At 39.9% G+C, this 286,136-nt stretch overlaps 22 protein-coding genes, 5 long non-coding RNA genes and 2 pseudogenes across 41 annotated transcripts in view; 11 read left to right on the top strand and 18 right to left on the bottom strand.

The window, feature by feature from the left end:
• LOC133743458 (uncharacterized) overlaps window positions 1-7,248 on the bottom strand; it is an 8,254-nt gene extending 1,006 nt beyond the window's left edge. For 2 of the 5 annotated variants that reach the window (XR_009863105.1, XR_009863109.1), the window contains exons 1-10: window positions 6,756-7,248; window positions 4,924-5,666; window positions 3,063-3,966; window positions 2,817-2,972; window positions 2,622-2,723; window positions 2,455-2,525; window positions 2,183-2,321; window positions 1,976-2,096; window positions 1,488-1,527; window positions 602-657 (exon numbers count right to left, since the gene is read on the bottom strand). This is a non-coding gene — a long non-coding RNA (uncharacterized LOC133743458). The remainder of the gene's footprint in view (window positions 1-601; window positions 658-1,487; window positions 1,528-1,975; window positions 2,097-2,182; window positions 2,322-2,454; window positions 2,526-2,621; window positions 2,724-2,816; window positions 2,973-3,062; window positions 3,967-4,923; window positions 5,667-6,755) is intronic. The other 3 variants (XR_009863106.1, XR_009863107.1, XR_009863108.1) reach the window with 3 other exon arrangements.
• A 7,652-nt stretch (window positions 7,249-14,900) lies between these two features.
• Window positions 14,901-22,088, top strand: LOC133743914 (TMV resistance protein N-like). Its single transcript, XM_062171990.1, has 9 exons — window positions 14,901-15,739; window positions 16,062-17,151; window positions 17,265-17,543; window positions 17,849-19,003; window positions 19,105-19,676; window positions 19,787-19,874; window positions 19,960-20,598; window positions 20,698-21,262; window positions 21,351-22,088. Exons 1-8 carry the CDS (start codon window positions 15,015-15,017, stop codon window positions 21,211-21,213), a joined length of 5,064 nt encoding a protein of 1,687 aa, XP_062027974.1. The 5' UTR covers window positions 14,901-15,014; the 3' UTR covers window positions 21,214-21,262; window positions 21,351-22,088.
• Window positions 22,089-40,428: 18,340 nt separating this feature from the next.
• LOC133746551 (disease resistance protein RUN1-like) lies at window positions 40,429-46,467 on the top strand (annotated as a pseudogene).
• Window positions 46,468-48,774: 2,307 nt separating this feature from the next.
• LOC133744162 (TMV resistance protein N-like) lies at window positions 48,775-55,442 on the top strand. Its single transcript, XM_062172307.1, has 8 exons — window positions 48,775-49,572; window positions 49,891-50,977; window positions 51,095-51,373; window positions 51,706-52,818; window positions 52,919-53,472; window positions 53,562-53,646; window positions 53,755-54,420; window positions 54,526-55,442. The coding sequence occupies exons 1-8, from the start codon at window positions 48,857-48,859 to the stop codon at window positions 55,042-55,044; spliced, it is 5,019 nt and encodes a 1,672-aa protein (XP_062028291.1). The 5' UTR covers window positions 48,775-48,856; the 3' UTR covers window positions 55,045-55,442.
• Window positions 55,443-72,125: 16,683 nt separating this feature from the next.
• LOC133706885 (uncharacterized) lies at window positions 72,126-76,052 on the top strand. Its single transcript, XR_009844773.1, has 8 exons — window positions 72,126-72,420; window positions 72,563-72,649; window positions 73,141-73,266; window positions 73,355-73,430; window positions 74,285-74,335; window positions 74,593-74,679; window positions 75,178-75,268; window positions 75,485-76,052. It is a non-coding gene; the product is annotated as an uncharacterized LOC133706885 (long non-coding RNA).
• A 3,565-nt stretch (window positions 76,053-79,617) lies between these two features.
• On the top strand, window positions 79,618-80,444 carry LOC133742177 (uncharacterized). The gene is made up of 2 exons (XR_009862401.1): window positions 79,618-79,978; window positions 80,076-80,444. It is a non-coding gene; the product is annotated as an uncharacterized LOC133742177 (long non-coding RNA).
• Window positions 80,445-81,006: 562 nt separating this feature from the next.
• LOC133745385 (auxin response factor 17-like) lies at window positions 81,007-85,426 on the bottom strand. Its single transcript, XM_062173445.1, has 3 exons — window positions 84,217-85,426; window positions 82,443-83,196; window positions 81,007-81,322 (listed from the first exon to the last, which is right to left on the bottom strand). Exons 1-2 carry the CDS (start codon window positions 85,324-85,326, stop codon window positions 82,486-82,488), a joined length of 1,821 nt encoding a protein of 606 aa, XP_062029429.1. The 5' UTR covers window positions 85,327-85,426; the 3' UTR covers window positions 81,007-81,322; window positions 82,443-82,485.
• A 2,970-nt stretch (window positions 85,427-88,396) lies between these two features.
• On the bottom strand, window positions 88,397-91,501 carry LOC133742596 (probable eukaryotic translation initiation factor 5-1). Its single transcript, XM_062170283.1, has 2 exons — window positions 91,357-91,501; window positions 88,397-90,276 (listed from the first exon to the last, which is right to left on the bottom strand). The coding sequence occupies exon 2, from the start codon at window positions 89,964-89,966 to the stop codon at window positions 88,647-88,649; it is 1,320 nt and encodes a 439-aa protein (XP_062026267.1). The 5' UTR covers window positions 89,967-90,276; window positions 91,357-91,501; the 3' UTR covers window positions 88,397-88,646.
• A 1,423-nt stretch (window positions 91,502-92,924) lies between these two features.
• Window positions 92,925-93,926, bottom strand: LOC133707288 (mediator of RNA polymerase II transcription subunit 11-like). Its single transcript, XM_062132849.1, has 3 exons — window positions 93,747-93,926; window positions 93,562-93,678; window positions 92,925-93,308 (listed from the first exon to the last, which is right to left on the bottom strand). Exons 1-3 carry the CDS (start codon window positions 93,798-93,800, stop codon window positions 93,132-93,134), a joined length of 348 nt encoding a protein of 115 aa, XP_061988833.1. The 5' UTR covers window positions 93,801-93,926; the 3' UTR covers window positions 92,925-93,131.
• Window positions 93,927-94,913: 987 nt separating this feature from the next.
• On the bottom strand, window positions 94,914-96,295 carry LOC133707110 (cytochrome b-c1 complex subunit 9-like). The gene is made up of 3 exons (XM_062132649.1): window positions 96,074-96,295; window positions 95,818-95,865; window positions 94,914-95,176 (listed from the first exon to the last, which is right to left on the bottom strand). Exons 1-3 carry the CDS (start codon window positions 96,191-96,193, stop codon window positions 95,126-95,128), a joined length of 219 nt encoding a protein of 72 aa, XP_061988633.1. The 5' UTR covers window positions 96,194-96,295; the 3' UTR covers window positions 94,914-95,125.
• A 618-nt stretch (window positions 96,296-96,913) lies between these two features.
• On the bottom strand, window positions 96,914-100,549 carry LOC133746035 (uncharacterized). Its single transcript, XM_062174193.1, has 3 exons — window positions 100,396-100,549; window positions 99,913-100,021; window positions 96,914-97,485 (listed from the first exon to the last, which is right to left on the bottom strand). The coding sequence occupies exons 2-3, from the start codon at window positions 99,983-99,985 to the stop codon at window positions 97,271-97,273; spliced, it is 288 nt and encodes a 95-aa protein (XP_062030177.1). The 5' UTR covers window positions 99,986-100,021; window positions 100,396-100,549; the 3' UTR covers window positions 96,914-97,270.
• Window positions 100,550-104,551: 4,002 nt separating this feature from the next.
• On the top strand, window positions 104,552-108,164 carry LOC133746047 (beta-1,3-galactosyltransferase 7). 4 transcript variants are annotated; one of them, XM_062174203.1, is made up of 11 exons: window positions 104,552-104,751; window positions 104,855-104,954; window positions 105,066-105,124; window positions 105,234-105,454; window positions 105,553-105,616; window positions 106,260-106,332; window positions 106,413-106,533; window positions 106,635-106,722; window positions 106,831-106,956; window positions 107,125-107,234; window positions 107,550-108,164. In XM_062174203.1, the coding sequence occupies exons 1-11, from the start codon at window positions 104,660-104,662 to the stop codon at window positions 107,696-107,698; spliced, it is 1,203 nt and encodes a 400-aa protein (XP_062030187.1). In that variant the 5' UTR covers window positions 104,552-104,659; the 3' UTR covers window positions 107,699-108,164. The 4 variants fall into 4 exon arrangements, with proteins under 4 accessions (XP_062030187.1, XP_062030189.1, XP_062030188.1 ...); XM_062174205.1 differs by having other exon boundaries at window positions 104,554-104,751; window positions 105,243-105,454; XM_062174204.1 differs by having other exon boundaries at window positions 104,555-104,751; window positions 104,858-104,954.
• A 798-nt stretch (window positions 108,165-108,962) lies between these two features.
• LOC133746064 (vacuolar protein sorting-associated protein 9A-like) lies at window positions 108,963-112,443 on the top strand. Its single transcript, XM_062174228.1, has 5 exons — window positions 108,963-109,167; window positions 109,269-109,416; window positions 109,896-110,066; window positions 110,837-111,016; window positions 111,222-112,443. The coding sequence occupies exons 1-5, from the start codon at window positions 109,076-109,078 to the stop codon at window positions 111,966-111,968; spliced, it is 1,338 nt and encodes a 445-aa protein (XP_062030212.1). The 5' UTR covers window positions 108,963-109,075; the 3' UTR covers window positions 111,969-112,443.
• Window positions 112,444-118,919: 6,476 nt separating this feature from the next.
• On the bottom strand, window positions 118,920-120,035 carry LOC133742668 (uncharacterized). Its single transcript, XM_062170348.1, has 2 exons — window positions 120,020-120,035; window positions 118,920-119,416 (listed from the first exon to the last, which is right to left on the bottom strand). The coding sequence occupies exons 1-2, from the start codon at window positions 120,033-120,035 to the stop codon at window positions 118,920-118,922; spliced, it is 513 nt and encodes a 170-aa protein (XP_062026332.1).
• A 1,994-nt stretch (window positions 120,036-122,029) lies between these two features.
• LOC133745207 (uncharacterized) lies at window positions 122,030-123,178 on the top strand. The gene has a single exon (XM_062173229.1). The coding sequence runs from the start codon at window positions 122,320-122,322 to the stop codon at window positions 122,929-122,931; it is 612 nt and encodes a 203-aa protein (XP_062029213.1). The 5' UTR covers window positions 122,030-122,319; the 3' UTR covers window positions 122,932-123,178.
• Window positions 123,179-124,219: 1,041 nt separating this feature from the next.
• Window positions 124,220-129,087, bottom strand: LOC133746260 (histone acetyltransferase of the MYST family 1-like). The gene is made up of 9 exons (XM_062174437.1): window positions 128,752-129,087; window positions 127,646-127,734; window positions 127,392-127,451; window positions 126,840-127,049; window positions 126,596-126,664; window positions 126,182-126,343; window positions 125,465-125,558; window positions 125,220-125,362; window positions 124,220-124,648 (listed from the first exon to the last, which is right to left on the bottom strand). The coding sequence occupies exons 1-9, from the start codon at window positions 129,056-129,058 to the stop codon at window positions 124,445-124,447; spliced, it is 1,338 nt and encodes a 445-aa protein (XP_062030421.1). The 5' UTR covers window positions 129,059-129,087; the 3' UTR covers window positions 124,220-124,444.
• Window positions 129,088-129,935: 848 nt separating this feature from the next.
• LOC133742667 (F-box protein At1g70590-like) lies at window positions 129,936-130,756 on the bottom strand (annotated as a pseudogene).
• Window positions 130,757-147,018: 16,262 nt separating this feature from the next.
• LOC133707079 (uncharacterized) lies at window positions 147,019-149,017 on the bottom strand. 3 transcript variants are annotated; one of them, XM_062132613.1, is made up of 4 exons: window positions 148,709-149,017; window positions 148,364-148,581; window positions 148,193-148,252; window positions 147,019-147,191 (listed from the first exon to the last, which is right to left on the bottom strand). In XM_062132613.1, exons 2-4 carry the CDS (start codon window positions 148,516-148,518, stop codon window positions 147,068-147,070), a joined length of 339 nt encoding a protein of 112 aa, XP_061988597.1. In that variant the 5' UTR covers window positions 148,519-148,581; window positions 148,709-149,017; the 3' UTR covers window positions 147,019-147,067. The 3 variants fall into 3 exon arrangements, with proteins under 3 accessions (XP_061988597.1, XP_061988596.1, XP_061988598.1); XM_062132612.1 differs by having other exon boundaries at window positions 148,364-149,017; XM_062132614.1 differs by lacking the exon at window positions 147,019-147,191 and adding an exon at window positions 147,362-147,479 and having other exon boundaries at window positions 148,364-149,017.
• An 11,116-nt stretch (window positions 149,018-160,133) lies between these two features.
• Window positions 160,134-161,051, bottom strand: LOC133742664 (F-box protein At1g70590-like). The gene has a single exon (XM_062170346.1). The coding sequence runs from the start codon at window positions 161,031-161,033 to the stop codon at window positions 160,134-160,136; it is 900 nt and encodes a 299-aa protein (XP_062026330.1). The 5' UTR covers window positions 161,034-161,051.
• A 1,867-nt stretch (window positions 161,052-162,918) lies between these two features.
• Window positions 162,919-172,458, bottom strand: LOC133742336 (uncharacterized). The gene is made up of 19 exons (XM_062170003.1): window positions 170,679-172,458; window positions 169,924-170,009; window positions 169,459-169,788; window positions 169,285-169,368; window positions 168,796-169,167; window positions 168,177-168,237; window positions 167,356-167,494; window positions 167,089-167,189; window positions 166,767-167,015; window positions 166,411-166,658; window positions 166,098-166,328; window positions 165,824-166,021; window positions 165,665-165,718; window positions 165,482-165,547; window positions 165,215-165,355; window positions 165,072-165,125; window positions 164,343-164,402; window positions 163,668-164,072; window positions 162,919-163,549 (listed from the first exon to the last, which is right to left on the bottom strand). The coding sequence occupies exons 1-19, from the start codon at window positions 172,156-172,158 to the stop codon at window positions 163,382-163,384; spliced, it is 4,527 nt and encodes a 1,508-aa protein (XP_062025987.1). The 5' UTR covers window positions 172,159-172,458; the 3' UTR covers window positions 162,919-163,381.
• A 4,374-nt stretch (window positions 172,459-176,832) lies between these two features.
• On the top strand, window positions 176,833-178,606 carry LOC133743911 (uncharacterized). 2 transcript variants are annotated; one of them, XM_062171985.1, is made up of 5 exons: window positions 176,833-176,913; window positions 176,955-177,191; window positions 177,286-177,373; window positions 177,710-177,862; window positions 178,312-178,606. In XM_062171985.1, exons 2-5 carry the CDS (start codon window positions 177,059-177,061, stop codon window positions 178,343-178,345), a joined length of 408 nt encoding a protein of 135 aa, XP_062027969.1. In that variant the 5' UTR covers window positions 176,833-176,913; window positions 176,955-177,058; the 3' UTR covers window positions 178,346-178,606. The 2 variants fall into 2 exon arrangements, with proteins under 2 accessions (XP_062027969.1, XP_062027968.1); XM_062171984.1 differs by lacking the exon at window positions 176,833-176,913 and having other exon boundaries at window positions 176,922-177,191.
• Window positions 178,607-179,589: 983 nt separating this feature from the next.
• LOC133742337 (uncharacterized) lies at window positions 179,590-184,257 on the bottom strand. The gene is made up of 5 exons (XM_062170004.1): window positions 183,110-184,257; window positions 182,189-182,928; window positions 182,018-182,107; window positions 180,338-181,099; window positions 179,590-180,138 (listed from the first exon to the last, which is right to left on the bottom strand). The coding sequence occupies exons 1-5, from the start codon at window positions 183,207-183,209 to the stop codon at window positions 180,001-180,003; spliced, it is 1,830 nt and encodes a 609-aa protein (XP_062025988.1). The 5' UTR covers window positions 183,210-184,257; the 3' UTR covers window positions 179,590-180,000.
• A 12,455-nt stretch (window positions 184,258-196,712) lies between these two features.
• LOC133742659 (protein FAR-RED IMPAIRED RESPONSE 1-like) lies at window positions 196,713-197,494 on the bottom strand. Its single transcript, XM_062170344.1, has 2 exons — window positions 197,267-197,494; window positions 196,713-197,180 (listed from the first exon to the last, which is right to left on the bottom strand). Exons 1-2 carry the CDS (start codon window positions 197,492-197,494, stop codon window positions 196,713-196,715), a joined length of 696 nt encoding a protein of 231 aa, XP_062026328.1.
• Window positions 197,495-204,115: 6,621 nt separating this feature from the next.
• On the top strand, window positions 204,116-209,541 carry LOC133742655 (mitogen-activated protein kinase kinase kinase 1-like). The gene is made up of 9 exons (XM_062170339.1): window positions 204,116-205,327; window positions 205,472-205,556; window positions 205,726-205,788; window positions 206,360-206,517; window positions 206,732-206,804; window positions 206,911-206,970; window positions 208,446-208,556; window positions 208,659-208,911; window positions 209,061-209,541. Exons 1-8 carry the CDS (start codon window positions 204,300-204,302, stop codon window positions 208,872-208,874), a joined length of 1,794 nt encoding a protein of 597 aa, XP_062026323.1. The 5' UTR covers window positions 204,116-204,299; the 3' UTR covers window positions 208,875-208,911; window positions 209,061-209,541.
• Window positions 209,542-209,890: 349 nt separating this feature from the next.
• LOC133742658 (uncharacterized) lies at window positions 209,891-212,333 on the bottom strand. The gene is made up of 2 exons (XM_062170343.1): window positions 210,915-212,333; window positions 209,891-210,505 (listed from the first exon to the last, which is right to left on the bottom strand). Exons 1-2 carry the CDS (start codon window positions 212,331-212,333, stop codon window positions 209,891-209,893), a joined length of 2,034 nt encoding a protein of 677 aa, XP_062026327.1.
• Window positions 212,334-228,221: 15,888 nt separating this feature from the next.
• On the top strand, window positions 228,222-231,555 carry LOC133745427 (uncharacterized). Of its 4 annotated transcripts, none has more exons than XM_062173490.1 (2): window positions 228,222-228,380; window positions 230,219-231,555. In XM_062173490.1, exon 2 carries the CDS (start codon window positions 230,232-230,234, stop codon window positions 231,198-231,200), a length of 969 nt encoding a protein of 322 aa, XP_062029474.1. In that variant the 5' UTR covers window positions 228,222-228,380; window positions 230,219-230,231; the 3' UTR covers window positions 231,201-231,555. The 4 variants fall into 4 exon arrangements, with proteins under 4 accessions (XP_062029474.1, XP_062029475.1, XP_062029477.1 ...); XM_062173491.1 differs by having other exon boundaries at window positions 230,213-231,555; XM_062173493.1 differs by lacking the exon at window positions 228,222-228,380 and adding an exon at window positions 228,414-228,650 and having other exon boundaries at window positions 230,213-231,555.
• A 138-nt stretch (window positions 231,556-231,693) lies between these two features.
• Window positions 231,694-237,467, bottom strand: LOC133745428 (uncharacterized). Its single transcript, XM_062173494.1, has 4 exons — window positions 237,166-237,467; window positions 232,754-232,844; window positions 232,419-232,583; window positions 231,694-232,319 (listed from the first exon to the last, which is right to left on the bottom strand). The coding sequence occupies exons 1-4, from the start codon at window positions 237,411-237,413 to the stop codon at window positions 232,236-232,238; spliced, it is 588 nt and encodes a 195-aa protein (XP_062029478.1). The 5' UTR covers window positions 237,414-237,467; the 3' UTR covers window positions 231,694-232,235.
• On the bottom strand, window positions 233,511-234,410 carry LOC133742567 (uncharacterized). The gene is made up of 3 exons (XR_009862623.1): window positions 234,225-234,410; window positions 233,810-234,127; window positions 233,511-233,693 (listed from the first exon to the last, which is right to left on the bottom strand). It is a non-coding gene; the product is annotated as an uncharacterized LOC133742567 (long non-coding RNA).
• An 11,743-nt stretch (window positions 237,468-249,210) lies between the features above and the next one.
• Window positions 249,211-252,052, bottom strand: LOC133707174 (uncharacterized). 2 transcript variants are annotated; one of them, XR_009844974.1, is made up of 4 exons: window positions 251,918-252,052; window positions 251,723-251,826; window positions 250,117-250,264; window positions 249,211-249,257 (listed from the first exon to the last, which is right to left on the bottom strand). It is a non-coding gene; the product is annotated as an uncharacterized LOC133707174 (long non-coding RNA). The 2 variants fall into 2 exon arrangements; XR_009844973.1 differs by having other exon boundaries at window positions 249,215-250,264.
• Between the last annotated feature and the right edge of the window lie 34,084 nt (window positions 252,053-286,136).

Below are 286,136 nucleotides of genomic sequence, written 5' to 3'. Positions count from 1 at the left end.
GAAGGTCAGAGTTAGGTTAGAAGGGAATACTAAACTTATCCCTCCGAAATTAAGAGAATAAATCCTTATTCCAAACTATAAATAACTTGACTAAAAAGAAGAGAAATCTTAATTAAATTTGGAAACAAAAGAAAACAATCCAAACACTGCACTAATTAACTTAGTCCTTATACGTTAAGGATAATGAATCCTTAATCCAGTCTAAGAGAAAAGAAGGGGTATGATGCCTATTGCATTATGTATATAAAGCTCTCTCCTTGATCTCATACTGCAATTGCACTAATCTGAAAACAGCTTAGGAAATTTGGGGATTTTTCTTGAAGTTGAGGAGTTCATCAAATGACCACTAATGGAGGACGTACTTGTACAAAACAGCTTCCAAGCCCCTCTCCTCTAAGAAATGCCAAATTCTTTAAGGCAAACATGAGAATTTTGGTTACTGGAGGAGTTGGGTTCATTGGCTCTCACCCTAATTCTTAATGTTACAATACCCTAAACATTGACTGAGACACTTTATACAGAGAGAGACAATACAATGTAATTGATCAAGAAACTTGAGATATATATACATATGGAGGAAATAAGGATGTAGATCATTTACCTTTGCAGTTATCAGATCTATTAAAGGATCAAGCTTTTACTCAATCACACAATTACCTGCAAACAAAAATGGAAGAAAATAGTGAACTTAAGTGTGAGCCAGGTATGTAAATGGAGGATGATATATTCCTCTGGTTTTTATTTATTTTTATTTTTTTTATTATGCGAGTGGTAGTTAAAGTTGCACTCCAACGGGTGGTATTTGTGAAGCAACAATGTCAGGAACAATTCTTCGATTTGTTTAAAGCTCAATGACTACCCTCAGGGTTCAGAGAAAGAAAAATTGAAAAACAGAAAAATCTGCAATTCCAGACTAATAGTCAAAATAGTGGAGAGCAATCATAACTCTCGCATTTGGATCAACTGATAATATAATTGGAATACCTATATATAAGGACCACTTTTATTCACTTGAACTTACAAATACAAAATCAACTTCCTCCAAATCGTTTGTTGAAAAGCAAACAACAAAAACAAAAGAAATTATAAACTGCACCACACAGGCACACATGACATGCATATTAACCCCAAAAAACAGGTTCTTGCCTATGACTTGATCCATGCCATGCAACACAAAGTTAAACTAACATCGATGCATCTAACTATAGGTCCCGTCAGTCCCATACCCAGGGGTATTGAGCTACACAGAAGGAAGCAATTGCAGTTTACTCAAGGCACAACATGCAATAATAAATATCAACAAAAAAAAGTTGCTGAAAGAAAAAGATATACAAAATCTGCAAAACCAAGACTTTGATCGAGTCTCAGCCAAAGACTCAGTCCTGCAAGCCTGAGAATATACATGAACCTTCAAGCATGAGCGTGGAGAAGAAGGAACCAATCAAACCAATGGATCAACACAAACATTATTGATGAAGAAAAATTACCAGCTAAGGAATCCTTGTGCTCCAACCAAATAGTAGCCAACTGCAAGACAACCATAATAGACAGAAATCAGATAAATTCAAAGTCTTCAGAGCCAATGAACACAAAAGAAAATCTGAATTTACCCCTAAAACTAATTATCTTTGCTGCTTGATCAAAACCCAATTGTTAACCATGTTCTACCGTACAATTTGTTATATAAATAGGCAAATGCTCTTTTCCATTATGGATAGCAATAGTATGCCCGATCATTGTAGGTATGATGGTAGACGTTCGAGACCAAGTTATTATTATTATTATTTCCTTTTCTGCTTTTGTGTTAATTCGCTACAAAAGGATCCTTTGCTATCAAAACAGGAGAGTTTTACATGTACCGTGTCTTAATTCTCTAGTGTATAATAAAATAAACCATCTATAATTCAACGTGATCTTCAGATAAAAAGTTCAAGTTTATTTCAAAAGAAATGGCCAAAAATTGAATTGAAGGTACCTGTGGCATGTCAACTGCATATCTGATTTTATCAGATGTAATTGAGAGGGGTTCAAGAAAGAGCCATTCCCCGCTGGCTGGTAAGATTGACTAACACATTGTCTAGTCTTTTTAGCTGCACCTGCATTGATACAACATATCAATTACATATACTTTCAACTCCATTATATCGAATGGAAGAATAAATTTTGAAGCATTCTGACTCACCAATTTAGCTCTTTCCTGTTGACAATAATTCAATGGCCTCTCCTATTTTGGTGGCTTGTTTCTTTGCCAAGGCCTCTTTAGAAAGTACTGCAAGAGGCTTATCAAGAGCTGAAGAAAGTTATTTGGGTTGGTAGAACGTCTTTTCCATGCAAAGATAGAAAATAGTCTGGGTTGGTATTCAAGTTCAAGATATTTAAAGTAGTTACGTTGAAAATACTGAACTGCCAAGATAAAAAGGAAGTTTAATAGAAGAAGAAATCCAAATACAGTACCAGCGTTCTGGGAAGAGTCCTCAAGACTTCAAGACCATTACTCCTAAAGGTTCTGTTGAGTTGTTAGGAATCTGTAAAAAGATACATATTAGCCAGATGACATATTTCAATTAATTCTCACTTGTTCTTCAACTTATCTTCTATTCGAGTCATACAGTGATGCTTACATGTCTCCAACTTCTTCCAAGAAATTGATTGCAGTGGCTGTCATTTAGTCCAAACGATATCGGTGACAGCTAATATCCCCACACCACCAGCTTTTCATATCTCTGGATCACAGAAAGAAATTCTTTTACCATCAAAGTATATCAGTTAACCAAAGAGAAATTAAAAATAAGACATTAAGTGCAAGTAAGATTCACCTCGTGATAAGATGAATCCAGAAGACACTTGCCTAATTCATTAACATGCACCAAAATCCAGAAGACGACGCAATCCCAACTTAACATGGTGCATTCCCCCTCCTTCAAATAGTTAGAAGTGGAGGTGGGCAAAATCAATAACATACCTAGCAAAGCCTCCATTACCCAAACCCCAATTCAGTGAAATATCAAATTTCACAGCGATTTTTAAAGAATTTGTTGGGAAGAAAAAAAATCAACAAATACCTCTTACAACTGGGATGGGCTCATCACATCCAAGAAGGCTGCAATCCCCCTCACTCCGATGAAAACCAGCTGGCCTAGAAGCGGATAAAAAAGTCGTTGCCTTTCGCTCTCCCTCTCTCTTCTCGTGCGAAGCAAAGAAGAACAGAGAGAGCGTCGTGCTTAACCTTTCCCACCCTCTCTCACTCTTTCTATTCCTGGAGATGTCTTTCTACAGACCGAACACACAGCAGTGGCAGGCTGCAAACACCTGTCGGGGGCAACAACGTGAAAGTAGGAAAAATAGAGGGGCAAAATAGCCAGCACACTGTTCATAAGCGCGTTACTGTTCATAAGTAGAGAGAGTAAGGTTGTTCTTCTTTTTTTGCCTTTTTGAAAGATTGTGCTAATAGAAGACTAGCAAGAAAATTAGACTTTCAAAGTTTAAAATACATTTCATGTCATCCCAAGTTCAGTTTAACTGTTATAATGCTGCTACTCTACACACGATAGAGCACGGAGAACGTCATAGAGTCGGTTTGGGCCCGTCCCTCAAACTGAACCATGACTAACAAAGTAAAAATGAACATCCTCTTGGTCCGGATTCTCCTGTATTAGATTTATCCGAAAGTATGAAACAAAAACACATTCCCTGCCACTTTTATCAAGGAAAACCAGAATTCCAGAATGGGATGTAGTACCAAACCATCACAATTACATTGAATCCAATAAACACGTAAAGATTTAAATTACATGTAAACCTGAAGAACAATAATATAGCATCTTCTAGCATTAGCATCTACACTCAGTTTCCAAACTTGAAAACCAAGTCTACAGATTGATTGTTTTGACGTCCAAAACCACAAACTAGACAGACCAGAATACACACATTGTATAATCCTAATCAGCTTCTGCCAGACTTGAGAGCCTGCAAACAGATACTAAACGAGTATCACAATATGATAGTGACGAAAATTCTTCATTATATGATAGTAAAAAGAATTATTGAGTATTGACTTGTACAGATTCCATCTACTTCATACCTGATATTCTCTTTAACCCCAAGTAACCGATACAACTATAGCCCAGTAAAATTCTGTATCTGATTTGATAGTACTCAAGATTATGAGTAACACTTGCTTCTTAAAATCTATACAAACAAAACTCAAAGGAGTAGAAAACTTTTGGAGTTCTGCAATAGTTAAGCTAGTGATGACCGTACAGGACAACGTCTTAGCCAGTCAACCATGGCTATGCAGAGTAATCAATAAGATATTCGCATCAGTTCAATCTATCCGGAAATCTTTTGTTTTCTCAATACAAGATTAATTAGCAGTTTACTTAGGCTAGAGAACCAAAAGTCAAAGCAAACAAGCTCCTAATTGTAACAATCCTAGACAAAAACAAACTATCCTCTTTCTGGATCAAAAACTCAAGGGATTCACACTGTGAGTTAAATTAAATGTATCCCAAATCAATTTATTAGGTTTCCAATAATGAAACAATTTATTCTAAGAAATTTACAAGTAGTTTTCTGAATGAACTGGTTTAATGAAATTGATTAAAATGATGTCCGCCTAATAAGAATTTAAACCCAAGATAATGGGAGTGAAATATGAAAGAACAACTTTCAGCATAACATAGAGACATAATGAACAAGTTATTAAAGAAAATCTACCTGTAAGAACTGTTAAAGCTACATGAGAACAATTTAGTTACATTGGTTGCCAATGGAGTGGCAAAGCAGTGTTAATGGTTGAAACCCACAACAGAAAAATGAGGTTTCAACAATTCATGATTTTGAAACTGACTTATGTGCAGAATTTGTAGGCAAATTTTCATCTAATGATTCAACAATTCAAATCAATTAGGCAGATGAGATTACCTGTACAGTAACTTAACTGCATGACATAGCTGCCACAAGTAGTTTACAAAGTACAAGCTTCAACAGCTGAGACTCGAACATCAATCCTTTCAAGCAGTTTGGTATAAGAAAGATCCAGTTGGTTGTTCAGAAGTTCAGTTTCATTATACCCTATATTGCCACCGTCCCCAGTGCAACCAACAGCATTGACACCTTCAAGTTGAATGGTCTGACAAAAGAGTTGAAAAGAACTTCTTCCGACCTTTGTCGAGTTGCAGTTTCGGTTCCCATCAAGTTCCATGCCAGAGGAATGTGGACTACTCTGGCTATCTGGTGATAATTGATCAGACTGTGGACTTCCAATGTTCAACTCAGTAGACACCCTCTTCAACCTTGGCACCATGTTGTTGTTGCCAAAGGAATTATAGGTGCACATCCGAGGAGAATTTTCATTTAACAAATGAGATACATTGGATACACAGAATGGCTCCCTGCATGCCAGCAGGAAAAATGCTATAGTTCAACAAGGAAGCGTTGAATTGCCCCATTGGTGAATTAGCTGCTCCGGTCATAGGTATCATGAATTCTTCCTCTCCATTTCTCAGCAGCCCAGGATTCAGTGGAGCTCTGAGTCTATTTGTGGGGGGATATACAGTATGAAGTGAAGGTACAGTATGAAGAGAAGGTGTTGATGCAACAAAGTCAACTTGCCATGGGCTCACCCTCTTAGCATTCGGCAGAACTTCAGGTTCATCCCATGTAACCTATTATATAGAGACTATTAGATAACTAAATACTAGGCATGAACTATAAAACATAAAATAGTATATGCTAAAGGCAATGAGTTCAGCATACGACAAAATGTAAAATTTTAAAACATCCACGCATATTTCTACAGAATTATTCTACCTATATATAAACAACCACAGTAGAACTGGTGTGTGTGTGTGCATTGTTATGTTAGCATGCCTGATATAATAGGTTACTCTTAGTCTCAGGTAGAACTCAATGTGAAGCATCGAAATTCTGATTTCCTGAATTGTGAACAAAGATGGAAAACAAATAACCATGTGAACAACTTTGATTCAGGTTGTAGATTCTGGTTTGCTGAACTGTGAACACAAATGGAAAACAAATTTCTAAACGGATTCAATCAAGGGAAACATTTTGAAAGAGCATACCCTCAACTCTCTAACACAACATTCTATGGATACTTATAATCTACAACCTGAATCAAAGTTGTATTCACATGGTTATTTCTTTTCAGACAGGAAGTTTGCTCTTTCCTTTTCTTTTTTTTTTTCCTTTTCTTCTTCAAGACAAAACTAATGATTTTAACACAAATGATATCAAATATTTGAACAGTCAAGGCTGCAGAAAAATTGGTGTAATGCATATATTATCACAGAGGTACTGACCAAGTAACTCGTTACATTCCCACTTCTCCTCCAACATGTACTATAGAGCAATTCAGGCTGAGTTGCTTTATTGAAGATCACATATTCTCAGAAATCTTAACAGTAATATCGCAACAAGCAGAAAATATAAAAATCAAAGCCACAACAGTAGTATCTTCTGGAATACAACTAGAACATAATAACTGATTCATTCAAATATGAAAATAATCATTGAAAGTCTATCTCCAAATCAATCATTGATATGCACAGAAAACTACATCCAACTGGATCTACATTACAGTAAAATGTGCCGTGTAAACATCAAATGAGTTTCGCAAGCCTGCATCAAATGAGAAGCTAATAACAAGTGCAATGCAATTGCCTCTACATTTCCTTTCACTCAATCAGTTGTTAATATAAATTCAAAGCCAAAAGCTGAGGAGAGAAATGAAATACCTGAAGCATACACCTTCAATGCCTTCTCCACAAAGCCGGCCCACCCAGCTTTCGGATAATACACCACCTCAAAAGGCATGTCCTGCGCCGCCGAAAGCCTTCTCTTAAAGCCGTCAGTTCCAGAACCTTCCTCCTCCGACTTCAGCCCAATGTGAGAGCTCTACCTGCTGCAATCGCCGCCGGGGCTGGCCCTCACGGTCCGCCTTACCCCGACCTACACCTCCCCGCCTCTGGAGCTCATAAACACCACAGAATCGCCGGCGACGAGCATCTTTTGTGGTTGACGAACTTGCTGCAGCCGGTGGTGAGCAAGTGCCTCCGGGGAGTTCCGTGGTAGATGTAGCGGAAGTCCCAAACGTCGCAGTGCAGGTCGGTGACGGAGAGCGTCTGGACCGGAGGTAGCAGTGAGTAGCCATATTTGCATTGACAAGAGGCAAAATCTCCAAGCAAGGATTTCCTAATGGAGGATAAGATTTATGAAAAAGGAATTGAAAGTGGGTGATGTTGTGTTATTGCTGCTGAGGGAAAAGCACCCGTGGTTGCCTTTACCTCAGAGTCTTGGGTAAAAAAAAATAAAAAATAAAAAACATCCGGTCTTAATGGGTTCCTTGAAAAGAAAAGAAAAATTATGTTTTTTTTGGGAATGAAAAATTATGTTTACAGCCTTACAGGTCTTAATAGATTTTAACAGGTTCTAACAGATAACCCGCAAACATGCCGGATTTAGTCCGTGAAACCCATTAAGCTAACGGGTTCTTATTGTGTTGGCCCTTTAAGAACCCAATCAATTAAAAACCCGTACAGTATCCGCAATATACCCGCACATTATTAGGCCTACTGTTCTAGCATATGTTCAAGCCTATTTGAGTAAGGATGACTTTCAGGAGTTTTAGATGTTTTCTAGTTTATTTATACAACACAATTGTATGCTGGCAGGTGAAGCTAGATGCTAATTTTTTTTTTTTTTTAGGAGTGGAGGTTGTTGCTGCTTTGAATTAGATGCTAATCTTCCACCTATGGTACTGATAGTGTGACCAACCATGAGAGGGCAATCTTTTGACAATGTAACTGGTAATATGACAATCCAAACGTCTTCCACGTAAAAAATAAGCCAAATAGATATCAATGTTCTGCAAAAGTAACCCATGAACCAAGAAAAGAAAAACCAAATGAAAATAAATACCAAAGCCCAAATCCAGATCTGATCCGGCATCCAAATCCAGACCCAGCCCCAGGCTTAGGCCCAAATTCATATCCAACCTGGATCCACATGCCGCCAGACGCCCTGAACTCTAAAATCCAGATCCGCCGCACACGACCACGACAAGGGACGGGTTGCCCTGCCCCTGCTGTTGGTGTTGGAAAATTTAGTCGATGGATGCTACTTCTGTCACCAGATTTCACCTCCTACAAGTTCTCAAAAATACAATATATTAGTAATAAATAATAATCATAATATTATTGTCATAATAGATTAAATAACAATGATTATAGAACTTATCTCTTGGATTTATAGGTTTCCGAAAGACACATTACTCGAAAAGAGTTTAAGGTTGAGGCGTGTAAACACTGCCTTTAAGAGTAGATTTCGCCCCTCGGAGACAATGTCTATGTGTAGCAGGTTTGTGGCGCCCTATCCTCCAGGGTACAACAACCTCGATCCTTGTAGGTGTACACTCACAATACTCGGATCGTATCGAACAGCTTGAAACTTTCTTTTGGTGGAATAGATAATTTAAAGGAAACACATGAATACTTTGAGCTCGGAAAGGAAACAAAGGAGATTGAATTCCTTGTTGTATATTTTTATCTGGAAAGCTAGGGATTATATATATGGCAGGAATGATCAATGCGATGACAATTTAACAATAGCAATTAAGCTATGTAACTTATGTAACCGAAAGGAATATTATAACATTGATTAGGAAGAATCAAAACGTCAAAATAGGAATGACATTTAAACTCTGTAACTTATGTAACAGAAAGGCAATATATATCTTGACATTGATGAGTAAACCAAAACGGAAGAAAGCAAATAAAGAACCACCATAATTGCAGACTTTGAACAAATGAATGATATATGAGTAAACTGATAAAATCTTTGTGTCAATCACAATCAAAGAGAGTTAATGACTATTGCCATATGCAATTAAAGGTCCAATGGAGGTTTCAAATATAGCTGGTATTTTGAAAAATATTCTAACTAAATTCCAACAGTTGGCTGACAAAGGCCCGACCTGCCAGCCGCCGCGTCCCTCGTAGTACCCCGTTCCACCACCAATCTCAAATAGCTATTCCACCACCTGATCCTCCAATTGCGGCGCTTCCACCCACCAAAACTCTGATGGCATCGAAATTCAAAACCCTACTGCAAAGAAAAAGTCCTGACCAAGCAACTGCCACCGCAGTTGGTCCCCACCTCGCATCGCAGGCCTCCCAAGGCCTCCATGTTCATGGAGGAAAATTCAGAGATGGACCGCGAAGGCAGCCACTCTCTAGCCTAACAGAATGCCAGGTTATAGCTCTTAATAATTTTCTAAGAATCTAAAATTAGTTTACTAAAAATTCGTAGTGAAATTAACTTTCAATTAAGTTAAATGTTAGCTAATTTGGTTTTTTTTTTTTTTTAATCTCTGTCCATGTAACTTAAATTTGTATTTGATCGTTATTGTTTTTAGGATTAAATACTTGTTACTCCTCAAACTTTTGCCTGAAAAACAGTTTAGTCCCTCGCCTTTCAAATTAAACAGGATAGTCCTTATTCTCTCTAATTCTCATATAACAAGTCCAAATTGATCCGAAATGACTATTATGCCCCTCATTTTCTATTTTTATTATTATTTTAATTTTTTTCTCTATTTTTTTAATTTTTCTCCCCTTTTTTTATACTCTCTCTCTCTCTCTCTCTCTCTCTCTCCCTCTCTCCCTCCCTCCCTCCCTCCCTCCCTCCCTCTCTCCCTCGACCACTCTTCTTCTTCTCTTCCTCTGCCATCACCGGAGACCACCACTTCCGGCCACCAGCTCACCACAATGGGCCAGGCCGGCCTCACCCTCACTGCGCCGCTCCTCTTTCCTCCTCCTCCTCCGCCGTCCGATCAACCCCACTTGAACGTCACCGTCCACATAATCCTACACCTCCACTTGGGCATAGGGTTCTTCCTCTCCTTCCATCCCAACAGAGCCAATTTGGTGGCCACAAACTCAATCAGCAACGAAACCCCAAAGATCACAAGCCTCAGAATCGCGATGGGGAAGCAAACCCCGATCTTTAACCACTCATAAACCCCTCCGATTTTCAAAGTATAACCTGATGATCTAATGTCAATTAAGCTCATACGTAACGAAAAGTAAGGCCATGAACTAACCAAACCAACAATCAATAACAAATGATCAGCAATTTCGTGTTCGCTTTCAGTAAGTAGGTGACACGAATCTATGGTGTGGCCGGCCTCGAACGATCGGACACCCGAGAAGATACAGAATCCGATCGGTACAAATCAGACCCAGAAGCCGGTTTCGCCTTCGCCTACTTCATCCTCCTCGGTGGCATCTCCTGAGGTGTTCAAAGCAGTTGCTGATGGAGGCCGCATCAGCCATTTCAGAAGGAAAATCTGAGGCGGCGGTTGAGATCCTCACGCTCCTGACCCAAGTCACAAACCCAAGACCCAATTCGGAGCAAAGATTGCTTGAGTTCATGGCTTTGGCGTTTAAGTCCCCGATTAACCCAGTAGATAATCCGTTGCCGGTGCAGAGCTTTTTACCAAGAACACAAAGGATTGGGAAGATGAGAAGATGAGAAGTTGTTAGAGGACGGAGGACGGAGGAGGATTGAGAAGATAAGTTGTTGGATAGATTTGGTTTTAGGCTTTGGAGAGAGAGAGAGAGAGAGAGAGAGAGAGTATAAAAAAAAGGGGAGAAAAATTAAAAAAATAGAGAAAAAAATTAAAATAATAATAAAAATAGAAAATGAGGGGCATAATAGCCATTTCGGATCAATTTGGACTTGTTGTATGAGAATTAGAGAGAATAAGGACTATCCAGTTTAATTTGAAAGGCGAGGGACTAAACTGTTTTTCAGGCAAAAGTTTGAGGAGTAACAAGTATTTAATCCTTGTTTTTATAACTGTTTCTTTGCCAATAAAAGTTTGATAATGAGAGAAGGCTATTCTTGTACGATTTATGGTTTTGGCATTTTAAGTAGAGTTGCTAACCATTAAACACGGTTTGGACTTTGGAGCTGCTTAAAGTCATGGAAACTTGCACATACAGATAATCGAGTTTGTTGGAAATACCGAAATATGTGACTTAGATTAGAGTTTTTTGAAATACAGGTCAATTGCTCTTGACTACGTGGCCCACATAATGGAATAGATTCGTCATGGGGCATGGTGCTTCGTCGACATTTCCACGCTTTGCTCCACTCAGTTTCGATGCAATCATTTCCCGGAGAGACTTTAGTACACCGCGGTGTACATACACGGCCCATGTGCAGCAAAGGTGATTGGATGGTCCATATATTGATAGCCAAGCCCACGTATCACACGGATGAGATAGGATGTGCACTTCCATCATATGGTTCAGATTATTGTGCACTTCCACCCGCCGTGCACTGAAGAATTTTCGATCATTTCCTCTTTCTTTTGCAACAGTCCCTCTTCAGACTTTTTAACATTCTAACGCAAGTTCCCACTAGGGCTGGCATTTTGGGCCGAAGCAACCGAGCCAGCTGGATTTCGAACCGGCCCGAACTGATTTGGGCCGAAAATTCGGCTTACTGATTTTCGGCTCGGCTAAGCCGTACCGTATGGCTGCCTTCGGCTCGGCTACGGTACGAGCATCTGCATACTGTCGGTATACCGTACTGACCGTATGTATGCGTATTACCGAATAAATCCTAAAATATAGCAAGAGGCAAGGTTCGAAACCCTGACCTCCTGCATGAAAGCTCCGCTCCCACCCACTAAAGCACGAGCTATCCTCAATAATATATGTACAAATATTATATTTATTTTATCTTTAACTCCAACATACCAATAATTCCAAAAATAGATAAAATGTAAGAGGGCTAATTCGAACCTCCCACCTCTATCGAAAAAACTCAACCCATCACCACTGGACCACGAGCTGCTTTCAATATGGTATATACAAACTTTATATTTATAACTTCATATACAATATAAATAAACCACAACAAACAGAGAGGATTAGATTCGACTTCATCTCTTTCATCCTCATCGAAAGTTCCCGTCTTTCCTCCTCTTCTTTCTTCTATTTCTTCCGTCTCTTATTTTTCTGCTTCACCATCATCATCATCATCATATCACCAACAACATAATCAAATCCTTATCATTAGCGTCATCAATCCTTATCAATAATCCCATTAACACAACAATTGGTTGTCTGCAACTGGAATACAATCAACACAGCAATTGGTTGTCTGCAACTGGAATATATATAATCAATCGGGCTTTTCTCTAATCTATCTATTCCTTAATCTTCGTCCTCTAATCGATCTATAATATATGGTACCCAACTTCAATTTTAGATTGGCATCCCAATTTTGACTCGTTTGTTTTCCAGAAAGTGATTCTCTCTCCAAGTAGCATCATCAGATCATCGTTGTCTTCTCTGGGTTTTCATGCGGTTACCAAATACCAACCGATAGCAAAACGAGATCTCGGTTACCGACTACTCGGTATACCGATTATATCGGACGGTAACGGTTTCAAAATTTGGCAACCGAAGGAGGTCGGTTCGGCAGCGGTTGACGAGAAAATACCTCGGTTTAGTACCGAATCCAGCCCTAGTTCCCACCATTTCCGACCTGCATCTTCTTTTCTTCTTTGGCGAAGACACACCAGCGTCACTTCTAGATGTACGGCTTGGGTTACAGAATTTCAAAGCAATTTCAAACAGTAAAAATACATGAGAAAAATGCACCATCAGTGCCTCAACTCTTGTGCACCGGCCAAGTTGATACCCGGACTCTCAATTGTATCAATGTGATACCTGAACCCATATTTTGCTATCAACGAGGTACTTCCGTCACATTTCACTTACGGCTTCGTCAGATGTCTGACGTGGCAAACATGTGGACCCCAAAAATGCTATGAAATGACTTAAATGACCCCAGACTCAACCAAACCTTGATTTCCCGCCATTTTCCATAGGGGATGACCACCATGCCCTCCGTCGTCATTTTCCAGAACCGCCTGCCTCTCCGACTTCCACTACCTCAGCTCTAAGTTTAAGCATACAAAATGTTCAATGCGATTTCGATTTCAGCTCAATCCAAAGTTCCAAACTTTACTAAAGCAATGCTCCATTAAACCAAAACCCAGTTCTCTAATCACAACCAAAACTCAACAAATTGCTAAAACCTAGTTCTCCAATCACAACCAAAACGCAACAAATTGTACACAAACCTTCAACAGGGTACGAAGCAAATTAATTAGGGAAAGTGAGGTTGAAGAAGATAAAGAAAAGGGCCCAGAATGCAGATGGTATGAATGCATTGCCATTGTAAACCAGACGCAAACAGATGCAGGTGCTCCACTATCCCAAAAATCTCAGAGCTTCAAATTAAATTGTAGCAATTCCACTTGCAAGTATTGACCAAAATTGAAATTCGATAACAAACTAAAACCAAATCTGGAAAACAATATATTATCCAATCAATTGACATTTAACATCATTCAAAATCAAAACACCATCTGTTAAACATAGACTCAAGCTTTATGCTTTCTTTCCTTAGGAGCTAGATCAAGAACCCATTAATCAATGCTTGCCCAGAAATCACTTACAGCGACTTGACGGTGAACTCGAGGCTCTGGTGGGGCGGAGGCGGCGACGTACTGGCAGCCTGTACCGGCCGGCAAGGCGGCTGCCTCTCCTAAAAAGAGGACGACCGATTCCAAATCAAGATGGAGAAGCAGATCTACGACACGGTCGACGAGGACGAATACGACGCGATCATTGCCAAGCGCCGCGAGGAGTTCGGGGACTTCATAGAGGACGATGAAGGCCTAGGGTACCGCGACGACTGTGAGGAAGATGACTGGACCCGCCGCGGGCTTCAGAAGTCGGATGAATCAGACGGCGATATGAGGCCTAGGAGGAGGAAGAAGGTGGAGAAGAAGGAGAAAGAGAAGGAGCCGCGGCCCAAAAAGCCCAATTCGTCGCTTACAGCGGCGGCGGTGATGATGGGGAAGCAGAGGCTTCCGTCGATGTTCACGTCTTTGGTGTTTAATAAAAGTAGGGATAGTGACAAGGCCAAAGGATTGTCTTGTGATAGCCACTGCAAGATTTCGTTTCTGGTCTCTGTCTTTTCACACGGCATCGGAAGGGATACAAATGGAAGAGCCTCAATCTAATATGGAATCGCTGCTATTGAATTATAAAGCACACAGTTCACCACATAAAGACTTGTTCTTTACCTTCTTCATTGGACTGGACGACTAAACAAAGGAGGGAGGAGGAAGAAGAAGAAGAAGAAGAAGAAGAAGAAGAGGAGAGAGAAAATTGTGTTAAAAAAAAAAAATTGGGCTGCATTTGGGCAAAAAGACGTATTTGCCCTTTTTTTTTGGGTCCATGTGATTGGCACGTGACTTTTTTAACGTTCCTGTTTGAGAAATATGAGGGAAGTACCTCGTTGATAGCAAAATATAGGTTCAGGTATCACATTGATACAATTGAGAGTTCGGGTATCAACTTGGCCGGTGCACAAGAGTTGAGGCACTGATGATGTATTTTTCTCAAAATACATTATTTATGAATAGTTTAATGTGAACAGTCAAAGTGGGACGCCATAAATGAGATCAGAAACAGAGACTGAGATGTCCCGCATCACCATAAAAAGAGTACCAAAGAATTTAATTATGACGTGAAGGCTGAACAAGAAATCACGTGATAGTGCAAGACAGTTCACACACAAGCTCTTACAAAATATTATACTGTATATGTCGCTATTTCAGAATGATCGGAACACTGATAGCATACAATAATCTCAACCTCTCCTTTTTCGCTTTAATCAGCGACACTTTGTGCGGTTTCATATACCGTAATTTCTAAACCTACCGTGATCTCTCAGCATTACTTTCTGAAGGCAATAAATGATAGTAATAATAAATAATAATGCATTATACAATATACAAGCTGGAATCTGCTTTGGGGTATTGATTTCCATTGATTGATTATGCAGTGTTACTCCCATTCTTCTAAAAGAAGTCCAAGTTGTTCATTCTCATTCTAAGAAGAGTGATGGGCTTCCCTGTCCGGCTTATCCTCTTGTCTTCCATTTGCCCGCTACTTTTTTTCTCTGCTCTGTTTTTCTGTGGCTTTATCTCTTTAGGGTTGTACCTGTTGTTCTTCTTCTCCACTGTTTCTATTTGTTGTTGCCTTTTGGCTTTCAATATTCGTCATAAACAGAGACCAGTAACACTACTGATCCACACTTCTTCAGTTACCACTAATACAGATATAATTCCTTCTTCTTCTTCTTCTTCGTCGTTTTCTTCTCCACCATCCGGTAAACTCACGTACGATGTGTTCCTCAGTTTCAGAGGTACAGATACCCGCAAAAATTTCACGGACCATCTTTATACTGCTCTCAAACAGAAAGGTATATTCACTTTTAGAGACGATGAAGAACTCGAGAGGGGGGAATCGATTGGTCCAAATCTCTTGAAAGCAATCGAAGAATCAAGATATGTAATTGCTGTTTTCTCACGAAACTACGCCGATTCTGCATGGTGTTTGGATGAGATTGCCAAGATCGCCGATTGCATGAAAGCCATGGGACAAAAAGTCCTCCCAGTGTTCTACCATGTTGATCCATCTGAGGTACGAAGACAAACAGGGGATCACTTTGGAAAAGCATTTGAGAAGCATCAGAGGCGGTATAAAGCGGAACCAGACAAAGTAAAGAGGTGGAAAGACGCTCTTTTTCAAGTAGGCAATCTCTCTGGATGGCATCTGCAAGATGGGTAAGCTTTGCATGTATCTATACTACAGTTGATAATTTTTTAGATGAACCTTTTTATTACGCCACTTGTGATTTCATACGAATGTAATTGAGAATTCGTTAATCAAAATGCAGAGCTAGTCCGTATTACATGTCTCAAAAACTTATAAAGGTGGCGAGAAACCTTGGTGTAGAACAAAATCAAATTAAATTTCTAATTCCTCTAATTAGAAATTCTGAATGAAGAAATAGATTGGCATTATATAATGTTCCACTATCTTTATCTAATTGTTGTTTTATACTTATACACATAATATATGTAAGAATATTTCATTACTTTACAGGTACGAATCCAAAGTTATTCAAGAAATTGTTGAAAAGATTTTCACCGAGTTAAATCAAATAATCTCAATATCTGAGGGTTTAGTTGGCATGGATTCTCACCTGAATGAAATGCTTTCATACTTAGACATTGGGTGTCCGGATGTTCGTATCATAGGGATTTGTGGGATGGGTGGTATCGGTAAGACAACTATTGCACAAGTGGTTTTTGAAAGGGTACAAGCTCAGTTTGAAGGTTGCAGCTTTCTTGAGAATGTTAGAGAGGTAATTGAAAAGCAAGGTGCAGTTCATTTACAAGAGCAACTTCTTTCGAATTTGCTGAGATGTAGTGTAAATGTACAGAACACTAAAATGGGAAAAAATATAATGAGGCAGAGACTACGTACTAAAATGGTTCTTCTCATTCTTGATGATGTGGACCAAGAAGAACAATTGGAAGCATTGTGTGATAGGGAATCGTTTGGTCCAGGGAGTAGAATCATCATAACTTCTAGAGATGAACATTTGCTCAGTGCAGTTGAAGGAGATAAAGTATATAAGGTGAATCCATTAACTGATGCTGAAGCTCTTCAGCTTTTCAGTATGAAAGCCTTCAAGAAAGACCAGCTGGTTGGAGAAGAAATTCTGAAGCTATCCAAAGAATTTTTAAAATATGCTAATGGCCTTCCACTAGCTATTAAAGTTTTGGGTTCTTCTGTTAAGGGTAGAAGTGTAGACTTATGGTTAAGTGCATTGGATAGACTTAAAGAAAATCCTGAAAAAAAAATTATTAATGTTCTCAAAGTTAGTTTTGATGGATTAGAACCAAGAGAAAAGAAGATTTTTTTGGACATTGCATGTTTCTTTAAAGGGGAGAGCATAGATCGTGTAAGAAGAATATTACAAGGTAGTGATGCCCACTGTCCGGACTTTGATGTACAAGTTCTCCTGGACAAATCTATGGTAACTCTATTTGGAAAAAGATTGTGGATGCATGATTTGATACAACAGTTAGGTTGGGAAGTTGTCCGTCAAGAATGTCCTGAAGAGCCTGGAAAACGTAGTCGATTGTGGCTTCCAAATGAGATCATTGATGTTCTTGATCAGAATAAGGTAATGAAATAGTGCAAAAATATAAAGCACTGTTCCAAGTTATCTTTTGTTTTGTATCAAACTCTTTATCTTGTTGAATAACTAATTATTTGCTCGTTGTTGCTACTTGCTAGGCAACCACTGCAGTTCAAAGCATACTCCTCCAACGTCGAACAAAAGACGATGTGGTTCACTCAGTTAATGACTCATTCTCAAATATGGACAGACTAAGATTGCTCAAAATCTGGAATGTGAAGTTTGCTGGAAACATCAAATATCTTTCTAAGAAGTTACAGTTTCTGGAATGGGACGAATGTCCTTTAGATTCTTTCCCGTCAGTCTTTCAACCGGATAACCTTGTTGAACTTCAGATGCATTCAAGCTGCCTCAAACAATTATGGAGAGGAAAAAAAGTACGCTCATAATAGATCTTAATAAATCTTAATTATACATGTTCATATTTTCAATTGTTAATGTAAATTAAGCTGAAAATTTTTAGTCTTTTGTCACAAGATTTATTAGGAAAATGAAGTGGTCTTTTTTGAACTAAACAGTTCCTAGTTGTGCTCAGTTAAACAACCATACAAGAACAAATAACTATGTCATCCTCACTCTAAAGTTGGACATTCCGTGCCCTTTAAATTTTCTCATAATGTAGCTAACATTCTATATTGTATTGTTTCAATTTTCATAATGATCATCTTTCAAATTGTACCAGGGATGGAGAATGCTACGGCTTATCGATATGAGTAGTTCAGAATACTTGATGTCGACTCCAGACTTCACTGAGGTTCCATTTCTTGAGATATTGGTGCTTCAAGATTGTACGAGGTTGGTTGAGGTTCACCCTTCTCTTGGAGTCCTCAAGAAACTTGTCTCTTTAAATATGAGAAATTGCAAGTCAGTTGAGAGCATTCCACCTTTCATTAGTTTGGAGTCCCTTAAAACTTTGAATCTTTCACTCTGTTCAAAACTCAAGAAGTTTCCTGAAATTGAAGGAAATATGAAAAGCTTGCTGGAGCTTCATTTAGATGGGACTAGTATTGAGGAATTGCCTCTATCAGTTGAAGGTTTGACTGGTCTGACCACATTAAATTTAACAGATTGTAACAACCTTTTGCGTCTCCCCAGTACCATTCAGTCCTTGACATCTTTGAAAAGTCTCATTCTAACAGGTTGTTCAAAACTTGATGAGATAACTGAGAATCTGAATCATGTGGAATGGCTGGAGAAGCTTAATATAGGCGGAACTGCAATAAGAGATTTATCGTTCCTTGTAGGTATGAAGAATTTGAATGGTCTATACTGCCGAGGATGTAAAGGTCTAGCTTTAGGATCGTGGAATGGTCATTCTGAAAGTTTGTTGTTTCCTGCACTATTATCCAGTTTGACTTCTTTGGTAGAGCTAGATTTAAGGGATTGCAATCTGATGGATGGAGCCATTCCCAATGATCTTAGCAGCTTAATCTCTTTAAGAGAATTAGGTTTAGGTGGTAATAGTTTTGTTCGATTACCTGAAAGTATCTCTCAACTCTCAAAGCTCGAGAAATTAGAGTTGAGCAATTGTAAACAGCTTCAGTTGGTGCCCAAGCTTCCATCAAGTGCTCGACTGGTGCTTGCAGAAGATTGTACTTCACTGATAGATTTCCCAAATCAAATCAAATTATTGCCTTCAATTGAGTCTGGGATGACTACTATCAATTCACTCAGTTCTGCAAGTAGTTCAGCACTTAGAGACTCACATGGTTTCAGTACGTGGAAATCTTCAGCAAATGCCAAACCTTCTGAGGTGCTTTTGACACATGAGCATACAGAGTGGAAACGAGTTGATCAAGTGTCACTGCCACTTCCAATGCTTATGAAAGACATTGAAGTATGCCTTCTCTCTCATAACAAAAACAGAGCATGTATGGTGTATTTATCTGTTGTCCTACTTTCTTACTTATAATGCTAGCTTTCTGTTTTATGTTGCAGCTTTCTGATCCATCATCAAAACCCAGTGATATCATTTATTTTGATAATGAAATTCCAGAGTGGTTCAGCACTATATCTACCAGCAATCCTATATCTATCTCTATACCTCCAGATCTGACAGATGATGACAAGTGGAAGGGGGTTGCAATGTGTGCTGTTTTTGCAGTCAAGGGACATACTGTTCTCTCTGTTATTGAATCGGATTTAGAACTTTCAAACTACTTCTATCAGTGCACAATGGAAACAGATGTTTTTCGTATGAAACCATTCATCTTTGACGGGGAAGAAATCCGCCACCTTCGATCAAGTTCTCATCTGGTTTTGATTTCCTATGTAGCTAGATGGCAGTTTCCAAAGTGGGAGTTAAATCAATCAACCATGGTGGCGGCTAAATTTGAAACCAACAATCCATTCATGGAGGTCCAGAAGTGTGGGATTCGTCTAGTTTATGAGCAAGATGCTGGATGGTATACCAAACTATTCCCTGGGGTTAATGCGATTTGTCTAAATGAAGTGATGGATGCTATACTGAAAACTGGCTGGCTTAGTCAAGTGGATCAATATTTGAAATGGTAAAATTTAATTTTCTTTATGCCACTTTGTATTAAAACTTACCAATAGGTTTCTGTATACATCCTTTGATATTTATAATGAAATTGTTCATTCTCATGTGTGATTGCAGGGAGAAAATTATTCCCCCCATCGAAGAAGACTCCAGTACAGTTCTGCTAAGGAAGAACATCGAGTCTGTTCTTCCTCGATACCTTGAGGTTTGTCCGTCTGTCACTATCATTTATATGAACTCTCTGTCTTTAAAATCAAAGACATTACTAATTTCCAATTTTTCAATTTAAGGCATTGAACCATTATCCTGCAACATACAAATTTAACCTCAGAGGAAGCCCAGCGTGGTTTGAGTCATTTCTCACTGATACAAGGTCAGGGTCGACTCTAGTGTCAATTAAGCTGCCTCAAAATCTACACAAGAGTAAGAAGTGGATGGCATTTGCAATATGCGCATCAATTGCAGAGGAACAGCAAGAGGACTATCATGTTTATTTTAAACTCAAAACGGGTGAATACAATGAGGATCTGTCCCGAGAACTTGAGTACATTGTGGCAATGTCGTCACAAGCAAATCGTTATCAACTTTTGGTTGTGTACATACCGCGGGCATTGATTCCCGAAGTCTTGCTCACTCGGACATCAACAACTGAAATGCACATTTCCTTCAGAGTCGATACTCCTGGTGCAGAAGTTCAAAGAAGTTGCGGCCGTATTGTTTACCAGGAAGATTTAGAAGGGTTTGTTGAAACAATCGTCCGGTGCATGCAAAGAGAAGATAGTCTTGAACGTTATTATAAATGGGTGGTAGAAGATTGGATAGACTTGATAGGATTGCAAGGGGGTCATTTATGTACTCCAAACAAATGCAATTCCATAACAGGACGGGAAAGGAAGTTTGAATTGCTCTCTCAGAAATATAGAAATCGGGTCTCTCTAACATACACATACACTTCACCAATTTTTTTTTTTTTCACTAGCAAGTCACGTGAAGAACCATATACTTACATTTTGAGCTTTTATTTGCAGGACTGGGCTATGTCTCCTCCTTATATTTGCGTCTTCTTTGGAGCTGAAATTTCCAAGTGGAATTGGTTCATGCACTTCAATGAGGGAAACACTGCAAAAATCCAACTGCCTCCTAATTTGTTCTATGATGCTAATTGGATGGGGATTGCTGTATGTGGTTTATGTTGGGCGTCCCACGAAGATTCAAACATTATACCAAACAGTAGTCCTGACACAGAGTATAATGTACTCAATTTGTGTCTGGACTCTGATGTCGGTTCGGACGGCTTATTTGATGTCAAATTACAGAAACTTTTTGGGAAACTCAAGCCATGGGAATTTGAAACCGATATCACATTTTTCTTCTATATACCTCGTGTTAAATATTTAAAGTTTTGGAGACAATTCAACCTTGCCAGGGTTACTTTTTCATCTTCTAGCCCATGCTTAAGAGTCTATAGCTGTGCCCTTCGTCTAGTATTTAAGGAGGATGTTGAAGATCTCGTTCGGACACTGACACTCTCCGAAATACCGTGAACGTGCCACGTACCATCTGATACTCATAATAGAGGATCTGTTGCAACCTGTGAGTAGCCTTGTCTTAATTTTTCATTCATTTAATTTTGTTACTTGGAATAACTTGTTTGACATATAATTCTCATTTGGCTCGGCAGAAGTACCGATATTTCATCAGGAGAAGGATTTAATTCCTTTTCTTTCGGACCTGTCAATGAGCAAACAAGAGTGTTGTGTTATTAAACAGGGGGTGCATATTCAATATCATCACAGATATCAGCTACACATGTAAAGCCAGAGTAGAATGCATATCATAGATTTTGCTGGACGCTATAGCAAAGTAGCATATGGAAGTATCAAAAAGGTTTATTCTTGACTATCCCAGCTTTGGACCTGGTGAAGTGGTGATCATATGGTGTGTTTTTGCATTAGCAGAATGATGTGATAACACAGGTTGAACATTCTGCACATTTGCGGTGTATTCTATAGTCGCGTGAACCCTAGTTGAGCTTGAGTCTTGTTGGATAGGTATTAGGTAAAAATGGCCACCGATTGTCCAGGAGTACGGACAAGTAACTCAGTATTAATTGTCACATTGAGGAGCAGAAGCAGGTGATGCAGTAGAACCTGTTGCAGACTGAGAATGGATATGAAGAGAAGTGGAACCTGTCACATTGTGTTTGTGTTATCATGAATTTGTGGAGTAGTAGATATGGATTGCGCAAGTAGTGGCAAGAGAATTCAGAGGGACATTAGATGTATGTAACTGAACTACAGAGGTATCTATGCAAATACTCGACTGTTCCTTGAAACGGAAGACGGTCCTCTTTTTTTCACCTCCTATTAATGAATTTCTTCGTTGATATAAATCATGATTTGGTGGTATCATCTGCTTACCTACTCGAGAAGCAATTCATTTGTTCTAAGTTTACCAAAAGAAATCATTTGCTTTTGAATGACCTCTATCTTGTAATACCAGAAACGCACAATCTTACTTTCAACCTCTTCTCCATCAAAAACTTGGTTTCGATCAAACCTCACAAACCAACAACATAAATAAGACATAATGAGGTCCCCCGTTAAGGTTAGCTTTTCTCACATAAAAAGTGTACCAATTTCTCTAAGTTGTATGTGTTGCATTAAACAGGTTCAAACTCTTTTTTATCATAATCTTGATGTCTAACTCAATCCTTCAACCTTCCTCCCGAATTAGACTAATATAAAACGCGTAAATATTTTTTTTTGTCAATGATTGTATTAGAAGATCCAAATGATCAAACAAAATACAAGAGGTACATAAGACCCCAACAAAAGAGGCACATGAGGCCCCAGCAAAAGAGGCACACAGGCCCACATAAAGAGACACATAGGCCTAGCAGATGAGCCACAAAGGCCCAGCAAACATAAAGTAAAGCCGATAATGGGTCAAACCCAGCTACACACCAAAAGGCAAAAGCCCAAAGAAAAAATACAAACTTTGATCCTATCAAATAGCCAGCGAATACACTGTCGCAAGGACTACCACCGCCGAATTCATGCCGCTCCATGAACAGAAGCCACCACCGTAGAACCAAACCATGCTGCCTCCTCCATCTGTTGGAACACACATAGGGCTCAAGAACGCCCAAGAGAAACAAAGTAACCGTAGAGGGTGTGATTGCCGGAGCAATGAGGACAACCTCTGTAAAGTGGACAAAAATCCGCCAACGGGCGAAAGCTTGCCTAGATGTGGTAGAGAAGTAAGCAGATCTGGAAACGCGTAAATATAATGTGTGCAGGTTTGTATTGTTTTCCAACCTTTTAACCTGAATATCCGGTTACCGCTCTTTAATTAGTTTTTTTTTTTTTTTTTTTTTTCAAGTAAGTGGCACTCTTACCTGAAATTTTATTAATAATAAAATAAAAAATATACGAAGCAAGGGGGCTAAACAAATACCTTGCCAAGAGAAATGACAAGCTGAAAAGAATAATAAACAAGTACAAAGAATATACAACTTAGTGACACTATTATGGAAAAATTTGTCGAAAAAAAGGACACTATTATGGAAAAGTTACCCAGTCTTGAATTGATGCAAAAGAAACCCGACCAACTACCACCAAATATTTTTTTATGTCTTCTGGGAAGACAAAGATTCCGACCTTGTTGGTCATGAGCCCTCTCATGAGTCTCATCACTCATGAGTCATAACATAGACTCATGAGTCATAACATTGAACACAATCGTGAATGCCGTGTTTCATCATGTCCGCGCATTGGGCGATTTCATTACTATATGCATACTATTCTGTATATAATATAAATTTGTAAATGTAACCGGTGGCTGAAAAGGGTCTAAATCAGTTCAAGTCTGAGATTGTAATGCTAACTACAGTGCCACTGGGTTGGCCTTACTGACTATTGATTGAAGGGAAATGAGAGGCTGATTGTCTATGAACATTCATCTCAAGGAATTCCTACTAGGCTTTGTAACCAAAAACAGGAAGGTGTGAAGCTGCTTGAGTGAACTAAGACACGAAACAATTCCTTGATCTTACAAGAAGGTTTAAATACCTCATTTTAATATTGGGCTACTCAACACGCCTGTTGGATACATGTGAAAATACTTGGATGAAACGTTTTTCTGGATTTCGGAGATTGATAGACACGTTGCAATCTTTACTGGGCAGAAATATAAAAAAATCACACAGAAAACACAATTTTGGTTACGCAGTGAAAACCTCAATTTTGAGATTAAAAACATTGTGGGGCTCTTACTCTTGAGAACCCAAATAAAATCAATCAACTTATTAATGAAGGATATGGTTCTTTACAAACACATATAGCTCTCTACGCGGCTACAATCTCTAGACTCACTAGAGAGTTGCTTGTCTTGAATCTTGACCTTCTTCTTCACTTGAACAATCTACAAATATCGCTCCACTTGCACCACCAATCTACTGATCTCGAGAGAATCAATGCATGTATATGAATGAACAATTAAACACTTAGACACGGAACAAGTGTTTCATGGACTCTTATGGAACTCTTTCTAAGCAAGCAGGACACACAATAATTCTTGCATCAAAATCCCTACACAATCAACACTGCTTTTTTGAATATATTGAGGAGAAAATAAATTCTCAACAATTAAGAGACTTAACCCATGCAATCTCACGATTTCTTGAAGCTTATTTGTGTGCTTTGTCTTTGAGTTAGATTTCTGTATATGTTAATAATTATTTGGGTGAAATAAGCTGTACACACAATTTTATCTTGTTAAAGACGTAACAGAATCAGATTGAGGATATAAATGAAGCAATGAATCCCAAAAATCTAGAAACACAAGAGAGCAAAACTCCAAAAACACAAGATTGGTTTGCGCAGTAATAACTGCGGGGCCTTTATTCTTAAAGACCCCAATGAAAACAATTCACTAAATGGGGATGTACGAGTTCTTTACAAACAATAAACAACGCTGACTTCAGCTAACTTACTAGACACACCTAGTAGATTGTCTGAACACGTCCTCGTAGATCTTCTCCACATTTGAACTGTCTTCTTTAATTGACAAGTACGACTAACCTTGACCTTCAATCTTCAGTACACACCAAGTACTCCAACTGACCTCAAGAATAATTTGATATGAAAGATGTAATGAAAAAGTGTTAGACTCGATGATTCACTTTAACAAGGAACTAGTGAATCAATGACTCAACATGAAGAACATAGTTTTTCTTGAAATGATGAATCCTCTAGGATCAGTTGAGGCGGTGCCGATGCCACTTCCTTGGCCTTCTCGCTCTTTGTGGAGGAGGCGGGACAATCGAATTATGCTTATGCATGCCTTATGGTAATTTTCATCATGTCATCGTAATCCTTGGGCGGGGTGGTCTTTAACTCGTACAGGAAAGATCCTGCCTTGAGCTCTTGGCGGAAAGCCATTTCGGCCAATCCTCTGTCAAGATCCCTAAATCTTGTTGCCACCGATTGCCATCGGTTTAGGAATGCCTTCATACTCTCGTTATTCCCCTGTGGGATTTTGAAGAGTTGAGTTGATGTATGATACCCATCGGTTCACAGGATGAACAGTGCCACGAATTTGTCTGCCAATTGCCTAAATGATCCTAACCAGCTTAGGGCTTCTCCCAATAGCGTTTCATGGAAAACGTGGCAACAAGCAACATCAATGTAGTCTTTAGCACTAACATGTGACCGGTACGCATCCTGAAGTTGATAAAGATCAATGATTCCGATATAACGCTCCATCTTAAGCACTTTGGTGTCGTTAAGGTGAGTCCTATTGAGTATATGGCTTGTGAGTGGCCCTGGGCATTCCTCAAAACCACCATTGATGGGGCACCACGAGGCCCTACTCTCGCTCAACTCTATCCTGGTTTGCAAACCAACAATATTTTGTTTCATCTACAATAGAAGTGCTGTATTGATGTCTGTGTTGGGATGCCGGGGAGATTGGTTGACGGTTGGTGTCGGTGGTGGTGGCATAAGTTGCATATACTTTCCGAATTTAAATCCACCGGTATGTAAATCACGTTGGGGTTTGTTGGGGTGATCCTTATGACTGGTTTTGCTTCGACCGGGGTAGCCTTGTTACTACTTCATGTCTCTCCAGGCAGCCTTGTTACTGCTTCATGTCTCTCCAGGCAGCCTTGTTACTGCTTCACGTCTGGCGGGTTGGTGACATGTCCTGTTGTTGTCGTTCATGGTATCGATATTTTGCCCGAGTGTCCAGATACGTGATGCTAACCACAGCAAGTGTCATAAGTTTATGTGTCAGTTTGTCTTGACTTCTGGCTGGTATGTACAGAGACTACCACTAAAATTACTAAGGTTAATTAAATGTGATTGACTAAATTGAATCCTATTTGGAAACTAAATTTCCTAAGCACTAAATTGTTATGCAAAATTGGTTTATCCTATAAATAAATGAGGTTTTCTGACGTAAGAGACAATTTTTGAGAAACCGTGAAGGACAAATGCATTTAACGGCTGAGGATAATTACATAATTTTAAATTAGTCTAATTTCAACATTTAATATTAATACATGTGATTGAGATTCAGTTGTCTCTCACAGTCTCTTAAAAACTGTCCCTTAGATATGCCAAATTATATGTCAATAAGATAATAACTGATCCTAAACAATTAATATCAGAGATACTCGCTGGTAATTTAACAATAAACACACACAAACTCCACACAATTTTTTTCTAAACTGAACCCAATTTCGAGATTAAAAGTCAGTTTTCAATCTCTGCACACATTCATATAAATGCAATGAATAAAACTTACCTAATGTGTCACATCAATCAGTTAAGGTCTTAGCTTACTCTTTACACAATTTGATCTTCACATTACATTTTGCTCGTTACACCAATTTGATTTTCACAATACTTTTGCTCTCTTCAAGACCTTAGTACTCAATATTGTTGTATAAGAGCAACTCCAACAGCTTCTCCATATTTTGATTTTTCTCTATTTTAGAGAAAAATGAGATTCTTTTGCTCCAACAGATTCCCTAAAACTATCCATATTTTAGAGATAAAGAGGAAATAGAAAACCAAATTCCCTAAATTTACAGCAATCTCTAAAATTTAAGGAAGAATTATGGAGATTTTAGAGATTACTGTAAAATAGGGAATCTGTTGAAGTTGGAGAAGAAAAAAAGGCTAAAGCTTTGATTTTTACTTCCCTATAATACAGAAATTATAAGAAATCTGTTGGAGTTGCTGTAAGGGATGCCAACACATACACTAATGTGTGCAAGTTTGTATTGTTTTCCAATCAGAAACAAAGAACAAGAAATCATTTCAACCTTTTTTCGATGATAGTAAAAGAAAACAATTAAAAACTAAAACAAATCATTTTTTTTTTTGGCAAATAACTAAAACAAATCATTTGAACCTAATATCTTGAATTGATGAAAAAGAAAGAAACCCCTGTAACCAAAAAAAAGAAAGAAACCCGACCAACTCCCACCAAATAATATTATTTTTTCTCTCCCGGCCGAACGCCGCCGGAGCAATTGTACCGGAACGCGCCTCACGCGCTGCGAAAAAACCAGAGAGAGAAAGCGAGTTATCTCTCCCGGCCGAACGCCGCCGGCGCCCCTGCCGCTGCGTTTCGGTCCGGGAGAGGTTGCCTAATCGGTCCTTGTAGGGTGGTGCTGTGGTGGTGGCCTAGCACAGCAAAGGAAGAAAGTGGATGTTTCTCGATCGGGGCGGAGCGATCTAGATCTGTTCACCTCCGATCGTGGGTGAGGCCGGACATGGTGCAGCGGCGGAGGCGTAGGGCGGCTCGGTTGAGGCTGGGTTCCAAGCGGTGGCTGGATCTTCGATTTCGTTGCAGAGATCTGGATCTGATTACTCCGGTGAGCTGGGTTTTGACGTCGGCCGGGTTATGGATCGGTCGGCTTTGTGGTGTGGCGGTGTTGTTTGGCTCCAATTTTGTTGCAGCTGGTCAACAGTCTCTTTTCTGCGTGGGCGTGCCAGCACCGTTTGGGTGCGGTCGTTGGGGGTGTCCCTTGACCTGACTTCTTTTGAGCGACTGTAGACGAGGAGAGCACCAACCTCGTCGCAGGATTCTTTGTGCCTCGTGCTGGAGGACTTTGTCTTGTGTCACCAAGTCGATACTTAACGTTGTAGGTTAAGCAGAGCGAAATCACCGGGAAGTAGAGAGAAGTACTTGCTAAAGCGTGACTTTAGCTTGGCTGGGTTGCTAGGGCGTTACCCTTGCTTGGCTGGTTCCGTAACCGTTGTGGTCGCGGTACTACAGTCGGCTCCCAAGGAGACTAAGACCGAAGCATTTTGACAGAGGGTTTGGTGGCACTGATAGTCGGCTCCTGAGGAGACTAGGACTTAGAGTGTGATCACCTATAAGAGAAAGAGAAGGAAATGAGTTGCTCTTAGAGAGGTTTGCTCTAGAGAGAACTTAGATCATCTTAGAGATGTTTTGATGTATGAATGAGTGAATTGTTCTATGTTGTAGCCTCTATTTATAGGCTACCAAGCAACACTATTTGGCATTTAAACAAATCATAATGGAGCACTTATGAGTTTTATGGAGCACTTATGAGTTTATGGAATTGTTAGGTTCAAGCACTTAAACACTAATGGAATGTTAGGTTTAAGTCATTTTCTGCTCCCTTATCCCTCAATTTTTATCTCCACTAAGAACTCAGATTCAACCTTCGATTTCTTCATATGAAATGATCCACCATGAATGTAGATTATTGTGGTAAAATTTCAGAATTTATTTCCATGTGGTTGGGCCAGAAATGCTGCTGGACCTCTTACAGGTCCAGTTTCCAAGTTTTGCTTCTGCAGAAAATTGGACTGTTTGTTTGAAGGTTTTCCACTCCGAACGAGCTTTGGCACTCTTCATAAGAAATGATCAATGGGATGTCTAGAATTAATCTGGAAAGTTTCAACTCATTTGGAGTTCGGATGGTTAGTCCGCCATCCCTCATTTCTTGTCTAGCTCGCTTTCTCCTAGCCGAAGTAGGAAAATGTGCTAAAGTTGATTTTTCATTTCCATGTTTGGTAGGCCTTATTTAGCCTCTTAATAATATATTTTTGAACTTATCGAAAATATATATGTGAGCCACTGATATTGGCTCAATTTCTCCAAGACACGCTTTGTCAAACCAAAATGCTCATTTTGGGTCCAAACATTGCCCCCCAGACCTCGAAGTCAAAGGTCTTCGTCTTGACTGAAGAGGTCTTGAATCAGCACTGCTCTTATAACATCGTTGCTCCAAAGCCACTTGTATTGGCTTGACTGATAATACTTGACTGATTCCATATAGGCCTCTAAATAGGCCATAAAGCTTGAATGCCACAATCTGGATTGCCTTTGTTATGAACTGATGCTTCCTTTGCCAACTTTAGTGCCCCCCATGGATCTGGCGAAACTTGGGCAGGTTGTAGGAGATCAGAACTTTAGCGTGCCCCCCATGCGAAGGAGACTGCTTTTGATCGCGAATGAGTATCCTTCTCTTCCTTGGTGGTAGCTTCGCCATGTGTATAGCAACATGTATCTGCCTTGTTTGCGGGCTCTCTGTTGATTTTCTCAAATGTAGGTGTTGAAGCCACTTTCCTGGCTAGATCAAGGCCTATAGTACTTGGCGAAATAAGATGCAAAATAGCAAACTGTTTGCTGTCATTTAATCCTTCGCGAGTCTTATGTCGAAGAGGATGATTAGATCATGGCTATCGACATCATGACGTGTGACCAGGTGAAACCACCGTATCTGCTACAACTTTAGTATCTAAAACCGCATCGGTTTTAATCATGTTTTATTTAAAAACTTCAGGCCACTATGTTGGCCCTGCGGTGGTAGGAAAAGGTGGAATATCTTCACTGTCGCCTTAGATGCGATTCTCAAGATGGAATAATGATTCATTAATTATTAACTAGGGCCACTCACTGGCCCAGCTAATAAATTAATCTCCAGTAATATCTGAGCTATAAATCGAAGTGTAATGGAGAAGTATCTCCGCTGTCGCCTTAGATGCGATTCTCAAGATGGAATAATAACTCATTAATTATCAACTAGGGCCATTCACTGGCCCAGCTAATAAATTAATCTCCAGTAATATCTGAGCTATAAATCAAGGTGTAATGGAGAAGTGTTCCTCACAACCCAGAAATGGCATCCAAGAAACCATTTGTTATCGATCAGGCAGATGAAATTACTGAGAAAGCCGCATTCACCTGGCGGACTAACATGAGTGTTCGATGTAGAAGTCAGACCGGAGAGGAGAGAAGTCGACTGATGGGCTTTGGTGGCGGCGATAGTCAAGCGAGTCTGGGTCCCACACCTCGCGATCGTTTGCCAGATGATGCTATGGCCTATTATGCGCTTCCCATCCGCCGTCCCATAGTGGCTCTTCGGCAGGTGCCTGGTGATTTTAGCAGTTGGGGACCAAGGAGGAAAGTGGGCTTCTGGCCTACCGTCGCTCCCGAGGAAAAGGTTTGGTATCAGGAGGTCCGAGCGAGAGATTTGGCCCGATGGGATGCGGTGGGTATCACCCAAACCATCGATCTATGCTTCTGTCTTCCCCATAATACTAGCCCTGCACCGCTAGCCGCCGCTCTTTGCTTCTGGAACACCTCCAGCAATACATTCGACTTCCAGTTTGGGCAGATGAGCATAACTCTGCTGGATGTTCTTACCATCACGGGGTTGCCCATTGACTTTGACCCCTATGTGCATGGTTAGTTTGATGGCATTCAATTTTCTTTGAGAATGGATATGGCTGGTCGAGGGCATCACAGCAGATCCTACCCATTCTGGCGCGACTATTACTGTACCCAGCGTGACCATACAGGAGGTATCGCATTCTTGGAATTCTGGCTTTGTAAATTTATCTTTTGCACTTCTTCCAACAAACCTACTGGGCCCTGGAATTCTCTGGCCACTGCTCTCTACAATGGTATTTGCGTTGGCCTTGGGCAACCTGTATTAGGTGCGTTATATCGCTCCCTTTATAGAGCCGTAATGCGCCCCTTCGATACCGAAATTAGTGGTCCCTTCTGGATCCTTGCCTTTTGGCTGCAGATTTATTTCCCTCTCTTCCGTCGCGGTGATATTCCAAAGGAACCTCCAGTTGATTCCCTTTTGGGGAACTGGCTTTGCCGCAACGTAAGGTATCGAGCTCCTCCCTACTCCGAGTGTTTTATTTACTTGTACTTGCTGGGAGAGATGCCGGACCCAAAAATAGTCCTTTCTAGGAGTTTCCCTCCTCCCCTTGACGATGGCTTTCTGCCCAGTGGACGGGATCATAGCGAAAGAGCCCTCCTGGCCTTTCGTCGCGCCATCTCCTGCTTGGATATTCGTCTTGCCACCGACCGCGTAAGTTATGAGCTCTATGCCCCTAACCACTTCGCTCGCCAATTTGGGTTGGCCCAGTTGGTACCCTGGCCTCTGGTTGATTCTGCCAATTACTACACCTCTTGGCGGAGATTAGCCCCACCTGGGTCTGTCCCTTTTCAGAGTCAGTTTACTTTGATAGTGATTCCCCCTTGGGTCAGAGCGCTGTACCCCCTCAACGATGTCGACGAAGATTATGCTGATTGGTGGAAAGAAGTGTCCGTGAACTGTTGGGACCTGCCACATGACGAACTCTTCGTCCTGATCTTTCGTGGCATGAGTATTCCTGGTCCGGAGGACCGCAAGATTCTTGAGCGCTTCTCCAACCCTGCAGCACAACCCCCGCGACCTATTCTACCTTCTCGCTCATCGCGTCCAGGGATACAAATCCACGAGCCTAGGGCAACAGTAAGTTTTTGTCTTTCTTCACCATTCCTTTTCCTTGTGTTGATTTTCCCGCTCTTATTCCTGAGTGTGTTTTGCAGCAAACTACCCAGAGCAGGATAGCCTCTGTTCAGGCCGGGAAACGAAAGGCAATAGCAGAGGAGACTTCTGAGGGAGAGTCTTTGCATGATGAAGATCCCGCTGAGGTAATTTAGTTAAGAATGATCCCAAACTTGTATATTTGGTGCTTCCTCCCTTTTTGAGTTATGACTCTTTTCTCGTACAGGCCACTGCTGTCTTTGCTTGCAAACGCGATCGAGCTCAATTTGTCGAAGAGAGTTTTGAAGATGACGAACCTCTGGGAATGCGATTGGTAAACTCCGACCCCGTCTTATCCTATTTAAATTTTAGAATCTGGGCAGGATCTTCACTATGTATCTTTTGACAGGTCCGTCAAATGACCACTAATCCCTCTCGCCTAAGCGAGGCTGGACCCTCAGCCACTGCAGAAGAACCAACTCTCTCGCTAGTTCAAGCATCAACTAACCCCGTGGCGCCTCTTCCGTCTCCCACATCTACAGAGCATCTGCAAGGTCCTACCATTCTAATAACGATCTCCGATGACGACTCCTCGGAGGATGAAAGCGTGGAAAGCCACTCTGAGACTTCTGCCGCTTATGAGGAAATGATGACGACAGAGATTCTCGCGGCACTAGAGGTTCAAGAGGTGAATGAGGCGGGGCCTCTTCCTCTTGGTGACCACGTACCAGATATTAACCCGACAGCTCGAGAGGTAAGCCACTGTTTGGCCAATACTTTCCATTTCCCTTTAGATCCAACCCCGCTCTCTGACATTTCTGAACCTGACCAGGATTCTGTTTGTACCGAGGAGATGGCTGCAAACGCTGCTGGTCTTATCGGCGGGACAGTCGCCCCAGAGATGGAAAATGATACTGACGGTGGTGGTGCCCCCCAAGTCTCGCGAACAAATGAGACAACCGTCGAAGCTGAGGGCTCTGTGCTTGAATCTGCTCCACTTGCCCATGGTGAGCCGCGAGTTGAGTTTCCAGATTCTCCCGCGGCTGAAGGGATAGACCAACCTATTGAAGATGAAGAAACTGAGGAAGCTGTCCACCCTTTTGCATTGGTGGTTCGTGATCCTGTGGCGCCTCTGCTGCCTCCTCCTCCTCCCACCAGATTCGAGAGACTGATGAGGGTGTTGGAGATAACTCCTCCTTCTGCTGTGGATGAGGCTAAGATGGTGCTTCACGAACATCTGGGTCCTCAGGTATTGGAGACAGACATCCTCCCGCGAGTCTTGGAAGCCCTAAGGTATCTTTGCCAGGAGAAGGCATTGACCCTACAGCAATTTAGTGCCATTGACGATCTGCTGAATGAACTTGATGAGGCCCGCCAACGTCAACCGGCCGCTAACGCCCAGGCTCACGACACTCGAGAGGCTTTGAATAGCCTCTCTCGAGAAATGGACATCTCTCGCGGTATTTTAAATGAGCGAACCATCCGCCTGCGGGAATTACAAATCCAAAGGTCCGACTTCAAACTTCGGATCGAGGACCTCCATACCGGTTTAACCTTTGTTGAAAACGCGATTGCTACAGAAGAAGCCCAACTCGATGAACCTCTGGCTGCTTCTGAAGAAATGGGCTGCAACCTGGCCCATCTCAGAGAACGGGCCACTCAGGCCGAAGTTAGTGTTATTGCGGCGAATCTCCGCGTGGAGGAACTTTGCTTGAAATTGAGCTTCATGGGCCAATCTCTGTAGGCCCCCTCGAAAACTGTTCGGTCTCCTTACACGTCAATAATCCCTTCTTTTCCGAGATTTTAGGCATTAATCACTCGTTGAAAAACAACGGTCGTGAAAAAATAATCTCGTGAATAGAACAGTTACCTCCTCGAAAACCGTTCGGTTTCCCCACATGCTATTAATCCCTTTTTTCCCGAGATTTGGAATCACTAATCTCGATTTACTGACATCGGTTTTGAAATTGAGCTTCATCCAAGGGTGGGGATTTGCCTGAAGTCCCTATAAATAGTTGTATTTCAGGAAGGGAATACTCACAACAACTTTTCTGAAATATTCGAGAAATGGCCTTTCAATCCTTACTTCTTTTTCTCCTTCTTCACAAATCTTCCCCTCATGAAATGACCTTTAGCCTCTAAATTTTAGGCTTTATGGCGTAATCTTAAGCCTGGGTTAGGCCTTATGGCGTAATCTTAGGCAACCCCTTGTTTCGTCCTTCTGGAGTTCTGCAACAAAAATGCCAGGCTTCAGATTGGTTTAGAAACACGAGGGGGCTCCAAGTGTGGGATCTCCGGTCATGTAAGATCATTTTTTGAGAAAATCCCATACGCGGAGCGAAACGGGGAAGGGAGGGAAGCCAAATTGAGGTTCGTCTTTCCTCCTCTGTTTCCTTCCTTCTGGACCTGGCCCGTGTTGTGCCCTCCAGATGGAAGGGGCTTTGGTTCTCACCTCCTTCTCCCCCTTTCTCTTCTTGATAGAATCTTGGAGGGATGAGAAGGGATGGACTCTTTGAAGGAATGGGTTCAAGCTACAAAATGGCTGTTCCTGTACTTCACGTCCAGCTAATGGTGGTTACCAAGGCTAGAGGGGGTGCAGAGACTCAAGCTGATATTTGGTTCCTTCACTCTCTGCCCCTCCAGGAGATAATGGCGCGGCTCAACCCGGCGTTGGATTCCATAGCTGCTTCCACTTGAGAAAAGATTCAGAAGATAATCCGAAGATTCCTGTTTTGTATTCTAGCCACTTTTGGCTTTGTAATGAATGTACTGCTTTTGGCCGCAAAGCCACTTTATGAATACAATAATATTTTCTTATCCTGATATCCAAATATTCGTGAGAAGCCAATAATTGTGTCTCGCAAGGCCCCAAAATATAGGCCCCTATAGTTGTATATTGAAAATAATATGAACTTTTTTTAAAATATGCTCCGCGTCAAAAAGAGACTCGCGGTGAGGGTTTTGAGAAAATATGTATCTTTTGGATCCACTTGCTGGCTCCCAACTCAAAACTCTTAGCGCCAATAATTCCTTCTTTTCCGAGATTTAAGGCACTAATCACTCGTTGAAAAACAACAGTCGTGAAAAATAATCTCGTGAAAAGAAAAGTTACCTCCTCGAAAACCGTTCGGTTTCCCCACATGCTATTAATCCTTTAATAATAGCTAACTCCTCAAAAGCCGCTCCTCACATGCTGCTAGTCCCTTTTTTTTCCCGAGATTTGGTATCACTAATCTCGATTTACTGACATCGATTTGACTCCTCTTTGACCGTCCATCCAAGGGTGGATATTTGCATGCCTATATCTTCCTCCACATTATAAACCCAAATTTCCAATCCCAAAATCATTTCATCAATTCGAATATTTCTAATAGCAATCTTTCTTAATTACTCATCATCATCACTCTTCAATTCTCGCATTCTCTCAATCCATCACCAATGGAACCACAAACCCAGCAACCAACCGAGGATGGAGGAAGCAACAAAGCAGCCGGGAGTAGTGCTAACATGTTTTATAAGCGGAGTAGGTGGACTCCCACTACAGATCAGATAAGAATCCTCAAGGAGCTTTTCTACAATAAGGGAGTTAGGTCCCCAACTGTAGAGCAGGTTGAGAGGATCTATCTCCAGCTGAAATGGTACGGCGAGATCGAGTTCAAGAACGTCTATTTTTGGTTCGTGAACCAAAGGGCTCGGGAGAAGCAGAAGAAGAAGTCCACTTCGGATGTTCATGTGCCCATGCAAAGATCAGGGCTTGTTGGTGATGACAATGTTGCCAATTCATCTGCACCTGCTTCTGCTTCTTCTGCTGGTGTGATGATTGCTGTTAACGGGCAGATGGGGAACTATGGTGGTTATGGATCTATGAACATGGAGATTGAAACCCTTCCTCTGTTCCCCATGCATGGTGAGGACATCTTTGGTAACATGAAGACTACTTCCGATGGAGGTGGAGGTCACGGTGGTGGCTCTCACATTTCCCTTGAGCTCAGCCTTTCCTGCGAGGGCAAAGCTGAAAAAAGTTTCCGGAGCCGCTGACTCGGCTTGGTATTGTAAAAATTTTCTGGAGCCGCTGACTCGGCTTAGTATAGTGTAGTGTTGCCCCCCTAGTGTTGCTAGGCGTAGCGAAGAAATGATTATGGGCCTCAAAAAACAAGCCTTCATGAATGGGCTTTGCGAGTGTAGGAACACTAGAATTGTCCCCCATGTCTTATGCGAAGAAACTGTCTACGACTCCTCCGTAATTTTTTGGATCACACTAATTATATATATATATATATATATATATATAATATTTTAATTTTTTTTTTTTTTTTAAAAAAAAAAAAGAAAAAAAGTAGCTGAATTCAATAAGACAGTGTGAATCAAGGTTTAGACATGCGGCCCAAGTATAGTCGCCTAGACACAAATTTTCTTTCAAATCCTTTGGGCAACCTTACTGAAATGGCCAGGTGGGGGAGGGCGAACAAGAGAGGCAGAATCCATTTTGGCATGAGCTACTCCCTCTTAGTGGTTTAGGCTCATTTGCACGCACTTCTGGATTCAAGAAACCTGTCATGAACGTTGTCCCATTTCTAGACACCATTTCACATAGGCTATACTTACTAAGATGAGAAAGGTCATAAGTGTGAAGACAGTTCAACAAGTGTTAATAAAAGCCGCCCTTAACCTTAAGGGACCTGAACTAGGCACCAATAAGGAGTTTAGGCCAATATTAACAAAAAATACTTCACCTATTCCGTTATGATTCACAACCCCTTACCAACCTCAACTTCTTAATAGTGGTGTGTTTCCACCATTTGCCGCCTCTACAAGATCACGGGGGAGGCCATCTATGCTTCACTCCAAGCTCCGATATATCAAAATTTGTAGGGTAAAAATCCCTCCTGTGAGAGCTTGTAGGAAAAGAACAAAGATACTTAGCGTTGAAGAATTTGGAGGAATTTGGCTCGTGAGAGGGGTAATCTTGCCCCCCAAGTATCCTTGTTGGTTGGCGAAGCATGATCTTCAATTGCAATTTTGGAAATAAGGATGTCCCAAGATCAGCTTTGTCGCCAACTACCATGTCATAGGACATGATGTTTTCAGAATAAGCCACAAATTGGCCATTATATTTAACCACTTGTTGGTAAAAATTCTCATGATCAAGAGCCTTAAAGAACTTGTACTCCTGCATATGATTCTTGGAACCAATAATCAAATTGTAATTATCATCATATTCATCATAGATTGGCTCCATGTTGAGATCATACTTAGAGTCACCAAAGAGTGGTGAATTGATCTCTTCTTCAAAAATAGGCATATCAAGTATTTGTTTGCCTCTGTCCACTTTCCAGGCATCGTATTGAGACGCCTCTATGGGCTGTATAGTATCATAAACAAATTCTTTTTGCAAGAAATTTGGAGCTTGATAATTGTAAACAAGAGTTAACTTGTACTGGTGATACTCAAACTTGCAGTCGCGAAGTAAAAATTGGCCACTAGAATAATTATTCTGGCCATTCTTGCAAGGTGGGTTGCAGATGTATCCTCCATGTATATCAAAGCCACTGCTTGGCCTTGAAACACTGATGAAGAAATTCAAGTTGAATTGATGAATAAAGCCACAGATTGGCTTCTCTAGACCAAAACTTAATTGATAATTAAGTTGGCCATGATTGTGGCCACCTTCATCATGACGTCCAGTAGCATGGCCAAGGCAAAATTGATGATTGTAAGGTGGGCCATGCCTTGATTGATAATTAAGTGGATCATGCTCTTGACCCTTTGCATGGCCATGACGTCCAGTAGCAAGATCATAATTAGATTGATTATGCACCTGCTTTTGGTTATCAAGGGGGTGAACCTGGGCAATATCTTGCCCCCCATGTATTTGATCAGTAGTCACGTATATGGCTGGGTCAGTGGAGAAATCAGGTATTTGTTCAGAGACAATTTTATTGTCAGAAGAACAATTTTATTGACCATCTTCTCCATGCACAGCCTCTGTGTAAGGCTGTGATTCAACAGAAAAGCATTTAGGTTTATCGCCACCTGTAAGCAATTCAACCTCAGAAACCACCGCTTCGCGAGCAGATTCTTGACTTTTCAATTCTCCTTGCTGTGAACCGACTTGGGTAGCCAAGATGGAACCCTCCTTGCGCAAGGTTGTGAACTCAGATGTTATGTTTGCGGCAGGTTGGGCAGTCTGTTTGTCTCTGCTCGAGAAAAGCTTTTGTGACTGCTCTTTAGCTTTCTGAGCATTCTGATTCATTCGCTGCTCCAACTCGCGAATTCGTTGTTCCCTTTTTGCCATCGAAGCTGCCAGATGCTTCCCATAATTTTCACTATGCACTGTAAGGATGCGAAGCCTCTCGTCCAGGCCAGCATCTGGTGGAATGATGAGTGGTTCGAACTCGTCACCAATGAACTCATCATCAATGTCAATATTGCCAGTGGTGGCAACATTGGCCATCTTGTCACTTTAGGAATTTCTTTTGGTAAAGATTTTCCCCTGGCATCCCAATGATGGCGAATACAAAAAGACTCTAATGTTATCCAGATTGTCCCACTGGGCGTGCCAAAATGTTTGGCTCCAATTTTGTTGCAGCTGGTCAACAGTCTCTTTTCTGCGCGGGCGTGCCAGCACCGTTTGGGTGCGGTTGTTGGGGGTGTCCCTTGACCTGACTTCTTTTGAGCGACTGTAGACGAGGAGAGCACCAACCTCGTCGCAGGATTCTTTGTGCCTCGTGCTGGAGGACTTTGTCTTGTGTCACCAAGTCGATACTTAACGTTGTAGGTTAAGCAGAGCGAAATCACCGGGAAGTAGAGAGAAGTACTTGCTAAAGCGTGACTTTAGCTTGGCTGGGTTGCTAGGGCGTTACCCTTGCTTGGCTGGTTCTGTAACCGTTGTGGTCGCGGTACTACAGTCGGCTCCCGAGGAGACTAGGACCGAAGCATTTTGACAGAGGGTTTGGTGGCACTGATAGTCGGCTCCTGAGGAGACTAGGACTTAGAGTGTGATCACCTATAAGAGAAAGAGAAGGAAAGGAGTTGCTCTTAGAGAGGTTTGCTCTAGAGAGAACTTAGATCATCTTAGAGATGTTTTGATGTATGAATGAGTGAATTGTTCTATGTTGTAGCCTCTATTTATAGGCTACCAAGCAACACTATTTGGCATTTAAACAAATCATAATGGAGCACTTATGAGTTTTATGGAGCACTTATGAGTTTATGGAATTGTTAGGTTCAAGCACTTAAACACTAATGGAATGTTAGGTTTAAGTCATTTTCTGCTCCCTTATCCCTCAATTTTTATCTCCACTAAGAACTCAGATTCAACCTTCGATTTCTTCATATGAAATGATCCACCATGAATGTAGATTATTGTGGTAAAATTTCAGAATTTATTTCCATGTGGTTGGGCCAGAAATGCTGCTGGACCTCTTACAGGTCCAGTTTCCAAGTTTTGCTTCTGCAGAAAATTGGACTGTTTGTTTGAAGGTTTTCCACTCCGAACGAGCTTTGGCACTCTTCATAAGAAATGATCAATGGGATGTCTAGAATTAATCTGGAAAGTTTCAACTCATTTGGAGTTCGGATGGTTAGTCTGCCATCCCTCATTTCTTGTCTAGCTCGCTTTCTCCTAGCCGAAGTAGGAAAATGTGCTAAAGTTGATTTTTCATTTCCATGTTTGGTAGGCCTTATTTAGCCTCTTAATAATATATTTTTGAACTTATCGAAAATATATATGTGAGCCACTGATATTGGCTCAATTTCTCCAAGACACGCTTTGTCAAACCAAAATGCTCATTTTGGGTCCAAACAGGTGTTGTGGCGCTGTGATGCGCAACGGCGACGGTTCAGTGCAAGGCGGCGGGTTGATGGTGGTGCGCTCTGGTGGCTTGCCTGGTGGATGGTGGAGCTGGTTGGTGGTGGTGTGCGCGAGTTGGGCTGGGCCTTACTGTCAGGGCCATGCTGCTTGGACTTTTACTTCTTGTTTTTTGTTGTTGTTTTTACTGTTTTTGTTTGCAGTGGGTTGTTTACTGTTGTTTGTTGTTTAGTTGGTTTGCGCATTTTGCGAGTAATAAGTCCCTACATTTGGCGTGTAGGGCATGTCGGGCCTCGTGCCTGTGGGTGCACTCTCAGTGCCTTGTCTGCTCTAGGTAGGAGGCGAGTTCCTTGCGTTGTCAAATGGTCGCTGCCTCCTAGTGGCAGGATGAGACTTCGTGCCACTGGATGTAGATTCCAGTGGCAACATGATAGGAGAGCTGTGAGAATGGACATTATGCTTAGCTGTATAAGAGTTGCAGATCTAGTTATCTATTCGTTGTGTCACCGCTGGGAAGCAAATAGAACCGTCTGGAGCGAGTTCTTTGCTAGTTGGTGTGGTTTTGAATACAATTGTTTAGTAGAGTCGTCACTGGATCTCTTTTCAGGATGTACTCTAGGTTCTTATTGTAATCTGGGGTTTAGGCTCAATGTCCCCCTCTTGTATTCGACAGTTTCATTTATGGAGGCTTGAGGGCAGCCGCACCGGCCCTTATTTCAAAAAAAAAAAAATATATTATTTTTTCTTTTAATGTTTTTTTTGGAAAGGCAAAGATTCCATTCCTCTCGACCTTATTGGTCATGACTCTTATCAACACACGAAAGCAAACACAATTGTCAATGCCGTGTTTCCTCAACGAGAAATTCTTGCGTAGGGGCACCTGCACCACGTGGCGGTGCGGCCCTCCAATCAGAAGAAATAAATTTTTTCCTCTTTTCCAAAACTGCCCTTAATTTTAATGTGAAATACCTAAAATACTCTCATGTTTGGGTACTGATTGGGCCGCCGCGCTGCCACGTGGTGCGGGTGCCGTACGGAAGTCTTCCTCAAGATGGACATTGGACGATTTCTTTACTATATGCATGCTACTCGGTATATTAATATAAATTTCCTGGCTTTAAAGATGAAGGATTACTGGGAAGACTGCTGAGGCTTTGCATCAAGCAATTTCAGAAAGCGATCCAAGACTTTTAAAAGAACTACTAGTGTTCGATCTTCAATCCTTTGTTCTTCCCATTCTTAGATTTTGTTCTAAGAAAGTGATGGGCTTGTCGATCCGCCTCAGTGTCTTGTCTGCCACATCCCTACTAGTTGTCTTCTCTGCTCTGTTTCTCTTTAACTTTCTCTCTTTATGGTTGTACTTCTTGTTCTTCTTCTCCACTGTTTGTACTTGCTGCTGCCTTTTGGCTTTCAAACTGAGACCAACAACACTCCACAGTAATCCTTCAGTCACCACCAAAGAAGATATTCCTTCTTCTCCTCCATCCGGTAAATTGACGTACGATGTGTTCCTCAGTTTCAGCGGTAAAGACACCCGCAAAAATTTCACAGACCATCTTTACACTGCTCTCAAACAGAAAGGGATATACACATTTAGAGATGATGAAGAACTTGTGAGGGGGGAATCGATTGGTCCAAATCTCTTGAAAGCAATTGAAGAGTCAAGATATGTAATTGCTGTATTCTCACGAAGTTACGCCGATTCTGCATGGTGTTTGGATGAGATTGCAAAGGTCGCTAAATGCATGAATGAAATGGGACAAGTAGTCCTCCCAGTGTTCTATGATGTCGATCCATATGAGGTACGGAGACAAAAAGGCAAACACTTTGAGAAAGCATTTCAGAAGCATCAAAAGAGGTATAAAGGCGATCCAGACAAAGTGAAGGGGTGGAAAGATGCTCTTTTTCAAGTAGGCAATCTCTCTGGATGGCATCTGCAAGATGGGTAAGCTTATACTTCTTCCATTTTTTTTTTTCTGTAGTCCTGAAATTGGTCTGTTATTGAAATACCACTTTATTTATTTATTTGGTATTATTAAATGAAAGAAATGTTGTAAAAGACTTGGAAATAAAGGGATTTTGGACCTTTGAGTTTGAAATTTTGCTTTATATTTCATTCATTCTATCCTGTTTATACACACTTGGTGAAATCCTACCTGTACAATTGCTGAATTTGATGTGTACGGGTGGCTTGATATTTAGCAGTACTCAAGGTCCTTCTATTGATTTATTGGTTACTGGTTTGTCTTGTCTTACTGCATATTCATTATGCACTGGAGATTTATGCCACTTATTGTGGCATGTAGCATAAGGATAGGCATTGACATGCTTGTGAGTACAGTGGAGGATTGCTCAAGTCTGGTCTTGTGATTCAGATAGGGCAGAAGCCTGGTCTGTTGGTCCACTGCATTATTTGTATGGATGCGCAATCCTAATTTAATTAGGATAGTATATGAGCCCCGATATCAGTTTTCAATCCTAAATTAGGACCGTTATCGATCAATTAATGATCCTAAATGTTTAACACAGAAAATTTCTCTCTCTTCTATATGTATAAATATATTCGATCAACCCTCTTTTATGCAATATGAGAACAGTGAATAATTTTTATAATGAACCTCTCTATTTGATCAACCCTCTTTTATGCATCTACTAGCGCCTTACGGTTAGTTTTCTCACCTAGCATCATTCATAAAAATGTAACTTGCATTGCTTGCATTTCTCATATTGCTTTTCTGATTGTTCTAATTCCACATTCAGAATGAAGAAAAAGATTGCATTATATAATGTTCTGTTATCTTTATTTAGTTGTTGCTTCTTTTTCCTTTAATCTTCATTCTCTGTATCTACTTGTTCCTTTGCATTATACATCTTTACTTCATACATAGAAGATATATATGATGATTATTTATGACTTTCCAGGTATGAATCCAAAGTTATTCAAGAAATTGTTGAAAAGATTTTCACTGAGTTAAATCAATTAATCCCAATATCTGAGGGTTTAGTTGGGATGGATTCACACCTGAATGAAATGCTTTCGTGCTTAGACATCGGGTGTCCTGATGTTCGTATCATAGGGATTTGTGGTATGGGTGGTATCGGTAAGACAACTATTGCACAAGTGGTTTTTGAAAGGGTACAAGCTCAGTTTGAAGGTTGCAGCTTTCTCGAGAATGTTAGAGAGGTAATTGAAAAGCAAGGTGCCGTTCATTTACAAGAGCAACTTCTTTCGGACTTGCTGAAATGTAATGTAATTATGTAAATGTACAGAACACTAAAATGGGAAAAAACATAATGAGGCAGAGACTACATACTAAAATGGTTCTGATCATTCTTGATGACATGGACCAAGAAGAACAATTGGAAGCACTGTGTGAGCGTGAATCATTTGGTCCAGGGAGTAGAATCATCATAACTTCAAGAGATGAACATTTGCTCAGTGCAGTTGAAGGAGATAAAGTGTACAATGTGAATCCATTAACTGATGCTGAAGCTCTTCAGCTCTTTAGTATGAAAGCCTTTAAGAAAGACCAGCTGGTTGGAGAAGAAGTTCTCAAGCTATCCAAGGAATTTTTGAAATATGCTAATGGCCTTCCATTAGCTATTAAAGTTTTAGGTTCTTCTGTTAAGGGTAGAAGCGTAGAATTGTGGTCAAGTGCATTAGATAGACTAAAAAAAAGTCCTGATAAAAAAATTATTAATGTTCTCAAGGTTAGTTTTGATGGATTAGAACCAAGGGAACAGAAAATTTTTTTGGACATCGCATGTTTCCTTAAAGGGGTGAACATAGATCGTGTAAGAAGAATACTACAGGGTAGTGATGCCCACTGTCCAGACTTTGATATACAGGTTCTCCTAGACAAATCTATGGTAACTCTATTTGGAAAAAAATTGTGGATGCATGATTTGATACAAGAATTGGGTTGGGAAGTTGTTCGCCAAGAAAGCCATGATGAACCTGGAAAACGTAGTAGATTGTGGCTTTCAAGTGAGATCATTGATGTACTTGATCAGAGTAAGGTAACAAAATTGTACAAATATGAAGTGCTGATGTAACTAATCTTTTGTTTTATATCTTATTATACTCTATCTTCTGTAATAACTAATTCTTTGGTCTTTGTTTCTAGGCAACGAGTGCAGTTCAAAGCATACTCCTCCAAGGTCCAACTAAAGATGATGTGGTTTACTCAGTTAACGAGTCTTTCTCAAATATGGACAGATTAAGATTGCTCAAAATTTGGAATGTGAAGTTTTCTGGAAACATCAAATATCTTTCTAAGAAGTTACAGTTTCTGGAATGGGATGAATGTCCTTTAGATTCCTTCCCCTCAGACTTTCAACCAGATCACCTTGTCGAACTTCACATGCATTCAAGCTGCATCAAACAACTATGGAGAGGACAAAGAGTAAGATCATAATAAATCTTGTGCATGTTCATATTTTTCAATGTTATCATAGAGCTGAAATTTTAGATTCTAGCCTTTTGTTACAAGATTTATGAGAAAAATGATGAGGGCTTTTTTGAATTATATAAGTTCCCTAGTCAGTTAAACATCCGTACAAGAAAAAAAATTTAATGTTATTCTCATGCTAAAGTGATGTAGGACGAAAATTGGGTCATCTGATTCTCATCCTACAACAAAAAGTAGGACATTGGTTACACTTCAAATTTTTCTAATGTAGCTTACATTCTATGTTGTTTTCATAAACTATATAGTTATATCTAGAAACAGGGAAATTCATGTATTTTACTGAGTAAAAAATATTATCTGCCTAAATAATCCACTTTTTCTCATCATTAGAATGTGTTTATATATGAAAATGAATACACACAGAAAGGAATGCCTTGTCCGTAAAAGAATGTATCTGATACAGGATAATGCAATTTTCACATCAAGAGTGTATCTGATACAGGATAATGCAATTTTCACTTCAAGAGTCAAAAATATTCATTATGGTAATTCAAGATAATTTTCATTTTCACAACATAATGATAACGTATTTATGTACATTATTTTCACTCTTTTCCCATACATAATTTGTATTATTTTTTATAAATACAAATTTTATGAAAACATGATGTATTATTTCAATTCACAAATCACATGACGATCATCTTTACCAGGGATGGAGCATGCTACGGCTTATCGATATGAGTGGTGCACAATACTTGATGTCGACTCCAGACTTCACTGAGGTTCCAGATCTTGAGACATTGGTGCTTCAAGATTGTACGAGTTTGGTTGAGATTCACCCATCTCTTGGATTCCTCAATAAACTTGTCTGTTTGAATATGAGAAATTGCAACTGTGTTGAGAGAATTCCACCTTTTGCTGGTTTGGAGTCCCTTCAATTTCTCAGTCTTTCATTGTGTTCTAGACTGAAGAAGTTTCCTGAAATTGAAGGAAACATGAAAAGCTTGTTGGAGCTTCATTTGGATGGTACTAGCATTGAGGAACTGCCCCCATCAGTTGAACGTTTGACTGGTCTTACCATGTTGAATCTAACAGATTGTAAAAACCTTTTGCATCTCCCTAGTACCATTCAGTGCTTGACATCTTTGAAAAGTCTCTATCTAACAGGATGCTCAAAGCTGGATGAAATACCTGAGAATCTGAACTGTGTGGAATGTCTGGAGGAGCTTTATTTAGGTGGAACTGCCATACGAGAGTTACTGTTCCTTGTAGGGATGAAGAATCTAAAATCTTTATCTTGCCAAGGATGTAAAGGTCATGCTCTGACGGGTTTGTTGTTGCCTGCTTCACTATGGAGATTAACTTCATTGATAATGCTAGACTTAAGTGCTTGCAATCTGATGGATGGAGCAATTCCCAATGATCTTAGCGGCTTAATTTCCTTAAGAATGTTATATTTAGATGGTAACAGTTTTGTCCGATTACCTGAAAGTATCTCTCAACTCTTAAAGCTCGAGACTCTCAGCTTGAGCAACTGTAGACAACTTCAATTGGTGCCAAAGCTTCCATCAAGTGTTGAAAATGTGCTTGCAGAAGATTGTACTTCACTGATGGATTTTCCGAATCAATTCAAAATAATTACTTCACCTGAGTCGGGAGTTACCACAGTCAATTCCCTCAGTTCAAGTGGTTTGGCATTTAGAGACTCATACAGTCTGAAAGCGTGGAATATTTTAGGAAAGGGAAATGGACCTTGGGACATACAATTTTCCTTGAGAAGAGATGAGCATGTGGAGTGGAAGCAAGTGGATCATTTGTCACTGCCATTTCTTCTAAAAGACATTGAGGTATGTAACTGTCTGACATCTCTGTCTCAAGTCTCAACCAAAAAAAAAAAAAAAAAAAACAAATCCTTTTCTGTAACTAGCTAGTAGCTACTCAGACGTAATCATTTTCTGTTTTACGTTGCAGCTTTCCCATTCCTCTTCAAGTCACTTTAATACCATCCATATTGATAATGAAATTCCAGAGTGGTTCAGCACTAAATCCACAGGCAATTTCATATCAATCCCGATACCTCCAAATCTGACAGATGATTACAAGTGGAAGGGGGTTGCCTCTTGCGCTGTTTTCTCAGTCAAGGGACATAATATGAGTGCTATCTCCGTTATTGAGTCAGGTTTTGAAACTTCTAATTGCTTGTATCAATGCACACTGGAAACTGATCTTTTCTCTATGAAACCATCTGTCTTTGACGGGGAAGAAAAGCACCACTTCATTAGATCAAGTTCTCATCTGCTTTTCATTTCCTATTTAGCTAGTTTTCATTTTTCAAAGCAGTTGAATCAATCAACTGTGGTGCTAGGTTTGAAACCAACAACCCATTCATGGACGTCCAGGAATGTGGAATTCGTCTAGTCTATGAGCAAGATGATGGATGGTATACCAAACTGATCCCTGGTGATACTGGGACTTGTCTAAATGAAGTTTTAGACGCTATTCGAGAATCTGGCTGGATTAGTGAAGGGGATACGTGTTTGAAATGGTAAATCTAATTTTCTGACAACTCCGGCTTTTATGTATTAAAACTTCACCATTGGTTTTTTGTGAGCTTTAATATATTTTTAATTTCTTTAATTCTTTCTTATATGTATTGTATATATGTGATTGCAGGGAGAAATTTATTCCACCCTTGGAACAAGACTCCAGAATTCTGCTGAGAAAGAATATCAAGTCTGTTCTTCCAAGATACCTTGAGGTTCTGTCCATCTAATTATTTATATGATCTCTCTTTCAAACTACCATCTTCTAAATGAAAGAGGTTACTAATTTCTGCATCTTCTATTCCCTTGCAGGCGTTAACACATAATTCTGCAACGTATAGATTTAACCTCAGTGGAAGCCCAGCATGGTTTGACTACTCATGTGGTCTTAACACTGATACAGGGCCATGGCCCTCTGTGTCAATCGAGATTCCTCAGAATCTACACAAGAGTAAGAAGTGGATGGGATTTGCAATATGTGCATCAATTGCAGAGGAACAGCAGCATATGACAGAAGAGGAGTATTGTGTTTACTTTCAATTCATAATGGGTGAATCTAATGAGGATATTCCCCGAGAACTAGAGTATGTCGTGGACATGTGGTCAGAAGAACATAATCGACTTTTGGTTGTTTACATACCGCAAGCAGAGTTTCCCGAAGATTTTATGCATCCATCACCAACTGTAATGAACATTTTCTTCGAAACCAATTGCCCTCATGTAGAGGTTCGAAGAAGTGGGATCCGTATTGTGTACCAGGAAGATTTCCAAGGCTTTGTTGAGACAATCATCCGGTGCATGCAAAGAGAAGATACCCTTGAGCTTTATGATAAATGGGTGGTAGAAGATTGGATAGACTTGATAGGATTGCAAGGTGGTCATTTATGTACTTCAAACAAACTTGATTCCATAACCCGACGAGCAAGAAAGTTCGAATTACTCTTTCAAAAATATAGAAATCAGGTCTCCTTCTCCATTCCTCACACACACTGAACTTGTTTCGGTTCTCATTTCTCTCTGACACATGGGCATACTTAATTAGCATTTGACTATTTCTTTTTATGTACAGGACTGGACTGCTCCTTCACTATTCTTTTGTGTATTCTATGGAACTGAAATTTCCAAGTGGAAATGGTTCATGCATTTCAACGAAGGCAACTCTGCAGAAATCCAACTGCCCCCGAATTTGTTTGATGATGCTAATTGGTTAGGCATTGCTGTATGTGCTTTTTTGTGGGTATCCCACGAAGATCCAAACATGATTCTTGGCATTCCTGATTCAGAGTTTAATGTGCTTAGTTGTTGTCTGGACTCTGATGTTTCTTGGGACAGCTTATTTGATGTCAAAATTCAGCATCTTGTGCCGAAACTCAAGCCGTCAGACTTTGCAATTGATTTGACTTTGTTTGTCTATATACCGCGCAATGGTAAATATTTTAAGTTCTGGAGGCAATGTAATCTGGCCAGGGTAACATTTTCGTCCCCTAGCCCATGCTTAGGACTGCATAGTTGTGCCCTTCGCCTAGTATTCAAGGAGGATGTTGAAGATCTTGTACAGACACTTACCCTCTGCGAATTACCTTGAAGGTGCCACCAGTAGTGCTCATCTGTTGTAACCTGTGAGTAATATTTTGTCTTAATTAATATCTCATTCGATTAGTTTTGTTAACGTGAGTACCCATATTTGGATTGACAAAGAAGCAAAGTCTCCAAGCAAGGGTTTCCTAATGGAGGATGAGAAGCAAATAATTCCTTGAATCATAACTATCGGTGTGGCCGGATTGCATCGAATGAATTGGTGCCTATCAAGCTTGGTATGGCCAGAAACTCTTCATATCAAGCTAATAATAAGACTTGTACCACCATTCAAGTGCAGTGTTTACAAAAAGTGGAGAACTGGTGCCTTCCTTCGTTTGGATTGGTGAAGCTCTGTACTGATGGAGCTTTTGTGGCTTTTTCCAACCATGGAGGTGTGGGTGAGGTGCTTCAATATGAGAAAGGTGAGTTCTTAGCTGGTTTCTCAGACAGGATGGAGTTTATGGTTTCAGCATTTCAACTAGAGCTGCTAACCATAACACACGGTTTGGTGCTGCTTCAAGCCATGGAAGTTTAGAAGGCTATTGTTCATAGTGATTGTCTGATTTGTTGGAAAAATGTTACTTAAATTAGGGCCTTTTGAATCTCACATTAGAAAAAGCAACTATTACTACGGTCCCTCTTCAGACTTTAACTTTCTAATGCAAGTTCCCCTACTTTTCGAACACCTCCATTTTCTTCTTTTCTTTGGCGAAGAAACACCTGCATCTTTTCTAGATGTATAGCTTGGGATACCGAAAGTTCCGAGCATTTTCCACCTATAAAAGTGCATTATTTATGAAATAGTTTGACGTGAACAGTTCTTATATTTATGAGTCGACGCCAATCATGCCATAAAAGAGATCAGAAACATGATAGTGCATTAAAAAGATAATAATAATAATAATGCATTAAAAAGGCAGGAATCTGCTTGCTTTGGGGCATTGATTTCCATTCTTATATTTTGCAGGGTTACTCCGATTCTTATAAAACAAGTCCAAGTTGTTCATTCTGATTTTAAGAAGAGTGATGGCCTTCCCTGTCCGGCTTATCCTCTTGTCTTCCATTTGCCCTCTACTTTTTCTCTCTGCTTTGTTTTTCTGTGGCTTTATCTCTTTAGGGTTGTACCTATTATTCTTCTTCTCCACTGTTTCTATTTGCTGCTGCCTTTTGGCTTTCAATCTTCGCCATAAACAGAGACCAGCAACACTACTGATCCACACTGCTTCAGTTACCACCAATACAGAGATGGTTCCTTCTTCTTCTTCGTTTTTTTCTCCACCATCCGGTAAACTCACGTACGATGTGTTCCTCAGTTTCAGAGGTACAGATACCCGTAAAAATTTCACGGACCATCTTTATACTGCTCTCAAACAGAAAGGTATATCCACTTTTAGAGATGATGAAGAACTCGAGAGGGGGGAATCGATTGGTCCAAATCTCTTGAAAGCAATCGAAGAATCAAGATATACAATTGCTGTTTTCTCACGAAACTACGCCTATTCTACATGGTGTTTGGATGAGATTACCAAGGTCGCCGATTGCATGAAAGCCATGGGACAAAAAGTCCTCCCAGTGTTCTACGATGTTGATCCAAATGAGGTACGAAGACAGACAGGTGATCACTTTGGGAAAGCATTTGAGAAGCATCAAAAGCGGTTTAAAGCGGAACCAGACAAAGTAAAGAGGTGGAAAGACGCGCTTTTTCAAGTAGGCAATCTCTCCGGATGGCATCTGCAAGATGAGTAAGCTTTCCACGTATCTATACTACAGTTGATAATTTTTGGGATGAACTTTTTTATTACGCCAGGTCGCCGACTGTGATTTCATATGCTTTTGTGATTGAGAATTCGTTAATCAAAAGAGAGCTAGTCCGTTTACATCTGTCTCAAAATCTATAAATGTGTAGAACTAAGTCAAATTTATTTCTAATTCTTCTAATTTGAATCTCAGAATGAAGAAATAGATTGGCATTATATAATTTTCCACTATCTTTATCTAATTGTTGCTTGCTTTATATCTTGTACACATAATATATGCAAGAATATTTCATTACTTTACAGGTACGAATCCAAAGTCATTCAAGAAATTGTTGAAAGGATTTTCACCGAGTTAAATCAATTAATCCCAATATCTGAGGGTTTAGTTGGGATGGATTCTCACCTGAATGAAATGCTTTCGTACTTAGACATTAGGTGTCCTGATGTTCGTATCGTAGGGATTTGTGGGATGGGTGGTATCGGTAAGACAACTGTTGCACAAGTGGTTTTTGAAAGGGTACAAGCTCAGTTTGAAGGTTGCAGCTTTCTTGAGAATGTTAGAGAGGAAACAGAAAAGCAAGGTGCAATTCATTTACAAGAGCAACTTCTTTTGAACTTGCTGAATTGTAATGTAAATGTACAGACCACTAAAATGGGAAAAGATATAATCAGGCATAGACTATGTACTAAAAGGGTTCTTCTCATTCTTGATGATGTGGATCAAGAAGGACAATTGGAAGCATTGTGTAATCGCACTTGGTTTGGTCCAGGGAGTAGGATCATCCTAACATCAAGAGATGAACAATTGCTCAGTTTATTTAGAGTGGATAAAGTATACAAGGTGAATCCATTAACTGCTTGCGAAGCTCTTGAGCTCTTTGGTATGAAAGCCTTTAAGAAAGACCAGCTGGTTGGGAAAGATTTTCTCAAGCTATCCAAGGAATTTTTGAAATATGCTAATGGTCTTCCATTAGCTATTAAAGTTTTGGGTTCCTCTGTTTATGGTAAGAATGTAAAATTATGGTCTAGTGCATTGGATAGACTAAAAAACAATCCTCAAAAAAAGATTATCAATGTTCTTAAAGCTAGTTATGATGGATTAGAAGAAACTGAAAAGAAAATATTTTTGGACATTGCATGTTTCTTTAAGGGATGGAACATAGCTCGTGTAACAAGTATACTACAAGGTAGTGGCCACTGCCCGGACATTGATATAGAGGTTCTCGTACAGAAATCTTTGGTAACGCTGTTTGGAAGCGAATTGGGGATGCATGACTTGGTACAAGAACTGGGTTGGGATATTGTTCGTCAAGAAAGTCCTGAAGAGCCCGAAAATCGTAGCAGGTTGTGGCTTGCCGATGAAATCATCTATGTTCTTGGTCGAAGTAAGGTAATGAAACAGCTGAGTGCTCAAACTCATCTATTGTTTTTATTTATTTATTTATCTTTTTTTTTTTTTTAATTATGGTCTATCTTCTGCAATAACTAATTCTTTGATCTTTGTAAGGCGATGAGTGCTGCTCAAAGTATATTCCTCCAATGTCCAACAAAAGACGATTTTGTCTACTCAATTGATAATGCCTTCTCAAATATGGACAGATTGAGATTGCTCAAGATTTGTAATGTGAAGTTTTTCGGAAACATCACATATCTTTCTAATGAGTTACAATATCTTGAGTGGCATGAGTGTCCTTTGGATTCTTTCCCGTCAGAATTTCAAGCAAATAAACTTGTTGAAGTTCGCATGCAATTTAGCCGCATCAAACAACTATGGAGGGGGAAAAAAGTAAGATCACAATTAATTTTATGCATGTTCATAAAGCTGAGATTTTAGATTCAATTCTATAGTCTCATTTATTAGAAAAGATGAAGTGGCTTTTTTGAATTACGTAACTATATATTCAGACCAAAAAAAGAATTACGTAACTATATAAGTTCCCTGGTCGTCCTCAGTTACACACATCCATAAAAATTAATATGGCATTCTCATACTATGATTGGACATTGCTTTCACGTCGACATGTCTGTAATTCTACTAATTTCTGTAATTTGGAATCACAAAAGAATGTGTAATAAGTATTCTAAATCACGTGATGATCATCTTTGAAATTATGCCAGGGATGGAGCAAGCTACAGCTTATTGATCTGAGTGGTTCACCATACTTGATGTCGACTCCAGACTTCACTGAGGTTCCTGATCTTCAGGAGTTGGAGCTTCAATATTGTACATGCTTGGTGGAGGTTCACCCGTCTCTTGGATTTCTGAAGAAACTTGTCTCTCTGAATATGACACATTGCAGGTCTATTGAGAGCCTTCCACCTTTCACTGCCCTTGAATCCCTCCAAATATTGAGGCTTTCATTCTGTTCAGGGCTGAAGAAGTTTCCAGAAATTGAAGGAAATATGAAAAGCTTGCTGGAGCTTCATTTGGATAGGACCAGCATTGAGGAATTGCCTCCATCAATTGAACACTTGACTGGTCTTACCATATTGAATCTAACAGACTGTAAAAACCTTTTGCATCTTCCCGATACCGTTGGGTGCTTGACTTCTTTGAAAAGTCTCCATCTAACAGGTTGCTCCAAAATTGATGAGATACCTGAGAATCTGAAAGGTATGATATGTCTGGAGAAGCTTACAATTGGTGGAAATTCCATAAGGGAGTTATCTTTCATTGTAGGCATGAAGAATCTACGGTATCTATCCTGCGAAGGATGTAAATGTCTAGTTTCAGAATCATGCAAAAGCCTGGATTCGATATCGAATTTGATAGCGCTAGACTTGAGTTATTGCAATCTGATGGATGGAGCAATTCTCAATGATTTTAGCAGCCTAATCTCCTTGGAATTTTTAGATTTAAGTGGTAATTGCTTCGTGCGATTACCTGAAAGTATCTCTCAACTCTCAAAGCTCGACACTCTGCACTTGAGTAATTGCAGACAGCTTCAATTGCTGCCCAAGAAGCTTCCGTTAAGTCTTCATCACGTGTATGCACAAAATTGTACTTCACTGACAGATTACCCAAATCAAATCAAAGAATTGAATTCATCGGAGTCGGGACTGACTATTATCGATTCCCTCAATTCTTCAGCACTTGGAGTCTCACAGCAAAGTTCGTCCGGGTTGAATTTTTCAAGCATTGTAGGGGAACCTCTACAAGCGCATGTGACATATAATCATCCAGAGGGGATAAAAGTTTATCATGTGCCACGGATAACAGTTCTAAAACAAGTAATATCTCTTTCTCATAACAAAAACAGAGCATATATCTATATATCTATCCTTTTTTCTCATACTACTAGCTAAAGATGCTTTTGTGTCTACGTTGCAGGAGCCTTTCTTTTCAGATTTCAGTAGCGCACATCCTACAGATGAAATTCCAGTGTGGTTCAGTGCTATATCTACCAGAAATCCCATATTAAGCCCGATACCTCAAAATCTGGCCGATGATAACAAGTGGAAGGGATTTGCCGCGGGTGCTATATTCTCAGTCAAGGGGCACACTGCTCTCTCCCTTATTGAACCGGATCCTGATTTTTCTAATTACTCGTATCAAGTCACAATCGAAACTGATGTTGTGCGCCTGGAACCACTAGTGTTCGGGATAGGACTCAGCTGCCTTGCATCAAGTTCTCATCTGCTTATAATTTTCTATATAGAGTGTCTGAAGTTTCCACGATGGGGGTTAAATCAATCAACTGTGGTGAGAGCTATATTTGAAACCACCAATCCATCCATGGTGGTCCAGAAATGTGGAATTCATCTACTCTATGAGCAAGATGCTGGATGGCATTCCAGAATCCGTAGGCATCAACCGATTGTGCTGAATAAAAAGGACGCCGGCTCTCTACGGGATTCTGCCTGGCTTCGTCCATCTTTTAGATGGTAGAATATATTTAATTTTCTGATGCACAAATAGTTAAATGCCGCTTCTGTATTCTATATGCGTACTTATTTTCAATTAAATATTGCAGGGAGAAATTCATTCCACCCTTGGAAGAAGAATCCACACTTGTGCTGAGAAAGAACCTGGAGTCTGTTCTTCCAAGATACCTTGAGGTCGATCCGTCTGTGTTTCTATCTAGCATCGAATCTCTCTAATCTCTATCTTTGATATAAAAGATGTTACTTGTTAATTAAATTTCACATTTTCAATATTAATTTCAGGCACTAAACTGTTATTCTAAAACGTACAAATTTAACCTCAGTGGAAGGCCAGGGTGGTTTCATGAGTCGTTTGTCTTTCCTCAAAGGGCTGGTTTTACTGTAGCATCAATCAAGCGGCCTCAAAATCTACACAAGAGCAAGAAGTGGATGGGATTTGCAATATATGCATCACTTGTAGAGGAAGTGGGGCAGACAATGGAAAAGGACAACTATTGGGTACGCGTATTTGTTACACTAGGAACTGGGGATAAATTTCGTTTGGGTGTGGCCCGAGTACTTAAGCACGTCAGGCCATTGTCAGAAGAACATCATCAACTATTGGTTATTTACATACCACGGGCACAAATTCCTGAAGTGTTGTTCACTCAGACATTAACAACTGCAATGGACTTTTACATCAAGATCAGTGATAGCGCTCATGTAAAGGTTCAAACATGTGGGTTCCGTATTGTGTACCAAGAAGATATACAAGGGTTTGCTGATACAATTATCCGGTGCATGCAAAGGGAAGATTCTCTTAAATCTCACAATAAGTTGGTGGTAGAACAATGGATACGATTGATACGATGGCAAGGTGCCCTAAATTTAGAGAGAATGACAGAACAGGATTCTAGAACCCCACGGGAAAAACAATTTCAATTGCACTTACAAAAATATAGAAATTGGGTCTCTCTCTCTCTCTCTCTCTCTCTCTCTCTCTCATATGCACAGTTTTTGTTATTATTTCTTCTTTTTTGGCATTTTTATTGACATTTGAACTCATATTTACAGGACTGGTCTGACCCTCATCCTGTTTGTTGTCACTTCGAGGGAGATGAAATTTTCAAGTTGAAATGGTTCATGCCTTTCATCAACCAAGGCAACTCTGCAGAAATCCAACTGCCTCTGAATGTGTTCAATGATGATAATTGGTTGGGCTTTGCCGTATGTTCTCAGTTGTCCCACGACCAATATCCAAACATTAGTCTCGGCAGTACTGCTGCTGATTCAAAGGAGGTTATGCTTATTTGCTGTCTGGCCTCTGATGTTGCTTGGGAGGGCTTATTTGATTACAACTTTGAATTACGTTTAAAGATTCAAGAGCCATCGGAATACGATGCGACTTGGTTCTTTTATATACCGCGCACTAAAGTTCGTAGTAATGTTTGGAGACAATGCAAATTGGCCAGGATAACTATGTTGTTGTCGAGTCCAAGCTCAGGAGTAGTGCATAGTTGTGCCCTTCGTCTACTATTTAAGGAGGACGTTGAACGTCTTGTAAAAACACTGGCCCACGCCGAATTACCTTGAACATACCCCAGCGTCTGGGGCTCTGATACCAAATGTTGGGATCAGAATCCATAAAAAGGAAGTAGAGGAAGTAAATTGCAGAAAATGAAAGAAAATAAACTAAACAACATTCATATTCATCGATATCTTTTACAATGGAGGCAAGTTGCTTATATAGCTCAATCTACTAACAACCCTAGACACCCATTTATAGCTGACCCGACCCGATATAGAGCCCAAGATGGAAATGCAGCTCATTTAGATAGCTCAACACATTAGCCCAAGACAATGTGTAAGAGTGTCCTAACAGTCTGCTTCTCAATCATGGAGAAGGTAACTCAATTGTGAGTAGCCTTTTGGCTTAGATTAATTTTGTAAGTCGCAATAACTTATCATTTGGCTTGGCTGAAGTTCCGATATATATTTGCATTGACAGGAGGCAAAACAAGAGTTTCCTAATGGAGAATGAGATAAAAATGTTGTGTGATATTTTCTTAAAGCTAGATCATATCTAGTGCTTAGTGGTGTTAAGAGTGTTGTTTGCTTCTACTCGAGGTGCAATTAATTTGATTAGTATTACATTGAATGACCTATTCATTTTGTTTAGTAATGTTACTGAAGGCTAGTTTGGGATTGCTGTGACTTTAAAAAAAAAAATGCTGCTACTGTGTTGTGAGAATAATCAGGCAATCAGCTGTGAATTAAAACAGTTTCGTGTTTGGTAAATAATATTTTTAAAAGTGCTGTCAGTGCATAAAACAATTGCAGAGTGTGTTTTGATCCACATCAGCATCTAAAAGCAACCTCTAAGCTGCTTCTAAAATCTGCTACCAATGACCTATAACTTTCAATTAAAGCTGCTTTTTATTTATTTACCAAACACAATAAAATCTAAAATTTTGAACAAAAGCTGATTTTTTTAAAAGCGAAGCAATCTCAAACGGGGCCTGAATGACCTATTCATTTTTGTGATTACCCCATAAATTGATTCACGACTATAACAATGAACATGAGTCCAGATTCTTTGTTTTGGTAGATTGTATCCGCGAGTACGAAACAAAAACAGATTCCCTGGGATTTTTATTAGGAAAAACAGAATGGGGTGTAATAGCTACGGTCGTAGATCACAAATACATAGAATCCAGTAAAATCTTTAAGATTCAAATTATACGTGAACTTGAAGAATAATAATGGAGCATCTTCTAGCATTAGCATCGAATACTCAATTTCGAAACTCGATTGAAAACCAAGTTTACAGATTCATTGTTTATTTCAACATCCAAAACCACAAACTAATACATTCTGTTTGGACCCAAAATGAACATTTTGGCCTAACAAGGCATGTGTTGGAGAAATTGAGCCAATGTCAGTGGCTCAAGCTATATATTGTCGACAAGCTCGAAATATATATTTAGAGGCTAAATAAAGCCTACTATGGAAGTATGACAAGTCAACTTTAGCATATTTTCCTACTTCGGCTAGGAAAAACCGAGCTAGACAAGGAAGGAGGGGTGGCAGACTAACCAAATGAAATCGAAATGTATTGAAACTTTCCAGATCCATTCTAGACAGCCCAAGGATCATTTCTTATGAAGAGTGCAAGAGCTTTTTTTGAGTGGAAGGCCTTCAAACAATCAGCCCAATTTTCTACAGAAGCAAAACTGGAAAATTGGACCTGTAAGAGGTCCAGCAGCATTTTCGGCCCAACCACATGGAATAAAAATCTGAAAATTTGTCAGGATGATCTACACTCATAGTGGAACATTTCATATGAAGCAGTCGAAGGCATATAATGAAGTCTTGTTGGAGAAATAATTGAAGGAATAAAGGGGCAGAAACTGACCTAAAACCAGCTCAATATTCACATGTTCATGTTTCCTACCCACATGAAGAAAGCTAGATGCTTTTCTCTTTTTCCTTGGATATATTTTTCTTCTACAATCTCTTTAATAGATCATCACCACTTCCATGTTGCTGCACCTTCATGCTTTGCTTTCATTTCATCTTTTCTCTATCTTTTCCATATTTTACAAGTGAACTTAGATCTACTTTCATTATTTTTCTTCCACTCATCATTTCACTCTTCTTTTTCTTCCCTATATAAACACCTTCTCTTCTCATTCTAAAAGACCCATTCACATACAACAACAACATCTCTAAGATGATCTAAGTTCTCTCTAGAGCAAACCTCTCTAAGAGCAACTCCTCTCATTCTCTTTCTCTTAGCGGTGATTGAAGGAATTGTGTCCTAAAACAATCATTTTGATGTAATTATTATTGTAATTATTATTAATCAAAAGGGCAAGTTTATTGTTCATTGCTTATATTTAATATTTGATTGAACAAGGTCCAAGGAATATGAGTTAAAGAGAAAGTAATCTAAAGAGTTAGATGTGTGAGACCTTTACTCTTTCACACTCTTATCCTAAAAGGTTCCTAGTCATAGGATTATCACTTGGACATTGATAATCCGGAAAGACTAGCACATACTATGTATGCTCAATATGGAGGATGATATGTCTCTTGTCATTTGTGTAGAGACACTAATACAAGTATGTGGGTGCTCTTAACTTAAAGAGTACACTGAACGCGATCATTAGAGTTCTTGTATGGAGTCTTACTTACATGTCAAACTTGAACTCTAAATTGCAATAATACAAATTAGTCCTTTGACCTGAGACACCATAGTTGTCTTATGAGTGAATGGATTATCTCTTGATGATGCAATAACATTGTGTCCCTTAATGGATATAATAGATGCATTCATTGGTATAATCAATTCGGTCATGGAGACATGTGAGTGTACAATAAGGAATCTCTATCCTTAAGTAAATAAGGTGTATGTTCAAAGATGTGATTCAATGAGTCTTTGGCCAAAGCATTGAATGAGATTAAAAAGGAGTTTTTAATCACATTCTAAGAATCACATAAGAATGAAAATCACATTAGGGGATTGACATATCAATTCCATACCCCGATGATGTGATTTAGAACATAGTGTTAGAGAAGGACCGTATTGTATTGTAATTCCAATTGAATAGGTTCTTTGTCATTCTACATTAACTAGGGTAGTCATGATATGTTGCAAGACGTCACTCATGACTTGTGAAGTCCCCGAGGATTAATAAACATTTATAATCCTAATAACAAGGGAGAATCAAAAATGGAGTTTTTGATTCGTAAACAAAATAGAATGGTTTCTATAAACTTCACTGCCTTGTTAATTAGAACCTAAGAGATCGCACACCATATAAGTGGATCCTTGAGATTGTATATGAAGAAGATTAAACAAGAGTTGGTTATGACCAAATAATTAATTAGATTTATTATTTGGACATAATTAGGTTTTTCGGGTAAAACCGAACCTATTGGGCCTAAACGATTGTCGGGCTTTTCATGTGGACTTGGGCTTCACTAAATGAGATTTAAATGAAAGCCCAAGACACATTTTTAGTGCCCAATAACAAGTATGGACCAGCCAAAATATTGGCTTTATGAAAGTCAATATTTTCTTTTAGTAATTGGAGTTATTTCCTATTATATAAAAGTGAAAGCATGGACAAAGAGAATAAGTGTGTCTCCACACTATTATTTTCAGATTAGAGAGAGAGAAAGAGTTCTCTCTTGGTCCATTTTTCAGAAATTAAAGGAAAGAAGAACACTTGCATAATTTCTTCTTTTCTTTCATCTTTCTTCATCTCTTGATTCACTTGGTGAAGATCCTTAGAGGCCATATATTTTTGTGGCTCTACTTGTTACATCAAGGAGAATATTACAAGCACAAGGAGTACAAGAAGGAGTTCCTAATTCAAGGTGCTTCAAGGTGGAGGAAACACACACAAGGAGAGATCAAGGAGAGGAACTTTGGTGGTTCACTTGGATCGGATTAAAATCACGCTCCAAGGGTGAGTAGAACATAAACTCCCTCTTTGTTCTTCCTTACTATGCATGCTTTGTTTATATACATATCACAATAAGCCAAGATCATGGGTTAAAGGAATGGATTTTATGTTTAGTTAGTAGTTTAATGGTTAAACTAATTCCGCACTAATTAAAAAGTTTTGAAATCCATCCATTCCTTCAATTGGTATCAGAGCCATTGGCTTAATTTTGATATGTTATAAACATGGCTAAGTATGTTGGTTGATGTGATTTTCTTAAGCTTAGAGTAATATGTAATTTAGATCATAAAATTTGCTTTATCATAAAAGTTATGAAGCATGTGATGTAAGGTAGATTTTATCATAGCTAGAAAAAGTTTTCTGGAAATTACATGTAAGAAGTGGTTTAAGTTTTATGAAACTTTGATGCATATGAGATATGTATTAAGGGATTCTATATGTTTCTTAATTAAGGTGTTAATCTTAGAAACATGTTAGATTATATATGCTTTAGGGTATGCATGATTTTTGGCTTCAAAGATGAAGTAAACAAGTGTTCAATGGAAGAACACAAAGCTGAAATTTTATTTCCAGCTTTGGAACATGTCTAATCTAGTTATGAACTAGCTAATTTTTCATGGTGTTTGTTTTTCACTTTTGATCCATAAATTCATGAATTCAAATTTACCTAATAGTTAATGATGACATAAAATCATTTCCATGTTTCCCTCACCAAAAGGTTGGTAGAGTTAGTCATCTTTACTATTAGTTTCTCTAAATTACTCACCAAAAGTTGGAATGAGATAAAAGACATGTCTCCCTAAATTATGAGATAAAAGACATGTCTCCCTAAATCACTCACCAAAGGTTGGTGAATCATGATGTAAAACATCATCCCCTAAATCACTCACCAAAAGTTGGTGATGCATGATGTAAAACATCATTCCCTAAATCACTCATCAAAAGTGATGTGAGACATCATCCCCTAAATTACTCACCAAAAGTTAGTGTTGCATGATGTAAGACATCATCCCCTAAATCACTCAATTAATTTACTTGCATTAAATTAAAGTAATTTAGTGGTTAATTTATTTTGAATAAGTTAATTATGCTTGTTTAATTAACCTTATTAATCTTGGTTAATTAAAGGATGATTATGGACTATGGCCTAATATAATTGAGCATGAGATTGGCCGACTATTCATTTTGAATGAATGTGGTTATGTAATTAAAGTAGTTAATTCATTTGGGTTATGTAATTAATTTAGTTAATTCATTTGGTTGTGTAACTAAGTAGCTTATTTAATTTATTCAAGTTTGATTAAATTTAAATGGGAGCTTGTATGCCCCTTATCCACTCTTGTAATCGAAGATGGAGGCACATGAGGATGATTCAAAGAAGAAGTTTGAAGTCATCTAGCCTTGAAAGAAGTTCAAGTGCAAAGTGTAATAGCTTAGCTTAGTTATTTAATTTTCGTAATCGTTACGCGTAATTAAAATCAACCACCCAAACATGACCTTGATCCAACATATTGGCTCATGTTGGATCAAACAACAAGTCCATAATCATCCTATGTGACCTATTATAATTGCATGTTCATTGCACTTGATCAAGTAATTTTATATTTCCCATGATTCCATTTGAAAAATGTTTTTGATGAAATCAAATTGTTTTCTGAAAACAATTAGTGGGAGTATTTTATTATAGATCAAGTATAATGAATGTGTGATTGCATTAGGATCAAAGCAAATGCAATGTGATTGTTATTAATGAGATTATTAAAGATGAGACCTTAAAATTCCCTCAAAGTGATATTAAGTTGAAAAACGAAGAAGTCATTATGAATGCTTCTTTGTGGCCTTCCAACATTGTAATCTCCTATTAGATGTTCTTACATGTGAATATTATTCCGAACGGGGGTATTTCTTGCTAGGAGCATTAAAAAGAGGTTATTCAACATTTGATGTTGTAAGGTAGGGACAAATCTTGGTCAATATTCTATTATGATGAGATTTAATTTTTGATCTCTATACTTACATGAGATGATGGGTATAGCTTAACTAGAGTAATTTATCAATATCCTATTATGGTGAGACTTAATTACTTTAGAGGCCAAAGTTATGGATATTCACATTTGATGTGATTGGATAAGGGTATCCTCTCATGGAAATTAAGTTGACTTATAGTTCTATTATGATGCGGTTGGCTTAATAAAAATGAGTCTTCCATACTCACTAAGAGTTTTAATTTATACTCTCGAATTCCTTGAGGGATTTGGAATTTGTTAAAATAGTGAGAGGGTGCCATTTGATTCTTAAGACCCGAGTCACTTGGTTTTAAAATCAATCTCACTTCTTTTATTTTATGTTATGTAGACTGCAATATGTCAGGACATCCTATCACCAAAATTCTCAATGAAAATCGTCTTGAGGGCCCAAACTTCAATGACTGGCTCCGCAATTTGAAAATTGTATTGACATTCGATAAGATCGCTTATGTCTTACAAAATGCACATCCTCACACTCCATTGGCTCAAGATGCAACCGATGAGCAACGTGTTGCTTATCAAAAGCATAAGGATGATGACACGCAAGCTAAATGTGTTATGCTTGCATCCATGAACTCACAACTTCAGAAGCAACATGAGAATATGGATAGCGCCAGTTCTATATTACTTCATCTCACTGAATTGTTTGGTGAGAGAAATAGAAATGTGCGCTTCACAGTAGTCAATGAGCTTGTTAAGACAAAGCATGTGAGGGGTGCACCTGTTCATCAACATGGTCTAAAAATGATAGGCCTTATTGAGCAGATTCAAGACCTTGGATTTGCACTTGATGCGGAGCTAGCTCAAGATCTTCTTCTTTCCTCCCTAGATGATTCATTTTCTCAGTTCATAATGAACTATAATATGCAACAAATGGATCATACTCTTTCTGATCTTCTCAATATGCTGGTAACAGCTGAGAAGCAAATTAAGAAAGAGAGTGGGAGTGCGGCTATTATCGCTTCTTCTTCATCCAGTAAGTCCAAATGTAAAGGCAAAGGGAAGAAGAAATAAGTGATAAAGCCTAAGGGAGTAGTCCAAAAGAAGAAGAAGAAGGAACAAAAGGAACCAAAAGGTATTTGTTTCTTTTGCAACAAAGATGGGCACTGGAAGAGGAATTGCAAAGCTTATCTTGCATCCTTGAAGAACAAGTCTTCAACAGAAAGTATGATCAATGTGATTGAATCAATATTTACAGTTAATAATACTTCCACTTGGATAATTGATTCAGGTGCATCCCACCATGTTTGCACTTCGTTGCAGGACCTAGTGGGAGCAAGGAAGCTTAAAGCTGGAGAAATTTCCCTACGTGTAGGAAATGGCACAAGAGTTGATGCCAAAGCCGTGGGGACTTATATTTTGAAGTTACCATCAGGAGATACATTGGAGTTAAATAATTGTCTTTATCTTCCTATATGTATAAAGAACCTTATCTCCATCTCCATGCTTTTGAAGGATGGTTATAGAGTAGTTTTTGATAAACTAAGTGGTTTTGTATCTATTAATGAACGCATGATATGTCATGCTAATATTATTGATGGTCTCTTTCATCTAGCTTTAGATGGTAGTATTAACTGTATGAAGGAAAATGCTTTGGGATCTAAGAGAACTCGAGAAACGGTTAACCCCATTAAGATGTGGCACCTTAAACTTGGTCATATTAGCCAAGATAGAATTCACAAATTATCCAAAAATGGATACTTAGAGTCATTAGGATCTGATCCTATGCCTACTTGTGAGTCTTGTCTAAAAGGAAAAATGACCAAGTCACATTATGGTGGACAAAGAATAAGAGTTAAAGAACTCCTAGGCCTAATACATACCGATGTATGTGGTCCCATGTCCACTATTAGTAGAGGTGGATTCTCATACTTCATAACCTTTACCGATGATTATTCTCGGTTTGGTTATTTATACCTTATGAAGAACAAATCTGAAGCCTTTGAAAAGTTCAAAGAATTTAAGAATGAAGTTGAGAAACAAACCGACAGAAGTATTAAGGCTCTAAGATCTGATCGAGGAGGCGAATACTTAAGCAATGAGTTTATTGATTATCTCAAACAAGAAGGCATTGTTTCTTCATTAGCTCCTCCTGGAACACCACAACTCAATGGTGTCTCTGAAAGGAGAAATCGAACTTTGTTAGACATGGTTCGTTCCATGATGAGCTATACTGATTTACCTATATCCTTTTGGGGATATGCACTTCAAACAGCAATTTATTTGTTGAATAAAGTGCCTTCCAAGTCCGTCCCTCTTACACCATATGAGATGTGGCATGGGAAGAAACCAAGTCTCAATCATATTAAGATTTGGGGTTGTCCAGCTTATGTCGAAGACTAGAAGCAGGCAAGCTTGAAGCTAGATCAAGCAAGTGTTTATTTGTGGGATATCCTAAAGATAGTTTAGGATATTATTTCTATCAACCTGAAGAACAAAAGGTGTTTGTTAGCAGGAATGCCACTTTCCTTGAAAGGGACTATGTCCTTGATGGAAATGTTGAGCAAATGGTAGAACTCAAGGAAGTGTCCAACAAGCCACAAACTAACACTTCATTTCCCGTTGAACAACTTCCTGAACCAACTATAACACAAACTCCAAGAATATCTAGTAGGATCCGGATACCTCCCAAGAGGTATGGTTTGTGTCATGAAAGCCTTGGGGAGTTAAATCTCCTTGGTGACAATGAAAACCTGCATGATCCTTCTAGTTATAATGAAGCAATGTCAAACGTTGACTCAAAGAAATGGCAAGAAGCCATGGAATCCGAGATTGACTCTATGTATACCAATCAAGTCTGGACTCTCGTTGACCCTCCACCTGGTATTAGACCAATTGGAAACAAATGGGTCTTCAAGAAAAAGATAGGTTCAGATGGTAAAATAGAAACCTACAAAGCAAGGTTGGTGGCAAAGGGCTATAAGCAAAGAGAGGGCATTGACTATGAAGATACGTTCTCTCCTGTTGCCATGGTTAAATCTATTCGGATATTATTTGCTATAGCTGCTCACTATGATTATGAGATATGGCAAATGGACGTAAAGACTGCCTTTCTGAATGGCAACCTTGAGGAAGACCTTTATATGGATCAACCTGAAGGCTTTACGTCTAAAGATGACATTCATAAAGTGTGTAAGCTTCATAGGTCCATCTATGGACTCAAGCAAGCTTCAAGGAGTTGGAACATCCGTTTTGATGATGCAGTCAAATCTTTTGGTTTCACACAAAACATGGATGAACCTTGTGTTTACAAGAAGGTTAGTGGGAGTGCTGTTGTGTTCCTTGTACTTTATGTAGATGACATCCTACTCTTTGGGAACGATGTAGGAATGTTATCTTCAATTAAAGTTTGGTTGTCCAAGACCTTCCTTATGAAGGATCTTGGAGAAGCTGCCTATGTACTAGGAATAAAGATCTATAGAGACAGATCAAAAAGATTAATTGGATTATCTCAATCCTTGTACATAGACAAAGTGCTGAATAGATTTCACATGGAACAATCTAGGAAGGGTTTTCTGCCTGTCAGACATGGCATTCACCTTTCTAAGAAAATGTGCCCACAAACGATTGAGGAAGTGCAAAAGATGAGCAAGATCCCATATGCATCTGCAATAGGGAGCCTCATGTATGCGATGCTATGCACAAGACCTGATATCAGTTATGGCGTAAGCATAACTAGTCGATATCAGTCTAATCCAGGTTTAGAACACTGGAATGCTGTTAAGAATATCCTTAAGTACTTGAGAAGGACTAAAGATTTATTCCTCGTTTATGGAGGTGGTGATTTGCAATCAGAGTTGCAAGTGGAAGCATACACAGACTCAGATTTTCAATCTGATGTGAATGACAGAAAATCCACATCAGGGTTTGTCTTCACCTTGAATGGAGGTGCAGTAAATTGGAGAAGCTGCAAACAAAGTGTTACTGCAGATTCCACTACTGAGGCCGAATACATTGCAGCTGCAGAGGCTGCAAAGGAAGAAGTTTGGATGAAAAAGTTCATCACTGAACTTGATGTTGTTCCTACCATTGAGTCACCGATTCCACTTTTCTGTGACAGCAATGGGGCAATTGCTCAAGCCAAGGAACCAAGGTCTCATCAAAAATCCAAACACATCGAAAGACGTTTCCATATCATAAGGGAGATTGTTAATCGTGGAGACGTTAACATTCTCAAAGTAGCATCTGTTGATAACATATCAGATCCATTCACTAAGCCTTTATCACAAGCAAAGCTAGAACAACATCTTGAGAAGATGGGTGTACGTTTCATGGCTGATTGGGTTTAGTACAAGTGGGAGATTGAAGGAATTGTGTCCTAAAACAATCATTTTGATGTAATTATTATTGTAATTATTATTAATCAAAAGGGCAAGTTTATTGTTCATTGCTTATATTTAATATTTGATTGAACAAGGTCCAAGGAATATGAGTTAAAGAGAAAGTAATCTAAAGAGTTAGATGTGTGAGACCTTTACTCTTTCACACTCTTATCCTAAAAGGTTCCTAGTCATAGGATTATCACTTGGACATTGATAATCCGGAAAGACTAGCACATACTATGTATGCTCAATATGGAGGATGATATGTCTCTTGTCATTTGTGTAGAGACACTAATACAAGTATGTGGGTGCTCTTAACTTAAAGAGTACACTGAACGCGATCATTAGAGTTCTTGTATGGAGTCTTACTTACATGTCAAACTTGAACTCTAAATTGCAATAATACAAATTAGTCCTTTGACCTGAGACACCATAGTTGTCTTATGAGTGAATGGATTATCTCTTGATGATGCAATAACATTGTGTCCCTTAATGGATATAATAGATGCATTCATTGGTATAATCAATTCGGTCATGGAGACATGTGAGTGTACAATAAGGAATCTCTATCCTTAAGTAAATAAGGTGTATGTTCAAAGATGTGATTCAATGAGTCTTTGGCCAAAGCATTGAATGAGATTAAAAAGGAGTTTTTAATCACATTCTAAGAATCACATAAGAATGAAAATCACATTAGGGGATTGACATATCAATTCCATACCCCGATGATGTGATTTAGAACATAGTGTTAGAGAAGGACCGTATTGTATTGTAATTCCAATTGAATAGGTTCTTTGTCATTCTACATTAACTAGGGTAGTCATGATATGTTGCAAGACGTCACTCATGACTTGTGAAGTCCCCGAGGATTAATAAACATTTATAATCCTAATAACAAGGGAGAATCAAAAATGGAGTTTTTGATTCGTAAACAAAATAGAATGGTTTCTATAAACTTCACTGCCTTGTTAATTAGAACCTAAGAGATCGCACACCATATAAGTGGATCCTTGAGATTGTATATGAAGAAGATTAAACAAGAGTTGGTTATGACCAAATAATTAATTAGATTTATTATTTGGACATAATTAGGTTTTTCGGGTAAAACCGAACCTATTGGGCCTAAACGATTGTCGGGCTTTTCGTGTGGACTTGGGCTTCACTAAATGAGATTTAAATGAAAGCCCAAGACACATTTTTAGTGCCCAATAACAAGTATGGACCAGCCAAAATATTGGCTTTATGAAAGTCAATATTTTCTTTTAGTAATTGGAGTTATTTCCTATTATATAAAAGTGAAAGCATGGACAAAGAGAATAAGTGTGTCTCCACACTATTATTTTCAGATTAGAGAGAGAGAAAGAGTTCTCTCTTGGTCCATTTTTCAGAAATTAAAGGAAAGAAGAACACTTGCATAATTTCTTCTTTTCTTTCATCTTTCTTCATCTCTTGATTCACTTGGTGAAGATCCTTAGAGGCCATATATTTTTGTGGCTCTACTTGTTACATCAAGGAGAATATTACAAGCACAAGGAGTACAAGAAGGAGTTCCTAATTCAAGGTGCTTCAAGGTGGAGGAAACACACACAAGGAGAGATCAAGGAGAGGAACTTTGGTGGTTCACTTGGATCGGATTAAAATCACGCTCCAAGGGTGAGTAGAACATAAACTCCCTCTTTGTTCTTCCTTACTATGCATGCTTTGTTTATATACATATCACAATAAGCCAAGATCATGGGTTAAAGGAATGGATTTTATGTTTAGTTAGTAGTTTAATGGTTAAACTAATTCCGCACTAATTAAAAAGTTTTGAAATCCATCCATTCCTTCAGTGATCACACTCCTAGTCCTAGTCTTCTCAGAAGCCGACTTTCAGTGCCACCAAACCCTCTGTCAACGTGCTTCGGTCCTAGTCTCCTCGGGAGCCGACGGTAGTGCCGCGACCACAACGGTTACAGAACCAGCCAAGCAAGGGTAACGCCCTAGCAACCCTGTCACGCCCCGAATTTTTTTGAAATAAGGATTCAAATCCGGAACATGACTAATAACAATACAAATAACGTCCTGAATTTTTCTCTCAGAAACAACCACTAGTTACACCTCTTGATATTACATAAACCAAATCCTCAAGCTACTTATTACAGCACACTCTCACCAAATCAAATAGTAAAACTCAAATGAGTGTAATTCTCCTCACAAAACAAATGCTGTAAATCTAATACTAATACTCTAAACCGCACGATCACTGCTCTGATTCTCCTGACCTGTGAGATTACCCGCTACACAATTTGAATAGTGTACCGGGAATTGCAACAACACAAAACCCGGTAAGCTTTTGACAGCCCGTATGAGTAAACAAGAAAGAACTGTTGATTTATTCAATTATATTTATTATAACTCAAGTAAACAATCAACACAGTCACACGGTAACTCCAAAAATCACATAAACATAAAAGCAAGTATATTCTCGATACTCTCTTTTAAAACTCAACATTTGACTGATCACAACCAATAACTATTGCAACATTAATATGTGAAATAACATTAAAGCAAAGCATGCTTGATTCTCTTTTCACTAACACCTTCACATATTAACAATATATCACAGATAGATATTTGATCAAAATAATATAAGTACACTTTTCTTTTTAGTGAATTTTTGGATTAACTGGTAACAAATCACAAATCCACGTACTAGGGTATGTCTACTATACCCAAAGCACGAGTAAGCCAGGTTGACTGGTAACAAATCACAAATCCACGTACTAGGGTATGTCTACTATACCCAAAGCACGGGTAAGCCGTAGCATACTGAGGACACTACCAAAGTATGTATACTCAAAGTAAGCACCCTTCCTAAGAGTATAATAGTGCACTATCTATAGGGACTAGGGCCCAGGCTTAACGTCTCATAACACCAAAACACATTTACCAGTAATTCACTTAAGCACGGGGTTGTAGAAATCACCTGGCTTCACAACTGTACTTCTCAGACATAATCAAATTCACAAAATACAATCTTTATGATTTATAGATCGTATATATGTATATGTACACCCACATAAAGAGACATATTATTTCAAGATAAATCTTTATTTCTTCAAATAATTTCCACATAATCACAAGTGGGCATATAAAATAGCTTTCACACCACATGATCAACATTTCATTATTCAACAATTAAAATGCGAGATTAATAGCTTGAATAATATCCAATTCATTCTCAATTATTTCATCACACCAATCACACGTCAACCAATATATATATTCCACGTAAATATATATATACGTAATCATCCGCTCAGGGATGACCACTAATACCAACTATAGTTCAAGCATAAAAACCGTGAAATTCATTTGTATAATAAAATCATTTTACTTACCTATGGACCGTAGTTGATCAAGTCCATATAATTCAAAACAAATATTTATTCCATAAATATTTTCACACAATTACGACAAAAATAAAGTAATTAAATTTATTCAGTTCGTAATATGAACCACGTGAGGTTTACTCACCTCTAATCCAGCTGCGTCTTCTTAACAGCTCAAACTACAATTCCACGAATCGTCCGCCAAATCAATCCATCGATCACCTAATCCAATAATGATCTTAACTTAGCCAACAACTCATAAACGTACGTAAACGACGATCCAACGGTCGGATTCAAATTAAATGATGATCCAACGGTCAGATCCTCACAGATCGCCTTTAGGATCATCCTCCTAAATTATCATGAAGATCCAACGGTCTGATCTTCCTGAATCGCCCTTACTAATATCTCCATAATTTTATATGAAAATTCGACGGTCAGATTCTCACGAATCGCCTTCCGAATTACTGTTTTACAATTATACGAAGATCCAACGGTCGGATCTTCGCCTGTGACCTCACAAAGTCATCGGGACAGTCATACGATCAACATATTAAAATTTGAAGCAAAACCGATGGTCTGATCTTCGCAGATCGTAAACCGTGGATAAAACGTAAAAACCGTAAATAGTAACGTAAAAACGTAAATCCACTATTTATCAACTTTTTCTAACATGACCATGTTATATATCAAAACGCTCGTATGGATGCATAGATCATCGCCTAGATAATGAAAACTCGAAATATGGTCTGACGCGCCGCCACAAGCGGTGGTCAGTGGGCGGTCAACGCGGCGGTCAACTCCGGGTCAACCACCTCCGATGGCAAAGCGACCAACTACAAACTTGTTCAAAATGAAAGGGTGATCGACTTCCATACCTGGAGCTAAGTCTGGTTTGGCCTAGATCGTCCTAGATCAAGCTTGGAAGTCGGATTAATCCTGTGCGTCCGATCAGATTTCATATTAAATCAGGGACGTCGAAAAAGTCAAACCTTGATCTAGTGTTCTACACTCAAAATCGTGATGAAAGACTTACATGGGGATGATCAGGGGGAAGAGGAGATCACGAAAATGGGAAGGATCGGCCCGTGCAACGCCGGCACGGCCAAGATCCGGTCGGGTCGAATGCTAGGCTCTGGGGGGCTTCGATCCACGTCTGGGGGCAGCGTCGATGCAAGGCGATGGCACCAGGCGACTGGACGGCTCACGGCGAAGCCAGGGATGGCCGGGTCGTGGCCGGAGGACGCCGGAGGAGAGAGATGGATCCGGGTCGGGTCGGCCGAATGTCTTCGGGTCTGAGGATGAGGGAGAGAGAGAAACCGGAGGAAGGGGGGGACTGTTCAGCAAAAATAACAAAATTCTGTCCTTAATGACAGAATTGAATTTTTTTGACTATTTATAGAAAAAACCTTATTTTCAAATATTCGTAACTTATTCATACGAATTCCGAATATTGCGTTCCACATGTCCACGAACTCGTATCGACGAGCTCTACAACTTTCATGAAGGAAGTTCTTCCAAATTTTGAACGTATAAAAAGTCAATTTCCACGAGCCCCTAAATAACGTTCGTTTTCGAAAATAAAATCGTTTGAACTAATTCCACAACTTCTCCAAGCTTCGTACTCGCTCCTACTATCGTGAAATCATTTCTAAAAATCCACGGAATTTAATTTGGATTTTCCGGGGTATTACAAACCCAGCCAAGCTAAAGTCACGCTTTAGCAAGATCTCAATACTTCCCGGTGATTTCGCTCTGCTCAATCTGCAATATTGAGTATCGATTGTGTGAACAAGAAGAAACTACAGCAAAGTCCTTACCACAAGGCACAAAGAATCCCGCAACGAGGTTGGTGCTCTCCTCGTCTACAATCGCTTGATAGAAGTCAGGTCAAGGGACACCCCCGACGACCGCACCCGAACGGTGCTGGCACACCCGCGCAGAAAATAGACTGTTGACCAGCTGCAGCAAAATTGGAGCCAAACACATTCTACTGCAACGGTCAGAATTCTAATTAGCTTTTGCCAGACTTGAAAGCCTGCAAACAAATACTTATATAGAATTTATAATACAATAGTAAGGAAATTCTCTTCAATATGTGGTAGTAAACAGAACTATTGACACATGAGCCCTACAACTACAGCGAGATAAAAAATAAAAAAAATAAAAACCATTTGCTGACTTTGTGTCTATGCAGAGAATTGAAAAAGATGTTCATATTTTAAGATTTTGTGGACTTATCAATATCGAATAAGGAATGCAATAATTTGTTATCCTAGCTTGCAGAATAAGTAATCAAATGATAGGTTCACAATTATGATGCAGACTAAAAGAGAAAGAAAGCTAAAATTCATTTATGATTCTTCATTTCCCGTACTTGTGCTTCCAATTCCCTTTTTTGGGAATGAGCATAGCGATACGGTCTCACATGGATTAGGCCAGTGTTTGGGCTAAGGGGAATGCGATGATCAATTGCTCTTTTTGGTGGAAGGGTTGTGGGTGTAGTAAAGAGGTCACTGTATTGGGTCAGTAGCAATTGAATGGCTGGTGACGCAGTCGGAAAAGTAACCCTAGGTTTACAAGCAATAAACTTAAAATAAAGAATCTGGAGTCCACCAGAGATAAATGAGAAAACTCTCAATTTGATTGATAATATGATAAAAGATAGGCTCTGCAGCCATTTAAGGTTGTTTATGTATAAGAAAAGAAATCCTAGGGCGACTAATAATGAACCCCTAAAGCCCACGGGTTACAACAAAACAAATCCAAAACAAACTAGAAAACCGAAAATTCTGAAAATAGTAAATCGCAATTTTGAGGCCCGAAAGCCCGAAAAAGCCCACACATTGTGGCAAAGCCACATGTTTTGTTCCTGACGTCGTTCCCTTTCCAAAAAGGTATAGCAATCATGACTTGGGCACCGAATGCCAAATTTGCAACAAACCAGGTTTTACCTTTTTACAATCGAGCTGTTCTTCGATCATTGTCGCCATTCTTTCTACATCAGTTGGTTCATGGGCCTCGGTTTGAAGAACTTTTGGGTCTGTTGGGAGGGTTGGGTCACTATGCCAATAACCTCATTAGACGACAGAGCTTAGACGATAGACATGTTGTTTTCTGTCGTCTGATATATTTTAACGACAGACAGTCCAAAAACTGTCGTCTGAATATAGCAACATACCATACAAAGTTGGTCTTGAGAATTAAGTTTGTTTTCAGACAACAGTTATTTGTCATCTACTCAAAGGAGATAAATTGATTTTGGTTCGTGTCGTAAGCTATTTTTTTTAGTTTGTGGTCAGACAACATTTATCTGTCGTCTCTTTAAAAGAGATAAATTGACTTTGAATTTTGTCGTAGCTGTTTTTTTTTTTTTGGCACAATGTGAAGGGAATTTTTTTTTTTTGGTCAAATAATGTGAAGGGATTTTAAGACAAGCTTTTAATGATTCTCTCTCCTGGACAAATTTATCAAACTCAAAAACCCCGACAAATTTATCAAACCCAAAACTTCACACAACAGCTCTCTCAAACTGAATCCAAATTTCTTGCCATGCAAATCAAAAGTCCTCACCCAGAATCAAAAATCCAGCTGAATCCAAATTTCTTGCCATTCCAAACTGAAAACCCAAAACAACCTAACCCCCCAATCCATACCCCATCTCTCTTCGAGAAAGACAGAAAACCTCATTCCGCATCTGAGACTTTGTTTCATATAGCGAAATTGTCCAAACCTCATCACTCATTTCATGGCTAGCTCTTTATCTATGCTGGTAAGCCCTTAGATCTAGTGTTCATCTATTTAGGGGTTTTGTTGGAATGGGGATTTAGGGCTTTTATATGAAATTTCCTTTGAAATTTGATTTGTTTTTGCTGGGTTATGTTCGAATTGGGGATGCGGGGTTATCAAAGCAGATTTAAGTGTTCGGCTCCGTTCTTCCCAATGGCACAGTCGACATCAGAAACTCGTACACTGTTCCTCACAGCGAGAACTCCGAGCAGGTCCTCCCATCGGCCTTTTATCAGCATCTTAAGTAATCCTATGTATACTTTAAACTTTAAAGGCTTCAATTTACATGTCATGTTTGCGTCTGTGTTTCTTCAATGTAGGGTTTCTTTGTTGGTTGTTTTTTGGATTTACAGTTCGTCAAATTTGATTGGTGTTGAAAGAGTGGGTTTTGGTGATGAGTTAAATTTTGGGTTTCAATGCACCAAAAAAAAAAAAAATTGGGTTTCACGTAATCTGTTTTCTCAAGCTGATAGACACGATATATATATTTTTTTTTTCTCTTTGTTCTTGGCTGAGCTTTGTGTTTCTGTTGTTGATAGAGTGAAAGAGAGGGAGAGAATTCCATAGAATATGCATGTTCTGCATGTTCTCTGTGTGTGTGTTTTTCTGTTCTCTGATAATAGTAATAATCAAGAAACACGGAGAATGAAAGAATTTGTGGTTTTTTTTAAACAATTTTGATTTGGGGTTTTGGTGATGTCAGGGGTTTCTGGGTTATTGGCTTAACCTTGAGGTGGAGGTGTGTGAGAGCTGCTGAGGTGTGGCTTCAAATATCCAATTCCAGAGTTATTGTTCATGCTTGGAGACATAGATTGTTTCTACGTTCAAGGTTCCTTAATTCTCCTCTCTCAATTTTGTCCTTTGTAATTGTAAATTGTTCCTATTTAATGTTAAACTGTGATTGGTTTTGTATGCAGGTTTCATATGCTACTGTTGTAAGAAATTGGTCTGCAAGGTCTGAAGAGAAGGAGAAGGTTGAATCTGTAAATCAAGGTAAATGGAAGAGAATACATGTTAATCAATTTTTGAAATCATGCTCAACTTTAAATTTTTAGAAATTTTTTGATATGGTTTTTTTTTTCCTGAGATCTGTAGAGGATGAATTTTTTGAAGTTGTAACCTTTGAACATTTTAGTACAATTTTAAAGCCATAGCCCGAGAGTAGAGTAGAAAATTGATATGGGGTGGTCTGCTGGTGTGAGATTATATGTTGTTGAGGAACTCTTCTTATGCTTGAAAGATGGTATATGAAACAGGATTTTGGTTAGATTGCTCTATGGGTTTGATTTCTGCATGTCTGACGATCTCCCAAATCAATCGTTGCCTTTCAAGTATTTTTATTAAATTAAGTGTGGATTTTGTAGAGTTATCTGTATGGGATTTTGTATCTATTCAGAAAAGAATCATAAGCACTTGCTAATCTAATTCATAGAAGCTTGGAAGCTTATTGCATCTTTGTTTTGTTCAGTTTCCATTTCTTTGAAAATACATTGACTACAAATGGTTGAAACAAAAACTTTTGACTCACTGTTTGCTCTGCACTTTTACAAATCTATGAAATGAAATCTTAATTACAAAGAAAGAGAAGAGGGAAAAAAGAAAAAAGCACTACAAATTCACTTGGAAAAACAACAATGATAAAAGAGAGTGCTGTTATGAAAAATTGCATGTGATTCAGATTCCTAAATTGTTTGTGCTCAATAATAACCACATGCATGGTATTTGGGAGGAAACAGAAATTTGAATTTCAGTTTTGAACTTTTGTGCCTTGCAATGATTCTATCTAATTCTTCTTTGATTGCTTGTCTTGCTAATATTAGTCACTCTTTTTTTCTTCTTCTATTCAGATTAGGACAAGGATGATTGAGATGGTATCTCAAGGCTCGGCTACCTTGGAGGTAAGGGATTTTCATGAGCTCTTTATTATTTTGTAAAAATTACATTACTTTGTGCATTGAGATACCACTGTTGACTTTTAACTAATTACTCTTTCCTAAGAGTTGCAGATCCTACAGTTGGTTCCTCGATTGTTGTATTGAATATTAATAAACTTTTGGTTCCCATAAAAGATTTGGAGTTATTTATAACCTAATTTTGATCTGTAATGACCAAAAGAATCTTCAGGGAGATTTATTGATTATGATCCTTTTTGCAGGTTTCACTTAAACACTCGGGGTCACTTTTTATGTACGCTGGTAATGAGGGTGGTGCTTATGCCAAAAACAGCTTTGGTAATATGTAGGTGACAACTATTTCTTCCCCACACTGTCAACACTTTATTTTTTTCTCTCTTTATTTTTGTGCTGTTCAATTTGGTTAATGAATAAAAGATGAATGGCCATGCAAATGTGTGTACATTTGGGTTAGCCCATGTTCCTTATTGTGAAACAACTGCTGTTTCTAATCACTCGTATTGAAGAAGGGGGCATGATATGTTAAGTGCACCAGTAAAACAGTAGTGGAATTGTATCTGTTACACTGCTATTGTTATGCAACAGAATCTCTTAATCATATCTTGGATGATTATCTTTCTTGTGAAAAATTGGGAGGCTTACTTAAATTTATTTATCCGGCAAAGAGCAAGTTGTGGAACCATTTGGGGAAAACCTGATCAAAATAAACTTTGCAGAAATGGAAATTATGTTTTTGTTACCATTATGTCTCTATATTTCTTCAATAATCACTAGTTTATGTAGGTTAACAATAGCTGGCTGAGTATTGTACTTTTACATATATACAGTTGTTGGTGTATTTGTTCTTGGACGGATGTTACGTGAAGCATGGGGATCTGAAGCAGCAAAAAGCAAGCAGAGTTCAATGATTTCCTAGAGGTGTTATTCACATGACCTGATAGTAAAGAAAAATGAACATTACACGTAATATCTGTCAAAGTTTTCTTTTCTCCACCAGAAAGCAGTATTCAGTCATATCATATTTATAAATAAGAAATAACTTAGTGACCAATAATCTTGCTCAATATATTCTTCCTGCTACCCTGTCCCTTCCCTGCCTTCCTAAATCTGGCTTCTTGTTGGTTACTCCTGCAGAGGAACCATATGTGCATATCAATGGAGCTCGTAACTGCAATCCTAGGAGACCATGGACAGTGTCCAAATGAAGATTTTGGTACTGAGTGTTTTTCTTCTCTCCTTTTTCTTTCTTGTGATTTAAAAGACTTTATACGTTCTCTCTGCTACTATACTTAAAAGAATGGGATACACAATTGGATACACAATTGCTACTATCCTTAAAAGAAGCAGTTATGTATTCTTCAATGATGGTTTGGACATGGGTTTATATGAGGAAGGATGATGGAGATTACACAGCAACAAACACATTACTTGTCTTGCCCCACTCTCAGAGAGGTAAGAAGACACTTGACCTTGAGCGTGGAGGGTTTTTTGCCTAACTAAATGAATGGCTTTTGCTGCTATTATCGATCATTTTAACCCTGTCCCAGTAGTCAATTTCAGGCTGGATTGATTTTACTTTGTTGAAAATTTGGAACAATTGATGTAGTTTGGTCACTTGGTGGCTTATTGAAGTGGTAGTACAATGTTGTTAGTGGTTTCCTGGTTTTTGATGAATATATGGTACAAAGTAATTTCCAGTTTCTATATGAATGGTATATTGTGGTTTATATTTCCAAGTTCTAATGAATGTATGGTACATCATTGTGGTTTCCAGGTTTCTGAATGTGTGTTGCTTCATTAAAAAAAGAACAATATATGGAAGCCAAATTCTGTGGTGGTAAACCAAATCACACAACATATAAAGCATAACAACTGAACATCGAACAACAGAATTTAGGCAAAATTCTGTTGTCTGAAACAACCAGAATCCATAGATAACTCACCGTAGATGTTGTTGGAATAAAGTTCACACAACAGATTTCCCAAATTAACTTCTAAATTCTACACATTCAGTCGACACTTTATTGTTGTCTCATATTAGATCAGACAATAGACAATTGTTAAAGTCTGTTGCTAAAGTTATCCTAAACCCTAAACATTTGACTGTCGTCTGATATCATATTTAACCACATATACTACCATTTTGTGCATATCTGAGCAACATTCAGACGACAGATATATTTTTGGTGACTGTCGTCTGAGTCACCTTCTGACGTCGGGCATTGACTGTCGTCTGAACACCAATCAGATATCAGCTTAATAGACGACAGATTTTCTTCATATCAGACGACAGTCAAAGTCTGTCGTCTGATGGGTTTGTTGGCATAGTGGGTTCTCCAATTGCTCTGCTGGAACCAGAGTCATAAAGGCATTATGATCTCAGTTGCTTAGGTGGTCCTGGACCATATTACACGTGGTGGTCCAAATTGATGTGTTTGTTTCTTATTGGTTTTTTAATTTAATTTATCTTTTATTACACGAGGTTGGCTTTTAGTTATCCCCTATAAAACATGGCAAACACCATTCGCCTGAAACACCATGACCTTTTCTAGGAATGCCAACAGATGAAACCCAACGTATCCAACCATTGGGCTCCCAAGATAAGGTCACAACTCGTCACCGGCATTAGAAGAAAGGAACTGTTGAAGCTATAACTTTGGATCGGGACTGGCACATCTGTAGCTAAGCCTCATGGGGAAACCTAGTGACCCGAGGCGGTGGTGAATCGCAAATGTGACCCCTCAATAATAGGTAGCCTCGATTTGTGAGCCACAGCCGAATTCAAGAAATTCGTTGCAGACCCATAATATATGAAAATCTCAATTGGGTGGCCATCAAAGCGCATCATTTCACCGATGGAAGTGTTGGTGATGGCATGCAGTGGGAGGGTCTATTTGGTGTCAGAACAATGGTCGTCGTCTTGCATCTCCTCAATACATGGCTCCTCAAATGGACCTGGTGACTCAAGAATGGCCATTACCACGGCTCGTCGCAACTGTAACAGAGCCCTTGTGTGCTCTGCGTTCTCTTTGCTCCGTTGCGGACCATTTACAGTATGGTCCATCATTCTTTGTCCTCTGGTGGGAGTTCAATTGGTGGGTGTTTGTGAAATTGGTGGGGTTTGATTGTGGGAAACAATAGTTTGGCTAGGAGTGGAGGCAGAGGGGTTGTGGAGTACTGACTGGATTTAGCAAAATATTGCCAAGGACTTGTACGGGGTTGCCGGGAGGAGCAGATGTTGTCCAATTTTAGCTCAAAACGGATTGCCAGAAGCTGAGCAGAGACCATACAACGTGGCTCCAAAGCAATCACGTCGTGTTGGATCTCAGATTTCAAACCGCCGAGAAAAATTGGGAGTAATTCGGAATCCGACCAACCTGAAGCTCTGCAAGCAAGTTTTGTGAAAGGCATCGAGGAAGTTTGCTGTAGGCGGGAGAGAGAAATCTTGAAGTCGATGGTGTTACCGGCACCATAATGCTCCAGAAATGCAGAAGCAAACTGTTAGTGCAATGTTTAATTGATTGGCATTTCCTAAGCGCAACAACCAAGAGTCATCGTTTCTTGTAATAGCTTTTTACTCTTGGATCCTTGAAAGAATGGAATACTTCAAGCTTCATGTACCACTCTCATCAATCAGGTATGTCTTGCATACATGTGCATGCTTGTCAAGAGGTTAGGACTGAACTTGCCTTTAAATCCTATTGTAGGATGCGATCCTCTTTTCAATCGTAGTGTACTGATCTGCGAATTTTCAGAAGGTTTTATCCAAAGCATTCAAACTTTCTTAAATTGGTTTATGGGCTTTTCCTTTCAAACGTCTTATTTTAATCCATGGATAAAAACCTGTTTTAAAAAGCCTTTTCCGTAGCAGAAATCCTAGTAGACCCTAGTTCATTCATATCTTATATATATGTGTTTTTCACGTTGTTAGGGTGGGAACACTAGAACAGAAAATATATCACTGCTATGTTTATAAAGAGCTTTCTGATCTTTCATCCTCAAAAAGTATTGAGCCAAAATTGTTGTTGAGAATTCTTCATGAGTTGTTCCTTGTTTAGCTCTTGAAGGACTATCTCTGTCAAAAAAGTTTTCTAGTTTTATGCTTCATGTGTGTTGGTAGTTCATGCATGATTTGTGCCTTGAGGTGATTGACAACCGAGGTGAGAGTTGTGCCATCTCAAGATTGACAAAGGAGAACAAGTTCGCTGATCTGAAAGTAGCAAAGACGAGAAGACACCGTTGCCCACTAGATTGGTTCTAGTAGATGAGTTGTGTAAGATCTTTATGTACTTTCATATTCATATAGTGGATTGTTCACCAGCATAGTGCCCGCAGTTGTTTACCTCTTTGGAGGGTTTTACTGCGTCAACAGATTTTGTGTTATGTGTGATGAGTTTACTTTGAATGGTTTGGCTAATTGAGTAAAGCAAAACATCGTTAGACTTATTGAGATTGATTTGCAGTTTCAATTAGGATTCAAGTTGTGTTGTTGCTATCCTGTACTAGGATGCGAACTGGCTTGCACTCCTAAGACTGATTCCTTAAGTTGACATATTGATAAGTTCCGTTGGCAAATACATAACCATTCTGTAATTTCACAAACTGGTCCCAAGTGGCTGCCGGATACTGCTGCTCGAAGGAATTCATTCACATACAGGCATCGGGGCCAAAGTAAGAGGCCATGGTCGGGAGGAGGTATACGCTGTGTCCGGAGGTACCGCTCAGCCATGGTGAACCAACCGAGCACATCTTCGACATTGAATCTGGGTAAATCCATCTTGGGTGGTCTGAAATGGTGGGTGGTAGTCAGTGTGAAATGGGTGGAGAAATCTGGGAAAAGTGGTGGTGGATGAAAATGGGACGGAAAACTCAGGGAGTGCTAACTGTGGTTGTGTAACAGAGGTGGATGACGAAACTGGGGGTTGTGGAAAAGAAGTTAGTATGGAAAAAAATGGTGGAGCGGATGAAACTGGGGGTCTAGGTGTTTGTGGTGATGAAACTTGAAATGTGGAGTGGGATGGGGTAGAGAGGGACGGTGGGTTGGGCATTCCGAAGCCGGGCCAGCTAGATGCCGGAGAAGGAATGGAGCCGAAAGTGAGTTGTGAAAAAGTAGAAGGGATATAGTGGGTGGTGGTGGAAGTAGGGAAGTAGATGATACCGGTGATGAGGAGAGAAACCAGGAAGGGAAGATGGTGCTCTGGGGAGCAGCAATCTGGGCAGAGATGTGTGTCTGGAAGGCCGATTGGTTTTGGTTGATAGAGTGAATGGTGCAACTCATCAGCATCTCAAGAGAGTGGTTGAACTCTGCCATCTGCGGCTGCGGCCAATCCTCGGGCTGGAAGAAAGAGGAAGCTATATTGGATGCAGGTGGTGGTGGAACAAAAGAGGAGGATGTAGGGGTGGTGGAGGGGACGGAAGTTTGCACGGTCCTGAGCGGAGCCATGCTCTAATACCAGATGATAGGTTCACAATTATGATGCAGATTGAATGAGAAAGAAAGCTAAAATTCATTCATAAGTCTTCATTGCCGATTCTGGTCTTCTGTTACAATAAAAGGATTGAAGACTGAGTTCAATCCTTGGCAAAAGAGGAAGAAGACATGTGGCACAGGACCACTTCTTACATCAGGTATTCTTGGAACTATTCCGCGTGGGCTTCTTACAAAAGAGAGAGATTAGTGTTGAGATTAACTGAGTTGATCCTAACATCGGATTTGGTTGTGCAGTTCTTGTTCTATTCCTATTACATTAAGGAAACATAATTATAAACGGCCATACCTTGTTGCAGACTGAATATGGATATGAAGAGAGGTTGGAGAAAAAGGTGATCGAACTCATAAATTTGTGAACGAGTATATATGGATTGCACAAGTAGTTGTGTAAAAACCGGGACATTGGATGAATGTGACTGAACAACAGAGGTATCTTTGCATATCCTCAACTGTTCCTTGAAAGGGAAGACGGTCCTCTTCTCTTGCCTATGTTTTGTTATACCCGGTTTATCCAGGAAATGTCTTAAGGAGTTTCTTCATCTGCACTCGAGAAGCAATTCATTTGTTCTAAGTTTACCTAAAAAGAAATCATTTGCTTTTGAATGACCTCTATCTTTATTTTGTTTAGTAATATCAGAAACGTGCCATCTTACTTTCATCCTCTTCTTTTTCAATCTCTCTTACCAACTTCTCAAAAAAAAAAACCTCTCTTACCAAATTTCATCCATGTCATCCACTACTCAAATTCAATGCACAGAAAACTATCCAACGTTCATGTCTGCTCCTATTGTATCCAAACTCTCAGTTTGTAATGCCATTTTTGGAGCTTCATTTTCGTGTCTCAACTAAATGAGGTTGTTCCTTTTTTATTTTTTTTTTTTTTTTTTTTTTTTTGAAAGATTGTGCTAATAGTGATTATTCTTCAGGCAAGAAAGCTAGACTTTCAAAGTTCCAAATACATTTCATGTCATCCCAAGTTCACTATAGTTTCACTGTTATAATGCTACTCTACACACGAAAAGGCACAGAGAAGGTCATAAAGTCGGTTTGAGACGTCCCTCAAACTGATTCATGACTAACAAAATATCAATGATGTCCATCTGGGTCCGGATTCTCCTGTATTAGATTTATCCGAAAGTATGAAACAAAAACACATTCCCTGCCATTTTATGAAACAAAAACACATTCCCTGCCATTTTTATCAGGAAAACCATAATTCCAAAATGGGGTGTAGTAGCAAACCATCACAATTACATAGAATCCAATAAACAAGTAAAGATTTAAATTACACATAAACCTGAAGAACAATAATATAGCATCTTCTAGCATTAGCATCTAATACTCAGTTTCCAAACTTGAAAACCAAGTCTACAGATTGATTGTTTCGACGTCCAAAGCCACAAACTAGACAAACCCGAATACACACAAAACACTACTGCAACGGTCAATAATCCTAATCAGCTTGTGCAAGACTTGAGAGCCTGCAAACAGATACTAAACAAGTATCAAAAATATGATAGTGACGAAACTCTTAATTATATGATAATGACGACAGATACTAAACGAGTATCACAATACGATAGTGACGAAATTCTTGATTATATGATAGTAAAAAGAATTATTGAGTATTGACATATACGGATTCTATCTACTTGACACCTGATTTTTTTTTTTAACCCCATGTAACCCATACAACTATAGCCAGTAAACTTCTGTATATGATTTGAGCATTATGAGCATTACTTGGTTCTTAAAATCGCTACAAACAAGACTCAAAGGAGTAGCAAACTTTTAGAGTTCTGCAATATTTAAGCTAGTGATGACCATACAGGACAACGTCTTAGCCAGTCAACCATGGCTATACAGAGGAATCAACAAGATATTCGTATCAATTCAATCTATCCGGTAATCTTTTGTTTTCTCAATGCAAGATTAATTGGCAGTTTACCTAGGCTAGTGAACCAAAAGTCAAAGCAAACAAGCTCTAATTGTAACAATCCAAGACAAAAACAAACTTTCCTCTTTCTGGATAAAAAACTCTAATGGATTCACACCAAGTTAAAATAAATGTAAGTTATTATCCCAAAATGCAGTTCGTGCAAAATAAAACAAGTAACTAATATAATAACTAGCTATCCGTAGGACAATAAAAGTACCAGATAATACCGCACTACACAACAATGAAAAGAAATCAATTTATTAGGTTTCCAATAATGAAACAATTTATTCAAAGAAATTTACAAGTAGTTTTCTGAATGAACTGGTTTAATGAAGTTGCTTAAAATGGAGTCCTCCTCATAAGAACTTAAACCCAAGATAATGCGAGTGAAATTTGAAGGAACAACTTTCAGCATAACATAAAGACAAAATGAACAAGTTATTCAAGAAAATCTACCTGTAAGAACTGTTAAAGCTACATTAGAACAATTTAGTTACATCGGTTGCCAATGCAGTGGTAAAGCAGTGTTAATGCGTGAAACCCACAACAGAAAAATGAGGTTTCAACAATTCATGATTTCGAAACAGACTTATGTGCAGAATTTGTAGGCAAATTTCATCAAATGATTCAACAATTCAAATCAATTAGGCAGATGAGATTACCTGTACACTGACTTAACTGCATGACGTAGCTGCCACAAGTAGTTTACAAAGTACAAGCTTCAACAGCTGAGACTCGAACATCAATCCTTTCAAGCAGTTTGGTATAAGAAAGATCCAGTTGGTTGTTCAGAAGTTCAGTTTCATTATACCCTATATTGCCACCGTCCCCAGTGCAACCAACAGCATCAATACCTTCAAGTTGAATGGTCTGACCAAAGAGTTGAAAAGAACTTCTTCCGACCTTTGTCGAGTTGCAGTTTCGGTTCCCATCAAGTTCCATGCCAAAGGAATGTGGACTACTCTGGCTATCTGGTGATAATTGATCAGACTGTGGACTTCCAATGTTCAACTCAGTTGACACCCTCTTCAACCTTGGCACCATGTTGTTGTTGCCAAAGGAATTATAGGTGCACATCCGAGGAGAATTTTCATTTAACAAATGAGATACATTGGATACACAGAATAGATCTTGCCTGGCTCCCTGCATGCCAGCAGGAAAAATGTTATAGTTCAACAAGGAAGCATTGAATTGCCCCATTGTTGAATTAGCTGCTCCGGTTATAGGTATCATGAATTCTTCCTCTCCATTTCTCAGCAGCCCAGGATTCAGTGGAGCTCGGAGTCTCTTTGTTGGGGGAAATACAGTATGAAGCGAAGGTACAGTATGAAGAGAAGGTGTTGATGCAACAAAGTCAACTTGCCATGGGCTCACCCTCTTAGCATTCTGCAGAACTTCAGGTTCATCCCATGTAACCTATTATATAGAGATCGTTAGATAACTAAATACTAGGCATGAACTATAAAACTTAAATTAGTATATGCTAAAGGCAATGAGTTCAGCATATGACAAAATGTAAAATTTTAAAACATCCGACGGATATTTCTACAGAAATATTCTACCTATATATAAACAACTACAGGTAGAACTGTTGTGTGTGTGCATTGTTGTGTTAGCATGCCTGATATAATAGGTTACTCTTAATCTCAGGTAGAACTGAATGTGAAGCATCGAAATTCTGGTTTGCTAAACTGTGAACAGTCTATAGGGAAACATTTTGAAAGGGCATACTCTCAACTCTCGAACACAACATTCAATGGATACTTATAATCTACAATCTGAATCAAAGGTGTCTTCACATGGTTATTTCTTTTCAGAACAGGAAGTTTGCTCTTTCCTTTTTTTTTTCTTTCTTCTTCAAGACCATACTGATTTTAACACAAATGATATCAAATATTTGAACAGGCAAGGCCGCAGAAAAGTTGGTGCAATGCATATATTATCACAGAGGTATCGATCAAGTAACTCGTTCAATCCCACTTCTCCTCCAACATTTTTTATACAAGTTAAATGAGCCTAACCTATTATAAATCATTCAAAACAAGCAACTATAGAACAATTCAGGCTGAGTTGCTTTATTAAAAATCAAATATTCTCATTAATCCCAGAAATCTTAACAGTAATATTGCAACAAGCATAAAAGATAAAAATCAAAGCCACAACAGTAGTATCCTCTGGAATACAATTAAAACATAATAACTGATCAATTCATAAATGAAATCAATCATTGAAAGTCTATTCCAAATCAATCATTGATATTTACAGAAAACTACATCCAACTGGATCTACATTACAGTAAAATGTGTCATATAAACATCAATGAGTTTCGATGAGAAGCTAATAACAAGTGCAAAGCAATTGCCTCTACATTTCCCTTGACTCAATCAGTTGTTAATATAAATTCAAAGCCAAAAGCTGAGGAGAGAAATGAAATACCTGAAGCATACGCCATGGGGATCCCTTCCAAGGCCCATTCTCCGGAACAAAGGCCGAAGACAGAGTGCCCTGAAACCAAGTCATCCTGGAGGAGTCATCAGTCTCCATGGCCATCTTGACTCTCATCCCAGCCGTCCAAAACACCTTCAATGCCTTCTCCACCACCTCTGCCTTCACCACAAAGTCGGCCCACCCAGCTTTCGGATAATACACCACCTCAAACGCCATGTCCTGCGCCGCCATCTCCGCAGCCTCCGCCACAGCCGCCGCCGAAAGCTTAGTCTTAAAGCCGTCACTTCCAGAACCTTCCTCCTCCGACTTCAGCCCAATGTGAGAGCTCCACCTGCCGCAATCGCCGCCGGCGCTCGCCCTCATGGTCCGCCTTACCCCGACGTACATCTCCCCACCTCTGGAGCTCCTCATGAACACCACAGAGTCGCCGGCGACGAGCATCTTGTGATTGACGAACTTGCTCCAGCCGGTGGTGAGCAAGTGCCTCCGGGGAGTCCCGCGGTAGATGTGGCGGAAGTCCCAAACGCCGCCGTGCAGGTCGGTGACGGAGAGCGTCTGGACCGGCGGCTCAGCCTGGTAGTTAAGCGGCGGGAAAATCGAGTCAGCACAGAACCTCGGGACAGAGAAACCACCGCCATTGTTAGCATCGGAAGGAGTCAAGATCTTAGCGAACGACACCACCCTATCGCCGCCATCGTCGTCCTCCTCTCCCTCCTCCGCCGCGGCGGCGGCGCTGAGTTCGCGGTGGTGAGGGGAGAGTCCGGAGTGAACAGGATGGAGGAGGAGCTTGGCGAGGACCTCGTCGGTGGTGGGATCGGCGAGGAACTGGACCGCGGCGATGCGGCAGAGAATGAGAGGCTTGGAGAGGACGAGAGGGGAGAGAAGAACCGGAGCGGAGGAGGAGGAGGTGGTGGAGTGTTCGAGGTGGCCCTGGGGGAAGTAGTAAACCCTAGAATGGAGAGTGGGGATGGTGACGGAGTTGCCGGCGCAGGCTCGCCAGATTTTGGGGTCGATGGAGACGAGCTGCGACGGCGGAGGCGGAGGAGGCGCGTGAGAGTGAGAGCGAGAGCGAGTGTGACGGTGAGAATTGGGAGGCATAGTGTGGTTTTGGGATTTAGGGATTTGAATGGAGGAATGAGTGAGGGATTGTGAGAGAGTGTGTGTGTCTTGGTTTTTCAGAGAAAGAAAGAAAATTGAAGAAACTGTCTCTGTCTGAGTCTGATTCAGCAGCTTTATTTATATTTTTAATTTTTGTTGTTTAATTAATTAAGTAAGTAAGTAATTAAAGAAGTAGTAGTAGTGGGTTAAAAAAACTCGGCCTCTTTGTGACCGACTGTGCCGTCTTCTGCTTCTGTCAAATTACGGTTTTCACACACTTCTAAACGTAATCCACCACCTGAAATTTATGTTGTCAGATTGCGAATCGGAATTAATTGTTATATTTTTTTTATCAATAGAATGTTTGATGGTGTGGTTTAGAAGTTCGAACAAAGGAAAAATTGGTGACGTCGTGTAATAGAAGAGAAAAGAACATTTACAATACAATAGGACAATCCTGTAAGTTGTATTTGTCACTTGTCAGATTGTGATTAGGATTGTTTAATTGCGTGTTGACGTGTTGTTTTGACAACATGCACAGTGTTATGATATGATAATAAATCATTACATTATGACAATTTGTGTTAGATGTAGTTACATATAATACAACTTTCCGTTTAATTTATAGACTCGTAATAAAGGTTCAAAGTACGCAGCGACAATGTCTTATCGATCGACAATCAGACAACGTAACGTAGTAATAATACGACAGAGTAATAAAATCGTAAGTCCATTTATTAGGTTGATAAATCCATTAGATTTGTTATATGCTCTGGGGGTTCAATTAATGGGAGTTGTCAGAGAATCCTATATAGGGCCATGGAGCAAGTACCATTTTTTTTTGGTCATATGCAGCAAGTACCATAACCATTGCTGTTCTACATCTTTGTCCCTCTCCCTCCCTGTGCTTGACATCACCTTTTCTATTGGAGTGGTACTTGAGTGAAATGAATAGTAAATAGACTGGAATTGGTGGTTGGTGAGTCAGTGACTGAGTGAATGCCACTGAAAATTTGACACTGACACTGAGAGTGAGAGAAGTCAACCATCAGGTTTGTTTGTTAGGATATTTTTCTTATTTTCTTTCTGTTTTTGGTTTTCTTAGGGATTGCAAACGTAAGCGGTTTGAACGCCAATTGCCGACCTCAAATTGGTTGGCTACTGTTTCTTTGAATTGAAACTTTGACTGTGCAGTCCAATTCAGATAGAAATTTTCGAAAAACCCGTTATGGTTATTGGTGTTTGTGTTGGTCTTAATTAAGTTCTTAATTAAGGGATCTCATACGAATATTAAGGGGCGTGGCACGGACCGGATTTTCCTGCCTTCATGTCGCGGTCGGCATTTGTTATTTTCTCTGTACTAAGACCCTCGTTTAGTCACGTTTTTCTATTTTGCCTTCACATTTTGTGATAAAACTTATCTCTAATTAGAGATACAAGGCAATCGGATAATTGAACTATTAACTAATGTATTACCTGCAAAAGAGGTGGTCAATGACCTCTTCGTATTAAATCTTTGCCCTGTTTTGATGTGAAACTCGAGATTGGGGTGGTGTTCAAATTTGAATATAGTATATTTGTGATTGAATTCTTGAAACTTGTATCTGAAGTGAAAGAACCACTTTGCAATATGAGACTAATGGGATCATTATCTATCTTAAATATTTTGAGAAATCATGATTTTTTTTTAAGAATTTGACTACTATCTCACCGTTTTGTTCAACACCAATTTTGAGATCCAAAGGACATGGAGGCGGCTAAATCCCATACTTAGCAAATTTTGTAGGTTCCCTCTTCTTTGTCTTCGAATTTCTACTCCACTCATAATCAACGCTTATACTATACTTCGTGAGTCTTCTTCGTAACCCCTATAAACATAATGTTCGTAGATTATGTTTTTCCTTGATTATATTAAATTTGTAGATATAACTCTTAAATTTATTACATGAGTGACATAACTACATATGTTTGGACCATGTTTTGTCAAATACAATGACATGAGTGTCATTGTTGTTGGCACCTTTTAGGTGAAGACAAGACGCTTGACCCCAACATAGATAATACCACAACCAAAAAATATGGGGAACTTTTAACTTGTACGCATCATCCACTTTGACCAGAAGAAAATGAGGTGGATGAAGTTTAAGAATCACATTAATAATAAATATTGAACATTGTTTTAAAGAATTGGAGTGATGGAACCTAATACATTAACTAATTGCTTTCGGAAACCTGGGGAGCCATTGGATTAGAGAAGATAATTGAGTTACAACCCGACCATGGTTGAGCCTGTTCTACTTCTTTGTCAAGAACTCTTTTAGGTTTGATAAGATTGTGTAGATGTGATTCAATTGGGATGATGCAAAACCAACCCTAAAATGAGGATATAGGCCAGCGTGTTTTTCATTTGATACGTATATCAGATTGATAATTTGGAATAAATAAATAAATAAGAAGACATTGATAAAGAAACCGTTCTTATCTTATGAAACTTGAAAGTCCCCACATATAGGTGCTATGAGCATGGGCGTAGCCAGCCAAAGTTGAGGAGGATCAACAACCATTGGTTGACATAGTAAAGTTTGTGACCATATACATTTCGTCTAATGCTTCCACTCTGATCAAAACTTGCCAATCATTGCTCTTGAAGTGACATTTTACCGCTGTATAACCAACCTGATCAAGTTAATATTCATTGTAAGACCAGCTAAAATTTTATCTTTAACAAGTTTGTGGATAAGCTTCATAAACATTATACATTTGCTGTCTAGACCATTCAATGCGAATATACGATTACACAAGACTCGCAAAAATTTCCGGGCATCCGAAATATTCATGAATCTTCTTGGTGACATGGGTTTGTTACAGAAGTCTATAATCAAGAACGCTGACTGATAAGCTGCATTAACCCATACCAGACATAACACAACCCATTTAAAACTACCATTCTGAGTGCATGCTATGTGTTTGTAGAAAAGTCAATGACAGATCTAGATGAAAAGCAAATACCATTCGAGATACCAAAACCAAAACCAGAGACAAGACAACATTAAGGCTCAACAACCAAAACTTTGAAAATGAAGTATGAACATTATTATCGAAACATATAACAAGAACAAATAAGTTCATCTCAAACAAAAACGCAATTCATAACAGGGGGCAGGCCAGACAAGCCCAACCCATCAACTCCCCCTTTATTTCCAGACAAAGACAACTAATACCTCATTATTCAAGAGGAAATAAAATAAGAAAACACAACTAATACTCCATACTAGTAATCAAGCAGCAAATAATGCAAGCGAGCATGTTAGATATGCCATTCACTCCTCTTCTGTCTCCGACTCAGCACTCTGGAGCCACTCAATGAAAGGCTTAATGTTCTTCCAAATCTGGGAGCTTTTTGCCTTGCCGCTTAAGCCTTGCTGATACCACTTCATAATATACTCTTCCTCCAGCACATCTTCATCATACAGTGATTTCAAAACCAAGGCCACCTCCTTTGTAGCATCAGGGTTCGCCTTATCACAGAAGGACTCAAGTCCACGCAACAAAGTCAGCTGAGAGCCCTCGGCTATAGTTGCTTCAGAAATGTACTTGATCTTCTTGGTCACCTCCTTGGAGAACCCCTTTCCAACACCTTCAAAGAGAGCTTCAAGTAAGGCATCCATTTTCTCTTGGGGAGTACCAGAAAGAGTACCCAAAAGGGTTTTGAGCTGACTGCTATTGCTCCCGGCTTTCAAGGATTGTTTGATCTCATCAACAAGCTTCCCATGGACATTATCAGCACCATTCTCACTCTTAGCCTCAGCTTTCTTTTCACGCTCTGGAGACTTTGGTGGAGATTTTTTCTTCTCTTCTGTGGTAGAAAGCATGACCATATCAGCAGTAGCAGCACTCAACTGCTCCTCGATTCGCTTCTTGGCTGCCTCTATGGATGTGTCTGTCTGCCACTGGACATCATCATCATCGTCTTCAGCGGCTTGGTCAATCACATCTCCGTGGCTCCGAGTAGGGGAGTGATCCTCATCCGAACCGGTGGTTTTCTTCTTGCTTGATACTTTGGAGCCAGAAGTGCCTTTCTTTCTTGCTGCCTCCTTCTTAAGCTTCTTTTGCTCCTCATCAGCAGCCTCCCCTTCCTTAAGCTGCTCTTTGTCTGCCCTCCTCATGGCTTTCTTTTCTTTGGCAGACTTCTTCTGCTCTGGAGGATTCTTGAGGATAAAAGTTGTAAGCTTGTCCCTCATGTCAACATCAGACACAAACCCACATGCAGCACATTTGAGATTGAGCATCTGCGTCTTAGTGATGATAATCTCAGTTTCAGGGTTCCCACAGCCATAGCACTGCACATATTTCTTAATGAAGTTCTCAAGAAGTCCAGCAAGCTTTGCAGTGTCATGAGCACCATTCACATGGGAAGTTCCAGTCTTCTCATCGAACTTTGACTGTGCTCCAAGCTCACAGCCAAAATACTTGGTGGTATAAGAAGCAGGTCTAGCCAAGGCCTTTGCGATTTCCACCATGTTAACCACATTAGTCTTGATGCCATTTCCTCTACCTTCAATCTTAGTTATCATCCTTGGCATCTTATACCTGTAGAAGGCATCATCACGGTTGGAAGCACCAATGTTCTGTAGAGCCATCTTCAACAAGGGTATGACAGAGATGATGAATTATAGGAGAAGGGCTCCTTTATCAGATAAGTCGGCAAAGGGAACAGGTTGCATAAAATGGCAACCAAGAGAGTGAGCGTTATTGCCTTCTAATGATCCAAGATGGATGCATTCAACTTCACCAGCAGTAAATCTGTACTTTTTTCTAGTAGGACAATACTCACCAAGCAATCCGATTGACGACCAATAGAGAGAGGCCCGTTCAGACATAAAATAGGGTACAAACTTCACACACTCCACTTTGACGAAATGCAATGTAGCAGAATGAACTGCCAACTTCCTGCAAGCAAATAATAAAGGTACTCAGCAAAACACATTCCAAGGAACAATACAATTCATCCGCCAATAAAAAGGTTTCACTTGTATAATCATTGAAGGCAACAGAATATAATTAACATTCACATCAACTCCGCAATCAGGTAAGTTAAGAACGATTAATTTCCAGTGTACGTAAGAATTCTTATTTTCATTTCACATTACATACAATCAAATACATTCACACACAAATAAGTATAGCTGACTGTAAATAAGAGTCCGACTTTCAAATAAACAGCACAGTTTGCGCAATGCAAATAAAAAACACTAAATCAAAAGAAACTCAGTCATTTTCTGATTCCAGGCGTCCATGTATCAATAACAAAAAACCTAGATGTTCATGAACCCTAGAAACAGATTTCACAACTTCTAGTACAATAAGTAAACCCTCTTGTATATCTTTCATGAATGGGAGCTGCGCAAAACACACAAACAAGCATAGCCGACTGTAAATAAGAGTTCTGATTTTCAGATAAACAGCATAGTTTGCGCAATGAAAATAAAAAACACTAAACCAAAAAGACACCCAGTAATTTTCCAATTCCAGGTGTCCATGTATCAATAGCAAAAAAACCTAGAGGTTCATGAACCCTAGAAACAGGTTTCACAACTTCTATACAGCAAGCAAAAACCACAAAACATACAGACTTTATATATAGTTATATATATACACAAACAAAAAGATTCAGAGTAATCAACACGGCTCTCATAAGAGATACGAAGCTTCATGAAATTCCCTGGGCAAATAAATTATCAAAAACCTAACGAAAAATCCAAGGTCAAAAACACGAACGAATTTCATCTATCGCAAATACAAATCCATCAATACAAAATAAACCACAACGCGTATTAATTCGAACGAAAATAAACAAGCGAGCACCGAACAGCTATAGATCTACACAAACAACAACAATCCACAAACATCGCACGAAATCTAATCGGAAAACGAAGCTCCGGTTAAACAAATCTCACACACAGTCAAAAACAACAATCGGAGATAAGGAAATTGACGGCATCAAAAAGAGAGAAGCGGAGACGACGATACCTGATGGTATTGGAGACGGAGGAGGAGAAGAGAGAGAGAGAGAGGAAACCCTAGAGTGGAGGAGGATGAGGATGTTATCTGGTTATGCTTTGCGTCTTGGGCGAGAGAGAATGGAGAATGCACGCAATTTATATGCGGCGTTGGGTGTGGGAAGGTACGAGTAGGGCTAACTCACCGCCTTTTATTTACTATATTTTTATTTTTATTTTCTTTGCCAACCTGTTGTTTTACAAATTTCACTGCGGGAAAAATTATTTTTACTATTTCCATTTTTTTTGTTTTTTTTTTTCAAAAGTTATCTCACAAAATTTCAAAATAAAATTTCCTCTTTGCATGGAGAGAAAAATATAATAAGATGTTATCTCCTTCTTTTATTTTTTGTATCGAGATCACACTGTTACTTAACGGCTTTCTATAGGTCCAAAGAATTTGAATCCAGGTGTGGGGGTTCCACACTTAGAGGTTCTTACCGACTCGACCAGTTGTGGTGGTTAAGATATTTTCTACTTATTTAGGTTCTTATCTAGGAAACCAATTGCCTCGATGACAAGCTACGAATTGCAGAAGTCGTAATCGAATAGATAGATTTGTTTGGCAATAACTTTATTCGTAATTGATTCTTCAAGTTGGTAATATAACTTAATCCTCAAGATGATATTGTATATTATACATATGGGCCTGTAGAAGATTTGATGAAAAGAATAAATTTTGTGCCTTTCCGATTTAAATAGTGCATTATTCTACACTAAATTGTGACAATTTGAATGTTTGGATTGAATTAGTCTTTCTAAAAGGCGAAACAACATATCCTCACCTAGGTTCCAAATTCTAAAAGAATCTCAGATTCTCAAGTCGTATCCCAATTCAGCGATTGTCAGCTTCTCCTTTTATAAAATTGGAAGATGGAACTAAAGGGAATTTAGAATCACTGCCATTAACAGCAGTTATATACTTCCATATTTGGAGTGATTCTGAATCATTAGAAAGTAGTAATAATAAGCATAAAGGGGACAAATTCCATTCGTATGATTATGCTTCTTCTATTTCTTTTTTTCCTTCTTTTTTTATTGTCTTTTGACTGTTTAGATAATAAATACCGATCGTATGCATAGAAGGTGAAATACAGGTGAAATACACATCCGTCGATTGAAATAGCTGAACTGTTATGAGTGAACTTCAATTCAATCAAGCAAGCAGGACCAAATAATGATGGTAGGTAGCACAGCCTGTATGCATTGAGACTAATATTTGGCACCATTAATCCCATCAAATGTAGAATCACAGTTGAGAAATCTGAATTTGCTGATATTAGCCACCGAAATATTGACATTTGTTTTTTCTCAATCAACTTCAGCAAACATTATCTAGACCGTATGCTTTAGTCAGTGAAAATCAGGGCCAAAAGATGAAACCTCAGAAACAAACAATAAAAAAATTTAAGAGTCAATGTGGCCATACAAGACTGATCCAACACTCAATTGAATGGAGCATCAACCATCGAAACATGCTTGATATAATCAGTTCAATCAATCAAAACTTTTATTATGAAAAAAACAAAAAGAGTTGCTACCTAATGCATAATTGCATACTCCAACTTTCCACACTAACTAAACAATAGGGAAAAAATGTCACAGTAAAACCAGACTACAAGAACACTGTGTAATTAAGTTGCCTGATTGAACTATGTCATCATCTAGACTAGAATTATCAATCCTTTGTGAGGAGAAACCTGACGGTCGGAACTCTCAACATATTACATTGTCTGCCACGCATCTTCAAACTGCAGTATGATAATCATCTATTGTTTCTTTCATTCCATCTAACTGTGACATGACATATTCCAGTTTCTTGCAACAGATCTCGTTAGCTATTCTTGAACTGTAATCACACTTCTCAAATGGACGGTAATCACACGCACTTTTGATTTCATCCCGCAATGCCATTTGAATATCCTGATGATTCAACAAAGAAATAAATATTCCTAAATCCTCATCCCCAATTTCCAAAACCACGAGCAAAAAGCAAAATTTTAAGAGTAAGAATAACCTAGCCGTCAGCTAAGCTAGCACCCCGGACCAAAGGTCACTCACATTTTCCCCATAATACCATAACTCCCTAATAACACAAATGTACATTGAAACCAAGATTTGTTAATACTTGAAACAGATTTCCAGAATGAGCATATTCAGATTATGGAAGACGAACTTTGATCAATTGCATGAACTGGCGAACATGGTTGTTGATGGACTCCCTTCTGGGACCAGTAGGGTTTGCAAGCTCGTCCATCACACTTGCGGCCAGCTCCAAAACCTTCACGATTCTCTGTCAAAATTAACCAATCGCAGTCAGTCGCTGCCCCAGAAAAGCAATCTAATTTCAGTAATCCTTACCTTCTCCACAGTTTGAAGCCTCTGCAACGACGTGTTTTGGGTCTGTGAATCCATGGCATTTGATTGAGCTCAGTTGAAGGAATGACCGACTCTGAGAAACCAGAGAACAACTGGGATTTGAAGAATGAGGAAGAAGAAAGAATGAACTTTACCGCCTTTAATTTACTATCTTCTTATTTTCTTCGCCAACCTGTTTTTTATTTCCATTTCAGAGAAAAAAAAATGTCAACTAGACAATTTTACAGCGGGGAAAATTGGTTTTACTATTTTTTTTTTTTTTCGAGTTATCGGACAAAATTTCAAAATAAAATTTTCTCTTTGCATTTTTTTTCTGAGAGAAAAATATAATAGAAGTCGTGATCGAATAGAAAAGTTTATTTGCTTAGGTGGTGGTTATTATCTAGGAAATTAGGTTATTATCTAGGAAACCAATTGCTTCAAAGATAAGTTAAAAATTACAGAAGTCGTGATCGAATAGAAAAATTTATTTGCAAATAACGATATCACATATGAGTAACTGAATCCTCAAGTTGGTTACAAAATTGAATTCTTAAGATGATATTGTATGTGTATTATACATATGGGACGGTAGAAAATTTAATGAAAAGAAGAAACTTCGCACCTTTCATGGGAGAAGATGAAGTGGCTTTGTGAGAGATGATGATGAACTAGTTCATGGGAGAAGATGATCAACTAGGTGGTGGTTGAGGTGGATTTGGGGAAAAATAGGCAGTTTATATAAAAAATTAAGACAAAAAAGATTGAGTAGTGTATTTAATATATAGTTGGTGACGTGCGAATAAAATTCCCCCTTTTTTTATTATCTCTTGACTGTTAGATATCGATCATGTGCATATCAGGTGAAATACACATCCCGTCGATTAAAATAGTTGAACTGTTATGAGTGAACTTCAATTCAATCAAGTAAGCAGGACCAAATAATGATTGTAGGCAGCACAGCCTGTATGCATCGAGACTAATATTTAGCACCAGCAATCCTATTAAATATAGAATCACAATAGGGAAATCTGAATTTCCTGATATTAGCCACCGAAAATATTGACATCTTTTTTCTCGGTCAACTTCATCAAACATTCTCTAGACCATATACTTTAGTCAATGGAAATCAAGGCCAAAAGATGAAACCTCAGAAACAAACAATAAAAAAAATATTAAGAGTCAATCTGGCCATAGAAGACTGATTCAACACTCCAAAAACAATTGAATAGAGCATCAAACATTGAAACATGCTTGATATAATCGGTTCAATCCATCAAATATTTTATTAATGAAAAAAAGAGTTGCTACCTAATGCATAATTGCATACTTCAACTTTCCTTATGGGAACTACAAGATGGTTATAAGGAAGAGTCCATAGTTCATTCATCTGTTGGCCTTTGCCCCAAAACTGGAATGTCTTCATATCGTTTCTGCACTAACAAGAAAACATAATCTTAGAGTATCTGAATGTTGTAAACCATATTACAACCAAAGAAAGAATCTCAACTGCATAGTACGTATCTGCATACAATACATGTCCTCTACAAACATGTGATATGGCTGTGGTACTCAAAGCATCACAGCCCAAATCATTAAATTTCCTCTACAGCATGCAAGTCGATCTTGCTTCAATAGTTCAATACATGTACATCCAGATCCAATTACCATCGAATCATGCCTATGATCTAATACTATGCAGAACCGCGAGGCATGGGGAAAATGTCAGAGAAAAACCAGACTACAAGAACACTGCAATTAGTCTTGTTGTGGTCAGATTTACATCCTCCGCTTGAAATCATTCAATCCAAATGGAGCCTAACGTTAGGAAGAATATGTAAAACTGACACAAACAGTATTTACAATCAAATTTCCATCCAAAATCACCATTTAAGCATCTAAACCATAAAATAAAAGATAAAAACACGAACACGTACATACATTTCTTGGAGCTCCTTTTCACGGACATCAAAACATATTTTTGCAAAACGGAAATGCATAATAGTATATATATATTGAGCAAATGCATGCAAATCACCGAAAGACAATGAAAACTTCAAAATAATTGACGTACCCCAACGTTATTGTACTCCCACAGCCGATGAACTCCATAATCCACAGCCTGAAACCAATGCATAAGAATTCAGCAAACATTAATAGTTATTCTTCTCTCAAATTGTAGATTATTGAATGCTGAGCTCACAATAAGACTTAGTTGGCCCCAGTCTCAAATCAAGGAAATTCCATTTCAGATTTATTAGCAACCAAGCAGAAGAAGGAGCCTAACAAAATTGGTTACGAGAAGAAACCCTAATGTAAGGCTGACCCACCCGTTCACCGAGGAAAGCGCCGGCAATGACGAAGGTGACGTAGACGGAGTTGCGGCGCATGATGACCCTGTAGAGCCCTTCGAAGAGGCCTCCACCGGTTCGTCGAGGTGTTGAAGCCATAGCAATATGAATCAAGTCTCTTCCTCCTTTTCTTTTCCCTTCTTTTTCTGATCTGTATGTAGAAGAACTATGATGAAGAGTATCAATTAGGAAAAATAGATAAAAATAGTTACAGTCGTCAACCAAATGTTAAATAGGTATACATTTTTGCTCGAATGTAAATTTTTTATCTTGGATTAGGTGGTCGGACCACTAAATTTATCTAACTATTCAATAAAAAAAAAATGAGATGTATAACATACGCCATTTTTTCTAAAACTTCAAGGATGAGGGCCACAATCTTTGCTCGATCCTAAAAATTTTACTTGGAGAAAATCTTGGATAATCACTAGATTGCTGTGAGTCGTCTGACGGTCTAATACAACAATGAGACATACTACACAGTACACACACCAGTTTTTTTTTAACCCTTGAACATGTATTGATTTGAATGTAGTTAAGAGATAAAAGAAACATTCAAACTTCAAATAAATAATCTTAGCCATTAGAGCTACAGGCTTCACTTCATGTAAGCGACTGGTCGAACAAAACTTTTGAGGGGTAGCATAACTTGACAAACGCTCCTAAGCTATTAAGTCATCGTTCTGTGAGTTCTTAGAAAGGGGTTTTGAGAGTACAAATTTTCATTAGGAAGGATTATTCAAATAGTGTTTCGGTAGTGCTTTTGCAGCAAATGAGGACTTGCTGAGTAACATAAAAGAATATATGAGATTTATCATCTGACAAACAACATTGTAAGGTTGGATTTACCATCTGAGGAACAAGTAAGATTCAACATAAAAAAGAAAAGAAAATCAAAATGTAACAAAAATCTCAGCAGCAATCCTACTTCCAACATTTGGAATTTATCTTAGTGCCTCCTTATTTAACTGCTCATCACTAAAACCATAGGGAGAAGGCTGTGAAGGAATTGAACAATTTCAAAGCCCACATCTAATTCTTATGTGCTTGATTGATTAAATCAAAATTATCAAACAAATGACCACAATATTTTCACAAGACAAGTATGAGAAATGGATCCAAGAGAATGTCAAAGACTGCATAATTATGCGTCTCTTATTGCTGCATTCAACCATATCAACCAGAGGCTGTTTTCTTCTGTTGGAATATGACAGCAAATACTGGAACAGCCACACCAATGCTGAAGGCAGTGAACACTCCAAGGCTCATCTTCAAACCCTGGTGCTTCATCATGTCCAAGTTATACATGTGTTTGGAATGCATGTAGAATGGTTCATCATGGCCATGTCCACCCATCCTCTTCACTCCAGTTGAATGGAACCCCCTACTTGCTGCGAAAACACAATAGCCACTCCTACTTAGTACATACGATGAAAAAGAACAGCATTTAAACTTAAATGAATCAATAAATCATACGTTTAAAAGCTAGAGTTTTTAATATATGCAAAGATTCACTGTGGCTTTGAACATTCACTCTCCAATTACAAGGTGGCAGCCTTTTCTTTGGCAATAAGACTTTTACCAAAATTATCTATGGGGATGCTTCACAGAGAATGGTTTTCTTTATGCACATTACAACATAATAAATTAAGCATTAGATACAACCCCAAGAAACTCACTGACTATAATTTCACCCATCCAATTTACAGATAAAATACTCGTCCACATTTAGGGAAAGTTGAGCCAGTGCCTAGCAATTTATAATCCAGTAAGAGAGAAATAGTTCATCAGTACATGGTAAGAAGTATAATGATTTAGGGCAATTCCCTGAATTTTAACATGAGGAAGAACATGTTAACCCTCGATTTTGCCCCATAATCACGTATTGACCGGGTGAAGTTAAGCCCTCACACACACTTTCTCAAAGCGAGAAGCCATTCGGAACGGCCAAAACTGATTTGCAAAACACATAACCAGGATGATAGAGATATCTCTAAGACCATATTTGCATAAAAGAAAAGAAAATCACTTTCTTAAAGTGAGAACTCATTTGAAATGGCCAAAGTGGGTGACATAAAGATATGTGTAAGACCTTTCTTTCACACAAGAACAAAGAATACACTCTTACAAAACAGAAAAGAAAGATATTACTTTCAGTTTTCTGTATGCCCGCGTGGCAACACGAGCGCCATCAGAGACAGTTCGCTCAGTTCTTTGAAAGGCATAACAAAGGACAAGCCCTGTGACTGCGTAACCATGGGCTGAGAAGTACATGGGGCATGGTCGTCTTTTTTCTTTCAAACTCAATTACTATTTGTATACCACATCGCATAATTCATCTAACTGTGAATGCTTTCATCTTAACCAATCCACAGCAATTCACTCACAATGCCATGAACTAGGATCACTCGACAGCTAGGTCAGATTGGAGAATGTGTATACTGTCAAAGGGTAAATGACCGCAGAACTGATTCTCTGGTGCAAAATGTTCTTCATTTAGATAATGAAACCATTCCATTACTACCAAATAGACATTATATCTATTACGCTATGGACACATTCATACAGAAGTCCGCAAGGGAAATGCATAATAGCATCACATCTATACAGTTTCCTATTCATCATATTTTAACATCTGAACTTCAACAATTCAGTTGTATTCTTAGTAGTACATCCAGACTCGGTGGATTTTTCACTTAGCAAGTTGAGCCAGTGCCTAACAATTTATAATCCAGTAAAAGGGAAATAGTTCATCGGTATGTGGTAAAAAAATATTAAAATTTAGGGCAATTCCATGAACTTTAACATGAGGAAGAACATGTTAATCCTCGATTCTGCCCCATAATCACGTATTGGCCGGGTGAAGTTGAGCCCTTGCACACACTTTCTCAAAGCGAGAAGCCATTCGGAACGGCCAAAACTGATTTGCAAAAACATAACCAGGATGATAGAGATATCTCTAAGATCATATTTGATTAAAAGAAAAGAAAATCACTTTCTTAAAGTGAGAACTCATTTGAAATGGCCAAATTGGGTGACATGAAGATATGTGTAAGACCTTTCTTTCACATAAGAACAAAGAATACACTCTTACAAAACAGAAGAGAAAGGAATTACTTTCAGTTTTCTGTATGCCCGCATGGGAACACAAGTGACATCAAGGCAGTTCACTCAGTTCTTTAAAAGGCATAAAAAAGGAGAAGCCGTATGACTGTGTAAACATGGGTAGAGAAGTACATGTGGCATGGTCGTCTTTTTTCTTTCAAATTCGATTACTATTTATATACTACATGGCATAATTCATCTAACTGTGAATGCTTTCATCTTAACCAATTCACTCACAATGCCATGAACTAGGATCACTCGCCAGCTAGGTCAGATAGGAGAATGTGTATACTGTCAAGGGTAAATGACCGCAGAACTGATTCTCTGGTGCAAAATGTTCTTCATTTAGATAATGAAACCATTCCATTGCTACTGATTAGACATTATATCTATTATGCTATGGACATTCACGAAAGGAATGCGTAAATAACATCACATCCCTTCAGATTTCCTATTCATCATATTTTAACATCTGAACTTCGAAATTCAGTTGTGTTGTTAGTAGTACACCCTGGACTCAATTTATTTCATCTATAAGCTTTCACTTAGCAAGGAAGGCGTAAACAGTACAACTGTAAACACTACTTACACGGGACACCATATTCAACTGTTTTCTCTAGAGCTTATAAATATTACAACATTATGCAAACACTTGCTATCTAAAACATACAGTGGAAGCAACCAAAATAAGCAACAGAAGACATCAAAATAACCTGATTTCGACAGCGGTGCCTCTGAAGACATCAAGACCTTGGCACAGGTCCTCATCCCACTGCTCAAACTCATGATTGCAAGAACTAAACAATATCTGCTACCGATAACCTGCTTCACCAGAAACACTCCTTGAATCAAAAAAGAGAAATAACATCTCCACAAACCAGAATTTCAATAAATTGCAGTCAAAATCTTCGAGTCCGAAACTAATCCAATTGATTTTTCTATGAGTAAAAATAAAAATCTCATAGAATAGTCGCCAAACTCAGTTCTTAAAAATTGGCCGAATTAAATGATAAACATGGACAGATCTATAGGTATAGTCCGATCCGCAACAGTCATTGAGCTCCGATAATCGAAAACAACAATTACTAAATTTAAACCAAAATTAGTGATTCAACGATTCAAATAATGAAGCGTGAAAGCAAGAAGGGATGAGCGAAGGGGAGAAGAATGTAGAAGAAGAGAGGTGAAATGTTTACCTTGTGGAAATGATGGAACCCTAGAAACTGAGCAATGCGTCGAGATGATTCGAGATTTGGACTTGGGAGAGGGAGCAATTAAAGAACCGAACCACGGTGATTGAATGGGTTGGCCGAATTGAAGCCCAATAGGTTTACGGGTTGGGCCTCGTTGGTAAATCTCTTTTGAGCGGGTTCTTGATGCGCCAAATTCATCTTCTGGATGTACGCCAACATAAATTTTAAAAATAATTATCATTTTTAGCAAATTTTGGGAAGGAAAAATTCTCAAATGGTATCTCTATTTTCCGCAATAAGAAAAAAAATAGTATCTCTACAATCGCCAACCAAAAAAAAATGGTACCCGAAAGAAAGGTTCTTCTTATGGATGTTCAAATGGGTGGTAGTTGCATCCATATTTCTTTCTCTAAATATTTTTTGTTATAAGGAGGTCGTAAAGAGACCTAAAATGAAAAGAAAAGCTAAATTATGACAAGTCTAACAAGGGATCTAGGTCTAGAAACTTTACAAAGATCATCAAAAAAAGCAATAGCAGCCTGGGGAGGAGGGAGTACATCCATATTTCTACTCAAATTGAATATGTGATGCCCACATGTGATGCCCACATGACTCTTTTGTTAGACAGTATTTTACAGAGTCATACCAAAAAAGCAAAAGATAGTATTTTACAGAAGAAAAAAAATTTGGATACAAGTTTAACCATTTCATTAATTATATGGTATCATTTTGAGAATTATTCTACTCTTCATAAGTGTGCATGTTAAATTTATAGGGGAAATATGGCAGATAGAGATATATTATAGGTATCTTTACTATGTTTTGTACATTAGAATAAGTTACATTTTTGTGTTTGTTTAGTTCTATGGGAACAACTTAATTAGTCCCAAAATAACAGAATAGCACGATAATTAAGAGAGATAATTAACACTTAATAAAGGAATAAAGGTTAAGTTGACTAAAAAAAAATGCAAGGACATAATTAGCCAGAGGAATAAAATGCAGCCAGTATCATATATGTAATTAGATAAGCTCCAATTAGTAGACTGTGCATGAATTAGTAATGCCATTTGCTACTTTGCTTGGAGTACGTTGCATTAATATTAATCTCGCAAATATGTCAAACTTGAGCCTAATTAATCATGTTTGGTCATCCACGCATCGGGGCCAAGTGGAGACTAAATGAATGAAGTAAATGGGTTGCCATGCTTATAGGGATTGTTAGTTGACTCATAGAAACTTCCTCTTTTCATTCCCCCCTCCCCCCCCCCCCCCCCCCCCCCCCAACTGTTTGCTCGTACTAGTTAGTTAGAAGTAAGTCGTTATCGTGACCAGAAAATGTGTTACTTGCTATGTCTGATGACTTGGTCAAAATGTTAGTAAGAGGTAATCTACTTCCCCTTTTCTTGTGGTACCAACTTGAGTTCATGGTCAAGCCTAAAAAAACCTCCATCTCTGTGGAGAGAGAAAAACTCGGACTGCTTCCTTTGGTCTAGGGTTGAAAATTCTTCTCTCGTCCGGTGGCATTCGGGGTCGGCGCCAGTCTTGACTCGTCGATGAGGAGCTTCTGCCGGACAGGTGATGTGTTATAGTCCTTCGACCTTTTAGGATTGTTGGCCTGAGGTGTTCAACAGGCTGGTTGGCGTTAGTTCTCCAAAACTCTGCAGCGGTACTGGAACGTCTTTCTCCAGGCGGCGGCGATGGCACCGTCGAGTTCGTTGGTGGCTAGTATGCGGAGATTCCGAATCGACTTGGAATCTGGTCTGGCTGGAATCGAGTCTGGTTGCCATGCTCTGGTCAAGCAGCTTCTCGGTGATGGCATCGTGGTGGGGACAACGGTTTCCTTGAGTCATGGTCGCGGGGTGCACTTGCGGCAAGGGAGGAGTGCGCTTGCGGTGGCAGTTCCGATGGAGGGCAGGTGAGGGTCGTGCACAAGGAGGGGATGGAAATTGGGCTGGACCGGCTGTTTTTGGCCTAGGGTTTTGATATTCCTTTGGGTCTGTTGGGCTCCAAATTAGTTAGATTTTTCTTTCTAAGTTATCCCCTATTTTTTTAGGGACCATGCACATTTTTGTTGTTTATGTGCCTATTTACTATGTATGTTCATAGTTCATAGGCTCGCTGAATAAATGAGCACTGGTTGTCTAATGGGTGGTACTAGCATACCACGTCCTAAACTTGCCCTAGGATTGGCAAGAGAAGGTATGTATTCGTGCCATTCTGGCTTGAGATGAATGAATGATTTTGGTTCAAAAAAAAAAAAAAACTTGAGTTTATGATCTTGAACCTCCTCATCCTATTTTCTTTTTAAATAAAAATATATAGAAGACATAGTTATATACTCGCTTATTATACTTGATAAAATTGACAAAGAAAAAACCCACTGTACGTATATCAATATCAAACAATATGCATGAGTGAGATTTTTTTTTTTTTTTTGAAAAATAAATTTTAAAATATTTTCGACAAATATTGTTGTGAATGACAATGATGTTAGATACTAAGTTAAAACACCAATGCATGTATCAATCAAATAATCGAAGTCACATCTATATGGAGGGACAAATGAAATGACACTTGATACACTAAGAACCGCCACAAGCCTTCATCAATGAGCCATTCTTCTTCCTCCCTTATTGTCCCTCTTTGTTCGATTTGCAATGGAATCACAGATATGCTCATATGCAATAAATATTCCTCCTCCTCCATCGGTTTTCTTCATTAGAGGGATTAATCGGTGCAGTGTTAGTGCCAGTTTTCAAATTTCTACAATTAATGAGCACGGTTTCACAGTCAGTAGTGACCAAAACCCCAACCAAAGGAAATTGAGTCCAACCCTACCTATCCAAATGAATTTATTAGATTGGTGCTTACAGTGCACTTGAGCGGATAATAGAAACAAAGAATGTTCATCAGGTCAGTAATTACGTTTACGTCTAGATTGATATAATAGAGCAAAATAAAAGACATCCAACTCAAAATTTTCTTTTTAGATTTCAGGGTGATTGACAAAGAATTCAGTAATGTGTAAGTGGTATGTTAAACAAATATAGTATAGTATAAACATTATCTTATGATAAGCATCAATTCAATTTTTTTAAGGCATTAATGTAAAAGCATAGTTGTCATCGCTAATCAGGTCAAATACCCGATGTCCGACCAAAATTGAAGTCTTCAAGAGATCCTCCAGCCAGAATGGTAGTATTGAAACCATATATATAAACAATGACCTGTTGAACATGTGTAGAATAGCAATGAATGTATCCAAAACTCTAGCCATCCCATACAAATTGAAACATGTTATTTACTTTTGAGAAGACAAAATGCCCTAATGGTATTTTGTCATAGAGTACATGACAAAATATTAGCATGTTGTAGAAGCGAATGAAGGGCTTGTTAATTACTTAATTTGATAGGGCACATACATGCTTCACTTGCATCTAAACTTGAAGTCCTCCTTTGGTTTGGTTTTGCATTACAAGATCAAATGTCTTTTCTTTCAACATTCATACAACAAAAAATGGGAAAAATGACACATAAAAGAGAAAAAAATGAAAGATGACATTCATTTCTAACTATAGGGTTGTTGAACACCAAAAATCCGCTCGTCAATACTATATCATAGGAAAAATGACACATAAAAGAGAAAAAAAATAAAAGATGATATTTCCTTTCTAACTACAGGGATGAACACCAAAAATCCGCTCGTCAATATTATATCTAACAAAAAAAAAACATTCCGAATAATTTAGTCGTTGATCGTGCTCGTGTATTTTCAAACAAACCTAATTTTTCTTTTTTTTCTTTTCTTTTGAAAATTTTTTTCTTATGAGATTCACGTTTTTTTCCTTCTTTAGTCAAAAAGACTATTTTGCACTTTAATTCAACGTACTAAACAGGGTCCAGATGGTCCACTGGTCCAAAAAGTCTCTTAACAAGTCCAAAAAACGGGTCGGGTTACTCACCACGAACAAAGAAACGGATCTTTGACGAGTGGCGTAACTGGCGGGCACAGACAAAACGGTCGCCGCAGCCAAACCCCCACAGGACATAAAGTCGCATCCGAAATCATAACGCCGTTGCCTAACGGAAAATTCCTCGCCTTGTCCAAAAATCATGGACCCAAAACCACGCCTAAACTCGAAAGAAATTTCAAAAATGAGACCCCTATAAATCTCACTGTCTCTCTCCATTCACTTTCAGCTTCCTCACAACTTCTTCTTCTCTCTTTCTTCTCTTTCTCTCTCTGAAAGAACACGCAGGGAGTATGAAGAACCGAAGCTCCAGCAAGATCTCCGCAAAATGGATTCCCATTTTCTGCATACCCTCTTTCTTTCTCGGCATGCTGATCACCAGCAGGTATACTCATCTTCATCTTTTTAATGATTTCATTGTGAGTTTCCGGGTTATGTCTAGTCGAATTTTGGGTTTTGTTGGTGACCGTCTGAGGTTCTTGGTTTAGCAGAATGTGGGCAGTACCTGAATCGAACGGTCAGCTCATTTCGACTCGTCGTCAAGAGCAAGAGCTTCAAATTGTATCTGAAGATTGCGAAACTAAGAAGGTAATGATTTTATTGGTCTTAAATGAAAACCCTTTTGTTTGGATTTTGGTTTTCTTTCTAAAAGAAGCAAAATTTGTTGCTAAAGAGGTGAACTTTGTTGGTTTTATACAGAAGCTTGGACAAGAGAAGGATGTGATGAGCGAAATCTACAAAACCCACGAGTCAATTCAGTGAGTACAACAAAACTTGAGCTCTAGTTTCTTGGATTTGGGTTGCTTTGTATTGGTTGCAGTTATGTGAGTTTTGTGTACTGATAACTTTGGGTACTTATTTGCGGAGGCACATCAGATCTCTAGACAAGCAAATGGCGTCAATTCAGATGGAACTAGCGGCAGCTCGGAGTTCTAAAGAGATGGGGGTCTCTGATGACTCCACCGCCACGTCAGTATTGCAGAAGGACAATTCAGCCAAGAAGAAAGCATTTATTGTTATTGGAATTAACACTGCTTTTAGTAGTAGGAAGCGGCGAGATTCGGTTAGAGAGACTTGGATGCCTCAAGGTATTATAGCTTTGTTACTCTTCTTAATCTATGTATGCATAAGATCCTAGTGGTTTATGTGGGCTTGATTGCTGGAATCGTGTCAATTGTTCTGCCAGGGGAAAAGCTACTACAGTTGGAGCGTGAGAAGGGGATTGTTATCCGTTTCATGATTGGCCACAGGTATTTTGGCTTCACCTGTTCTTTTCCATCAAGAATTGTCATGATATAGTTACATTTAAGTTGTGTAACTGCAGCCTGTGCAATGAAATTTGAAGAGGAAATCCTTACATATGCATGTGCACCCTTTACTTTATTTTTCTTAATTTCAACCCTTACTTTAGTTTTAGTTCAACATGTCAGATATTGAGATTTTCAATATAATGTGAAACCTTGTATTAGATGCAGTATGATCCATTGGTAGCTCATTTCTAGGACAAGTTCTGCATCACATGCTTCCCCTAGTTTAGTTTGAAGTCATCATTTTTTATATCAAGACTTGCAATGGGGTTTATTTTTCTGTTGCTTATATAGCACATGAAGTATGATCTACTGTGAAAGTTGGTTCTCATGATGTCACTGACCAATCTAATGTAACTATGACCTGCCATTTTTTAAGAAGAGGAACTCGGAGAACAGGAAGATATCTGGATGATGTTATATCTAATAATATACACCACACCATGTTTATTTATTTATCTATTCTCATGTATGATATGCGTATGATATTATCAGCACTCACAAAATGTTTATAGATTCGTTATCGAAAGGATGTTCTTTTTTCGTTATGAAACTGACCTCAGTGGTATCTGTGCTATTTACACAGTGCAACATCCAACAGCATTTTAGATCGAGCCATTGATTCAGAAGAATCTCAACACAAGGATTTCCTCAGGCTGGTAAGAGAGCTGACATAAAACTTTGTATCCATGGAGCTATTATACCATAAATCTGTTCTGAGTCTTGTTTTGTACTGAAGGAACACGTTGAAGGTTATCATGAGTTGTCTGCCAAAACAAAAACTTTCTTCACCACTGCAGTTGCAAAGTGGGATGCTGATTTTTATGTCAAGGTGGATGATGATGTACATGTCAATTTGGGTATGGCCTATTGCTGCATTGCTCCTATTTCCTTTTTTAGTAGTAAAAAGATATGAATATCATTACTAAGGATGAGTTTCTTACCTTTCTTGCTTGGACAGGCATGCTAGCTTCAACTCTTGCCCATCATCGTTCAAAGCCTAGAGTATACATTGGCTGCATGAAATCTGGACCTGTTCTTGCTCAAAAGTAATTGTCCTGAGCACTTACATTGATGATAGATAATACTACTCTGTGATTCTCACCAAGCCTTAAGGGGAGGAACTATTAATTCTAATATGTTTCTTTGTTCTCTAGGAGTGTTAAGTACCATGAACCAGAGCACTGGAAGTTTGGTGAGGCGGGAAACAAATACTTCCGACATGCAACTGGACAGATTTATGCAATCTCCAAGGATCTAGCTACATACATCTCCATTAACCAGTAAGAATATGTTGTTTTATATTAATTTTCTTTCAATTGCTGATATATCGGACCATATGTAATCACATCTGCAAGACTGTTTGATGGTGTTCATATGATTTCAATTTTTCTTTTATACTACGTTCTGCAATGATTGAAGTCCTGGGACACACTGTTTTTTTGTTGCAGACCCATATTGCATAAGTATGCCAATGAAGATGTGTCTCTTGGTTCGTGGTTCATTGGTCTTGAAGTTGAACACATTGACGAGCGCAATATGTGTTGTGGCACTCCACCAGGTACTTTCTTTAGCACAGACTTGTGATTAGTGAAGGTCTTCCATCCAACTTATAATAAATGAAAAGAATAAAAGGCAATGTTCATATGGACCCACTCAAGAGATTTATGGTGATATATTTGCGAGCAATTTTGCTCTCCTGTATGAACAATACCACTTTGGGCCATCAGATGTCCCTGGTTTCTACTTGCAAGGAACCTTACTGTTAGGAATATGATGTTTACCCAGAGCTCATTACTTGTATCTGAAATTTACGGATGTGACGAGTCTATATATTTTTTGAATCTTGTTTTTAATTCAGTTGAATCTTCTGCAGATTGTGAGTGGAAGGCACAGGCAGGTAATGTGTGCATTGCATCATTTGATTGGAGCTGCAGTGGTATCTGCAAGTCAGTGGAGAAGATTAAATTTGTTCACGAAAAGTGTGGTGAAGGGGATGCAGCTGTTTGGGGTTCATTGTTCTAGATCACTTCCCTTTGTAGGGTCTTTGCTCTGAAAACAAACAAGTACATACAAACCGTTCAATTGTGATCACATCAAATGCAGTAACAGTATTGAGATTATAGTGGAGGTGGACATGTCCAAGATATTGCTTCTTTGACTGTCAGGGAAGACTTGACGAGCCACTGCTCAAGTTGTGCCGAAACTGTTCATCTGAAGTGTTGACGTGAATTTGAAGACACCATTTGTGTTTCAATATGTCTTCCGATTGTAATTCAGCGAGGTAGGATATAAGGGTATTTATACAAATTAATAGTTCATTTATTTTATTACAGTTTTACATAGGGTGAGATATGTTGTTATGTATTCCGTCCTTCCACTGTTACAGTAGAATTACTAATGTAATGCACAAAATAGAAACAACATTGCTTTCGCTACATTTTTCTTGTTATGTGATGACACTGAGATTGATGGATTTCCTATTTCTGAAGTTTTGAAAGTTTGAAACATGGATGAGCTCTTATGCCTTCATTAGCACACTTGAGCAGAACAAGGGGCTATCAAATTATCAATAGCTTCTGATGAGAACTGATGGTTTCAGATCAGACCAGATTTTGTTAGGGTATTTTCGTATTGATTGTCGAGTTGACACTCCGATTTGATGAAAAATGGAATTAAAAAACATGCAATAATGATTGTTCTTTGGGCTCATGAGAATGCAAAACACGAAAATAATTTAACTTGTCTAGCATGTGAGATAACCTTAAAAGATGATTTGAAAGTACTTGCTGAAAAGTGAAAATTGACAACCTGAGTCGAATCGACATAAACTAGAAAATATATGCACAATTTAAAACTTTAAACATTAGAGTGTACATCGTCCATCATAGAAAAAGTCGATGAATTTCATTTATAATAATTTATCTTGTGCTTAAGGAGAAAAACCAAATATACACTTCACAAAACACTATCGTTGAATTCGATTTGGATTTGAATTGTCATGTAATCAAAATAAGACGAGCACCAAATTTGAATGTCACATAATATTATTGTTTTAAAAAAAAAACAGAATACATACAACAAGATCATATGAAAAATATATATTTCCGGATCACCACGTGTACCATGATTTATAGCAAAGAATTACTGCAGTCAAAAAAAAAAAAAAAAGTTCTTGTAATATACACACGTATTTGAGTTCCTAGGCTGCCAAGTAAGCCTAGACAGAAGGCCCAAAAATAATTGGGCTCAATAATTACATCAATTAATTTGGATGTTCTCTCTGTCATCTATCAAAATATCACATAGATTTTACACACACACAACTTCATCATCGGCTCTCTCGCCTCTGCCTACCTAATCGCCGCCGTCGACCTGAGATTTTGGACCCATCCGACGGTGATGGAGAACGCCGACGTCTTCACCGGGCTGCACGAATTTCTCGAACGCATGCGTCAACCGTCGGCCAGCGACTTCGTCAAGTCTATCAAAAGGTGAAAATGAAATACGAAATCGAAAATGTTGATGTGTGGATTGGATTGAGAAATTGAGCGAGTTTATCATTATTTGAAAACTGATCGGATTATTATTGCAGTTTCATTGTGTCGTTTTCGAACAATTCTCCTGATCCAGAGAGGGACAGTGCTGCGGTGCAGAACTTCTTTGCGCAAATGGAAGTGGATTTTAGGGTTCATCCACTTTGGGCTGGTTGTTCTGAAGAGGAGCTCGATAGTGCTGGCGAGGTCAGTAATTTCAGTTTTACTTAGCCGGTAATAGTCATTTTTCTCTATTTCTTACAGCCTAGTGTTGCTTAGTTATATGAATTTGAACTAACTAGTAAGTAAGAAGAGGAGGTATATCATTAATGCCGGAGAAAGGAAGAAACGAAAGATGTATTAATTGCTATTTCTGGAAAATGAGAGGTAACAAATCCTTCAAAGAGAGCCGAAGGAAAAAGAAACGAAAGAAATCTAGTGTAATATAGAAGGGAGGTTGAAGATCGATGAATTTTTAAAAGATTTTTCTACTGATTTGACCTGCTGGAGGAACTTTCTAGTTTAATCTGCTTTCCACGTTCACCGTATCATTATTGTTTTGGATAAGAATGCACACACCGTCTTGTTTGATGATCTGAAGGATTTTGCTAATACTTGATACCTCTGATTGATGTTGTTGGTTGTTTTCTGTTTTCTTCTTTGCCTGGGCTTTCTGTTAAATACAGGGACTGGAGAAGTATGTCATGACAAAGTTATTTACTCGTGTATTTGCTTCACTTCCAGATGATGTAAAACTTGACAACATACTACATGAGAAGATGGCTTTGGTTCAACAATTCATTCGACCAGAAAATTTGGATATCCAGCCCCCCTTTCAAAATGAAACATCATGGCTGGTGAGTAGAAAAATACACTTATTGATATATGTGTGTGTTTGTGTTCTGTGTGCATAAGTTTTTTTTAATATAGTCAAGATGCATTGCTTTGCATAATCACACATATACACAGGTTCAGTACTTTCCAATGCAGATGGCTAAGTTGTAGAAATCTTCTAGACAAATGAAACTTTATATTTTGGAGGCCAATGGATCTTCGGATGCCTACAATCTCTTACAAAGAAATAAGGGGGAAAAAAGGAAGAAGAGTTGTTAAATGAAATTTAAGTATTCATCAATACTTTAAGTGATAGATAGGCTATAGAAGAATAACATAAACTGAACTTGCTTCAGTTTGTTTTGTATTTTGAATAAAATATGTGTGGACAATTTATCTGATCTGTTGATCAAAGAAGGAAATAGTAAACATCATAAGTTTTTCCGAGTATCGCTTATTAATAAGGAAATATGATCAGGATAGTGCTGGATTTGCTAACTTAGGTAAGCTTTATTATACTTTAAACAAAATACCTAGTTGGGGGAACCATGATCGACTTTCTCCTCTTCCTGTGAACTCATGTGTATATTTTTTCTCCTAGATTCACACACTTTTCACGCTCTGTGTGATTAATGTATCCCAATTTCTCGAATCTGGTTTTTCTTGGCTCTTTAATTTTTGATGGTGAGCATGCACATGGGACACTGTTGAATCATGATGTTCTTCTGTATGGTTTGTTGAATATCTCCTGTTAAATTCATTCTCTTGCAATTTTTCGATTTTGTTGTTGCAGCTTGCACAGAAAGAACTGCAAAAGATCAATATGTACAAGGCACCAAGGGACAAGCTTGTGTGTATCCTCAATTGTTGCAAGGTTATCAATAACTTGCTGCTCAATGCTTCTATTGCTTCAAATGAGAATCCTCCTGGAGCTGATGAATTTCTTCCTGTCTTAATTTATGTTACTTTGAAGGTATGACCAACTTCATATGATGGCCTGATTATTTTGATTCAATATTTTCAGCTGATGCAATGCATTTGTTCTTCTATTCTACCTATGTTTATTATGATTTGGCTACTGCTGCAAAACATTAAAACTCAGACATAGCTCTTAGTTGATCCCATCAATGAAAAAATATAATAAGTATATTTACAAACTTGCTTTACATGTGATGCAGGCCAACCCTCCGCAACTGCACTCAAATTTGTTGTATATACAAAGATACAGGCGACAATCTCGATTAGTAGCAGAAGCAGCCTATTTCTTCACAAACATGCTCTCTGTCGAATCCTTCATTTCAAATATCGATGCGAAAGCCCTGTCAATGGATGAAACTGAGTTTGAAAAGAACATGGAATCTGCTCGAGCAATTCTATCAGGACTCTCAACTGATTTGAACAGCCAGCCTAATCAAAGCGGTCAACCTGTGAATATAAACAAGGAGCCAACTGCACCTCCCAAATCGTCAAAAGTTCCATCACTTTCAGATTTGGAGGATAAGGGTGCAGAACTCCTTGTAAACGATAAGCAGGCAAGCCAGGTTTTCCGGCAGTATCCATACTTGTTTGCGCATGTTGGTGATCTAACAGTCAATGATGTAGAAGACCTTCTTAATAATTACAAACAGCTTGTTTTCAAGTATGTTTGTCTCTCCAAAGGATTAGGTGATTCTGCTCCATCTCTTCCTCTAAAGAGTTCAGAAACACAGGATCACCAGCATACTGAAACTGCAAAGCAACAGGACCATACTAGAGCTGCAGAGCCTAATGATGAGCCATCAAAGGATACTGATAGAAAGGATGATGGTTCAAATACAGAGTCTCTTTTTGAAGTGGAAAGTTTAGAATCTAAATTATCAGAGGATCAAACAGTAGCACCACAAGACAGTAAACATGAAGAGTCCTCTCAATCACAGCTCTCCTAGTTAATGTATTTTGCAGGGGTATTCTAAATTTTAATGCTAGGATCACCATCAGGGCTCCCTTTTTTTCATTTTCTCAAATGTGGAGGGAATATCACTGTGGCTACTTTTGGTTGGCAATGAGTGTTGTCATCACGGAATGGTGAAGTCTGGATAGAATGAGGAGTTTAGCATTTTGATTTGGCAAGCCTCACCAGGCATGTGTGAAGATACAAATATTTCCAACTGTTCAGCAAGTCAGCATTCCACAGTTATACATTTGTGCACTTGTAATCTCATATATGCAGCAATGTAATGATCCCGAGACACAGGAGCTTGTTGAATCTTAAATGAAATGTAACTTTCACCAGAAGCACTTTGCTCTCCTTCATCTAGGGGCAGAAGTGTATGTTCCACATTTCTTTTCCTGTGTTTTTCCTCTGCAATATCTTTCATCTATATAACAATCTCCTGATGTTGATAGTATGCAGTTTCTTTCCTTGTTTGTGTTTGACTGCTCTCCTCTTCTAAATTGGCTGTTCTAGCAGTCACCCTATTATGCAATCTGACTATGGATTGAGTAGATGTAGCTTGTCCACAATGACAAGTACAAAAACCAGGCTTGTCCATATCAGGTACTGGGTTTCAAGTGAAACTTTCTTATTTTTCATCCTGGTGGATATAACCATATTCATGTACAGGACATGTTATCAGTAGGGTGATTCAGAATGAGCTTGAATGTAACTATGAAGTCTATATTCTCTGCTTGACAATGTTTTGATGTATATATTAATAATGCACCGACATATTTATATATGTAATGGTGTGCCATACTTATCTTTGTGTGTGGAACTAGATTTGCATCAACTCCATCACTGTAACACAAAAGTCAAAAATCAAAGCTAAAACTTTGAAATTTTGTAACAATCTGTTGTTGTATGTTGCATCATATTCATCTCCCTCAGCCCCCCCCTTTTCAAACTAAACCCAACGGCACTAGAAAAATGAGGACATTGGTTGTGATTTTGTGATGTAAGCTTTGTTTAATAGTAAAGTTGATTCATATTTTTCACGTGCTGGTTTATTGATCTTGTTGTAATCTTGGTCAATAGAAAGGCCACATAAAATTATAAACCACAGGAAGCTCTCAGGAAAGATGAAATTGGAGAAGGCTGCGCATCTGAATTGTGTCTTAGATCATGTTTATGCCTTTTTTTCTCTTTGATAAACTTTTTTTTTTTTTTTTGTATTGTATCTCTTTGATAAACATTGTGCATGCTGGTTTTGAGATTTCAAGGACTCGAAGTGAACCGTAAACGAAGTTCTCGACCATCTGATAGTGTATTTCTTCTTTTTAAATTAATTTACTATTTGGATATTGTAACAAAGTTTAGTGCTTACCTTGGTACCTTTATTTTGGGCCTTTCTTGCCTTGGAATTCACCTTAAAAAGAGCTCAAGTATAATGTATGTAAAATCAAATTTTTGGCAAAGAGTAGAGGAGGTCAGGGCTGGCCCTCGGCCTATAACCCCAATCTAATGACTCCCAACATTTAATATATAAGAAGAGATATTTTTTTCGACAAAAAATTTGTTGCGTAAACTCTAAAGCCTACAATAAAGAAATAGAATAGAAAGGAATGCACATTTGCCAACGAATACACTTCAACAAAAACTCACATTTGTCGATGACTATTTGTAAAAGAGGCCAACAACCTTCTAATTACATGGTATGATCTCATACTTTGATTTAACTATTTGTTTTGGTACATGTCTGGATATTAGATAAACTTTTAGGGAAATAATTTTGGCATTCCACTTTTAACTATATAAAAGTAGAATGTAATTGATAAAATATATGTCAAAGTGGAGTGCTAAAATTATTACCTTATATTAACACATCACAATTTTGTTACTGATACCTTAGCTAAATGCCTAAATTGGGGAATACCTTTGTTGGTACTACTTGAGAGAATGCGCTTTTCATTTCAATCTTGTAGGAAGGTGTCGTTATTGTATTATAAACAAATGCATTTCTATTTAGCTAAATTAAAAATAAAAATAAAAATCTTTTGAGCATATATTTCTGTCAAGAATTCTATTGGCACTGTTGGGGATAACACCATTTCCTTGTAACTTTCCTGTTGTATCTTTTCCAATGGGGTTTCAACTTTCAAGCATCTCAATAATGTAGAAATCATAGAGATGTGATATTCGATGGCGATGTTTCTAAAGAAATATGTACACATATATGTTCAAGTTTTAGTGAAATAATGGAGGGAAGGAATTAACAATTAGCATACACAATAAAAACAAAACAAAAGCTTCTAAACAACTTGGACGTGTATTTCAGGATCTGGTTCATCTCAGATTGACTTTGTCTAACCTTTCTGTTTGGCCAGGCAGGCCAGCCCTAGAGGCAAATCAACCTCTCTTCTTGTGCTTCACACCCACCATATAAATATACATATATCTGAGACAACCTTCAATTCTATATGAATAAATCAAATTAGGGGTCCAAGAATCTATAATATAAGAGATTAAGAACGCATAGATTTGGATATGTATATCTGGGGGGTCTCAGATAGTGTGTGCCACCAGTACTAATCAAATTATTCTATGCCAGTGCACTTGGTCATTTAGCTTTTGTTCTTTTAGTTCGCAAACAAATCTGTACCCATGTACCCAAAGTTTATATGGTTTGCTGATTCCACATTGGATAAGTTTTTTTTTTTTTTTTTTTTTTTATGATTCAAACTGATAATTTCATTCACTTATGGCAAAGGCAATATGGGTAATAGCAGCGCATAGATGCCTCTGCCCCCAAACTTTTTTTTTTTTTTTTTTTTTTTTGAAAACTAATGAGGATTAGGCGATATTACCTTCTCTGTAACGGTCAGAAAGAGGCACCAAGGCACCCACACAACCCCGAAGGGGACCATTACAACCGGAAGCCCACCGCCCGTCCCTCAAAAGTGAATTTATTAAGAAGGAAACAAGATACAGAGAGAAGGGTGGGGGACTAGGCCTGACCACTCCTATACATATAACAAACATAAAAAGAGAACAACCACAATTAAGCAAACCGGTAAGTAGTACGTCCAGAAAAATCCTGACCAAAAGAACTAATCAAGAAATGAGGGATTGAATCCCACCACACTGACCCACTATTCATGGCACCGTAGTTAGCCAGCTTATCTGCAACTTGATTTCCCTCCCTGAAGACATGAGAGATGTGTACCTGAAACTGGCTGATCGAATTAAGGCTATTCATCCATTGCACCCGCAGCCTCCACGGGGTTAAGCATGGCTTTTTAAAGTATTGTAAAGCCAACATAGAGTCTGTTTCAATCCACAAAGGGAACCAGCCTCTCTCTTTTGCCACCTTAATTACCTCAATCACAGCCAATAACTCTGCATCTATGGCACAAGAGACCTGAGCATTGCAAGAAAAAGCACCCAAGAAGGCCGCATCGCAGTTCCGGAAAATCGCTCCATAGCCAGCATGGTTAAGATCCCGGTAAGAACCATCAGAGTTAGCTTTAAACCAGCTTTTAGGGGGGGATTGCCAAATCACTGGAATGAAGCGGGGGGCCGAGGGAAGAAGAGGTGAAATGCCCAAGTAGCCAAAGATGGGAATCTGACTTGAGGGAGAAGAGGCGGAGACAAAAGCTAAACCTGCAGATTCTTTTATGGACAGTAGGAAGAACTGTTTGAATCTAGAGGGGCAACACTCTCCACCTTCAAACTTTCTTTTATTACGTTCACTCCACAGGCACCAAAGTAAGTTGCAGACAGATATAAACCATAGCAATTTTGAAGATTGATTAAGCATAGAGAGGGTAGCATCAAGAAACAAGTCAGGCAAGGATGTACCTGGAGGGATAAGAAGCCTGAACATTTGATGGAGCCAAGCCCAAGAGGACGCGGCAACCACACACTCAAGAAATAGATGATCAATAGTTTCACTGTGTCTTCGGCAAAGATAACATCTTGAACAGAGCCTAGTACCACGACGCTGAAGCCGTTCATCGGTAGAAACTCGATTGAGAAGGGTTTTCCATGCCACCATGCTCTTTCGAGGTTGGATGGCCTGATGCCAGATCCGCGCACACCAAGGAGGTGCTGGAATGGGAGGAGACAACACCTGGTATGCCTCCTTGGACGACAAAGTGCCAGATGATGTTTCAGTCCAGATCAGTTGGTCCGGGGCAAGATCAGACGATATTGGGACTGCATTAATAACTTGGGCAACTTGGGGAAAGGCCCTGCAGAAGCTGGGGGGAAGGTTCCACTGACCATTCAAGATGAAGTCACCAACCTTGTCATTAAGGAGCTTCCTGACTTCCTCCTCATAGTCTGTGGAGTGAATTACTGCCTCACCTAACCAATTATCTTTCCAAAACCGTATTGTAGAACCATCTCCCAAGAGCCATTGCACCCTTGCAAGAAGCCTTGGCCATAATTTTTTTAAACCAAGCCAAATGGCAGATTTCTTATAAGACGAACAAGGGTGCAAACCCACTTGCAGAAAACGATCATGAAGGAACCTCGCTGATGTAGAAGCCTTTGAAGCCATCTCCCAACATCTTTTTAATAACAATGATCTATTCAAAGCAAAAAGATCCTTTAAACCCAACCCTCCTTGAGATTTTGGAAAGCATATCGTACTCCAGGCTACAAGGGCAGATCCGTTCTTAAGTGGATCTCCCCTCCAAAAGAAGTTTCTCATCCAACTTTGTACTTTGTTAAGAAGGGACTTTGGCCATTCATAGATGTGGAAGCTGTAGATCAAGATGCTTTCAATTACGGAGGATATAAGTTGCAGTCTGCCTGCTTGCGACAGTTGTTTGCCTTTCCAGGAGCTAAGCTTACACCTCACTTTATCTGCAATTGGAACCAAATGCACAGATTTCGGATGCCCAATAAAAATGGGAACACCGAGATAGGTGAAGGGAAGTTGTCCTGGTCGTATTCCAAGTAAACCACAAGTTCTGTTCTGCCTTGGCAAAGCATATCTTCCCAAAAGTAAGTTTGATTTGGCTTTGTTGACCACCTGCCCAGAATTCACAGCATATTCATCCATAAAAGACATTAGATTTCTTAGGTGAGAAGGCTTACCTTGAAGAAATACCATAATATCATCCGCAAACAACACATGGGAAGGTGGGGAAACACTTGATGGCGCTGCAATTGTCCTTATCTTCCTTCTATTAACCAGAGAAGAAAGGCCACGACTTAGGACTTCTTCTGCTAGGCAAAACAGTAAAGGAGATAAAAGATCACCTTGACGGACACCCCTGGAGCATGTAAAGTACCCATTGACCTGCCCATTAACACTGACAGATATATATGCAGATTGCAAGATAGTGTGAATGTAGTTAACGAAGGTGGCATCAAACCCAAAGGCACGGAGGACACGAAGAAGAAAATTCCAGTCCAAAGTGTCAAAGGCTTTGCTGATGTCAAATTTAATAGCTAAATTCCCATACTTACATTTCTGGTCAAGGAGGTTCACACATTCTGAGGTCAGCACAATGGGATCAACAATGGACCGTCCTCTAATGAAGGCGCTTTGGTTAGGGGAGATGATACGAGAAGCTATTGGACCGAGCCTATCAGCCATAATTCTTGTGATAATCTTGAACACGAAGTTAGCAAGTGCAATTGGACGAAAGTCTGAGATGCTTTCAGCGTCTTCAAGCTTAGGAATTAAAATGAGGATGTTGGAGTTGAAATGCGGCATAATGTAACCATTAATGAAAAAACTCTGAACTGCCCGAGTTACATCATGAGCTACCACAGACCAACAAGAAGTGAAGAAACATCCTCCAAAACCATCAGGACCAGGAGCGCTATTGCCATCCATTTTCATAACGGCATCTCTAATTTCTTCAGCATAAGGAGTGACAAGAAGAGAAGAGTTCTCCTCCTCCGTTACCATATGAGGGATGACCCTTTCCACTAGACCAGTGACCCCTATTTGATGATCGTGAGTGAAACAACTTTCAAAGTGTTGTACTGCATGTGTAGCAATAGCAGCCTGATCATTGTGCACCCTGTCCTCAACCAACAACGATGTAATTGAATTTTGAAGACGCCGAACCTTGACCATGTTATGAAGGAAAGTTGTGTTCCTGTCACCATCTTTTAGCCAACGTATTCTAGATTTGTCCCTTAAGAGAGTAGCTTGAAGAGATAGGGCCGCCAAATAACTGTTGTGGGCTGTATTTTCTACATTGAGTCTTTCATCAGATAAACCATGAGTGGATATTTCAGCTTGAACCGCATCTAAAGCTGCCTTTGAGTGAGTGACCTGAGCATGTACATCTCCCACCTGTTCTTTGCTCCATAATTTTAGCATGCCTTTTAGAGCCCGTAATTTAGCTGCTAGGATAAATTGTGGGCACCCATGATAATGCAGACTGTTCCAGAACGATCGAACTAGGGCCAAGAAATCCGGTGTCTGCAACCACAAACTTTGAAACTTGAAAGGTGGTCTCGAGATAGCATCCAGCTTGGAGCAGGACACTAAAATGGGACAATGATCAGACGTAGCCTTTGTAAGTGTGCAACAATCCATTGAATTCCAGGAAGTCATCCACTCCATGTTCCCTAAAGCGCGGTCAAGCTTGACCTCAGTATGACCATTTGACCATGTGTAAGCTAGGCCTTTTGTGGGGATATCCAAAAGCTCACAATCAGAGCACATCTGACTAAACTCAAGGCATGAAGTTCCATTTGGCAGAGCTCCTCCACGCTTTTCATGCGCACCCAAGATGCAGTTAAAGTCTCCAAACACCAACCGGGGCCCCTGGCCATGCTGGGAATGAATTTGATTTAATTCTTGCCAGAGATGACGTCTACCGGCAATCGTAGTTTTGGCGTACACCGCCGTTAGTGTACAAGAAACCCCCTCAAAGCTACAAGATACTGAAATCTGTTGGTCTAGGGTTTAGGTTAGCCCCCAAACTTATTACGTAGTGTATTTCTCCACAAGGTCTTGTAGCCAAATAGGGCTAATTTCCTTGCAAAACATACTCTCAGCCATAGTCAAAGCTAACCGGGCTAAAGCACGAGCAAGCTGATTATACTTTTTCCAAACATGTTTCCACTTAACCATCTCCATCTCTACCATCACATGTTTGACATCCTCAATGACAGCCTCAATCTCACTCAAATCAATGTCATTACAATCTAAAGCCTTCAACACATTCAAAGCATCACCTTCAATCTTAACTTTAGTAAAACTCAACTCTTTACAATAAAGAATTCCATACCTTAAAGCTGCAGCTTCTGTTGCTAATGGACTAAGTGAACCATCAACAGGAACAGCCAAAGCACCCTGCATCCTTCCAAATTCATCACGTACTACTGCACCCATACCATCTCTTCCATTTTTTACATCATATGCACCATCAAAGTGTAGCTTCACCCAATTAGGAGGAGGAGCAGCCTCCCAAAGTAACAAATCTGCATCATTGTCGCTAGTTTGATTATGATCTTAAAATTATATATATGATCATTCATGATTGGTTACAAGAGAGGCCAAATGAGGAGGAGGATTTGAATTCCAGCCTCTGAATGTCCTATCTATCAATGGAGCCACAATTCATATGATATCTTGAGACACAAGTAATGTAACTATCATTATTCCCTTTTATGATTACATGTTTTTAGGGAAATTACAATTCAATTAATTGTACTTCAAGTAAACAAAACAAAATTTACTGCAAGTACAAAACGTTAGTCGATCAAATAATTTGCCATATTATGTCACTACTAGGATTTGGATTTTGATAGTAGATTCAAATTGGTAATTTAAAAATGAATAAGTCTGGGTGAAATGGTAACACACAATAAAGTTTTGTTAGATGGTCAATGCGTGATGATCATAGATTCATAGACAAACAAAATTGATAATTGATGGGATCCCTCAAAAGGACCATTAATGGTCCTACTCCCCTACACTCTTCCAAAACTTACACCAAACATATACATTAACATGAATCATTCGGGGGCAATTGCCAACCACAGGTGCTTGTTTGGTAAATTATATGATAGAATTTTGTGTACCAAATGCACCTTTCATGTGCATACCACGTTCAATAGTACATGCTCTGTCGGCTGAGATGTATACACCTCCAAGTTCTATTGCATTTTATCCACCCTCGATGTGCATGTGCTTTCATTTTTAATCAAAGTTTACAGCCAATCCAGATTTCCATGCAATACAAAGATGAATGATTAAGTTGAAAACCAGATCTCATTTGAGTTAATTTTACCCAGTTGCTTGGATTTTACAGTACTCTAGCTAGTAGCTGGATTTCTGACATGTTTAAATTTTTAAGCTGAAATTTTTCTGTACGTTCTTTATTACTATTTACCAGATCGATGCCCATAATGGTTTCTTAAGTTTAATATTAATTAAGGCCAGCAACCCTAGAAAAAATCTCAGCCAACTCTAAAATCCTAAATGTAGTTTTTCATGACCAAGTAAAACAACAGAGAAAAAGAATGAAGAGGTAAAAATATAAAATCGATCATATATAATTCCTCTATATTTCACCTTTGACTTGAAAACTATTTATACTCATTTTGACAAGGTAAAAATTGCTTGCCATAAAGAAAGCAGCACATCATGATTATTAAACTCGATGGATCCTTTCATCAAAGAAAAGAAAAACATATATTAAACTCATGAACAAGACATACATCCTCTTCCCCATATATATATGTTTATTGTTTGCCAATGAACCCATAAGAAAACTTTGATCTTCCATTCGTTGAACTGTTCAAGTAGTCAAATACGCACACACATAGAGAGGCTATAATATGCAAGAAGATAGAGAGCAGACTGGCTTAGTAGGAACTATGAAGATTAAGTAATATACTTGTTTTCCACTGATTGGTCCTAGATTAATTAAGGTTTACATTTTTCGGTTTCTGGGTAGGCGTGGTTATACATAATAATATGTGCTGGACTACTATTCATTGTGATCAGCTTGACTCTTTGTCTGGCTTTGTGTGTGTCTCAATCAACTAGCATATCATAAACTTAATGCAGAAGCATTTTATTCCTCTGTAGAACAAGCTCCAACATCATGAATAAAGGGCCATGATTGTATACAACAGAATGATCTGAGAAGAATAAATAATTGCCAGAAAACGAGGTCTTAAAACAAGTTTAATTCAAACAGCATAGTAAATTTGATCTAACATAACAACATAACATTGTTCTCAAGCTTAATATAAAATTAGACTCAATTTACAAATTCAAATTTAGTGTTGATAGTGGATCACTAATTATTAACAACTTAAATATCATATTGTTGCAGTTAACTTAATTTTGGTGTGACTAGTCCAAACATGAATATGTTTTCTTATGTAATAAGTAGAGTAGATATAATCAGAAATTTTCTATATCTTTTCGGAATATGATTCCTTGTAATTTTATGTAACATTTATACTCTTGCTCCTATGTATAAAAGGTCTTATTATCAATTAAGTAATACACAATTCTCTCTCAAATTTTCTCATTTCACAACACATGAATTATTTTTGTATCATTTTGTCTGCGTACGTTTAACTTCATAATTCACACTTGACTGGTATCCAACCACACATCTCATCTGATTTCTCACACAACTAATCTGATCGATTTGATAGTCTTGGTAGACTAAACACTTGATTATTATGTTATATGATTTTGTGATGCGACATGTTGATGAAGAATGAACCCACTGATGACTTGATGAGATTCAAATGGAGACAAGATGCAGGTCAGCCTATGATTTACAACCAACAATAGCGTGTCGACTGGGCAAGAATTGGTACGGCAGAACCGTAGAAGGTTACCCTCAATAATTAAAGAAAAAAAGAGCTTTCATTTTCACACTTCACTTCCCATATTACCCCAAAAGAGGGCAACATAATGATCCTCACATACTTGTGTCTATTTGATCTCTCTCTTCTCCCGCTAGGTCATTGTTAATACTTAATATATTGGAATGAATAAAGGAATGGGTAAACAAAATAAAAGGGGAGTCTTGTTATGCAAAAATATACATCACGTAGTCCATGTTTGACAAACTCAACGCCCTTTTAAACTTTTCTCATTTGCTTAGAAGAACACCATAACGACCATCTCCATCATAAACTTAAAATATCATTGCTCTCTCCCTCTCTTCTTATTAACCCCCCAAACCACCCAACAAGAGTAGTATTCTCTCTCCCTCTCTTCTTCTTAAGTGTGAACCACATCCCAATTCAAGGTGGAAGAACTTCCCGTTTCTCGAAACTCATTCTCGAATTGTGAATCGTCTTAACAGTTGTCCAAAGATTGAGTTAATTAAGAAGAGGCGAGTGCTAGAGCTATGGCCAATGAGTACAATCGCTTCAACCATCACCACCACCACTACCACCACCATCACGCTCACGCTCACGCTCATCTGCATATAAATCACAGAGGCACATTCTTGCCCATGTTATGTTCAAGACCATCGATCAAAGATGTCCAGGTTCCAAGTAATGCTTTCTTCTCCAATGGCTCTGTGTCTCCAAAAATCAGTTGTATAGGCCAAGTTAAGAGGAACAACAAAGTTTCTGGCTTCCCGATCACCTCTCAAACTAACAACAGCAGCAACAATATCAAGTATTCCAAGCTCAAGAAACTCTTCTCGGGCAAAAACCTCACCGCCGCCACTCCAACTAAAACCGCCACTGCTGCCACCGCCACCAGCTGTCCAAGCAGAAGCAGGAGACCACAAGTGAGTAATGTGAAACAAGATCATTGTGCTATTACAACAACAATCAACTTAGTTGATCTGGATCCTCCTCTACCTGTGATCAAGAGAGTACATAAATCTCCCCAAGAAGGAGAGGAGGACAGTCTTTGGAAGAGAAGATCTGGTGGGGCTGCACTCAAAGGTTTGCAGCTGAAACAACTTCACCATCCTAGACATCAAACTCAATCCACAAGTGTGTGATTTTAATGAATAGAAGAAAATTCATAAGGGGATTAAGGTAAAAACAAGGGGTACGTTGTAAATGTCTTTTTTCTTTTGGATCCAAATTTTGGATATTGGTTGATTCAATGTTCCAATGACATAATTATTAAGACTGGTACTGATATCTTATTACTGTAATGTATTTGAGTTGATTATATTCGTAGATCTAATATTACTTAGTAATTTGAATTTTGAATCAATGGAAAGTCCGACCATGTGAGCTCTACTCATTCTTTTCAAATTGCAAATTTGGAGACTAAGCATGAAATTTTGGCTTTCTGAGGTTGAAAAGATACCAGGGAAGATATGCCGCCCCCTTTGTTTTTTACGGTCAAGCATTTCATTAGTCCTACAGATTTTCGAAAGCAGAATTGAAGCCATTACCGTCAGATTACAAGCAAGACTTATTCGTAGGTTTGCAGCTACATAAACATCCGATTATTTGCAATCCAGTTAAAACAATGATCGATTATGGTATATTGTCATATTGTTAATTTGAGTAGTGCCTTGTAGCAATGATGGTAATCTATTATCTAAACTAATAAGTAATAATATGACATGGAAACTTGATGGTAAGAGATAATATTCTACTTTAACCAGGCAAACTTTCCTTTTCCTTTTAAGCAACTGCAATTGCGGATGAGCATTATCAAGCACCATAATACTCATTCCCACCTCTTCTTTTCCCAAAGAAAAGTTGAGTACAAACTTATTCTTTTCTAAGATCACCTAAAAAGAATAATGTAATCAGTTTTGGAAAAGATAGTCTTGACTCTTGAGAACCCAACTGATAAAGATAGTCTTGAGAACCTAACCTTGACATTTTCCATGTTGGGATGGTGTCACATTCCATAGGTGTGGGGCGACCCTAGATCAGGTAAACTCTAATGTTGACAGTGCCCTTAGGTTAAGGGTGGTAGTGCTCAGCTTTATTTTGAGTGGTTAAAGGTCATCTGATAGGCTTGTCTAAGCCTAGCGTTGTTGGGTAGGTTTTTTTAACTTTTGTTCTTGGCCTTGTAGCCTCAATTGTACAAGAGGAATATAAACATTAGAAAACACTCAATCACTATCAATGACTAAAATATTGAAAATTATGAAAATATCAATAATTAAAAAAAAATTAATTAAATATTTAAAAAAATATTAGATATAGATAAAAATTTTATCAAAATTTTAAATAAAAGTTGTATGATCAGCTAAAAATATACTAAAAATAACATATCAAGAATATGTTAAAATTAATATCGGTGCTTATAAAAAACAGAAATTTCGAAGAAATATTGAGGACATCATGAATATTTTAGTCCTTGGTTACTTCATCCGTTACTACACTGGCCAATTGGTCAATTTATATTGTTACATTACAGGTGAGAGTAGTGTCAGTCATATCAAGAATTCCCGACTAGGATTCAAGTCCAACTCCGGTTTTCATCCCCTAGGTCTATACAAGGTGCAGCAAATTACAGGATTGATGAAACACATTTATAAATCATCAGCCTTGCTCTTTATACGGCGTCCAGATCAATTTGCCGACATCAACCTCCAGACCAGCAGGACCAGCTGCTTTAAGATGACGGTCCAGGACTTTTGGATCAGCACAGATGACATGCTGCCCTTTCCTGTACTGAATTAATTCTAGACTCTGAAGAGTGGTCAAAATATCCTCTGCCTTGATGGCAGTCATGTCACTGAGCTCCTGCAAGACAAGAACATAATTCAATATGGTTATAAATGTACCCTGAATTCGTTCTGGGATCCTCAGGGCATTAATTCAGAGATATTTTACATTTCTCTTGGCACTTCCCATGGCATAAGCATAAGATATCAATTTTCAGGGACCACTGCATAATCATGCATGTATGTAGATGAGCAGAAACAGCATTACTGAGGATCTATGATATTGCAAGGATGCCAGAGTGAGGAAGAAACTGACATACATATTCTCACTAAAGGGAGTTCAATTCTAAGGGATATCCAGTATGTAATTCTAACCATTTGGGATACTTCATACACTGTAGGTCTATTTTTATAATGTGAATATGTATCATTATAAGGGACGTGAATATAATTTGGTTGGTCTAAATATTCTATATCGTATTCCTAGAAATAAACCTTTTTTTTTTTACCTTGTAATTGCAATGCTACACAAAACATTCATCACAATTTCCAAGTGTCCAGAACACTTCAAAAATGCTCCAGCAGAAGTAGAACAAGCAATTATACTACAGTGGAAGGTCTTGATTTAAAGAAGATTAAGACATGCTCACCTTGATGGAAATATTTCCCTTATGCTTTTTCAAGATGTCTAGAAGCACCCGAGTCCAGTATCCTCGGTAACTCAAGAGTCCTAGATCAGAGAGCGGCCTCTCGGGCGTACCAACTTTACCTTCTTTCTTGGATAGTTCATATGCTGCTCCATATTGGGGAAAACATTAGTAATTGTTTCTCAAATGTTTGCTTTCAATTCAAAATAAGCCAAAAGAATAAAAGATATTAAGAGACAGAAGCTTACAAAAGGCAATTAAAAATTTTCCATAGCCTTTTCTTTGATAAGGAGGAAGGGTAAGGATACATGCCAAGTTATAGGACTCCTCCGAATGCTTTTCCTGCATCATGAGGAATGACATATTGAATTTCAAGTAACATAGAAAGGTATCTGATAAGACATGTTAAAACGACACCCACAGAAAATAATCTGATGAGAAAATGGACATCAGAGCTTTAGTCACTTCAAAATTTCAAAACCCTAAGCCCTATCTGCCCTCATATGTCAAAAGTTGTGCCATGAGAGTTTCACTAGCTAAACCATAAATAAAAATCAAAAACAAAAAATAAGAGGATAGAATTTCTACTATGTAACAGACGGGATTATAACTAACTGCAACTTTTACAATGAGGCTATCATAGCAACCTCCAAATCAGAGATAAAACAAACCCCACTCCTATACAAGTAGATAAGAGTGGGAATTACTCAGGAGTTATCAAGAAAGTAAACTCCCAAGCACTTCCAAAGCAAATATACATCAGTGAACATCGGGGCAACAGGGCAGAAGGGCATCGTATGTACTGTAAAACTTTTTGATGGGATTATATTATATTACGTTATAGTGCTTGGTCATAAGATTCATAGCATTGTGGCACAAGAATAATCATCATGCAGATACACAGTAGCTAAAACAAATATCCTTGTATGTACGGCAGTAAAGAGCAATGACAGCAAACACATTACCTTTGAAAAATATCCGACCATATGGCATCCCCGATCATCACATTCACATAGAATGTAAAATAGAAAAAGGTCAACATCATAATACAGGGTCTTGTGATCAAGAAACAGCTTTGCCAAATAACAAAGATTCTGTCCATAAACCTTGTTCTTTTTACCATCAACCTGATTCAAAACATCTAAAATCAGCAAAGTTATATCAACCACAAACTTAACTTCTGCAAGACTGCAAATATATAAAAAAAATAAAAAATTCAAGACTGAAAAAAAGGAGTATGAAAACAGGAATATCGAGGAGGATAATGCAGTATTGAAGAGTTTCAATTTTCAAAACAAAATAAATTGCATATTGCATCAATCTTAACAAAACGAGCCTTGGGTTTCTTTAGACTTCACTGCAGAAACTTGGCAACTAACCTCGAACATAGAAAGCGTATGATTCCGGTATATCTCATCACCAGGAGGATGCTTGAGATCACACTTCCTCTATATATGCAAACACGAAAATGTATGAAGAACATCGTTAATTATAAAAAATTCCACGAAAGCAAGTGAACTTAATCATAAATGAATTTAACAGCAGGCTCATTTACGCATGAATCTCTTCACAAGTAAGCAATTGTAAGCAAGGAAAAACAACGAAATTTGACAGACAGCTCACCATATGCCTCTGAAGCTGTTCTTTGCGCTTCATGAAATTGAGACAAAACTCACAAAAGTACAGCTTCAAAGAGTCATTATATTCTGGTGGAAAGGGGGAGAAGTACCATGTCTCAATCTCATATCTTCCAAGTTCTATAGTCGCTATATTTTTCACTTTTGTGAATTCTTCATGTTCGCGTAAGCTGGCAGCATCAAGTTCTTCATGCCCCTATAAAAAGAGAAAAACAGATTAAAATATAAGAGTTGGAGACTAAAGCCCTTCCTCACATATAATATAATCCCATTGTCACTACCTAGCAATGTACAAACTTCCACACAGACTTCTTCAGAAGTTATGTTCCCTAGGTTTACCCCGTGTGTGTGTGTGTGTGTGAGAGAGAGAGAGAGGCATGAGAAATATGAAAGGTATAGGTATAAACATCCTGTTAGTTGTGGGCCTAAACAGATGCATATAAGTAAATGATGCTTCCACCCAAAAAAAAAAAAAAACAATACAACACAACAATATAAAGCAATAATCAAAAAATGAAGTTATCCAAATTGTGCATACCTCCACATGTGTCTCATCGATCTTCCGCTTCTGATGGCGAGTCATTTTCAAGCTTGTAACCTGAGCACAGTAATAAATATACAAAGTCAATGGTTTCAGAATACGCAACTGATGGGAAAAGGGGGGGTCAACTTCTTAGAAGGAATCTTTTGTGAAACCCAAACATCATTGAACGCTTTGGAAACCTCAATGGGTACAATGAGTGGTGCGAAAGAGGACTTTGGAAAGGGGTGAAATGAGCTATACAACATTACCTTGTCCTCCACTTTCTCATCAACAACAGCCTCTACTGAATCAAGATCAAGTTGATCAAGTTTCACCCACTCATCAAGCCTCCTATTGACTGTTCAGATTAACAAAAATAACTATATCAATTCACATGGATCAATTTGATTATATCACCACCAGCAGAAGATGTTAAAAGCTATGGCATCTAAGGGGAAAAACAATTTTAGTACACAATCAGTAAGATATCAGCTGATAGATGTAATGTTCTATTAAATCAAAGTGAATTTTAACCAGAGAGATAACCGGAATACATGGCCCAAACAAGTTTTTTATGCTTGTCACAACTCATGCATAATATTTTCTTTTCTATGCCCAGAAATTCCCAAACCCAGTTTGCGGACTCATTCTTGAAACTGGTGCTTCCTGCCAAACCCTACAATCTTTAGAAAGATAAGAAACCCTAGCAATTAGCTAGAGGGGTACGTTGAGGGGGATTGACCCCAGACCACAAGGAAGCAAATCAAGGAAATGGTCAGTCCTACTAACCCCTCCCTAAATGTCCATCATAACCCACAGAAGTTCCTATTATCTTTGCCTCCACATCATTATTCTGAAAACATCTCCGATTTACCGGCCCAACATAATTGTAGTCCCTAATCATAGCAAATCTACATTGAAGCCACTCCTTGATCTTCTAATCTAACACTAGTCACTACACATGTGAGTCGACAACCTCATGACTCATTTCCTAATGCTTTTTAATAAACTCAAAGAAAATAAAGGGATTATGGCTTCTTTCTGTCGGTATTAAGTGCATTATTCCACTCCTTCTATCCTAATTGCCAACTAAGTTTCTTTTCATCGCCAACCCCGGTAACAAGTTATCAATTTAACATCCTAATCAACTCAGCCAAGTAAGAAGTTCACCAAATTGACCAATTTCAAAAATTTACCAAACTAGATTCTAGCAAAACGAGCACCAATCCTTACGAAATGTAAAACTCTCCTGAGTAGTGAGCAATTAAACCCAATCCAATACCAATTTCGCTACGACATAGCACAAACTCACAAAACCGAAAACCCTAACCCTAACCCTAATTGGGAAAATTAAGCGAGAGAAAATGGATCTTACACTCGGTGTAGTGGACGTAATACTCGTAATCGTTGGGCCCGCCGCCGTGAACCCTCCGGCGTTCGATAACCTTGACGGGATGGTACTTAGAGTCTCTCCAACGACACATTACACTCGTGCCGACCTCCAAAGGAAGCATGGACATCCTCCGCTTCTTCGACGCTTCCGACTCCGGCGTCGTCTCGGCGGCCGAGGGAGGATAGCCATCGCCGGAGTGAGGCTTGTTCTCGCCGTCGTATGTGACGGTGGCGCCGTTGGGAGTATCAGAACCGTTTTCCGCAACCGGAGATGTGCCTATCGAACCCATTCTCGGTTTAGCCGTAGGACTACGGTAGCAGATTATTACATTAAGAATTTAGAATCAAAGCTTGTGGGCCGGCCCATAAAATGGCTCTAGCGTTGTTGGGCTAGGATATTAGGGGATGTGTAGCTCTAGCCTCTGAAAGGAGGTAACTTGTTAATTGTTATCCCGGTCAGTACCAATGAAATTATGGTCGATCATAGTTAGATGTAAATGTAACGGTGTAAAGTAAAATAACTCTTAAAAATAATATTTTTATCATTGAATTTCTATCCAATGGTGGCTGAGCATAATTTTCTTGATCAATTATTGGCTAGGTGAACATTATTAATGTTTGATTGTTTTTTAATACATCTCTACTAGTTCCCTTTACTTTATCTAGTTTTGAACTCAGTTTTGAGTCGCCTCTTTATGAGAGGTTTAGTTATGATACTTTTTTCTTCGAAAGCGGTATTATTAAAAGCAAGTACAGAAAGATGGATGAAATAAATCATTTCTGGATTTCATTTACGGTCAGCAAGACAGTGAGAATGTTGGTTTAATTATCTTATAGTTTTGTGTTAGCCTTATTTTGTTTTGGTTTGTAATCATTACTGTAAAACAAATGGAGCAACTGATGGGTTAGTCTTTTTTACTTGAAACATATTAGACAACATAAAAGTACTAGAGATCTTTAATTTTATTTGGGACATACTCTCGACAGATTACGATAGACAAGGTGACACCATGTCTATCCGACTATCCATTTTTATTTAAGGCTAATTTAGCTATTCCTTTCAAAAAGAAAGAAAAAACTTGAAAGTTGGAACCAATTAGCACTCGTACTGAAAGGAAAATAAAGTCAATACTCAATACAGCACAATCATTACACGATGGAGTAAACTTATTGGTGATGAAGTGCATAATCTTGAGCTTTACTGTGGCCACAATCAGCTGCCAACTTCATCCACATTCTTGCTTCGCGATCACTCTGCACTAACCCTTCCCCATACTTGTAGCACATGCATGGATACATTATACATAGCACGTACATAACCACCTTCTGCAGCTCTCAAACACCACCCGGCCGCTTCTTCCATGCATGTTCCCACCCTGACGCAGACAATGTGCAAGTTGGTATTGAGCTCCGGCATGGCCTTGAAAAGAAGCAAGAGATAACCACTTTATAGCTTCCTCTGGATTTGGAGGTTGAACTAGCACATATGAAAGTCCCAAATTGAACTGCGCATTCCGAGCTCCGAGCTCCGCAGCTCTCCGATACAAACCACAGGCTTTGCCAGTCTCGCCTCTCTCCCAATATATCAGTCCGGCGTTCACCATAGCCCTTGTTGATCCGTACTCCACAGCCTTCAAGAACATCTTGAGAGCATTGTGTATATTAGGTAGAAAACCACAGAGACCTTGCTTGAACTGCTTTCCCCAATGCTCGTATTCTTTGTACTTCATGGCCTTTCTCGCCGGCCGAAGTGCGTCGCACCACGACTTGCACACCAACGACGCGGTTGTTAGGTTCCCGTAGCTGAGCGACGCACCGATTTTGGTTACCAGTTCTTGGGGAATATCCGAGAAATCCCTTATGGATGATGTGGAGAATCGGTTGCTGGTTTTCCATAAGATTTTGTGATGGAGTTCGCCTCCTTGCTTGGTGTTCAATAACGGAAACGCCGGGAAACTACGGCGTTCCGATCGACCTCGCTTCCTCATTCCGTTTATGTATCTGGATTTTTGCAGATGTACGTCAACTGAGGTTGTAGGATTGCTACACAAATTAAACATACTAATGTACGTAGGGCTCTCAATATATATAAAACCCAAATTTGATGGGGAAAAGATACGGAACAGAAACCTCCAATAGTCAATCAATGGACACCAGAAATATGGAGTAGCAAGCTCATAAAATAGGGCAAATACATGCTGCAATTAAACTGATTTCATACATTGTTGATGTCATAATTTGGTTTGACAAATACTTTTGACTTTTCAACCCACTCCACGTGGGACGCGTTGAAATGTCAAAGAGTCCACGCAAGACTCTAACCTTTCAATGCACTGAAACCTTTCATCGAGAAATGAAAATGAAAGATAATCCTAAGACAGAAATAACCATGACTAGTGAGATGCCTCACTTTGGTACTCCAAGTTTTCAACCTTGGATCTCCACCTCTTAAGTCTTGGACGATCACCATGTGATTAACTCACCACCTTGGATGGCAAGGCAAAAGCATATCACGACCTCACTACTAGAAAAGCATAGTCCAAAGGAATCAAGAGCCTCAACCCCCAAGACCAACACTTCGTCCCCCAAGCCTAAAAGCCTTGACCTCTAAGATTCATGGCCACAAGCTCCAAGGTTAAAGCCTTGACTATCAACTCACTCTCAGACAAAGTCATTGCAATAAGACATAGTTAGCGGAAATCAAGGGCCAACTCTCACCTACTAGGCCAGGTGTCATGCTCTGATGATAGGTGATACGCTCAAAGCAAGCGCATAATTTAACCCTATAAATATCATTAGTAGTATAAGCAAGTAGGGATTGTTCTATTCCGGGGATTGAGGGTACACCTGTCATTGTAAGACACTTAAACAATTAAAACAAACACAAAGTATATTATTTACAAAAATAAAACAAAGTATAAACATATTTATGAAATTAAGGGGGGATTTTGGAATTAGGTTTTCGAAAATTAACTAAGTAAAGAAAACAATTAAAACACAAAAACATAATTACACAAATGGAATGAGAGAACAAAGATCAAAACTGAAACTTTGATCAAATTCAATTAAACCCTAATATTGTTCTTCTAAGTCATGAGAAATGAGTTGATCATGTGAAATATTCGAAAGCAAATAATTTCCCATTTTTTACTTTTCAATGCTAATTAACCTAAGTGAAAGCACAAAGATTAATTCTATCAAACATGTAATCAAGCCCTAGAAAGCTAGTCAATCATGACATGTTAAACGCATTAAGCACATAGAAAAGCTATCAACTCAAGTGTGCAACTTAGTATGAAAAAGTCCACCTAATTGCAATCCTCTTTAATTAAATTCGGTCTTTGTCCAAAACCTTTACTACTTCGATTCAAGTTTACACAAAGCAAAAAGTTGATTCGTGTTCTTAAACCTAGCACCAATTACATGCATATATCCTAAGTTGGCCACCAAAGAACATAAACATATAAAAGTTTTCTGTAAAGTAAATTTAATTAAACAAACTCACATAAGCAACTCTCGAATTACAATATAAGAATCTGAAAATTTCATTCAATCATATAAAATTTCAGAATTAAAAACTTTGTTCAAACATAAATGTCAACTAGTACATAACCAACGAATTCAAAACAAGGTTTACAAAGGAGAGGTCGAATTACACCGTGGATGGAAGATGAAGATGGATGATTAACGTTGTGGTCTCTTGAAACTCGAAGGCAAGCTTCAAAGATGGGGATGGATGGTGGTGCTCACGGCTTCTTCTTCTCCCTTGGCCTTGATTGAACCCGTGGCTTGCACTAGAGGATGGAGGAGGAGAGGCTAGACTTTAACTATATGTATTTTCTGAATTTTCTAAAGTGTGTGGAACCTCTAGCATAGGGGGGTTTATATAGGGGAATGGCCAAGCTTTGCCACACAGCTTCGACCAATCACGTAGCGCCACGTCAGCTCTGTGTGTCATCCAACCAATCAAAAAGCTCCAAAATCAATCCCTAATATATTGTTGCTGATTTTCCCAAGATTATTTCTGATTTTTCTCTTAATTTTCGGCCAAATATCTAGGCAGGAACCTAGACAATGTATCCAGACTCTTTTTGGACCTTTTCTCCCTTAAATCTCTCCATGGCTTTATCCTTAACATCCTCCCCTTGATTTTCTCCTGATTTTCACATTAAAATTGCAGATTTTATTCTCTAATTTCAGCCAACATATCTTGAGGGAATTAAGGAACGAATCTGGACTTGTTTTGAGCCTTTTCTTGTTGCACAATCCCTTGAAATTCTCCCTTGATTTTCTCAACGTAATCTCCTTGATTTCCCATGCAAAAATCAGATTTAATCTCCCATAATATCTCCCACGTCATCTTCAAGCCATGTGGTCTCCTAATGCCTTCAGGTTTCCTAGCCTCATCAGGATTCCTGAGTTGACTGGGATTCCTAGTCAGACCAGGAAAACTCCATTTCTTCATTTCAGCTTTATTTCCTTGTCATTTATTCCAATGTACCTAAAAATAGAAACTGTTACCGAAAATAGAAACTTTCCTAAAATGAAAAACAGAACTTTCCTAAACTAAAACGGGAAACTTTCTAAAAATGAAAAATAGAAACTACAAAATGGAAACTTTCTACAAATAGGAACTTTCCCAATCGAAGAATGGAAACTTTCCTAAACAGAGTTTTATTAAGGAAATAACCCAGGAAATGTAGGGAAATAGCAGTTAAAACGTAGCATTAAAATGCTCCTATCAATAGGTATGGTCCGTGGGCATGGCCCAAGAGTGACGTGAAAGGAAGAGATCACATAGTTGTGACACCTGTCACCAACTCTGTCAGATGGAGTGTCAAGAAGCAGAAATCATGGGGCAGACACCCTAATTTTTGGGAAGAACCCATGCCTTCCCTTACCATCTCAGCCATCCTTCTCCTATGAATACCACTCTTTCACAAGCAGAAGGGGACTTCAACTTTCTCTTCTCTCCCAAAGCTATGCCAAAATGCATAATCTCTTCTCTCTCCTTCTCTATTGACATGTCAACTTCAGTCTTATGTCAAAATGCTTAAGCATCATTCTTTCTTCTCCAATCTCCATAAATGTTCAAACACACTTATCTAACTTAGGCATCGGAGTGTGTTTGGCCGGCCTTAGGCTGGTCCTCCAATAACCTTCCATCTCTTCACATTTGCAGGTCTTTTCCATGGAGCTCCGCCAACTCGAGGAGCTGGATGCCCAACGTCAGGTGGAGGATATTGTACGCCCAAGCCAGACTGGATGCTTAAGAGGAGGTTGATATACGCCCAAGCCACAGATTGGATGCCCAATGTCAAGCGGAGGAATCCTGAGGCGTCAAGTGAAGGAAGTCCGAGACGAGACCACCAGCTTCACCTAACAAGGAACGTGGAGGCCCAACATCAGGTGAAGGAAGTCCGAGACGAGACTATCAGTTTCACCCAACGAGGAGCCAGGACGCCCAACATCAGGTGAAGGAAGTCCGAGGCAAGACTATCTGTTTCACCCAACAGAGGAGCGTGGAGGCCCAACATCAGGTGAAGGAAGTCTGAGACGAGACTATCAGTTTCACCCAACGAGGAGCTAGGACACCCAACATCAGGTGAAGGAAGTCCGAGGCAAGACTATCTGTTTCACCCAACAAAGGAGCGTGGAGGCCCAACATCAGGTGAAGGAAGTCCGAGACGAGACTATCAGTTTCACCCAACGAGGTGCCAGGACGCCCAACATCAGGTGAAAGAAGTCCGAGGCAAGACTATATGTTTCACCCAACAAAGGAGCTTGGAGGCCCAACATCAGCCGAAGGAAGTCCAAGGCGAGACTATCAGTTTCACCCAACAAAGGAGCTTGGAAGCCCAATATCAGGTGAAGGAAGCCCGAGGCCATACATTCAGTCACAAGAGGTGGACGACCAAGACTAGGCACAGGACCACCAGGGCATACCTTCAGTCACTAGTAGACGACCAAAGCTACTCATGTAGTCAAACTAATCGAAGGAAAAGATAGGCCCACTTGGAGAAAACAACCCCACCACTTTACACTTGGATTTCAACGGATCTTCCGTTGACTCGTTGATGCCGAAATTGGCACCAACATACATAAACAATGATCTCTTTAACAACGATTACAATGCCCATAATTGTAGGTTTACAATACTTGGAGAATAAGTAGACTTGAGCTAATATGAAAGCTAATTAAAAGTATATCCTAAATCGAATCATCGAATGCAAAAACCATTTAGTTTAGCCCATTTGTACGTCCGACTCATAAAAAACTAGTTGTTGATATGATTAAAAAAAAAACCCTAAAAATATCTTAACAATAATATCAAAGATCATGAATCTATAATTAAATGACAAAATAATGCATGATGTTGCCTCCGATACTCTCACATCAAAATCACATTCCTCCTCTAACTAGGAAAAACTATTCTTCTCGCTTATATCCACATTACAGTAGTAATTAGCTAATTCTCAAAAAAAAAAAGAAGTAGTAATTAGGTAGGATTTGAATATACACCGATTACAAACCCCTTCTAATTAGCACAGACTCTTTCATGTTGGTTTAATATCTACAGGTACAATCCATCCTATAAATAACCAGTTAAAAATGTCCACTATAATCCTTATTTGAAAGCAGAGCGTGTCAAAACGGAGACATACCTTTTAATGGCAAAATCCCAAGCAATATGGCCGGTTGTCTTATTGAAGCACTATGGAACCCAGCAGATCGATGCTCAAGATCCACAAAGGTACCAAATTAATTGTCACAGGATAAACATTGTCACTGACAAACAGTTAGAGGTCTCGCGCTCCGATTTCCTATTACCATGCAGCAAGGTTAGGTAAACAAAGTTGCTCGCAGAGTTTCTTTCTAATGAAATAGGTGTCCCCAGAGTCAAGCAGCTGAGAATTATCGATCGGATATTTGAGGCAGTTGAACTGGCTGAAATCCCCTAGCTGCCATCATAGTCAATGCATCTGTGAAAACCATTTGGTTAACACTTGATGTAGTTCAAATACCTGATAACATTTTCTCATAAACCTAATTGAATTTGTCTTGTTCAGCATTCTGTGAAGAGATGCAAGGCACCAGCAGGAAGGATCAAGCCAGTGAAGCAACCTCAATCATCAAGCTCTACCACAACTGTTTGGCTCCAGTTTTGTTGCAGCTGGTCAACAGTCTCTTTTCTGCGCGGGCGTGCCAGCACCGTTCGGGTGCGGTCGTCGGGGGTGTCCTTTGACCTGACTTCTTATCAGCGACTGTAGACGAGGAGAGCACCAACCTCGTCGTCGGATTCTTTATGCCTCGTGGTGAGGACTTTTGCTGAGTTTCTTCTTGTTCACACAATCGATACTCGACGTCGTAGATCGAGCAGAGCGAAAATCACCGGGAAGTGGGGAGAACTTGCTAAAGCGTGACTTTAGCTTAGCTGGTTTGCGAGGGCGTTACCCTTGCTTGGCTAGTTCCGTAACTGTTGTGGTCGCGGTACTACAGTCGGCTCCTGAGGAGACTAGGACCAAAGCACTTTGACAGAGGGTTTGGTGGCACTGATAGTCGGCTTCTGAGGAGACTAGGACTTCGAGTGTGATCACCTATAAGAGAAAGAGAAGGAAAGGAGTTGCTCTTAGAGAGGTTGCTCTAGAGAGAACTTAGATCATCTTAGAGATGTTTGTATGAATTGTGTTGTTCTTTGTTGTTGTTTTTGCCTCTATATATAGGCTTCCAAGCAACACTATTTGGCCTTTAAACAAATCATAATGGAGCACTTAATGGGATCATGATGGAGCACTTATGAGATTATGGAGCACTTATGAGTTTATGGAATTGTTAGGTTCAAGCACTTAAACACTAATGGAATGTTAGGTTTAAGCACTTACTGCACCAATTTTGCTCCAGCTATATCTCCACCAAGCATTCAGATTTTGACCATGACTTCTTCATACGAAATGTTCCACTATGAGTGTAGATCATCCTGTTAAAATTTCAGAGCTTTTGGTATAATGGTTGGGCCGGAAACGCTGCTGGACCTCTTACAGGTCCAGCTTTCCAGTTTTGCTCTTGCAGAAGATTGGGCTGATTTTTTGAAGGCTTTCCACTCATATCTAGCTCTGGAACTCTTCATAAGAAATGATCCTTGGGATGTCTAGAATTAATCTGGAAAGTTTTAGCTCATTTGGATTTCATTTGATTAGTCTGCGGCCCTCCTTCCTTGTTTAGCTCGGTTTCTCCTAGCCGAAGTAGGGAAATGTGCTAAAGTTGACTTTTCATTTCCAAGCTTCCATCATTTCCTTTTCTTGCAGCTCGCATAATCTTCCATAGTAGGCTTTATTTAGCCTCTAAATAGTATATTTCGAACTTGTCGACAATATATAGCTTGAGCCACTGACTTTGGCTCAATTTCTCCAAGACACGCCTTGTCAGGCCAAAATGCTCATTTTGAGTCCAAACATTGCCCCCCAGACCTCGAAGTCAAAGGTCTTCGTCTTGACTGAAGAGGTCTTGAATCAGCACTGCACTTATAATGTTGTGAGTATTCCTTGCCCAAAATACAACTATTTAAAGGGACTTCAGGAAAATCCCCACCCTTGGATGGATGGTTAAAGAGTCAAACCGATGTCAGTAAATCGAGATTAGTGATTCCAAATCTCGGGACAAAAGGGACTAGCAGCATGTGAGGAGCGGTTTTTGAGGAGTTAGCTATGAAAAGAAAGGATTAATAGCATGTGAGGAGACCGAACGGTTTTCAAGGAGGTAACTGTTCTATTCACGAGATTATTTTTTCACGACCGTTGTTTTTCAACGAGTGATTAATGCCTTAAATCACGGAAAAGAAAGGATTAATAGCATGTGAGGAGACCGAACGGTTTTCGAGGGGGCCTGCAGAGATTGGCCCGCAAAGCTCAATTTCAAACAAAGTTCCTCCACGTGGCGTTTCGCCGCAATGGCACCAGCTTCGGCCTGAGCGGCCCGTTCTCTAACACGGGCCAGGTTGCGGCCCATTTCTTCAAAAGCAGCCAAAGGTTCATCGAGTTGGGCTTCTTCTGCAGCAATCGCATTCTCAACAAAGGCTAAACCGGCATGGAGGTCCTCGATCCGAAGTTTGAAGTCGGACCTTTGGATTTGTAATCCCCACAGGCAGTTGGCTCGCTCATTTAAAATATCGCGGGAGATGTCCATTTCTGGAGAGACACTATTCAAAGCCTCTTGAGCGTCGTAAGCCTGGGTGTTCGCGGCCGATTGACTTCGGCGGGCCATATCAAGTTCATTCAGTAGAGACTCGATATCACTAAATTGCCACGGAGTCAAAGCCTTCTCCTGGCGAAGATACCTTAGAGCTTCCTAAACTCGCGGGAGGATGTCAGTCTCCAATACTCGAGGACCTAGATGTTCGTGAAGCACCATCTTAGCCTCATCCACAGCAGAAGGAGGAGTTACCTCCAACACCCTCCTCAATCTCTCTAATCTGGTAGGAGGACGAGGCGGAAGAGGCGCCACAGGATCACGAACCACCAATGCAAAAGGGTGGACAACTTCCTCAATTTCTTCATCTTCAACAGGTTGGTCTGTCCCTTCAGCTGCAGGAGAATCTGGAAACTCAACTCGCGGCTCACCATGGACAAGTGGAGCAGATTCAAGCACAGGGCCCTCGGCTTCGACGGTTGTCTCATTTATTCGCGAGACTTGGGGGGCACCACCACCGTCAGTATCATTTTTCATCTCTGGGGCGATTGTCCCGCCGATAGGATCCTCAGCATTTGTAGCCGCCTCCTCAGTACAAACAGAATCCTGGTCAGATTCAGAAATGTCAGAGAACGGGGTTGGATCAGAAAGGGAAATGGAAAGCATTGGCCAATAGTGGCTTACCTCTCGAGCTGTCGGGTCAATATCTGGTACGTGGTCTCCAAGAGGAAGAGGCCTCACTGCATTCACCTCTTGGACCTCTAGTGCCGCGAGAATCTCTGTCGTCATCAGTTCCTCATAAGCGGTAGAAGCCTCAGAGTGGCTTTCCACGCTTTCATGCTCCGAGGAGTCGTCATCAGAGATCGTTATTAGAATGGTAGGACCTTGCAAATGCTCTGTAGATGTGGGAGACGGAAGAGGCGCCACGGGATTAGTTGATGCTTGAACTAGCGAGAGAGAGTTGGCTCTTCCGCAGCGGCTGAGGATCCAGCCTCGCTCAGATGAGAGGGATCAGAGGTCCTCTGACGGACCTGTCAAAAGATACATAATGAAGATCCTGCCCAGATTCTAAAATTTAAATAAAATAAAACTGGAGCCAAACATTTTGGCACGCCCAGTGGGACTACACTAGTGTCTCTTTGTGTTCGCCATCATTGGGATGCCAGAGGAAATTACCATCATCCGAGATGTCATCTGAACAAGGAGGAAATCAGCCGCCCACTAACGAGGGCGCGCGAGTTCCCACCATCCAGCCTAATGAGGTTGGAGGAGCGTCCGATACCACTGAAAAGGTTGACGACGAGGTGCGAACCACTGACTCCGCGACTGCTCTCTACCAAGAGAACGCGGCCATGGAAGAGCGACTTGCTGCCTTCGAAAAGAATCTTACATACCAGTTTGAAGAGATAAGAAAGGAAGATGCAGCAAACCGGGTAGCGGAGCGGCGGAGGTTGGACGAGCTGTCAGCTTCGTTTCAAGCTATCGACGTCCTGGTGGATCAGTACCACGCGACGATCGACAAGAACTTTAAAGAGCTCGTGTTGATGATGAATAATCATGCCGCCCAGAGTAAGCGCCTTTCTGCTGACATCGCAAACTCGACCAAACAGGTGCAGTCTGACTTGGCAGTTATTCGCAATGACGGGTCTAACCTTTCGACCCAAGTCGCCACGCATCAAGGCGAATTGGAAAAGCAGGAACCTGCACGCAGGGAAGTAGTTTCTGAGATTGAATTGCCTATAGGTGGCGATCAATCTAAAGCCCTCACTGGTGAGTCACAACCTTACACAGATGCTGTGCGTGGAGAAGATGTTCCACAAAATTGTTCTTCTGACAATACAATTGTCTCTGAACAAATATCTGATTTCTCCACTGATCAAGCCAAATACGTGGCTACTGATCAGAAGCATGGGGGGCAAGATATGACCCATGATCATCCCTTTGATCATGAGAATTCAGACCAACAAGTGGTCAAATGCAATAGCCAATTCGTGGCTAATTCTGAAGGCACCATGTTCTATGACATGGTAGTTGGCGACACAGCCGATCTTGGGACACCGTCATCTCCCAAATTGCAATTGAAGATCATGCCTCGTCAACCAACAAAGATACTTGGGGGGCAATATTACTCCTCCTACGAGCCAAATTTCTTCCAAGTTTTTAACGCAAAGTATCTTTGTTCTTTTCCTACAAGCTCTCACAAGAGGGATTTTTACCCTACAAATTTTGATACATCGGAGCTTGGAGTGAAGCATAGATGGCCTCCCCCGTGATCTTGTAGAGGCGGCAAATGGTGGAAAGGGGTTGTGAATCATAACGGAATAGGTGAAGTCTCTTTTGTTAATATTGGCCTAAACTCCTTATTGGTGCCTAGTTCAGGTCCCTTAAGGTTAAGGGCGGCTTTTATTAACACTTGTTGAACTGTCTTCACACTTATGACATTTCTCATCCTAGTAAGTATAGCCTATGTGAAATGGTGTCTAGAAAGGGGACAACGTTCATGACAGGTTCTTGAATCCAGAAGTGCGTGCAAATGGGCCTAAACCACTATGTGGGAGTAGCTCATGCCAAAATGGATTCTGCCTCTCTTGTTCGTCCTCCCCCACCTGGCCATTTCAGTAAGGTTGCCCAAAGGATTTGAAAGAAAATTTGTGTCTAGGCGACTATACTTGGGCCGCATGTCTAAACCTTGATTCACATTGTCTTATTGAATTCAGCTACTTATTTCTAAAAAAAAAAAAAATCCAAAAAGAGTTTCAAATTTGTGCGTCGCGAAGGATGCAAAAATTGTGTTCTTGCCTAAACAGTGGCTTGAACTTTCTGATATATTTAGAGACCATTGGTTTTGGCCTGGGCACATATACAAGAGGCATTTAATATGCCTAGTATGGTATCAGCAATAATTTCAGTCAAGCCAATAAAAGTGGCTTTGGAGCAAGGACATTATAAGAGCAGTGCAGATTCAAGACCTCTTCAGTCAAGACAGAGACCTTTGACTTCGAGGTCTGGGGGGCAATGTTTGGACCCAAAATGAGCATTTTGGCCTGACAAGGCGTGTCTTGGAGAAATTGAGCCAAAGTCAGTGGCTCAAGCTATATATTGTCGACAAGTTCGAAATATACTATTTAGAGGCTAAATAAAGCCTACTATGGAAGATTATGCGAGCGGCAAGAAAAGGAAATTGTGGAAGCTTGGAAATGAAAAGTCAACTTTAGCACATTTCCCTACTTCGGCTAGGAGAAACCGAGCTAAACAAGGAAGGAGGGGCGGCAGACTAACCAAATGAAATCCAAATGAGCTAAAACTTTCCAGATTAATTCTAGACATCCCAAGGATCATTTCTTATGAAGAGTTCCAGAGCTATATATGAGTGGAAAGCCTTCAAACAATCAGCCCAATCTTCTGCAAGAGCAAAACTGGAAAGCTGGACCTGTAAGAGGTCCAGCAGCGTTTCCGGCCCAACCATTATACCAAAAGCTCTGAAATTTTAACAGGATGATCTACACTCATAGTGGAACATTTCGTATGAAGAAGTCATGGTCAAAATCTGAATGCTTGGTGGAGATATAGCTGGAGCAAAATTGGTGCAGTAAGTGCTTAAACCTAACATTCCATTAGTGTTTAAGTGCTTGAACCTAACAATTCCATAATCTCATAAGTGCTCCATCATGATCCCATTAAGTGCTCCATTATGATTTGTTTAAAGGCCAAATAGTGTTGCTTGGAAGCCTATAAATAGAGGCAAAAACAACAACAAAGAGAACAACACAATTCATACAAACATCTCTAAGATGATCTAAGTTCTCTCTAGAGCAACCTCTCTAAGAGCAACTCCTTTCCTTCTCTTTCTCTTATCGGTGATCACACTCGAAGTCCTAGTCTCCTCAGGAGCCGACTATCAGTGCCACCAAACCCTCTGTCAAAGTGCTTTGGTCCTAGTCTTCTCAGGAGCCGACTGTAGTACCGCGACCACAACGGTTACGGAACTAGCCAAGCAAGGGTAACGCCCTCGCAAACCAGCTAAGCTAAAGTCACGCTTTAGCAAGTTCTCCCCACTTCCCGGTGATTTTCGCTCTACTCGATCTACGACGTCGAGTATCGATTGTGTGAACAAAAAGAAACTCAGCAAAGTCCTCACCACGAGGCACAAAGAATCCCACGACGAGGTTGGTGCTCTCCTCGTCTACAATCGCTTGATAGAAGTCAGGTCAAGGGACACCCCCGACGACCGCACCCGAACGGTGCTGGCACGCCCACGTACAGAAAAGAGACTGTTGACCAGCTGCAACAAAACTGGAGCCAAACAAAACTAGGCTTTATTTAGCCTCTAAATAGTATATTTCGAACTTGTCAACAATATATAGCTTGAGCCACTGACTTTGGCTCAATTTCTCCAAGACACGCCTTGTCAGGCCAAAATGCTCATTTTGGGTCCAAACAACAACAACTCAGAATGCAGCTCGAACAAAAAATGAAGTCAAGAAAAAGCCACTGTGGAAGTGTTGAATGCTTCCACATCTAATCTTACTATGACTATTTAATTAACCTATTGGCATATATAACCAACTGATTATGGTAGCATTTGCGTGCTTCTGTAATATTGTTATCAATGCTCTTTTATGAATTTTTGCAAGCAGCTGTAGATTTCAAGTCCTTGGCTTGTGAACTTTTGTGTAACAATGGTTGTATTTTGAGACAATATTAATGGCCAATAGTGTATTCTAATTTTCAGATGCCTCTAATTTTTGTACAGAGACAAAACATAGCTCACTATAAATATTGATATTAATGCTGAAAAGGATATTGTTTTTGGAGGAAAAAGGCTAAGGTGGATAACTAAGTACAATGGTGATTGGCGGGAAAATAATGGAGGTTGAGACTACTTTTGTCAGGTTCTACTATTTCTTGGTGGAAAGGAAGATCGTTTTGGAGGGAAAAGGCTGATGGGCCAGCTGATGGAGTTGTCATTGGCGGGAAAAGATGGAGAGACGATTTTGCCCATGGAAAAAATCTGCCCTAACGGCGTTATTAACGGAAGGCATCGATATTGTGTCGGATTTCAATGTTGAGGTACCATTGTTATAGCTTTAAAGATTGAGGTACCGAAATGATGAATGAACTTTATTTGGGGTACTATTTGTAAAATTTCTCTTTTATTTATTATCAACTTTATGTTTTGCTCGTATATTTGATAACCCTTTTCATTGATGCGTATGTAGTCAACATTATGAAATTTTGAAAAGAGAGAGTCTAGTCAAGCTAGAAGAGAGACAAAGAGATCAGTTTCCTGCATGGTTCAAGACTCATATTACGGAATTATATAATCTGGGATCAAGTTATGTGACCAAAGAATTATATGTATTAGCATTTGGTCCAGATGATAGTGTTGGTACCTACACGATCTGTAATGCAAATGGTGTTCAATGACATGTCAAACAGCTAGAGCAAACCAGAACAGTGCATAATAGTGGGATTATGGTTCCAGGATCACATAATAACAGAGAAAGTGACTTTTATGGACAGTTGGTTAGCATTGTCAAAATTAGACTTTCCGTATGGCTATTCAGTTTTTCTATTCAAAGGTGAGTGGTTTAATACAATAAATACAAAGAAGAGAAGAAGAACCATTCGTGATTACCATTTGACATCGTTGAATGTAAACAATAAATAGTACGTAAAAGATTTGTATGTACTTGCAAAGCAAGCACAACAAGTGTTTTACCTTGATGATCCGAAGTTAGGTGCTGGTTGGAAAGTCATTCAAAATATTCGACACAGACATATATGAGATGTGCTTGAGAATGAAGAATCTCATGATGCGGAAACAAGTTATGTTGATGGGGTAGACCAAGAAGAAGAGGCTAGCAATACCATTCATCCCATTGAAGAGAGTGTTAATTCAATACCAACACTTTGTAGAAGAGATGTCGGACTTGAAATTGTTGGTTTGAGCAGCAAAAATATTGAACAAAGCAACATAAGTGACAATGATTTTATCGATGATAATCCTCTAGATGAGGAACTACCATCAGGAGATGAAGATAACACTCGAGAAGGTGATGAATATAGTGACTTGGATTAAGGTAAATGATTATAAATGTGGCTCAATAAGTGCAAATCATCATTAGTTACTTTTCCCTATATGGCTATGCTTTCCTAACTCATAATTAAACATCTTTCAGTCCTTAGCATAATTGCATATTATTGTTAACTTGGTCACTTTGCCAGTATGGTTAGTTAATTTCCATTTTGTTTAGAGTTTTTCTATTGGAACCTCCAAATTTACTCACTTGATCTCCTTGCTTTTTACACCTCCTATCAAATTTTCAAATACTAAATTTACTCACTAAACCTCAATCAAGTTCCCGAAATAACCTCACTCATATAATTTGCAAACAAACTATTAATTACATATTCATTCCTTAACCAGATTACATAAATCTCTTATCCAATAAAAAAGAAACTCAAACACAAGGTATTGGGCTTTAAAAATTAATTTCTAATAAAAAAGAATTGTTTTTTTTTTTTTTACTTTTTTTTTTCTCTTGTAGATGTGCAAAAAAAAAAAATGAAGAGTAATTTTTCTTAATGTTTAATTATTTTCTCTATTTTCTGTACTTCATGATTAATTATTTAATAGTTTTTAAGGTTTTTTTTTACTGCTAGCTCTTTTTTTTTTTGCAAATATAATGGATAGACTAGGATTTAGGTCATAATATGATTTCTTTTGTTATCCCTCACCAATATGCGTTCAACATATATGATGATAGGAATTTTTATGTCACATGATCTTGATTATAGTTTTAATTCTTATTAAATATATATAAATGCTTTAATGAGTATGTAGTGAAATTGGAAAATGAAAATAGAAAAGGAAAATAATAAATAATGCAATATAATATTATTGAATTGGAAAGTCTAGAGAAATTAAATATAATATTTTTTGGGTATAATTATTGTCCTTAATAGTCATTTTATAAGAGGTTATATATGTCATTTAATAATTCATAATAGAGTGAGATCAACTGAGCAGATTTGGAGGTCCCAATAGAAACACTCTTTTGTTTATTATTTAATTATGATGTTGACCATGAGTGCAGGGAGGCTTTGCTTTCTTATCTGTGGGAGTGATGTACAAGTTTCGGGTTCATCGAGTGTGCTGGCTACTTTGTTGCAGACAAAAGGTTATATTATTGTATGGCAGATTTAATTAGAACTTCTCGTCATTGATTTCTTGTTACACATATTATTTCAATATTTCTAGTTGAAGACTTATGAAGTATATTATGAAAGTGCTCAATTTGTTCATGTTAGTTGGATTTGAAAAAAGTAGGCCTAGGCACGGTCCCAGCCCGACATGCATTTATCAAGGCCCGGGACCAAGCCCGAAATGTTCGGGTCGGGCTCAAATTTCATTTTCCAGCTTCGGGGACCAGAAAAGCCCGGACCAATAAAAAACGGGCTGGTCCTTCGGGCTTTTCGGGCCCAATTCGTTTAGCTGGAAATAAGATTTCCTTTGTTTAGTTCTCGACTTCTTTCAAGATTGAATACCACCATATTTCAAGATTGAATACCAACAATTAGTTGTTTTCTCCAATCAACAAATCGAATCAGTTTCTCTCTTTGAATTGGAGAAAGAAACAAGAGGTATGAATCAGTTTCTCTCTAATCATAAATTGAATCAGTTTCTCCCATTGAATACCAACGTCTTCTTCTACAAATCAAGACCACATGTTTTCTGGATTTAGATGAGTTGGAGAGAGAGAGTCAGAGAGCTATGAAGATTCTAAAAGCTTTGATTTAAAAAGATTGTAACTATGGGAAGCCCATCGAGAAAGAGCAACAGTCTCTGACTCCCAGACTCTCTCTTTCTCTTCATGCATGTCGCACCACCTGCCGGCTCACTTACCATCACTGCCTTCAGACTGGCTGGAAGCCACCACCATCTCGCCCCACAAACTGCAGCTTCGGGTTCCATTGCCAAACTGATGAAGAGAGGCTTCGGGTTCCACCTTAGGATTGGGGTTTCGAAATGGAAAACTGAAGGGGATTAGGTTTCAAGTTAGTGATCGAATAAGGCCAGAAGGGGATTGCTGCTGGGTTTCTGGAAATTAGGGTTCTTGTTCGAATTCAAAATCTGGAAATCTAGAAATCGATTAAGGGCGTCGAGTGGGTTCGAGCTTTGAAGGGAAACTGGAAAAGTGAGGAGCTCCTAAGGGAATCGAAATTGGCTGTAGATTAGGAAATGAGTGAGAAACTGAGAAAGGGTCGGGACTCGGGATTCGGGGGTTGTGATTTGAGTGTTGATGGTTGAGAGTTGAATCACTTGAATGTTGACTGAAAGAGTCTAAGACAGTAAGACTAGTAGGTATATTGAATCGGGCTTTTCTTCAGGCTTTTGTGCTTAAGAATACTAGGGCCCGGGACCGGCCCATTAAAACTCAAACGGTCCGGGCTCTTTTTTTTTGTGTATTTTTTTTCTCAAAGCCCGGCCCGGACCTGAAGGTCCGGATCGATTCGGTCCGGGTTTTCGGGCTAAAATGCCCAGCCCTAGAAAAAAGAGTTGATGTTAGAGCTCTGTTTATTACTATATTATCCGTAATAAATTCAAATTTTTAGCAAAAAAAAAAATCTATTTATATAATTGGTGACAACTCTTAGAGTCTTAGGCCTTAGATTTGTTGCCTAATATAATTCAATAATTTATTAAAAATTAAAATTAAATTTGAAAATAATTTAAATTTGAGATTAAAAGGAGACGAAGTGAGTTTCGTCCCCTATTATCTGGATTCTGGAAAATCGAGAAGGCATAATGTTCCTTATCCAAGGTGTGGCAGTGGAACCATCATCCATTGACTACTCCAGAAAGCTTATAAACTATGCATATACATATGTTCCAGTAAAACAAACAGAGAAAGAAATGTCAATGAGTACGAGACAAACAGATTGACAGGTTAATAACTTAGTAGTAAAAGTCGCAACTAGCAATTTGTCATACCAAGAGATTCCAGTCATTCCACGGTTTAATTGTTGAGATACAAAAAAAAAAAAAAAAAGACTTTCAATACAAGCCTAATCTCCTGGATAACAAGTCCTGAAACCCTCCGGAAATTCTACTCCAAATCCACATACCACATGATAGCAATCCAAGAGCACCAGCAAGAACACAAACAACAGCACTGCATTTTGTATCGCCTCTTGCAATTTAAGTAATTTCTTTCGGTACTTAGGGTCCACCTGCAAAGAGGTTACAAATTTTGATTACTCAGTCCAGTAGAATCAGTGTGCATAGTAACAGCAACAATACTGCCTAGTCCCATTAGAAAAATAGAACTAGTCATAGACTCATAGTACAAGGGATAGTTCATAACTTACTAGCACATGCTGAATAGCAAACAAACAATCTGTTCATGCAAAGACTTCCCGGATAATTAACAAAATGCTGCCTTCTTATAATGTTAACAACTCCCATAGACCAATTTTTTGGCTACTTCATTTGAGATGTTCACGCATGCTGGATGAAACCTACAAGTCCAGTTGTAAAATAACTTCACGAGCATTCAGACAAATTGAAGAAGGGTCATGCAAGAAGATTTATCTATCGAGATAAATATAAAAGGAAGAGATATAACTACATTGCACAACAGACCCAATTTTCCTCCAGAAAAGTTTTTACTTTGAACTATTATATTATTAGAGCAGTTGCCCATGCTGTATACTGCAACCAAAGTATCTATGAGGACATTCAAATGAAAAGGGGAGATTCAATAATTTTGCAACAATGACCCAAATTTCCTTCCAACAAGATTCCATTTATATATTATGAGCAGAGGCCCATCACTTAAGCTTCAATTTGAACAACAATTTCAGAGTAATAAACATATAGATAACTAAGCTTTCCATGGTGCAACTCTTGAAGTTGGTTAAAGTACAAACCACAAGGAGGCAGACCAAAGTATAGTTGCACACTTGCAAGTGGCACATTGCACATACACTGAGATGCTTTTCCAAATACATATGCTTGTTTATCTATAGCTAACAAGTATTCAAGACAATAATCAGAGCCCTAATATATACTGTTTTAAATGTTTTTTCTCCCTTTCTTTAGGGTACACTCTTTAATCGTTATTAGATGCATAAAATGTTGAAGTAAGATAGACTTGTTACTAGTCCATTCGAAACAAACACATTCAAAAACTCCAACATGCCAAAGAAAGCTAAGAACATGAAGAAATTACCAGTCTTTGCACTCCTCACACTGCACCATGAGGTCATCCGGCATCTCAGACTTGCAATACCTTCAAAAGCCAAAACACAAAACACAAATTCTTAATCATCAGTCTCATTCACAAACACCACATTTCCCATAACCAACAGACAACACATAACGCAAAGACCACGAAACTCACATAGCAACTCTTATCAGGAGTAAAAGCCCCAGTAGCAGCCTTGTACTCAAATCTACAGTAGTAATGCTCAGCTCCCACATTTTCGAGCTTGGTGTAGTTCTTGAACGAGTGAACCACACGCTTTCCCTCAATGGTGTTAGCACTCTGAACATCATAGTGATCAGACAAGATATTCACCAATTCATGATCACCAAATGAATCAACTCAACACCCAGATACTGTAATCAATCATCAAACAAGCAATTACAACTCAGATCATAAAATTCTAATCGAAAAGGATTCTACCCTCCTGTTTTTGTTTTTGTTTCGATTGCCTCCGTCTTCCTCCGAAACTGTTCAACTTACCCAGTTTTGGGATTTCCGAACTGGAAGTGCCGGTCATCACTCCCAAGCCGTCGATCGCTGTCATCCCTTACATCCACGGTTGGTAGTTATTTTCTCTCCAGCAAGTGCTTCAACTCCACAGCCTCCATGACTAGCTCTCCCAGACCAAGTTGGCCACGCTTTGACTTTCCCCAAACCCACAGAGAACCATCATCTCCAATGGCCGCAGAAATGACACCGGATGCAAATGCAGAACAAACATTTACTTGATCCAGTCCCGTTACTCTCATTGGTTCATTCCACGAATCACTGCCAATGATAACAAATGCTTCATATAAAAGGCTGAAAGTAAGTGAGATAACAACTAAAAAATTCCATGAAATGGGGTTTCTCATATCAATTCAAAAAGGTGCATGCTTTTGGTTAATCTTGGCCACATTAATAAACTACATTGCTGATTTTTGCTCTAAAAAGAATCATCGACTAAAACCATGCACTAGACTAGTAACATTACAGTTGTCAATTACTAAATTGCCAGAACTAATCACAGTTTCTCTGAATTCTCAAACTCAAACCAATTTCTAAACAATCATAAAACTGCTCCAACACAATGCAAAAGTAAAAAAAATACGGAAATGGTCAAATGGATCCATCTGTGCTGCTTCTTAGAGCTCAAAGAAGCTGTATCTTTACCTCGGAGAAGGGGACCTCCACGGCCGAGCTGGGCCTCGAGGTCTCGGGCCCATACCCAAAGCTGATCTTCGGAAGTGACGGCCAGGGAGTGGGAATGCCCCGGCGGTGACGCCGGTGATGTCAGGAGGTAGGGAAGGGACCCGAGTGGGCTCGTAGGCGTCCACACCAAGGCCCATTAAGGAAGTGGGCAAGCCCAGAGCGACATGGTTGCCGTCCCCGAAGCTCATGGCGGCTGTTGTGGGGGTCATGCTATCTTTGAAACCTTTGGACAACCGCGTTCACTAGTTGCTGGTTCTTCACCAACGATCCCAGTCCTGGCATCGATCGATTACAAAATTAAATTTTTAAGCTCGGAAAAATTGTGTATTTATTTCATTTAGAAAATTCTGTGGCCGTAGTTGGGTGTTTGACACCTTGATCGACAACGCTGGGCCTTCTGACAATAAGAAGGTCGGGTTATGGTCCCGATCACAATCACAAAAACATGAACGAATTTCTCATTTTATTTATTATTATACAACAATAATATATAACAAATAACAGTTTCACTAAATGATCTCCTTAGTAGACCAATATAACTAACTCATTTTATTTATTATTACACAACAATAATATATAACATAACAGTTGATGAGTTCACTCACAATCTCCTTAGTAGACCAATCATAACTAACTCACTATGCTAATATTTGTTTTAAACTTAAATAAAGCTAGGAAAGACGCAAAAAGCCAAGCGCAGGAAAAACAAAACAAAAATACATTTCTTTAGTGGACTGTTCTGACTTCAAGTGATTGATCGACGGTTGGCAATCGGGTAGTTGGAGATATCTCTGACTGTCAGCGGCAACGGTGGGCGGCGCGTTTGTCTCAACAGCTCAATGACGTGGTAATAAGCCAGATTAATAATTCTGAGTAAGCCGAGACAGTGGCATGCATACAAGAAGTAGGTCACATACGGCACTTGGTCCCAAGGCTGTGGAAGCAAAAGCGACACAAGCGAAGCCACGGAGAGCGAGGCCGTACACTTGATAGCCATAAAAAGTTTTGGACCGTGATTTGGGAAGAAGTTTTGGGTGGCTCCAATGGCAAAGAAACAGAAGGCAAGTAAGCTGAGAATGGCAACCATGAACTTGGTGTGGTAGGTTTCAAATGGGAGAGATAGAGTTCCGACAGCAGGGAATTTAATCTGGATGAAGGTTAGAAGTGTTGGCACCATGAAAGTGAAAATGGCGAAGGTGGAAGGGGCCGCTTGTCCAAAGTTGAAGATGAGGAAGATATTATTACCACGTTCACGTGGTAATAAGACCGAGGGTGTCCATTGACGGAGAAAACTGGCCATGGTAATGTTAATCTTTCGGCAAAAGGGTATTTAAGGACGAAGAGAGCAGCGACAGGAGGTGGATTAATCGGAAATTTGGGAAGAATCAAACGGGGAATAATGGGTTTCTGGGTTGGATTTGTGTGTGGTGAAGGTGAAGGAAGGTGGTGGCTTTTTTTATAGGGTTAGTTGGTTAGTTTATACGGTCAGTTTTGTATTTTTATACGGGCAGTTTTGTACAAGGCCTTCTTCTTTGTGATGAAGAACAAGGCCTTCTGCTTCTTTTTGGCAAGAACAGTGATACCCCCACAACTATCACATCACCCAAGAAGAAGAAGAAGGTGGGTTTTGGGGAGAAGAAGAAGAAGTGAAAAAATACTAGTATGTATTTCCGTATTTTGACCATAGGATCGTATTTTTTCACTTCACAACTATCACATCACCCAAGAAGAAGAAGAAGGTGGGTTTTGGGGAGAAGAAGAAGAAGTGAAAAAATACTAGGATGTATTTCCGTATTTTGACCGGATCGTATGATACCCCCAAAACAATCACATCACCCAAAAAGAAGAAGAATGTAGGTTTTGGGGAGAAGAAAAAGAAATGAAAAAAATATTAGGATGTATTTCCATATTTTGACCATAGGATCGTATTTTTTCACTTCACACCTATCACATCACCCAAGAAGAAGAAGAAAGGGGGTTTTGGGGAGAAGAAGAAGAAATGAAAAAATACTAGGATGTATTTCCGTATTTTGACCATAGGATCGTATGATACCCCCAAAACTATCACATCACAACTATCACATCACCCAAGAAGAAGAAGAAGGTGGGTTTTGGGGAGAAGAAAAAGAAGTGAAAAAATACTAGGATGTATTTCCGTATTTTGACCATAGGATCGTATGATACCCCCAAAACTATCACATCACCCAAGAAGAAGAAGAAGGTGGGTTTTGGGGAGAAGAAAAAGAAGTAAAAAAATACTAGGATGTATTTCCGTATTTTGACCATAGGATCGTATGATACCCCCAAAACTATCACATCACAACTATCACATCACCCAAGAAGAAGAAGAAGGTGGGTTTTGGGGAGAAGAAAAAGAAGTGTAAAAATACTAGGATGTATTTCCGTATTTTGACCATAGGATCGTATTTTTTCACTTCACATTACAACTATCACATCAACCAAGAAGAAGAAAAAGGTGGATTTTGGGGAGAAGAAGAAGAAGTGAAAAAAATACTAGGATGTATTTCCGTATTTTGACCATAGGATCGTATTTTTTCACTTCACACCTTCACATCACCCAAGAAGAAGAAGAAGGTGGGTTTTGGGGAGAAGAAGAAGAAGTGAAAAAATACTAGGATGTATTTCCGTATTTTGACCATAGGATCGTATGATACCCCCAAAACTGTCACATCACAACTATCACATCACCCAAGAAGAAGAAGAAGGTGGGTTTTGGGGAGAAGAAAAAGAAGTGAAAAAATACTAGGATGTATTTCCGTATTTTGACCATAGGATCGTATTTTTTCACTTCACATCACAACTATCACATCAACCAAGAAGAAGAAAAAGTGAAAAAATACTAAGATGTATTTCCGTATTTTGACAATAGGATCGTATTTTTTCCCTTCACAACTATCACATCACCCAAGAAGAAGAAGAAGGTGGGTTTTGGGGAGAAGATGAAGAAGTGAAAAAATACTAGGATGTATTTCCGTATTTTGACCATAGGATCGTATGATACCCCCAAAACTATCACATCACAACTATCACATCACTCAAGAAGAAGAAGAAGGTGGGTTTTGGGGAGAAGAAAAAGAAGTGAAAAAATACTAGGATATATTTCCGTATTTTGACCATAGGATCGTATTTTTTCACTTCACAACTATCACATCACCCAAGAAGAAGAAGAAAGTGGGTTTTGGGGAGAAGAAAAAGAAGTGAAAAAAATACTATGATGTATTTCCGTATTTTGACCATAGGATCGTATGATACTCCCAAAACTATCAGATCACAACTATCACATCACCCAAGAAGAAGAAGCAGGTGGGTTTTGGGGAGATAAAGAAGAAGTGAAAAAATATTAGGATGTATTTCCGTATTTTGACCATAGGATCGTATTTTTTCACTTCACACCTATCACATCACCCAAGAAGAAGAAGAATGTAGGTTTTGGGGAGAAGAAAAAGAAGTGAAAAAATACTAGGATGTATTTCCGTATTTTGACCATAGGATCGTATTTTTTCACTTCACACCTATCACATCACCCAAGAAGAAGAAGAAGGTGGGTTTTGGGGAGAAGAAGAAGAAGTGAAAAAATACTCAGATGTATTTCCGTATTTTGACCATAGGATCGTATGATACCCCCAAAACTATCAGATCACAACTATCACATCACCCAAGAAGAAGAAGAAGGTGGGTTTTGGGGAGAAGAAGAAGAAGTGAAAAAATACTATGATGTATTTCTGTATTTTGGCCATAGGATCGTATTTTTTCACTTCACAACTATCACATCACCCAAGAAGAAGAAGAATGTGGGTTTTGGGGAGAAGAAGAAGAAGTGAAAAAATACTAGGATGTATTTCCGTATTTTGACCATAGGATCGTATGATACCCCCAAAACTATCACATCACCCAAGAAGAAGAAGAATGTGGGTTTTGGGGAGAAGAAAAAGAAGTGAAAAAATACTAGGATGTATTTCCGTATTTTGACCACAAGATCGTATTTTTTCACTTCACAACTATCACATCACCCAAGAAGAAGAAGAAGGTGGGTTTTGGGGAGAAGAAGAAGAAGTGAAAAAAATTTCTAAATTTTCATTACACAATTACGGCCCCAGAATTTTCAAAATGAAATAATTACACAATTTTTCTGAGCTTAAAAAATTTAATTTTGTAATCGATCGATGCCAGGACTGGGATCGCTGGTGAAGAACCAGCAACTAGTGAACGCGGTTGTCCAAAGGTTTCAAAGATAGAATGACCCCTACAACAGCTGCCATGAGCTTCGGGGCCGGCAACCATGGCGCTGTGGGCTTGCCCACTTCCTTAATGGGCCTTGGTGTGGACGCCTACGAGCCTACTCGGGTCCCTTCTCTACCTCCTGACATCACCGGCGTCACCGCCGGGGCATTACCACTCCCTGCCCGTCATTTCCGAAGGTCAGCTTTGGGCATGGGGCCGAGACCTCGAGGCCCAGCTCGGCCGTGGAGGTCCTTCTCCGAGGTAAAGATACAGCTTTTTTGAGCTCTAAGAAGCAGCACAGATGGACCCTTTTGACCATTTCCGTATTGTGTTGGAGCAGTTTTATGATTGTTTAGAAATTGGTTTGAGTTTGAGAATTCAGAGAAACTGTGATTAGTTCTGGTAATTTAGTAATTGACAACTGTAATGTTACTAGTCTAGTGCATGGTTTTAGTCGATGATTCTTTTTAGAGCAAAAATCAGCAATTTAGTTTGTTAATGTGGCCAAGATTAACCAAAAGCATGCACCTTTTTGAATTGATATGAGAAACCCCATTTCATGGAATTTTTTAATTGTTATCTGACTGACTTTCAGCCTTTTATATGAATTGAGAAATGATAAGTTGCTGCATATTAAGCATTTGTTATTATTGGCAGAGATTCGTGGAATGAACCAATGAGAGTAACAGGACTGGATCAAGTAAATGTTTGTTCTGCATTTGCATCCGGTGTCATTTCTGCGGCCATTGGAGATGATGGTTCTCTGTGGGTTTGGGGAAAGTCGAAACGTGGCCAACTTGGTCTCTGGGAGAGCAAGTCATGGAGGCTGTGGAGTTGAAGCACTTGCTGGAGAGAAAATAACTACCAACCGTGGATGTAAGGGATGAAAGCGATCGACGGCTTCCAGTTCGGAAATCCCAAAACTGGGTAAGTTGATCAGTTTCGGAGGAAGACGGAGGCAATCGAAACAAAAACAAAAACAGGAGGGTAGAATCCTTTTCGATTAGAATTCTATGATCTGAGTTGTAATTGCTTGTTTGATGATTGATAACAGTATCTGGGTGTTGAGTTGATCCATTTGGTGATCATGAATTGGTGAATATCTTGTCTGATCACTGTGATGTTCAGAGTGCTAACACCATTGAGGGAAAGCGTGTGGTTCACTCGTTCGAGAACTACACGAAGCTCGAAAATGTGGGAGCTGAGCATAATCTACTGTAGATTTGAGTACAAGGCTGCTACTAGGGCTTTTTCTCCTGATAGAGTTGCTATGTGAGTTTCGTGGTCTTTCCGTTATGCGTTGTCTGTTGGTTATGGGAAATGTGGTGTTTGCCAATGAGACTGATGATTAAAAACTTGTGTTTTGTGTTTTGGCTTTTGAAGGTATTGCAAGTCTGAGATGCCGTATAACCCGGATGACCTCATGGTGCAGTGTGAGGAGTGCAAAGACTGGTAATTTCTTCATGTTCTTAGCTTTTTTGGCATGTTGGAGTTTTTGAATGTGTGTGTTTCGAATGGACTAGTAATAAGTCTCATCTTACTTGAACATTTTATGCATCTAGTAACGCTTAAAGAGTGTACCCTAAAGAAAGGGAGAAAAAACATTTAAAACAGTATCTATTAGGGCTCTGATAATTGTCTTGAATACTTGTTAGCTATAGATAAACAAGCATATGTATTTGGAAAAGCATCTGAGTGTATGTGGAATGTGCCACTTGCAAGTGTGCAACTATACTTTGCTCTGCCTCCTGGTGGTTTGTACTTTAACCAACTTCAAGAGTTTTTTTTTTATACGAACCAACTTCAAGAGTTGCACCATGGAAAGCTTAGTTATCTATATGTTTATTCCTCTGAAATTATTGTTCAAATTGAAGCTTAAGAAGTGGTTACAGAACTTCATGATGGGCCTCTGCTCATAATATATAAATGGAATCTTGTTGGAAGGAAATTTGGGTCATTGTTGCAAAATTATTGAATCTCCCCTTTTCATTTGAATGTCCTCGTAAATACTTTGGTTGCAGCATACAGCATGGGCAACTGCTCTAATAATATAATAGTTCAAAGTAAAAACTTTTCTGGAGGAAATTTGGGTCTGTTGTGCAATGTAGTTGTATCTCTTCCTTTTATATTTATCTCGATAGATAAATCTTCTTGCATGACCCTTCTTAAATTTGTGCAATGAATGCTCATGAAGTTATTTTACAACTGGACTTGTAGGTTTCATCCGGTTGTAGGTTTCATCCAGCATGCGTGAACATCTCAATTCTCAAATGATCGAAGTAGCCAAAAAATTGGTCTATGGGAGTTGTTAACATTTATAGAAGGCAGCATTTTGTTAATTATCTGGGAAGTCTTTGCATGAATGGATTGTTTGTTTGCTATTCAGCATGTGCTATTGAGTTATGAACTATCTCTTGTACTATGACTAGTTCTATTTTTCTAATGGGACTAGGCAGTGTTGTTGCTGTTACTGTGTACACTGATTTTACTGGACTGAGTAATCAAAATTTGTGACCTTTTGCAGGTGGACCCTAAGCACCGAAAGAAATGACTTAAATTGCAAGAGGCTATACAAAATGCAGTGCTGCTGTTTGTGTTCTTGCTGGTGCTCTTGGATTGCTATCATGCGGTATGTGGATTTGGAGTAGGGTTTCCGGAGGGTTTCAGGACTTGTTATCCAGGAGATTAGGCTTGTATTGAAAGTTTTATTTTTGTATCTCAACAATCAAACCGTGGAATGACTGGAATCTCTTGGTATGACAAATTGCTGGTTGCGACTTTCACTACGAAGTTATTAACCTGTTAATCTGTTTGTCTCGTACTCATTGACATTTCTTTCTCTGTTTGTTTTACTGGAACATATGTATATGCCTAGTTATAAGCTTTCTGGATTAGTCAACGGATGATGGTTCGACTGCCATACCTTGGATATGGAATTATGCCTTTTCCATTTTCCAGATAATAGGGGACGAAACTCACTTCGTCTCCTCTTAATCTCAAGTTTTAATTTTTTTTTTTTAAATTTAATTTTAATTTTCAATAAATTATTGAATTATATTAGGCAACAAATCTAAGGCCTAAGGGTTGTCGCCAATTATATAAGTAGAACTGTGTTTTTTTTTTTTTTACCAAAAGTTTAAATTTATTACAGATAATACAGTAATAAACAGAGCTCTAACATCAACTCTCTTTTTAAATCTAAGAGCAAGTCCACCGGTCTCTACTTGACCGGGCACCAGCTCAGAATTGATGATGTGTTGCCCAGCTGAAAGAATTTTCATCTTCCACCGATGGATTCTTCACCAGCCAAAACTTGGCTTTGCATGACCAAGGCGAAACAAAAGGGCAAGGCCCTGACTAAACTCCTGACCAGTCAAGCAAACGCTCCAGCTCGGCCCGCCCCCCACGTGGCTGACGTCAGCCACTGACTCCATCTTACCAGACGCGCTGGAGAAGAGAGTGGCTGCACGGAAGAAGCAGGAGCCGCCTTTCCGCGTGGGGGTCACGATTTTGTCCTGTAGTGCCAGACAGGGACGAATGGTACTGCGCCACGTGTCCAGCAGGCGTTGTATGAGGAGAAATTTGATTCCAACGGTCCTTTAAGCTGTATGAACAGTTAAAATCGATGAACAGTTTTGACCGGTCAAGAAAAAAACGGGTGGAAACCCATGTTTAGTGGTAGTGAATAGTAACTTGACTGGTCGAATTCTTGACTTCTTGACTTTGCCTTTTCTTGACTATTGGTGAACTTGCTCTAACTAACATGAACAAATTGAGCACTTTCATAAATGCTTTATAAGTCTTCAACTAGAAATATTGAAATAATATCTGTAACAAGAAATCAATGACGAGAAGTTCTGATTAAATCTGCCATACAATAATATAACCTTTTGTCTGCAACAAAGTAGCCAGCACACTCAATGAACTCGAAACTTGTACATCACTCCCACTAGTAAGATAAGAAAGCAAAGCCTCCCTGCACAAATGGTCAACACCATAATTATTATTTAAATAATAAACAAAATGGAAATTAACTGACCATACTGACAAAGTGACCAAGTTAACAATAATATGCAATTATGCTCAAGACTAAAAGATGTTTAATTATGAGTTAGGAAGGCATAGCCATATAAGGAAAAGTAACTAATGATGATTTGCACTTATTGAGCCACATTTATAATCATTTACCTGAATCTAAGTCACTCTATTCATCACTTTCTCGAGTGTTATCTTCATCTCTTGATGGTAATTCCTCATCTAGAGGAGATTATCATCGATAAAATCATCGTCACTTATGTTGCTTTGTTCAATATCTTTGTTGCTCAGACCAATAATTTCAAGTTCGACATCTCTTCTACAAAGTGTTGGTATTGAATTAGCATTCTCTTCAATGGGATTAATGACATTGCTAGCCTCTTCTTCTTGGTCTACCCCATCAACATAATTTATTTCTGCATCATGAGATTCTTCATTCTCAGGCACATCCCATATATGCCTGTGTCGAATATTTTGAATGACTTTCCAACCAACACCTAACTTCGGATCATCAAGGTAAAACACTTGTTGTGCTTGCTTTGCAAGTACATACAGATCTTTTACGTACCATTTATCGTTTACATTCAACGATGTCAAATGGTAATCACGAATGGTTCTTCTTCTCTTCTTTGTATTTATTGTATTAAACCACTCACCTTTGAATAGAAAAACTGAATAGCCATACGAAAAGTCTAATTTTGACAATGCTAACCAACTGTCCATAAAAGTCACTTTCTCAGTTTCTCTGTTATTATGTGATCCCAGAACCATGATCCCACTATTATGCACTGTTCTGGTTTGCTCTAGCTGTTTGACATGTCATCGAACACCATTTGCATTATAGATCGTGTAGGTACCAACACTATCATCTGGAGTAACTGAGGCTTGATGATTTGGAAGATACCAACATACAGACACCATGTGCTATTCACTTATTTGTAGGGAGAGTCTTAGATGACTTGGATGGTGTAGAAGGAGGGAATGACAGTGATGATCAACTGATGCTTACGAAATTGCCGTGCTCGCACCTTTATCATGGAGATTGCATTGTTCAGTGGTTGGATAAGAATCACATGCACCCCTTGTGCCGGTGCCAAATGCCAATACCGATGTAAATTTAATGGTGTAAAAAAAAAAAATAGCTCCTAAAAATAATTTTTCTACTCTTAGATTTATATTCAATTATGGTTTAGCATAATTTTCTTGATTAGTTATTGATCAGGTGAACATTATTGATGTTTGATTAGCCGGTTTTAAAATATATTTCTACTAGTTGACTTCAATCTAGTTTTGAACTCAGTTTGGATCGCTTCTTTATGAGAACTACTTTTGCTATGAAACTCTTTTCTTTGGAAGCAGTATTATTAAAGGGTAAAATTCTCATATAGTACCCGAACTATCACGAAATGCACTTTTTGGTACCTACAAATTTTTAGGGAGTCTAGTGGTACCTGTACTATCCTTCCGTTAGCCCTTATAGTACATCCGTCCATTATTCTGTTAAAAATGTCTACGTGGCGGTCATGTGACACTCATGTGAGTAAAATAGTAAGGGTAAAATAGTCTTTTCATTCATAATTAGAATTATAGAATTTAATATTTTGAATATCTATAATTAAAAAAAATGTTGACACATAAAAAAAAAATACCCAATTTATTATTCACTGTTATCGGGATACTTGGGTCAATTAATTTAAGTACTTTTATTTTTTGTTTAATTTTTTTTTTATTTTATGAAAATTTAATATATACTAATTTGGAGATGACTTTTTTTCTCGAACAATTAATAGGACTAATCAATAGATATTCACTAAATTCAATTCTAGGTCTTTCTTTTAACCTAGTCTAATTTATTTTAATTTAGTTTAATAAAAAATTTGTAAAAGAAATATGAAAAATAGGTGTTTTACGATTTTACTCATATTATAACGGAATAATTGACGGAAGTACTAAAATTGCTAACGGAGGGATAATACAGGTACCACTAGACTCCCTAAAAATTTGTAGGTACCAAAAAGTGTATTTCGTGATAGTTCAGATACCATATAAAGATTTTACCCATTATTAAAAGCAAGTAGAGAAAGATGGATGAAATAAATCGTCTCTGGATTAAGATAATGAGAATGTTAGTTTAATTTATAGTTTTGTGTTAGCCTTATTTTGTTTTGGTTTGTAATCATTATTGTAAAACAAATGGAGCAACTGATGGGTAGTTTTTTCTAGTTGAAATATATTAGACAACATAAAAGTACTAGAGTTCTTTAATTTTATTTGGGACATACTCTCGACAGATTACGATAGACAAGGTGAGACTATCTATTTTTATTTAAGGCTGATTTAGCTATTCCTTTCAAAAAGAGGGAAAAAACTTGAAAGTTGGAACCAAGCACTCGTACTGAAAGGAAAATAAAGTCAAATACTCAATACAGCACAATCATTACACGATGGAGTAAACTTTCTGGTGATGAAGTACATAATCTTGAGCTTTACTGTGGCCACAATCAGCTGCCAACTTCATCCACTTTCTTGCTTGGTGATCACACTGAACTAACCCTTCCCCATACTTGTAGCACATGGATACATTATACATAGCACGTACATAACCACCTTCTGCGGCTCTCAAACACCACCCGGCCGCTTCTTCCATGTTCCCACCCTGACGCAGACAATGTGCAAGTTGGTATTGAGCTCCGGCATGGCCTTGAAAAGCAGCAAGAGATAACCACTTTATAGCTTCCTCTGGAGGAGGTTGAACTGGCACATATGAAAGTCCCAAATTGAACTGCGCATTCCGGTCTCCGAGCTCCGCAGCTCTCCGATACAAAACACAGGCCTTGTCCTTCTCGCCTCTCTTCCAATATATCAGTCCGGCGTCTACCATAGCCCTTGTTGATCCGTACTCCGCAGCCTTCAAGAACATCTTGAGAGCATTGTGTATATTAGGTAGAAAACCACAGAGGCCTTGCTTGAACTGCTTTCCCCAACGCTCGTATTCTTTGTACTTCATGGCCTTTCTCGCCGGCCGAAGCGCGTCGCACCACGACTTGCACACCAACGACGCCGCTTTTAGGTTGCCGTAGCTGAGCGACGCACCGATTTTGGTTACCAGTTCTTGGGGAAGATCCGAGAAATCCCTTGGGGATGATGTGGAGAATCGGTTGCTGGTTTTCCAGAAGATTTTGTGATGGAGTTCGCCTCCTTGCTTGGTGTTCAATAACGGAAACGCCGTCGTTTCCCGGCGTTCCCATCGACTTCGCTTCCTCATTCCGTTTATGTATCTGGATTTTTGCTGATGTACGTCAACTGAGGTTGTAGGATTGCTAAACAAATTAAACATACTAATGTACGTAGGGCTCTCAATATATATAAAACCCAAATTTGTTGGGGAAAAGGTATCGGAAAACCCCAAACTTGATGGGGAAAAGATACAGAACAGAAATCTCCAACAGTCAATCAACGGACACCAGAAATATGGAATAGCAAGCTCGTAAAATAGGGCAAATACATGCTGCAATTAAACTGATTTCATACATAAACAATGATCTCTTTAACAAAGATTACAATATCCATATTTGTAGGTTTACAATACTTGGAGAATAAGTAGACTTGATCTAATATGAAAGCTAATTAAAAGTATATCCTAAATTAAATGGAAAAACGGCATTTGTAAGTGGGAGGGGCATAAAAAATTAGTTGTTGATATGATAAAAAAACACACCCTCAAAATATCTTAACAAAATATCAAAGATCATGAATCTATAATTAAATGACAAAATAATGCATGATGTTGCCTCCTATACTCTCAATCAAAATCACATTCCTCCTCTAACTAGGAAAAGCTCTTCTTCTCGCTTATATCCACATTTACAGTAGTAATTAGCTAATTCTCAAAAAAAAAAAGTATTAATTAGCTAGGATTTGAATATACACAGATTGCAAATCCTTCTAATTAGCACAAACTCTTTCATGTTGGTTTAATATCTACAGGTACAAACCAGTTAAAAATGTCCACTATAATCCGTTATTTGAAAGCAGAGCGTGTCAAAACGGAGACATACCTTTTGGCAAAATCCCAAGCAATATGGCCAGTTGTCAAGGTACCAAATTAATTGTCACAGGATAAACAATATTGTTACTGAGAAACAGTTAGAAGTCTCGCGCTCCGATTTCCTGTTACCATGCAGCAAGGCTAGGCATACAAAGTTGCTCGCAGAGTTTCTTTCTAATGAAATAGGTGTCCCCAGAGTCGAGCAGCTGAGAATTATCGATCGGATATTTAAGGCAGCTGAACTAGCTGAAATCCCCTAGCTGCCATCATAGTCAATGCATCTCTCCGGTTATAGGGTGATGATCAAACATTCGCATATAGGGTTGCAACAGAATATTATCAAGACCTTAGGCCCAAAGTTATTTCTGCAAGTAAGTCATCCATTGAAATTTTGGAGTAACTGAGGCTTGATGATTTGGAAGATATATACTAAAAGACAGACACCAAGTGTTATTTGTAGGGAGAGCCTTAGATGACTTGGATGCTGTAGAAGAAGGGAATGACAGTGATGATCAGCTGATGCTTACTAAATTGCCGTGCTCGCACCTTTATCATGGAGATTGCATTGTTCAGTGGTTGGATAAGAATCACATGTGCCCCTTGTGCCGGTGCCAAATGCCGATACCGGAAGAGGCGGATGAGCCATGGGATCCCTTCGGGCGGCAGCTAAGTTGGCCTATGCTGCTCAAAGTGTCTGCCAATACAATTGCTGGGATGCTCCTTTGCTGTAGATTATTGGAGCAAATTTAATTAGGGATCCATCGTTTCATACATCTGCGCAAATTATTACATGCATAGTTTATTTTAACACAAAGTACGACTGTTTGGCGGCCCCTTCTTGGCCTGCTGACTTTTGGCCTTTTGCTACATCTAAGACTGTACACTTCAAAACTGTTCATTCGTACCATGTCGAAGTCTTAACCGTACCCCAATTTGTTTTCTTTAACCTTTCTAGTCTGTTCTTGTGTATATAGCATGTGCCGTGTCACTTTGACCAATTGAAAAATTAGTTTAACTTGGGCATATAATGTAACGTTAGATCACAACCAAAAAGCAATTCTTTATTCTGTCCAAAATGATGTCACTTGGGAAGATGGAACCAAGCTAGGAGCACCTCCGACGAATGTGAGAACGTAGAGACTACAGAAGGAAAAATAAAATCGACACAGTGCAGTTCAGGCATTAAATGCTCTCGTAATCTGATTCAGGGTGCAATTCATTTCTGGATTCATATTGTGAGGATATATACACTAACTTTACAGAGCAGGCACAGCAGGTGATAGATACGCTTTAATTTCTTGTACATGGTTTACAAGCAGAGCTTTTCTTTACTCCTACAAAGACATAAATCGATGCCTTCTAATACATGTAAGAACAAACCCTCACCCACTGTACAGATGACTCTATACAACAATGACGCCAAAACTTCACATCCCAAACCAGAATGCGACTGCTTTGGGAAGAATAATACAGTGGCAGCTAGCCCAGCTGTTTCATTCAACCATTTCCCTTCGAAACAGATAATCACAGTCGTTTCCACAGCGACAATGACATCTGGGTGGAGAAATATCTGTCTTGTGGTACTTTTCGTGGTCCACAAGAGGGCAGATCCAAACGCACAACACTAGTTCCGCAAGCTACCCATCTCCTTCTGGTCGTTCACCAGAACAAGTATCCTGGTTGGCCTGCTTCTCATTTGGAATGCAATCAGCAGGAACATATGCATATCCTTTGGGTAATAGCATATTTTTCACCGATGCCTGATCTGATGTCATCACCAGTTCTTTCGAAAACATCTCGGCATGCTGAGAAGAGTGGAAGATCAGGAATTAAGATTACAATAAAGTCTGAAGAACTTTGGTTCTGTCTTGAAGGGGAAAAAAAGTCATCAAAGAACCTACTGGACGTCAAAAATTAAATTACCTTCTTAGATTTTGACCTGTATCCACCATCTTCTGAAAGATTACAAGTCGCGGCAGAAGGTCTGAATGGAATCTGTTTCTCAGAAAATTGCATCCTATCCAAAAGATTGTGGGTAAATTGATTTTGGGATGTGGAGCTGTCATCATCTGTCCTTTGGTCGTTATCAATAGTTATAGGAACTCTAGTCCTGTGCCTAACAGAAATTGTACTATCTACAGTCACATCATCTGATCTTTGGAGTGTCTCACTGCATGACCTGTAATCATCTGTCTGCGCTTTAAGAGAAGTTGTTGCTGATTCAGAACTAGCATCCGGTAGCAAGAAAGGACTGTTAACAAGCACGGAACGGGCAACATGATCTCTTTTCACAGCGAGAAGGTCATGTGAACAAATGAGTAATTCCCTCTGCATTCAGAACAAACTTATTCAGCTTAAACTACTTCCAGCAAGAAAGTAAAGCTTCATAAAAGGTACATGTCAAAGACACCCATAGACAATCAGCGGCAGAGGCACCACCTAATTACCACACCAAATTCCCTTCTCTTATTAAGAAGCCAGCAGAAAACATCCATACGATAACAGTAACATAACCAGTACATTGATAACACAAGGAACCAATAACACATGCATGGCATAGACACATCAAAACCACACATAACACAGAATAGCACCCACCTTTACTTTTTCCCGTTTGATAATTCTTTCGCAAATAAGGCGTAATCTCTCCAGCTCAGCCTATACAAAGATCACTCATGTTAGAACTCAAACAGGCAATTCAATGCTACAAAGAAAGCAAAAGAACAGAAGAGCTTAAAAAGAAAAGGAAAAAGGACCTTTTTGCTTAGGCAATCAGTAAAACCTATATGATCGACCAAGAGAAAATGAAAGACAAAGACAGCTATTTCAGATGGCATCTTCACTCCCTAGGTAGTAGGTAGTGATTTGCTTGAGTGCATATCACATAGGAATCATACAACAGATTTCATTCTTCTTTAATCATTTTAGAAAAAGTTAGTGTTATATTCAGATTGTTCCGACACATATATGCACATGGGAACTATATGTTACTAGCAATTCTAACTATTCACATCCTGAATCATATTTAAGACCACACAAGTCAAAGAACCCAAGTGAACCGAACACAAAAGGAGAAAAAAGACCAACAAAGAAAGCTATTTCATCAAGTGAAACCAATTCAAGCAGTTTTCTGTACTTTAAGCAAGGGCGTAATAATGGAAAATCAAACAGCATTTCACTTTATGTTATCAAGTTAAAAAGTAAATAAAAATAAAAAGAAATTGAAAAAACACCTATATCTGCATCTGAAGGATACAAGTATTTAAGCAACAATAATGTAATAAACTGAAATATAACAAGGTAGATCAACTAGAGAATAACCCCCACCCTTATTGTATAAAGGTTCTTTAATTCCTCCATTCCATGTTTTTGTGTATCAGCCTGCATTAGTGCAAAAGCCCAGAAATTAGTCATCATAACTCACTAACTACCTAAGGGACACGCTTTATATAAACATAAAATATATTAACCTTCGCCCTCTGCTCAAGGCTATGCCTCTCACAGTATGCCTTGTGTTGCTGCTTCCCACCAAGAGTTTTTACATTCATATAAAAGTCAGAACTTCTACCACAGGAGGGATGAAATGTTGCCTGACAATGGCCATAGCTGCACTGCAGGATAAAAATAAAAGATACACATTTATATGAATCAGGGATCCTCTTCATAAGGGGAGATAGAGTCAATAGAAAAAACTTGCCCATCATAAGTTAAAACATAAGATAATGTCCAACTCTCACCTTTATGCAGACACCAAATTTGCGTCGGCAGATATAACAGAAATCAAGGCCCTTAGAAACTGTGTCCTGAAATTCCATTACATCAAGTGTAATATCAGAAAAATTGCTCATTAACATAAAGGAAAATATCTACAGTGATACCAAGAAAATTCAGGTTTGTGATTGCCACGAATAAAAACATACCATTCCATCAATCAGTGATACTTGTCCCCTTTTGAATGTTGACTCAAAGACCCACTACCAAATGAAACAGTGAATATCAATATTCCACATAATATTTAAAAGTCTTAAAAAATAAAATAAAATCACTCTACATTATTCAGAGGCAAGAGAAGGTTTTACCTCAGCACAGAAGGCATGGACCCATTGACCATCAGAGGATTTCCTAAAAGCACCAGTTTTCCCACCGCATAAACCACATTCTGCAGTTAAATGCTCTTTCTCCCAAACATTGGCAGTAGCTTTGTCTTCACATAATTCACAGTACCATGGACCTGTAGATTCTCTTGCACTACGATAGCAATCCAAGTGAACAGCAACCTGTAACAAAAGATCTGGTTATAACTCAAGCAGATAACAAGTTCAACAAAATTAGATTAAAAGCAAGGAAGAATACCTTGCAACTGGAACAGACTAAAATCGGGTTTAACATCGTCTCAGAACGTCTGCAGATATCACATGACCTAGGATGTTCTTTAGAGATATCTGAGCCTGAATTAACTGCACCAGAGTGCTTTTCCACAGAAACTCTAGGGACAGCCACCCTTGGAAATGTCTCTTTTGCCCGTGGTATCATCTGTGAGGAAAAGCTGGACCTCCCACTGAAAGTGCTCAGCTTCACCACATTCTGCAGAGAAAAGAAAGACTGCGTAAGTAAATGGCAACCATTGATGGCCGTAATATTATCCAGAAAATAGAAGATCATTAACCTCCTGATGGGGGTGTTCATCAACGACATCTTTCCTAAATGATGAAATCCTAGAAGAGGCAGCAGCTGCAGCAGTTGCAGCTGCTAAAACAGCCTGTGCTTCCTTATGCCGTCTCTCCTTCCTACCTTGCTTCTTTGCCTCTCGAAGCTCGCAAAGATATTGGTTAACCAGCACAGCATCCCACTTCTGATTCCGTGCTGCATCAGTCTCTTTCGGCAGACTCTTAGCAACATTACGTATCAAAACATCTGCAGAACATGTATAAACAGTGCTGGTTAATAGTTATCTCCAAATAAGACATCAAAATACAAAGTAATGCACATTAAACTTCACAGAAAAAAAAGTTAACCACATACCAGTATAATGCTTTCTCGCAGTTATATTGTTTTGCAACCTATGCTGATAATAAATGAGTTCTCCTTCCACTTCATCTTCTGGAGACATTTCTAGAACTCCCAGTTTACGAGCCTTAGCCAACTGTTCTAAATTCCTCTCATCAGTTTTACAAATCGTATCATAACATTTTGGATGTGTATTTTGATGATTACAGCAAACACTTGCATGGGAAGATGCCTCCACACGAGAGACTTCTCCTTGACTTGAACCTACAAGATAAACTGCATGTCAATATCACCCATGAAAGAAAAATGGATGCAAATAAATAATTTTAATCAGTACCATGTATTGGATTCTTTAGAGACACCCCGTTCTCCATCTGTGATAATGTCTTCTGCATAGGCGGGTGGACATAAGAACTAGGAGCTTCTGGCCCCGATTTCCTGCAGTATACACTTGCAACATTGAGCACAACAACAACAAAAAATGTATCTTATCAAATCACAATACAGAAATGAAAAGGAGCTTCCCAAAGCTCGAGACAAAACCAAACAGCATTTTACCGCTCACAAATTACAAATTACAAATATACAAAAAATGAAAGCTTACTTGCTTTCAGGAACTGGTTTTTCAACTGAAAACGATGGATCTACATTTGCAATCACCGAGTTGGTCTGCAAAGGAGTAATAGTCACCACTTCTTGACCTTTTTGCAAAAGGCTGCAATTTAAGGGCTTAGTTGAATAACCTGTCAATCATATATTGTTTTCATGTCAAAAGACACACCAAGAACCATTTCAATGCTGCAGAGGTCATTTATGAATGAAACATAGAAGACTAGAATTAACCCAAAGACACCAACAAATTCAGCCAAAAAGAAAGAGAAATAAGAACAGCATATAGTTATGGACTGATCATCTCCAGAAAAGCAGCAAATAACGCATCATACACTAAAAGAGACACTAGGACATAAGAGGATTTAGCAGTAGCAAAGAAATTCCCAGGAACATTAAATGCCCGTCAAGAGGACAGGAACCATATACAATGTTAGACAGTTCCAGTTAAGACATATTTTGATGAACTTAGAGAACAACAATTACAAATACAAGCGCAAATCAAAGAAAAATGCTTTGGTGTCTCATGGCCACTCTCCAGTATCAAGAAAGTCTTAGGTTTCAGGATTGGTGACAAAACTGAAGGAGCTGGCCTAGTTCGCTTCTGTCCACATATTTATGCACGATAGGGGTTGCTCTGAAGTTTAGGTCAAACTAGGTAAAAAACTTCTTTGAAGGAAATTGGCAATGATCACCAACTTGAATTCTCCACAGCACCAGGAATTAAAGTATGCTCTACCCAATCACTTTGAACACAAACAATCATCATTTATAGCAGAGTGAACACACTATACCAACAGAAACGAAAAGAATTACCTTCCATTTCAGGTGAATGTGTCGGCAAAGAATCTTGTAACCCATTGAGCACCGTCATATTCTGTAATTACAAGCAAGAACATTATAAATATGTCAAATGCATCACAACTACCAAACAACAGAGAGAGAGAGAGTATTATCTTTTGAAATTTTCTACATAGCAACTAATGTAAATCACAATTCCATAATAATTGAGAAGCTCCATTATAAAACCATAAAAATCATAGTTACTATACTACAGCTGACCCTCTTTCTTCTAAAGAAAAGTTGTCAGCATTCACTTGCACAAACTTCAACTAAACCTAAAAGTACACTACGCCAAAAGACATCCCTAGCCATTTCAAAAGAAAACTATCAGTGCAAGCTATAACAGAACAAGCCGTATAATCATTGAAGTCATACAGTCTAGACCTTAACTGATCACATAATTCTTGACACCACTGATGACAAAACAGAAATGAATAGTGATTTGCTTGTCAAAACATAAATGACATTTATAGAGAAGGCACTTTTATTATCTAGAAATATTGGAAGTATGAACGCTGGAATCAACTTATGAACTTGCACAGAAATTGTGAGAAGAATTACATAACCAACTCTCTCATTTAATTAAAGTTACCTTCTCAACAACATCACTGATGGACTCTTCTTTCAAATCTTTTGGTCCTTCACTGATAGTTTTATCTAATTTAATCTTGTCCAGCGGAATCCCATTGTCACAAAAGGCCTGCTCTGATGAGCTAAGAACTTTGTTGTCCTTTAAAATCCTAACACCACCTTTTGTTCTCCTCCGTGGGGGTACTGATTTAACAGCTACAGGATCTGACATACCAGACTCTGATAATGGAGCATCAGAACCTCCAAACTCGGCCAATGATGCAAATGACGGTCTTAAGTTTGTTTTTACATTTTTCTGCATTAGATCCAAGTAGGTATGGTCTTTAAGCCATTTAACTATTCTGCATTGCACATCAGGGACCACGCTATCATCCTGCATAAATGAAGTAAATATTTCACGACAAGTGAAGAAGTAGGGATAACAAATACTTCTAGATTCTATTGCAGAATAATTACGAACATAAAAAGTCAACTATTTAATTTGCATTACAGCAAGTGAAGCAGATAAAGAATCGGGTGAGACACCAATCTCCAACGCCACATCCTTCACGTCAACTTTTCCACAATCAATCAGCTGCAGAAGAAGAAGATATAAGACTTGGAAATGCTGATGAAGTTCCAATAATTGTTGAGATAAATCATCACTGACCACCTTATACATTACCTTCTGTAAAATAGGGGTAAGGTTAAGGTTCCCAGATGCATTGACATCCTCGCAGCTCCCCTCGAATTTACCCCTATCATTCATTGGTATCTCCTGTGATCTGCTATCACTGAATTTATCAGAATTATCTGAAGTCTCAACACTGACTGCAACATTATCACCATTTCTACCGCCAATTTTCAACTTGTTTAATTTTTTTGGTGACGATGTCACATGAGAACTGTCAGAGATATTTGAATTCTTGTCAATGGAGACAGAAGGATCCTCTGGTTCAGTGTTGCTGTTATTTGGTACTTCTGAATGCTTTGAGCAGAAAGCCTTCAATTCAACCTGCATATTCAATAAAATTTAAGTCTCATTAACCTGATCACAATCATAACCTAGCTCCAGAAGACATAAAACTTGACAGCAAATGCAGCAACAATCATAACCTTTACAATTCCCAAAGACAAGGAGAACTCTTACATTATTGAGCCCATATTTTGCCCAAATTTCCATTCTTTGTCTTGCCTCTCTCGCACACATTGGATGGAAGGAAGTTCTGCAAGCACCTGAACCAAAAACCCCCCAAAAAAATATATGTATATATCAGGAGGAATGTAATCCAAAAGTCGAGACAACCGATATTCCCGCAGTTGATAATCAAACTGGTTAAAGGATTATAAATGATAGAAGCCTCTTAAAAATAAATCAAGCCCAAACTTCTAAGATGAGAGGATAAACATTATATGCTAGAGCTCAGACATCAAAAGTTAGGACAAGGACCATGACAAGTAGGTTAAGTAGAAGTCTTCACACATGTAGGGCCATTGAGAGCTCAAGATGTAGTCATGCATCCCACTATATGTGAAAAGAAGCAAGAAAATGTAAAATTGTAACAAGCAGTTCATAAGAAGGCTCACTTATTGTATTGTTTCCCTCAGATTGAAAACAAGCCGTTCATAGAGAAGACACAAAATAGTGACAATTTTTGCTATACAAGCATGACCACTAAGGGAATCTCAAATCTATACTTGAAAACCATAAGTAGGCAACTCGTGTAGTGGAGATAAGACTGCATTATTAACCAAAAAAGAAATCGCCATATGGGTAATATGGAACTTCTATTTTACAGGACAACTCTACAATCCAAAAAATGGAGAACAAAGCACATACAACCATACTGGAAACAGTGAAAACGGTAATCAAATTGTATAAGACAGTAAAGCAACAAAGAATACCATGACTGCATCGAACACATGCGCCCCACTTCACCTTGCATATGTTACAAATTAGCTTTCTGCGGGTTTCCGGTATTCCTCCGACATTCATGATGGGTTCCACCTTCTCCATATCCTCTATATAAACCTCTGGCATCCACTGACAGCAAAACAAGTGGGCAAACTCCGGAGATCCACCACTATTACCATTCTTCAGAACTGGCTTCAAAGCACCACCCTGCTTAGAGCAAAGCACACAAGGGTTTGCTGAATTACTATCACCAGTGTTGTGCCTACACCAAGAGCATAACCATGATGCATCTACGTCTTCTAGCACTCCATAGCACTTCTGATGAACCACAACCTTACAAGAACTACAAACAATCAATCGGTTTGACTCTTTTCCTGCATCACCCTTGCAGCAAAAATGGCATAAAGATGGCTTCCCATCACAAGGAGAAGCACTTAGGACTTTCTCCAACCCTGCATCAGCACCAAGAACCTTTCGCTTCTTTGAAGGGCGCTCTGTCGCTAAAGAAGTCTTGTTTCTATAACCTAAAAGCCACTCAATACCCCTGGGAGAATCAGAATCCGAAACAGAACAGCTTTTTTTTTCCTCTTCAGGCAAACCACTATCAATTTCCATCGACTGCCCATTCTGCTCCGTCTTGTCCTCCTCTTCCACAGCCCCATTTTCATTTCCGTCATTCTCATTAACCTTTTCAACTACATCCGAATTGCCACTCCCATCATCTGCATTCTCATCCTTGACAACAACCTCACTAGCATTACCGCCATTCACAATCTCATCCTTGCAAACAACCTCACTAGCATTCCCACCATCATCCTCGGCGGCAACCTCATTAGCATTGCCACCGTTTACAGTCTCATTCGAATTACGACCACAAACACACTCCTCACTGAAAACAAGTCCCACATTCACATTTTCATTTCCATTCAGCTCGGGAATATTTCCCAAATTCGGAATCGAAAAACACTTGGTAGCAGCTACCTTACTAATCTCAGATACCCCAGTTAAGGCTTCAATATCAGGCAATGTCAAGGGTCTAAAGTACTCCTCTGTCTCTGCCCACACACTATACCCCTTCGACTTCTCACTCTGCCGGGAATGCTTCTTATCCGACGCCGAATGCGACTTCTTGTGCCGCTTCCGGCTATCAGATTGCCTGGACAAGAAGCTAGCCAACCCCCTCGGCAAGGTGGTGGGGACCACACTCGAGGAAGAAGAAGGAGCAGCAGCAGCTGAGGCTGAGGCCGAGGCGTCCTCAACCACATCAAACGGCGACCGCTCACACAAGGCCTTCCTCGCCTGAGAATACAAATCAACCCCAACCGACTTTTTAGGAATTTCCGGCAGAGTCGCCGGAATCTTGGGCGGAACCCTAGAAATCGGGCAGGGCTTCTCCTCGGTGCCGCAACCTCCGTCCGCACCCCTACCCATCATCTTCTTCTTCTTCCCGTGACATCGGCCTCCGGTCATCACCGAGAAAAATCGCCGCAACCGACAAATCCCATCGGCCGTAACCCTAACCCTAAATCTGAAATCCCCAAAATCCCAATCAGATCTCAAATCAGCTTTGGCATGCAACAGAAAAGGAAAACCCTAAATCCTTAATTCGCAAAAAAAAAAAAAAAAAAAATCGAAACGAATGATGAGAGAGAAAGATAAAGTTCGCGGCTGGGCGAGGCTGGGCTAGGGTTTACGGTTATATTCTGGTTCGTATTTTTCTTTGGATCCGTTTTTCCGAGTGGGTGCCCTTCTTTTTTTGTTTTTTTGTTCCAAAAAAGAAATAAACCAAAATAAAAATTGTTAAATACAAAGAAAGAGAGACAGAGAGATTCGCGTCGGGACGATACGTTTCGGGGAGATATTTTATTTTAATTTTGATATACACGTGGGGCTTTTGTAGCATGGTGTGACGCAACTGCCACAGAGGGGTCAGCTTTACACGTGGCCGGAGATTATAGGATGTGGTGATGTATATCATTCACCGTTTCACACCGGGTCAATTTCCCCGATTTGGCAAATTCTTCTTTCTTCCCCACCCAACGTTTTTGCTTAGGGCTTACGCACTTTTGAACTGGGAGTACTTTTATCAGTGAAACTGTGAAAGTGAATTTGGAAGGAAAAGGTAAGAGAGTAATTTTGTCAGTGAAAACAGAGGAGTGAAAATAAAGCATAATTCTCTGACGTTTTTTTCTGTTTTAAGCATGTTCCTTGCAGAGGAACAGTGTGTTTTATTTTTGACCAATTCGTAATCAAATATGTGATGATTAAATTTACTGTTTTTTTTTTCATTAAATTTAGTGGTATTTTGGATACGATTTGGTCCAACTTCGTTTGGCTTTCAACGCAAGCCTTAATCACACTATTGGGTTACGCCTTATCTTTGATTAAAAGATAAATTATATTAAACGTGAACAAGTAGCTCAAATGAATACAAACAGGCCCAGAATAAGCACACGATAATGATTTTATGGAGGTTAAAGCAGTTCTAATGTATCATGTGGGTTTATTATCTATGGTCATTTCGTGCAAAACAATTCATTCGTTGTCGTGTAGTGACATATTTCCATGACACAAGCCACACCTTAGTTAGTTAAGCACCTCTTTGAAGAGCAAGACATGAATGTATCGACTATAAGTCTTCCCCGGTCACATCAGGGACGATCATTCCCCGGACATACTGACTATCGATCATGCATATGACACGTTGTCAGGAATATTTTCTCGGATTATATAAAGGAGTATACATGTTTCAACATTCAGAGTACACCTCTCATTTGTAAAATAACATATCATAATCTCAAATGACTTCCACATCGGTAAAAGATATAACGCTTTTCTCAATCATTATCTAATATACAAGTAGTCACCCCGTAAAATCGAGCATGATTTTATATTCACACACTCTTATCTACCAAAATCATCACTCAACTTACTTGAACATCAGAGAGCCACTAGTCACTACAAACCGCCTCATATGGTCGTACTTTTCTGTTTTGAAGGATCATGAAGACCCACCCTTCTTCCTTTATCCACTCCTTCTTCCGGCTTCTTCTCACATGAAAACAGAGGTGGGTTTCGTGGAGCCGGAAGAAGGAAGAAGAAAGAGATAAAAACGAAGGAAAAAAAAAAAAGAACTGAGGGCATAATGGACATTTTGGTGTCAAAAATTGACGTCGTGCACTGATAGTGGGTCGAGTTTCAGATTTCGTGTACCGAAATGTTTGGTTTGGAACTTTATGTATAAGAATTATTAGTGGTCTTTACTTGGTGTACTGTTTATGAAATTTTCCCATATAAATATGTATACATGTTTCAACATTCAGAGTACACCTCTCATTTGTAAAATAACCTATCATAATCCCAAATGACTTCCACATCGGTAAAAGATATAACGCTTTTCTCAATCATTATCCAATATACAAGTAATCACGCTGTAAAATCGAGCATGATTTTATGTTCACACACTCTTATCTGCCAAAATCGTCACTCAACTTACTTGAACATCAGAGAGCCACTAGTCACTACAAACCGCCTCATATGGTCGTACTTTTCTGTTTTGAAGGATCATGAAGACCCACCCCCTGGCCTATACCATTTTGTCTATCCCCCCGACCCCCTTCCTTTTTGACATTGTTTTGCTTCTAATTACTCACAAGACTTGACATATACAATACCAAGCCTATAGGAATATTATAGTGTTGAAAATATATATATCCCACATGAGAAAAATAGAACATTGCCTATGAGTTTATAAAGATTTGGGCCACTTCATTCATTGTCAATTGGTTTTGGATGTAAACCTCAAATTACTTTATCCACGTCACTCAAAGTTGTCTACGTATATGACTTGAAAATTCGCCACATATGCGGGGGCGTGTTGAGAATATATAGATCCCACATGGGAAAAATAGAACATTGCTTATGGGTTTATAAGGGTTTGGGCCACTTCATCCATTACCAATTGGTTTTGGATGTGAACCCCGTGTATAGCTTGAAAATTTGCCGCACGTGCTGGGACGTGTTGAGAATATATAGATCTCACATAGGAAAAATGGAATATTGCTTATGGGTTTATAAGGGTTTGGGCCACTCCATCAATTGCCAATTGGTTTTTAATGTGAACCTCATATTACTTTATCAGATTCATTAGGTTTATTTTACACACTTCCGCTAGAAGCAACTCAAATATTTTCTTAGAGAGCTTCTCTCTCTAAAACCTAGAGAGAGAAAACATATCTGAAATAAGTAGTCCCTCCCCCCCCCCCCCCCCTTTGCCCATATCTTGATCCCTGTGGATCTAGATTGATTGCTTGAGAGTTGAAGGCGGCTTCTCTTGTTTTGGTCTCTCTTTTTCTTAGTTCCTCGGCTCTCAATCTTTTTCCCTTGATTCTCTCACACCCTCTGTGGTGATTTTACACCCATTTTGTGGTATTTTGCTGGCTTATATTCAGTTCTAGAGGACTTAGTTCCTCCTTTCTTTGCCGACTATCCCAATATATATATATATATATATATATATATATATATATATATATATATATATATATTCAAATCTGAAAACCTCCATGATTTCCCTCATCACCCATTACCTCACACCAGCTCCCCTCCATATGCCAAAGACATGTTTCGTGAAGGTTTTCATGGCTACCTCTTAAAAGTGAGAAACAGTTATCTCGAGGAGTACGAGTGCTCACTCATGTGTGTTTCTGTCTCTATTCACCATTGGATTTTTTCTTTGCTATTGGCTTCTGTCCCATTTCGGTGGTTTCGTTTCCTTCCCGGATTGAGTCTCTCTAGTGGAGAAGAGAAAGTCAGTGTTGGTGACGAAAATTTCCGAAAATAATTTTGACTCACCAATGAATAAGAACTAGAGCGGGAGCTGACCAGGAATGATCGAGAACCTTCCTTTGCTCGTTGATTGATGTTTGACCGTCGGCTATAATAGGAGGGGGAGGGGAGGTACTTGCATAAAACACTTCGATGACTAAGTCAGTAACTCTCTTAGTCGAGTATAATCAAATAAGTCGAAATGAGATGCATTACTTAGATGTTGAACCTCCTTTATATAGGCGATAACATACTTAGGTGACAAGTCGTCATTACCACTGATTTTATGGCTATATTTACTCATGCACTTAAGATGACAATCATTGCTGCACTTATGACAGTTAATCATTGCGCACTTATAATTGTAATCATTGAGTATAATTATTACCTTACTTATGACCGTAATCATTGTCACTTTCATGACCAACATTTACCGCTATATTAATGACGAGTTAATTGTCCTAATTATAGGCCTAGAATAATTGACCACCTCCACAGTCAATGTGTGGTGTTGGTTCCATTCTCTTATCCCCTTAAACCTTGGTTTTGACTCGATTTTTGTTTTGGGATATTACTGGTAGCGGTTATTGGATTCTCATCCCTTCGATTTGGCACTTCTCATCAGGCCCTCTTGGCTACTGACGGCAGCGGTGACTGTGCGAGATAGCTTGGGTTGAGTCGTAATTTTTCTTATTTGTAATTAGGCCTTGTTTTGAGCTCCTCTCTATTGGTAATTATTAATAAAGTATCATTAATTTCAAAAAAAAAAAAAAATTGTTGTAAGGCCTCGTTTGGTTTACGGAAAGGAAAGTAATTCATTTGTCTTTCCCATGGGAAGGGAAATGAAATTTCCCAACAATTTTCCATTCCGATGTTTGGTAACGTAAGGAAAGTTATCTGGAAAGTTGTTAAAAGTTTATCAATAATGTAATAATATAATATGTTGTGAGTAATAAATGCAAGGAAAGAAGAGGGGAAAATGATTCATTTGAGATTTGGAAGGAACCACTTTCCCTCTTATTTTCCCTTCCTTCAGGAAACGATTTCATTTCATTTTGCATCCCAAACACAGGAAATGAAAGTAACTTTCATTTCATGATGCTTCATTTCCGCGAACCAAACGTGGCCTAATAGTTTGTGGAGAAAAGGGTGGCTCGTAAGAGATTCTGAACTCTCCAAAGTCCAAACACTGGTTTTTAGCATGTGGTGCTATTTTCAGGCAAATCCACTGTCTTTAGGATCATTGAAGAAATAACTAAAAAGAAGGGCCTGAAAAAGAAAAAAAATTATTACAAAAGAGGGTCTTCAAGAGAATTTTGTCTAATAAAAAGGATAAGAGAACAATTATAGAAGTTGTGCCGTGAAAGAGCTAAACACAGAGAAGGCTCAAATAGGAAAGTTCGCTGTGAGTGTCTATCCCAAAAAAAAAAAAAAAAAAGGTTCGCTGTGAGTGGAGAGCAATTACGCAGTTGACAAAACCATCGATCGGGTTTTGCAAAACTCCGGCGACCGGAGTCGATCGTGTTCGTAATCGCAGCCACATATGGATATGCTGGAGCTTTGGGCAATCTTCGGGCCAGGCTTCGCCGGCGCTGTGTTCGGCGCCGGCTGGTGGTTCTGGGTCGACGCCGTCGTTTGCAGCTCCGTCACGGTCTCATTCGTTCACTACCTCCCAGGTCCGACCCGACTCGATTACTCCACCCGATTAATATTGTAAAGTTTAGGTCTTTAGGGTTTTTGATTCGGGTTTGTGATTGGTGGTTTTTGCAGGTATATTTGCTTCTTTGGCGGCTTTGATGTTCAATTGTGTGAAGAAGGACGACATTGATTACTCTCCTTACGAAGAGGGCGAGTGGAGGTGAGTAATTTGATCCCCAGATCAAGATTTCAGTTTTGATTTTGATTCAGTATTGAAGTAATTGAGTTCTTGATTTCGATTTGTGAATGCCATTGGTGTTGTTAATGTTAGGACTCAGTACACTGCTTAGATGATCTAGGCTTAACTCGAGGCATCAACTAATGATATGAACATTTAGATGATTCTATGCTTCAGCAATTGAATATTAGTGTAAACCGAACATTCTGTAAAAACTAGCCTTTGAGATTGAATTAGGTGTATCTATATGAGGATTGGAGGTTCCATTAAATTGCTTGTTTCTGAAGTTTGTTCTAAACTTTCTTTAAATTGCGACAGGTTGAAGCTTTGGCTGTTCATTGCTTATGTTGTTTCCTTTGTATCGTTGGCGGCATCGGTGGGTTTGCTAATACAAGATTCACTTGTGACGACTGGCCCTTCAGTGTGGACAGGAACTGCTGGTGTATTGCAAGCCGTTTTCGTGCTGGTCAGGTATAATTGTTTTTCTGAGCCCCCCATCTGTCTCTTAAATCTATGAACAAGGACACTCCTTATTGATAGGCATTCTGTTTATGATTATCTGCTCTATGTGCGGTGCCTCATAATTACATTTTCAAGTCATGCACGATTCTCCTTGGATATTCATTGCATTTATGCACGTCAATACCTTTTTGTCAGCTTGAGTTTGTCTTCGACATATTTCTGTCTCATATATTAGTTATATATGCGTTTTTTCTATTTTAAGCATGTAAAGAAGTGCTTGCTGCTGGTTGTCTTCCGTGCATAATGACATCCCTCTAATGGAAGCACACCCAGACATGAACATGAATGTGCCCAAGTACATGCAAGCACATGTGAAATGCTGTTAGATGATTAAATGTAGTTTCATGCAACTTTTACATTTACCATTTATTTTAACTGTAGTTTTGTTTTTCCTGCAGTGGACTTATATATTGGACTGCTCACTCGGAGTAAGTAGGGACTCTGACAAGCATTTTTCCATGGGAATCTGAATTTCACAAGTGAGGGAATTGCATGACTGCATGTATCAGTTTACTCCTTCAATCAGTTGGACCAAGAACAAATGTAGTCAATAGGGTTCAATTTCAAATTCAATAGATGATATGAAAGGTATTTTTCAGTTTTTGTAAATGTATATTGTGCTAACTATCTCTCTCAATTTGTGAAACTGAGGCAATGCCTTTTTAAAATGTGAGTTCGTATATGTTACTTCCACTGAATGCTTTGCTGCCTAAGTTTGATACCGGAGGCCACCCTTTCAAGGGAGCCTACTTGCTTCATAAGGAGTTTAGACTACGCTAGTCACTACGGACCACATTAGTTCAAGTCCTACTTAGGTCTTTTATTATCACTTTCATTGTCTTCTTTTTTTGCCAAATGTGCAGCGATAGGCATGCAAAGATTTTCATCTTGCAAATTGTGAAACTGAGCAAAATAGATGAGAACATGGACAACTCTCAACTCGACTGAATGTATGTGGAAGTATAACATCAAGCGACTTTGGGGAAAACAATACTTCAGTTCTATAGAAAATTTGCTTCTGTTTTTGTATCCAAGAATTAGAGATATAATCAAAACCAGAAGTGTTTAAACTCTCCCCTGTTTTGTTGAACAAAGAAAGTTGAAGCAGTTCTTGCCCTACCCTAACATTTTAGGTCTCTCGTCACGATCAACCCTATGTAGAAGGAAGGCCATTTAAACAACATCCATATATTACCTACATGAAATCTCTTGCACAACATTTGGCACAGTACTTCTGGTGATCTTATGAAATATGTTATGTCCTTTCGATAAGTGTTGTGTTTTTAACACCTTGTAGGCAAAAAACGTATTTCAAAGCGGAAGCAAGTCTAGCACTGTTGACTTGTACAAAAAAGAAGTGCAACGTTTGTTTGCAGAGAGTAATTTAATTCCCATGTGCATCTTTAGGTTAGGTTATGACTTATGAAGCATTGCAGCTTCGCTCCTTTGAGTTGGTTGACCATAGTTGTGACATAAAATGGGTTTAGCTTATCAGCTTTCATAACTTTCCAGATGAACTGACGCTCAGAAACAAAAACTGGACATAATTTCTTCCATAGGATTATTCATATGTATTGGCCTATTGGGCCGACAATTATAAAAAAAAAATGAAAAAATAACTGATCTAAACAAAATAGAAATGAATGACTGCAAAAATTCAAATCAAGTTGCGCAAAGATAAAAATAAACCCCTTTTGATTTCTTCTTTTCCGTAAAATTGACCAAAAACATAATAAGCCTTTTCTTGTAGAATGAAACCCCCTAAAAGGAAAGAGGAAGAACGAGGACCAAAATACACCAAAGTATCAATTTTCTCATCATCATCTTCCACTGCAGACAAAATAGCCCCTACCCTACGCTCTCCCATAAAAATTTAAAACCTAAACAAAAACCATTTTAGGCAGACAGGATTGGGGCACCTGTAACTTATTGCACTATTTGCAGAATGCATAGTTCTTCTCCAGACCCATTATCTTGTTTCTTACCGAATTCTCAGCTTCTTTTTTTCCAAAACAAAGAGATAAGAGACTAACCATCTGCCATCAAAAAATTGAAAATTCTTGGATCTATGTGTGAGAAAAAGTAAATCAAGCTTCAGACCCAGAGTCAGATGAGCTCAGTTCAGTAGTTGCCCCATCCAAATTAGTTGCATGAGATTCAGGCAGCATTGAAAGCTTCGGCTGCATGCCTCGACTCAGTTTGAGAGATGGTCTTGATTTCATATACTGCATAGAACGAGCACACACAGTTGGTGATAATGTTCAGCTGTAGAACCAACCTATTTAGCATGCACAAAGTGACAATAACAATAGTATACTACAACAATACACCATATTGCACCCATCTCATTAAACATTAGTACGTCACCAATTCATTTCAAAGAGTTCACAAAAAGTAAACAGACATGAATATTAAATTTCATACCTGGTCATAAAAGGCATTGATCTCTTCTTCAGTTAGACCGCCGTCATCACCAGAATTTTCCTCCCATCCAAGAGAACGGAGGAAACGAGCCTCTTCCTCATCCGGATAAACTGCTGCACTTGGGCCAGTACCAGAAAATCTCTGAACCTCTTCAGAGCTATCACCGTTGCCAGTCACCTCACCACCATTTTCAATGTGAGGGCTCGCAGGATCACTGAATACTTCCCTAGTTATGTCACCAGATTTCTCCATAGTGGGAGATGAAATATTAGGGCCTGAATCTGGGAGAGTATTTGAACTGTTCACTGAGGTTTTCTTCTTTAGGAGATTAAAGAAATCATTCCGGCTCTGGACTTGAGACAAAGAAGGTCTCTTTTCCAAAGTGGCTCCAGATTTCAGATCCAAGGCAGCTACCTTTCTTTCCACCGCCGAAAGCTTTGGATTGTTAGGGCTCCTTGAAGAAGCGGACACAACTGGAGGAGCAACAGCAAGTGGGCTATTTGCTGCTCTGCTGCTTGCATTACTTGTGGGGCTAGTGACATCCTTTGGAGAAGAAGAGATACCATTTTCCCATACTGGTTTGAGAACAAGGAACTTCCCATGAGATGTCTTTGGAGCATCAGACTTGACAGGCCCCCCATGAAGAGATTGATTGGCATGGTGCGACTGAGAGGGCTGCTGCTGCCCACCCTTAACAGTTGCATTCATCTCACCAGCTCTGACTGCTGTTTTGGGTTTTAACTTGTCAGAAGAATTAAGAGCCTGAAAAGATAAATACAAAGTTGTCAACAAAAGTTTAAAAGATAACGGCATCTAAAACTAGTAAAAAAGCAGATAAGTGGGATGTCCGTGTGCAGATATAAATTTTTCAATGGTTCATTGTTTTGAAACATGAAAGCTTAATATAAAAAAAAATTAAAAAGGCACGCAATAGAATACAACCATCATCTTAGTTGCATAACGGAACATAAATGGCAATCAATAAAACAAAATGTTTATTTTCATCTCACTTATCCTAAATGAACAATATATTTTATTATTCAAGCACCATCTCTTAACATATAGTACCTTACTTATATATCTTTCACTTCTCCGACCCACCTCTATCTATCAACAGAGACACGTTATCCTTATCAATCAACAATTAAGTAAACCAAGGAGCTTCAACCTCCCTCCCCCTTCCAAGAAAGAGAAAACCATATAAAGATGGTGACATTGAGAAAGTGATGTAGTAAGTCCATCTTATACTAAATCTATGTATTCCTTCTGCATAAATAACTTGAACTTAAAACTCATTGTAGGGTGAACTAAAACTGCCTGCACAGTGCACCACATAATAATACCTTCCGGAATGTAAATTAATAAACCTATTATTCATTAACTGCCCAACACCAAATTGCAGGAAAAAAAGAAAAAAGAAGGAAGTATTTCAAGCTATGATGTTCGAGAGAAGAAATAAATGTGCATCTAATTCTCTCCATGTAATGTAAATATATTGGAAATTAATTCTTAGACAAACATAAAAGCAAGTGCCAAAGAGCCTGACATCACCGTTCCATGATATATAGGGGGATGTCAGGAAAACATAGAAAATGGATACCAACTACAAATAAAATACAAGATATTAGAAGAGAAAAGTTTAACACCCATCAAAAAACCTCATGCAGATATTCAACTTACTGAAGATTTTGGCATTGAAGGTGTCACTGGTATTAATTGCCTCGACTGCTTGAGAGCCAATTCCTCAAGCCTTTGTGTCTTGATAGATAACTGTACATGAAAATGCTTCTTTAGATTAGCATAGGTACACATTGTTCAAATAGCACAAAACAGATACAAACTCTCAGTTACCTGAGGAGCAGTGCGAGCTCTTGCTGGAGCTTGCGCTAATGCTTCAGCCATGTTAAGACCAGCCGTTGCAATGGAAGCCCCCGACACTGAAGTAGCAGCAACAGTTGGTTGAACCGAAAATGATCCTGAGCTACTGCTTCCAATTATAGCATTAGGCACCTCTGCCAAAGCTGATTTAAATTGCTCTCCCCCAATTAAAGCTGAATTGCCAACAGGCAGGCTCTGAACAGCTGAGGTAAATCCCGGAGATGGGACTCTGCCAATATCAGGCACACCTTGCCTTTCTTCAGTTCCAAGTGAGGGAAAATCCTTATCAAACACAGTATTCTGAATACCAACTCCAACCCCAGAAATCAGACCATTGCCATTGTTATGACTGCTGTTGCTACAACTTTTTGAATCAATAGCAGCTCTTCGGGGCAACACTTCACTCTTATTCCTGGAAAGCACAGACTGGGAACGTCGCAAATGGTCCTTACTGGTATACAAGCTTCCCAGAGGGTCAGAACAGTCACGGTCCCAAGGTTCGCCAAAATTTAATCTTTCTTTTTCCTTTTCGCGGTCCTTGTCACGGTGGCTTCTGTTAAAACTACTGTAAGCATGCTTTGCAGAACCATTGCTAGAACTCCTCCGGGAATTAGAGGAGGAAGAGCGGTCCAAATAAGGAGAACGAGGGCTATCAAATTCAGTTATGCTCTTTGAAGGTCTATTTCTCATGTGATGAGCCAAGGACGGAACATCTACATAAGCATTACAGAACAGTCAAGATACTTTGTGTTATACTAAAAGATACAAAAATACCATATATTCAACAAGTCCATTGTAATAAATGTCTCCACAATCCTAAATGAGAGTCTGTGTAGCATAATTGCATGTAAACAAAGGAAAGTATTGGGAACACAAAACATGAACAAAAAGTACCTGAAGATGATACAAAATGGTGGGTTGAACTGCCACCTCCAGTAACACTGCCTGTACTTCTCAGCCATTCTGGAACTAATGTGGGTTCACTTCTTTCCATAAGGAGCACTGAACATGATCAGCTATAACAACAGAAACACTTCTTACCTTCTTCACCACCTCCACTGTTTTCCCCAAATTATTATACTTCAACAAACAGAGTGAAGTTTCAACTACAAGTATTTTCTCTTCTTCACAATCAACTGCAATACGCAAGTCAGTGCCACTACTCCGGTTATCCTAAGTCACAACTAGGATTTCCTCCACGAAACTTATCAAAACACAGTTGCTTCGAGGGGGGGGTATATTTTCTTTCTCTTCTATATAGAATCCCCAAATTCTAAACCTGGACCAAGCCTTATTACTTCCGATTAATAAAATCAACACCCTCTGATATTGTCACTGACCAACTATCTCTACCAACACCGGGGCTTCCACCCACTTATCAAACCGGGGCGGCCAATGCCAAGATTACAACACAATGCTATTCGAAAAAACTAACACAGAGGGGAATCTATCTACTCCTCCATCTTCAAATAAAAAAGATGGATTTGCAGGAGAAAATTGCATACACTCAGAGCCCCCTCATCTTCAACCCCGATACCCGAAGAAGCAATAGGTCCGTAACTATGGCAACAACGAAAATATCACCGCCCCATCAAACAGTCCAATCATACCAACAAAACCAAAAAACAAAACAAAAAACAAAAACAAAAACAAAAAAAAAAAACCCTAGGCGACGGCGAAATCAGAGACTGAAGGCCGAGTAAATGCGCTGAAAATAGAAACCCTAACACATACGGATTCCTCTTCTCTCTGTGACTCCAAAGACCTAGGATTCGCAGAGGCCCCGAAAATTAAACGACGGAGATACAAAGGGCGAGAGAGAGAGAGAGAGAGAACTAACCCTAGGGCGCAGTGATTGACGATTAAGCCAAAACGTAACCGTTTTAATAACCGCCCCAAACCAATGCGTTTCGCAGGAGCGAGGGAGTTTCAGAGTCGCAGAAGCGACGAGGCGGCCACAGAGAGAGAGAGAAAGAGAAAACGAAACACAGAGAGAGAGATAGAATTGGGTTTCGGGTGAGAGAGGAAGAGAGGGTGTGTTGTGTTAGTTTTAGACACTGGCGAACGAAACGTATGAAGAACAGCCTCTTCTTCATTAGGTATCATTTTTAATTAATTAAATTTTTTTTTTTTTGATTTTTTATCTGAAAATTTATTTTATATTTTTTGTTTTAGCTATGACACACCAAGGACCAACCCACCAAAATTACTTAATGAAAAATGGAAAAAAGCATGGGTTTTTATTTTAATTTGGGGGGGGGGGGGAGATTATATATGGTAGATTGTGAGCCTAACCTATCAAAGTACGGGAGTGACTAGTGTGTGGAGGCTACCTGTTACCTATCCTCCTCGTATTATAGATGGGAGTATCTTTATTTGGCATTTATAAAGAACGGGCTAATTAATTAATAGTGACCTTCTGATTAACCTTTCCATTAATTAAGATGATAAATTGAATTTCTCGCAAAACTGCCATTACATTTACAAAGAAAAAAAAAAAGGTAAAGGTTGACTTATGTCAAAAAATTAAAAATTGAGATGACTCTTTATTGATAAATCGTTAGAAATTTAATTAAAAGTTGAGAACATATAAATAGATGTATTTCGACAAAATCAACGTTATCGATTCAACTAGTAACATAACGTCTTAAACTATTCTGGAAATATAGTATTTATGTACAAACATAGGTTATCATGTCTATATGCACTTGTCTTCTTTTTCTATTTTTAGCATTAACATTTGTATATTGTATATTTTTTTATATATATGAGCAATCTGCACTGTATTTTATGAAAATGAATGCCAATCTTGATTTGAAAATTTTGGTTACACTAAGAAGGGAAATTGAGGAAAATTTAGTTTGAGTTAAGAATTTTTTTCTCTAACCTATAGCGCCGCCCATCTAGGTCTCTACAGTCAAGGCTTATGCCCTGTCCCACGGCACGCCCTTGCGGTGGCGTCGTCGGACGAGCCAAAGGGGACCTCGTGTCCGGTGATTCGTCCGGTCAATGGAATGGCAGCGTGGGAAATGCTTCGCTGGTTAGAACGCTTGGGGTTTTTGTCGGGGAGAGGAAGGGGTGGCTGGTGGTGTGGCGATCGGAGTCTGGTAGGTGGATCGATTGGGTGGCCCGTGATGTGACTTCGCCGGATGGCGATAGGCTTGGGGCGGCATCGTCGGAATCTGCGGTGCGCAGATTAGATCGGCAGACGGCGATCTGGTTTGTGTTGTTAGGGTCCGATCCGAGGATGGTGGATGGGAGTTCGGATGGCACTCCTAGCTGGCGGTCCGAGAATGATGGGGGGATGGAGGGATCTCGGCACAAAGCAGGGGCTGCCGGTGGTGGGACGGCACGGGACTTGCAGGTGGGCTGGCGGTGCAGCAGAACTGACGCTGGTCACCTTCGACTTGGACGTGGTAGCTTTTGGGCCTGGGTCTTGGATCTGGGCCCATGTTATTTTTTTGTTTTGTTTTATTATCTTTTACTTATAGTAATTTATGGCTTTATGCCAGCAATAATATCCTACTACTCTTGGGTAGGACGAAGTGGGCTTTGTCCCGGTATGCACACTCTGTGTGCCTTGTCTGGACTAGTGAGGCGGCGAGCTATTTGCTTGATCAAATGGACGCAACCTCCTAGTGGCAGGATGAAATTGAGTGCCGCCGGATTTATTTCCGTGCGGCAACATAGTGGGAAAGCTGTGCTATTTGTAATGATGTTTCTTCGTTATAGAGTTATCTTTCCGGTATGTCACCGCTATGTCAAAGCAAATGGGGTAGCCTTTAGTGCACTCTTTGCTAATTGGTGCTTGTTATCATACATAGATTTTGTGGAGAGTCCTGGTATTATTTCAGGATGTTCTCTTTCTGCTTATAATTGTAATCTGGGGTTCAGGCTCTACGTCCCCCCCCCCCCCTTGTATGCTGCAATTTCATTAATCAAGGCTTGAGGGCAGCCGCACCAGCCCCATTTCAAAAAAAAAAAAAAAGGGAAATTGTAGAAATAAAATTAGGGGATTGAAGCCCCGACAACAATTGTGATGATGAAGAAGAGCATCCCCAGCTAAAAATGCGCAATTAAATTAACTTATTTGTAGGTATGAACAAAAACAGACTCGGAAATAAAGAAAGCCCAACCATGTGTAGAGAAGTATGAAGAGCATAACGAAACACAACTTTACTCACTAATGCCTCAACATACTCTGGCAAACTAACATTTGACACTAAAGCGTAGATAACTCCAACACAAGCAGTTAGTCTCCCAATCACGCACAATAAATCAATAATACCAATCTTTTCCCTTTGGTGACTTGATCAAAAGCGTATCAACATTAACTTTTAGCCAACTTGCAATCGAAACTTTCCGCTTCATTTTATGTTCTTTTGTACTCCGGTATGTTTTTTGACGTTGTGGAATTATAATATATGGAGCCGAGCATAAAAAATGACATCACCCAAATCATTGATCGAATGTCCCAAACTAATTATTCCTCTTATTCGAAAGGCTCCAAATTTAGAAAAGAAAATGTTTGATAGAAACAATATGCAGTACATTAGGACAATGTGGCAACCAATCAGATAAGGGTGGGCATGGTCAGAATCGGCATGATCCTAAACCCAAACTTGATTATGCAATAGGACGAGCCGAGATGATCGAGATTGCATTTTTTTGAAAATTGATCTTGGCCGAACCCATCCCTGTCGACAGGGTCGGGATCATTCAGGTTTAGGTCGTTTCTGAATAATCTAAGTATAAACTGTATAATCCAATTTAGCACCATTGATCATTCTAAGTTTAATAAAATTCATCACTGATAAATTATGCAATTGTTATGCATTGTCCATATAGAAACCAATCAAACCATCTGTTTAGGATCATTGATCATTCAAAGTATAATACAATTCATCATTAATAAGACCTACAATTGTTATGCATTATCCATACATAAACGAACATAAAGACAGTAGGGTGTGTGGTGGATGAGTGATCTACAGGTATAAGACAATAGGGTTGACGGAAAAGCGAAGGATGACGTCGCTTTTGGCGACGTCATTGAAGAAGGGGAGAGATGAGTTGTGGGATTTATGGATCGGGTTGAGGTTGAGTCTTTTGTGGTCAGTGTGGGAGGGAGAGCGACGATGATGGAAGCGCAAGGGCGGCTGAAGGTGGTAGTGGATAAGTTGGCGGCATGTTGCCGCTTCTTGGAGGTTCTTCCTCTTGCTCCTACTCTAGTGACCGTTTAATTGGTTGGGAGTGAATTGGGATTTGGATGATTCGATGATTGGAAAAGGGACTCAAGATTTTTTTTGGTAGAAATGGAAATAAAGAAGCAGTTCCATTATTTTTTCTTCCCTGCTTTGTAAGTAACTCCAAGTGACACATGGAAGTGAGGTTTACTCTTTTATCCAAAAAAGAACAAAAACAAAAAGATTTTTAATGGACCTTTCAATCATTATAATACCTTTTACATTTTTATTTATATAATTTTATGATAAAAATAAAAATAATTTTTTAAACCCCTAGTTCCCAACCTGGCCTAACTAGTGCCTAGCGATTTTTATAATATTGAAGAAAAGTTAATCATATTAATTGAACTTGATCATAGGCCAAAATAGTTTCACTCACTGATCAACACAACCTAGAGATTACATTTAATACTAGATTCATCTTGGCAAAAAATATCCATTATATACACATAGCTCGTTTCATTGAAAGCAACAGACGAGCCTTATAAAAAGAGTCATTTAAATTCTCATGCCCACTAGCTAAATACAAATATGATAACAGTTAGGGGTCATCATTTGGCCCACCGGCCAAAAGCTCATGGGCACCCGCTCAGCCCAATGGGCAAAAGTCTGATCCTGGCCCGAATTGTGGCACATATCAGCCAGACCTATTGGGAATAAGGCAGGGCTAGAACGGAGGGTTCAAAACCCAAGCCCAGCCCGCGAATATATGCCCATTAAAGCTTGCCTGGCTCGCCTTATAAACCTAGCCTGGAAGCCCAATTAGTGTTAAAATGAATATTTTTTTACGTAGTTATTAATTGAACTAGAAATTTTAAATACACACCCCTAACTACTTAATACACATCCCTATTATTCTATATTTCAAATTAGATTTTATAAGTATGTTAAATGACCAAAATAGACATCTATGTATTAGAAGAAGAAAAAAATTGAATCCCGCATTTCTATGTCTCTTTTTCTAAACCTTATACGTTGCAATACATATTTCCTCTCCGCACTTCATCACCTGAATTTCGACTATGAACATGAATTTGAAGACCTCGTTCAACAATCTTTAGTTGAGATATGTATTCTTCATCTTGTATTGAATACAATTCAACGTAATCTCGAGAGCTATTTCATTGAGATCCACCGTCGTTTTGGAGGTGGTAGCCAGTAAGTTGTGAGAGTGAGTAGAGTAAGAAAGCAAAGCATTTGGGTTTTTTTTTTCCTATCAGTTTTTAGTTTTCATCTTGCGTAACATATTGAACATGTAGTGCATGAAAGTGTAAATTTTGCAGACTATATTGAAAGTTTAAATTTTGAAGGACTTGCAAATGTTCGAAATTTTATATTTTCAAATTCCAATTGATTGATGTCGTAATGGAGTTGGGATAGGCCAAAATTTCCAGCAAAAAATAGAAGAAAATATGTAAAAGAAAATTATGAAATCTCAATATACTAATATATAATAATCATATTAAATAATAATCTTAATAAAGTCAAATAATATGATATTTCATGGTTTTAGAGATTAAGGGTATTTTAGGTCATTTGGGTGATGTATCTAGTCTGATATTAGAATGAAAAATTAAATAGGTGGTGTATTGAGTGTGGGGTGTGTATTAAGAAAATAGGGGTGTGTATTTAAAACTCCTCTAATTGAACATGTGGATCAATTGTTGCCTTACACCATCTTTTTTTTCTTTAATTTTGTATTCTAACTTGTGTCATCATTAACGACAAAAGAGCTATTTCATAGCTTTTTGTACCTTTTCGAATAAAGATATATATATATATATATATATACAGATCCTATCCAAAGCGAGGCCTCAAAGCTGATACGGTTCAGGTTGGATAGATTCAGTTCATCCATTTATTTAAGTGAGTTAGATACCTTAAAGACCATCAATTTCGTTGAAATTTTTCCGAGATGATCTATACATTAGTACCTAAAAACTGAACGGTTGAGATGTAGATATGCGACCGAAAAGTGACCCTAAACCCTAACCTCGCTCTGAAATTTCAAAGCGAGGCCTCGCTCTGGATAGGATCTGTATATATATATAATGAGCCCGACCTTGCCACTCAAATAGCCCGGCCCTGCTTGGTCTGAAAAAGCCCGTAAGGCCATGGTCCTATGGGCGGCACCTAGGCTTTGATTTCTCAAAAAAAAAAAAAAAGCTCTGCCTGGCCCAACCCAAGCCCATTGATTTTCGGCAAGGCAAGGTAGGGGCAGTCCTGCCCAATGATGACTAGACATAATAATTGAGTGGTGAACCGTGGTTTGTTAATTATTTTGAATAACTGAAATCGTAGAGGCCATAGATTCAATTTTCACATGGCATCATAGGAAGTGAGGCACACACGAATGCATGGAGAATATCTAGCCAAATTGGCAAACCGCACTCCCAAAACCCCAAAATGTTAAGTCATCACCGAGAGTGGCATAACGCCCTCTTCATCAACCCAATCCAGCTGAAGCTTGAGATCAAACGCAAGCCCAAATACCTATTTCATGATGTTCAATCCCACCCAAACTCCAAACCATAGATTGAAGCCGCTAGTCTATAATGATGTTGCTAGTGAAAAGACTTTGTTGAAGTCTAACATGGTTGCAGCTAGGATTGTAGCCCAGTATATGTCCTTTAAGGTTTTGAGAGACCTCTAATGAGTCTTTAATTATTAATTAGACCTCATTACAGATACATCAAGGTGGTCATACTATTACTATTACTTACAACACTGACAAGAGCTTCAATAATCCCTTATGGTGATGGGAATATTGGACGGGAAAATCGGATTGCACCGTAACAATCTCATACACCCTTAGTCTTGCTAGTCAAAGCGAAACACAAACTTGAGAGAAAAGGAAAGTGCATGATTCAAAATGTGAAAACGAATTGCTGGATGTCATGATTTAAAATTATATGCAACAAAATTTACTTCTTTAACAATATGTGTGGTGGAAACAAATCTGGGTGCAATGGTGTCAATGTATTAGACCAAAAACTTTGATTCCCCGATATTGTTATGAGATACTAACAGGACAGTTTGCTGGAACTAGAGTTTTTCTACCTAGAATTCCTTTGAAAAGTGCAGAAAATGTCGGGCTACTATTTCAACTAACAAGAAAGCAATTTCCAGTCAAACTGAGCTTCTCTTTGACCATAAACAAATCTCAAGGTCAGACTATCCCACATGTAGGTGTTTACCTCCCAGATCATGTTTTTAGTCATGGACAATTATATGTTGCATTGTCGAGAGGAGTATCAGAGTCAACCACAAAAGTTCTGGTTAAAAAAGGATCCATAGTTGGTGAAGATGGCGTATTTACGAAGAATGTCGTATTTAAAGAAGTTTTGCTTCATTCAAACACAAATGATCGATCGTCTTCATAGGTACATCAACATCTTTATTGATTATACATATTTGATTGAATTTTTTTATATTACAATCTGTAACTTTGTGTAATTTTTTCTATTTGTAGGAATGGTTGAGACAGAAGCTTTAGGAGATGTGTTTCCGTATTTTCATGTGGTTGGTGCATGAAAAAAATCAATAAAAATGAACACTTCTTATCTCAATAAACTTATTTTGAAAGAGTGGAACAAAAAGAAGCATACACAGTATGTACTCTTAAGCTCTGTTTCTTTTCCATTAAATATGTTTTTATTTTTGTGGTAGTTAATCAATTCCAATACTCTTAATCTCTGTATATGTTTTTGTACAGAGTTTTATGTTTTTTACTAATAGATTGCGCAAGATATATACAATATTTTTTATAATATTTGTATGGGGTTAGAGTTAGGTGATATGCAACACAGAAATTATACTGCACTCATGAATAACATTTCAAACATGCGTAACAAGAAAGGAAGGACAATACGCACGCGCGAGCGCGGCCCTTCCGCACGCGCATCGCGCGTGCATGAAGGCTAGTACATGCTAAAATAAATAGAACATATCACAATGTCAATAATAATAATTAATAAATCGGACGTGTCATGTATCTAATTTTTTTATATAAACAAAAAACTCGGATAAATTGACAAGGAAAATACTTAAGATTCCAAAAAATTATACAAAAAGCCTGTACCAAATGATGTGGCACATGCCAAATCATTATCTTAATCCTAATCATCTCGAGCATGTCTTCCTATTAAACTCTTTTCAATCTAAAATAAAAATACAATATCAATAAAAAAGACGATAATAAGAAACCTCATCTAACTTAGAAAACTCAAAATCCCAATTCTGAAAACCTAAAATCCTCACCCGAATTTTGTAGATCTAAGCCATGGCGTATGTAGATCATCCATTCTCGATTACCGACGTAGACATAATGATGGAGACCTCCTACACCGTCAACATGCAACAAGCCTCCAATCAAAGAGATCGCTCTCGACATCGCCCTTCTCGTCACCGGAACCGCCAACATCGTTGTCGGCACCCTCATGGCCTATAGCCTCGTCGGCGGTGACAAAAATGTTGGTTATGCTGTTCCTTACGATTATTGGATACCAATGGAAGTTTAACTCATTGATAAATGAACTCGATTGATCCTGGGTTGAAGGCAATGATAAGGATATCAAATAACTATCATTTGAAAGGGTTGTACGCTGTTGCGCCTATGTTTACTGGTAAGCAACTTCTTGTTATCATTTGAAGTGATAATTGTATAGTTAGTTGCGGTCACAGATTGAAAGCCATTTTGTCTAGCTTGGAATTGCCAGGGATGTTTCCAGCCAAACTTTGTGGATATATGATGTGATTTCAAATGCGTCATTTTTTTAATGGATATCAGTTTTGCAGAAGCTACGGGTTGGGTTCAATGGGAGGTGTGTTATTTTGGAACTCCTGTAATGCAATTGTCAGATTGTTGTACGCACTTGATAGGTTTTTAATTTGGTTCACTATCCTAGGTATAATGTAACATTTGGTGTTTGCTGGGTTTAAGCCATATCCATGTAGAAATATGCAGATAAAAGAGAAAAAAAAAAACCATTTAGCATCTTGATGGGTTTTTAATTTGGTTCACCTCTACTTCTCTGTCAAGTGAAACTATGCCTAAAGTATCCACAATATATTTGAATCCCTTTGAGATTCAACTTTTGTTAATCTTCTGAATACTTTCTTGAATATGACCAGTTTTTGTAACTCTAAGGTTCAACTTTGAGTTTCACCTTTTCCATGTCAGAAACTTCATGTATAAAAATACTGACTTTCTTTAAATTGCAGCTCCTAATGTTGCTAGTGGAAGCAACCATTCTGAGACCTTCCAAAGGCTCCTTGAGATGGAAATGAGGTCAAACCAGAAACAGAATCACCCATTTGCTGCAGTGGTGGGCTAATAGTCAAGGGATTATGGACGTGGACATGGGTTTTGGGTATAGATAGTTACTCAGATGTTTGTGCTAATTGTACAAACTTTAGATGCCTGAAAATTCAATGATGTTAGACTAATGTAATGGCAGAATGTTAAAAGACATATATTGTTGAAATATGCTTATCACTGATGCTTTATCATAATGTCAAAATGATATATAGAAAAAATACAATTATCATACCTAAAGTACAATGCTTTCTTGCGTACCAAAAGTATCATTAGTGCTTTTCAGTATTTCAGAATCCTTATGACAAAAAGGAAAAAAAAAATTCATTATCTTAGAACCTTATAAAAGAAAGAATAAAAAATTAAGTCATTTCTTAAAAATAAGTAAACAATAAATAATGGACTAAATACTTGTTACTCCATATATTTTGCTCCATAAAACAGTTTAGTCCAAAATTTTAAAATTAAACAGGTTTTCAAATTCTCACACAACAGGTCCTAAAATGACTATTATACCCCTCACTTTTTTTTTTGCCTCTCTATGTTTTTTTATTTTTTCTGGCTCTCTCTCTCTCTCCACCCCTAATCTCCGACTCACTCTCTCCTGAGAATTGGGCGGTGGCCTCTACATCCTTGAGCACCACCTCCACTTTTATCTCCACTACCATCTAGACCACCCAAACCGCCACCAAACTGAAATTTCTCACCAAACCCACCTTGAATTTCTTCAAGATCAAAAGCTTGAACACCAGCAACCTCAGCCCCTCCGCCATTTCCACCACCCCAAAACTCACACCTCCACCATCATGCCCACCCAGGTCACTTCCACCACCACCACCACCCACTTCACCAAAAAGCTTGGCAATTTCATCATCAACACTCATTCATTCCACCACCGCCATTTTCCACTGCCAAACCACTCCTCACCACCAATACCCAGATCCCCATGCCATTACCTAAAATTTCATCACTTTTCCTCTAATTCTCTTCTTCTCTTTAATCAAATCATGGATCTGGCCTCGGAAGAACTTCAATTTCTCTCAATTTTTCCCTAATTTTCCCTCTCTCCTTCGCAATCCTAGCCCACTCTCCTCGAACCGGCTCGGCCACGGCGGGTTCGGCTTGGTGTACAAGGCCACGCTCCCTTACCGTGAAAGTGATGGACTCTGAGGCTTCTCCACTGACCGCTATGGCTAGAAACTGTTTCTGGTCATACAAGCTCATGCCAAAACGGAGCTTTTAGGAGGCTTGCTCGACCGATGATTCACGGCGACGTGAAGCCCAGCAATGTGCTACTGGACTTAGATTTCAATGCCAAGATTGGGGATTTCAGGCCTACGAGGCACCTCCACTTTTATCTCCACTACCATCTAGACCACCCAAACCGCCACCAAACTGAAAATTCTCACCAAACCCACCTTGAATTTCTTCAAGACCAAAAGCTTGAACACCACCAACCTCAGCCCCTCCGCCATTTCCACCACCCCAAAACTCACACCTCCACCATCATGCCCACCCAGGTCACTTCCACCACACCACCACCCACTTCACCAAAAAGCTTGGAAATTTCATCACCAACACTCATTCATTCCACCACCGCCATTTTCCACTGCCAAACCACTCCTCACCACCAATACCCAGATCCCCATGCCATTACCTAAAATTTCATCACTTTTCCTCTAATTCTCTTCTTCTCTTTAATCAAATCATGGATCTGGCCTCGGAAGAACTTCAATTTCTCTCAATTTTTCCCTAATTTTCCCTCTCTCATTCGCAATCCTAGCCCACTCTCCTCGAACCGGCTCGGCCACGGCGGGTTCGGCTTGGTGTACAAGGCCACGCTCCCTTGCCGTGAAAGTGATGGACTCTGAGGCTTCTCCACTGACCGCTATGGCTAGAAACTGTTTCTGGTCATACAAGCTCATGCCAAAACAGAGCTTTTAGGAGGCTTGCTCGACCGATGATTCACGGCGACGTGAAGCCCAGCAATGTGCTACTGGACTTAGATTTCAATGCCAAGATTGGGGACTTCAAGCCTACGAGGTTGGAAACAAAGGGCGAGTTGGATCAGGGAGATCAAGTGGTGGTGGTGGAGGAAGAAGATGAGGAAGAGACAGAGAAAAAAAAGATTCTTGAAGTGGTTGTGGTCGTTGGGGATGATAATGTTTCGATCTTGGAAGAGGAGAGCATGAGTTTGAGTATGGTGACTGGTGGATTGGAAGATGGCCGGTCGTCAGATGAGTTTGAGATAATTTAGAAAGAGAGAGAGAGGAGAGAGAGAAGTAGAAAAATATATTAAAAAAGAGAGAAAAATTAAAAAAATTAAAAAAAAGAAATTGAGGGGTATAATAGTCATTTTAGGACATGTTGTGTGATAATTTGAGAGAATAAGGACTATGTTTAATTTTAAAATTTTGGACTAAACTGTTTTATGGAGCAAAGTAGAGGGAGTAACAAGTATTTCACAAAAAAACTAATTAATATAGAAATGTAGTCTAACCTGGAATTTATTTTTATCACTAAATATTTTTGCAACTTCACTTTCTTTTCTTTTTCGAATAATTTGCTCGGTCGTAGATTGTTTTCGGTTGATTGGAGGACGACCTTTACTTCGAACAGATAATGGATCAAGTACTTCGCAACCATTCTTTGAAAGTTTTCCATCAAGCTTTGTCTTTTCAACCAACTCAGTATTATCTCCTTTCCTTTCACAATCAACTTTACTTTGAGTCAATTTCATTTTCAGATCATTTGATATCCCCATCACCATGTTACAATCTTCTTCTTTGCCATCTGCTAAGTCTGCCACCTCATAAAACAAATTACACATCTTATCATTTCTTTGTGTTTCAGGCTAGGCAGTCCAATTGCCTTAGCTTATTTTCACTTTGCTATGACTTCGTTTTACACTTGCTGTCCATCGTTTTAAAACGTATTTCTCTGGAACGCCGGCCATATTTTTATGAATTAGAACCACAATTGCATGCCGACATAATATTCCTCTGAACTCAAATAGACAACATACACAATTTACCTCACACTTGTCCTCATTGAAATGAACTATGAACGAGACTTGTCTCATTTCTGTACCAATCTTTACATCTTCATCCACAGTTATATCTATAATTGTATCATTCCTTTCAGATGATGATATGCCGCAATGCATCTTTCCTTCTAACTCTTTCTGAAACTCTTTGAACTTTGTATGTGTAAGCATCATGATATTGTTTCTCAATATTGTACATTGTGAAACACAGAATCTTTGAATTGAAAGACTGAAAATCTGCAAGATTCTCTTTCTCAACTTTATCTCGTAAGCATTCTCATATTGCTCCACAAACTGCTTTAGTGTAGTCTTTGAGTTTACATACCCATCAAAGAATGCATTCATGCTCTCTATGCTGAGTTGTAGACATGCCTCCCCAGAAAGTGTCTTTCACAAAACTAGGTACCCATCTTCGCCTTTCCTCATATAATCCCAATAACCATTAATTGTTCTGTAGGTTATACTTTTCAATGAACACCTTCCAACGATCTTCAAATTCATCACAATTTAGTGAATCGTAAACAATATTTTGAAAAGAAAACTTGATAGATTCGTATTTCTCTTTGTAGCCTTTCAATTTCTCTGGAACCTTCTTCATTATATGCCACAAGCACCACCTATGTCGTGTATTAGGAAAGACAATATCAATTGCTCTTTGCATTGCTTTATCTTGATTTGTAATGATTGCATTAGGAGCATGATCAGACATACATGTAAGCCAGGATTGGAATAACCATGTAAACGTATTTGTATCCTCATGAGAAATCAATCCACATCCTAGTAATATTGATTGCCCATGATGATTGCACTTACAAAAGGTGCAAATGGCATGTCATACTTATTTGTTAAGTATGTCGTGTCAAATGTCACAACATCACCAAATTCCTCCTAAGCAGCTCTACTTCTTGCATCTGCCCAAAACACATTCCTTAGTCGACCCTCCTCATTTATATCCATTATATAAAAGAAATTGGAGTTGTCAGCTTGCATTTTCAGAAAATATTTTTGAATAGCAGCAGCATCTCCCTCCCCTAGTTGCAGACGCCTTACCTTATCAAGAAAATTTCTCGCATCTTTCTCTAGGAATGGTAAATTCTCATGTCCACCTGCTTCAACCACAAAGGAATTGAAATTCTTTTTTGGTCTTATTCCAGCTATATCATTTGTTGCTAACCTCTTTTTAACATGTGACGGTAATTCTTTTGAGCTTTTAAAAAACCGTCTTTTGCTTGGAGTACTAAGATCATGATTATGTTCAAGCACAATGGAGGACACTAACCATTTTCCATCTAGGAGTGAATTCGCATTGAGTTTAGCCTTGCAATCTGATTTTGCAACTGGTCGCAAATTGACTTGCTGTTAGGCTTGCCAAAACATGAGCATGTGAATGTTATGTACTTCAATTCCCCATCATCTCCTTTGCTTGAGGTCCTTTTACAAACTTCAAACCCCATTCGTTTTCCATAGGATTTATAATACTTCTCTAGCTCATCAATTGAATCAAACACTAGTCCAATCTCTGGCTCTCTTACCCTTTCTTTCACTATTTCATTCTCATAAGTAGTTTCAATATCAATTTCCACATTACTTCTCTCAGTTTCCACTTCATCCCCACTGTCCATATTTTCTTCCACATATGCAATATCCATTTCATTCTTAACACTTTCCATTTCTTCTACAATAGACTGTTTTTACTCCTAAGACAAATCAGATTAGGGAAACTGTAATTTAAACTAATGGATGTACAAAGAAAAGATGCATTATCAAGGCATATACATTTAGACTTACCGAGGAGCAGTGCTTTCCACACCCAAAACTACTACAGAGATGCTTCCAACCCAATATCGCACAAAAAAGCCTCAATCCTACAAGGACAGCATGTTGCAAACCTAAGGTGTTAGAAAAGCGAGAATCCTTTGGAAAAGAAAAAGGAAATTCGTTTCAAAAAAAAAAAAAAAAGGAAATTATCTATGAATTGTGGAAGAGAAACTTTTGGTCTATAATGTATAAATTCTTCAAGTAGCATACATCAATCTAACGGCTCAAAATATATATATATAAGTCTTCAAGACATTTTTTTTTTTTTTTTCGTGTAGTGGCAGCAGCGATCTAGGGGTCCCCTGACCAGGCTGCAGGGACGGCGACGACGAGGGCGGGGTCTTCTTGTTCTGTGGAGTCGCTGTTTGGGTAGAGTGCTCGACGGAAAACAGGTTGAGGCCGGAGGCTCTTAGCGAGGCGGCTCTCGGCTACTGCGGTTGAGGTTGTGTTGCGGCGGATCGTGCTTGTAGGGGCGGCGATCTGATCGTGTTTGGCTGAGCGGTCGGGGCTCGAACAGTGGGCAGCTTTCCAATCGCTGCTGAGGGATCCATTGCAGGGTAGCAGGCGGAGCTTTTGGTGGTGTTTGCCGCGATGGTGAGGCACAGATGGAGAAGCCGACCGCCAGAGGTATGGTGCGTCGCCGGACAGATCGGCGGTGGCGACAAAGGAACAGTGAGTAGGGATGCTCCTCCCTCGTTGGCTCGGGTTTGGGCCTGGGCTCAACCTTGGGCTGATGGGGCAGGGGCCTATTCCTGTTAGGCAAGGTTTGATTTGGGCTTGGGCCTCCGGGCTTGGGCTCAGATCAAGGCAAGCTGGGCCCTAATTATATTAGGGTATGAGCCTGTTTGAGGGTGGATTAACTTCTATGAGTCTTCTATGACGTTTCTAGTTTCTTGTTTGTACCACAATTGCGTGATTGGCAAGTGAGGGCTAGTTGAATGATTTCTTTCCGTAGGAGGCGAGGTTTTTTCATTGTTGTATAGGCTCGCTTAAATGTGAGCGTCCCAGTGATCTTTAAATGTTTGCTTTAGCTTAGATAGGTACTCCGGATTTTCTTGCCGGACTTCTTATGTAAGTTTTGGTAGACTTTAGCCTTTTTGCTGTTGATCTAATGAATTCAACTTCTATTTAAAAAAAAAAAAGACATTTCTTTTTTCTTTTCTTCCTGGCCTTCTGTTGCAAAACAGAAGTAGCACTATTCTCCATCCAAATTAAAAAAAAAGAAAAAAAAAAGTCTTTTAAATCAAAGCCTTTTTCAGATGTTGCAATCAGACCCCGTAATCAACTCGACCACAACTCCCAGATCAACGATGCCTGATTCACGCCGGCGATGACCCACACACTGACAACCACCGACTAGGTTCCTTACCGTGCCCAGGGAGCTCGTCCTACCTGAATTGATCGCCGGCAACCCGATTCGAGCGGGACAAGGAGAGCTCTGACATCGACGAGCAGTATTCCTCCACCGGCAAGCCAATCCGAGCCGGACTACCAGACTCTGACATTGACGAACCGTATTCCTTCTCCGTCAAGTAGTATTCATCGACGAGGGTCCTTGAATTTCCATATCATCTCTGAAACGTCAGACTTGACCGACCTGTCAAGACCCGAACCGAGGCTCTTCATCTACTGGAGCGATTCGCGAATCTAGTCGTCGAAGTTGTTGAAGCAGTCTTGGAGGGCGGCGGCGGCGCGGTGGGGGAGGGAGGGGGAGGGGGAGAGAGAGAGAGAGAAAGATTGCAGATCAGGGATTTGCAGGGCAGAGAGAGAGGGGAGAAAGAGAGTGGCAGGCTGTAATTAATTAATTACATCAAGGGCAAAACTGTCATTTTATTTTAAATAGGGTAAGTGAGACTAAAAATTTGTTGCTGGGGTAAGTGGGATAATTTTGGCTAATTTTGGTGCTTTTGGTCAATGACCCATATATAAATATATATATATATATATATATGAAAAAACCTCAAGGTGAAGCCTTTATCCCTAACATGCAGTTCAACAATATAAGGCAATGAGTAGCATAAGAGCCACAACATGATTCTTCCAATTGTCAGTTCCAACCTAAATTAAGCTACTAGATTGAGTTTTAGGAGTATCGTCTCTTGTTCAAATTGACTTTTATGGTGTATTTTAGTGGGAAGTTTATGTAGAAGCAAATTCAAATGAGATCCTATATTCCTGTAGTTGGACCACGTATTGGCAGAAGCCTTGTACTCTTAATTTCATGAATTTGATAGCTGGAGTTAAGTTAGTTTGTATTGATATTGAAAGGTTCCCAGTTCTTCAGTCAATCAAAAAAAAAATAAAAAAAACAAAGCCACTAGTTTATTAATTAATACATATGATTCACAAAAACCACTGACCTCTGAAACTAAAGATTGAACCTAGTACTTGTATATAAGTGTGTAATTAATATACTTATAGGGAGAGGAAATAGATTGATATGAAAGCATGCCTGTTGTCAATTTTAATTTAGTACGCAAGTGCATAAATCAATTGTAGAATAGATGTGCAAGCACGAGGTAATTCCCTCAAGGACTGATTGAGACAATTTTGTTATGACAAGTGTGCTATACTTAAGTGAAACAAACTGATTTTTATGGTGTGATAGAGTTTTAAATAGAAAATTAAAGAAAGAAAAACTAAAACTAAAGACAAGAATGAGCAATGAGATTCTTTAGAGTTTAAGAACAAATTATGAAGATGCTAAAGCATTGAATCCACCACCTAATACTTCTATCCTATTCTCTAGATGATAACAATTGAATTCCCTAGATTTCAAGCTAAAGATTTCCCTACATAAGCCTTATTGATCCCAGACATATGCCAAAGTTCTTCTAACCTATGAATTCCAACTTATTGATCATGTATAAAACTAGCTCAAGTAGCCAAACTATGATTTGCCTCACTTAATGATCAGGTTCAAGCAAACATGTTCAACTCCGTTAAGCACAAAAGAACTAGAAAATCATGCAAACAAGAATATCGACCATGATCAAGCACTTGTATTCTTAATTCACAACTCTTTAATCACAAGATTGAATTATCTTTTGGCACCCTAGAAAACATCTACTCATTGATCAAGCATCATGTTCTCCAACCAAATAACTCATAAACAAAACCTAGGTCTTATTGATCCCGAGCAAAGATTTTGAATAAAAGTTCTATTGAAATTGTGATGAAGAGTTTAACATAGAAATCCAGAAATTCAATAGCAAACCAACTAAACAAATAGAATAGTCACACTAAGGGCTTCATCTCAGCCCTAGCTTAGAAGTTTAGCAATCCATGACTATGAAAAATGTGACTAGAATCAAAGAAAACATGAAACAAACAATGGAAGAATTGAGGAACTCGGGTCCAGCGATGGTGAGAGCTTCTCTTCTCCTTGTTCTCTACGGAATCTACTGCCTCTTGTGTCTCTAGAAGTTCCAGGTTTTCTGCCTTGTATGTCCCTCTCAATTCCTACTTGACTTGGGCTTCTTAGGTCTTCTAGTCCAACTTGGAATAGATTTCTTCTCTCCAAATTATTAAAGTCAATGCAAGAAATTACTCCAAATATGTCAGACACATTCAGTCTTGTTCCATTCAAGTGCTAAGAACAACGGACTTAGGCCTCACAAGTCAGATTCCCAAAAAGATATGCAAAATCCGTCAGAATCTGCCTTCCCAAACTAGGTTCACTTAAATCATCATAACTTGCTCCACAAGAATGCGAATCCGCTTCCGTAAAATTCTTCAGAAAACTAACATCCGTATCTTTCCAATGGTATAAGGCTCACTTACTAATTCCTTGTGAGAAGGTACAGTTTAATCCGTGAAGTTGACGCACAGCAGAGCCAATTCTGGACACTCAGGATAGCCAGCACCCTTTCAATCCTGCATTTGACTTTAAGCTCCAAATCTTTCTTTTCTCCAATTTAACCTACAAAACACAAACACAAAGTAAATGACTCAAAAATGATAAGAACTAAGCCTAGAATCCTACATTTAAGGGTATAAAAATGTATGAAATTATGAGCCTATCAATGCCGTCCAAGGAAATCGATCAGTACGTATTCAAGACTACTGCAAGGGCCTAATTATCTATTATTTGAGCAACGACTAGAAATAAAGAAGGAGAAGCTGCATGACTCTGCATCTATGAGGACTTTCAGGCAAGCAACAAGCGACAAGATGATCAGTGTTGATGATAAAAATAGTCGTTCTGCAATTTAGAATACGCTTGGTTTTGGTAAAACCTTGAAGATCAGTCTTCTAATTAGGTTAGGTTAATCTCATCACGTCTTTTATTCATATAAGGAAGTTATTTTATTATTATGATGATTTTTATTATTATTTTGAAGCTAATTTGAAAATGAAAATAATTAGATAATACTGAAAATTATTCAATTGAAGGTGATGACGTGGTAAATACCACGTAGGACGCCACATAATTTGGTACTAGTTTTTTGTATAACTTTTTGGTGTATGTAGCGCTACTCAATTGACCATATGGTGCAATGTGAAAATTACGCACTTTGAGGAGGGTGTTTTGACTTTTACATGAAGACTGGTGCTGGTCCGAACATTTACGGAAAAGTCCATCTTAAGTTAGAAGCATTGTCACCAGTCAATAGAATCGGGTTGTCACAAAACTGACCCGTAATTTTTGTGAATCCCTACTTTTCCTAGAAATTGATTCAGCAACATCTACAACACAGCTAAGCACACAGCTAAGCATTTTGAACTCTTTTCTCAAGTTTGAGGCCCATATCCATCCATGTCACTTGTATAGTACATGTTTTTGTCTCATGTATAGGATATTTGTGATGACTCAAACCATCCTTCTCCAAAATAAAAAACAAACAAAAGGTAGCCATGGTGTTATTATTTGATTTGTTTGTTTAACAAAAGAAATACAGTCACCTTCGTTATCTTTAGCTCTAGCTACCTATAATATATTTGAAAAAAGAATTTAGGTTAACCTAAATTGTAATTATGCTCCTAAACTTTATTAGTGATCGATTTAACAATCATCACTTTACACTTTCATTACTCTTTAAAAGACTTCCACCATAAAAAGTTAATCATATAATTTTATTATTTAATTTTCCTCACATAGTTTTTACCAAACAATACTTAAAGATTGACATTTTTATCACCAAAATCCAGACACGTTATTCACGTCTTTGAAATTCAATTAGGGAGGTCAATTTTACTGCCTGATGGTGACAGTGAAGAACGTCACTGCAACCCTTTTGGACATTGGCTAGTTATTTTTCAACCCATTGTGTGGGTGAGTTTTGCCGAGAATGGCGTATCTGATAACCATTGTCTCTAACATTTTAGGAGTGATACTGGTTTTCAAATCCCATAGATTGTGTTTCAACATCGGTTTTGACTAGGAATAGAGCAAAATGAAGACTTAGCTAGCTCAAGTTGCCCAAAATATTTCAACATGGTACCGAAAACAACATTTTCAAGATTTATGAAGGAACTTGGTGGTGTAAGCTCACCAAAAAACCACGACACTGGATCCACTAGTCACACAACATTATCAAGTGCTTCTTAAATAAGTTTCAAGTGATTCTAGAATCATCTAAAGCTACATTCTCTATTTTTTATATCTTTTTAATATTTATAACTATCTTTTTTATTAGTTTAAAAGTGCTTTTAGTATGCTACAGAAGCAATCTGAGACAAATTTATGGAGTCCTACTAGTTGCAGATACAAAAAAAGTGGGAATTTCTACTGTCCCATTTGCTGAAGCTACTAATTAGTGATCTACAAAGAGGTAATAGAAGAGTTTTTGTGGAAGGCGACTCTACATTAGTCATTGACTGTGTTAACTGTACTTCTTCTACACCTTGGAGGCTTGTGAAGTCCATCTAGGACATAAAAAAGATCGCCCAAGATCTTGAAGCAATTTTCTTTTAAGTTTATACTCATGGAGGCAAACTTTGTAACAGATGCAATTGCTAGTCTAGGACATGATTATATACGTAAATAAAAGGCCTGCTCACCTAAGAGACAGTTTTTAAGGGACTGTGAGGGACAAGTGAATCTGACAGCTGAAAATAAATGCACAGTTTTAAGTTGTTATAATATGCATTTGTCCCTCACAGTCTCTTAAAACTGTCCATTAGGTGAGCAAATCTGACGTAAATAATTATTCCTTGGACCAACTCATTTCCTAACGAGGCTTCTAGAGCCCTACTCTCTTTGATGCTGTAAACCCTAGCTATCTCGTAGGCTTCCATCTTTATTTTAATCGTTTTCTCATAAAAAAAAAAAAAAAAAAATCTTTATTCTCAAAAAAAAAAAAAAAAATCTTATTGATGCTTATGTACGTACTACGTAGGACATACGCTTAAGAATCTGCACGCATTCTCAGACAAACAAAGAAGGCTGAACAGAGAGCTGCCTTTTTCAGGTAGGCCCCACTCAAACACTGTCCACGTGGCACCGCGTTTTTATTTTCTCTTTCCCCTCCGACGGCGTTTACCAGCCCCCAAAAGTCCCATACACTCTTTCCTCCCCCGGTCTTCTCTCTTCTTCCCCGAACCCCCAAAAAACTCCCGATTTTCCCGGCAAAAATCGACAGCCGCAGCAGCTCCGTCGCGATTGAACCACACGCGCAGCTGGGGGAGTTCTTAGTTAGATGGGTCTAGCTCCCTATGCATCGCTTACCGCGTTTTTTCTCTGGCAGCAAGGATCGAAATAAATCCATGGATCCGAAGAAGGCCGGGCGGTTGCCCAAGTTGGAGCGCCGCAATGCGGTCAAGCACATTGACTACGACGCCTCTTCGTCCTCCTCCTCCCGCGACCACTCCACCCACGCGCAGCCGCTCCACACGCGCTCGCTCGACCTGTCGGACCGGACCAGCTTCCGGGTCGAAGGAAATGACGGCGAGTTCGAACGGATTTGCGCTGAGCTGGGCTTCTCCGGCCCAGACGACTTCGCGATACCCGAGGCGGCCTGGGAGTCCCGGAGGATCCGCTCGACCAACTCGGATGTTCTCCCCCTGTCAAAACTGTACCGGGTGGACAGTTCGGGTAGTCCGAGACCCGACCCGAAGGACGAACCGGAGGAGGATGATGCCGTGGCGGAATTGCTCAATAGAATTAGGGATAGCGTTACCGTTACGGCGGACGAGCCGACTCGGACGGACGTTACCGTTACGGCGGACGAGCCGTCCGAGTCGGCGGGGCCGAGCGGGTGTTGTACTGCGAGTCGTAGTTGTAGTAGTGTTAGTGTCGGAATTAAGGGAGAGCGGCCGCCGGGGCTGAAGCCGCCGCCGTCGATGACTAGGGTTCCGGTGATTGACGATGGATGCTCGACTTGGGACATTTTGAGGGACTTCGCTCCAGAGGAAGAGAGGGATATGGTGCGGAGTAGGTTTGTTCCTTCTTCTTCTGATGAAGAAGATGAAGAAGATGAAGAACACGAACTAGAAGAAGAACTTGAAGAAGGAGAGGATGTTGTGGCGGATGAGATTAGAGAAACCGTGGCAAACTCCGGCGGGTGTTCGTTTACTACTTCCAATGACGACGACTCTTCCAGCACCACCACAGATCCTTCCAATATTTCTCCAAATGGAAGGTTTTCGCCGAATGGGAAGCCTAAGCTTATTGTCACTAGTTGGGAGAAGGGTGATCTTCTCGGCAGCGGCTCTTTCGGGTCTGTGTATGAAGGAATTTCTGAGTAAGTGCTGCTGCTCAAAACTCATTTTAGCTGCTTAATTATGAATGCTCAATCTTGAAGATGTCTTAATTTTCGTATAATGTTTATTAAAAGAGTGAATATGATATCAAGATCTTTATTGAATATGATTTTGCTTTCTTTCAGTGGCGGATGCTTCATTGCTGTTAAGGAAGTTTCCTTGCTTGATCAAGGAAGCCTGGGAAGGCAAAGAGTTTCTCAACTTGAACAGGTGACATTGGCTTGTATTTCATATTATGTCCTGAAATTGCATGTCCCTGATATTTACTATTAAGTAATTGACTCAGTAATTGTATACTGGTAGAGTCTACCTCGTTTTTTATTCCCTTCTGAGATGCTCTTCTTCTCATTATCTGTTTCTGTTTCGGTTTTTCTTCCAGGAGATTGCTCTTCTGAGTCAGTTTGAACATGAGAACATAGTTCAGTATTATGGCACACAAAAGGTACCCATTATTCTATAGTCTATTCCCATGGATAGTTATTTAGCTATGCCATGAACTTTTCTACAATAGTAAGTACTCATGGATGTCCAAAATTCCTTTCATGATATGATATTGCTACTTTGCTACAGATTCATGTAATGATATGTAGAGGCTTGCTTTTATTTGAAACTTATTGACATGACATTGATAATCTTTGATGCTGGTCTGCACATTCCTTTAACGTACAGACTAGAGTATGAAATAATCACAAACAGATGTATATTTTGCCTTTCTGTCACAGGATTTATTTTATGCAGTTAGCATCTTTGTTTAATTTCTTTTGTCCCACATACAAACTCACTGGAGATAATTGTAAACATGCTTGTACTGTTATGCATTTATTTGAGGGGTTACCTTATCATCTAGTGTCCATACTATATAATACTTCTGTTTGAGTCCAATAGTATGAGGAACTCGTTGCATCAATACTAGTAGGTGTATTTGTTGTGAAGCAGTTAAATTGATTCAGTATTAATTTTTCATAGTTCTTATCCCTGTTATATTATTTATATTTTCTGATTGGTCTTTGCAGGATGAATCAAAGCTCTATATCTTTCTGGAACTTGTAACCAAAGGCTCCCTTCAAAAGCTATATCAGACGTACCATCTTACAGATTCGCATGTCTCTGTATACACTAGACAGATCTTGCAAGGTCTGAAGTATCTTCACGACCGAAGAGTGATTCACAGGTAACTCATGTGATATATGTATATTTATGTGAAAATTATGGTTTCGGCTGTATTGATCTCAGAATATTGTGAAGTCCCACCAGTGAGCCATAATGATGTGAGGATTCATTCCAAAAAACTGAGAAAACAAATTGGCACACCATCACAATGTTCCTGATCATCCTTCGCCTTGTAATTTTGGGTACATTCTCATCTTTGTGTTTCTTGCATTCAGGGACGTTAAATGTGCAAATCTTTTGGTGCATGCTAATGGATCTGTGAAGCTTGCAGACTTTGGATTGGCAAAGGTTTGTCTCCCATGCCCCAAATTCAATTGTATTTTATTGTTTTCAGTAGTTTCCACAAGGTTGTGAATTATTTCTCCTTATACTGTGTGTTGCGTCCTCTTTCCAGACTATCAAAATGAACGACATAAAATCTTGCCAAGGAACTGCATACTGGATGGCTCCTGAGGTTTGCCTTTGCACTTTTGAATTTTAAATTTTGTATTATTTGTGTGCTTATGAGCTCTGCTATTGGAGACATGCCTATAATACTTTCAAATCAATCACTTCTGTCTTATTCTACTGCCATCACTGATAAATATAGTGATCCTTGTAGGATGACTTTCACGATCGATTCTTGCTTCTTGAACTCTGACAGTATTGTTGTTAGTTGCTTTGGTTAGGTTGTTGGATTCCAAATATAACATTTATTAGAAACAGAGGATATTGGTAAACAATTGGCTGGAGGAATCAGTAAAGTGATATAACTTTTTATATTCTATTTCTACCATAACACAAAAACAAATTTGAAATACAAGAAGATAGGAATTATAAAGTGGGCAATGTAATGACATGTATTTATTAGTCTATCCCATTTTGCCCTAGGTAACTTGGTTTATTGTTCTAATCTAAACTATACCACCATTTGTTATGATACAGTATATGCATCGGTGCTGGCCCTTGGCTAATGTCTAGCTTTCTGAATGTTGCTGATTCCCTCTCTTGATATAGGATTTTAGTAGAAAGGGCCACCTATAAAGTGATGTGGTTGGTGGGCTTATTTCGGAATGTCTACATGTTTATTTAAATTATAATCACAATAAAGAGAAGGAAAAGTATGAAAGGAAAATGAGAAAGGTGGAAAGGAGAGGGAGGAGGATGCATAAAACTAAAACTATAAGCTTTTTAAAATTGTTTTTAGTTTGTAAGTAAGTTTTAATGTATCTTCTCTCTGTTTCCCTCTTCTTACTGTCCTATTTGTTTTGTTCCCTTTCTTTATTGTTTTTAAGTAAAAGAAGAAAAACGTTAGATAACAGAGCCTAACTGTTTCTGATTAGATAATTAATGCTTTCTCCAAAGAACACAGCCAGATACATGGCACTATTATGTAGTTTCATTAAATTGTGTTAATTCAACTGAGTCAACTGGTCCCAAGACCATATTGAAAGAAATTGTGTTAAGTTCAGAAAGTAATTATGGTAGTTAACAGTGTTAGTTAAGATGGTCATTTCAGAATCAACAGTAACTTCAGTTCTTTATGCTTGTGGCAATGATTGCTCAAGTACCAAGGAGATTATATGTTGGCACAATAATTGTTTCGTATCTTGTGTTTGAACCTGTATTTTCTCCCCAATGACTTTCCATAGCTTTTCTCAAGGCTAGATAGCTTTATAGGCTGATGGATGTTTGTGATTGATGGGGATGGGATTTTGGTTTTAGGTATCGTGCAATCTGAATCTTGCCAGCTTCTATTTTTCCTTTGTATCATATGAATTATCTTTTTCTAGCATTTAGTTGATGTCTTGGCTTTTTGCAAGTTTGAAAAGGTGCAAGATGCTTATACATTACCAGTTTATTGACCAAGAGGTTGCGTATGATGATTCTATCATGTAGTACGTTGTGTCCACTTTTTTAGGATTTCTTAGCCAAGCTATTATTGTGCAGGTTGTTAATCGTAAGAGTCAAGGTTATGGCCTTCCAGCTGATATATGGAGTCTTGGATGTACTGTGTTGGAGATGTTAACTGGGATGGTTCCATACTCTAATCTCGAATGGGTTTGTGCCATTTTCATTACTCTATGGTTCAGAATGACTAGACTATTTATCTCCTCAGCCTCTATTTTGTTTGGATAACATTATCTCTACTTCTTTAAACAGATGCAGGCATTATGGAAAATTGGAAAGGGGGAGCCCCCTCTGGTTCCTGATTCTCTTTCAAAAGAGGCACAAGATTTCATCCGTCTATGCTTACAAGTTAAGCCAGATAATCGTCCCACTGCTGCTCAGCTTTTAAAACATCCATTTGTAAATAAGCCCCTTCTTCCCACATCTTCTGGATCAGTATCTCCTCACAATCACCACAGGCAGAGTTGAAAAGATTTATTCAGCTATAAGTTGTGATGGTAATAAGGTAAATGCCACTGATTCCACTGTTTCATAGTGCTCATATCTTCACTCACAGCTTCCATGAAAGTGATCAAAAACCAATACTGTCACCTATTTAAAAAAGAAAAAAGAAGAGGCATAATTCCACTGCTTATATCTTTGCTTTTGATACAGCTCTATTTGACCCAAAGAAGCAGGACGACAACTCATCCATGTTCTATAATGTTCTCCGGAATCCGGTGTTCAGCCATCAAATCTTGGCTTACGCTGGTAGAGTGCATGCTTGTTATAACTTCAGTGATTTTCAAGGTCTACGCCAGATTTGGCAATGGGATATATGACTTTGGAAGAACAAACATCCTTTTGTCACAGGTGCCTGCTCTGAAAATCATCTTGCATGTAGAGCAATCCCCACTAATTATTTCACCATCATTTCTGTTGTAGAAATATGATTTATTGATGTTCGATTAGTGTTTGGCATTTCATAGCTTCTCACCCCTGTTCCAAATGAAGATATTTAGTGGGTGAGAGATTGTATGATCAAGTTGTGGTAGATAGTTTGGTTAGTATATTGGAAGTAATTCCGATTTGTATATATCTGTTATTGACAGTGTCTTAATTGGCATGCATTCATAATATCCTTACATTTTTTTGATGGCCGAAGCAGTTTCATTAAATCAATAGTGCTTTGTTTACTAATGAAATTGAATGGCGATAAACTGTTAAGAGGACTGGCTGTATTGAATTGTGGAGCTCTGGATTGTATTTTTTGTTTATTTCATTTCAGCACAGTACTTTTATCTGGTCAATTGGTCGTATTGGGGACAAATTAACCCAACCACCTTGAATCTAAAGATTGTGTTTCATTCTGCAGAACTCCCTAGATGTTTTTTTTTTTTTGACAAAGGAGAAATGCATTAAAAACCAAACAAACTTACAAAGCAAACTGGAAACTAAATACAAAGAGCAGACACTCTGCCCAAACAAACAAAGCTGTAAACAAACTAAGTAGGAGCATGAACTGCATCAAAAAGAAGGATATGAGACAAAGATGAAGGAGGCTGAAGCAACCAATCAGCCGGGCACTTCTTGCGAGCCAACCAGGCAACATGGTCTGCAGCCTGATTTGCCAATCTGCTGGACCAAGTCCAGCTGTAGGAACGAATAGCAACTGTCAAATCTCTTATATGATCAATCAGGGGCATAACAACCCAATCTGAAGATGGAGAAGAATGTTGAAGGAGATTGACAAGTTGAAGTGAATCCGATTCGAAGAGGAATTTATCTGCTTGAAGCTTTTGAGCAAGATGAACACTCAAGCAGAGGGCCAATGCTTCTGCATACAGAGGCGATGGAGCTGAAGTAGAAAGATGACTTCCACCAACCACAACTCCATCACAGTTTCGAGCAATAGCCGCCAAACCAACCTCAGTAGAAGACCAGGATGCATCAGAATTTATCTTAATATAGTTTGGAGGCGGTGGTAACCATTTTGGCTTTGGAGGAGGCCTGGAGGGCAAACTAGAAGCTTGGGGGCACTTGGTCTTTATCACAACTCGAAGAAACTCCGAAGAAGCTTCATAAGCCGAATTAGCCACCAACTTTGAGTTTGGAGAGAGCTGATTAAAAATACAGTAGCATCGATGCTTCCAGATATGCCAAAGAAGAAAACTCAGATGAGTTAAAATCTCCTTTTGATGTTCCTTTGATACTGAGGGAGGGAATGTCAAAAATTGAAACCATCTATCAAAAGTTGTTAGCTGTTGAAGGTTAGGACGGTAACCAAGAGGTCACCTTCTTGACCAAGGACAAGCGAAAAGTATATGTTCTATTGTCTCTGGAAAGTAATGACAAAAAGAGCACAAAGGATCAGGAGTCAATTTACGCTTGAAAAGATTCGATTTGGTAGCAAGAGCATTAGAAACCACCATCCACATAATTTTTTTTAATTTTTGGTAGCGTATGTAGAGACCATAGACGCTTCCAAATAATTGGATCAGTGATATGAGAGTGATGAGCATGAGGTACCACCATCTGGGAAGATTTGAGGTGAGCAGCATAGTAGCCAGACCGGACTGTATAGTTGCCAGACTTGTTCAAAGACCAAATCAGTTTATCTGGAACAGAAGAATTAACCAAAGGAATAGCTAAGATTGCCCGACTCTGATCCACAGAGATATGCCCAGCAATAGATGTCAAATCCCAAGAGAGAGAAGACCAGTCAATCAAAGAAGAGACAGAAATAGTAGAATCAGCTCGAGGTGGAGGAGTTAAACGATGCTCTTGCATATGAGGAATCCAATTTGAATCCCAAACTGAAATATGCAAACCATTTCCCACTCTCCAAAGAGTATCTGATTTAAGAAGTTCTCGACCATGTAATAAACTAGCCCATAACCAAGAAGGTGAAGAACCAAGACGAGCCTCCATGAAAGAAACAGAAGGGAAATAACGGTGTTTAAGCATCATTACCCAAACAGAAGACGGATTGGTAAGAATCCTCCATCCCTGTTTAGCTAACAAAGCTTGGTTAAACTCTGTCAAATCCCGAAAACCCATTCCTCCTTGAGCCTTTGAGAAACCTAAAGAAAGCCAACTTTTCCAATGAATACCATGAGCTCCTTTATTTCCCCACCAGAACCTTGCTATTTGAGAGGCAATTTGAGTACAGAGAGACTTTGGAAACCGAAAACAGTTCATTGGGTAAGCTGGAATAGCCGTTGCAATAGACTTGATTAAAACCTCCTTTCCTGCTTGAGTCAAAATTTGTTGCTTCCAACCCTGAAGTTTACGGGACACTGTATCCCGAATATAAGCTAAGGCAGCACATTTAGATCGTCCCCAAATCGTTGGAAGACCCAGATACCTCCCTGGATTCGAAACAGCTACAATCCCAAATAAAGCTGCTATAACTCTTATCACAATTATAGGAGTATTGGGACTGAAATAAAGAGATGACTTGGAGTAATTTATTTGTTGACCAGAAGCCACACCATAAGCTTTGAGTAAGTAAAGAAGGTTATAGGCATTAGAAACTGAGGCTTCCAAGAAAAACAAGGAGTCATCAGCAAACAACAGATGACTAATTGGTGGACCATTCTGAGAAATAGATACCGGAGATAACCAGCCTACAGAGCAAGCCTTACGAACTAGAGAAGAAAGCACATCACTGACAAATAAGAACAAATAAGGGGAGAGGGGATCTCCTTGCCGAAGGCCTCTTGTAGGATTGAAGAAAATAGAAGGCTTTCCATTGACCAGAACAGAGAAGGAGACTGTTTTCACACAATTCATTATCAACATCACCCAGTGAGAGTGAAAACCAAGTTTAAGCAAAACAGCATGAAGAAAGTCCCATTCCACAGAGTCATAAGCTTTATTAACATCCAATTTCAAACCAAAAGCACCAAGACCTGCTTGTCGAAGAAGCTTTAAATGGTGGAACATCTCATGAGCCACAATAACATTATCTTGAATCTGCCTACCCGCCACAATAATATATTTTGCTTCTGCCGCTGAATTGATAGGTTTAAGAAAAGACGAGCAGGAACTTTACAAAGTCCTCCAAACTCTCTCTAGGGTGAGAGCTGCTTGCTCTTTTTTCGAGCTTCTACACTGTAGCTAGTTCTTCCTACAAGAACACTCTGTTCTTGTTTTCTTTTCCTTTCCTTCTTAATCTGCACTATTTTTAGTGCTTCAATTTCTGGTTTCTTCTTCCACTTTACCTTTTTTTTTTTTTCCCGATCCACTTTTCCTTTACTTTTTCTTGATCTAGATTGCTCCTTCCTCTTCATCGTATTTCCCCCTTCTTCACTATAATCATTACTTATGTTACTTGGCTTCACCCTATTAATCCCCAGGTACACTTGTTCTTCATGCACCTCACCTATTCTTCATGCAAAAACACTCACCTATTCTTCATGCAAAAACACTCACATATTTAACACCTGTTCAGTTCTTCTATCTTCACCCTAATCCCTTCATAATTACTTCACCGTTAAGTTGCTACGCGTGTCTTCTTATGTCGGCCTGCATGAATATATTTTTTTTTTGGTGAATAGACTTCAATCAATAAAACACCCAAGGAAAAGCCCAAGGGGAAGGCCCAAAACAGACCAAGTACATAGCAAGAAAAGAGAGGAAAAATCAACCCTCCCACCGGCTGGTTCGACATGAACAGGACAAGGAAGGAGACCCTCAAAACAAACAAAAAAACAAAAGAAATGAACACAGAACTCATGGAGGACCAGGCAACCCATCACTTCTGAGGACACGTAAGAGTGAAGGTGGTGGTCGATCGACCCATCTTTGCAGACCCACCTCCTTCTTTGCAAGAGAAGCCGTCAAGTGTGCAGCGGCATTCGCTTTACGGGGAATCCATTCCCACCGAGCATCAGCAAAAAGAAGAGCCTTTTGTCTGATTTCTTTCAACAGAGGCAAAATCTTCCAATTACATTTCGAAATTGGATTGTTGATGCAGCTAATTACCTCTAAAGAATCACTCTCCATGATCACTTTAGGGATATTCAAATCCATAGCAAAGTTCAAGCCATCAATAACAGCTGTTGCTTCAGCTTCTATCACTGAATTACAGAATTTGCTCCTACTACACCCGGCACGGAACCGACCCCGAGAGTCACGCAAAACACATCCTAAGCCAGAGATATTCGATCCTTCAATCCAAGAAGCATCACAGTTGATTTTGACAAAATGAACTGGCGGGGGAGACCAAGATGAAATCAACTCGGGAAGCAAACGATTGCACGCCAAGGGAGAAGAGACTCCACAAAAATCAAGAACAAGCTTCATTGCAGTTTGGATTGTCGCAGCAGGGGAGATTGAAGTGCCTCTGTAGATAAAAGCACATCTGGATTTCCAAATTGCCCACAGGAAGAAGCTGATGACAGTAAGAATCTTCCTTTTTTCCAAAGAAGATGAATAATCTTGAGAATTTAGAAAAGTTAGAACCCAAATATCAATAGTTGTGATGCTTGCTTTATTTATAGAAATAGATAGAGGGGACCCAAACCAGACACACTCCACCCACGGGCACAAAAGTAAGACATGTTCAATTGTTTCAGCCTCTTGATTGCAAATAGGACATAAGGCTGACTTTTTCAACTTCCTTCTGTGCAAATTCTGAAATGTAGGGACATCATTCATGATAATTCTCCACAAGAAATTACTAATCTTTGGAAGTGTTTTAATACTCCAAATTGCTTTCCAACAAGCAGTATCCACTTGATGAGAAGTGTGAGTAGAAACTGGGATAGCTCTAATCTTTTGACCATGATGCCAATGATAGCCACTTCTAACAGTATACGACCCATTCCTAACCCAAGGCCACACCAATCGATCCTCCTCTAGGCAAGACCCAATAGGTAGTCCTAGAATTAGTTGAGCAATATTGGGTTGAATATAGGGCAGAATGCCATCTAATCTCTAAGATGAAGATTCCCAGTCAATCAGAGACCCAACCTTAGTAGGAATGCAACTAGGAACTGGGGAAATTGGGATAATGGATCCATGATGGGGATTAGGCACCCAATCGCTCTCCCAAATCTGAATAGAATCACCATTACAGACTTGCCATTTAGAACCCCTCACAATTATGTCTCTGGCTTCAATTAAACTCGACCAAGCCTAGGAAGCTCTATATCCTTTAACAGCACCAAAAAAATCACTATTAGGAAAATAGCGAGCTTTAAGAGCCATCACCCATAGATCATTTGGATTATTGATAATTCTCCAGCATTGCTTAGCAAGTAGAGCCAGGTTAAAGGACTCAAGGTCCCTAAATCCCATACCACCATCCGACTTAGGGAGACCAAGCATAGACCAATTTTTCCAATGATCTTGTTACCTTGATCACTATGACCCCACCAAAAGTTGGCAAGAACAGAATTGATCTCGTTACACAAGGATTTTGGGAACTTGAAGCATGTCATTGGGTATGAAGGAACTGCCATAGCCACAGATTTAATAAGAACCTCCCTCCCAGCCATAGAAAGTGAACTAAGTTTCCAATTCTCCACTTTCCTCTGAATTCTCTCTTTAATATAGCCTGCATGAATATAAATCTCCCTGCCCATGCAACACAATCCTCCATCCAGAACTACATACACTACCCATCTCCTATGGAGTACTCACCACCAAAGTCCCCTATTTCTGCCTTATCTCCGCCCCCATCACCTAAAAAGACCCCTACTTCTACCTTCTTTCCGCCACCATCTCCCAACAAATCCTTCCCAGATAATCCTCCGATTCATACCTCAGATGCATTTCCTGAGGGTGAACTCTTTATCCCGCTACCTCCACCTACTCAACCTACTCAAGGCCGTGATACTCAGCTTGTTGGTGCGATCATCGTTGATCGTACCCTCCATGCCCCTTCAGTCATTCAGATTCTTACTACTGCTTGGTCTGAGATTGGGCGTTTTCGGGTGGACTTGCTGGGCGGTACCTCTATCTTTTCTATCACAGCTCCCTCTGAGGCGGCAGCTGATCAGGTGCTTGAGCGTGGTCCGTGGTCAGTTATGGGTAGCAGCATGGCTATTCATCCTTGGCCTATGACCAGCAGATTGGAGGATATCCCTCTCCACCTCATTACTTTTTGGATTCAGATTCATGGGTTACAGAGGGGTCACATGACTGAAGAAATTGCAAAAATGATCGGTGCTCAAGTGGGGACAGTTCTCTCTGTTGATGATCCTAACTCCCCGTCTGGCAATCCTGGCTATCTCCATGTTAGGGTTCAGGTAGACTCTAGGGCCCCTCTTTCTCTTGGTTTCTGGTTTAGCAACAGTGACACGGAAGCAACTTGGGCAGAAATTCGGTACGAGAGATTGTCCGATTTCTGTTATAGCTGTGGTCGTTTGGGCCATACCATCAGTACTTGTACTTTCAGGAGACATGCATCAGCTGATCACCTGGCCCTTGGATGGCAGTTCCTACTCCTCGCCGTCTTCCTCCTGACAATAAACAAAACTGGGATCGCTTCCCTCATCAGGCTTTTGAGCACAGACAAAGTAGGTACGTTGAACGCAGGTATCAGCATAATGGCACTTATGTTTCCCGTCCGAGGAACACCATGCCGGTTACTACAGCTGGGTACGGTTTTTTCTCCGGCAACCCTATACCGCTTACGGGTGCCCCAATTCTTGCCCATCCACAGCAAGGCAGGTGGCATCCAGCTGTCCCTTCCACATATGCTACATCTTCAGAAGCTGGTCCTTCTGGAACGAATACCCTCAACAAAGGTAAAGCCAAATTTGATGACTGGGTAGTTCCATCTCCTACTATGTCGCCACCTCATCCAATTTCTCCTGACGTGGAGGACATGCAACTAGCAGTTTCCCTTTCCTTAGCTGAGCTGGCGGACACACCCACAACACATCATCGTCTCACTCCACCACCATTGGACCCATATCTTCAGATGGGCTTTCAGTCTGACCCATCAGTCTTGCAAGCTATGTTAGCTCATCAGGAAGTACTCTTGGATCCTACTTTACTTGGGCCTACTCCAATGGACCCACCACCAGATTTACCCATATTTCCGACACTCCTATTCTCTTAACCCCTATCCTCTCCATATCCCTTCTCTCCAGCCGTCACCTCCAACAATCCCACCAGTCCCACTCTCAACAAATATCCACCCTGAAGCTTTTGTTGCAATTCCACCAACAATCCCTCCGGTTGGATCTCTTGCTATACTCGCTCAGCAATTCCAGTTCCTCAAATTACGTAAAAGGTTGCAAGATGTTTTGGCTGAGGATTTTCATCAAACCAAGCGACACCGCACTATGGATTCCGATGATAGTACTTGGGTGGATCAGGCTATTCCCTCCCGAGTCCCCACTAAACCACGTCGTGGGCGTCCTCCGTCCGCTACTGCCTCTGGTAAGGCCAAGGGGTCGGCTCGACATGGTCGTCCAAAGAAGATTCAAACTTCTAATGTCCCTACTGCTCTGGCTACTGTTGAATCGGTTAGTGAGGTTTAGATTGCTTCATCAGTCTTATCCGATGCAACACCTTATCTTCCTGTGATGCAAGACCCAAGTTTGAATGTTGTGGTTCACCCTTCATCTGAGGTAGGTATGTCTACTATGTTTCCTCAAGATGCTGCAAATGGCATAGGTAGCTGGCCAGATGCAGCTACGGACCAAAAATGAGGCTCATCTCTTGGAACTGTCAGGGATTAGGGTCTTCCTTGACAGCGAAATCTCTTCGCAGACTATGGCGAAAGTACGACCCTGAGGTTATCTTTCTTATGGAGACTCATCAAAAGGAACAGATAATCTCTTCTTGGCAACAGCAGTTAAAGTTTGATCACTACTATGTAGTTAATCCTGTAAATACTAGTACTGGAGGTTTGGCTATTTTGTGGAAGTCTTCTGTTCAAGTGTCAGTTGTAGAATATAACCTTAATGTCATTGACACTTTGGTGTATTTTGCTAATGAAGATTTCCGTTGTAAGATATCCTGGTGTATGGCCAACCTGTTGAAAATAAAAAGAAATCTTTTTGGTGTTATATGAATCATTATTTCACTACTTAGTCTATTCCTTGGCTTTGTATTGGTGATTTTAATGATGTTTTATACACTAATGAGAAATGGGGTGGCTGTCCTCCTCTGTTATGGCGGATGAATTTGTTTCGAACTTTTCTACACCATAAAGCTCTGAGAGATCTTCACTCTCAAGGACCTTTTCACACTTGGTATAGATATCGGAACAACACAATTGATATGAAGGAAAGGTTAGATCGTTGCTTGGCTAATTCAGATTGGTGCTATGCTCTTCCTCATACTCAGGTCTTTAATTTACCTATTATCGGATCAGATCACCGACCTCTTCTTGTTGATTCCTGTCCAACAGAGGTTCGTTCTCATAAACCTTTCCGCTTTGAGCATATTTGGACTACAGCAGATTCGTGCGAGCAGATTGTTTCTAAGGGCTGGATAAATGCTTCACGCTCTATTGCTATGCCTACCTGGATCGCCAATTTGAAGTCTTGTAGGAAATCCTTATTACTCTGGAGTAGGAAGGCTTTTCCAAATTCTCATAAACAGATTGAAGACCTGCTTACTCAACTTAATCATGTTCATAATAGTATGGCATTGGATTCTGCTTTCCAAATCCGGACTATTACTGTGCGTATTGAAGAGCTTTGGTTACTGGAGGAAAATTTTTGGCATCAACGTTCCCGGGTCTCTTGGCTTAAATTGGGGGATAATAACTCAAGATTTTTTCATCAGACAGCTACTCAGCGACACCAGCGAAATAAGATCCTTCGTCTTCGCAACTCTGATGGTCTTTGGTTGGATTCGGAGGCAGATATTGCGGATGTTTTTCTACAATATTATCGTCAACTTTTTACGTCCTCGGGTCCTAGGAATTGGGATGACATTCTCCAGTTGGTAGATCCAGTTGTTACGACTGTTATGAATACAAGCTTACTTGCTGAGGTTAGTATTGAGGAAGTCAAATCAGCGATCTTTCAACTAGGAGCTTTCAAATCGCCAGGACCAGATGGATTTCCAGGTATCTTCTATCAGAAGTATTGGACTATTGTCAATACCCTGGTTTTTGAAGCTACCTCATGTTTTCTCTCTACTGGTTCAATGTTGCCTGAACTTAATCGTACCCATATTGCACTAATTCCAAAATTCCTTCAGCCAGAGCATGCTTACCAGTTTCGTCCCATTGGTTTATGTAACTTTTCCTATAAGGTACTATCGAAGGTTCTTGCAAACCGGCTTAAACCTCTCATGCCGGACATCATCTATGAACTCCCTAGATGTTGAATAGGGAAGAAGTGATGTGATGCAAATCATTTGGTGTCACAGATTTTATCGAATTATAAAATATCTATAATACCATTTAGTCTAAAAAATAAAAATTAATAATGATATTATTTAAAATAGTTTTTTTTTTTTCTTCCCGATGGAAGAAACAGAATTATAAGACAAATCTACACTAAACTGTCAAAGAGGAAAGCTTGGCTAGCAGAGAGAGGGAGCGCCTTAATCCAACTTTGAAGTTGAGAACCATGTCTGGTCTTCGCAATAGCATCCGCTAAGAAGTTTGCTTCGAGTTTATATGACAGGAAGAAACGACATGAGTAAGATTGGCAAGGATCTTTATATCTTGCAAAATCTGAGCAGTTCTCCAAGGTGAATGACTAGAGCCGTTAATGTTATCTAGAAGGAGCTTAAAGTCACCCTCAACTTCTAAATTGCGGAAACTGTGAAACCAAGCCGCCAACAGACCCGCTCGAAGTGCTAGTTAGTAAAATAAAAGACAGAAAAATTGAAGCAACACGTGCTTAAAAAAATGCTCCTTATCATTTTATTCTTGACTTGAATTTGGATTATCTGTGGAATGGTCTTCTTAAAATAATCTCAAACATTCAAAATCAGTAGAAAACCCAAGTTTTCTCTCGTTCTATAGACACATATGTTTCTTCTCAATCTCTATCAACGCTCGTTCGGTGGCAGCCCAACGCTGGCTCCGACCTTTGTCACGCTAACGTTGCGGTGTCCCTGCCGGACGGGTGATGCATCTAGGGCATGCTCCTTTGTGTTGGAACAGTTTTGGCTTGAAGGCTGGATAGAATTGGTCTTGTCAGTTTCTGATTTTTTGTTGCAGATCTGAGGTGGATGCGTGGGCACCGACTCAAGAGGAGGCTTTGGGCAGCATAGCTGGTTTTGGGCTTCTTCCAGGATGTTGGTGGCTCTGGTGGTGGCGTCTATGGCACCGGAGTGGTGGCTGGCGTGCTCCGACGATCTGCACGGGATGGCAGAGGCTGGGCTGGGCCAACTGTTGAGCATTGGGTTGGACTGTTTCTTGGGACCATTGGGCTGCTGCCCTTCTAATTAGCTTAGGTTTTATTTGCTTTCCTATTTCCTATTTTGTAGGGAACTATGCACTTTTTGTTTTTTTAGGTGCCTATTTACTATGTATGTTTCATAGTTCATAGGCTCACTTTAAAATAAGTGAGCACTGATTGTCTAATGGGTGGTAGCATACCACGTCCTAAACTTGTCCTAGAGATGGCAAGGAAAAATAAGTATCCGTGCCATTCTGGCTTACGTTGAATGAAATTGATACTTTGATTAAAAAAAACACATGCTTAAAATGCGTTTCGTAATAAAAAATAAAAAAATTAAAATTCATATAAAAGACAAAAAATAAAAAATATGAACAAATTTTCACATTCATCGAGAACTCCCCACCCCAATCAAATTTTTATAGAATCAAGCAATTGCATTTGACTATACTGGTCAAAACTCTCGAGAGAAATCCAAGAGTATTGGAACCATAAAACAAACCAATCTCTTTAAAGTATAAGCAATACATGTTGAGATTGAACATTAACCATGAACATCGCAACGTAAGTGCATTGAAAAGATGCATATCATTTTTGCCCTTATGGTTCTAAGTTTAATTAGGACTAAATTCAGTTTGCCCCCTCCAACTTTGGGGCAAACATCAGTTTGGTCCCTGACTTTTTTTTAATCATGATGGTCCTTGCATTTCCATTTTCCATCACTCGGGTCCAAATTTCAAAATTGACTCTAAAGATGACGTCACAAGATGAGTTGGCCCCGACATGAGGGCCCACTTTTCAGATTTTGACCCTCAATTTAGACAAAATGTCCAAACTACCCCTCACAACCCTCTCTCCTTCAACCTCTCTCCCTTCAGAGAATACAGTCGCACCTTACTCCCATTTTCTTTCCTTCAGTTCTCCACCACCAAGTTCTCATCAATTCCACCATAAATCCACCCCCAATTCCAAAATGGTTTGAAACAAATACGCATCCACCGTCCTCAAGCTTCCCTCTAAGCAACACAATCCCTTCCACTAATTTGCTGGCAAGAACTGGAAGCCAATTAACCACCATGATCCTACTACATATAAACAACAGTTGACAGATCTCTCCACACAAAACAATTGCCCATGCCATCAAATTCCATTAACAGAAATCCAATCCAATTTAAAAATTAAAGGTTCCAAAAGCCCACATCAAAAATAGTTAAACAAGCACATAAAACCAATCCAGATTACAATTTCTGAAAAAAAAAAAAAAAAAAAAGGTTGGATTAAGGCATTAAGCAAGAGTGGAACCTCTGAGATGTACAATAAAATTGCACACCCTCCAAGTTCTCATCTTCTCAGAGTCTGCTCAAGACAGTCAACCCTCTTAACCATGTCGACTCTTCCAAAAATAACCTGATGATCTAATGTCAATTAAGCTCATACGTAACGAAAAGTAAGGCCATGAACTAACCAAACCAACAATCAATAACAAATGATCGGCAATTTCGTGTTCGCTTTCAGCATGTAGGTGACACGAATCTATGGTGTGGCCGGCCTCGAACGATCGGACACCCGAGAAGATACAGAATCCGATCGGTACAAATCAGACCCAGAAGCCGGTTTCGCCTTCGCCTACTTCATCGTCTTCTCCATCCTCCTCGGTGGCGTCTCTGGCGACCATGAGGTGTTCAAAGAAGTCGCTGATGGAGGCCGCATCAGCCATTTCAGAAGGAAAATCCGAGGCCTCGGCTGAGATCCTCACTCTCCTGACCCAGGTCACAAACCCAAGACCCAATTCGGAGCAAAGATTGCTTGAGTTCATGGCTTTGGCGTTGAAGTCCCCGGTCAACCCAGTAGATAATCTGCTGCCGGTGCGGAGCTTTTTACCAGGAACACGAAGGATTGGAAAGATGAGAAGATGAGAAGTTGTTGGAGGACAGAGGAGGATTGAGAAGATAAGTTGTTGGATAGATTTGGTTTTAGGCTTTGGAGATGCGAGGGAGAGAGACAGAAGAGAGAGAAAATGCAGAGATGAAAAAAAAACATAGAAATTAGATTAAATTCTAATAAAAGGAAAAATAAATTAAATTAAATTGGAAATGTCCATTTTGCCCTTCTTGAGGGTTTAAAATCTGAAAAGTGGGCCCTCATGTCGGGGCCAACTCAGCTTGTGACGTCATCTTTAGAGTCAAATTTGAAATTTGAACCTGAGTGATAGAAAATGAAAGTGCAAGGACCATCATGATTAAAAAAAAAGGTCAGGGACCAAACTGATGTTTGCCCCAAAGTTGGAGGGGACAAACTGAATTTAGTCCTTTTAATTACTAACCTCATGTGTACGTGTATGTTATTGTAAAAAGGAGGAGAATGTGGAAGTTTCTCAATTTTATTTTTTAATGTATATTTTTATTTTACTAGAATAATTCTATTTGAAAATTTCACTATAAATTTTTATTCTTATAACCTTGAGCAGCATATTTCTATTGTACCGTTTGCATTTAGCTATGAATTAAGGATTGAAAGATGTCACAAATGTAATACTATTTTAGGATGACTTATTTCATTAGTTGGTACTCTTATTCATGGATAAGTAATGAAGTTATCTATTTTTTCAAAAAAAAAAAAAAAAAAAAATTCATAGGTACCAAAAAGTACATTTTACAATAGTTCAGGTACCATTTATAGTTTTTACTCAACAACAATATACCATAGCTATTAAACATGGTATTGCTAGACTTGATCAACTCCAAGTTGTTCCATTCTTCCTCAAGTTCATGTAAGCTGAAATTCTCCATTAGCCAACTACCCAACTTTCTCCACGGCCCAGTCATTATTTTCTACCAATTATGAAGAAATCCAGTCGCTAGAGAATCAAGTTCTGCCTAGATCGCATCTTTCCATTTGGCCAATCAGCTCTACGTTGGCATTCATCAACGGAGCGTGGTTCGATGTCATCGGTCTCAATAATCTCACGCGCTACGGAATAAGCGAATACATCATCAATGATGATGGAGATTCTTTCCCCTGTCCCATGTACACTAGTGTAATTTACAGAGATCTCTACGTTCTCAGGAATATGTTCTGACATTGAGGCGTCCTCCAATGATATCTCTTGGACATAACCATAATCCGGAACATTCTCATGAGACGGATTTTGAGTATCGATGATCAAATGATTTGTTTGTGCCTCATTCGCTCTCTTTCTAGGGCGAGTAACCTTCGAATCAATCGGTCTACCACGCTTCCTCGCGGGACCTGAGGCCATAGAGGCCACATCACTGTCATCCTGAGCAGTGGCGCCATCTCCTGGTGTTACAGGAGTGGCGTTACGTCCAGTAATTGGGACGTCAATCCTTGCAGGCACGTTTGCAGCAGGTATGTGTGATCTCGTCACTTTGGCAACATCAGAAAAAGCATCATGCAGGGTATCTGCTACGTTCTGAAGCTCGATTATTCGTCGCACTTCAAGTTCAGACTATACGATACGGGGATCGAGATGAGACATAGTGGGGACAGACCACGACAATTCCTGTCGTTCCTGTTGAACACATGTGTTCTTATCTCCCCCTAACGATGGGAAGACTGTCTCATCAAAGTGATAATCCGCAAATCTAGCCGTAAAGAGATCGCTTATAAAGGGCTCAAGATAGCGGACGATGGTTGGAGATTCATTTCCAACATAGATGCCCATTCGTCGTTGTGGACCCATCTTAGTACGCTGTGGCGGTGTAATAGGCACATAAATGGCACACCCAAAAATGCATAAGTGCGAGATATCAGGCTCGTACCCAATCACTAGCTGTAACGCAGAATAAGATTGGGTGGCAGTGGGTCGTAGACGAATTAGCATCGCTGCATGCAATATTGCATATCCCCAAGTAGAAACAGGGAGACTGGTACGCATAACCAATGTCCGTGCTTTCATTTGTAGTCGTTTGATAGCGGCTTCCGTGAGACCATTTTGGGTATGAACATGGGGAACTGAATGCTCTACATCAATCCCCAGTGACATGCAATAATCATCGAACGTTTTCGATGTAAACTCCCCAGCATTATCAAGTCGAATGGACTTAATAGGATGGTCAGGGTAGTGAGCCCGTAGACGGATAATCTGGACGAGGAGTTTAGCATAAGCAGCATTGCGAGTGGACAACAACACGACATGTGACCAGCGTGTCGACGCATCAACAAATACCATAAAGTATTTAAAAGGTCCGCCTGATGGTTGAATTGGTCCACAGATATCCCATTGGATTCTCTGTAAGAACAGAATAAGTATTTTGGGATCCATTGCGTAGGACGGTCTCGGTCCTAATTTTCCGAAGGAACAGGCTTTGCAAAATGAGCGAGGGGCCTTAGAAGCAACCAATGAGAATTTTGGTTGGGCTTGAGCGTCTGTAGCGCTATTAGAAGCAAAATGTGTGACTACATCACCCATCGTGGCGTTGGAACCTTGGAAAGTGGCATCCATGGCGTCTTGGCCATTGAGAGAAGCATTCATGGAGTCATGGCCATGGTTGGCGCCATTTATGGTGTCATCATAAGGGATATGGGCGGCCCTACGGCGGCCCAAGACAGCTGCAGCGCCAGAGGCTGCGGTTGCTGCGGTCTTACTAAGTCCGGGAATCAATTTTCGATTCTTGCTTCTTCTCACTCTGAAGAATGGATATCTGTGTGAAGTCTTTAGTATATGGAGCATCATATCACGACCAGAATGTCCTAGTCGGTCATGCCAAAGCCAGTATGTGTCAGAATCCAAGAGATCTTCTCTTATTACATTATTGGATTCAATTGGTCGAATTGTAGTGACATAAAGTCAACTAGATTGACACATAAGCTTCTCTAAGATGCACTTCCGTCCGCAATCATTAGAGGTAACGCAAAGGATCTCTTTTCCGTTCTCAGTATGCATTTCCGCATGGAATCCGTTGGCTCTTATATCTTTGAAGCTCAATAAGGTTCGATTTGCCTTAGGAGCGTAGAGAGTTTCTGCGACTTTAATCAAGGTGCCATTAGGCAATAGAAATTGGGTCATTCCATGTCCTTGAACTAAACCTGATGGCCCAGCCGTCGTAGTCACAGAGGAATATGTAGGCAACATCTCTAAGAATAATTGCCTATGGCGTAGAATGGTGTGCGTAGTCGCACTATCCGCAAGACATTGTAGTTCTCCAGAATCCATTCCTAACAGAAAAGCTCGTAATTAAAAAAAGGAGTCATAAAGAAAAGAACTCAACTTTTATTAATAAGCCAAACGGAATTACATCATTGTTTCTTAACCAAGCAAAATCTAATCCAATAAACTAGCTAATGCAAAACAATGGCAGTCGTCTAACTTCTTTTAGTAATTCCAACAAAAATGTGACCAGGTGAGTAGAGAGATGTCGGTGGAGCGAGGCTCACTTAAGTACCACTAATCTCAAAACCTTTCTAGACATCACATTTATATTGAGTACGCCTACTTTGAAGAAAGATTAAACCATTGGCATCTACTATAAAAATAATATGGCAATTGCCTACATCTCTTGGAAAATAAAATGGACTTAATCAAAATCGCCAATTTCTTGGCCCTTGAAGTCGTCCACCCTTAGAGTGAGATCGTCCTCTTGATCCTCTTGCTCCATGTAGTGCGCCTCCCTTGCTTCACGATATGCCTTGTATGTGTCTGCAACATTATGAGATACTCTACATGCTTTGACCCAATGTCCGGTTGATCCACATTGAAGACAAACATCATTATGGTCAGGTTCCCTTGATCGAGGCGCCTTTTGGGCGCGATTTGGACGACCATTCCCTTTGGTGGCGTCACCACCATGGCCGAAGGCTCCGCCTCTCTCTCTCTTCACACGTTGACCTCCACGGTTCAGTGCACGCCTCTCTTGGCGGTTTCCTTCCTCTTTAGGGCGAGTATATGGACCAGAACGTCCAGAATTGTCCCTATTGTTAGGGTTTCGCTCTTTGCGTCCTCCCTTGGGGGCGCGACTATAGTTAGACTCCGGAATAGACTTGGTTCCCACGGGTCTAGCATTATAGTTTTTCATAAGGATGTTGTCGTGCTTCTCAGCTACGTTCATGGCACCAATGAGCTCATGAAACCTTGTGATACGTTCTGCATTCACATCAATCCGATAATTCTTAGAAATCATCAGTGCAGAGACAGAGAAGGTAGAGAGATTCTTCTCGATCAACATCGTATCAGTAATGGTTTTTTCACAAAACTCCATTAAAGACTTGATACAAAGAGCTTCTGAGTTATAACCAAGTATAGACTTGAAATCACAAAAGCGGAGGCTATGCCATCTCACTTCTAAATCAGGAAGCAGGGAGTCGCGAACGTTGCCAAATCGCTGCTCAAGTTCCACCCATAGTTTTCTGGGGTCTTCCTCATTGAGGTATTCACTTTGGAGTGCGTCATTCATGTGCCTTATCATGAGAATTATGGCTTTAGCTTGATTTGCTTCAAAAGCGATAGCTTGCTCAACAGTGAGCACGTTTTGACTTGGCTCTTGGATGGTTTCCAGAAGTCCATCAGCCTTAAGATGTTGGCACACATCTCAGACCCACCTATGGTATCCTGCGCCTGTTGTCTCCAGCGGATCAAAGTTCAACTTGTTCAGGTTGCTCATCCTAAAAAACAACACAAGATTAGGGTTAGTTTTGGAGCAAAAAAGACTACCACGAAAAAAACTATAAAACAACTGAACGTAGTCGCTTCCAAGAAATTATGGATTTCTGAGCCTAGTCGCTTCCAAGAAAATTGGATTCCAATAGGGGTTTGGATTAGATCTAAACAACGATGTATGTGGTCGATTGTTTTTCTTCTCAACAAACTCTAAGTTTGGAGGACTCTACAAGCTCCAAGCTTGGAGTGAGCACGAACCCCCACAGTTCGGCTTTTAGTCTCCCCTATGAAAAAGAAAGGGGGGGGGGGGGGTAGAAGAAGGGATGTTGCAAGTCCCCGAGAAAAAGAATGAAAAACTTAAAAAACGGGAACTTTTAGAAAAATTTCCCTTGAAAAGTTGCTGGAAATCTTGACCGGAAAAGTTGATAGAGTTGGCTGGAAAAAGGTCGCCGGAGGTCGTCGGAAAAGTGGTCGGGGGTGGTGGTCGGAGCTAGGCTGGGCTGCTGCAGGGGCTTGCAGAGGCTGTGCAGGGCTGGCAGGCAATCTGTCGGCAGGTGCTCGGTAGGGGCTAGGCAGGTGTCGACAGGTCTCGGCAGGTGTCGGCAGGAGCTATGCAAGGCTTTCGGCAGGTGTCGGTAGGTGTAGGCACAGAGGTGCGCGGGTCTCGGCAGGACTTGGTAGGAGGCGCGCAGGGGCTGTCGGCAGATCTTGGCAGATGCAGGCACAAGGGTGCGCAGGGGCAGGCACAAGGCAGGTTCAGGGCAGACACAGGGTAGTGGCCGGTTCGAATTTTCCGACTGCCGGTTCAGGTGGTTTCCGGCCAGTTCCGGTGGTTCCGCCGCCGGTTCTGGGCTCCTTGAGGCTAGGGCTTTTATATGTGGGGCGGTGGATGCTAGAATTTGAAGGCTACAAAATTAGGGTTTTCAGGGTTAGGGCTTCGTGCTGATAGCGTGTTTTAGAGAAATGAGAATTGAGAGAAAATCGCTGTGTATTCTCATTGATAATAGGGGTCTATTTATATAGAGGATTACAATGAATAGAATCTAAATCATACAAGAAAAGGTAATCATACATTGAATAGGAATCTCTAGATTTTTCTAATTAAACCCTATTACCACTAGGTCAAGTAACCTAGAGTTTGGGTCAGACACAAAATAGAGATTTACTTGAACAAAGAAAACCAAAACAAAAAACAAATCAATGGAAACTTAACCCTCAATACCCGATCACAATTAGGGAGGCTCACTTTTAGGTAATTTGACTGAGCCAATTTTGATGTTAATTTTTTTTCTTTTTCTTTTTCTCTTTTTGAGACTGGTTTTGCTTTTCTCTTCTTTCTGAGTTCATTCCGTTGTTTGATATGAAGCCATATATACTCCAATAACCTCCCACATCATCCCCAGTCTCCGTTTTTGTTGAGTTCGTGCGCTCTGCAGTTATCCCTCGTCTGTAGTTGAGATCGTGCGTGCGATTCTTTTCTTTTCGTTGATGTTTTTCTCTACACTTTCGTATTTATATTTTCTTTCATTTTGTTGGCGTTTTACAGTATTAACCCTCCCTAATATCTTCTATTTAAGTTGATTTTTATCTCTGTCGTAGGCAACATCGGAAGATCAATAATTTGATGAAGTCCTTGACACTCAACTGGACGCCTGGCTTTATAGTAAAGTAATATATATTTCTACATAAAGGTTTTTTTTTTTTTTGGATAAATTGAACCCGACCCATTACCACACAGTCCATGTATTTACCACCACCTTCACGGTCACGATTTCACGATCCATATGTATTCATGTCCAAAATGACAACATAATGGTGCCACTATTTCCTCACACTGAACCGGACCGGATCCGGATCGAATATAAGTATCACTTAAGTTGGGCACGCAACGCAACCACCTCTTCCTCACGTGACCGAGCGCCATCATCGGACGCTCTCTCCTTTCTCTCTCCGTCTCTCCCATTCAATCCCCACCAAACCCAAACACACTCTCTCTCTCTCTCTCTGCAACCTCCGCCGGAACTTTAATCATCTCTCCGACGCTTCCAGGTACGAAACCCCTCCTCCTCCGCCCCCCCCCCCCCCGATCTCAAATTTCGTGCCTTTCTGCGATCCCATTTTCTAGGGTTCCAATTTGCGCATACACTTAAAATCCCATTTTCTAGGGTTTCCATTGTTTCATGGTTGATTGCGAAAATAACCAGATAACGGAGATTTGGTTTTACTTTTTACTGTAAAGTTTTCGTCTTTTCACTGTTTGATCGAATTTCCATCCGTACAATTGTCTTCGCAAGGATCAATTCTGCAGAATCGATCTCTGTAAGGTTGAATTGGTTTTATTTTTTTTAAATTTTTTTCTCTCTGTTATGGGTAGATGAATGCATTAGGTTTTATCGTCTTCCGCTGGTGACCATTGTTTGAATCAGTGTTTGGTTGAAAAGAATAAGTCTTTAAAGGATCATTTTTTTGTTTGTGGTTAACTTTTTATGTGAGACCAACTATAATTTCATTCATATAATACGTGCATGCTTTAAAGGATCATTCTTACTTGTATGAAAATAGATGTGAATCTCACATTTTTGACAATTTCATCCCTGTTATCATGTTATTTTTTTTAGAAGAAAGGTTATGATGTTATTTATATATTTACGAGAAGGATGCTTAGCTGGTATGGGTGCAATACTGCAATGTGATGATGTTAGAGTGAGAAGAGAATAACAGAGGAGCCCATTAGAAACAGTTGATGGGTGATTCTGATGCTTTAATTAACCCTAAAATCTGTTTTGAAATTAAAATGTTAAAAATATAATGGGGTTGTATTTTGACATTACCTGTGCAATTGAGGGAGGAGGGTACTCTTATATAGTATAGATGGAATTAATTTTCGATCGTTTTGAAATCCCTAGTGGAGGCTCAGGTTGATTTATTTTAGGACTTTTATGAATTCGTAGATGTTTTGCTGTTTTCTTATGTTCCTGTAGCTAGCTAGCTGGGCCTTTAGAAAGATCTTTTTATGCACAAGGGCCGGCTTTGACCACATCCTGGTGTGCATGAGCTGTATAAGTTTCATGCATGGCCAAAGAGATGTTAACTGGAATTTAGTACCTCGACTTTTATTTTTGCACATTGCACCCAAGTTTAACACGTTGGAGAGTTTAAATTAAATTTTTGCAAAAGATGTCCTCCCCCTTTATTGTATGTTATTTGGGTGTATATATCTAGTGTTCCTATCATAGTTTAGCTATAACTATTTGATCTACAATCCCATCTATATTCTCCATTTTTCTTTTCGCTAGTTGGTTATTATGGGCCTTTATTTACTGGGATTTGTGTTGTGTATAACTGTGTTTCTGTATGTGGTTTTTGATTGTCGAAATAATATGAAGATAGTTTTTTTTTCCTTCTTGAAAATAGTAACTGATAAATTTTATTATCAACATTGCAAATGGTTAATGCTTTGGTTGCGCAATTTATAAAGCTCAGTATAATGTATGTCTTTCTTTTGATTTTTTCAGTACACTCTATTCACATTAAGAGTTATACATGTTTGATTAGCTATGTTAAATGGACTCGGTTCAGACGGTGGTTGTCAAAACTCCTTTAGTTCTTAGTAGCAGAATCGAAACCACTGAGCTGTTTTGGTCTTATACATACAACTATGAAATATTCAGAGACTAGGCGGTGCGCTTTTTCCTCTTTTTCCTATGGTGGGACAGAACTTAGTTGTATGCTTGCTGGTTGAGTCATAGACAGATCATTACATTAACTTGCACATATGTTTGTTAGATGTGAAATGTACAATAAGCAACCTAGTTAGTGTTGCTCATGATTTACTGTTGTTATGAAAAACTTGAGAATAATCTTCACCTTCTTTTGTCAAGTTTCAGGTTCTGTTTGTACATGGCCAAAGTTAACAAGTTACGCCGCAAATCTGACTCCCAGTCTTTGAGGAGAACCTCATATGCTCTAAAGGCTCTTAAAAATGTCCGTGCAAAAAAGAAATCTGCCAAAGCATCAAAGAAGAAAGATTGGGAAGATGTGACCTGTTCAGTGTGTATGGAGTCTCCTCACAATGCAGTTCTCCTCCTTTGTTCCTCTTATGATAAGGGTTGCCGCCCTTATATGTGTGCTACTGGCCATCGCTATTCCAACTGTCTTGAACAATACCAAAAAGCATACACAAAAGTTTCTTCTATTCAGAATTCTCAAGAATGGGATAGATCAGTTGGAAACTTAGGTGTTAATTCGAGTGAAGGGGAGCCCATAGAGAAGGGGGAGAAACCGGAGCTTTTATGCCCACTCTGTCGGGGGCAGGTTAAGGGTTGCACAGTGGTGGAACGGGCAAGGAAACATCTTAATGCCAAGAAGAGAACTTGCCTGCAGGATAAGTGCTCATTCTCCGGAACTTACAGAGAACTCAAGAAACATGTTAAGTCAAAGCACCCATTGGCACGGCCCCGGGCAGTGGATCCTGTACTGGAAGAAAAATGGAAGAAGCTTGAGCGTGAAAGAGAGAGGAATGATGTAATCAGCACCATAATGTCATCTACACCAGGGGCAGTGGTCCTTGGGGATTATGTGTTGGAGCCTAACCATGATGGCATGTACAGTGATTCCGATTCTGAACTAGATGACTACATCGATGATTTGGGATTTGGGCCATTTGTTGGTCTAAATGGTGGTCTTTTTTCACAGCGGAGGTTTCAAAGGGACTATGACTCATTAGATGATGATGATTTTTCACGTGCTGCAGGTTCTAATTCTTCTGTTGCACCTCGACGCAGTTTCTCAAGAAACAGAGTAATATTTGGTAGGCCGAGGCGGCGGCGTAGAAATAGAGAAGAACGTGCACCTGGACGATTTGTGTGATATAAGTTGTCTTGAAGGTGGGAAGTCATGGGTTCTGCTTTTACTATTTGCGTCTTTTCTGTTTTCATCTCATTGCTGCACATTGTTGTAATGGTATTCCTTAGCATTTTCATTATTTATTGTCAACTGAGGCAGTTGACTCCAACCTTTTCCTTTATCATTAGCATTGCTTCTGTGGCCTGATAACACTGTGATTAGTATTAGGATTACTGATTAACAGATTGTAGAGAAATCAAATACCAGAGCACTGCTCCTGGATGTTTTAGGGTGTTGCCATGCTTGAGGTCTCTCATAGGTGGCACTGATTTGCTCTTAGCTGTCATTTGAACAGGGAAATGAATTGTGCTTTCGTTTATTCATTTCTTGATTCTTAGACCAGTACCTTGATGCGTTGATTCTTTTCCTGAAGTTTCTTTATTATCTCGAGTGTCTTCTACGCTTTATTTTGTATGGCCTGTACTTTATTTTTCCCATCCCCTGTTCTTAAGCTTTGCACTACGCACGGGATATGTTAAAAACAATCTATTGAAGCTTTTTGAGGTTGGGAGTTGTTTTCCGAATTAAGGTGGTTATGCCTGCAACTCCAGATGCTTGTTGGGGTATTAGTTCAATATCCTAACAAGCATATGATCCATTTTCTCAATTTGTTTAATCAATATGTTAACCATATCCCTCTTATAAAATATGTATGAAAATATACACATTAGTCCAAATAATTAGCCTGTGTTAGCAAATTACTTGCAGGGTTTGGATTCTCTCCTATGGGTGGATTAATGCCGCAAAATTTTCCTCATTTTAGTGTTTTGACTTGGCAAGATGTTCGATGCTTACTTCTACACGTGCACCTATTTGATGTGACAAAAGTTCCACACATGGAGGATATAATGGATCTGAAATCACTACTGTAACAAACAGAACTGGATAAGTGGGGTGAAAGGAACAAGACCCTCTCAAGCAAATATTCACTTTAATCTCAATCAACTAGATGATCAACATCCATAACTGATACACTAATACAACAACAAAATTGAATGATCAATCAGCTTGATGATGTTTCCGTTCAACTTGGGAACCTTTGTTGCAGTGCATCAATCCTCTCAGCATACACCTCAACTTCCTCTGCATACACACAGATATATGCATTAACACAAATGTGCATAATGCATACCTAGAAACGGAGAATGTGGAAAAAGATTGATCGACATGTTTATAATGTACCATAATGTTCGAATTCCTTTTTGATTCGGTAGCCTTTCTGTTGCTGCAACTATTCCATTTGGAATTGCACGGTATGTCAACTTCTGGTACTAATCGCTGATACCTCCATCTGCTACCTTTTGGTCTCCGGAGTCTCACTGGAGTTGTGAACCTATTTCTATTTAGCTGCTCAGTAATGACATACATTTTCAGTTTGATAATTTGTTGCAAATTTTTCTCCTGTTAGAAAATGTCATAATATTGTGTCGCTAAACTGTCAATCGAACTATTAACAATAAGAAATCTTGTTCTAGGAGCGATCTACAATATCTGGTAAAAGATGAAATTATACTTGCCTTGTGCTTAGGCTTTGAGCCATTCTTAGGCCAGTGCACCTGTTGGGAATTAGCAGTTTTTCTTAGCTCTTGAGCATAAGCAAGCAGATGACACTACAACAATTATAGTCATTTCCAAGGGTGCGATTTGGTCGGAAAAGCCACTTTCTCCGTCGGAAAAAGCTATTTCCGACCGCTAGGTGCCCTCGGTGGTCCTCGGAAAAAATACCATCGGAAATAGTCTTTTTCCGACCAACCCTCGGAAAAAGATATATTTCCGACAGCCAGATGTGGTCGTAAATAATTTTTTGGTGGTCGGAAATTGTTACTCCTCATTGACGACAAATAGTATTTCCGACAAAAAATGTTTGTTGGAAATAATTCGTTGCTTGTAGGAAAAAATTGGCTGCTAGCCAATCCATTTTTTTCCAAGGACTTATTTCCGACGAATAGTAGTGGTCGGAAAAAACTATTTCCGATAAGAATATTTAATTCCGACGACTATTTGGCATCGAAAATGAATAAGTTTCGAGGGTCATATTTTCCTCGGAAATTGATATTTTCTGTCGGAAAAATATAATCTAATATTTCCGAGAATGATATTGTGGTCGGAAAAAGTGGTCGGAAATGTTTTTCCACAAGATTTATTCGTTGAAATTTGTCAGCAATTTTTTTTTTCCTCCCACGCAATTTAATTGTCAATTAACCTGATTGGAAGAGGTAGATGAATCAAAGAGACAATTAAATCTTCATAAAAAAAATTGCATTAGAAGAAACATAGTTAATCATTCATACATGTTCAAACAAAGATATAATCATTTCTTAAGCAAGGAAGCTAACAATATATCTAATAAAAGTCCTCATTAGAGTTTGCATCATATTCACCAGCAACATCTTCATCACCATCTTCATCAGTACCATCTTCATCATGATGTGCACTTGAATCTGTTGCAATATTGTCCTATTGTAAAAGAAAAACAAAGAAGTTAGAATGCAAAATAAGTAAGAGCTAAAACATGCAGTAAATAACATGAACAATAGAAACATATACAAATATTTGAAAGACAGAAATAGTACCACAGAATGTGAGTTTCTTGCTTTAGAATTGTCTGAGGTATTAGGCAGCAAACTTTGAACAATTTGAGTCAACTTGTCCAATTTATCTGTCAGAGATTCAACTTGGCCTTTCACTCTTTCATAATCTTCTTTTTGTTCCAAACATGTAGGCTTATTACAAGTTTGGTTAGGTGAAGTGTAATCTTTTAGTTTCACCCCAGCACCTAAACCAAGTACACGACCATGACTAGGCCCACCAATCACTTTCTGATATATTTCCCAATCATCAGCTTCACCAAACACCTCTTCCACTCTATTCTTTTTTTCAGTAAGATCATCCTTCAAATAAAATTATATAAATTTAATCATATGTAAACCATCACAATAATATATGAATAGAAAAAATTTGACTTACGAATCCAGTATAGAAACTTACATAAATTTCCCTAGCCTTGTCACTTTTCCAATGTTCTTCTTTTCCGTCATTTGCTTTACTTACATGGAACTTCCTCCAACACTCTATTGGGCTAGGTTCGACTCCATTTCGATCAAGCTATTAGATTAAATAATTAGAGAGTCATATATAGCATTCACTTCCAATTTATATAAATGTAATAGATTATTCAAATTAATAACCAAGATATATATTGAATCAATAACATAAAATAACAAACTCCAATGTTTCTATTTCTTACCTCCTCTTTGCGCCATTTTGTCATATATAGCAATCAATTACAGCAAAAGCATATGAACAATTATCATAGCTCTCTATTCCAAATCTTCGTCCTCATTTTGATTATCATGTGTGTAACCATGCTGAGCTTCTTCTTCTTGAGATGGTTCTCCTTCATTTGCAGGCATCTCAAAAACGTTTCTAGGTTTTGTTTCCACCACAACACTCCGCACCGAAAGAATTAATCAACAACGAATCCGACTTCACTTCACTCTGTACATATCCAAAAAAAAAAAATGTGTAAGAAATAGTCTGAGAAAACATACAAGCATTACCACTGAATCAATCCAATTCATTACTCTACACCAGCACATGTATTTGAGAAAATCAAGCTTTTTGAAATCTCTAGAATGCTTATTCATATATCATTGGATGGCAGATTAACCATAAGCATCACAATTACATATGGATATGGATATACGTATGGATATGGATTTTCTGGAGGTCTAAAACCCTAGACAGAAGAATCTTATATATGTATGGATATGGATTTTCTGGAGTTCAATCCAAAACCCTAGACAGAAGAAAATTCACCAAGATTTCGGTTCCGCAGAGATAAACTAGAACAAATTTAAAACTAAATTGATGTCATGGAGAGCTCCACGTACAGGTTAACTCCTTCCACATAAAAATAATTGAATGAGAGAGAGGCTGTAGTTGTGTTAATGGCGGATGGTCTTGTGAGCACTCTGCATACATCGAAAGAATTAGGGTTATCCCAATACAAGGAGAAAGGATTATGCCAACGATTTTGACATAATAGAAGTAGGTGAGCCCTCAAGAACAATTTAGACATATCAGTTGATTTATACAGTTCACTAAGAAAACTAATAGAGAGAAAGGAGAGATGGACAAACCTTTAATTGTCACCCAATCAATCAAGAAGCTTCTCAACTTTTCAATTCTTCATTGCCGTAGTGAGAGAGGAGGAAGAAAGATGAACTTTTAGGGTTTTGTTTCTCAGTGCGTAGCAAAGGAAGTTTTTTTTTTTAATTATTTAGACGAACTAAAAAGAAGGAGTCTTTCCCTTTTTTGGTGAGATAAGACTCCTTATTAGGGTATGTAAAAATGCACAGGCGGGAGAAAGGATAGGAGGGAAATTTTTTCCTCCCTAGGCGGGAAGTTCTTTTGTTTTTTGTTTTAATCAATTTTCATGGAACTTATATATAAATGCATATGTGTTGGTATGTCACACTATGTAGATCAACATCTTTATTCTAATATAAGATCGACCAATGAAGAATATTTCATAACATTCTTGATAAATAAATATGTACTTGCTAGCCTTTAAAAAAAAAAAAAATGTACTCGCTAGTATTCAATTTTTTCTCGTCTAGATATTCTATATAATTGTATATGATCGATCAATGTCTACTGTATACGAATGCATATATGTGTGGAGGGACAGTCGTACTATATATGTAGTATGTATGTGATCGATAATGAATAGTACTATGTAACAGTATAGTGTGTGTGTGTGGACAAGCACACATGATCGATCGACAATGAATTGTGTGTGTGTGTAGAAGTCTTTCACTAACGGATATTTTTTTTGCCATTTTAAGAGATCTCTTGTGAGACCCAATTTTCGATTACATATATCGACATCTCCACTATTCAATTTTAGGTCTTCATGAGTAGATCACTTATACAAGTTTCCAGCACAATTGATGATTGTTAATGTAGTCATAATCATGATTTACTATTAAGGTTTAGGGTTTAGGGCGAAATCTCTCAGTTAGCATGATCGATCTCCTAAATATGCGGAATCTCCTAGTTAGCATCCCAGTTAGCACGAAATCTCCCAATTAGCATAATCGTGATTTACCATAGATGATCTCTTATCTACTTTCGCAACTAATAATATATTGGGTTAGGGCGGAACCTCCCAATTAACATGATCGATCGATCAAGTCTAGCTCTTATATAAATTCAAAACACGCACTTACGTACGTATCATGTATATATAACTATGAGACTTATAATATATATATATATATATATATATATATATATATATATATATATAAAATATGTATATATATATGTGTGTGTGTGTGCATATATATATATATACTATGAGATTTATCCGATCTTACCTTATAACCAATATATAATAAAATTGTTTTGTTTATATGCATCAATTCTAATCAACTAATAATATACTCATCAATTAACATGTGGAAAAATGGTCAAATTAATTTTGAAAGTTGGAGATCCTATGTTCAATTCTCCTCTTTGACATAATATTTTTATAAAAATAATACAATTTAGAGAAATATTTCCAAGGGTCACTAGCTGTCGGAAATATTTTGTTCATTACCGAGGGTACTTTGTTGCCCTCGAAATTAAGAAATCATTTCCGACAAAGTCAATTGCCTCTCGGAAATAGGTCTATCATTACCGACGACACAAAATCTTGTCGAAAATAATACTGGCACCAAAAGGTCCCGCCAATTTTTTTGTTTTTCCGACAAAATTGGAACTCTTTTCCTACAACATATTGTCCCTCGGAAATAAAATATATTTTGACAGAACATTTCCGACGACCATTTTTTGTGGTCGAAAAAGGAGCTTTTTTGCGAGGGCAACTCTGTGCTGTCGGAAATTTTCGTCGGAAATGATGACTTTTGTTGTAGTGTGAGCCCGGCGATCATAGACGCGTGTTGTCGCAGTCTGATGAGGCTTTCTGCAGATTGTGTTGGGATTAATCTTCTTAATGGGATGATGCGAGAGGGAATCTGATTCAACATAGACAGTGATGATGACTTCCCTGTCGTTAGGCCTTACTTTTGTGTCATTATTATTCTTCATCTTCTCCTCTAACTCTTGGTTACCCTTGATTCTGGGATCAGTGAGACGTGCTTTTGCTTGTGATTGAATTGAATGCATTGCCTTTGTTATGTCTAAAGAGGCACTTCTTGAAAACACAGATGAGACAAGTGTTACTCCTGGAAGCAACAAAAACAGATTATGCTAATAAATCAATCCATGAGTAACGCTAATATTGTTGACAGTTTGACACCTTCCATACTTATCATCCCACGCATTGTATTTTACTATTTCTGTTCAATTTACTAAACAGGAATTAATTTCAATCCATATTCCAAAAATGTTCTTAATTTTGATCCTAATCCTAATTTTTTTCCTAAAAAAGTACTAACTAAGATCTATGTTTGCTACCAGGGCATCCTTGAGTCTCAGAACAAAGAGGCAAACCACTAGCCTGTCTACCATGCCATGGCAATGACAGCAAGGTTTAGAATATGTTAATAGTTCTTTTAAATTTGTCATGAGCAAAACATTTCAAACCCATTTGTGGTTAAACAACGACAAGCGTGGCCCGTGACCCATTATTGGTGGATCACACGTTAAAGGCCTCTAACGTGTGATCCACCCACTTTTCTAATGTGGATATTTTCTCTCCTAACACGCCCGCTCACGTGCAATCAATTAATAAATCTAATTCTAGAAATTGGTCAATATAACAATCCAAAGCCCACATTGAACGCTTGGTAACAATCAAATAGAAATTTCCCGATGGCAATATAAGGAACCCAAACTTGAAACCATGACAATTGGAGACGCAATTGGAGAGGGATCTGCTCTGATACCATGTTTAACAGCGATAAGCGTGGCCCGTAACCCACCATTGTATCGATACTATCACAACTTAGCTACCACTTTGGTGTTAGTTTTTAATTACAAAAGGCCTCAGTACAATTGGGTGTAATCCACCAATTTATAAGTTATATTATCTTTTGTCACTTTTCTAATGTGTGATATTTTCTCTCTAACATTTGTTGTCAGAAATTTAGATCCATAACTCACACACATAGTTAATAAAATATGGGATGTGTATAATACAAAAAAAAATGCGTAGATGTGTTATTCGTGTTTAAGGACATCTAATTTATGTGTCTAGCCCAAACTTTGATTACTTGTCTGAGTTGTAATAGAGTTAGTCTTACAGATATCTTCGAAGATATCTTAATCATTGTACAATTTAGTTTCCTTGTAAGACTCATATTCTCTTGTTGTAATCCTCTATATAAAAAGACCCCTATTATCAATGAAAGCACAACTCATTCTCTCTCAATTTTAGTTTTCCTAAAACACGTTATCAACACGAAGTTCTAACCCTGAAATCCTAAATTCGTAAACTCGAAACCCTAGCTACCTCCGCCGCACAACTTGAAGAACTTGATCCCAAGAGTCTAGAACCGGCGAGAAAACAACCGAACTGGCCTCAGGAAGCATAAAGAGATCCTCTACTGGTTTGCCGCCTTTCAGATCATCTCCTACCACCAAACTTAGCTTCAGGTATCACCTCAATCCCAGAACTCAGGAACCAGAAACAAAAGCCCAAGAACCGGCCGTAAAGGCACTGAACCGGCCACCGGAAGTCCAGCAAATCCCTGAACTGTCTAGGTTAGCCTCACCGGAATAGCCTCGATTCGTCCCCCTTATGAGCACCTGCCTGCGCAACCCTGCGCCCCGTGTTCTACCTGTTAGCTTCGCTTCGATGCCATTAGCCTCGCCCGCCTACCCAGCTAGCCTCGCCAGTGATGTCATAACACGATTGTGCACGCACAATCTCGCAGATAGCCTCGCCCAGTCCTCAGCTCTGCTTGCCGACAGCCCCATGCTAGACTCGCCCCTCAAGTTAGCCTCGATTGCCCTGTCTGCACGCTGCATCCCTCGCCTTGCACACCCTCGCTTGACACCGTTGTTAGCCTCACTGACCCCTTCTGTTAGCCTCGCCTCGACAGCAGCCTGCCCTAGGCCCCCGCGCGCATCTCATCTGTTGCCCCACCCACTACACGCATAACCCATCGCCAGCGCCCGCACAAGCACGCACACTTGCGGCTAGCATCCCCAGTCAACCCTCCAGCCACGCCTATCCCTACTCCAGCTAGCACCCAGCCACGTCCGACAACTTTTTCCGACCATTTTCTGGCGACCCTATTTCGAGGTACTTTTTACTAAAAGTTGTTGCTTTCAAGTACTTTTAATTCTTTTCTTTTCTCGGGGACTTTCAACCTTCGTTCTTCTACCCTTCACTTCTTTTTTTGTGGGGAGACTTAAGCCGAACTGTGGGGGTTTGTGCTATCTCTAAGCTTGGAGATTGTTGAGATCTCCAAACTAAGAGTTTGTTGAGAATATACAATCGACCACACACATCATTGTTTCGATCTAATCCAATATCTCTTGGAATCGAATTTCTTGGGAGCAATTAGACTTAGAAATTCCTAATTTCTTGGGCTCGATTACGCTCACAAATTTCTATTGTTTTTTGTGGTAACTTTTTCCACTCCGAAACTAATCCCTTTTCTTGTTCATTTTTTAGGATGAGTAACCTGAACAAACTGGACTTTGCTCCATTGGGGACAACTGGCTTTGGATATCACAAGTGGGTTCGTGATGTCCGACAACATCTCAAGGCCTAAGGAATCCTGAAAACAATTCTTAAGCCTAGCTAGGACGTGTTAACTGTTAAGCAAGCTCAAGCTTTAGAACAAAATAGAGCAGCCTTATAGATAAATAAGGCGAAAAATGTCATCCTGATGACTCAACATATGGATGATTCACTCCAGTACGAGTGTTTGAATGAAGAAGACCCCAGAAGGCTATGGGTCTCACTCGAAGAACGCTTTGGCAATGTTTGTGACTCCCTGCTTCCTGACCTAGAAGTAAGATGGCATAATCTTCGCTTCTGTGATTTCAAGACAGTTCTTGACTACAACTCGGAAGCACTTTGCATTAAATCCTTAATGGAATTTTGTGGAAAAAAGATCACAGATGCGATGTTGATTGAGAGGACTCTTTCTACCTTCCCCGTCTCTGCTTTGATGGTTGCTAAAAGCTATCGAATTGATGTTACAGCAGGACAAATCACAAGGTTTCATGAGCTCATTGGAGCCATGAATATCACTGAAAAGCATGACAACATCCTTGTGAAGAACTATAATTCGAGACCCGTGGGAACAGAGCTTAATCCGGAGTCCAATTATAGTTGCGCCCCTAAGGGAGGGCGCCAAGAGTGAACCCCTAAATCTAGGGACAATTCTGGACGTTCTGGTCCATATCCTCGCTCTAATGAGGAAGGTAACAGCCAAAATAGGCGTACACACCGAAGAGGTCAACGTGGAAAGAGAGAGGGAGGCAACGCCTCTAGCCATGTTCGTGGCCGCCACCAACACTAAGAGCCATCCTAATGACACTTTCAAAGAGCCCGAATCAAGGGAGCATGAGCACAGAGATGTATGTTCTTGATATGGAGCATCTGATCATTGGGCACACATTTGTAGAGCTTGTTAGAGTATTGTCACCACCTACAAAGCATATTGTAGAGCAAGAGAAGCTCACTATATGGAACAGGAAGATCAAAAAGGTGATCTCGAAAATATAGGCAATTGCCATATATTTTGTACTAAATGTCATTGGTTTAGTTTTTCTTCAACGAGGCTCATCCAAAATGAGTATGATATCTAGGAAGGTTTTAAGATAAGTGGTACTTAAACGAGCTTTGCTCCACTGATATCTCTCTATTCACCTGGTCAAATTTATTTTGGAGTTTCTGAAAGAAGTTAAACGACTACCTTTGTTTTGCATTAACTAGTATTCGGATTAGATTTTCTTTTGGTCAAAGAAACAATGATGTAGACGGTTGGCTTATGAATAAAATTGAGTTCTTTTCATTATGACTCCATTTGAAATTCTTAGTATATTACTTTGTGACTACGATGGTTGGGCCATCAAGATTAGTTCAAGGACATGGAATGGCCCAAATTTCGCTTGCCAAATGGCACCTTGATTACTAACACATAAACTCTCTACCCTCCTAGGGAAAATCGAACCCTATAGAGCTATTCGAGCCAACGAATTTCATGCGAGAACATGTATAGAGAACGGAAAAGAGTTCCTTTGCAACACCTCTAATGATATGCAAATAAAGGCGCATCTTAGAGAAACTTATGTGTCTCTCTAGTGAATTTTATGTCACCACTATTCAAGCTATTAAATCCAATAGAGTTATGAGAGAAGATCTCTTGGATTTAAACACATATTGGCACTGTCACGACAAGATAGGTCATCCTAGTCAAGATATGATGATCCGTCTACTAAAGACTTCACACGGACATTCATTCTTTCAAGTGAAACGAAGCATGAATCAAAGGTTGATTCTCAGACTAAGTGTGACCGCCGCCGCCGTCCACCACCAGCCTAGGGCTAGTGCAGTCAATATCCACGACACAATGGATGACGTCCATCATGGTGATGGCGCCCTCGGTGATGATGCAATCACCAACTTTGCTTCCAAAAGCGTTTCAGATGCTCAGGTCCAACCAAAATTCTCATTGGTTGCTTCTACGGCCCCTCGCTCATTCTACAAAGCCTGTTCCTTATGGAAATTAGGACCGAGACCGTCCTATGCAAAGGATACGAAAATACTCATTATGTTCTTACATAGAATCCGATGGGATTCTGTGGACCGTTCAACCAACTTGCGGACGTTTAAATATTTCATGATGTTGGTTGACACGCAAACACGCTGGTCACGTGTTGTGCCATTATCCACTTGTCATGCTGCTTATACCACACTCCTAGCACATATCATATGATGATGAGCTCACTTCTCAGATCATCCCATTCAGTCAATTCTACTTGACAATGCTAGAGAGTTTATATCGAAGAATTTCGATGATTATTGCACATCATTGAGACTGATGTTGGAAATCATATTCCAATGACAAACCTAAATGGTCTCACGGAAACGACTATGATGGTAGCTCGGACATTGGTAATGTGCACCGATCTCCTTATATCCGCTTGGGGTGATGCAATATTGCATGCAGCTATGCTAATTCATTTACGACCCACCGCCACTCAATCTATCTCTGCGTTACAGCTAGTGACTGGGTCTAAGTATCTCGTACTTACGCATATTTGAGTGTGCCATTTATGTGCCTATTGCACCGCCACAACGCACTACGATGGGCCCTCACAGACGAATGGGCAAATACATTAGATATGAGACTCTAATAATGGTCCGCCACTTAATACCCTTGCTAGGCGATCTCTTTACAGCTAGATTTGCGGATTGTCACTTTAGTGAGATAGTCTTTCTGTCGTTAGGGGGAGTTAAGAACATGAATGTTCAACAGGAACAACAAGAATTGTCGTGGTCTGTCCCCACTATGTCTCATCGCGATCCTCATTAAAGTGACGAGACCACATATACCTGCTGCAAACATGCTTGCAAGGATAGACGTCCCTACGAGAGGACATAGTGCCACCCTACATGGAGGTAGGCATGACATCAACACCATAGAGAGTGGCACTCTGGCGTCACAGGCCATGGCCCCAGCTAGGATGCGTGGGAGACCCGTGAGTTTGAAGGATACTTTGGCACAATCCAATTCTTTGATCATCGACACTCAAAATCCGTCTCATGAGAATTTCTGGATTATGTTATCCTTCGGGGACGCCTCAATGTCAGAACCTACTCTTGAGAATATAGAGCTCTCTGAAAATCACACTAGTGTACATGAGATGTGGGATAGAAACTCCATCATGATTGATGATGTATTCGCCCATTCATAGCGCATGTGTTCATTGAGTCCGATGATATCAAACTACGCTCTGTTGATGAATGAATGCCAACGTAGAGAAAATTAGCCTAAATGGAAAGATGCGATCTAGGTTAAGTTGGATTCTCTAACAAAGAGGAAGGTTTTTTGAGCCAGTGATGCCAACACCTCTTAACATAGAACCTGTTGTCTAATAGGTATTCGTTAGAAAGCATGATGAGAAAAAAATATGGTAATCTCGCCTTATGGCGCAAGGCTTCTCACAAAACGCCATGTAATCGACTACAAAGAGATATATTCTCTCGTAATGGATGTCATTGCACTCCACTACCCAGTTAGTTTGGTAGTTTTCGAATAACTGAACATGTAGCTTATGAATGTGGTCACTACATATCTTTATGGGGATCTAGATATGAAATATACATGAAGGTTTCTAATGAACTTCATTTACCCTAGTCAAGTGGTTCTAAACCACGGAGCGCGTTTGCAATGAGCTCGAAACGCTCACTAAAATGACTACTTGATTGGGAAGGGATATTTAAATGCCCGAGTGTTTCTATGACAAGTTCCGGAGTCTATCGCGGTTCTTGTTGGTTACATGATCTTCATTGGAAGCCCTTAAAGAGTTAAGGGAAACTGCTGAACACTTGAAATCCGAGTTTGAGATAAAGGATCTTGGGAGAACACGATTATGTCTCAGTTTGGAACTTGAGCATCGTGTTGATGAATGCTTAGTCATTTTGACAAGGTCAAGCCTTCAAGCACGCTCATGATCGTATGTAGGATCCTCTTCGTCTGAAGGATGATGACGAAGATTTGCAAGAGGCAGAAGTGCCCTACTTGCATACAATAGGCGCATTATTGTACTTAGCTCAATGCACAAGACCGGATATCTCATTTGCAGTGAACTTGTTAGCTAGGTATAGCTCTGTATCAACGCGACGTCATTGGATCGGTGTAAAAGATATCTTTTGATACTTGAGATGTACGATTGACATGGGCTTGTTCTATCCCTACAGAGAGATGATGATTTAGACCTATCACATACCAGGAACGCCGCTAACACTAGCCTGCGTCCTCTATCCCTATCCCAAAACCACATTAGTGTTTTGGAAGGTTTTGCTGATGTTGGGTATCTCTCTGACCCCCACAAAGGTCGTTCCCAAACTGGTTATGTGTTCACCATGGATAAGACATCAATATCTTGGAGGTTTATAGAACAGACCCTCGTCACTATATCTTCGAACCATGCAGAGATTATTGCTCTTCACGAAGCGGTTCACGAATGTATATGGATTGGATCCATAATTACTCATGTTCGAAGCAATTGTGGGTTGAAGTCTACCATAGATGAGCCTACATGCATTTATAAGGATAATGCCGCTTGCATTGAACAAATGAAGCAAGGCTACATCAAAGGCGACAACACTAAGAATCATCAGCAACAATAGACTCTCCTCAAGATCAAAGTGAACTAGGTTCGATCTGATGATAGTGTGGCAAACTTGTTAACTAAGTCATTGCCTAAATCCGCTTTCAGGAAACATGTTGGTAGCATCGTTTGTGGAAGTTATCCGAACTTCCATGACCATAGTCATCAGGGGGAGATGCAGACATTAGGAGGAGATGTCTACATATTGGAGTGTCAACATCTCAATATTCTTGGGAAGTGGAGCATGGATTAAATGAAGAAGATAGGGGTTTGACTGAAGAAGAGAATTATGTAGAAGAGGAGAGCTTGTATGATAATCTTGTGCCAAATGAAGGGGAAGATGATCAGTTGCAATAGAAGCCTCAATATGAACATGGAAGTGAAAATGATGACTCAGATTACGAGTTGTATATATGATGAAGAAAATGATGGCACAATAGTTTTTACTATTGGTACAACAATTGATGTATAATTTCATGATCTATGATACAAAAGAAATATTTAGCAGATGATGAACTTATCTTGACACTAACAAGGAAAAATAAACAAGAAATCTTGATAAGTAAAAGTATAACATGAAGCTTTTCAGTCTTGTAGTGGAACGCTGTGGCTGTATCTTTTTGTGTCTTTAAAACATCATGTTAGAAGACAACTTGGCACAAAAACAAAGAGAATAGAATGATCACTTGCTAGTTATTACAAGATATATAACAGCAACAACATCCCAAGAACCTCAAGCATTCACACACCAATTATTCATGGGTTACAACTAGATAGAATTTTTCACAAATAATAATAGCTCCAATTATCTCCCTAATTTTGATCACAACAGTAGAAGCTTCCTCGACCGCAATGATCTCTCTTTACCCATTCAAGCGAAATGATTTCACTCCAGTTGCTGCACCCTCAGTGGCGTCAACTTGAACACCTGCAATTGAATAAATATCTAGAAATAGAGCTTGCCTCATATTTGTTTAGACGTATCATAAATACACAAGCAAAAATCTGTTAAGTACCTTTGAAACTCCTTCAGAACAAGAAAAACTTCACATGATTTTTAATTATCACTTAAAGATAGAATGGAAAGTACTGTATATTTACTCAAAATAATCAGGGAGAGGATCCTCTCCTAATCTTGCTATCTTCCTAACCTACCTAACCTTTTAACACCAAACTGACACACGTCCAAACTCTAATCCAATGGCTCATATGATTTCGCATTATATATATATGTATGTATATATATATATATATATATATATATATATATATATATATATATATATATTTTTTTTTTTTTTCAATCAGTGCGGCTAAAAGAGAGAGATATATCCACACACACACTCTCTCTCTCGAATTGCTCCGATTAGCTCTCTCTTCTCTCTCTATACATCCACTTCGAATTGCTCCGATTAGCTCTCTCTCTCTCTCTCTCTCTCTATACGCCCTTCAAATTGCTCTGTGCCGCCGACAAGAAATTGCTGGTAAATGGAAAGGAGGCATCGACGCTTCGATTGGTTTTGGTTTGGGAGATCTCGATCTGGTCTAAGATTCGACGCCTTGATTGGTTTTGGTTTGGGTCCTTCAATTTGTTAGATTACTTTTGGTTGATTTTTTTTTTCTTTGTCTGGGCTTATTCTTCATCCCTCGAATTTGGGGATCTGCATCTTGAAGCTGCAGGTAAGTGTTCAAGCCTTCCATTCTAGGCAAATATGCAAATGGAAGCACTTTTTGATTTTACATTGCAAAATTAGCCCCCTTTTGATCTGGGATAACTCTAATCAACAGTTCATTATGAGGTGTTGTCATGCATAATTTGTATTCTGTTTTAGTTGCGATATTGTTGTTTACTGTGATTGTAAAGAATTATTGTTGGGCTTCCCATATGCCAGTCGTCATATTTCTATCTTAATTCTAGGTTTTCCATGTCAAGATGCGATTATTATATGTAGTTGGCAGGTCTTAACTTTCAAGAAGCGAAGTTGGAGTGACATTGATTTTTAACTTTCAAGCTTTCAAATTTGTAGGGCTGCTATCATCCTAATGTATTTCAGAACATTTCTGTTCTTTACTACATCTGTAATTCTTGTTCTTAAAAACTCTTGATTTAGTTCATCAAATGTGTTGAATTGTCTAATAAAACAAGTGGCAATTTTTTTTGTGGTTGAAGCTTTTAAGGGCTTGTTACTACTGTTAGAGAGAAGTGTTGTTGTTTAATGTTAAGATTATCAACTGTAGGCAAATTTACAAGGGAAATTTACAAACACAATATTTGTACAGAAACTGCATATATGTGAACTAGTTTTGTTCATATGGTGTAATCATTGTATCAAGTATTTCAGCCAAATAATATTTCTAAAGCTAATTGTGTCATTGAGACTTGATGGTGGCAGGGAGAGACCTGGAAGGAGTCAGAGAGTTGTTTGGCCAAGCAGCATATCACTGTTTGAACTTGAAGAAATCAGAAGGAAGACTGTAATTGTTATAAAAGAGTGTCTGTATTGCCTTCTCCTTTTGGGAAATGTATAATGCAGAATTCTTTTGGAAAACCAATTTGTATAATGCCGAGTTCTTTTGGAATACCAAATTGTGTTACTTTGTGTATAATGCAGAATTCTTTGGGAAACCAATTTGTATAATGCAGAGTTAGTTTGGGATACCAAATTGTGTTAGTTTTTGTAATGCAGAATTCTTTTGGGAAACCAACTTGTAATGCAGAATTCTTTGGGAAACCAATTTGTGTAATGCAGAGTTATTTTGGGATACCAATTTGTGTTAGTTTGTGTAATGCAGAATTCTTTTGGGAAACCAACTTATAATGCAAAATTCAATGCAAGCACAACCAAACATATTGCCTCCATGATTAATACTTATGAAATGGATCTTGATGTTCCAAGATAGAAGGCTATACAATTGCCCTATCCTCTTAAGGTTTGCAGAATCAACATAGCCCTCTCCTCTTACAAAAAATAAGACATAATGCTGCACAATTGCCCTCTCTTAAAAAAATAAAACGTAATGCTGCACAAATGCCCTCTTCCATTCTTACAAAACAAGATAGAAGGCTATACAATTGCAGAAACCTCTTACAAAAACGAAGCAGAAGCCTGCACAACCTGCTAAGAACAAACCATAGAGGACATATTCACATAAATTACAGAAAATGGAAGACCACAGTATCATATACATGATCAAAGCACATATAGAAATAGAAGCATCGAAGGGGTTTGAAGTGATAATTGATTTGCCTCAAAGAAACAACGAGAGAGATGGAGTACAGTACTTTGAATTGAATTCAAAATTAATGAAACTATAATATCAGAGAACCAGTGAGAAGAGCACCAAAGCAATGCATCTTAGAGCCCAGAGAAGCAAAGAACTTCAATAAGAAGCTCATACCTTCCAAATAGCCATACTGATGAATAATTGATGATTGGTTAAAAGTTTAATGAGCTAGATGGTTCTAGGCCAGGGGAGAGAAAAGAATAAGCATCATGTGTCCGTAAAATGTTTTATTTTTCTATTCATACCAGTATCACATTGCGACCTAATATTCTTGATGTTACACCAAAACTCATGTAAATGTAAACAAAACTCCATATTGGCATAAATATCACATAGCTTATTTACAATGAATCACTAAACCCATCCAAAAGCCAAAATGGCCGTCCTATACATTCAGTCAATTGTTCAATAGAACTATATATATATACCAGAGAACCAGTGAGAAGAGCACCAAAGCAATACTTGTCAATATCTGCAGAAACAACAACAATAAATGACAGAATATTAATATACCTGACTAAGTGAAGATGCACAAAAGTCTTGTTCCAGAAATTGATCTGCATTACTTGTTATAACAGAAGCATCATTCTCTGCATTGTTTGTTAGATCAAGAGTAGCATTCTCTTCATTACATCTTGGATCAAAAGTCACCTTATATACATCATTCATTTGATCAGGACACTACACCAAAAACTGCATCACACGACGGTGAAAAAACGTCGTCTGATTTGAAGACTCACCGTCGTCTATCTCGATGTTGTCTGATGAAAAATCAGACGACGGTGAATTCACCGTTGTATGATACAAAGTCAGTCGACGTATATTTCTTAACACCGTTGTCCAAGAACTCGACAGATGCCGGACGCACCCATGCGCAGCACTTGTGCGCAGCAGTTCACACAACAGAATTTACTTTTATGCCGTTGTGGGTTGAATTTTCATACAACGGTTTTGTAGTTTAGCTGTTGTGTGATTAAAAGTAAGACAACTGTGTTCTAGTATTTTCTGTTGTATGAGCTTAAAACTAGACGACGTTACTTATTGAAATCCATTGTGTGATATCTATGAATGAGTTAAATTAGATGACGTAACTTATTGAAATCCATTGTGTGATATATATAATTGCGTTGTGTGAATACCCAAATTTTGAATGGATATAAATTAATAGTGAACAATTGGAATACAAATTGAATGCAAACCATCAAATGATCACCATTTGTACCAAAATCATTGTGATACATCAATTCATCAAATATTGAATTTAAGGAACATTGCTAAAGCATTCATACATCTCATAGACTAAAAAGCATTTAAGTTTCCTAGTTAAGTTTTACATGTTGAAAGAAAATATAGCTTGCTGCATTGCTTGGTACTCAACGCTTGATCTCCCAAAGACTCTTTATGCAACATTCCACCATATAGTTCCTGACACAATTAACAAATGCAATGAAAACAAAAGGGATAATGCATGCCTTACTATGTACATAATATACAAGCATTTTAGAATTAAACAATTTATAATATACAAGGAAGAAAGAAACAGAGTGACCTTCTGGGGCATAACAGCAAAAAACACATAAACCTCGCCTTCAAAAGAGAGAGTGAGCTCACTAGTCCACAACAACAACAAGAACTCGTGCCCCAGACTTCCGCCTTATTACCAGCAATGATGTTGTCCCCATATATTTACAGCAAGTCTCAACCACTTGGCCAAGCTTGTAGCAGATGATCAAATCCAACAAATATATACTAATCAAAAGTAAGTGCAATTATGACTATATAGAAACCCCCAGCAAGATTGACCGATACATGCTTCTAGCTCTTTAAGCACTTGTTGGCACTGCAATTTGTTTGCACCAGATATTATATTAAAAGGAACACTGAACACCATACTATGCTCAGAGCATTACAAAACTATAAAGATATTGAGAAAATCTGGTAAATATTTCTTCCAGTGACCATTATCTCTTACTAATCACCATATTTTTAAAAAAAAAGTGCATGTTTTATCTTAGTACGAGCAACAGATCATTTGGAGTTGGTGCTAAACGAGTTTGATATTGGGGAATATATTTTATCTTAAACCAATGATCAAGTCAGGAAACAAAAAAAAAATAATTGAGTGCTGCTTTCTTCTTTGATGATGTTTAACACCAGTATGAGTTCCTTCAAAATACTAACATTTAGTCCTACAAGTAAACTATTGCTATACAAAGACCAAGAACAAGAACATGCATACAAACAATACCACAAAGAAAGCTCAAAGTATAATAGAAGAACTTACAAGGATCAGGTTTTGTGAAAATGGACCGAATTGCTAGTAGCACCTTTGTAATCGTTAGTGCTGGACTCCAACCATCCTTTACGATTTCCAAACTTACATTACCAGAAGAATCAACATTGCAATGAAAGACTCGAGTCCTGAATACGATCTGCAACACCAATCCTTTTAAGAAGAGAAATAATAAAATAAAAGAATACTAGCATCAAATGAGTGAATCAATCACACAGATAACCTGCTGACCTCCAGTAGTTTTAATTTCATACATATACATTTTATTCTTAAGATCAATATTTGATACATTGATTAATGAAATCGGTACCAAGGCTACTGCCTATGAGTCCCACTAATGACCTAAATAAAAAGTTGGATAATCACTTGTCCTAGCTTCCTGTCACTAAGAGCTTGGCCGGTTGAACATTGCAAATCTAATTGGAGCGATAAGAATTAGGCTATCCTTTCAATTTGGAAGGATATTTATATTAATTAGGAAAGTTACATATAAGGCAGCAAACAGAACAGAAGCAACTATACCTCATTATTTTCATTGACGACAAATCCCCCAACCCCTACTTGATGTGAAGCATTAGCAGGAAGCATGCAATTTTGTATATTTAGATAGCTTATGATTGACCAAATCTGAATATCTAACTTCTACTTTGAAACCCTCTTGTAAGCAAACCAAATAGATTAGGTAGGACAAGAACACTAAACAATTAGAACAAAGTTTGACACTCACAGTGCCATTGCGGATTCGGCCGAGATGTCTAGCTGCACCTATAGTGCTTTAAAGAGTAAAAAGCCAATGAAGATGACCAGCAGTGTCACAACCCAGAATTGAGTCATGACTAAAGTGGAGGTTAAAAACTGAAATTAGAGTAAGGCACTTTTTTTTTTTTTTTTTTTCAGACAATACTTTCAGTTAAAAGAGAAGGTGATTAAGCATAAAGTATAGACAATGCTCTAATGGGAAAATTACTGTTTGGATGAAACAGATTGTAAGTAAGGAAGGCGTTAATTCAAAACCTTAGTAAAAATATATTTGTTAACAATCACCTTCAATAGGTACACTTGAACCTGCAGTAGCTATATGTATAAATCCTTAGCTACATAGCATTAAAAGAGGAGAACAACATCAAAATATAGTTCTTGTGTGAACTTTGAAGAATTCCAGCAATTATAGCACAAAAACTAGTTCCATGTTGATGTCCAAAAGCCAAGAATAAAGATAAATAAAAAAACGAAGAGCACAACTGCTCCTTCATTCAAATCAGTGACTAAACAACATGAGAAAATTGGGAGAGAAAGAGAGATGCTTCCAAATATCATTGTTAAAACTTTTGCTCAAAACCTAATTCAGATAAAACTGAAAGAACAGAGGTAATGATCATAAGAAACAAGGCATCATTAATTCATGCCAAAACAAAGAAATCAAAGCTGCACGAAGGGAAAGCATTCCCTAACAAACAAGATTTCCACTTACAAATCAAATAATACCCAAAACAATAATCTCAAAACAATTGGTAAAGAAAACATTCCAAAGCAATCACACTCACTACGTACACACCAGATTAGAAACTAAGCTATAAGAAAGTTTTGTTTTCCCTACCTCAAGCCTTAGTTCAGCGGCTAACAAAACCCCAATCCACTGCTACAAGCGGCAACCCAAATCAAAATGCTAATACCCACTCGATAATCAGCAATTCCAACCACCTAAACCAAATTTTCGACAAAATTAAACCCAAAATCAAAGAAAGGCAGAAACAGAAGGAGTGGGTTTTAGAAGATGGAAAATTTGACTTACTAGAGATAGCTGCAAGTAACCAAGGAATTCAATTCGAGGTCGGTGGGTTTCACAGCAATCTCTCTGAAGCTATTGGAAAAGTGTAGATTTTGACCTTTGGGTGAGTGAATGGAGGTCAGTCTTTGAGGCAAAAGAAGCGGTGGAAGAGGAAGTAGGCATGATGTTTCTCGTTGAGAAAAAGAAAGGCACAGGAATGAAGGAGTGAATGGCACGTGTTGTCTCATTAGATTGTGACTAAGCTTTCTAAACAGATAAGTCTAAAACAAATAAAGTAAATAACCAACTATAGAGATAAAAATCTGAAATAAAACCAAATCCTAGTCAGAAAACAAAACACACCAAAAGAGAAGGACAAAGAAACAATGCGGTAACCTAGCCTATTTCTTAAGTGAGATCGTCACAAGCAGATACAAAGGATTTCTGCCATTAAGGCACAAAAATAGATAAGTAAAGATAAACACCAACAAGTTCATATATCCTTGGTACAAGAAAAGTATAGAATACAGCTCATTCAAACACATATAGAATACATACCTGCTCAATTCAAAAGAAAAAAATAGAGAAACCATTCAATACGAAAGATTACACAGGGACATAAACCTCTAGAGCTCGTGCAAAAGTGCTTTAGAGAACTAAACTTTAGAGAACATACCGCTCGGAATATCCTTGAGCTGAGTTCCACGACTCTGAAATCTCACAAACCAAGCACAATGTAAATCACCCAAGTGCCATACAAGTAATTAACAACGAAAAAGCGAAAAGCCCCTCTTTTCACATCACAATACCAAAAATTGATAGTCTACCAAAAATTGGCTCTTCCCCATAAGGGCAAGCCATTTGACAGTTCACTTTCCAAGAACACCCAACAAGAACTCCATAAATACCAAACACTACATGGAATCTAGTAACAATATTCACCATTGAAGGAGAATATGATTGAGTACCTGGAACAAAAATCAAGAATTGTTTGAATAACATATATTATGGATCTATATTCCACAACCATTTTAGTAGCTACACAAAATAAGTAATCAAACATGCAAAGACGAGCTGTTGTTATACAACAATCCACACTCACGGCAAAAAAATAGAACCAGCATTCTTTTCCCATTATTTCCCTTTTTCTATTACAATAGAACATAGTCCTCTAAAGCCTAAACCTCTACTGAAAATCTCAAACTCATAAACTCTCACTCAAACCTGGAAGCTTTAGGCTACACAGTAATACCCTAAAATCTTTGCTTCCAAAGATAAGAAATTTCCTATCACAGGACCATCAATAAACAGAAAAATACGAAAATTCAAAACACCACACTCACATTCACAGAACTATCATATTAAACTTATGATGCAGGCAAGTGAAAACAGTAGCAAGCTGAGCATCCTCGGGACTCGAAGGCTCTTAAAGCTGCTCATACCACCAAAAATAAGAAACAAAAATATGTAAGGTAATACCAGCTGTTTAACATTCACATCAATGCTCACCGATTGAGGCCAATGAGGCCTATCAAGTAAAAGGACTACCTCTTCCATATGCTCCTGATTCTTCCACATACTCTCATCCACTTTATGCGGCAGAGGACTCTCTAGTTCATCCACTACCAATCTCTCTTATCCTATAAAATCAAACTCACTGATTCACTCACTATTCAAGATCAATACTTTAATAGAAATAAGAACGGGAATTTCAGAAATTGTTGTAATTTAGAGTACCTGGAGTGGCCAGAGAGTTGGAGAGCAAATCGGCGGTGAGGGATCGAATCTCGGAGGAGAGGCGGGGGATGTCATCGGAGATAGGAAGGAATTTGTAGGTGTCGTAATAAGAAGTGAGAAAAGCCCTGGTCATGGGCACCAGACCCTCCGTGGAAGAAGCCATTGGCAATAGGAACCGCCTTGATCTCGTTGGGTTTGTTTTGTTTCAGGTCGTCGTCAGCAAGGAGAAAAGGAGAGGAGCTACTATGGAATAACTGATTTTGAAAGGGAATAAACCGAAATCAGCAAATTTGTTGGAGATAGGGACCTTACCAGATTTAGAAGCCTTGAATTGATTTAGATCTTTAGACATAGAGAGAGAGGAGGGTAACGCAAAGCGGAGCTTCAATTATCCATTAGGTAGACGGAGTTGAAGGCGGGTTTGGAGAAGTGAAGAGCGAGCACAAATTTAAACCCCAATTTCCCGCAGAGAGAGCTCTCAAAACACTGTTGAAGCAAGCCCTCTGCCTATCCCGAAACGCCGCCGCCGCTACTGCTCATTGCCATCGTCTTCCCATCTCACCCCATTGGACGGCTTGAGAATCGAGGCCATTGTAGTCGGCTCCCTGTAAAGGTGGAGGATTTAGGGATTTAAAGGGTTGAAATTAAGTGTGGAATTGGAAACTGGGGAGAGACGGCCGAGAGAGGTTTCAAGAGACAGAGAGTTTTTGCGGAGGACTGAGAGATTCACGAGAGAGATTGAGGTTTCACGAGAGAGAAAGAGAGGCGTTTCGGGGAGGCTATTCAAGAGAGAGGGTTGAGAGTCTCTGTATGTCGTGCTAGGTTTTGTTTTCCTTCTCTCTTTGTTTTCTTTGCACCACAATGTGGCATGACAATTAAACCTAGAAAAAAATTGTCAAAGTTACTCACACAACGGAAACCTCACCAACTGTCGTCTGAGTGCCATACTAAAAATCAAAATGTGAAATCATGGAGGGAAACATGGCGCCTACAACATTTTAGCTCAAAATGTTGCCGCCCAGTTCCAAGTTCACACAACAGAAAATCTTAATTCTGTTGTATAATTTCTACAGCTTGCACTAGGCCTATCTAGGGGAAGACATTCAAGCAAGCTTCCTTAAACTTTGGTGCTCAGTTTTTCAATCATACAATGGAAATAGTGAAATCCGTTGTACCTAGTACCCCAAATTTCAGTGTTTCAAGAGGCAACCAAGACTCCAAAGTGGAGGGAAATCTGCCGCTAAATTTTTAAGACTCAGAAGACGGACAATACTTAATTCCGTTGTGCAATGTAGTTCTGATAAAAAAGTTATCACTTTATTGACATTCACACAACAGAACATCACTAATACCGTTGTACAATAGAGTTTACTTAAACACACAACGGATGATTTCTGTTCTGTTGTGTGATTAGTGTTGTGTGATGCAGTTTTTGGTGTAGTGGGAGTAACCTGAATTGCATAGCATCAAAGAATGATATCTGTAAATAAATTTAAACAAACAAATAAAGAAGTAGTTTTATAGAAATAAGAATACCTCCATTGCTTTTTTACTGGGTTGCCTCTGTTTTTTATTTTTGTTCATGCTTATCTCTACTTGACTCTTGATTCTCCGTTTTCTTCCTTTAGATGTTTCCTTCTTCTTTAGCCCTTTTGCATTCACCACATTACCATCTACATTGAGTTGTCCAGTAGGAGTGGATTGAGTTGTATGACCATTCTCATCCACATTAGCATTCATTTCAGATCGTAGCAATTCTTCAACTTCTTTTGCTAACTTCTCTGCATTTGTCATGACTAATTTGTATGCTTTTTCATTTTCAGAAGCCCTGCTTGATATTCTAATGTAGGTGGAACATAAAGAATCTGTACCAAGAGGCTTGTTGCAACTTAGGGTCTGGTTGAATTTCACGCCCATGCATGTCTTGAACACTTTCAGCTCGAGCTTTTTTGGTCCATCTTTTTAAGATATAATGCTCAGGAATTTCTTTGATTTGCATCACTTCTTTAAGGACCTTGATAATGTGCCTACATACAACCCCTTTCATCTCAAATAATTTGCAACTACAAGAGAGTATATCATCACTATCTTTCTTCACTTGCCGTTCTCTAGAGTAGCCATCTCTAATCACAGTATATATCTTTCCACCATCAACATCAACTCAATCTGTTATAGAAGCTTCAAGAGACAATTCAAATTGATCTTGAAACTCTTCAAATATTAGTTTAGTGTAAACTTTTCTTGCTTCATATAGCATTTTGACATGCATTTTCAGAATAGGCAACCTGAAGCACATATCATATTCTGCTTGTAACTCCTTGTACCTTTTATCAGCAACCATCCTCTCATAGTGTGTAAAAAACTCTGACAGATTGTGGTCAGAGTCTAAATATTTTTTTCAAGGCAGAGTTAAAACTCTCACTTAGTTGAGTGCTTCTTATTCCAGCTGACCATGCTCGCTTAACATACGGAAAGCCCCACTTTTCTCTTAAATCATATATGCTACTCAACCAAGTATTGTCACGTGCACCATATTTATCAAGCATAGCATCCCAAGCAGATATAAACTCATCTTCCTCCTCAATATTTTCCATGAACCTTGACAAAATACTTGTGATTCCACCATCCTCTGTCAAAAAACTACTCCCATGCTTTATGGCATTTTGCATCATATGCCATTTGCAAAGCCTATGATATGCATCTGGCATAACATGTCGAAGAGCCTTTGCCATTGCAGCATCTTGATCTGTAAATATTGTCTTTGGAGCCTTTCCAGACATTGCCCTAAAAAAGGTCTCAAACAACCATATAAATGAATCTGCTGTTTCATCATACATTAAAGCCACCCCAAATATAATAGTCTCACGGTGGTGATTGAATCCAACGAACACAACAAGAGGTCGATTAGATTTGTTAATCTTGTATGTCGTATCAAAACTAACATCTCCAAATTGGCCATAATCAATGATCATTTTAGCATCTGCCCAAAATAAGTTTGTTATTTGCTCCTCACTGTCTAATTGCATATATAGCATGGTAGAATGAAGGGTTTTCCAATGTTTGGTCTGAAAAATACTCCAAGCTTCTTTGTCTCTTTGATCTAAGGTAATTTTTCACATCTTGTTTTGTATACCCAACATCATCTCTTCCACCTGCTTGCTTACCCATCAACTCATATAGAGACGTGACACCAATTCCAGAATCGTGTGCTAAGTCTATATCAATGCTTTGACAGTCTTGTACTTTCCGTTGCGAAGGAAGCATGTGGGAACATTCTTTCACCACAAGAGGATGATTGTGCTCTTCTACAAAATGGGTAACAAAGAACTTATTGTTCTCCCTATTCAATTTAATACAAAGTTCAGCATGGCAACCTGTTCGTGTCTCTGCTCTGGATTTTCTAATCATGTAATTGATGTGCTCATATTTTCCTATATTTCTTTGCCTCTTAATCTTAGTATTTATGCTTAGTCCTCCTTATTTCGAGTCATTTATGTTTTTATAGTGTTTTTGTAGGTTTGTCTCATAAAGAGAAGAAAAGAAGTTAAAATGAGCTAACTAGGATTGAAAAGACAATGTGCAATCTCAGACTGGGAATCTGCCTGTGCAGAACACCCAACTTCACCGAATTACTGGGAGTTACTAAGATTGAATCGGACAATGAGCCTTATATTCATGGAAAGCTACGGATGTCAACTTTCTGTAGAATTTTACGGATCTCGATTTCGATTCTTCTAGAGCAAGTTATGATTATTTGAGTGAAGATAGGTCGGACAGGAAATCTGCTCGGGAATTTACAACCATTCGTGGAGAACTCAAGTTCCGTGGCAAGATCATCAATCCTAATGTTTCAAGGAAGTTAATTCAGATGAGTATTCAATGATGAATTTATTCCTACTTCTACAAGAGATATTTCAAGGTTTTCCCATTCCAAATGAAGAAAGGAATCTAAATCCAAGTTTTACAAGGAAACATGAAGCCAAAGATGAGCAGAAATCTTCCCTATATAAGGGAGCACGAATTTACATGAGAGGGGAGTCTCGGGAGCACAATGTAGACGCCTAAGGAGCAGATACGACTCATCCATCTTTCCCCTTCTTTTCCCTTTCCATTCTTTTTATGTTTTTCCTATGTTTTAATTAAATATATTTTGTTAAACTTTTTTCTACGGTTAGGATGATGCCCTATCATGATTGTTTATGTACTTTGATGTTTTATTGATGGATTTATAGTTTCTTTATAATGAATGCTTAGTCACTATTTGAATTGATGCTTTATGTTTAAGTTTTTTGATTGATCACCTTAGGGCTTTGCATATAGTAATTGGAAGACAAATTTGAAGCAGAGATGCAATATAATTTGATTAGCTTCTTGTGATTAAGTGTGGTAAATTACATTATTACTTGAGAAAGACTAATGGTTTGCTTGATTCCCTTGTTTTCTAAAGCGTAATGAGTCTTGCATGTTAAATTTATACCTGAGAAGGATAAACTGCATAGTTAGAATATAAGATCTTTACCCGAGAGGGAGAGCATCATACACTTAAGGAAAACTATGGTCTAGAGTACCTGAGAAGGACTTAGATACGAGAATTATCATCTAGAGAAACAAAAGAATCTGTTAATTGCATTGAAACATAAATAGGATTGTTAGTGGTTGATTTCGAAACCCTGGAATTTATCATTATTTGTTTGTTTCTTTAATTCGCAGATTATTAATTTGTTTATTGAAAAACCCAAAAATCAATATCCTCTTTTGCTTGATTGTTTATGTGTTTTTGTGTTTGGATTAATTAGGTTAGGATTTAAATTGATTATCAATCCTCAGTTGGAACGACCTCGTACTTGCACACTATACTAACGACGATTCGTGCGCTTGCGAGTTTTAATTAAAATTTCACAACAGTAATCCCTCTTATCTTTGGATTGAATACCTTCCTTACAGCAAACAAATACTCTTGAAGTGATTTCACCGGTTTTCTTATTCTTAGCATGACTCTCCCTTCTAATACTAAACCCCTCTTTTCCTCCATATCTATTGTAGAAGTCATAAGCTGCTTGTTCATAATCAAACTCCATTCCTTTTCTTGGTTTCCAATCCAATTCCAAATCAAAATCAAAATTCTCTACATTAACATCTGTTGCACCCAATGCATTATCCATCTGCAACCAATTCCTTGTACAATAAACTGAAAAGATACAATCAATACAGAGAACACAACCAATATAGCAAAAAAATTTGTCCCCTAGCCTCTCATACTTTTCACTTTACTAAGCAAGGCCAAATTCAATGCAACTACAAATACAAGAATCAGTCCAAAAAAAATAAAAAGTTATAAGAATAAGATCGCCTTGATGGTTTGTTATGGTTTTATATCAATATATGAAAGACAATTGATACATGAATAGATCGAAACTTGAATGAAAATTGCATTTTGGGTCCTTTTTTCTGTAATAATGAAGCAGGGAATTCCTCTTTGTCAATAGCAAATATAGAGTTCCTAAACTCTAAAACACACAATATGAAGAGAGTACAGAAAACCCAAAATAAAAGGGGATTACACTTACATGTCGTAATGGAATGCAGGGAAAGTGAGATAGATAGAAGAATCAAAGCTAAAGTTTTGAAATTTTGATTAGATCTCTCTGCATGTATCCATTTGAATTGCACGACTGAAGACTCGTGTGTTTCTACTTCATCAAGAGCGCCAGGGAACAAAAGAGGGAGAAGGGAGAAAGCGAGGGAAACAAAACCAACCACGCGGGCAACCTGAACTCAAATAAAAGGGAGATAAAAAAAACCTAAATTTATTGTAGGCCATTGGATTAGAGTTTGGACATGTGTCAGTTTGGTGTTAAAAGGTTAGGTAGGTTAGGAAGATAGCAAGATTAGGAGAGGATCCTCTCCCAAATAATCATATTGCCACATAATTTGTATATATTGTGATAAGTTCATCATATTCTAGCTGTTTATATATCAGCTAGCTAGTTAAGTTGATCTTAACATACCATCATATACACAAGACCACATAGAACTAATGTGTAGTTATCTACTCTATTTGATCTCTTCGTAGTTATATAAATCAAGGGAGAGATATATTTTTACCTGCACCATGATCGAGGAATGAAATCCTTGATGTTGATTCCAATTCATGAGGAACCCTAATTTTTCAATTCTTGTTGGTGCTCTTGAGAGCAGCGCGAAAGGGATGCAGTTGAAACGTAGAGTTGTAAACAATGAGTGGGTAACTTAGGTTTAAATGCAAAAGACAAAAATACCCCGACATGTGACGCGCACGTGAGAGCGTTACTAACTATGTTAGACGGAATGTTATAGTTGGACCAAGATTAGTTGATTAATGAAACCTAAGGACCAAAATTGGATATTTTTAAACCACGGGGCAAACATAGCCATGACCCCGAACTACAGGGACCATTTATAACGTTTGCCCTGAATATTTTAATCTAACTCGTATTTTTTTATGCTACAACTTCTTCTTATCAAAGTTATATCTATCATAATCCTATTTCTATTAAGAAATATTTTGTTCCTAAAATAATTAAATGGTGTCCTCCTAAGGAAGGATGCATCAAGCTGAACTTTGATGGCTTAGTGTTATCCTCTTTAAATGTAGCTGGAGATTTCGTGTTTAGGAATGTAGAAGGTCTACCTATTTTAGCAGCTTGTGAACAGTTAAATAATGGTAATGTTCTTCTAGCAGAAGGATTATCCTTACGAGCTGGTCTACATGCAACTTTGGTTCATGGTTATACACATATAGAAATTAAGGGTGACTCCAAAGTATTAATAGAGGCCAGTCGATCTCAAATCACTTGGCGTCTCAAATAACTTATTCATGATATCAAGCAGTTGGCAAGTCATCTACACATCATCTCTATCAAACATGTCAAACAAGAAGCAAATTTCTTGGCGAATGCTATTGCAAAAATTAGTCACTAATGCCCTGCTCAAGCTTGGAACAATTCTCTTCCTCTTATTGCATCTCAGGCTTTTCTATTTGATTCCTTAAATGTTGGTTGTTTGAAGATTTTAAGTTGTAAGTTTATTTTCACTTTTCAAAAATAAAAACAAAAAACAAACAAAACATATACCATTACAAATGTCTTAATAAGATCTTTAATATTTTCTCAAAAACAAAATGATGAGATTTTTAATATGAGCCTAATATCAAATATGTATAGATTATTTTAGGGAATCGATATTTGGGAGAGAATTTGCTGTGCTTTCATTGATAATAGGGGCCTCTTTATATAGAGGATTACAAGCATAGAAGTAGAGTTGTACATGGAAACATAATCGTATAATGATTGGATTGGATATCTACGAATATCTTCGAGAATATCTCTAACATAAACCCTATTATAACTTGCACAAGTAACCTAGAGTTTGGGTCAAACACATATTCTGGATTTACTTGAACACTCCCCCTTGTGTCGCCCAAATGTGGTACTCCTCTCGTTGCCGCGTCAAAAACCTTGTTGAGTAACAAAAACCCAGTGGGACAAAAATAACCTCAGTCGAAGGAAAAAAAGAGTACAACACACCCTTCGAGACCATACATGTAGACATTTCCCCCTGATGTCTGCATCTCCCCCTGATGACTACGGTCATAGGAGTTCTGATAAATTCCACAAACGATGCTACCAACATGTTTCTCGAAAGTGGAATTAGGCGATGACTTAGTAATAAGTCTACTATATTGTCCTAAGATCGAACCTAGTTCACTTTGATCTTGAGAAGAGTCTATTGTCGCTGATTATGCTTGGTGTCGTCGCTTTTGATGTAGCTTTGCTTCATTTGTTCAATGCAAGCGGCATTTGTGATGACCTGGATTTCTGTTATTTAATTTTAGTAATTATTAATGGACCAGTTGTACGAATAATTGTTATTGTGCTTTATTCGTAGGTTGTTTGTGAAGTGTAATGGTTTTCATACGTGTAATTATTTGAATTTCACAGTTTAGGGGATCGTGTGAAGTTTGACTTTTTATATGTTGGGATTCTCGGAAAACTTCCTTCATGAAAGTCGTAGAGCGCGTCGATACGAGTTCGTGGATATGTGGAACGTGGGAATCGGAGTTCGTATGAGAAAATTATGGCTATTGGAAGAAGTTTCCATTTTAGTATAAATAGAAGTTTCCCAAGTGGGAAATTTACTATTTTCATTTCTTTCCTTTTCCGGAAACCTACTCTCCTCTCTCTCTTCTCTCTCGGTCGATACCTTATGTATCAAAGATTTTCGTCTAACCCGACCCAAACCCGGCTTTTCCGGCGAACTGCGGCGGTCTCCGGCGACGAAACTTTCTAGATAGGATCGTCTCCTCCTTCTGGTCGTCTCTGTGGCATCCTCTTGTGGCGATAACCACCGGGTACGGCGCAGTAAGGCGGTGTAGCTGGTGTTTTTGGACCCGACTGGAAAACACAGTTCCGGCGACGTCAAGGCTTCAGGCTTCCATCCTTGGGTTCGTGGGAGGCTCCTTGATCGATCTATGGTGTTTGTTTCGATCGATTTACGTGGAAATCAGTTCAACTCAGATTGGATTACTGTTCACGGTTTGTGAGGTAGTTTTCTATCCCTTATGCTTATTTTATGACTTCGAGCTAGTTATGAAAATCCACAAGAATGCTTAGATGAAGCTTTTTGATGTTGGAAGTTTTGTGAAATATTGAGTTTTGGCCGGCGGCGGTGCGCCACCTCTTGTGGCAGCGTTCCGGATGTGTAAGGGACTGTTTTTGGTATTTTATATGTTCTACTCGTTGATACGAGCGTTTCGATATATAATATGCAAATTTTGGAGGTCGTATGGAATTGTTATGATTTTTACGGTTTCATACCGATCGATTTATTCGATCCGTGAGGATTCGAGCGTCCGATCGACTTGTGTTTGGGTCATATCGATCGTGGACGTATTCCGGAGACTTTGGGAGGTCTCGGATGTGGTTTTGCCTCGATTGGCGCCACTTTGGGGATTTTAGTTCAAAACAGGGGTTTCAGACTTAAATCAAATGTGAATCGTTACTAAGTGGAAACCGTTTGTGATTAGGTACATGACGAAGTATTTGGACGGTCATTTGGCGGATTGGCCGCTTTGTTCTTTGTTGAAGACGCAGCGGGAATTCGAGGTGAGTAAATCTCACAAGGATCTTTATGAACAGAAGTACCATTATTGTTTTGGCGTTAATTAATTAATTGCAAACTATAGTTGGTATTAGTAGGCATTCCTGAGCGAATGACTACGTATATATATATTTACGCGAAATATATATATTCTTGTGGATGGTATTTGATGAATAATATGCATGATGATGCTTATATTATTGTTGAATGTGACTTTTCATGGAAACAATATTGTGGAAAAAGATGTTTTCTATTGTTGAAATGTATTGAGTTTGATGTTACATTTTTGAGTCAAGCGTGACTCATTTAAATGTATTGGTCTTTGTACCAAGGGTCACAGATGGTGAGCAGGGATAGGAAAGTCGAAATTAGATATTTGTAACGTTTTAGGTTAGGTGTGACTTACTTAACGTTTGACTTTGAGACCAGACGGGGTCTAAAGATCATATGTCACAAATGGTGACAGGTTGCAGATGGCGACCTTGATGTTTGATTTCATGATCAGACGGGGTCTGAAATCATATGTCACAGATGGTGACAGGTCGCAAATGGTGACCAAGGCAGGAAATAGGTAATCAAGTCCTTGGTAGGACGAGTGATTATGATTTCAATAGAGCTCTAGTCTGTCTGCCATTATAGCTTATGGGAGTAACGGTCGAGGTTGCTGGAGACTCATAGGTATGTAGTTTAAAGGAGAGTTCCGATGGTATTCTTCTTTAATTGTCTAGATGAGACTTGAATTGCTACTTGATGGTTAAGTTAGCAAATAGAAGATTGTCACGGCGGTGACTCATGTTGTCATTTCTGTGGAAAGGATATGGAATGTTAGAAGGAATCATGGTTGCATGTGTTCCTTAAGTAGATTGATGTGAGTTGTTGATTGATGTTCATGAGTTACTCATACGGGCTTGCAAAAGCTTACCGGGTTTGTTGTTTGGCAACCCCGGTGCACCATTCAAACGGTGTAGGGGTTAATCCTACAGGTCAGGAAAATCGTGGCTGAAGCTGAGGTAGCTTGTTGGCAGCAGAACGGGTAGGAAGCAAATTTTGTTGGCTTTGCCAGTGTATGACTTCCGCTATGTAGTAAGCTCTGAGGAGTATTTACGTTTTATTTTGTGATGACAATTTAATTCGTAAATTTGTGTAATATATAACTCTGTGGAGCGAGTGTATATTAACTTGGATTGGTTCAGGGCATCAGTATATACTTGTTTTAAGGGAAAGATGTTCCAGGTATTTGTATTGATGACTGAACGTTCACGCATGTATAATTATGGGATTATATATATCGATTTTTATTGTTGTTAAAAATCAGGGGCGTGACAACATTATCCTTATAAATGCTCGTAGGCTCATTTGTGGTAGACTTCAAACCACAATTTCTTCGTACATGCGTAATTATGGATCCAATCCATAAACATTCACTAACTGCTTCGTGAAGAGCAATAATCTCTGGATGGTTCAAAGATATAGCGACAATGGTCTGTTTTGTAGATCTCTAAGATATCGCGGTCTTACCCATGGTGAACAGATAACTAGTTTGGGAACGACCTTTGTGTGGGTTAGAGAGGTACCCAGCATCAGCAAAACCTTCCAAAACACTTATGTTGTTTTGGAATAGGGAGAGGGAACGCATACCACTATTGGTGGCGTCCGTAGCATGTGATGGGTCCGAATCCATCAATTCTCTGTAGGGATAGAGCAAGCCCATATCAATCGTACCACTTAGGTATGGAAAGATATCTTTAACATCAGTCCAATGGCATCGTATTGGTGCAGAGCTATGTCTAGCTAACAAGTTCACTACAAATGAGATGTCCGGTCTTGTGCATTGGGGTAAGTACAATAATGCGCCTATTGTACTTAAGTATGGCACCTTTGCCTCTAACACATCTTCGTCATCATCCTTTGGACGAAGAGGATCCTTTTCAGGATCAAGACTACTAACGATCATGAGGGTGTTGAAGGCTTGACCTTGTCAAAATGCCTAAGCATCTATCAACACAATGCTCAAGTTCTAAACCGAGACATAATTATGTTCTCCCAAGATCCTTTATCTCAAACTCGGATTTCAAGTGTCCAGTGGTTTCCCTTAACTCTTTAAGGGTTTCCAATGAAGATCATGTCAAACATGAACAGTGATAGAATCTAGAATTTGTCATGAAAATGTGCGGGCATATCCCTTCCCAATCAAGTAGTCACTTTAGTGAGCGTTTCAACCTCATTGCAAATACGCTCCGTGGTCTAGAGCCATGACTTGGGTAAATGAAGTTCACCATGAACCTTCATGTATATTCTGTATCTAGATCCCCATAGAGATACGTAATGACCACATTCGTAAGCTGCATATTCAGTTATTCAGAAACTACTAAACTAACAGCATAGTAGAGTCCAAAGACATCTATTAGAAGAGAATATGTCTCATCGTAGTCGATTCCAAGGTGTTTTGTGAGAAGCCTTGCACCAAAAGGCGAGATTATCATTTCCTTTTCTCATCACGCTTTCTAACGAAGACCCATTAGTCAACAGATTTTATGTAGGAGGTGTTGGCATCAGTGGCTCGAAAAACCTTCCTCTTCGTTAGAAAATCCAACTTAGCCTATGTTGATATCACTTATACTACATACCGCCAAGCATAAGCAACGACCTCTTAGGTGGGCCCCGCGGCATAGCTAGTCCCGCCTACAACATGCATCCGGTACTCCGACACCCGAGCTACCTCGCTATGGTGGAAGTCGGCCGGTACCTCATAGGGAGGCCATCCTCCCATGCTCTCCAAGAGGCTTCAAGAGAAGCAATATGTACATTGTATCCCACATCGGAAATATAGAATAGATGGGGACTTCCCTTAGCTATAAAGGGAAGTCCTCCCCTTCTTAGAAGAGATGGATCCATGATCCCCTCACTTGTATCACTATCAAAGGCTACTTGGCCTCACTACATAGTACAATATCTAAGTGGACGTAGCCTTGCTTCAAGGGCAAGGTGAACCACTATACATCTTGTGTCAATCTCTCTCTCTCCCTCTCATGATCCACACTTAGTCTCGTTCCGTATTCTTCAGTAGAAACATTGGCGCTAGAAGGAGGGTCCCTATGTTTGGGTATGAACCTCCGACCTTGAGAAAGAGTCATGTACAGGTACTATGAGTCATCCGGGAACACAAGTGAGCGGGTATGCGCAAGACCCCGCACCCTCATAGCTCATCACCGTACTCGTCATTTCTACAACCAAGGTCCACTGATCAGTACTACCCGACCGGGACTTGTTGAGAAGATCCCGCTCTGTCCTCTTCCAGCATACTTACGGTGTTGCAACTCTTGGTGACCTGACGAGGTTTGGAATACCCGACCGGGACTCATTGAGAAGATCCCACCCTTGGTCCTCTTCCAACATCCCCATCTCTGCGGCAACATTGAAGCAGACAAATTTTCTGGCGGTACCCACACCAACTCATCTTCATTCATCACCTACTCTGTACACGGAGCATCTACTTTGGACACCCACCGAGTCTAGTCCCGCTGCAACCACTCAAGCAGGTGATCTACCCTGCACGTCCAGTTCCCGTTCAGCAACTCAACGCACTTCTCGGTGTCATAGTCCCGGATCCACATGACAAGGTCTGAGTCGACCAACCCTAATGATTTCAGGACTCCCGCCTGATAGCTTCCTCCTTCCAGCACTAACCATTCCCGGAGACACCAGGACGGTCACTGAGCATCCATTCCGGTATCCCGAAGCATAGATACTATTTTTCTCCGAGCACACCTACGCATCTATCAGCATACCCGGCACTTCTACAAGTCGCATACCGCCCGGGATGCTTGTATCGGAGGCTGGTAACCAAGGGTCAATCTGGCAAGTCCCATTTCTAAAAATAGAGGGGGAAGAAGAAGAGTATTACGGGCACCCACACAGCAAGTGCTATGGACACCCAGCTCAGCAGCAACTGCATCTCAGCATCACTTTCACCTCTCGGTGATCATCATAGCACCTCCTGCCAAGGCACCGAGTCAGCTCTATATAGCTTGCTCGACTCATCAGCTCTATATCAACAATCCGGGACTCGGCTTAAGCGACGCCTGCATCTTCGATCCCGGTACGAAGAAATTTTCGTTCAAACCCGCTGAGTCCCAGATCCGACTTGGGTCTCCTCCGGTACCATACTATTGTAACCCGTCCGGCATCCTATTCTGGGGAAACTAAAACTCGAAGCTGATCCCATCTCCGACACATACCGGTGGCATCATATAGAGGCTGGAATCCCGGGAACGTCATTTCTGGAACGCAACTCTGTTCTACACTTATCTGAACAAAACTTTTTTGGGCACCAACATATCTACTCTGTGCACCCGCTCGACCACTTTCCTGGAGATAAGCCTTTCATTCTGCTGTCTTTTATAAAAAGCTCAAAACATGCTTCAGTTATATATGATGTCTCTCAGCATGTTCACTTCGATTCTGATAAACAGCTTACTAAAGCATACGATAACTTCCAGATATACATGCATGCAAACAATATAGTTCTAGTACTACAGATACTTGTCATGAATTCCTTATAGACACGATTTGCTAATCTACTCAATTGATGCCACGTATCAAATAGCATGATAACACTTCATATAATCTCTTATACATGAGTGGCTACTCAGCCCTACGTGGTTCATGTTTGTAGAAGTATGCATGTGATTCATGCCACCTTGAGTTAATTATCAAGCATGATCCCGTACCCACTTGCACACCAATCATGCACACTTGCTTTATTTATATGTGGTATCGCCACACTATACAACCTAAGTTTAATTAAGCACATTTGCTTTCTTTCTTTATGTTACTTCTTCAAGCACTTTGATTTTGGATAAATTGTTACTCAATGCATGGCCCCAGCACAGTCATCTATGATTAACATTCTCATACATTGATTGTGATCGGTACTGGCTATATATTAAGCATACTCAGTTCAATTCTTTTAAGAACGGCTTAATCGATTCCATATTTCTATGGTCAATTAATTAGTCAATTCAACATTTTGAATAAATTGCTACTCACTTCCTTCCTTAATTTTGACAAGGCACTCTTACCCCAACGGGAACCTTTATTATATAAACAAAGCAAGTGCACTATGGGTACTTCCTAGTCGACATGGAGTCCTAAGCATGGCCAACCCCGATTTATACACAACTTACACAATTTCGAACGGCTCCAGATAAGTTCTCATTTACACTTTAAAATTAGTGCTAATGCAATGGTTTACATGCTTCAAATAACGATTTCTATAATCTAAGCATGTCTACAATATTTGATACTTTCGATATCATATCTAATATGCCTATGTATTAGTGTCAAAGGTTAATTTAATTGCTCATCAATTAAATTGCTACATATATACATATGACACTAGGCAAGTGTAACATGCGGCACTTAAAATCCTCACCCCGAGCGAGATACCCCAATGGGGTTACGAGGCACAAAGCCATCATTCTACCCGGGGCCACGCCACCGGGTACCGGAGGCCAAAGCCACCGGACACCCCAACGGGGTTACGAGGCTACAACCATCATTCTACCCGGGGCCACGCCACCGGGTAAACGAGGCCTACAGGCCCTCATTCAACCTCATTGGGTTAAGGAGGATCAAGCCCTCATGCTACCCCATCGGGTACCAGAGGCATCAAGCCCTCATGCTACCCCATCGGGTACCAGAGGCATCAAGCCCTCATGCTACCCCATCGGGTACCAGAGGCATCAAGCCCTCATGCTACCCCATCGGGTACGAGAGGCATCAAGCCCTCATGCTACCCCATCGGGTACGAGAGGCATCAGGCCCTCATGCTACCCCATCGGGTACGAGAGGCATCAAGTCCTCATTCTACCCTTCTGGGTATCAGAGGCCCAAGTCCTCATTCTACCCTTCCGGCTATCAGAGGCATCAAGCCCTCATGCTACCCCATCGGGTACGAGAGGCATCAAGCCCTCATGCTACCCCATCGGGTACGAGAGGCATCAAGCCCTCATGCTACTCCATCGGGTACGAGAGGCATCAAGCCCTCATGCTACCCCATCGGGTACGAGAGGCATCAAGTCCTCATTCTACCCTTCCGGCTATCAGAGGCATCAAGCCCTCATGCTACCCCATCGGGTACGAGAGGCATCAAGCCCTCATGCTACCCCATCGGGTACCAGAGGCATCAAGCCCTCATGCTACCCCATCGGGTACGAGAGGCATCAAGCCCTCATGCTACCCCATCGGGTACGAGAGGCATCAAGCCCTCATGCTACCCCATCGGGTACGAGAGGCATCAAGCCCTCATGCTACCCCATCGGGTACGAGAGGCATCAAGTCCTCATTCTACCCTTCCGGCTATCAGAGGCTCATGTCCTCAATCTACCCTTCCGGGTATCAGAGGCCCAAGTCCTCATTCTACCCTTCCGGGTATCAGAGGCCCAAGTCCTCAGCCCTCATCCTACCCTTCCGGGTATAAGAGGCTCAAGTCCTCATTCTACCCTTCCGGGTATCAGAGGCCCAAGTCCTCAATCTACCCTTCCGGGTATCAGAGGCCCAAGTCCTCATTCTACCCTTCCGGCTATCAGAGGCTCAGGTCCTCAATCTACCCTTCCGGGTATCAGAGGCCCAAGTCCTCATTCTACCATTCCGAGTATCAGAGGCTCGAGTCCTCATTTACCCTTCCGGGTATCATAGACCCAAATCCTCATTCTACCCTATCGGGTACCATAGGCTCAAGCCCTCAGAAAATCCCACTTGGTACCGGAGGCGGGGTAAGCGAAGGTCCAATCCTTTGCTTTTTGAATCATCTCACCTCCCGAGCGTTCTGTACACTTGGGGGACTTATTGATACCACTTATCACAAGTGGAGATAGTACCCGACCGGGACTATCATTGAGCTTCACGCTCATACTTTCGTGTTATGGTCTATTAATGGAAATATTGAAATTTTTCACCTATTGTTGATCGCAACAATTAAATTTCTTTTACATCCCATTAATAAGACCATAGGACAAAACTCACACCCGCTCAACATGAGCGAGCTCATCTCTTACGTTCCCGTTACACATGAGCCAAACAATCGGGTTATGGCTTATACGTTCGGGTTAAGTAAGTTAGAGTTCCTTCTTCTAACCTATACTTGGGGGACTATCATGGTCACGCCATAGTCTCGCTAGTATTGTCAATGGTTACTTCGATACCGGAGCTTCATTCTTAGCTTTACCGGCTTCGTCTACCATAGCCTAAATCCAAATTCCTGTTTTTCTACGTGACTTGGGGGACTCGGCGAGTAACTACACTCCCGGTCCTAACATGTGTTCATCACGTGCATACAACATTACATATCATTATGTGTCATCGTGTTCATCACACATCTATGCATCATATGCACTTCGTTATACTATCATAACACATACATTTTCAACTTGTACATACATGTACATTTGCAAGCATAATTAGCTATAATGGGCCACGCTCATTCGACCGCCAAAGGTACTAATTCCAACCAAAGGAATGACATGCAAACACACCGCCAGGCGGGCTACAACCTCGGCGGCGGATCACCCCCAGATCACCGCCAACGCGCCGCCACGCGCCGCGCCAAGGTAGCATCAGAAGCTCCCAGAGCTGGGGACTGAAGCACATCAGTCCCACATCGAAAACAAAGAGAAGATCAACCTCTTCCTCACCTATAAAAGGTTCTCTCCTCTCTCCTCATTAATTACGCATTCAATACTTATCTACTGTTACTCTGTCAACATAAATACATTGACTAACTTAGGCATCGGAGAGTTGAAGACCGCCCGGCGCGGTCTCCCTCTGACGCCCTGTGTATTTCACTTGACAGGTAGCGGAAGCTTTGAGAACAACATAAGTACCAATCCGCCCACCGGATTAGCGTTAACAAAGGTTCAGCTACCGCCGAACTTTTAGACATTAACATTGGCGCCGTCTGTGGGAATCCTTGAACAAAAGGTCATCCCACTACATCCACCATGACTAACGGTAGCGGAGGGAACGCTGAGGAGCGGGCGGACCAGTCCACCATCCCCCAACCCTCCGATCCAACGATAGGCGTTAACCGCGCACTATTTACAACACCGGCCAACCCCGGCGGCGAGGCAAACCCAAGCAGCAGCCGCCCGCCGGGCCAGGATCTCGTCGCTATGTACGAGATAGCACTGGCGGATCTTCATAGGGCAAACAGAGAGCGTGAGGAGGAGCGTAAGGAGAAGGCTGAGGCCCAGGGACAGGTGGCTACGCTCTTGGTACGTTTTGAAGAGCTAAATAGGACCCTGGAGCCTACCGCCCGCCCAGCACTGAGCGAGCAGTCATGCAGCACCAGACGTAGTCGACCCGGCACTGGCACATTGGCACCAGGGCCAGTCATACAGATGCAGGTACCGCTGAACCCACCTGAGTTGTCGGGAATGGGACCACCGCCCATCCCCCAACTAATGATTGAGCAGGAGGCGGAATCAGTGCCGCATACCAACCGTTCGGAGGCTAGGGCAAGGACTGAGGGCCATCCGCCTGCGCCAAGGCGCAGGCAGGTCCAGCGGAGTACCCGGGCTGACACCGCCAGCGATGCAACCGCCCAGATATTGGAAAGGATGCACCAACTGGAGCAAAGGCTGATCCGGGCGGAGTCGGGCGCCCCAGCGCCAACCCAGAATCCACTCTTCGCTTCCAGACCTGGGCCATTCACTGCTGAGATTCTGCAAGCTATCAGACCAGCGTCTGTAAAAACCCCAAAGATGGCGCATTACGGCGGATTGTCCGATCCCTTTGTCCACATGGACACCTTCAAGAAAGTCACCAACAACAAAGGATTCGATGACGCCACCTTGTGTCACTGGTTCAGTGAGACGTTGGACGGTGAGGCAATGAACTGGTTCTTTGAGTGTCCGCCGGGGTCTGTCAACTCGTTCCATGCACTATCACATGCCTTCCTCTCCCGGTTCATCCTATTGTCCGCCGGACACCACAACACAAGTCAACTGTTCAGCGTCAAGCAGGGGGAGGACGAATCACTGAAGGCCTTTGTCACAAGGTGGCGGGCGGCAGCATCCCAGTGCCGTGACCTAGACAAAACAATGGCATCGGCGGCCTTCAGGAAGGGACTTCTCAAGGGGCCATTCCTCTATCACCTCAACTACAATCACCCAAATGCGGCGTACGACCACATTATGAGTGAGGCGGTCATCCACGCCCAGGCGGAATTCATTACGTATAGAGAAACCCCACCGCCGCCAGCAACTCCAGCAAAATCATCACAGCCATCACCCAGTCATCAGGAAACCGCTAGCAAGACCCCTTCAACACCGCCACCTGACAAGAAGAGGGAATGGCAGCAGGGCCACCATCAGAGCAAGCGGCAGAAGGACCAGCATTACAACAAGGGCAACCGCCAAACCCACGGGGATAACCGCAACAAGCTGGCAGAGTCCTCACAGCGGTATGCAGTGTTCACGGTCCTAACGGCCTCATATGAGAACATCTACAATCAGTGCAAGGATCAGATCCCACCGCCACCCCCTCCAAGGTACCCAAGGACGGGCAAGCCCAGGAACACCGGCAGGTGGTGCAAGTACCACGAGGACAGCGGCCACAATACTAACAGCTGCAATGCCCTCAAAACGGCCATCGAGACTCTGTACCGCGACGGCAAGTTGGAGCAGTTCAAGGTACACCAGCCACCACCAGTGATTGCCAATGTTGAGACCTTGGGCCGCATCAACACCATCGATGGCGGCGCTCCAATCACCAGCATGTCCCACAGGGCTAGAAAGCGCCATGCACGTGCCAATCACCCAAAGGAGGTCTGCAACATCCGCTACGAGAGATCCGCCAAACTCCCAAAGTCAGGTTGGGAACCTATCACCTTCTCAGAGGAGGAGGAGCGCGGAGTCAATTTACCCCATGACGACCCATTCTTGGTCGACGCCATTCTTGGCAAATTCTCAGTGGGGAGAATCTTGGTGTACAGTGGCTCCGCTGTCAATGTCATCTTCAACGGCTGCTACAACAACCTCAAACGGAACAAGAAACTACTCCAGGATCACGAACCACTGCTCAGCTTCTCCGGCGACGTCACACAACCGCTGGGGTCTGATTACATGAGACTGGTTATTGGCACTAGTCCATGTATGGCGGAGGTGCATACGGAATTCATCATTGTCGATTGCTTCAGTTCGTATAACGCCATCATTGGGCGGCCGGCACTCAACAAGCTCAAGTGCATCATCACCGGATACATGCTTCTCATGAAGTTCCCCACACCCAACGGCACGGGCTGTGTGAGAGGAAGTCAACAGTTGGCCCGGGAGTGCTACTCAACGACCATTGCGCGCTCGGCGCGCCGCCATGAGATCCTGACCGTGGGCAACCACGCACCGCCCTCGGATATTTTCGAGGATCCTCGAGACGAGGAGGAAAAATATGTAAGGAAAGAGCCGGTCAACCCGGACACGTCGTTGAGAGTTGTCTGCATCTCGGACGAGCACCCTGAGCGGACAGTCCGCATAGGCGCCCACCTAGACCCAGAGGTGGCGGCAGAGCTCACCCAGTTCCTGCGTGATAATGCCGCAGTATTTGCATGGTCCTATGCAGACATGCCAGGTATCTCCCCTGAAATTATCACTCATAAGCTGACCATCAAACCATCCTTTTACCCTATCAAGCAGAAGCGGAGAGCCTTTGATGAGGAAAAGTACCGGGCAATAGGAGAGGAGGTCGCCAAGCTCCAGGGCATTGGATTCATCCGCCAGGTCATCTATCCCCAGTGGATCTCCAATCTGGTTATGGTCAAGAAGCCCAGCGGCAAGTGGCGAATGTGTGTCGACTTCAAAAATCTCAACAAAGCATGCCCAAAAGATAGTTTCCCGCTACCCCGTATCGATCAGCTGGTCGATGCAACCGCCGGACATGAGCTCCTCAGCATGATGGACGCTTTCTCCGGATATAACCAGATCAAGATGCATCCCGGCGATCAAGAATGCACCACCTTCACCACCGACAAAGGCCTCTACTGCTACAATGTCATGCCTTTCGGTCTGAAGAATGCCGGCGCAACTTATCAGCGGTTGATGAACGCCATGTTCGCCGAACATCTGGGAAAAATTATCGAGGTCTACGTGGACGACATGCTAGTTAAAAGCATAAAGGCCAGCGGACATGTGGCAAACCTCAGAATCATAATAACTATTCTCCTAGCCTACTGTATGCGCCTCAACCCAGAAAAATGTTTCTTTGCGGTCACCGCCAGCAAATTTCTGGGTTACATCGTCAGCGAACGAGGCATCGAGGCTAACCCAGACAAGGTACATGCCATCCTCATTCTGGCGGACCCCAAATATAAGGTAGACGTCCAATGCCTCCAGGGCAAGTTAACCGCCCTTTCTCGATTCATCTCCAGACTCACCGACAAGTGTGCCCCATTCTTCAAGCTCCTCAAAACAACTCACAAGAAGGTCATCAACTGGAACCCAGAATGTCAGGCGGCGTTCCAAGGCCTGAAGGAATACTTGGCGGCAGTCCCTCTCCTTTCTGTCCCTGTGCAAGGAGAGACGCTATTCATATACCTAGCGGTCTCAACATCGACAATAAGCTGCGCCATTGTCAGGCGGGAGGCTCAGGACGAGCTCCCAGTGTTCTACGCCGGTAGAGGCATGAACGGGGCAGAGACGCGATATCCTCCCTTGGAGCAGCTCGCCCTCGCACTCATAGTTGCCGCCAGACGCCTCCGCCAATACTTTCAGGCTCACACGATCCACGTGTTAACCAATCAACCGCTGAGGCAGGTTATGCAGAACCCTGAACACTCAGGGCGCCTCAACAAGTGGGCCATTGAGCTCAGCGAGTTTGACATAGAATACAAGCCAAGGACCGCCATGAAAGGTCAGGCGGTGGCGGACTTTATCGCCGAGCTCACCGAGCGTCAGCCAGAACCCGACACCGGGGCGGAGCCCGGAACAGAAATGGTTACCGCGGAGGCAGCTCCGCTACACTCAGACTGGAACCTGTATGTGGACGGCTCCGCCAGCGCCAAGGCCAGCGGCGCCGGAGTCATCTTAACAGGACCTGGGGGACTGAACGCGGAGTATGCGTTGAAATTCAACTTCAAAGCTTCAAACAATATGGCGGAGTACGAGGCCCTCATTGCAGGCTTGCTCCTCGCCATTGACTCAGGGGCTGACAGCGTCAACATATTCAGCGACTCTCAGTTAGTCGTTAACCAGGTCAACGACAGCTTCCAGGCCAAGGACCAGCAGTTATCGGCATATTTGGGGTACGTCAAAACGTTGCTCAAAAAGTTCAAATTTCACACCATCACACAAATCCCCAGGGAAAAGAACGCCAAGGCTGATTCACTGGCGAGACTGGCAACCGCCCAACCACATCAAAGTCCAGCGGACACAAGGGTGGAATGCCTTGACAAACCAAGTATCACAAAGACCCTGGCGGAGATCTTCAGCATTGAGATCAACCCCAGCTGGATGGATGAGATCATTGCATACAAGCGCAACGGCACAGTGCCGGAGGACAAGGTTCAGGCGCGGCAGCTTAAGCGGAGAGCAACCCGCTACAATATCCAGAATGGTAAACTTTACCGCCAAGGATTCACTCATCCCAACCTCCGCTGCCTAACCCCAGAGGAGGGAAATGCCGTCCTAGTGGAAATCCATGGCGGAGAATGCGGAAACCACTCAGGCGCCAGATCCTTGGCCAACCGCACAATGCGGCAGGGCTACTTTTGGCCCACACTTGGCGATGACGCCAGGCGGATTTCGAGATCTTGCCACAAATGCCAACAATTTGCAGATCTCCCACATGCACCGGCAGAGCCGCTGTCAATTATCGTCGGCCCATGGATTCACTCCACGTGGGGCCTCGATTTGGTGGGAAAGTTCCAAACCGCCAAGGGTCAGTTCAAGTACATCATCGTCGCCATCGACTACAACAACAAGTGGATAGAGGCGGAACTACTCACGGCAATAACTACCGCCAAGGTAATTCGCTTCCTCTGGAAGAACATCTATTGCCGCTATGGTGTCCCACATACAATCATTACAGACAACGGCACACAGTTCAACAATAAGGAACTCATATCTTTCACCGCCAACCTTGGCACCAAGATGAATTTTGCGTCAGTCGCTCATCCCCAAACCAACGGCCAGGTCGAAGCGGCCAACAAGATAATCAAGAAGCTGCTCAAAAAGAAACTCGACGACGCCAAGGGTTTGTGGGCGGAGAAGTTACCAGAGGTTCTATGGGCCATCCGGACTACTTCAACTTCCGCCACCGGCGAGACACCCTTTTGTATGATGTTCGGAACAGAGGCTGTCCTACCTGTTGAAGTAACTCAGCCTACCGCCAGGGTCGAAGGCTACTGCCCGGAGACCAACAGCGACGGCATCAACCTGGACAGAGACCTCCTAGAAGAAAAAAGGTACAAGGCCCATTTGCACAACTTGCAAAACAAACAACGGGTATCGCGTTTCTACAACGCCAGAGTCAAGGCCCGGAACCTCCAACTGGGGGACTGGGTAATGAAGGAAGTGATTCCACCGCCAACAAAACTCCGCCCAACTTGGGAAGGTCCATACAAAATTGTGGAAGTCGTTAGCCCAGGCACCTTCTACTTAATGGACAAGGATGGCGTCACGACAACCCACCCTTGGAATACCGAACACCTTCGGTATTACTACAAATAGTCATACCGCTACCCAAGAGCATCTTGACTTAGCTAAATTCTTGCTCAATATTTAGCTAAGGGAAGCTACCCAACGGGTACTACCCCACTTTTGTACACGCTGATCAGTCAGCTATCAATGAAACGAGGAATTATTCAAACCATTGTTACCAAGTCTAGCACTGAGGGCAACTGGCAACGCCAGCAATCGTCAGCGGACCTCGTCCGCTGCGTGGTGCACTTGAACCAATCTTAATTCCTTTAATGTTTCATTGACACAAAAAAAAAAATACAAGTCAAGGTACTAGCGGTACAAACACATCATAACAAACACAACGTCGAAACTTCATTCCATTTCAAAATTTCTGTTACAAGCTATTGTACCTCAACGGCTATATATATATAAAAAAAAAAAAAAACAAAGTTCAGGGGGGAATCTCTGGCGGTCCCAGCTGGCTTCAGGGGTTGCCCTCCGCATCTTCTGTTGCAGCAGGCGGCGGCACGATCGCTCGACTCGTTTGATCGGACCCTCGAGCTGTCGGGCTGGGGGTCTCTATTGTGCCATCCGCCCGGGTGTGCGCCGCCAGAAATCCGGCACGCGACACCTCCGACGGTGTGGGAGTGGAGGTCTGCTGGGACCCTTCCATCGGATGTGCACTGCTTTCCCCACTGCCTGAGCGGGCACCTCCCGCTGGGGCAGGCACGACCTCTTTGTCCAGCGGGGCACTCTTGGCCGGCGGCGCATCAGGCTTTGACGCTTTGGCGAAGTCGATGGCGCCCTTCCGCTTCAGCATTTCTATGTTTGCTAAAGCCCCGGCCTTCGCAGACTCGGTCATTGCCTTCGCATATTCCGCCGACTGCTTGAACGCTTCCACAGCGGCGGCCGCGGCAGCATCCCCTTCAGCCGTCAGACGGGCAACCTGGCCTTCCAGCCGCTTCAGCTCCGTCGCCCTGGCGACCGACTCCCGCTGCACGATAATAAGTTTCTTATCCTTGGCAGCTATCCGCTCCTCCAGCAGGGAGTTATTCTCCTCCAGCTTAATCACGCGGTCATTTCTCTCCAAGTCCCGCTCGATCGCCACATTGAGCTTACCGCGGACGTCGGCGAAGTCACATTCAGCCTTGACAAGCCGCCTCTCTGTCTCCGCCAGCTTCTCCCTCGACTCCCCCAGCTCCTTCTGGAGACTTTGAATCTCCTCCCTCAGCTCCCCTTCGACCAGAGGCTGCTTCTTCACCTCCTCAAACATGTCGTACAGCCCGGCTGATACCTGACCAAACGCCGAGCTGTAGCGCGATTGGTCAATCGCTGTCGGGCGTGAGATCCCCGCTAGGCCGCCAAACCCTAGCCTTTCGCACAGGTGGAAGAGGAATTCCCGCTCGCCACCTGTCATAAACTCCGCGTAGGCGGCAAATGAGTCCAGGTCGCTGGCGGTGGGCACCTCTCCCTCCACTACCGCAGCTTTCAGCGGAGCTTGGCGGGCCTTCTTCTGATGCCGAGCCCCAATCGTCTCCACATCTTCATCCTCTTCCTCGTTGGGGGAGTTTATCTGCCGGCGCTTCCTCTCAAGCACCCTGGTATTTCCGCCAGCAGCCCTCGTCACCCTCGGCGGCGGGTCCTCCCTTGGGGCGGTCACATTCCCTGCCGGCTGCACCGGCTTTTCTTTCTGAGCACCACGCCGGTTGGCGGGTACCCTCTCCTTCGTCGCAGCCGCTGTGGCGGCCCCTTGAACGACGGGCAGCCCATCATCGCCAAGGTGCGAGTGAAGCGGCATCTGCAACAAGACCGGAACCTCTGATTGGCCTAGCGCCAGTGTCTCGGGGTCCACTACGGTCTGCTGGGCCACCATCCCCTCGGCGTACATCGTCTCCAGGAAATTATCAATCTCCGCGTGGTCCATGGCTTTTTCGAAAGCGTCCCGGCTCGATTTGTTACCTGGCGGCGTTTCTAAAAAAAAAAAACTCAATCAGTCAGTTGGCTACTTAGCACAAAAAAAACAAGGGCAACCTGACGGTAATTTCTTACCAACGGCCCGAGTTAATTTCTGAGCAACTAGCAACTCCCAGCCAGTCAGAAGTCGGAAGTCCAGCAAGTTGCGGTTCCGCCAACAACCTCTAATCCGCGCCACGCGACACTCCTCCTCGCGCGTTAAGTTGTACCGCAATCCCGCTGCACAAGCACAAACCAATTAGTCAAAATACATACAATACGGGCACCCGCCAGATGCAGTCAGCGGAACTTAGTTACCGACCTCGAATAGGTTGGAACTCCGACTTAATCCTAAACGCCGGCCCTCCCTCGTTCCCCACAGCCTGGTACTCCCACCCTTCTGTGGCGACGCAGAAGCTTCCCCGCCAATAGGACATGGAATCCCTTAGATTCTCAATCAACTTGGGCGCTCCCTGGCGGCGGCTCAGGTTCACTTGCCCTCTACAACCCTGGCGCTTCACGTAGGTTAGCTCGAAGAAGTGCAGCACCTCCGCCACAGTAGGCCCCTCGCACCCGGACAACCGCCACAGCGAGTTCATCGCCAACATCAACCGCCACATGTTGGGGCAAATCTGACCAAAAGCAAGGCCAAACTCGCACACCAGGATTTGGAGATTCGGCACCAGCGGGAGTGTCACTCCTTGGCGGAATATCGCCTCATGTACAGCCGCCGCGCCCTCTGGGAGAATCGACGCCTTCTCATCTACCGTCGGCGGGCGCAGATCACCGATCCTGGCAGCCGAAAGGCCTTCTTCATTCGGGTAACGGCGGCGGCATTCATCCGCCCTCCTGCCTCATCAACAGCAGTGCCATCCGGGAAGAACCACGCTGACTCAATGTGCTCCCCCGCCGTTTCTTCTACCTCAGCGGAGCCGCTGGCGGCGCTATTGCTCGCCAAACGCTCGTCGCCCCTAGCTTTTGCAGCAGCGGCCTCGCCCGCCCTAGATCTCTCTGGACGTGGACCACGACCCATGGCTACTTCCCAGAATATGGTCTGTAGCGGCTCAACCTCTAGCGGTTCTGGCAGTGAGGTTCCTGCATGGGCAGACGGACGCAACGAGTCAATAAAAGCCCTATCCGCCGCGCTGAATGACACGTCAGACCCGGAATCCTCACTGCTCGAAATCTCTATGACGTTAGCCATCCCAAACCCTAAAACCCACACCAGTTAGCACAAACACAGATCTAGCCTATTCTTACATCAGTCACAGCCAAGAACATCAAGGGCAATTTACCCAGAAAATGCCAAAACAAGAACAAGCACACTCCACCCAGATTCGACCATCTAGCACATCCCTAAACGCCTACTCTCTGCCAACCACAATAAACCCCCCCCCCCCCCCCCCAAATCTCACCTCACACCTCAGAACACGGAAAAGCACAGAAAAACTCCCAAAATCCAAAAACACCAAAACCCAGAAAATAGCAGAGTCAATAAAACAGGGACAGAAATCAAGAAACCAACCTTAGTGACGAAAACTCCGGAGTAGTGGTGGGCGAGAGCCTTCAGGGGGGAAAATCTTCGTTTTTCCGGAAACGATACCTCCAAACTCTGGCAGCCTCTCCCTTCGGTATCACACGAGCAAGGCAGGAAGACGACGACTGCGTTTAAAGCTTTTGCCAAAGTGTCAAATCTCGCTGAGTTTCCCCCCCTTTTATGTCAACATCAGCGCGTTCTCAGCCGTCCGCTAAAAACGACATCACGCACCGGCCGTACACGTGTCGCGATCTTCCACTTACTCTCCGGATTAACCGAGGCGTCGCCTCGGTTACGGAATCCATGATTACCATCATTAATGGCGAGAAGACGGCTAGGCTTAGGAGACAAGCCTCCGCACGCTAACCCTCTACGGGTTGGACACGTGTTAACCACCACCAGACGAAGCGTCTGGTGGAAGTAACCACTTGCGATGGATTCCCCAACCGTCCGAAGTCTCCGCTGAGTGAAACCCCGCCAGCGGAACTTCTCCCTTGTCATCTTCCAAGTGACGAAGTCTCCGCTGAGCGAAACCCCGCCAGCGGAACTTCTCCCTTGTCATTTTCCAAGTGACGAAGTCTCCGCTGAGTGACACCCCGCCAGCGGAACTTCTCCCTTGTCATTTTCCAAGTGACGAAGTCTACGCTGAGCGAAACCCCGCCAGCGGAACTTCGCCCTTGTCATCTTCCAAGTGACGAAGTCTCCGCTGAGCGAAACCCCGCCAGCGGAACTTCTCCCTTGTCATTTTCCAAGTGACGAAGTCTCCGCTGAGCGACACCCCGCCAGCGGAACTTCTCCCTTGTCATTTTCCAAGTGACGAAGTCTCCGCTGAGCGAAACCCCGCCAGCGGAACTTCTCCCTTGTCATTTTCCAAGTGACGAAGTCTCCGCTGAGCGAAACCCCGCCAGCGGAACTTCTCCCTTGACATCTTGCAAGCGGGGCATCTTCCGCTACACACCTCTAGCGGAGCCCCTTATCATCTTGCAGGCCGCGTACTTTGTTCAGCGCAGTATCGCTCAATAAAATACCGCCAGGCACGTCTACTGGACGCTGCTTCCTGCTCCAATCAGCGGGGGGACTTCCGCCAGCGGCGGATCCCGAGGCCACGCCTCACTCTGACAACGACCGCCACGCGGCGTTACCGTCAGACGGTCCCTACGGGACACGGGGACTTGTGTCAACAGTCTACGACGGCCCTGATCAGGCACGTTGACCCCCGTCACTTGGGTGCTAAAGATTGGGCTCGCTACCCAACACCCTCTGCTCCGCGCAGCTCCCCCTCAACAAACAATTTACAGACCATCCGGAGGTCTATCTTAGCCGGGGAGTGGGGGACTCCCTGGGGGGCCTAGCAGAGGCCCACCCGAAAGGGTATAAAGCGTTTGCTCAGTAAAATCCATGGTTGACAACGCACTGACGCTAATTATGCTCTTGCAAGCCTAGCGGAAGAAAACGCTTCGAACCGCCGAACAACTCCCCAACCAAGATTGCCCTCCTTGACTGGGGAATTGGGGGACTTGTACATACATGTACATTTGCAAGCATAATTAGCTATAATGGGCCACGCTCATTCGACCGCCAAAGGTACTAATTCCAACCAAAGGAATGACATGCAAACACACCGCCAGGCGGGCTACAACCTCGGCGGCGGATCACCCCCAGATCACCGCCAACGCGCCGCCACGCGCCGCGCCAAGGTAGCATCAGAAGCTCCCAGAGCTGGGGACTGAAGCACATCAGTCCCACATCGAAAACAAAGAGAAGATCAACCTCTTCCTCACATATAAAAGGTTCTCTCCTCTCTCCTCATTAATTACGCATTCAATACTTATCTACTGTTACTCTGTCAACATAAATACATTGACTAACTTAGGCATCGGAGAGTTGAAGACCGCCCGGCGCGGTCTCCCTCTGACGCCCTGTGTATTTCACTTGACAGGTAGCGGAAGCTTTGAGAACAACATAAGTACCAATCCGCCCACCAGATTAGCGTTAACAAAGGTTCAGCTACCGCCGAACTTTTAGACATTAACACAACTTATACATCGTATGTCAAACATTACATAATATATGCATACACACATTGTGTAACATGCATCTCACATAAACATTCATGCACCTCGATGCATTTGACTCAAATGTCACTTCGATTGCCCTGGCGCAATCAATATGCTTTGTGTGCACTCATCTTATTTGCAGGTACTAGCTTGATGAGGGCCCCGGGGCACCAACATACCCGTAGAGTCCCTTCTTACTTACGGAGTTGGGGGACTAGTATGGGTATAGCGTTCAAACAAGGTCATCACTTATACTTGGCGGCATCATATTTAAACTCCCCAACCAAGAAGCGCCTCTTACTCGGGGACTTGGGGGACTTGTTGATATCACTTATACTACATACCGCCAAACATAAGCAACGACCTCTTAGGTGGGCCCCGCGGCATAGCTAATCCCGCCTACAACATGCATCCGGTACTCCGACACCTGAGCTACCTCGCTATGGTGGAAGTCGGCCGGTACCTCATAGGGAGGCCACCCTCCCATGCTCTCCAAGAGGCTTCAAGAGAAGCAATATGTACATTGTATCCCACATCGGAAATATAGAATAGATGGGGACTTCCCTTAGCTATAAAGGGAAGTCCTCCCCTTCTTAGAAGAGATGGATCCATGATCCCCTCACTTGTATCACTATCAAAGGCTACTTGGCCTCACTACATAGTACAATATCTAAGTGGACGTAGCCTTGCTTCAAGGGCAAGGTGAACCACTATACATCTTGTGTCAATCTCTCTCTCTCCCTCTCATGATCCACACTTAGTCTCGTTCCGTATTCTTCAGTAGAAACAGCCTAGATCACATCTTTCCATTTAGGCCAAATTTCTCTACGTTGGCATTCATTCATCAATGGAGCATGGTTCAGTATCATCAGACTCAACAAACTCATGGGCAATGAAATGCGCGACTACATCTGTAACGTCCCGAACCCAAATTCACCCGTTTACTAGTCATTTGGACGGTAAACGACCTTTACTTTCACTTTTACTTTCGGTTTAGTACTTTTAGTGGCCCTAAAAGTCGACTTTTTGTTCGGGTCAAAACTTGAGAAAAGTTTCTTCATGAAAGTTGTAGAGGACGTTAAACCGAGCGCGTGCATATGTGGTTCGTAAAAATCGGAGCTCGTATGCGATAGTTATAAGCGAAATAGTAAAGTTACTGTTTATGGTTACTGTTCATGGTAAGTTTCTATAAATAGCCAAGTTACTGTGGTAAGTTTCCATTTTTGGAAACTTACCCGGCCTTTTCTCTCTCTTCTCCCCCGACATTTTCTTCCTCTTCGGCCCGATTTCTTCTCCCTTCGGTTTCTTCCTTCTCCGGCCGACCCACGACGGAATCCGGGCACCGGCAGGTTCGCCTCCTCCTCCTTGTCACGCCTGGGGTGGTGTTTGGTGGTGGCTCGACCGGTGGAGCTCGGAATTGAGCTGTGAAGGTTACTGTAGCCGATCGGAACTTTCATCGATTTCCGGCGATTCCGGCCGTTTCCGGCCACGAAATTGGCATCGAAGGTTCGGTTTTCATCACTGATCATTTCCCCTATGGCCTTGTGTCACGATTTGTTGTGTAGAAGTCGAATTGATGAATTGAAATTTTAGGGTTCTTGAGAAATTTCTGGGCTTGTGTTCATCGGCCGAATTGGAGCTCTTTCAGGTAAAATTGGAACTTGTTGTAGTTGAATGAATGGTTGGGTGTGTTGAGTAGATGCTACTGTCCAAATTTGGTGGCCATCGGAGGTGGTGGCCGCCGGCGCGTGGGGCCCACGCGCCGCCACTGTTGGTGGCGCGTGGAGGCGTGTAGGGCAGTGTTTTAATTCCAGTTTTTAGCCCATTAAATTCTATAAATGTTGTAGAGCTTGTATGTGAAGTTTGGTGATTTTTGGAGAAGCTTGGAATTAATTATGAATTTTTGAAGTTTAGGGTTTCGATTATCGAATTACGAGAATCCGACCGTCGGATATCTCTCGGTTATGCTTTGAAACCTTTAAATTAACGAATTGGTATTAGTGGTATAATTTGGGCTGAATCCGAGGAGAATGGGAGATGTAATTTATGAGGAATTGAGTTTAGGAATTATATTGAATTGTTGAATAATTATTCACGGAATATAATCGTGTACAGGATGTCGTACCGAGCCCTGGCTCGATGAAGGAACTCGTATACGTGATCGTCGGAATAGTACTGTGAGTGGACTTTTGTTTTAAATAATGATGCATGCGTTTATTTCTTGAATTAATTCTTTATTTAATTATCATATTACTTTTCAAGCATATTATTTGTTTCCGGAATTTGATTATTGGTTTATCTCATGGATTGGCTTTCAATAATGATTTTCTGAGATGGATTATGATTTACCTCGGTCATGAATTTCGGATATTAATTCGTTATGCTCGGATTCGAGTTTGTGATTTATGTTGATTTCCGGAGTTTCATATTTAATTTCATTCATCGATTTGAGATTTCTGAAAGATTTTCGAAATGGGATTTCGATGGAATTATTTCTTGTTTATCTATTCGATCTTTGGTTTTGGCATTGGGAATGCCTTAGTAATGATTTCGGTTTGAGAATTGTGATTTTGTTTGATCTCGCCTTTCTGCCATTGATTTGAGATACTTTTGGCGTGTGGGACACGTCGTTGGAAATTCTTTTACGAGAGATGGGGGAAGCCTTATGTATTTTGGATTTACTGGATTTTCGGTTATGTTTCCCTGTGCCATACTGAGGGGTGATTTTATCATGCTAGCATTGATTTTCCGCCTTTGTGGCGCGGTGATGGGATCACCGTAGCCCTTCCGCCTTTGTGGCGCAGGTTACTGTCTCTGTGACAGTAATTCTGTAGCCCAGTATCCTATCGCTACACTTAGTGGCGTAAGGGTATATTACGGGAGTTATGGGAGTTTTTTAGCCTGGGAGGCTATCACCCAACCAAGCCTGAGTGGCTTATTCGTATGGCTATCATCTTCCCCTACTTATACTATTTTTGACTAGCGGGGACTAGTCTGAGTTTCCTTAACCAGCGGGGCTGGACTTATATTTTCGAGTATTGAAATTTCAATCTTTTACTTTGTTGTTTTGACTAGCGGGGCTAGTCGGTTTTCTGGAGTTCAACGTTTTTCGGATTATTTTCTTAAGTGTTCTATAAATGTTGCATGCATCCGGATTTTATATATCGAAAAATGTGGGAAAGTATGAAGTTTTATTTTGTTTTATTCATATTAAATTATTTATTTTTGTCCACTCACGCTAACGTTTTTATGTACTTTCCCCTGCGCCCTTCGGTTTCAAATGCCCAGTGTGCAGGAGAAATTAGTTGAGGTCGGGCGTACATGGAGTCGAGGCATAGTCAACAGTATGGCTTCCGCGAGTGCCTTGAATTAGGTTTTCCTCATTTACCTTTCTATTAGAATTGCTCTGATTACCTATGGGATTTATGCTATTGAGTTGAGATGTGTGTTTTGTGAATTGGAGACTGATGTTGATTTGGGGAGCAGGTTGGCTCCAGGAGCATAAGGATGGGTGATTTAGAAGTGTGAATTCTCTTTCTACAGGTTTTGGGTTGTCCATTTTAGGGGAAGTTCTGCCAAATTTTTGGTAGAATTTCTTCTAAGGTGGGTCCCGCAGGGCCACTTCGGATTTCAGGGTGAAATCCGGGGTGGGTCCTGTCAACATCATCAATCATGATGGAGTTTCTATCCCACGTCTCATGTACACTAGTGTAATTATCAGAGAGCTCTATATTCTCAGGAATAGGTTCTGACGTTGAGACGTCCCCCAACGATAACCATAATCTGAAAGGTTCTCATGAGATGGATTTTGAGTGTCGATGATCAAAGGATTGAGTTATGCCAAACTATCCTTCGAACCGACGGGTCTCCCACGCATCCTAGCTGGGGCCATGGCTTGTACCGCCAGAGTCTCACTCTCTATGGCGTTGGCACCATGCCTACCTCCATGTAGGGTGGCGTTACGTCCTCGCATAGGGACGTTTATCCTTGCAGGCATGTTTGCAGCAGATATGTGTGATCTCGTCACTTTAGGGGGGATAGAGATAAGACATTTTGGGGACATCCGTGTTCTTATCTCCCCTTAACGACGGGAAAACTGTCTAATCAAAGTGACAATCGGCAAATCTAGCGGTAAGGAGATCGCTAGC

The sequence above is a fragment of the Rosa rugosa genome, chromosome 4, assembly GCF_958449725.1.
Source record: "Rosa rugosa chromosome 4, drRosRugo1.1, whole genome shotgun sequence".
In the NCBI taxonomy this organism is placed as follows: Eukaryota; Viridiplantae; Streptophyta; class Magnoliopsida; order Rosales; family Rosaceae; genus Rosa; species Rosa rugosa.
This window is presented reverse-complemented; position numbering and strand designations above follow the sequence as displayed.

Bases quoted from the DNA above. Each gene is read 5' to 3' on its own strand.
- LOC133746047 (XM_062174203.1), top strand. From the start codon at position 104,660: ATGAAGAACCGAAGCTCCAGCAAGATCTCCGCAAAATGGATTCCCATT. The intron at 105,455-105,552 runs GTATTATAGCTT...TTGTTCTGCCAG, and splicing joins AGAGACTTGGATGCCTCAAG to GGGAAAAGCTACTACAGTTG. The intron at 106,534-106,634 runs GTATGGCCTATT...TTGCTTGGACAG, and splicing joins TGATGTACATGTCAATTTGG to GCATGCTAGCTTCAACTCTT.
- LOC133744162 (XM_062172307.1), top strand. From the start codon at position 48,857: ATGGCCTTCCCTGTCCGGCTTATCCTCTTGTCTTCCATTTGCCCTCTA. The intron at 51,374-51,705 runs GTAAGATCACAA...AAATTATGCCAG, and splicing joins AACTATGGAGGGGGAAAAAA to GGATGGAGCAAGCTACAGCT. The intron at 53,473-53,561 runs GTAGAATATATT...TAAATATTGCAG, and splicing joins CTTCGTCCATCTTTTAGATG to GGAGAAATTCATTCCACCCT.
- LOC133743911 (XM_062171985.1), top strand. From the start codon at position 177,059: ATGGATATGCTGGAGCTTTGGGCAATCTTCGGGCCAGGCTTCGCCGGC. The intron at 177,374-177,709 runs GTGAGTAATTTG...AAATTGCGACAG, and splicing joins TACGAAGAGGGCGAGTGGAG to GTTGAAGCTTTGGCTGTTCA. The intron at 177,863-178,311 runs GTATAATTGTTT...TTTTTCCTGCAG, and splicing joins GCCGTTTTCGTGCTGGTCAG to TGGACTTATATATTGGACTG.
- LOC133745428 (XM_062173494.1), bottom strand. From the start codon at position 237,413: ATGCATTCAATTCAATCACAAGCAAAAGCACGTCTCACTGATCCCAGA. The intron at 232,845-237,165 runs TCACACTACAAC...ATTGTTGTAGTG, and splicing joins CGCGTCTATGATCGCCGGGC to TCATCTGCTTGCTTATGCTC. The intron at 232,320-232,418 runs GTACATTATAAA...GTGTGTATGCAG, and splicing joins AAAGGAATTCGAACATTATG to AGGAAGTTGAGGTGTATGCT.
- LOC133743914 (XM_062171990.1), top strand. From the start codon at position 15,015: ATGGGCTTCCCTGTCCGGCTTATCCTCTTGTCTTCCATTTGCCCGCTA. The intron at 17,544-17,848 runs GTACGCTCATAA...AAATTGTACCAG, and splicing joins AATTATGGAGAGGAAAAAAA to GGATGGAGAATGCTACGGCT. The intron at 19,677-19,786 runs GTAAAATTTAAT...GTGTGATTGCAG, and splicing joins GTGGATCAATATTTGAAATG to GGAGAAAATTATTCCCCCCA.
- LOC133745385 (XM_062173445.1), bottom strand. From the start codon at position 85,326: ATGCCTCCCAATTCTCACCGTCACACTCGCTCTCGCTCTCACTCTCAC. The intron at 83,197-84,216 runs GTATTTCATTTC...TCTATATAATAG, and splicing joins CCCCATGGCGTATGCTTCAG to GTTACATGGGATGAACCTGA.
- LOC133742659 (XM_062170344.1), bottom strand. From the start codon at position 197,494: ATGGAAAGTGTTAAGAATGAAATGGATATTGCATATGTGGAAGAAAAT. The intron at 197,181-197,266 runs GTTTGTAAAAGG...CAAGCCTAACAG, and splicing joins GAAAACGAATGGGGTTTGAA to CAAGTCAATTTGCGACCAGT.
- LOC133742336 (XM_062170003.1), bottom strand. From the start codon at position 172,158: ATGACCGGAGGCCGATGTCACGGGAAGAAGAAGAAGATGATGGGTAGG. The intron at 166,329-166,410 runs GTTAATGATCTT...TTTTCTCTGCAG, and splicing joins ATGAACACCCCCATCAGGAG to AATGTGGTGAAGCTGAGCAC. The intron at 163,550-163,667 runs GTAATTTAATTT...CACTCTTCTCAG, and splicing joins ACAGGTCAAAATCTAAGAAG to CATGCCGAGATGTTTTCGAA.
- LOC133707110 (XM_062132649.1), bottom strand. From the start codon at position 96,193: ATGGCTTCAACACCTCGACGAACCGGTGGAGGCCTCTTCGAAGGGCTC. The intron at 95,866-96,073 runs GTGGGTCAGCCT...CATTGGTTTCAG, and splicing joins GCGCTTTCCTCGGTGAACGG to GCTGTGGATTATGGAGTTCA. The intron at 95,177-95,817 runs GTACGTCAATTA...TTGTTAGTGCAG, and splicing joins GGGAGTACAATAACGTTGGG to AAACGATATGAAGACATTCC.
- LOC133745207 (XM_062173229.1), top strand. From the start codon at position 122,320: ATGGCCAATGAGTACAATCGCTTCAACCATCACCACCACCACTACCAC.
- LOC133742658 (XM_062170343.1), bottom strand. From the start codon at position 212,333: ATGTTCCACCATTTAAAGCTTCTTCGACAAGCAGGTCTTGGTGCTTTT. The intron at 210,506-210,914 runs GTACCTCATGCT...ATTTTTAATCAG, and splicing joins TCAAATCTTCCCAGATGGTG to CTCTCTCCAAACTCAAAGTT.
- LOC133742596 (XM_062170283.1), bottom strand. From the start codon at position 89,966: ATGGCTCTACAGAACATTGGTGCTTCCAACCGTGATGATGCCTTCTAC.
- LOC133742664 (XM_062170346.1), bottom strand. From the start codon at position 161,033: ATGTTTAATTTGTTTAGCAATCCTACAACCTCAGTTGACGTACATCAG.
- LOC133746035 (XM_062174193.1), bottom strand. From the start codon at position 99,985: ATGAGTTTGAGCAGTGGGATGAGGACCTGTGCCAAGGTCTTGATGTCT. The intron at 97,486-99,912 runs GTTATTTTGATG...GTGTTTTCGCAG, and splicing joins GGCACCGCTGTCGAAATCAG to CAAGTAGGGGGTTCCATTCA.
- LOC133745427 (XM_062173490.1), top strand. From the start codon at position 230,232: ATGGCCAAAGTTAACAAGTTACGCCGCAAATCTGACTCCCAGTCTTTG.
- LOC133742337 (XM_062170004.1), bottom strand. From the start codon at position 183,209: ATGGAAAGAAGTGAACCCACATTAGTTCCAGAATGGCTGAGAAGTACA. The intron at 182,929-183,109 runs GTACTTTTTGTT...ATGCTTATGTAG, and splicing joins CCATTTTGTATCATCTTCAG to ATGTTCCGTCCTTGGCTCAT. The intron at 180,139-180,337 runs GTATGAAATTTA...CGTTCTATGCAG, and splicing joins TCAATGCCTTTTATGACCAG to TATATGAAATCAAGACCATC.
- LOC133746260 (XM_062174437.1), bottom strand. From the start codon at position 129,058: ATGGGTTCGATAGGCACATCTCCGGTTGCGGAAAACGGTTCTGATACT. The intron at 126,344-126,595 runs GTTAGTTGCCAA...GTTTTGAATCAG, and splicing joins ATACGCTTTCTATGTTCGAG to GTTGATGGTAAAAAGAACAA. The intron at 124,649-125,219 runs GTGAGCATGTCT...CTTGTCTTGCAG, and splicing joins AGGGAAATATTTCCATCAAG to GAGCTCAGTGACATGACTGC.
- LOC133707288 (XM_062132849.1), bottom strand. From the start codon at position 93,800: ATGGATTCACAGACCCAAAACACGTCGTTGCAGAGGCTTCAAACTGTG. The intron at 93,679-93,746 runs GTAAGGATTACT...TAATTTTGACAG, and splicing joins GGCTTCAAACTGTGGAGAAG to AGAATCGTGAAGGTTTTGGA. The intron at 93,309-93,561 runs GTTCGTCTTCCA...TTGAATCATCAG, and splicing joins AGTTCATGCAATTGATCAAA to GATATTCAAATGGCATTGCG.
- LOC133746064 (XM_062174228.1), top strand. From the start codon at position 109,076: ATGGAGAACGCCGACGTCTTCACCGGGCTGCACGAATTTCTCGAACGC. The intron at 109,168-109,268 runs GTGAAAATGAAA...TTATTATTGCAG, and splicing joins TTCGTCAAGTCTATCAAAAG to TTTCATTGTGTCGTTTTCGA. The intron at 109,417-109,895 runs GTCAGTAATTTC...TGTTAAATACAG, and splicing joins AGCTCGATAGTGCTGGCGAG to GGACTGGAGAAGTATGTCAT.
- LOC133742655 (XM_062170339.1), top strand. From the start codon at position 204,300: ATGCATCGCTTACCGCGTTTTTTCTCTGGCAGCAAGGATCGAAATAAA. The intron at 205,328-205,471 runs GTAAGTGCTGCT...GCTTTCTTTCAG, and splicing joins GTGTATGAAGGAATTTCTGA to TGGCGGATGCTTCATTGCTG. The intron at 206,971-208,445 runs GTTTGCCTTTGC...ATTATTGTGCAG, and splicing joins CATACTGGATGGCTCCTGAG to GTTGTTAATCGTAAGAGTCA.
- LOC133707079 (XM_062132612.1), bottom strand. From the start codon at position 148,518: ATGATGTTCAGAGTGCTAACACCATTGAGGGAAAGCGTGTGGTTCACT. The intron at 148,253-148,363 runs GTGAGTTTCGTG...TGGCTTTTGAAG, and splicing joins CTCCTGATAAGAGTTGCTAT to GTATTGCAAGTCTGAGATGC. The intron at 147,192-148,192 runs GTAATTTCTTCA...ACCTCTTTGCAG, and splicing joins TGTGAGGAGTGCAAAGACTG to GTGGACCCTAAGTACCGAAA.